This window comes from Leiobunum rupestre, chromosome 11, assembly GCF_980474605.1.
Source record: "Leiobunum rupestre chromosome 11, qqLeiRupe1.1.hap1, whole genome shotgun sequence".
In the NCBI taxonomy this organism is placed as follows: Eukaryota; Metazoa; Arthropoda; class Arachnida; order Opiliones; family Sclerosomatidae; genus Leiobunum; species Leiobunum rupestre.
This window is the reverse complement of record NC_143394.1, coordinates 32,549,873-32,838,230: the sequence shown is the minus strand read 5'-3', so window position 1 is coordinate 32,838,230 and position 288,358 is coordinate 32,549,873. Positions and strand designations below refer to the sequence as shown.

The 288,358-nt window shown below is 37.8% G+C and overlaps 5 protein-coding genes across 11 annotated transcripts; 2 read left to right on the top strand and 3 right to left on the bottom strand.

Moving 5' to 3' along the window:
• Positions 1-10,396: 10,396 nt before the first annotated feature.
• Positions 10,397-18,595, bottom strand: lig (ubiquitin-associated protein-like lingerer). Of its 7 annotated transcripts, XM_090164308.1 has the most exons (22): positions 18,466-18,549; positions 17,959-18,017; positions 17,770-17,886; positions 17,506-17,703; positions 17,174-17,444; positions 17,015-17,113; positions 16,747-16,953; positions 16,609-16,679; positions 16,458-16,549; positions 16,161-16,398; positions 15,829-16,098; positions 15,410-15,757; positions 15,245-15,353; positions 14,805-15,178; positions 14,560-14,737; positions 14,347-14,462; positions 12,732-12,788; positions 12,282-12,360; positions 12,020-12,213; positions 11,713-11,800; positions 11,525-11,589; positions 10,397-11,270 (listed from the first exon to the last, which is right to left on the bottom strand). In XM_090164308.1, exons 3-22 carry the CDS (start codon positions 17,881-17,883, stop codon positions 11,040-11,042), a joined length of 3,399 nt encoding a protein of 1,132 aa, XP_090020434.1. In that variant the 5' UTR covers positions 17,884-17,886; positions 17,959-18,017; positions 18,466-18,549; the 3' UTR covers positions 10,397-11,039. The 7 variants fall into 7 exon arrangements, with proteins under 7 accessions (XP_090020434.1, XP_090020430.1, XP_090020432.1 ...); XM_090164304.1 differs by lacking the exon at positions 17,959-18,017 and having other exon boundaries at positions 17,770-17,936; positions 18,466-18,595; XM_090164306.1 differs by lacking the exon at positions 17,959-18,017 and having other exon boundaries at positions 14,347-14,459; positions 17,770-17,936; positions 18,466-18,595.
• A 133-nt stretch (positions 18,596-18,728) lies between these two features.
• Positions 18,729-22,358, bottom strand: LOC149922297 (uncharacterized). The gene is made up of 9 exons (XM_090163287.1): positions 22,098-22,358; positions 21,434-22,023; positions 21,083-21,378; positions 20,948-21,029; positions 20,417-20,878; positions 20,276-20,353; positions 20,121-20,216; positions 19,755-20,055; positions 18,729-19,691 (listed from the first exon to the last, which is right to left on the bottom strand). Exons 1-9 carry the CDS (start codon positions 22,132-22,134, stop codon positions 18,799-18,801), a joined length of 2,835 nt encoding a protein of 944 aa, XP_090019413.1. The 5' UTR covers positions 22,135-22,358; the 3' UTR covers positions 18,729-18,798.
• Positions 22,359-22,658: 300 nt separating this feature from the next.
• Positions 22,659-23,411, top strand: LOC149922296 (centromere protein X-like). Its single transcript, XM_090163888.1, has 2 exons — positions 22,659-22,901; positions 23,148-23,411. Exons 1-2 carry the CDS (start codon positions 22,750-22,752, stop codon positions 23,236-23,238), a joined length of 243 nt encoding a protein of 80 aa, XP_090020014.1. The 5' UTR covers positions 22,659-22,749; the 3' UTR covers positions 23,239-23,411.
• Positions 23,412-45,403: 21,992 nt separating this feature from the next.
• Positions 45,404-220,490, bottom strand: LOC149922295 (uncharacterized). The gene is made up of 6 exons (XM_090162283.1): positions 220,349-220,490; positions 158,750-159,198; positions 123,073-123,150; positions 114,932-115,034; positions 61,008-61,252; positions 45,404-50,962 (listed from the first exon to the last, which is right to left on the bottom strand). Exons 1-6 carry the CDS (start codon positions 220,488-220,490, stop codon positions 47,345-47,347), a joined length of 4,635 nt encoding a protein of 1,544 aa, XP_090018409.1. The 3' UTR covers positions 45,404-47,344.
• A 33,552-nt stretch (positions 220,491-254,042) lies between these two features.
• LOC149922294 (uncharacterized) lies at positions 254,043-261,749 on the top strand. The gene is made up of 2 exons (XM_090162282.1): positions 254,043-254,919; positions 260,872-261,749. The coding sequence occupies exons 1-2, from the start codon at positions 254,043-254,045 to the stop codon at positions 261,651-261,653; spliced, it is 1,659 nt and encodes a 552-aa protein (XP_090018408.1). The 3' UTR covers positions 261,654-261,749.
• The last annotated feature ends 26,609 nt before the right edge of the window (positions 261,750-288,358 follow it).

Here is a 288,358-nt window from a genome sequence, read left to right as displayed (position 1 = left end):
CCGGCGGATAATGTGGGTATGGTGGGTAGAAGTACCCACCCGGGAAATTCCGGGTGGGTAAAATACCCACCCGGAATTGATGTCATCAAAGTCGGTACTATGTCACAGAATAGCAAGGTTTCCACAATTTTCCAGGGACTACGTATTTTTCCTATCCCCTCCTTGATTAAGTTAATTCATTCAGTATAAAAACTGCAGAAGTAAATTTGTAAAATAGGTTATTAAATATTAGTTTTTAATTCTAATGAGACAAGCGTGAATAGTAAATTGCAGTCTTCCCAAAAGGGCAAATCACAACTTAAGCATAGACCTTTGACAAGTCTTTTCATTTCCTTCGCGTCCATCCCCTTTCTATTTCTGAAAATACGGTAAAGACTGACTTCTATCGGGAAGTGATGCGGAAGTTAAATACAACACTATCTTTATCTCATGCTTTAAATATCGGTGCTGTTGAAAACTATGCACGCGGCACTGCCCCGATTGAAATAGATTAAAGTAAATCATCAAAATCAAAATTTAAAAATACATAAAATGACAAAAGCATAATTTTCATAAGTGTATTTAAACGTTAATGTTTGTCGTCATTAGTCTCTTTGTATCAAACATTTATATAAAATAGTTATTAGCTACCTCCCGTTGTGAAGTAGGAATTATAAGTGCATATGCATACACTATAAATTTTAGAAGGTAAACGATACTAAATGTATATTACATATATGATATTGAGTTGATTATTTGGTTAGAAGTGGGCTCTAATGTAAGTGTTCAAAAAATAAATAACTGATTCTCCCTAAACTGCTTTATTGACACCAAAGCCATAAAGTCTCCATTTATTTTTTAAATAATTGTAATTTAAATAATCGGTGCCTAATTTTAAGGAACGAAGTCTTCTACCACAAATTGGGGTAGTAAAAGTACCCACAGTTGTCAGTACTACGTTTTATAACGTTGTCTCTACCTTTCTATATAATTGAGTTTAAATATTAGTACTCAGATCCTTCAAACATCGTTACACGTAGCCATATGAATTTTAATAGCTACATGAAATCACGCGTCAAAATATTTGGAAAAATTGTTGAATCAGTTCATTTCCGAAAATGCAAAGCGCAGTACAGTTTTTGCGTTGCGCAATTAATACTATGTAATAATAAATTTGAATAATACTAAATTTTTGTAGTTTTTACCTCTATCAATTTCTCTTAATTAGTATTATATAGGCTTATCTTTTTATGTAGGATAACCCAATAAATCCGCCCCCCCCCCCTTCTTCTGACTACCCACCCGAGATTAACACGATCCGCCGGCCCTGCCTTTATATACATTTCTTATATCTATGGACAAACCGTTCCTAGTTCTTTAGTTCTTTAGTTTACTATTTGCTTAACCCATCACGTCAAGACAGAGGGGATTTTAGTCATGCACTTCAAAGTACGCAGCGAGTGCTTTCCGAAACTGAGCACGCTGTGGGAGGACCTTCAGGTGTCCACGGAGGGAGTCCAGTCGCGGACAGAGGGCGGCAGGAAGGAGCACTTTCGACGAAAACCCGGAAGAATGTACGTGGCATTTCGGTTGCCTCTTGGGGGGGGGGGGCACGACGATATAGTTTTGGATAGGGGAGTAAGTGCCCCACAGCAGAGATAATAAATACGCTGCGCTTTAGGGCCCACTGGTGTTGTGAATCACGCTGTTGACTAGAGTGAGAAGTCGCAGGCGCCTTCTAGTGGATAAGGATGTCCACTTGAGGTTGTCTAATACGCGGGTGATACTGAGACTCCAGGAGGCGAACCTAGCAGCCCGCCGCCGGATTGTTTCGATTTCATGAATACTGCTGGTGAAGTTTGGGGACCAGATGGCGGAGCAGTATTCGAGGGTAGGCAGAACGTACGTAGTTATACCTAAGGTTTTCGCGGTGTATGAGCAGTGTGCCAAGTGGCGCCTTACAAGTCCTAAGGAACGCGCAGCCCGAGACGTTATGTGGCCAGTGAGAGTGTTCCACTCGAGGGTAGGCGTCCTAGATATTTGTGGGACGTGATCGCTTGAGGGGCTCACCGCCCAGGAAGTAAACTGCGGCGTGGGAGGGGCAGCCACGGTTGTGGAGCAGTAGCATCCAAGTCGCGCTCCAGTCCTCAATTTTAGAAAGGTCAGATTGGAGTGTGGCACAGTCTTGGATAGTGAAAATTGCCCGAGAGAGAGAGCAACATCATCCGCAAAGACGTAGAGGGTTGAGACGACGTTGTTGCCAAGATTATTGATGTAGATGATGAACAACAAGGGTCCAAGGACGACGAGGGATACCACTCCGACTGGGTACCGGGAACAACCACTCGGAATTTTCTGCCTTCTAAGTATGCAGAAATCCAGTTAAGGGTACGCCCTTTGATACCGTAAGATAACCAAATGTGCGTTCAAACATTTTCAGCATTCATGCGCAAAGTAATAAAAAAAATTACGCAACAATATCTTATAAATGGTTTATTGTATTACCACCATACCTTATATTAATCTGTTTCCAAGTGCTAGCCCATAGAATTTAACATGTGCGATTCTAGCAAAGCAGACTTTTGCAACGGGCCTAATTAACCACTGGTGGTTGCAGCTCGCTCCTCTCAAGTCTTCGTTGAAAATGCCGTTTTTTCGGTTTTTGCAATGCCCTAGTTATTTTGTTTAATGTTGAAACGCGTCGAAAAGATTAGTATATATAATATATTAACAATATATATTAATATATATTAGTGGTATTTTGCATTGTAAACCAACTAAGCATTTGAGAAGCATAGCGCTTACAGTCTTATTTGCACTTTAAAAGATACTTTAGCGGGTGCTTCAGACTTCCTCGCCTTTTTGGTATACTATTTGGCAATGAAAGCGAGAGAAAATTGACGTATCGTAAAATAAACTTAAAGTTAAAACTTACAAAAAGGTTCACTTACCTTCCGATGTTTTCATTTTACATGTTGTATCGCTTTAAACTTTACGAAAAAGTAGTTTGTTGGTGATTACTGGGTTCGTAAGAGTTATTTATACTTTTCAAATGACTTCTTATTATCCGTAGTATCGTAGTTTTATTTTTCAACATTTACAGTCTGAATACTGGGTTCGAACTCGCAACCTCCGGCTTACGCGTTTACTGATTTACGCTCTCGGCTACGGAGGCCCCGATAGTTTGAAAGTCAGAACTTTTAGTCTCGAGCAATATTTTGTATAGCTTCAATGCGATTCGTCGGCCATTTTTGACGTCACCCAATTTACTACGAGCGCGAGCTAATATGTCACGAGCAACGTCATAGTGCGCGTACAAATAGCGCGTGAGAATAAAATATACTAAATCTGTCTCGACGATAGGCTTAGGGGCAATCATATTTTGGAAATACCATTCGACACTAAAGCATGAACTGTTCCCGATATTTCAACGCGGTAGGAGTGGTCTACATCAGCCACTTTGAACCGTCTCCAGAATCCTGTTCAACTAATTAGTCGGGTCTTAGGCGATAAAATTAGGTTAGTCTTATTTATTTATTTATTTATTTATTTATGACAAAAAAGAATTGCTCAATAAGCCTCAGGTGGGCTTTTGTTTGGAGAGGATTTGATACAATGAAATAATTTATTGTCATCCGCAAAGAGCTCAATGAGCGCGTCACGAACAACATCAGGGAGGGAGTTAATTAAGACGTTAAACAGAAGGGGACCAAGGACAGAACCCTGGGGGACACCACAATGGACACAGCCCAATCAGAGACTTCACCGTGAACCACAACACGCTGTTTACGAGAAGAAAGGTCATCCGCGAGCCAAGCAAGCCCATCACCACAAACACCGGCGTCTTGAAGGGCGGAAAGAATAGCGGCGTGGGTAGTTCAATGTGGACAAACTCGACGTCGCTGAAGTCGATTTCCGGCGTAGCTTCGTAGTGAAGCAGGAGCGTTCACGTTAAATTTTGACAAAATGGCGCCATTTTTTTAAAATTAGTTCTTTAAAAGTTTAAGTATTGGTAATTAACTATTGTGTTAAGTAAAAATAAACAGTAAGTCACTTATGGCAGAGGTTTTTTTTTTCAAATTCTATGGAATCCATTTCATTTCTAAACTTAAAATATTTAATGTTCTCATTGTGACGCGAAACGTTATAGTTGGTTACTCTTAGGAGACTTTAATGATCTCTCTATAGACTGGCTTCATAATTCTCCGCGTGTAGGTGCCTGTGCCCAAACGAAACTCATTCTTGATTGTATAACTGATTCCTCCCGCTCCCAGTTTGTTAATTTCCCAACTAGATCTGGCGGTGCACTGTGTCGCGACAATATTCTTGATTTAATTTTTTCCTCTGACCCCGGTCCGCGGTCTGGTTTCGAACATTTCTCTTTTCCTCCTTTGGGTATTAGTGACCACGATATAATTTTCTTCAATTTCGCTTTGCTCCCATTTTTAGACCTAAACCTAATTTCTACAAAGGGAACTATGATGCTTTTAATGACTTTCTTTTACGTATTGATTGGTGTCTGACGCTTTCCCGTGATTCCCTCGCTGACTCTTGGTTTGCCTTTCATTCCCTCTTAACGGCCGGGATTTCGTCCTTTATCCCATTTAGTAAGCCGTAAAAGTAACTCTAACCGCCGCTTTGCCTTGAGCAGAAAAAGCTAAATCTTTTGCCTGGTATCGCCTAAATCAATCTAAAAAACGAGACGCTTCCCAGTCAGTTACCTCTGGACATGTTGCCTCTTATCGTAAGGCTCGCAACGGCCACACTATAACCACTCGCGTAATTTGAGGAGAAAATCTGGCGCAAAGAATATAAAGCCCCAGGAATGGAAGGATTGATATTATTGGCCGAGCTAGAAACTTCCGGCAAAGCAAATCAGAGTAACCGGAAACGGTTAGCGCAACCCGGTCACTCTTTAAAAACGAGAGGCGTAAAATTTCCACTAGACGGAGCTACACCTTCCATTCCTGGGGCTTTATATTCTTTGTCTGAGGCAGCTCATTCCAGTCTTCTAAAGGTCAACAATAAAGCTTTCTATTCTCACGTCAATCGATAAAATAATTTAAATTAAAAAATCTGATGGCTCCTCTACCTCTTCCTTGGAGGCCGCCAATGTTTTTAATCTGTATTTTGCCTCTGCTATTCAACCTCTGCCCGTTGTCCCGTCTCCTTCTTGCGCTGCCGCTCTCTCTACTTTTGACAATTTTACCTGTACGCCAGCTGATATTAGTCGTCTTCTTGGGGAGCTAAAATAGTTCTTTTTATAAAATAACCTTGGCCATTTTGTTGAAATGTTGCCTCCCCGCTTCAGCTGTAGATCCGTTTTCTCTCCCACTAAAGAGTTTATGAACTCATTCTTAGGCATTGGCTGAACTATTCCAGGGCAACATTTCATCAAGTTGGGCAAGCGTAAAGACATTTTATAAAATCCACTATTGACAAGTCCCCGGGTTCCGACGGTATTCATCCACTCTTGATCAGGTCTTCGCCATCGACGTAATTCTTCTGGATTTTAGAAAGGCGTTTGACTCCCTTCCCCACGCCGCGCCGCTATTCTTTCCGCCCTTAAAACGCCGGTGTTTGTGGTGATGCGCTTGCATAGCTCGCGGATGACCTTTCTTCTCGTAAACAGCGTGTTGTGGTTCACGGTGAAGTGTCTGATTGGGCTGATGTCCATTGTGGTGTCCCCCAGGGTTCTGTCCTTGGTCCCCTTCTGTTTAACGTCTTAATTAACTCCTTCCCTGATGTTGTTCGTGACGCGCTCATTGAGCTCTTTGCGGATGACAATAAATTATTTCATTGTATCAAATCCTCTCCAGACCTTAACGCTGTTGTTCTCTGGGCTGACTCGAAGGGGTAATCTTTCAAAACCGACAAATGCTCCGTCTTACACTTAGGAAGGAATCACTCCAATCACGCATATTTTATTGGGGATGCCCCAATTAACACCACTCTCTCTGAGCGCGATTTAGGCATTATTGTGGATCCTTCTCTAAATTTCTCGATTCACGCTAACAACATTTCTAAGAAAATTCGCTCTATTATTGGTGTTGTTCGTCGCAATATTTTCTTCCGCTCTCCTAGGATAATTCGTACCCTATATAATTCCCTAATTCTTCCCCACTTGTATTTCTGTTCCCCAATCTGGCGCCATCGTCTCCAATCGGATATCCTTGCTCTCCAAACAAAAGCCCACCTGAGGCTTATTGAGCAATTCTTTTTTGTCATAAATAAATAAATAAATAAATAAGACTAACCTAATTTTATCGCCTAAGCCCCGACTAAGGGCCCGTTGCAAAAGTCTGCTTTTCTAGAATCACACATGTTAAATTCGCTCCGAATCTGTCTCTGACGTCATAGATCTCGCCCCAATCGACTAGAGTAAAAAAGCAAATAGAATATTCCATGAACATATTTGTTGTTTTTCGTCTGCTTGTAATTTGAATTTTCGCGTCTTGGTCTGCCATTTTGCCAAAAAATCTAAAAGGAACACGCGAAAATTTGCTCCGATCTCGATCTCGATCCGTTGATCTGTCGAAATCGGCAGATCGGTTTTGGGCGATCTCGAAGCACCCGAGAGCGTGAAATGGAACACGCGAAACTTGATCGGAGCATATCCGAGCACGCTAATGGAACATAAAATGTTGATCAGAGCGATCTAGAGTGCTCGAGAGCAGTCAAATGGAAAACGCTATTAAAGTTCTGACTTTCGATACATCGGAGCCCCCGTAGCCGAGAGCGTAAATCAGTTAACGCAACAAAAAAAAAATCAGTTAACGCATAAGCTGGAGGTTGCGAGTTCAAACCCAGTAATCCAAATGTAAATGATGTAAAATAAAACTAAGATACTACGGATAATAAGAAGTCATTTGAAAAGTGAAATAACTCTTACGAACCCAGTAATCATCAACAAACTATTTTTTCGTTAAGTTTAACGCGATACAACAAGTAAAATGAAAACATCGGAAGGTAAGTGAACCTTTTTGTAGGTTTTAACTTTAAGTTTATTTTACGATACGTAAATTTGAGTGGAAATGGTGTTAGAACGGTGTGAAATGAATCCCAATTTCTTAGAATGTTTATCTTATTTAAACATTTGGATAGTGTTGTCACACTATTTTTACACCTTTAAAAAGTTGCTCCGTTTTGGAAGTGTTAAAACGGTGTGAACGAGGTGTAACACTTTCTTAACACCTTTTAAACACCCCTATTTCTTAGAGTGCAGGCAATAGATTTAGCTATTCTGCTCAAGGCAAAGCGGTGGTTAGAGGTACTTTTACGATGCTTCGGCCTACTAAATGGGATAAAGGACGAAATGCCGGCCGTTAAGAGGGAACGACATGCAACCCAAGAGTCAGCGATAGTTCCCTTTGTAGAAATTAGGTTTAGGTCTAAAAATGGGAGGCATACGAAGCAAAGCGAAATTGAAGAAAATTATATCGTGGTCACTAATACCCAAAGGAGGAAAAGGGAAATGTTCGAAACCAGACCGGGGTCAGAGGAAAAAATTAAATCAAGAATATTGTCGCGACACAGTGCACCGCCAGATCTAGTTGGGAAATTAACAAACTGGGAGCGGGAGAAATCCATAGGGACTTGGCAGTGCTACGTCACAGTTTTTTTTTCAATAGTTTTTATCGTGGGGAGAAAAATATGACCACAATGGCGGCCATGGCCAAAGCTACGGAGTGCCAAGTCTCTATTGAGTTGGGAATATTAATCTAGAGGTCCAATCAAAACGCCAGATTTCAGTATTTCGCGAAACAAGTTTTTAAAAAATAAGAATACTGCCGTCTTGGAGGAGACATAGAGGAATAGCCCTGGAGTGGTATTGATAGTTCTGATTGGGCTAAGCACTGACATTCCTCTTCAGAAATCGCGTAAAGGGGGATGTAGAAACGGGGGGGGGGGTATGTCGAGGTAGAATTTTATCTATTCATACATTCCAACAAAGGCAGCGCGATCATTGCGCGATCTACCGGTTAGGGTTTGAATTCTTTAAAAAGTCTACCTCGACTTTCCCCCTTTTTTTTCCCGCCTCGAACTGGCACTACGCTATCGGATTTAGCGCCTTCTTTCCGTTCCCCTCCTCTACTATTTATCCATGGAGGAGAGAAGGGGTTCCTGGAGGGGAAAATATAATACCATGATCATAGGCGATAGGTACCCGAGCGCGGGACAGGGGGAAGGCAGGAGGTGGAAATTTTTGGTCGGACCCTAGGACGTTAGTAGCATCTAGCGGTGGATAAATTTATTAAAAAATTCGAATTAGTCGTCTGCACATTTGAAAGACGTTTTTAGATCACACAAGGTTTAGGAATGCCCAACGGTCTTTTATGCGTTAGTTTAAATATTAAAACTTTTACAATTAATTCATTATTATGGGAAAGTACTGTTGTATATAGATTGTAGAAGTGATTCCAGATTTCACAAGAATATAACTTTTTCTCCAGTACCTAAACCCGGAAAGAGAAATGCTAAGCTAGAGCTCACCCAAAAATGAATTTCTAGTATTAACTGAAACTCCATTACTGCATCAACTTTAAAAAACATATAACCTTATTAAAAAGTTAAACTGTATAAAACATTCCGATCAACATCCTAAAAGCTTGCTAGTCGCGATCTGTGTTGTAGGTCAAGGTTAGAGTTCCCTTTTTTATGAACCTTGGGTCAAGGTCAAAAAGGAAAAAAAAATAATAATATAGTTCCAAATTCTCCTCAATGGTGGCAGCATTTAACGAGAGTCCAACCAAAAAAAAACACGTCCCGAGCTATGGTTTTCATATTTTCCCCTCCAGGAACCCCTTCTTTCCTCCAAGATAGTACTATACTTCAGTGGAAAACAAGCTTTACGATAGGCCTGCGGGAATAAACTTCGCTTCTTATAAAGCAAACGATGACGCGCTTCCTTTAACAATCTAATTTTAATCTTCGTTCTGGTTACCATGACAGACAAAACATTTATTCTATGATGTTAAGGAAGTATCAGTCTTGAACGCTTTACCGGCCAATAAGAATAAAGCTTGTTTTCCACTAGCGCGCGCAACGACGCGTTTCTCAGCTTTGAAACGTTCAAACGTTTTTACGCGCGTAAAGAAAATAACATTATGACGCGCGCTAGTGGAAAACAAGCTTTACTGTGCGAAGTTTGGGTGCGCTAGGCGGAACGGTGAGGACGCCTATAGCGAGACAGCGAGACAGACAATAGGCGATATTATAAAGTCAGATATGCTTGCTCAACTTGTTAAAATGGGATAACGAAATAGTACACTTAACGCCTACGGATGAATTCATAGGCTCTTTGGTGGGAAAGCTAATGGAAGCATAGTGGAAGGTGGCCTTTCCCATCAAAACAAGAAGGCCACGTTACTTTATTATATCGCCTATTTGAGACAAATACCCACACAGACCGACATTCAGATATTCTATTAGAGTTTCAGCAAACCCATTTCTAGGCGTTTACGTGAACGTCTACTAATCTCCTGAACATAGCAGACGTTTGCGTAAACGCCTAGAAATAGGTTTGCTTCAACTCTAAAGAATAGTTAATATGTCTATGCATAGAACTTATAATAGGACGCAAACTACAAGTAAGTTGAAATATCGACTAAATTTTAATCTTGGAAATTACTTACAATATTTTAAACTAATCCATCAAGAGAGTCAAAACAAAGCGCTAAATACCTAAGCCTTGTAAAGAAATATCAAACGTCAATTTTAGTTATCAAGTTTTATTTTTCTGAAATTCAGCCACATTGTGAAGCAGTGGAAAAAGATAAATTCCAGCAAAGTTACTGCTTAATTTATAGATCATACTTTGTCATTATATGTATATATACACACGTACAGCAGATACTTCAAGCACACCAACATAAACAATTTATTTTAGATGAACTAGTATCCTAAACAAACTAATTATAGAAGACGTTCTTGGGTAGGGGAGGAATTTTTTTTTAAAAAGATTGTAGAGGCTCACACTCCCCATAAATGCATGCTAATCGTAACTGGCCATTTCCAAAAATATTTAAAAGGATCACCACAACATTCTTTCGAACCACATGTACCTAATTGTTCGTATTAATAAGTCCCACAATACAAAAACTGTCTTGATTTCTACAAATAATTTTTAAAAATGCGGGAAATGTCTCTTTCAAAAAGCGCAAGATTAAAATTAAAGAACCCGCACAAGGATAATAATGGGCCTTGTACATGTCCCGTGAAACATTTCATTGTCAATTTTTCATGAAATATATTTGAAACTACCGGGAGAAAAATTAGTTGGATATGAAAATGCACTACAAATTATATATTTTTAATTTCCTGGAATATTTTAACCACTTAGCTTTATTAGAAAGGGTTCAAAATTTTGTAGTTTTACAAATAAATAAAGGGCGCTAATGATCTACCAATCTATTCGAGAGGTAAAACAGGTAGCCAGGCATAATTCAAAAATTTAAAAATAAAAAATGAAACCAAAAAAATGATGAGGAAAATTAAAGTAAGCTTATAAAGAACTTTTGGTTCAAAGAAATCACCTATAAACAGGAGGGTCATAATCAAGCCTATGTTTTAATCTAATTATTTCCTGGTTATAATTTGAATTTTCACCAACCACAAAATATACATCTTGTACTGTTTCGTAAGAATAAACTCGCAGTGGCCTATACAACACGAGAAAACTTTCACATAAAAATTAAAAATGGTGCTGGCTTGAATAAAGAGACAATTTTTTTTCCACCTTTACAAAAAATTGGTGGGATGGACTGTACAACCTATCATAGTCATAAGGTGCGAGAAAAACACGCAATACAAAGAGGAGGGGTATAAAGGGGCATAGTAATATCAATTTCTTTTACTGGGGGGTTAAGTGAAAAATAAAAAGGCAAAAAACATTAATGGTAGACGCGATAAAGCGTCCTCCCCTCCCCTCAGTTCTTATCCCCTTCAATAGGCCCACAAATTTACATTCTCTGTTTGGCTCTTTGAAAAATTACTTTCGGGGTATATCTTAAGTTTCGTTTTTAATAGAACTTGGGAGCGTTTTGCATTTAGTATACATCTTAGTTGCTGTTCCAGAAAGGGTAACTTTGTTTGCTGCTAGTGGGGCCCTTGGGTTGCCCCATGGTCTGTTGACTCCGTTGAGGTCCACCACTGTGAGCACCTGCGCTAGACTGCGGAGAGTCTTGCAGGTGATGGTGCAAATTGATCGAATGAGGTTGACCATGGGCGAGTAAAGGGATGAAAGGAGTTGGAGCGTAAGGGGTGGACGAATTACCAATAGGACCCGCAGCCTGGATAAAATTTTGCAAGTGCGCAATCAATTACCGTTATTAACACACAATTCCATGCGCAAAACAAGTCACCTGCGAGTCTAGAGATTCTATACTATAGGATACTATCCTATCTATTCCGTACTATACTACAAAACAGCCAAAAGAATAATATATTAAATTAAAATTAACTTCCGACTTCCTGGGAGTTTTAAAAATTAAATAAACTTATAAGACTTGCTTTGCGCATTGATCCCTAAAAGTCAATATATTACCTTAGCCAATGGCTGATGTGATTTACTATAGATAGAGTTTGACAGATCTGGTGTTGTTCCAGTACCTTAAAAATGTAACAAATAAATACATACTCCTTCGAAAGACCACCGAACATCCATATTTATAGAAGCAGCTCAACATTTATTTAACAAAGACAATTACGAACTATACATAAATAATGACGTACCAGAGCCATACGAATGTGAACCATACGCTGTGGCTTTTTGGTATTGGGTATTTGATGAGGCACCATGAGCATTGGTAGCTGGAGGAACCTGAAATGGTGATTTCAATAAAGTTATTAACAATGTTACTGGAAAGGTAACATTTATGGTGATTTCAATTAAGTTATTAACAATGTTACTGGAAAGGTAACATTTATGGTGATTTCAATTAAGTTATTAACAATGTTACTGGAAAGGTAACATTTATGGCGATTTCAATTAAGTTATTAACGATGTTACTGGAAAGGTAACATTTTCATCCAAACTGACCTGAAACAAGGGGGGAGCGTAATGCGGGATGCTTCCGGGCATCATGCCACCAGGAAAGTAGTACCCGTAGCCAGGATGTAAGGCAGGGGCTGCGTTGAGAAAAGTTTGACCATGAGTTTGCGTCGCATTTTGTCCTTGTGATAATGTCGTAGCAACTGATGACGCATCCGGATCTGTACGGCTAAATTTCACATCTGAAATCATAAAATATAGAAAAGATCATTTAGGAAAACAGTTTTGACAACCATAAATTTTCCATTACCAGTGTAAGCTACACTAGCCATGCTAGGGTCTCTCCCAGTAAGACTTGTTGGAGCAGAATACTGCATGTCGTAATAGCCCTACAAAAATAAAATTTAGCAAAACCATCAGTATTTTATTAGCAAATGAAACGAGAAACTGTAAATGGGATGTAAAGGTTATATTTTACAACATAAACACATGGAATTTGCCCAAAATTTTGTGGTTAACAAAGTACAGTAAGCCAACTCAAGGCTATTTTTTTCTATGGCATAAAACTCTTCCATTATTTAGGTGGGTAGTTTTACGGTGCAAAAATAATGAAGGGGGTAAATTTAGCACCAAGTGAAGGCCGAAATGTTTTATCTTTTTTGTTTATTGACGCCGATGGCAGTGTATCAGAGGTGTGGATAAACAAATAAACGGAGAATACAAGCCTCATACGCAACACACAATTGAGTGTTCAACATACCAGTCGTGACTGCATCATCTGCATATCTTCAATATTATATATAGTCGGCTGCAAGCCCTTCAAAAACAAGAAAGAACGGGTAAATAAAAAATAAGAGAAAGACCGACACCACTGAGAGAGACCAGGTTTGGTTTTCCTTCACAGAAATAGAGTCAAAGAAATGAAGTGAGAATGTTAAAAACCATGAAGCTAAAAAAATGGGGATTTCAAACACGGGCAATAAAAAAATTTCAGATTAGAACAAAAACAAATTGTAACTGAAAGTATCACTTCTCACTTCATTAAACGTATCTAATAGGAAATATCAGCAAATATAACGAGTCACAAAGCTTTGAGAGTGAAATATGAATGTGCTAAGAATAATTTCTACTTTTTCATGCCTGCTAATAGCAAATTATCTTGTTTCAGGCAAAATGTTAAATGGAAAACATTCCCAAAAGCCAAACTTGTTGAAAATTAAATGCATGCTATTTGATATAAAAGATGGATTGCAGGGTTTAGGAGGTAAAGCTTGGCGCCAACATGGTATTGATAATTAATTGATGTAATTTTGAATTAATTCGGGATTTTGCCAAATAATTCATTATTTCGTTATCTTTGCAACAAAATTTCAAGGGCAACGGAGGGGATAATTTCAACCCAACTAGTTTGTCGAGTATGCACTTGAAATGGCTATGAAATAAAAGTTTTGCCAAAATACTGAGCAATTTTTGAAACAGGATGGCTGGCATTAAAGAATATGTGTTTGTAAAATGACACTATTTCTCCTCCTAAGATTAATTATATTTAAACACACAAAGTTTTATGTTAATGAGAAAACAGCACAGTAACATAGTTTTTAAAGTCCGGGGTGGGGAACGAAAGGCACAAATATGTTATTTTAAGAACCATCAGGGTTGCCACAATTCAAATGACCTTAACTCCCTAAAATTTATACTTTATTTTATATTAAGTTAATGAATTTCTTTCTTTAGTGTAAACTATAAAGGCGCCTCATCAGGTTATGTTTTAACAAAAAAATCATTTTGCAACATCTAAATGGCAAAAACGTTTAAGTAAATAATATTGGCCGAATTTATCAAAATAACTTTTATAAAATTTTCAAGATAAATTTAAATTTACTTTTTACAATTTCTTAAAAATCCTCAATGTTTTAGTTCTATTTTGAAATTTCACAACTTTCCCTGGCCTGTGGCAACCCTAGCCCTAATAAATAGACTATTCCCATTAATTGCCTTTTTACTTTAAATTTTTAGATTTATAAGACTGAAAAAGCTCTACAGAAATTTAATTTTACTATATAATTAACCAATCTTACCAAATAACGCAGCAAATTTTATAAGCCTAAAGAATCTTAGCCCTCAGAGAATATGCAAAAAAATGTTATAATAGCAATTTTTAACTAAAATGTCCCAAAAATAAGTTCTAACAATGTTTTTAACTGGGAAGAATAAATTATCCCATGATTAACCGAACTAGTTAAAACATAAAGCTTGTGATAAATATAAGTTTCCAACTGAATATAAATATAGCTTTGTAATTAGTAAGTCTGTCTAAATATCTGAAGCTAAGCTGCTCCTCTATTCTAGTCAACTAAAAAGGGCGGAAAACTTACATAAAAAGGCAGTCCAGCTGCCTGGCTCATTATGTAGGGATGATGGCTCATCATGGTCGGTGTCGCAGCAGCAGCAGCAGGAACTCCTGGGGGAATATTAGGCTGCGGTTTTCCTGCTGTAAAGAAACCAAATCAAACATCAGATTGAAGTATTCGTGTTAAAGTAAATCCAAAAGAAAACGAACAAAAATGGAGCCATAAAAGACTACGTACTTGCAGGGACCGAATTCTTTAGCACCGAAGTAGTAATGGTCGAAGAAGACGTGGCCACAAGGCCTCCTAATGAGGATGACCCTCCCAAATTTGTACCACCCAATCCACCAACAGAGTTATTGGCCACTGATACCATTGTTGTAGACAAATTTCCACCACTGGAACTATCGTAAGATAACTGGGGGAAATAAATATGGGAATTTCAATTAAAAAAGTACTTAGAAGATCATATCTATTTTCATTACCTGTGAAGAATTTTGCTGAGGATCTACATGATTTAACGAACTGTTCAGTTTGGATGAGCTGTTTGATAATGAATGATTTGCGTTGCTGGGGTAACCTTGCTGGGTTGGGTAGGTGTAAGACGTAGTGTAACCCGATTGAGGTTGGTAACTGCCCGTTGTTTGGGCAGACCCACTATAGGCAGTTGACGGCTGCATTCCGTACGTGACACCAGACGAATTGTGTGTGTTACTCATGTAGCTACTCTGAGACTGATTATTTACATTTGACAAATTATCCATGGGCGTTAAGGAGGAGCTCTGGTGAGAGTAATTGTTTGAATTTGAATTCATTCCAGTTGAACCAAGCAAAGAAGACTTCTGGCCCGAATAAGGTCCTTCATTAACAGAAAAATGTCAACAAAGCCATTACGTCATTATCAAAATGTAGAAATATGTCATACCATCAACCGCTGTTGACTGAGATGTCCTTTGACTACCATAGGTGGGTCCAGGAACATTTTTCCTTTCGCTTTGCGAGGACATCATCATAGTATCTGGTGCTGAAACCTGCTAAGTATTAAAGCATTAAAAATCTTTCGACTAATATTATTTTAAAAGAGTAATACTTTTTGTGTAGGGCCAGTAATACTTGAAGATGCGTTTTGGCTGAGATCTTTGGAAATATGACTGGTTTGAACGGAAGAATTCAATCCATAGCCCGAAGAAGAGTCCTTACTTAATGTCGAGGTTAGCGTGATAGGAATGGAAGAGGTGATGGGCACGTTGTTGGCGTGACCCACTGGTAACTGGCTATTCAACATATTTGTACTAACACTATCTTGGAAGCTGGCAACCGAATCTGATAGTCCCGTAAAATCAAAGGGAGAAGAATCTGTGCCAAACTCTAAAGCACCAAATTGAACATCCAATGCCGTGATACCGTCATCTGGCATCTCAACTGCGGATTCAGGAATCTGTTTATAAAGAATTCCGTGAATAATAGTACAGTTATTAAAAACAAGTTAAATGAAAAATAAATAGATACCTTAGAGGGGGGTGGTATTCGTGGTCTTTGAGGTTTAGGCCTTTGGGATAGGGCTTGATTGTTCTTGGCCATAGCAACAGCGTTGGCTTGTTGCTGCATGTGCTGCAGGGTAGTAGCCGCACTGTTCCCTTGAGACTGTAGATCCAGCGATAGCGATTGTTGCGCCACTTGCTGCTGATTATGACTCGCCGCCGAGAATACAGAAGAATAGGGCGAGTTGTTCGTATTTGATGGATGGTGAGAAACCGTCGTACTCATACCACTAGGGATCTACATTGGTGATAAATAAATTTAGTACTAAGTAAACCTAGTAGTATAGTCATTAACTGTACCCCAACGGCTGCCTTGATGCTCTCAGCCGCTTGTTGAGCGTAAGGGCTCAGGCTAAATTGGTTCTGCCCAAGCTGGGAAGCCGAAGAGCCCTGAGAAATTGCACTGTGCTGGTGGGATGGTACTTGAGACACTTGCGAAGGAGGCAATTGAGTAGCCCCATTTGCTTGGATGGAGTTTTGAGTGGCACTCAAATCGGACACTGGTCCTTGCTTATGCAACAACGATACCAGATCCAAGCTAAAATACAATGTATCAACACAACTGAAATTCTAATTCATACTAAAAATAACATCTACCTTTGGGATAATTGCGATGGTACATTATCATCATTTTTCTGAATAGATGAGTGAACACTTGTACTTGGTGTAAATACTTTGGTTTCAGTTAGCTATTAGAGACAGTACAACTTTCAATATCTGTCTTCAAATTATAGTCTTATTTACTTACACTTTCATTCCAATCTTCCTCGCTCCAGTCTTCACTGTTTGCTATTTCTGACCAATTACCTAAATTGAAACCTAATTCACATTATCTGCTAAGGAATACCCTCTGTCATATACCAGGACTACCAGGTATGAAACCTACCTGTACCTCCGACGGAATGGTTGGCTCCTTTTGTCCTTCCGGAGTTATCAGATGCCTGTTCCGCCGTGCTGTTTGTCCACGTGTCCATGGATTGAGGAAAGCCATCCGAAGATAATCCCCTATTTTGGAAAGTTCTGACACGTCCACCACCTCCTTCTCGGTTACCTCTATCTCCTCTGTCACCCCCTCTATTTCCTCTCCCCCTTCCTGAAAAATCAGGGAATATATTGAGGTTATTGCTTTAAACTAATCACAAGATTGATCATACTTCCACCACGAGGTCTTCCTTCATCTTTGCTTTCAGCGTTTCTTTCACGACGACTCTCCTCCAAGTTCCTTTCATTCTTCTCATTCTCCTTGTTGCGCCCTACAATTTCATCATCTGAGTTTAAGTAGTTAATAAATTACTTAAAAATTTAGCTATTACAATTTCCTCCCCTTCCTCTGTTTAGACGAGGTGGTCCTCTGTTTCTAAAATCATCCCTTCCAGACTTTCCTTCACCTCTATCGCCTCTGTCTCCTCTATCACCACCCCTGTTCCTTTCACCACGATCTCCCCTAGTTCGTTCGCTCTTATCAGCTCTGTTCTCTTTGTTGTTGCTGGTTGATGTTGAGCCTTTTCCCCCATCTGGTGTGGGTTCCGTTTGCTTCTGCGACTGGCGGTTTTTCTTCTTCTTTCCAGAAAGCTCCCATTCTCCCTGTTACACACAAAAGTTTTAAAAATGCCAACAAGTTTCCAGTTTTGTATTCAATTTGTACTTCATTTTGGGTTCCTTCCAAAAGCATATTGACAGCTCGATCAGCGTCATTATCACAATCGTGCAAGGCTATTATAGCAGTATCATTACTCTTGCCAGTAAGCTCAACAATCTGGTCAATTTTATTCTGCAAATCAGGATCGTCTGATTTATTTGCGTCGTTGATTATCTGCGCTATTCTGATCTGTTCAGCAGTAGCCTGAAACCAGGTAGAAGCATTATTGAATGTGAAGAATAACAAGAGAAATGAAAAGCGAAAGGGTACCTGAACTTTAGGATTAAGCCCATCCGGTGCCTTTGGCCACTCTGCTGTCATGTTTTTAGTATTGTGTGTTGTGTTTTGAGTTTTGTTTCCTCTGTCTTTAGATGCCCTCCCCATATTCTGTGAACTCATGATATACAGTATATACAAAACAGAGGTATGTACAAAAGCTGAAAAGAAATTGGTAATTACCTAATTTGAAATGAACAACCAGTGAAAGAGCGATCGGAAAACTTAAAAAGCTACCAGGCCTTTAACAAGAAAAATTATGAAAACTGTTAGAAGATAAGAAATATTCAATATAGGGATGGATATGTATGAAATATGTATGTATCTTGGAAAAATGTAACAAAGGCTTAGAATTAAAATTATATGAAAGTTTAAGCATTTAATTGATATACAGCTCATCGACATAAGAAAGAAAAAACTTCGAAGTCTTACTAATTTACAATTAATCTAAAATATTTAATAACATTTCAAAAAAAAATTATTAAAAAATCGACAAAGGCTTCGTATTAAAATAAACGAGGCCTAGCCTGACATTGTTGACAAAGGGGATGTGGAAAAGTTAAGAGTTTATAATTAGTGAAAAAATGGTGATTTTCATAAATTACGTAATTTAATCTAAAACTATAAGGTTTTATCTTTTAATTAACGCTATAACAATGTTAGAAGATAATAGAAAAACCATTTACTTACAGCAAAACGTTGCGTAAAAGAATTTCACATCAGTACATTACCAGGAAAATGGCTGTAAATGCGCTCACAATTCTCACAAAAAGAAATCACGTGACATAACGAGAAGCCCGCCAATGCGCCACCGCAAGAGGGCGCTAGATTTAAATTGTTAAAACAGAAACCAGAACCAACTACCGAATAAAACATACAACTATTTATTAATTTAATTACGGATTATTTGATGTAAAAACTTAGCAAAATAATCAAAAAGTTTTAAACCTTTATTGTATAGTAATAGTTTGGCTTATGCAAAAAATATATTTACAATTTTAAAAAGTGAAAATTTGATATTTACTAATCTAAGACAATGCAACTTTCAAATAAATCATTCTTTTCCATTAGTTTAGGTTTCTTAGAAGATACTTCTATTTTAACTGGAGCTATCCGTTTCACAAATTTCAATATTGAAGGGGTCCCATCAGCTGCAGTTTTATTGACTTTTATTTGTTCTACAAGTTTGACCGATTCTGAATCCTTCTCTTGAGAGGTACCCAAATTATTACTACTTATGTCACTAATGCCAGATTTATATAACTTGTTTAATGGATTAACTTTAATATTATCATCTAGCCCCTTTTTATCTAATTCTTTAGAGCTTGCATCTTCTAAAGAAATGGGTGTTTTCCCTTTATTCTTAGCCACAATTGTAATTGGTACAATTCTCCTAGCTTTCTTTGACTTGTTGGGTACATTCATTATTTCTACAGAAAAGGGTGCTTTTTCTTCTTTAACCTTCTCTGATATTTCTGTATTTGTAGGAAGCTTAGATACAATAACTTTAGTAAATTTCCAGATGTAAGGTGTTAGAGGCTCAGTCTCACTATTTACATTACTGGACTTAACCTTGTTTGGGGATGGTTCTGGCTCTTTCCGTGTTAAATAGTTCCATTGATTAGGAATTGGAAGATCTTTACAGTTGTGCTTTTTCCTAACCTCATCACACACCCACCAACAAAGGCGATTCATTACTGGTTCCGGACAGCGCATCCAAGAAGCAATTTTTTGCAGTGTAAGATCGAGTTGACGTTTTGATATGTTTGGTTTGGAAAAATCTGCTTCTTGTTCTTCGATTGCTGGTTTTCCATCAAGTTCCCGAGATTTCTTCAACCAAAACTGTTGAAACTCTTTAATTATAATGTTCCGATTATTTGTGTTTGCGTGAAGTAGTTGAATAAAATAAGGCAAGGCTGAGGAAAAATAAAATAATTTGTTAAACTAGTTTTAGAAGCTACAGTTTTTAACTTGTTCACCTTCATCTGGAACTTTCATTATTTTCTTAGGCTCCACAGTTTGGGTAACAGCAGCATCCCCTCCATCAGTTTCATTGGTGTTGGAAATTATCCGAGACGAATATATCGGTATTGGAACTAAAGTAACAGCAGCGTATAGTGACAGTTTTTGTTTTAAGTCAGCTTCATTAGAACTAGACTCGGCAAGCCACAAGCAGCCAGTGATTCTCGGTTTCATTTCCATACATTTCTTCTTCAACTGCTCTTGAAACTCAAGCTGTCTCATCTTTAAACGTTTCTGAAGATTTTCGGGATTTTCCCCCTGACCAAAAAAAATATATAAATGTTGAAAACTAAACATAAATTCATTTTATAGCCTTAACCTACTCTTTCATCATCTTTCTCTTCATCAGCAGAAAGATATCCGTGTGGGACAAAAAACTCATTATCGACTTCGTAATCATCTTCACTTTCTTTTTCATCCTAGCAACATAAAACCAAAGAATCAAATAAAAAAATTTTCACTGGTTTAAAATTCATACATCTGTTCCAGAAAGGCTTTCCCCTGGTCCTCCTTCATCCCAATCTTCTTCACTGTCCACTTCATAATCAAAGAATGCCTAAAAAGGCAGCAAAAAACAAGGTTAACACGAAAAACACGACTTTTCCTTCTTCAAACATACAGTGTCTTCAACAAATGGTTTACGCGAAGTGATGATGGTGCTTCGTTTCATCCACGTACCATAATAGGGTGGCCGTACATTTTCGTGAAACTGTAGTAACTTGGCTTTGACCTTATTAGTCGAATCATCCAAAATTAAAACCTCATCGTCTTCATCATCACATTTGGTTGGTACTTCCTTCTTCAAATCAGCTTTTGTTTTATAGAGAGGAGTGTGCTTTCCTAATCGGAGTTCGTTCAAATACAATTCAGATGCATCCTGTTCTTCAAAAGAGGTCTCAAAATCATCCTTCCTGAAGAGACTACTGGCAATAGCAGGTACAACCGATGCAACAGTCATATCCTTCTTTACTTCAAAAGGTTTAAATATTCCATTTCTTTCCTCTGCAGAAGTTGAGGGTGAGGTTTCGTTTTTAATGAAAAACTTAGCAAAAGAGGCCTTTTCTTTCTGTTTTTTCTTTTCCTAAAGAGGGAAAGAGAAATGATTACGTAACAGTTGTATATAACCAAAGACTCTTCACACTCAACAAACCTCTTCCTCATCAAATTTTCGTTTGTCTTCTAATTTCTTAAGCCTTTCTTCCTCTTTCCTCTTCTTCTCATCCTGTTTTTCACTATAAAATACATATATCATTGGAAGCCAAGTAAAAATAACAATAAAACTTACTTCAGCATTTTTATTTTCTTGAGTTTCTCTTCTTCTTTCGCTTTAAGCTTCTCCAATCGATCCAGTTCTATTTTATCCTTCTTTTCTTGTTGAATTTTAAGTTTTTCTTCACGTTCCTTCTGCTCTTTTAACTTCTTTTCCTCGAGCTCTCTTTGCTTTCGGTGCTTTTCCTCTAATTTCTTTTGATCACGTTGTTGCTTTTCTTCTTCCTTTTGTTTCTTCTTCTCTTCTCTAGCTTTTTGTAGTTGCTTCTCACGTTCGGCTCTGAGCCGTAGTTTCTCTTGTTTGCGTTTTTCCTAAGAAATAAATTAGATAGAAACTGTGTTTATAATTAAAATTAAATAAAATTACCTTTTCCTCAATTTTCTTAGGATTCATTGGACTTGGACGTTTTTTCTTAGATGATAGATTAGCACTTTGGCTATCTCCAAGCTGAGAGCCTTGGTTAAATATTAGACTAGCATCTAATTCGCTGGTTTCTGTTCTAGAAAACTCCATCTCACTTTCATTATTAGACCCAATTGAATCATTTTTGCTATTTGGTCCAGTTGTAGTGTTTGATTGAAGAGCGTAATCACTTGAGCTAGGACTTGCGCTTAAATTTTCGGAAACATCAGCTACATTAATTTGCTCATCAGCATTTTGTTTTGAATTTGATTGATGGTTTCCAGACTTAACATCAACAGCAATAAAATTAGAGTTCTTGGTTTGGAAAACATTTTCTAATTTCTTCGAGTCTCCACTCTTTCCAACATAATTTATGGAAGGAACATTTTCAACATTTGCTGTTGCACTTATAATAGCAATATCCACATTATCTTCTATCTTGGAAAGTTTGTTTGCAACATGCAGCGTTTCATTATCTGTCAATTTCCGTTTCTTTAATTGAGAAGAGTTCGGAAGTGTCTTTTTAACATCTAACACTTTAAAGAGAAGGCGACCTAAATAGATAATAAGAATTTAAACATAGAACTTTATAATTTTTATGCAAAAGATTTAGCGTTATAGAATTTACTTTGCTTTTTCTCTTTTATTGGTACATCCTGACTCATTGTTAAAGATCTCTATGACCTTAAGTATTTTACCTTTAAATTATAAAAAAGGCAGCTATTTAAATTAAAAATTACGATTATAACTTCAATTCACTAATAACTTGAACTTGATAAACACCTAAACTTAAGAAAATAAAGAACATCAATTAAAACTATTATAAAATTAGTTTTGACATGAGTGCAACGCGAAATCCATCTGCCCGATTTGGCGGGAAATTTTATGGTGCTATCGTAGCGGCACCATGCGACACCTTTTAAAAACACATGGTTTATATTTTTTATAGCAAAAAAAAACAAGTAGAACCAAAATAAATGGCATTACTTTGTTTTTAATACAACATACATGAGTGTTGACATTAAGAACAAAACGAATAAACAATATTAAAAGTTTGGCTTAAAATTCATAAATCAATAACGATTAATTGCTTATTACCAGCTCTTTTTATTTCAAGGGAATTTGCATCGTCGGTTTTACGTTCTGAAATTTTCGTTCCCGCCAAATTATAAGACCAAGTGCAGTAGTGCATGCACGATTTTAAAAACCTTGGACTAAGTGGACGAAACATTATTATTATTTTTTATTTTCCATGATTCCAAATTTCCAATCATTCCATCATGGCTGAAACTGCTGAAAAGTTCAAGTCTGAAACCATAGAAGAAGTCCTAAAGTTGTCCTTTAAAGATAAAACAAAGACAAAATTGGACGCTGTAGCATTGAAATTGGTGCTGGAGGTTGTCAACATCTTTGTAAAAGAATGCGCCCTTAGGTTAGTGTTTTCCATAGTGCAAATTTATCGCAACTAATGTTAAAATTCTTTGTATTTATTATCTATTTTTATTATGTTTTATTCAGTGAACAATTTAATATTGTTATTTTTTTGAGGACACTTCCAAAATATGGCATAATTTTACACCAATTTGCATAAAAATACATTGGGTTGAACTTTTTGTATTGGGCTTAGTGCCCTTAAAATAACATATGTAAATGTGTACTGTTTTCTATAAATTTTCAGGAGTATGAACCAGGCAAGTGCGGAAGGTGAAAACATTGTAACTCTCGAACACCTAGAGAAAATATTACCCCAATTTCTTCTGGATTTTTAAAAAAAGGCACCATCTATTTGGCCACCTTACAAAGATGTGAACTTTTAAAGATCTGTTATCCTATATAAGAAAAGTTTTGTAGAAAAGATAACTTTTAAAAAATATTTCCCAATTCCCATAATCAATGGCATAACATAAAAAGCTGTTCGAACTCATTTAAAATGACCCTTTAGAAAGCTATCAAAAACTTTAAATAAAATTCCATTTATGTTTTCAATATGGTTTAACATCTTTTACCATAAAGTGTACTGCAGAAATAAATCCCTGTTCATTGTTTTACTACTAGGTTATGAAGTCTATCGTTGTTAGTACTATTCCTACTACTAGGTTATGAAGTCTATCATTGTTAGTACTATTCCTACTACTAGGTTATGAAGTCTATCGTTGTTAGTACTATTACTACTACTAAGTTATGAAGTCTATAGTTGTCAGTACTATTCCTACTACTAGGTTATGAAGTCTATCGTTGTTAGTACTATTCCTACTACTAGGTTATGAAGTCTATCGTTGTTAGTACTATTCCTACTACTAGGTTATGAAGTTAATCGTTGTTAGTACTATTCCTACTACTAGGTTATGAAGTCTATCGTTGTTAGTACTATTCCTACTACTAGGTTATGAAGTTAATCGTTGTTAGTAATATTCCTACTACTAGGTTATGAAGTCTATCGTTGTTAGTACTATTCCTACTACTAGGTTATGAAGTCTATCGTTGTTAGTACTATTCCTACTACTAGGTTATGAAGTGTATGGTGGGACTAGCTCTCAGTAAATATTTTAAAGGGCGCAAAAGTAAAGTGGGCACACTTTTAGGTCTTATGTTTGGTTTCATGTACAGTCACTGTGTAACCACCGTTTATCGCACCGAATTCTACTTAACCTAAAAGTGGGTAATTTGACCATTTTAGTTATTTTTTGAGATTTTCGGCTGAGAATCTACATACTTTTCTAAAATTAAGTTCGCGGGACCCCACAACATAGTACGCACTATTGTTGTATTTGAATTTCATACCAATTCAAGATTCAGAATACAAGCGCCATCCGTTTCCAAATATTTGATCCTCGACCTTGGAGCAGGGTGATTGAAATATTCTTCCAAACGAACAGGGTGATTGAAATAGTCTTCCAAATAAACAGGGTGATTGAAATATTCTTCCAAATGAACAGAGTGATTGAAATATTCTTCCAAACGAACAGGGTGATTGAAATATTCTTCCAAATGAACAGAGTGATTGAGATATTCTTCCAAATGAACAGAGTGATTGAAATATTCTTCCAAATAAACAGGGTGATTGAAATATTCTTCCAAATGAACAGAGTGATTGAAATATTCTTCCAAACGAACAGGGTGATTGAAATATTCTTCCAAACGAACAGGGTGATTGAAATATTCTTCCAAATGAACAGAGTGATTGAAATATTCTTCAAAATAAACAGGGTGATTGAAATATTCTTCCAAATAAACAGGGTGATTGAAATATTCTTCCAAATGAACAGGGTGATTGAAATATTCTTCCAAATAAACAGGGTGATTGAAATATTCTTCCAAATGAACAGGGTGATTGAAATATTCTTCCAAATAAATAGGGTGATTGAAATATTCTTCCAAATGAACAGGGTGATTGAAATATTCTTCCAAATAAATAGGGTGATTGAAATATTCTTCCAAATGAACAGAGTGATTGAAATATTCCTACTAATGAACAGAGTGATTGAAATATTCTTCCAAATAAACAGGGTGATTGAAATATTCTTCTAAATAAACAGGGTGATTGAAATATTATTCCAAATAAACAGGGTGATTGAAATATTCTTCCAAATGAACAGGGTGATTGAAATATTCTTCCAAATGAACAGAGTGATTGAAATATTCTTCCAAATGAACAGAGTGATTGAAATATTCCTACTAATGAACAGACTGATTGATAAAGCGTTCGAGTTTTAGTGTTAACATTCTTTGAGCTAAGTTCTTCAAGGGCGTTTACGATAGGTAGAAAATTCTTCGAGAATATTCGTAGTTAGCAGACTATCATGTTTCGCAAAAAAAATAATTCTATTTGGAATAAGGTTTCGTCCGAAGTCACTTCCTCGGAAGAATTTTATGACTTCTTTCACCGTGCCTGTTGCATTTACAACTAAATTTAATTTATGGCTCGCACAGACTGTTGAAATATACAGCTTCAGGATACTTTTCTTTCTAAAGTTGGTTTACGCCACCTTCTTCCGTTCTTCACCAGACATAGTAGAAGAGCCATTGTAGCCTTGTCCAACTAGTTTGTCCACATGGTCGCAAAAAGTATGGAACTGCGGTAGATGTCGCTTCTGCATTTAACATTTCCAACGAGGAAATTCCTCTTTTACATTTGCCGAAGTTTGGTTTCTGTCGACAAAACGAACCCCAATGGCTAGTCAGTGCCGTTTTTCCCATTGGGTTTAAAATTAAAGATTAAATTAATATTAACTTACAAGATCAAGATGGTTCACTGGCATAGTCATCGGAAGGCGGGAGGGAAAACCATTGAGTTGGGAATATTAATCTAGAGATCCAATCAAATCTGCTCCCCGCGAAACAAGTTTTTGAAAAATACGAATGTGCCGTCTGCTCTAAAATGACGAGCAAACGTTATCATATGACCCGTGGCGCCATCCATTATTTTAAAGAAAAAAAATTATTTGCTTGAAAACGCGTCTTATTTGAACGAACCATTGAGAGATAGACGGCGCCACGGGTAGAATGATAACGTTTTCTCGTCATTTGGGACGCCGATGGGAGCAGACGACAGTATTCTTATTTTTAAAAATTTGTTTCGCGAAAAACTGAAATCCGACGTTTTGATTGGACCTCTAGATTAATATTCCCAACTCAATGGGGAAAACCGTCACCGACGTAAGCTTCAACCGTGTTGCGTGACGTCAGCTGCAGGGAACCATCGAGATACCGAGCTGATTTTATTTTATTTAGGGGGGAGGAGCTTACGCTAAAAATTGTCATTCTCCCTAACTATCAATGAATATATTCTTGGTAGAATCAAGAAAAAAATAAAAATAGTGTAAACTGTTCATTCTCTCATTGTATAAATAAGTAATTATTGGTAAAATGAAATGATTTTCAAAATTAAACTCTGGTGCGATCTTAAAGGGAATATAACCTGCAAAGCAATCTTTATGGAAGACCCCTTAAATATTTCGCTGTACAGTGGCGCCAAACATTTTTAAAGCGAAAGGCAAGAGCGGTCAGAGCTGCAAGCGTTGGTGTTCCACACCAAATACCTGAGGTTATATTCCCTTTAATGAGGTGCAAACATTTTTTCATTTAAGATTTGGTTTCTATCCCCCAATGAAAACTTCAACTCTGTACCGGTTGAGGCTTTTAAACATCTAATATTTTGACATATAAAGTCATTACGCTTGCCGAACTTGTTTATAAACAAGAAAGCCAATGTTACTGTATAGAAAGGCCTATGTCGTGAGATAGCGAGTTTTCGGGTTAGCTACAACAGGGCCGTAGGTGCTAACAAATGGTAATTTAGCCACTCAGAATCAGGGGTGGTTGAAGATAATCGTTTTAGACCCCTCGACCACTAGTGTAATAAATGCTTTAATTAAAACTGATTGACTGAAGGGTTGCTAACGGTTGTATATTAAAAAAGGCCACCCCTCCAGCGGGAGTTTTAATGACCGCTTTTCTTAGGATGTCATTTATTTTCGGTCGAATTTCGTAAGCCACGATGCATATTGCCAAAATTTAAATTTATGGAAGGACGGGCCGAAAAATAACTCCCAAATGGAAAAATTAATGTTCCAGAAAAACGTGATGAACTATAGTTTCGATAAATTGCCAACGTTACCAAATTTAGGATCAGAAATTTATCGTTTGAATGTTTGAAAATATTGATCTTGTCGGAAAAATTTCAAAGTTCTTGACGAATGTCTGTGAACGAGCGAGTAGATGTATGAATGCCCTAGAAAAATATGCTACCATTTTTTTTTCTGAACTACTATTTATAGATATTGCGATACCTTTACTGTCCTACGACTATCGGCAAACTGATCAAGACTGTCCATGATATTATTTAAGATAATGACTAGTGAATTCTACAAATGGTTTAGAATGAATATACCATGTGTGGATTCGTGAAGAGTGGGTCGTTTGAAATCAACCTTCTAAGTACTTTAGAATTCATGGCTCCAGAAATAGGGAACAGAGGTCAAATGGTCAATAAAATTTGTCTAAGCCCATTGACATGGTATCCCATCGTAAAACAAAACAATTGCAATGATCTTGCTGGTAAATTATGAATTTTTCTATTTTAAAATTCGAAAACTAGCTATTGATTATTTCTTAGTCCCGTTACCTTTTGACGTATATAATATTATTCCATAAGTTTGTCACTTTGGGGAATATTTTACTGAGAGCTAGTAACGGAGTGACGTCACCAGGAAGAAATCTCCCCCCTAGCGAGGCGCTGTCAAAGCGTTAGCAAGCGGACGCAAAACTGCGACGAAGCCCGTAATGCAGTCTGTCTCGTGAATAGCTCTCAGAAAAACGTTTGCATGTGAAACATAGGAAGTGTCACACTTACGTAACAATATTATACACTTATGGTACTTGCATTCAAAATGAAATCCACTGCAAATACTTGTCAGTCCCAACAGTGGCGTAGCTAAGACAACCTAGCCCCCCCCCCCCCCCCCGCGAAACTCTTTTCGTAGTTTGAGTCGGTATCTAGTATATTATTTAATAGGAATTTAGGGACCCCCTGAAGCCCTGTTGCCTTCCTGAAATTCGGGGGCTGTGGGGGCCTTATTTACGCCACTAGGTCCCAATCACCTTTGCAGCTTTCATTTGCATATAATAATAACCAGCTAGGCTAATACCCAAGGCACCACCTTAGGACCAAGTCCTCTAGCGACTTATTATGCCTTTAAACAGGTGGCCGGGTTATAATTAATAAATAAAAAAATATGTCTATCCATTTAATTGGTGAGCGAGTTATTTCAGTCAAATTATAACGTTACAGATTCACGCTCAAAAAATCAACCCACGAAAGCCGCTTTTACTAAAGCCAGGTTCACACTAGAGCCTAAAACCCAGTTTAGGTCGGTTTGTATGCCAGTTTTGACCGCCTACGATAATTCTTAGTGTGCGAAATCGCTTCACCCCGGTTCGCTTATAACCAAGGCTTAACGCCATTTCAAATTATGACTAGAATTTTGAAAATACTAAAATGTATCCCAAAACAATTAGTTAATCATGTTTACTATACATATAGTAATATTATTTGACATTATTTAGAATTTTATTCCCATTATTGTTGAAAATACGAGCAATTTGACTTCCCCGCCTTGTCGTTTTAAAAGCGATTCTAAGCGAACTGACTTGGACGAGTTGCTTCCCGAACAGCGCCCGAACCACGGCCAACTTTGATTTCTCGCGCATCTCTCGCCCTACAGCGGCCATCTCATTCGTTGACGTTCCTGTGTTAACCTATGAGCAAAAGATGTGTATGACGTCAGCGCCCCTAGCGGATTATTATTTTTAGTATAGTTTTTACATTGGGGACAATATAACCACCGAGCGTGGCGCTGAACTCCTACGCATTATAGTACAGTTTATAGGGGGAAAATCCTTGCTCGCGGAATTTCGACGAATGTGTTGGCCGTAGTAGCGCGAACAGCGCGTGATCAAAGTTGGCCGTGCCCGAACCAACACGAAGCGATTTCTCACGCTGGTTTTGATAACTAGTTATCGAAACGAAGCGATTTAAGGGGAAAGTGTGAACGCGGCTTAAGAGAGACCAAATGCAGGGTACTAAAAACCCCGTAATTATCGGCGCATGTGGGGCTGACGAGCAGAGAACCGATAGGGAAGAAATGTAAAGAACAGAGCCGCAGCGCGTCTATAATTTTCCGTACGTACACTCAATAGGACATCCAATTTCGTAAAAGCCGCCATTGAATTGCACGTCCTATGTAGAGTCTATCGGTGAAAATGAGTCAATGCGAACTAGGCGGAGAGAAGGGAAGACACGGGTCGTTTTTTACCAGGTCCCATCCCTCGAAGGTAGGCGAGCGGCGTTAAAGAAAACGGCGTCGGCGCTAAAACATCGCGGGGAAACGGCGGTTCGTGGGGCAGCGGCGAGCGTCCATTACCTCGGCGACGCTTCGCGAATTTTACGACACTAGGGTTGCGTGTGGGTGACTATAAGATTGTGGTCGCCGAGAAAAATATAGCCATTTAACAGAGAGAGTGAGGTTGCTTTTTGGCGTAAAAAAGAACGATAGACGTAGGCAGACAGCCGCGGAATAGCTGATGCTCTCGGGAGGGAGAGCGCGTCAGGCGGACCCCGCTACTTTCCGCGTTTAGAGGCATTGGTGACGCCGCCAGAGTCATCTGACGGCGGGGAATGATTCTTTCCTTTCCCGCCAGCGCTAACCCAATTAGGGACCCATTTCACTGGCTTTTTTCCCATCTCCACCATCCGCGAGCGGAGAGGTGATTGCGTCCTCCTCCATTACGCCATCGCAGCCGCCATGAATATTTCAGCGAGGTGGCATTGTGATCGAGGGAACGTTCATTTTGCCTAGTCGAATCACTATACAAGTTTCGCGTCTTCGACTGGGAATCGCGTCTCCACGCCAAATTAAAAACCGTTGTTGTTTTCAATTTCTGTATTCCGTTACGGCTCTAAGATTACACCGCGTTTATCTAAAAAATGCAATTCTTATTTATCTCGTAAACACAATATCACTTTCGGTGGGTGGCCAGGGACGTAAATACTTGATAGGAAGCGAGGACCATCAAGCTAGACCAACAGTGAAAGGGTGTCAATAAATAATAAGTTCGCGCGACGGACCCTTATAAGTACTGCTCTCCCGATGCCATTACATTCCATCCCATCGCATCAACCTCTATAATAGATTACGTTGGCTACCCTAAGAAAATAACAAGGGTTTGTCCGCGAAAATGATAGGGTTATCTATAAAATTTGGGACAGATCCCATCACACCGCCGCTACTACGCGACCGGTGATGCATCAGCCGGCAAACGTCATTACCGAAACAGATCCTCTACTTTTCGCGTTCCGCGGAGAATCTAATTGCATCGCGGCGTTACGAAAGCGCCTCGTTAAGAAGTCATAAGTAAAACCATATGTTATATAATTGCTCATAAGTATGCCACTGCTTTATTCCACTAACAGTTTGTTTTACCACGAACCAGTAAAAAGGTGGACTACTTTAGATTTTTACCTTTTTATTCGTCCTAGTAATTTTGAGAGTAATTTAAGCCAATGGTAAACCTCTAGAGTCTAAATTGAGAAGGAAATTTTGGTGTCCGAATTTTAGTCAGCCCAATGTAGTTTTATTAAAATTCAAAAAATGCTCGGTTTTTGCGGATGAAGTTAAATAATGAGTAGTTTACGGTTGGAGAAAATGACCAAGTGATCGCTTTCAGAAAATGGAACAAGTCTTCGAAGTGGGATATTCCACCAGCGTTTTAAAACCCATACCAAGCCTAGAAGAGTTAGGCCTAAGCTCAAAAGAAACCGCAACCTTGTAGATGTCCCAGAAAAGCTCAGCCTGAATTTCAACTATTTTTTCTATAATAAACTTGCTTCTTTTATTTGACAATGCAAATTTATTTTAGATCCTGAGTCTCCGAAAACTTAATTAATTTGCAAATCAATTGCATTCACAGCACTATATTGTAGTTCATTTTAGCTCCTAAGCCTTGGTTGTTCTAACCGGTTTGTTTACTAAAATAATGGCCGTCAGTTTATTAGACGTAGATCTAATTGCGCGTCGGCACAATCGGCAGTTGAGATTCGATGACGTCAAATATGACATCAAAAATGACGTCAAATATTACGTAGGGTACGAATGACGCAATATCTGTGAAAAAAAACCGTTAGTGAAAAAATAGAGCTAGTGGCATACTTATGAGTAATTATGTTACATATGATAAAACTATACAGGGTGTTACGGATAAGAGTACCGAAACTTTCTATATGCATTCTATGGGTCTATATGAGTGAAAAATGTACAATAAACATGGGTCCTAAAGAGTTTCGTTTTAGAGATATGGGCTCCCAAAAAACTACCCCAAAAACCGGGCACAGCCCTAAATCTGGCAAACAATACTCTTCCTTGAACCAAATTGTTTTCATTAAACTATCAATTGTTTTTTATCCGTGAGGCGAGAAACTTTAATAGCAAGTGGCAAAAGTTCATTAATGTCCTTTTAGAAGTAAAATGAGTTTGAAGACAAATACAAGCCATTTTAATTTATTGATACGATTTTAATTATTTAATCTAAAGATACAAATGTCATAAAAATTCTTAAGGAATGGTTTTAAAATTGTCTAATATTGTTGCTAATATGGCACATTGGTCCAGGAACGCTTATTGCACGGACGGGCTCAAGAAAAATGGGTTAGAAGCTCAAAGATTCAACCAGCAGTAGATTCCTAAAAGACTAGTGTCAGATCGACTGGCGTTTGAGTCTGTAGATAGTTTCAGGCCTCACGGATAAAAAACAATTGATAGTTTAATGAAAACAATTTGGTTCAAGGAAGAATATTGTTTGCCAGATTTAAGGCTGTGCCCGGTTTTTGGGGTAGTTTTTTCGGAGTCCATATCTCAAAAACGAAGCTCTTTAGGACCCATGTTTAGTGGACATTTTTTACTCATATAGACCCACAGAATGCATATAGAAAGTTTCGGTACTCTTATCCGTAAAACCCTGTATAATTCAAAGCTGAGGATTCTACTTTCGAATTAAAAAAAGGGGACGTGACATCGAGACCCTTTTCTTCAGTGATTTCCTCTACGTACACCGCGTTCTTACATAGGCTTAGGGACTTCCCCTTTTACTGTACAGACTTTTAGTGTCATTAAACAATCGTTAAGGAGTTAATGAGCGGCTATCAAAGGCATCGGAAGATTTCGCCCTTTTTTCTTTCTTGGCCGGTCTCTCGCTAATGGAAGTTAAAACGCTTTTAAAATAGCCCTGTAATTTCCACGTCGCTTTGGATAACCGAATCAACAAAGCATTTCAGTCAAATTCTTTTATACAACACGCGGTTCGGGAACGCTCGTAGCGGGGCACCATCTTACGGCGAAATAAAATTCCATCGACTTAATTTGTTACGGTTACGTTCGGTGCGCCCCTCTACAGTCGGTGTGACAGTTGCCGGATATTTATGACCCTCGGAGGGGTCTCTTTCGTGGACACCTTCCTGGCGCTGCTTGATAGATTGATTCGTTGCTTTTACCATTTCAGGTCAAGCGCGAAAAAAGCGGACGGGATGAATTCGCAAATATTAACTATTCCAAGCGGACATTCGAAATTATCGAGACACGGCGAAGTTGATGACACTCGGGCTGATTTCGGGGAACTCAGCGTGAACTAGACAAACCAAAGAAGAAAACCGAACCCTAGAACTTTGACAGTCTCCGGTCCGGCGTAGTGACGATCAGCTATTTATCAGCAGCCTCCCTTTGTAAAAACAATAATTTTGGACTCGAAAAGGGGATGGATTGAAGGATCTTCGCCGCTTTGAGGAGAAGAGGAGCTCGGGCAGGTTGCAGCCAGGTCTCGCGATGGCGTCCCGCTGTGCTCGGAGATTGAGGTCATCGCGAGGGGGCGTCCCAGTCGCGCCTTGTCCCCGCAGTCGGGGAGAGGAAAACTCATTTAGAACGCAGACGCTCGATATTATACACGCCGGTGTTGCGAATATTGGATCCATCTCCGTCTTATTAATGTCCCGCGTAAGCGGAAGACCGAGGACTCGATCTTAGCCTTATCTAACACCCCCATCTCAGCCCAAAGACGAGATGAGTTTGAGGAATTCTCCATTTTAACGTCGTCAGAAACGATATAGGAGAAAAAAGTTGCCGGAATAAAGTTGAAGAGCTGACAAAAACTACAGCGTTGATTTGACGCGACTCCGGATCAACGAAATAGCTTTCACGGACAATGATTACTTCTAGTCTTTGGTCGACTATAGCGCCGAGTCACACTGGCGGTAACCAATATTTTGGATGGTCCCGTAGGTTTCCAATTTTTTTTTATCAACGTAGAAAGATCAAATTATTGATTTTTGACTAAGAGGGGTGGTGCGGGAGGGGTGGTAAGGGGTAGATGCCGATCTAGTAGCTCTTAATATCACTCCATTGATTTTCGGCGCCCGTTAATTACTGGGAAGAGGAAAAAGCGTCAGTAATAGCTTTGCAATTGGCCGCCATATATCTTCGGCATCCGCCAATATCCCTGGAAAGAGTTCCCCTTCCATGGCCGGTTATTGATAGGCCCCTGATCCCTCGCTTTTTATAAGTGTTTATATAATTATATACATCTTAAAAGGCAGGGTCCCCCGCGTTACTGGCGCTAATAACCCGCGATGTACCGCTCGTGTGAATTTCGTCGATGCGCTGGAGATTAGTCTATGGCCGCGGCTCCGAATGAACCACCGACACTTTTTAATGACTCTTTTATTGATCAACCGTGGCTTCGGTTCTCTTTTTTTTCACGTCTTCCTATACGCGGGGCATGTAGCTACTCCAGAAAAAATTAGACAGTGACCGATGGGCCCAAAATTAGTCCTATTTACCATCACGCTGACCGAGGAAACTTGTCCGATCAAGTTCGTCTACGGAGTTTTTTTTTGAAGGGGTGGAAATTAATTTAATAAATTATATTTTTAGAAATATATGTATCGTACGTTAACGGATCAGTTTGGAAAGTTTTAAATTAGTGTCGGTATTTTTGGATGGCAGGTATACCTAAAGTCGGAATAATTAGATAATATCATAGGGTGCGGACACTTGCCATCATTTTGTACGGGATTTCGGGATTTCGTAGAGATTTTGGCGATTTTATCATTACTTTTTGAAGTGATTTTGGGATTTCAATGTTAATTTACCACAGAGAGAGTTAAAAGATTTTGCGATTTTAGACAAAGTGTACGGGATTTTGGTAAATGTCTGACCCCTCGGGTGTGGTAGGTCGGAATATTTAGTTTTAAAGCGAAAAATGGGGCTAAAAATCATTTTAATAGATATTGATATTAACACGAGTAACGTAATAACAATAAGTATAACACTTCTTATTTTTTTAACGCAAATTTCCTGACCCAACCTGTTTTCGACACTGACATTGTCGTCAGGCTCCGACTTGGACTCGCGCTCGAACTGACATGTTATCGTCCTTGGTATATATTTCACCTTAGGCATGTTTAAACGCTATAGGGGGTTCTATGCTGAGAACTAAACCTAGATTATTTTACTTATGATATTACGTAATATCATATCAGCAAACGCTGGCTGTAGGATATATAGTCTTATGAGAATCGACCTGGTCGACGTTACGTAGAATCTATTCTATAGTGCAAGAGGGAGAGCGAGCACACCCAAAAGCGGTTAATTAATCATTAATCATCGGGTCTCGGCTGGAAATTGACAGGAAAGACCGCGTATAGCGATGCTGGTTGAACTTCTACACCCAACCTTACCCCTTTAACGCTGATTTTTTTCCCATACTCTTAAAAAAAATACCAAAATGTACCATCTACTATACCCGGCAAATAATGGTATCGAAAGAGAGATTTGCCTTTCGATACAAAACGACTAAAATATATTTTAATTATTAACATTAAAGGGAATATAACCTCAGGTATTCGGTGTTAAACAACAAAGTTTGCAGCTCTGGCCGCTCTTGCCTGCTTTAAAAATGTTTGGAGCCACTGCACAGGATAAATTTAAAAATTGAAGGGGTCTTCCGTAAATATTGCTTTGCGGGTTATATTCCCTTTAATTGGACTTTTCCGTTTATTTAGCGCCACGTAGCGAACAACGTGAGAAGTTCATTAGCCGATAGATTTTCGTCTGCTAAGCTGACGCTTTGTGCTTTAAGAATGTCAAATAATCTGCTAAAAAACCTAATTAGTATTTCCATCATTGTCGGCTATCAGGCGCTGCAATTTGGTTTTAACGTAACTAGCGCCATTTATAGCAAGCTTCTGCCAAACCTGGAGGATGAAATGTGAAAATATTTGACACATTATTAATATTACTCCTTTAGCTGTTTCGGTCTGTTGCAATGAACTTGGCTGCTTCATAAACGCTATGCAGCCATCCGAACACTGCTTATTGCAAAATATACATTTTTCCACTTTTATATTTCCTAGAGCTCTGTACAATAAACTAATACAGGGTGTTTCAAAATGTTATGCAAAAATTTGGAGGAGTTGAAAATTATGCCTGTTTTTCCCCATTTTCCTACGATGAGTTAAAAGAGCGCCAGAGAGCTTCAAAGTGTGGCCTACTAACCCCTGGAAGTAGGCTGCAACTGGCGCAAAAAACACGCAGCAGGGACTTTAAATACTGTTTAAGTTTACTTGGTTACGCTGGTTACTTCGATTTGTTTACAAAGTCCTTTTTTTCCTATCACACGAATCCAAACCTTAATGTTCGCATTTCCTTAAAGCCTACTTCCAGGGGCTAGTAGGCCACACTTTGAAGCTCTCTGGCGCTCTTTTCACTCGTCGTAGGAAAATGGTGAAAAACAGGCATACTTCTCAACTCACCCCCTACAACTCTTTATAAATTTTTTGAATAACCTATTGAAACACCATGTATTATTATTACTATTTCCACGTGTACTCTAATCACATTATTAAAGTACTTAAAGGCCGACTACATAAATATTCGGTTTACTCTCTCTTTCACTGGAGCTAGGCTGACTGCATGGCACATGTGTATTGCAGTCAGCCGACTTCCAGTGAAAGACAGAGTAAACCGAAGATTTATGTAGTCGGCCTTTAAAACTTTCTAATGTCTATAGATGTATATTTGAAAAGCTGTTAGTTTTATAGACATCCGGGTTCGATCCGGGTGAGAGTAGACTGATCACGAAGGCCTTCACGGTTGAATGAAAACGCAACACCTTCTCCACCACCCGCGACTTCTAGATACAATTTAATTCGTCTTTACGAGAGAAGCAACATATATCAAAAACGTGTCAGTACACAAATCAGCTCTTCACACTCGGATTTCTAATCAAATTATTGCGGGGCTTCCGGACCAAATTGACGCGTTTCTGAGGCGTATATAGGCCTCGGTTTCTCAAACTCATTAGAGCGGTTTCGAAGGGGATTAATAACTTTCCGTGTGACCCGAGATACGAAGAAGGTTTGTGTGTCTCGCTGGTATATCCTTTGTCGAGGCCCGGCCGCACGATGCTTTGAATAATTGAAGGCGCCTTTCACCGCGCCCAAAAGAAAAGCGAGCGGAGAACGGCACCACGCCCCGGTCGTTGGGTGTCGCTAACCATCCCCCCTGAGCCCGTGTCGTGTCGCGAGACGGGACCTTTCTTGCCGATGACTTATCTCTCGTGATTTATCCGGGGTGTCCTCATTTATGTACACATTTTATACTGCTCCCTTTAATTACGATGACGCTTCTGACGAGCGTCTGGGGACGGAGCCAACTCTTTAATCACGCGCTCTGCTGACTTCCTTCGTCTCTCTTGGAACCCGTCCTCCAGCGCACCATCCCTCTCCAGGTGCATTAAACGGAGGTCTCGTTTACCAAATTTACTTTTGTCACGCCATTTCGTCCAAACTTGTTTAAGAGTTTGTTCTTCATGTCCTCATCGCCGGTGCATTTAATATGTATGCCGAGAGAAAATACTTAGAAAATATTTTATAACTAACTTTAAGAAAGGTTTAAATAATGCCAATAATATATTTATTTATACTTAAGGAAAATGACTGCGCTTCTATCGCAGACGTTAGCTTTAGTTAACCGATGAGATGCTCAGAGCTGATTTGATTTTTAGCTAGGAGCATCAAACCATGGACTGTAAAATTTACAGTCCGTGATCAAACACAGCACCCCACACAAGGAGAACGCAACCCGTCAAAATTCGTACAGTTTCTTGTGCATAATTTTTGATTGGTTAGACGCTTTAGCACCTGCTGTCGTCGGAAGGGGAAAATTCGGAAATTGTCTTCCCCCTTTCCGTTAAATGGTCGTCCAATGAAATTTGTACACTAAACTACGTTAGCGTGTTTAAAGACTAGCTGCGTTCTCGTTGTGTTTGTTGCTCCTAGATTTTTAGGTGCATAAGGAAATTGGAATCAACGACAAGAATCGTTTCAACATAGTGATTCTCACAAAATTAAAATAAATACATTCTTGGCGATATTTTATTATAGGTGGTTTTTATTCGCCTGTTCTTGGACTAAAAGTGTACTCTTTTTACCCTAAAAATTTTTATTCGCCCGTCCCGGGGATGAGAATGACTCCGGCCCATAATCTATTCGTTTGTTCCGGAGTATTAGGGCTACTCTTTTTACTCCTTCTGAAAAGGAGGTGTAAAGAGAGTAAATCGGATTTGGCCGTCTGCTAGCCAGAATTTATCCGCTAAAAAGGACACAGGCAGCCATTTTGGAAAAACGTTTTTACTCCTACTCGAACTATTCGCCACCACAGAATCGGAGTAAAATGACGTCATAGCCTTACTCTTCTTACTCTACTCCGAAACCCTGGAACAATAATAACAATAATAACAATGATTATAAATCTGACTAGCACGACAAGACGTGGTTAGTCCTACTTTTAATATAAAGTCATTTTCTCTTGACTGAAATTTCCAAAAAATCTTTTATTTCTTTGATCGTTTCCGTTTAATTGATAATTTTTCACACGATGCATTATTTACTCAACAAAAACATTTGGCAAAGGGAGAAGAACCTTTCACGGGGCTAAAGTCATTAGAGGTCGGTTTTTAAACACCCTAAGTCTTACTAGATGGCGACAACAGTCTTAAACGTAGAAAATTAAATTATTTTAAATTTATTTTCATGCGGAATTGTTTTCCCTAGTGAGCTTTTCTACAAAAAATCGTTTAAAATTGCATTTAAAGTTTTTATTTAATAAATAATTTAGTATTTATTCCCTTTTCGCCGAAAAGTTTAAATTGGCGCCATCTAGTATAAATAATGCTAATAAAATCGACGCTCTAATGGCTTAATTCTAAAGGTTTGTTTCGCTGTAAGGAGTTTTTGAAAATCGACGCTCTAATGGCTTAATTCTAAAGGTTTGTTTCGCTGTAAGGAGTTTTTGAATCGGGCTAGTCATTCCAAAATAGCTAATGTATTTCCAATTAACGAATACGGGACATTCCGGATATCGTAACAGCGTAGACAAATAACCTCGGAAATAACGCAAAAATCTTAAACGTAGAAAATTAAATTATTTTCATTTTATTTTCATGCGGAATTTTTTCCCTAGTGAGTTTTTCTACAAAAAATCGTTTAAAATTGTAATAAAAGTTTTTATTTAATAAATAATTTAGTATTTATTCCTTTTCGCCGAAAAGTTTAAATTGGCGCCATCTAGTATAAATAATGCTAATAAAATCGACGCTCTAATGGCTTAATTCTAAAGGTTTGTTTCGCTGTAAGGAGTTTTTGAAAATCGACGCTCTAATGGCTTAATTCTAAAGGTTTGTTTCGCTGTAAGGAGTTTTTGAATCGGGCTAGTCATTCCAAAATAGCTAATGTATTTCCAATTAACGAATACGGGACATTCCGGATATCGTAACAGCGTAGACAAATAACCTCGGAAATAACGCAACAATCTTAAACGTAGAAAATTAAATTATTTTCATTTTATTTTCATGCGGAATTTTTCCCCTAGTGAGTTTTTCTACAAAAAATCGTTTAAAATTGTAATAAAAGTTTTTATTTAATAAATAATTTAGTATTTATTCCTTTTCGCCGAAAAGTTTAAATTGGCGCCATCTAGTATAAATAATGCTAATAAAATCGACGCTCTAATGGCTTAATTCTAAAGGTTTGTTTCGCTGTAAGGAGTTTTTGAAAATCGACGCTCTAATGGCTTAATTCTAAAGGTTTGTTTCGCTGTAAGGAGTTTTTGAATCGGGCTAGTCATTCCAAAATAGCTAATGTATTTCCAATTAACAAATACGGGACATTCCGGATATCGTAACAGCGTAGACAAATAACCTCGGAAATAACGCTCATTTGGAACATTTTATCTCAAGGGGGCGCTACTTTGAAAGACGTGTTTTGGGGGCGGATAGCTGTCCTGGATGAAAACTATTATTTATCTATGGTAACAGCGAGTAGGACCATTTTGCATTTAAATTAACGCTAAGGACATAGACTAATTAATAGCTTGGCTTCAAGTCGTTCCGCTCCAGTAATATTCGTGTTCAAATGAGTCATCAATTACAGTTCCTTCGAAATTTCCGTATGCTTAAAATCCCCGTTAAAACCAGTTTCACCACCATTAAATATACTATAATTCTACTACGCAACGCCATGTCAAACGCGGTGTTGTTTGTTCAACAAAATTTCAAATTCCTTCTGCTATTACTGTTAAGATATTTTATCCGCTAGATGGCGAGGAAATTACTTTTTAACTCCGAGGTGAAATGTACAGAATCCTATTAGTTAGATTACTATGGCCATAAGTCTATAATTTTGTAGAATGTATTCCATAAGTATGACAATTATTATTCTTTACCCGCTAAATATTTAATGAGAGCTATTGCATCATAGACTCTACATCGGGGCTTATGCTATAGAAGAATATTTTTTGGTTTTTCGTGGGATAAATAAGTAATTGTTTGAATGTTAAGGACACAACTCAAACGGTAGATAATAATAATCAGCTAGGCTAATACATATCTATACTAAGTTATCTTTGTTATTTTTTGTTACACTTTTTGTCTTTCATCTCCATGGTAACGCTGGACCTGGGGAAAAAGGATATCAAGCCCGATTCTCTGTTCGTAACCATAGTGATAGTTTGGTAGGGTCCAAGTCTATAATATTGTTCCATAAGTTTGTCACTTTGGGAAATATTTTACTGAGAGCTAGTAACGAAGTGACGTCATCCAGAAGAAAATCTCCCCCTAGCGAGGCGCTGTGTGACGCGTTAACAAGCGGACGCAAAACGGCGACGAAGCCCGTAATGCAGTCTGTCTTGCGAATATCTCTCAGTAAAACTTTTGCATGTGAAGAATAGGAAGTGTCACACTTATGTAACAATATTATACACTTATGTACCAACGCATTAAGCTAGATGACGATCCTAACACAATGCTTACAGATTAATCGCTTTGTGGTACATCCTTAGTTAATTATTTCATCGTTAAAAGTTAAAACGCGTAGGACCAGCGTGCAAGAATGTAGACTTAGCTTTATTGTGCACATACTGTTTATCATAGAAGTGTTTATATCAGAATTTCCCCTACGCGTTTTTAGAGCGAGCTTAATGTCTATTTTGCAATTTAAGTAACGTTTGAACAAACTTTCTCGAAACGGTGACTTACGCCGGTTTGGGAAAATGGCTTCAATTGAAAAACAACTAATTGCTAAGTATAGAAGTGATAACTCAATCGAAGACTTAAATTACTTTTGAAAACGTTTATTTTTTGTTATTGTAAGATTAAATTTTAAGGGCAGTGACAATCCATTTTGAATAATACCATATGTAACATAATCACTCATAAGTATGCCATAAAAGCATTTTCTTTAATGAAACCTTTTTCACGGGATATGACGTAAATTACGTCACTTACAACTCCGTGACGAAATACGCGTCATCAACTTTACCGATGGGAAACGGAAGTTAGTGAGAATTCCTCGCGCGTTTCGGGCTTTGCCCATTTCAAGTTTAGCTCGTGCCTCGCGATCACATGATTTCATTTCCATGGTAACCTTTTCAATAGCGCAAGGATTATAAGCCTTTTTGCATTTTTGGGTCCGCTTAATGTATGTTCCGCGTGAAACAAAGTCTCATTGAATTTTTTTCAAGGGAAATGTTACACAGAGGCATACTTATGAGTAATTATGTTACATATGATAATACTAAGGGGTCCAAGGCCTGCCGCGAAAATAGTTTTGGCGGGTTTTGGGAGTAATCAAATATTAACTAATTTATTTTCAAAAGAAGATAATAATCAGCTAGACTAATACTCAATGCACCACCTTAGGCCTAAGTCATCAAGCGACTTTTGAAGCCTTTAATTCAGGTGGCCGGGTTACAATGCGTAGGAGGGTGATGACAAGCCCTGCATGCCACGCGTTCGAGCCAACAGCTCCCTACACTAACTATTAACTTTAACCTCAGCACGTTTTTATGCTGGAAAGAGGAAACTGAAGAGCTCGAAGGAAAACCCCTTTAACCAACCAAGGTAATTTACTGACTAGTGTTTTGTTTTACCCGTCAGAATTAAAATATAAATTTATTATCACTTGAGTTACATGACTTTGGCCGATCACAATATTTTTTAAATAAAATGGGATTGATAAATGATGAATTTATAATACACCATATTCACCATTATTTATGAATATTTAAATAAATTGACTAGTGATCCCCCAGATGCCGTGACTAGTGCCTTTATGTCCAACCCTGGATATAACTTGCAAACCCAACGCAGAAGGAGTTGTTCCGAGTTTTCACTCAGCCCTCGTTGCGAGGTGAAAGTGTCACCCCACTTAAATTGCGATTATTAAAAATCTAGCTGGCCGATGGAGGATAGCTAGTAGACTCGAATCTTGTTCGTGTATTTTGTTTTGACGTTAGAGTTCTCCAAAAATGTCGAAATTTCAGAAAATCATTATAATCTTCCCATTCGACCGAATCCCCATTAGACCGAATCCCCATTCAAAATTGAGCGACGGCAAAAAAAAAGTTTTTCTTTCTACTCCTTTTGATTTTTTAAGGAAGCGTTTTAATATATTTCTAAGTCTGTTTGGTTAGGTTAGGTAACACTGCATGCTGCTGTTCTGACAGATGCTGAAACGGATAAAACCGAATCCTAAACCCGGATAAGTTCGGGTTTTTCGGTCGAATGGGATTGGGTTCGGTCGAATGGGATTCGGCGCAATGGAACAGATTCTAAATAGGCATTAAATTACTTTTTTGTATAAAATATAATAATTCGTATGAAATAATTTAAAGCTAGTGTCGGCTCAACGTCAAGTAGCTCTTTTCTCAACAGATGTCGCTATCGTCGACATCAAAACAAGATAGTTCAGCTTTTGACCCAAAAGGCGATACTTATAGGTACCCCTCGCGTTGATGGAATCGTTTGTACATTTGTCAATAACATAAATTACAGTAATTTTCAACCATATTTTTTACATTGGATATATGATTTCTAGGTTAAAGCCCACTAAATAGAGTAAAGGTTGTCTAAATATAATATAATACAATGGCTCTCTGATGACGTTATCGCTTGGCCCATTTTGAATTTTAGCTTCCTTTGCGATTAATAGATGGCACTACGCTCTCCACTAAAGTCGCTTTCTCTCGAAGAATCGTATATATTCATGGCCATCTCTAATAACAGTGGCCTTTTCATAATACAGGTGGCAATGATAGTGCCGACAGAGCTTCGACGTCGTTTGGCTTAGATCAAACTGTAGTATATTTTCGCATCAGTCGTTAGAAATTAAATTTGAATTAATCTAAAATATTTTCATAATGAAACTTTGTTCACGGGATGTGACATAAATTACGTCACTTTCAACTATTGGACCAAGAACGTGTCCTACACTTTATTATAAGAATTTACTGTTATTGGGAGTTAACGCAAGTGTCGGCTCGACGTGTACTAGCTCTTTTTTCAACAGATGTCACTAGCGTCGACCTAAAAACAAGATGCTTAAGCTACATTTAGACCCAAAAGGCGGAACAAAAGTACCCCTCACGTTGCTTGGCTCGTTGGTAAATTTTACAATAGCTTAATTATAGTAATTTTTAACAATATATTTCACATGGGATATATAATTATTAATTTAGGGTAAAGTAAACTAACGTCGTAAGTAGAGAATAAGTTGTCAAATTATAATACTCTACAATGCTTTTCTGACGACGTTATCATTTCGCTATTTGGAATTTTAGCTTCCTGTGCCATGTATAGATGGCACCACCCTCTCCAGTAAAGTCGTTTTTTTCGAGGAATCGGCTATATTCATAGCCATTTCTAATAATAATGGTCTTATCATAATACAGGTGGCAATGATAGAGCCGACAGTTGCTTTAAACAAGGTCTCATTGAAATATTTATGTAAATGTTACGAAGGGGGAAACTTAGGAGTGATTACGGTATGATTCAACTAAATCGTAGTACAGCCATCTTTTAACTCAACATAGAATAATCATAAATTATTTATTTATATTTAAAACTAACTGAAGGTTAAACGAAAAGTCCAGGTTGGGTAAAACTTGGGTCTATTTGAAAGATCATGTTTAAATAAGACTCAAAAATATCAGTCGTAAAATTGTATCTTTTTTTAATGACGAGAAATAAATTTTTAAACGAGCAAAATTTACCCGCTAAGCGATCTGCCATTTTGTTTCGCGGTGACGTTTTAGGACTTTAATCACGCGCTGTTCGCGCTATAACAGCGTTGTTCCATGCGCGCGCTTGCTCCGCGTGCGGTCTGCGGAGGGAAGGCGAAACAAAATGGCAGCTCGCTTGGCGGGTAAATTTCGCTCGTTTAAAAATTAATTTATCGTCATTAAAAAAAGATACCATTTTACGACTGATATTTTTGAGTCTATTTAAACATGATCTTTCAAATAGACCCAAGTTTTACCCAACCTGGACTTTTCCCTTAAAACAAGCTGACCGATTTGCGAATGGCGCTGGGAACTACAACGTCGGGAAATGGGACGCGATGGTAAGTGAAACTGGCATCGGTCCATTTGCTGCTCGCCAAGCGGACGGGGACTACTTTTCCCGGCCACTGAATCTCATTGTAAGCTGACGCCCCAGTCTAAAAGAGACAAAAAAGGGCGAGAGTGCCAGGGGCAAGATGGTCGCCGGTTCCGGACATCCACCGTCCAGTGTCCAAAAAATAGAGACAAGCTTCGGTGGACACGGTCCGAGAGAGCGCGAGATGGACACGGGTCACAGTCACCCGGCGGGAACTAACTTCAGCGTACGCAGACCGAAATGGACTTGCTTTACCGTAGCAGCCTAGAGTCGCTATATTTAAAAAAAAAAATATATATATATATATAGAAGTTACAGCGAGGGAAACTAGAGGGCGATGGTGCATGAACGGGAAGGAAATTGCAGCGAAGCGAACGCCTACCCGCAAAAAGGGCTCACCCCGTTTCAACTTTAACGTTACATTCGCTGCCCATTTCTTCGGAAAAATTCTGTAAGCAAAAATAAAACTAATAAAAAATTATATAGAGCACCTACTTTATTCTTCGCCTTTATAAAACATAGAAATCGGAATTCAACTTCAAACTAAACTCTTTTTCAGCTATTTCTTGGACTTATAGTATGTAGTAATAAGCCACGGTCCCACTAGAACTTAAAACCCAGTTTAGGTCTATTTGAATGCCAGTTTTGACCGCCGACGATAATTCTTAGTTCATACGTGCGAAATCGCTTCACCCCGGTTCGCTTATAGCCAAGGCTTAACTTCATTTCAAATTATGACCAGAATTTTGAAAATACTAAAATGTATCCCAAAACAATTAGTTAATCATGTTTACTATACATACAGTAATTTTATTTGACAATATTTATTTAGAATTTTATTCCTATTATTTTTGAAAATACGAGCAATTTTACTTCCCCGCCTTGTCGTTTTGAAAGTGATTCTAAGCGAACCGACTTGGACGAGTTGCTTCCCGAACTCACGCTGGTTCTGAAAACTATTTATCTAAACCGAAGCGATTTTAGGAGTAAGTGTGAACCTAGCATAATTTATTTATTTATAGTTAGGGTGAATGACTACAGCCCAACAATTTATTTTCGCGTAACTAGCGCCAGTTACCTCTAGAATCTGTGAAACTCTATCCATCATAAATATGTAAGTTCAAAATGCCTTTCATGAGTGGAGTAACAGCTTTTGTAGATAAATATATTTACAAATATTCTACATCCAAAAATCGTCTGCTAGCACCCGCTACGACTTGGTTAAACCTGGTGGTAGAAAGTGAAGTTCGACGATCCACCGTAGAAGTTAGTGAGTATCTCTGGATAGCAAGATACCGATAAAATCCGTTCTAAATCAACAAAAAAGTCTAAAAATTGTCTCAAATTAAGTCAAACTTACAAATAGGAGGAAACTTTATTCACAAGTGATCCATTTTTTTTAGTAACACCTCGAATGAAATATAACGCCTCAAATACAGACGGGATAGAGCCAACGAAGACTCAAATCTGTCGAACCTTTAATTTACTAACGAAAATTAAACGAGAAAAAGTATGATACAACAGTTAATTGTTTTAGGATTTGTTCTCACTTCTAAAAAAAAACCCTCAGATCGAGAGAAAATATTTTGGTTTTAAATAAATTTAAAACTTTGTTTTTTTTTGTACAACTCTAATATATATATTTTATTTTTTTTTTGGTTGTCTTTATCTGAATAACCCGATCAGCTTGCTTGTTGACAAACTTTAAATCTTTCTTTTGAAAAATGATAGTAATCCCTAAAAACCCTTTCTTAAGGGTGTAATTCTGTACATAAAACAATGGTAATAATAATAATTATTATTATAATAATGCGAACAACGTTTTTCGACTAATTTTACTTAACAGAAATAGCCCCATCGTGCCATTATAAGAATTTTTTATTTTTAAAATATATAGAGACAACGTTTTTGTTTTGTTGAAAATTCCTCATTTAACGCGAAAACAAATTAATTTTCACATTTCTAAAAGAATAATAGGCAATAAAAAACAAAGGATTTTAAATAATAAAGCTTATACTATACAGTTTTCGGTAGAGCACCAACTTATGTTTAATAATACTGTGGAAAATTTCGACTCCTATACATTTATATAAACGTAAATATATAAATATCTCGCGCCCTCAAGATCAGAAACTCATTTTTTTTTAAGATTATTTAAAAAAAATAATACCAAATAGTTTTGCTGTACAAAAATGAGTTAAGTACATTTTGCTTATCTCTCGACAATTTAAAAAAAAACCTCGAAAATGTCTCGCTCCAAGGCGGATTAAGTTTAATAATAAATAAAATCAGAAGTCTATAAATAACGAACTCTTCGGAGGAAAAGTACCTAACAACCTAATATTTCCGAAATTGTAGAAAAGAACTTGGCGAAACAAAATTTCGCCGTCGAGCCGTTTCCTTACTTTGAGCTCTACGGCGACCTTTTTACTCTTACTTTCTTCCAGTAACTCTCCGCGCGGCTTACTACTTTCCAACGAGGTGTATCCCTCCGCTGTAGCTTCGCGTCTATAGCGCATCGAGACTGAAATTTACTTTGTACGTTATTTTTCGCGTGTTAGGTACTTCTCCTTCGAAACGAGGTTGTTAAGAACTTCTGACGAAACGATAGACTAAATAGAGAACGAACTGGGCTTGCTTGGGACTAGTTACTGCGGAAACCACATTCCATTAAATAGAGGGAGCTTCAATTCGATAAGTTGAAGAGATAATTACGTATAAAACTTAAGTAATTTAACGTAGGGTTATAATCTTTAGCGCGCGGTATAGGTGTAATTTACCATAGATTAAGTAGTAAATAATTTGGAAGACTTAAAAATCGTGGCACCAATAATGTTGTCGTCTATAGGTTTTTTGTCTCTCTCTCTTTAACTTTAACGTAGTAATAATTTAAATATTTAATGGGTTAATATTAATTATATAGAGAGCAACTTACGCCAGCGTGGCCGCATTTTGTCGTAAATACACAAAGTTTTCGAACGTAAGAGAAATGTAAAAAGAGATAATCGTTTTTGAAAGACTACCCAATGATTTAGTGTACGCGGACTCGAACGGGTTACTAGGTAATACGAATAGGAGTGACAGTTATTTCGAAAACAATGTTCCTGAGGCTCCCGGTTATTACTATTACGCGCTATAGAAGTAGTATTAGTATTATTATTATTATTTTATATAAACTCGATACTTTTGTTTGTTTTTTAAGAGTCGATCCCCGGCGAGAAATATTTTGTTTTTTGGTAGTGGAGACAGACTGCTAGGCCTATATCAAGTTCTCGAAGTGAAAAAAGGAAGTATCCAAAACATTGAAATATTGGCACGAGAAACGCGGCAAAGACGACGTTAAGAGGAGGATGACGTCGAAGGATTGGCGCTCCGCGATTGGCCAACCCCTCCCGGGTGGCCATCCTCGTCGTCCTCGATTTTAATTTCGGTGGGGAATTGGTCCGGCGCTTCGACGGAGTGACTGTCCGGGCTGACCTCCTGGTCACCGTCGTCCGCTCTACTTTCCTCCGCCGGCCGAGACTCGCGCGCTTTCTCCATCAATTCGCGCGCGTGATAACTTTCGTAGTGACGTCTTAGAGCGTCCGTGTCGCGAAACTTCTCCGAGCAGAATTCGCAGGGAAGGTGATTGTCCGTCGCCATTGGTCGGGGCGATTCCGCTTCCGGGTGGCGTTCGCCTTCTCCGAATTGGAAAGACTTGGGCGACGACGGCCTCGAGGCTGGCGGAGGACTCGGCGACGTCGTCAAGGAACTAGAAGGGCTGTCTTTCCCGCTACGCGGAGCCGACGGCAGAAACGCGCCCGCACTCATGGCGAGTCCGGCGCCCATGAGGCCGAGCCCGTCCGTCAGGTGGGCGGCCGAGGCGGGGCTCATGAAAGCGTGGTGGAAAGGTAAGGGCCCCAAGTGGTTGGGGAAAGCCACTAAGCCGTCCGGGTTGCAGGGCGGAATGCGTCCCGGGTAGAGGTCGGCGAAGTTCAGGGGTTGCAGACCTTGCGGGTCGTACAGTCTCGAGAAGAACTCGTCGCGCAGCTGAGCGCCCGCGCTGTGGTAAGGAAACATGGCGCTCTTGTCCAGGAAGGGCGAGTTCTTATCGCTGGAGGTGGACAACAACTTTCGATGTAGGTTTAAGTTGGCGCTGTGCCTGTCCCGACTTCTTTTCGAGGGGAAGGCCGCGTTACAGCCTTCCACCGTGCACTTGTGCATCAGTTTCAGGTGAACGTTTTGGTAGTGCGTTTTGACTCCGAAATGGTTTTGGAATATTTTGCCGCACGCCGTGCATCGACGCGGGTTTTCCTTGTCCACTGGAATTTCGAGCGAGCCCACCAAAGACGCGTCCCTGAAAGCGGGAAGCAAAGACATTTGTTCCGAGTAAGATTCGTGGTCGCTGGAATTTTGGCAAATATTCGAAACGGGATTATTAGACAAACTCACTACCTCCGAGCTTCTGGGTCGTTCTTCGCCCGAAGAGGCGCTGGAAGCGAGCCCCAGCCCGGGCGCGTGGAAAGACACCCCGCTAGACGTCGCTCCGGTCGGACCATAGTGGCCTCGCGCGCCGCCGGACACCACGATGTTCGTGAACGCCCCCATCGATAAACTTTCCAAATGTCTCAGCGGGTTTTCGGAGATTTCCATCTCGCTTGGCCCGTTCCGCATCCTACTCTTGGGCTCCTCTTTCGCGGGAGACGGACTCGGTGGCGCTTTCGATTCTTCGACTCGCTCTCGGTTCTCTTCGATTTCCGGAGTTTCCTTGGCGTCTTCCTTTTTGAGTTCCGGCGGGCCGGATGGCGACGGAATCGAGGGCTTAGGCGACTCTGGCGGCGGAACCCGCGAAGGCGGTGGTTGGTTGATTTTGTTCGTTTCGGGGCTGGTTACTCGTTTTTTAAAAAGGTGGTTTCGATAAAAGAAATCTTTGGAATCGTCTCCCAAATCGTCCGAGGACAATAGGTCATCGTCGTCATCGTCGTCGTCGTCGGATTTCGAATTCAGTAATCCGTTCTCGTCCAAGTGGTCGATGTACGTGTCGCTGGAAGAATCGTCGGTGGTGACGTATTCCAAGTCGTCGTCGCTAGTCACGGCCGTGCACCGGGTCGGGTTCATACTTTTTCTCTTGCGGACCCCTTGTTTGCTGGCCGTTGCCGTATTGTTATTATTATTGTTACTATTGGGGTGGCTAAGAGCGTCCTGGCCCTGATCTTTCAAAGATAAGTTCATGCCTTCTTCGGCGCCATTGCTGACGTCCGCCTCGCCACCATCTTCTTGAACGCGATACTGCGGAACCGATTGAAGTTGGTGGTGGTGGTGGTGGTGGGTTTGTTGCTGCTGATGATGATGGTGATGGTGGTGGTGGTGCTGAAGGTGATTTTGGCTATGTTGATGTCGTTGAAGTTGATGTTGCAAAAGCGTCTCTTCGAAGCTACTAATGAGGCGCGGTTTCTTGGTCAGCGCCAATACTCCGTCCACAGTCTGCAGCGGCGCCGGACTTCCGCGCGAAAGAGCCGTCACGTCCGGAGAAGATTTCCGCGATTCGCGCCGATGTCTTTCCAGAGACGACTCTCGCGACATCCTCATCGAGTCGTCGTCCTTTCGTTGCGTATCGTCGCAGAGTTTCGTTTCTACGCGCATCGCGTCGTCCAGCGAAATGAACGATCTATCGGGGTCCAAGCCGCCCAGAGAGCCGCCCGCCGGTAAGCCGTGGCTATTGTTATTGCGCAAGCCGAGGAGGGCGGACGGCGGGATGATGGGATACGGGTTGGCCGATCGTCCGTCGTGAGGGTTGATCTTGCGTCTGTAGTTGGGCGTGTGCAGTTTCGGGTTAGGATTGGCACTGTGTCGGTTTCGACTGCGGCGCGAACTGAACATCATGTTGCAGCCCTCGACGGTGCACTTGTGCATTTCGCGAAGGTGAACGGCGCTAAAGTGAATTTTCAAGGCGCCTTTGTCGCAAAACGTCTTCAAACAAACGTGACACTGAACACGTTTCTTGCCAGTCGCCGGATTGGTCGTCAGAGTACTCAATACCATCGGATTCCACCTTCTCCGCATCGGGTTCGCCGACTTTCTCAAATGGCGCACTTTGCGCGCGGCGTAGATGGAATCGTGTAGGTGAGAAGTCGTCACGCCCATATTCGAAGACCGACTCAAATTAATCGCGTGGACGCTGTCCTCGTCCGTGTCGCAATCCGTGGCGCTCATGTCGGAAATGCCCGTCGTGACCGACGTCAGGTTGTTGGCGTAACCGCCGCCGGACATGGAGTGCATGCTGGAAATGGTGGGCGCGGAAGACGTGGGCGACGAGAGAGGCGTGGCGTGTTGGTGGCTGGAAACGAATGAGCCCGGTTCCAGCGAGCCGCCGCCCAGTTGCAGTCGGGAGTCCGGGCTGGCGAGGATCTTCTCTCGCCGGTAATCGCACGGTTGCATGTTTTGCAGTTTGTTCAAGGGCGAGGAAGACTGGTTCGGAGCCGGGCTGCGGCAGTCCACGGGCGAGCCGGCTCCGGGCGGGGACATGGAATGTGTCGAGCTGACGCTAGAGGGAATTCGGAATGGTCTGGGCCTGTTCAAAGAGACGGTGTGCGCCGTTGACGTCGTCGGCATCGTTGTCATAGGAATCACGTTGTTGTTGTTGTTGTTGACGTTAGTCAAAGTGGTCGTGACCGTCGCGGTGGCCGTACTTACGGCCGAAGTAGCCGTCGAGGAATGGGCTAGCAGGGCCGCGTTTTTGAACAACGCGGAGCCAGTGGCGGCGCGGTTGGTCCTCTCGATAAATTTCTTAATGTCCGAATCGTGTCCCATTCTGGGAACGGACGACGGGCGGCCTTCCGACTTCTCGCCATTCTCCTGCAGCAGAAGCTGTTGCGCGATGGCTTTCGTTTCTCCGAATCTCAGGAACTGCTGAAGTATCAGGGGTTCTTCTTCTCGAGTTGCCAGAATCCATCGATCCAGGACATTGCCAGCAGTATCCTACAACAAAAAAACAATAAGACCATTTTTAACAGTGGTATGAATATAAAAAAAGTTTATAAAGAGATTTCACTTAATTTACCCGAATATTTTCAAATCGAGGCGATTTAGTTAAAAAACATTTTTGGGGGGAAAATATATAAAAATAGAATCGTATAGAATCATACACTACACGGTGGTCTTACGTAGACACAATTTGAAGGTTAAGTGCTTTCTTAATCGACAAGGTTAAGAAGGGCCGAGGGAAAAAACGTCGATTTTCTAAAAAAAGGCGAGAATAAAGAAAAGGTATGGCCAGCCCCGGAAGAAGTCAAACAAGAAGAAGAATAAGGAGGGGTGGAGCGCGGGGCTCTCGAATTGACACGTAGCAAATGGAGGCTTTATAGCGTGTGTCGCGAGTACACCTAAACAAATCTCTCCTTTTTTGGCAGATCGAAAGAGGCTGGATGAATCAGCCCAGCGAGCGACTCTATAGAAAACGCGGAGCCTAGAAGAGATAGGGAATCTGGCTTACGTCTCGGATGCCTCGAAAACGATGTCCTTGCGTAAATAAACAAGTCTTTCCCCGAGTGCAACGTTTAGAGTGGTCTCTCGCCGGAGCCCGCCCGAACAGATAGCGCGCGCTCTCTTAGAATAAGTCACGGGGCCCTACCGCGACGAGGAAGAATAGGGGTAACGCGTGTCAAAGCCAGCGAGGTCAGCGTAAACAATGTCGGCGCTAGAATAAACAATCCCTTTTGTCAACCCCCGCGACTATGGACCATCATATTTCGCGATAGAAAAATTCCCTTATTGAAGTCTATGAACGCTATATTTAATACGTTACTTTCGAACGGGGAGCTACTATTAGGAATCGCGTGAACAGCGGGGCGAGGGAGAGAATCGTGGGATGTCTAAACAGAACGACTTTTGGCAGAAAAGACTTTAACTAAACATCCTGTCACAGGTGCATCTCTCTTCTTGGTGCGTAGTCGGGGGAGCAGACGCCGGGACAAGAGGACAAACATTGGCCAGGGACGTCAAAAATCGAGTACCGAGATGTCGACGGAACTATCTTAAGAGCGACCCTCCCCGCTTTCGTACGAGGGAAAGAGAGAATTCGGGACATACGCGCCAGGACCGTCTCTAAATGGCCTCGGAATCCGGGTACGTCTTTTTCTTCCGATGGGCAAACAATTTTTAGCCTACTTCAACGAGTAACAATAGAAGCGCCAAATAGAATCGCCCATCCAGAACCGAACCGATAAACCTTCGACTTTCATAAACAATTGACAGTAGGCCTATAGTCCCCCTTTAATCCGTCGCTTAATAAATACCAGTTCCATTTATTTAATAAAGTTCTTATCCACTTCCCAAATTCGTGTCTTTGAGATTTTCTCCATAGCCGTTCGGGTCGTTCTCGTTATTCGAGTATTCTCAGAGTTTTTTTTTCGTTTTTAATAAATTATTATTATTCTATCAATGAAACTAGTCTATATAGAATATAATCGAGCAACACGACGAATTGAATATCGTATACGTTCGAGTGAACGCCCATTGCCGGCTAAATTATATTGATTAATCCCGAAAATTAGGAAATACATCACGACCATATTGTATTTTAACCCGGTTTTCCCCCTCGTGGTTCGCTCGCTCGTTAGATCCCTTTCCTCTATACAAAACGATAGCCGCGTTCACACTAGACACTTTGGAACCGTTTTAAAACGGTTTCGAAAGATCAAACTGTAAAATTTTGCTGTCGAATGTATTTATCGTATGGTCATTAATACAGTTGACACCGAAAATGTTCAATTTTATCTTTCGAAACCATTTAAAAACGGTTCCAAAGTGTCTAGTGTGAACGCGGCTGATATAATTCCGAAGTCGTTTTTCTAGCCTATAATTTCGTAATAAATCCCAGAATGATGTCGGATACGTGAACGACATAATAAAATCGAAAGATTGGCTGGCGTCTAGTCATCATTTTCTCGAAACGGAAATGAGAAATATCCCAATATCTGGTCAAGACAATTCGCTTCTCGGGATCATGACACATTTCGTAATGGCACTTTTAGCGGGAAAACTGGAGTCGGCGGATGCTTTGATTAGTTCCGAAGGAGTTGGTACCATTTAATCTCATTCAAATACGTTGATTTCTTTCAATTTTAACTCTATTAATCTAATTAAATTTTATTGTTGAAAGAAATTTATTTATACAAAAATATGGCGTTCGTTTGAATAGGTATTTAATAAAATTAAGAGGTTATGAGATAATTCATCTTGATGCCAAATTTAAACGCACCGATTACCATATTGTTAAATAACCTAGAGAAGTGGCATTATTATTTAGAAAAAGACTAATTAAGGTTAAGAACAACCATAAGTAAATAATTATTTCTTCAAGGAAGTGTGTCAGTTCCTTATCTTCCGCGTGCTAATTTCTAGAATGACCACGTATTTTTGGTGGACTTAAGACCGAGTTATTAGGTCGTAATAAGCGTGCGCGATGGGCGTAGGACCGGCGCGTGATCATTGGTATTTGACTCGCTAGCGGCGCTTATCGTTTTTGGGTATGACGTCAATTCTACATCTTTCCGCGGATGTATACAATATATTTCTTAGGAGAGAAGTATTCACCTACCTATCTTGCTAAGAAAAAATAGTGCGAGGCATACACCGTCATAAATTGATTTTCTAGAATACTAGTGTATTGTTTATCAATAGGTAAATATCTCTACTTTGATACTATCCGTAATCGGTGTACAAGTTTGTAGCTTTGACTGTATTAAAAGTGATTACGTAATCCAGGGCCCCCACTCAAATCTTCAATTTTTTTAATAGGAAAAATAGGATTATATTTCTAAAAATATAGGACTTTATAGGACTATTTTTACAATATCTATATTTAGAGAAATAAATCTTTGATTTTCACATTAAAAATAGAAACTATTTAACCATTTTATCACAAAAATATACTAGTAGCTAACCATGTTAACAATAACAAACGTATAGACTAGAATGACTTGGTATAGGGATTTATCCTATAGCTAAATCTAGCAATTTAACTGAGTGGTTGGATTTGAAATGGGAAAAATATAAAAATTATAGGATTTTATAGGACTTTTGGGAGATTTTGCTAAAAATATAGGAGTTATAGGACATTTTTTAAAATATAGGATTTTATAGGAATTATAGGACCTCTGGGGGCCCTGGTAATCGATTACAGATGTAGTACTACCAAAGGCTGTACAGAATTATTTGAGGAAGTGGTTATCCCTTCGTATCTCTACGTAGCTCATTGCTAAATTTTCCGGAAAATTACCGAGGGCTTTTTTTCCGGAAAATATTCCGTATTTTCCCGAAAAAGGTAAAAAAAAAGGTTTTTAAAAGGCCAATTTAAATTTAGCGGCATTTTCTCCTCATTTTATCGATTCCAAAAGTAAAACTAAACCTTTAGACTTAGACTTGCCTAAAATAAAAACCCTTAAGAAGTAATATATATTTAAATTTTTTATTTGTCCGATTTGTGGAAAATATTTCTGAAATTTTTCCGGAAAATTAACAACTCTAAATTTTTTCAATTTACATTTCTAAGCAAAGTAATAGATTGGGTAAATTTTGAGTCTGAATGCGTCCAACGGAGTGAACGTCGTGCCTACGCGTTTCGTTTTAATGGCCTGAATGGATACTTCTGTGGGAAGAGATATATTACGAACTTCTGGTATCAGTAATTATTCCGCCTAACTGGCTCGCTTATGGGAAATAATTACATCTTTTGTTACGCGTGGGATAATGAGACAAACGTCCAACCGTTAACGGTTTTAGAAGGTCTTTGGGGAAAAGGGTATAACACTCCTCGAAACAGCAATCTGATACAGTGAGGGGAGTCGTCGGAACGGACAAAAGTAATTTAAATTGCCTAATGAGAGCGGGAAGTGGCTGCCTCCGTATTCGCCAGTTGTTGGAGAACTAACAAATTACCCGCGGACCCATCTTGTCTTGTCGCGTAGTCGCCCCGTTTCCTGCGGCAGAGAGCGATAATTACGATGGTAGGACGGCTCACGCTGAAGAATCTACGCACCATCCCGGCGCTTAAAAAGACCCCTGCCGACGCTGCGGGCTCTAATACAACGTGTCAATAATATTGTTTCGCGAGTTGGATCATACGCCGTCTGTCTGTCTCAACGGAGACTCGAGCGCGTCTTCCTCATCAGCGACCCGCGTTGAAACGTCGCCTTCGACAACGCGCCACGGATCAAAGCGTCCTAGCAGCGCGCGCCGACTGTCCTCAGTTGGTCCAACGCTATTTGCTAAAAACGACGCGTTAAAGCTTGGCTCTTATTAGTACTTTTCCTCTCTTCTTTTTGATCATGACGCTGGTGATTACACGGTGTCTTCGCGCAAATACGCGCGGACAGGATGTCCGGATGACTTAAGCCCTTTTTGGCAACCCCCCTCTCCCATACTAGCGCCGGTAATTTGTAGGAATATAATTTTATATATTGTACGAGATTGAATAACAACACCTATCATCTCCGTTGTCGCTTTTAAACATTAGCCGTTTTTCGTGCGGCGCAACAAAAAAAAAAGAATAAATGTGGACACAATGGGAGGGCAGAGGGATAATAGAAAAGAGAACATGTGTTGTTCGTGGAAAAAAAATATCCAGCGGACCCGACTATTATGTTTGATCACCCAACGTGTCTGAGCCGCTAATTGGTGCCCCCCTCCCTTCGTCATCCCTGGCTTCACGGACGACTCGTTTTCGTGTCCCGACAATAGTTGTCGGCTGCGTTAATGGACAACCGAATTAGGTTATTACACGCTACATTACAAGGACCCGCCGTTGTTGCGTTTCTAATCATTAAATACAACGTGGAGCAAAAAATAAATTTCGAACAATGTCGCATTCATGTCCGCTAATCGAACAAAGTATCTCGGACCGTGGTGCAACACCCTAACTACAAATTGAGCCAACGACCAAGTATCTCGAAGCGTCGTGCAATTGGTTAACACCCTAACTACTAATTGGTCCAACATAAATTTTATACAGGGTGTTTTTAAAGGTATATTCCCATTCGATCAAAATCCCATTCGACCGAATTCAATATGTTTCCGAAATATAGCCCAAAAGGCGGATTCGGAATTAGGCTGCAACAAGCGCAAAACCAAGCAGCAGGGAAATGCGAACATTAAGGTTTGGGTTCGTGTGATAGGTAAAAAAGGACTTTGAAAAAAAATAGAGGTAACCAAGTAAACTTAAACAGTATTTAAAGTCCCTGCTGCGTGTTTTTGCACCAGTTCAAGGGGCTAGTAGGCTACACTTTGAAGCTCTCTGGCGCTCTTTTAACTCATCGTAGGAAAATGGGGAAAAAAAACAGGCATACTTCTCAACTCACCCCCTACAACTCCTTCAAATTTTGTGCATAACCTTTTGAAAAACCCTGTATAATAAGGGAACTAAAACAAATATCGCTTATATCATTTATCGAATTCCATCCAAAACTAATATTTTCGTTCGAAATCTGGTTGCAATAGATAGTATTCAATCAATTAACGAAAGAAACGATGCAAATATAAAAAGACATTAAAGGGAATATAACCTCAGGTATTTGGTGTGGAACACCAACGCTTGCAGCTCTGGCCGCTCTTGCCTTTCGCTTTAGAAATGTTTGGCGCCACTGTACAGGGAAATTAGAAAAATTGAAGGGGTCTTCCATAAAGATTGCTTTGAAGGTTATATTCCCTTTAATTATCGATCTAATTTATGCAAACTCTTCATTTATCTTCCCTATCGAAACAATTAGCGATGCGGTGGATGGAAATCAAATAATTAACATTTCTATCGATTCCATTCGGTTAAGTAAAAATTCCATCGATACAAATCGTTCGTTTAACAATTACTTTCGTAGAAATTAGTTAAATAACGGTCCTATCAATACGGAACATTACAATTAACGATCCTATCGATACGGAACATTTCAAATAACGATCCTATCGATACGGAACATTACAATTAACGATCCTATCGATACGGAACATTACAATTAATGATCCTATCGATACGGAACATTACAATTAACGATCCTATCGTAACGGAACATTACAATTAACGATCCTATCGATACGGAACATTACAATTAACGATCCTATCGATACGGAACCTTACAATTAACGATCGTATCGATACGGAACATTACAATTAACGATCGCATCGATACGGAACAATAAAATTAACGATCGTATCGATACGGAACATTACAATTAACGATCCTATCGATACGGAGCATTACAATTAACGATCCTATCGATACGGAACATTACAATTAACGATCCCATCGATATAGAACATGCAATTAACGATCCTATCGATACGGAACATTACAATTAACGATCCTATCGATACGGAACATTACAATTAACGATCGCATCGATACGGAACATTACAATTAACGATCCTATCGATACGGAACCTTACAATTAACGATCGTATCGATACGGAACATTACAATTAACGATCGTATCGATACGGAACAATAAAATTAACGATCGTATCGATACGGAACAATAAAATTAACGATCGTATCGATACGGAACATTACAATTAACGATCCTATCGATACGGAGCATTATAATTAACGATCCTATCGATACGGAACATTACAATTAACGATCCCATCGATATAGAACATGCAATTAACGATCCTATCGATACGGAACATTACAATTAACGATCCTATCGATACGGAACATTACAATTAACGATCCTATCGATATAGAACATGCAATTAACGATCCCATCGATATAGAACATGCAATTAACGATCCCATCGATATAGAACATGCAATTAACTATCGAATCGGAAAATGATAACGACCACGTCGATTTAAATCATTCTTTTACTCTTAAAATGAAGAAGAGGTACTAGAATCGTCCGAGGTAAGTATGTACCAGGATCTCAACCCTATCCGTCTTAGCGTGACGCTTAATTAGAGCTGCGGGAGTTATTTAATCGAACGCAATTAGCGCGTTTCGAGCGAATATTAATCGGCGGCGGCCGCTTCGTTCGTACGTTGAGCATTCTCCCGACAAGCGGAGATAGATGGTTGCGAAGTCGTTTATTTTAAAGTCATCCATCATATTTCTCTCTCCATGCTTAATTGACTCGCGGTTCGTAATTAGCTTCCCGACCAAGGTAGCCCAAGACATCCTCTCCTCTCTCTATTAGAAACACGCTAAATACACGCTCTCATCTGTTTAGTCTTTTCACTGCAGAGGGGACTATAAATCAATTACATGACCTAACTAATTCCTCACCATTGTTGGTCTCTTCGGAAAAAGTGATTTTTCAAGATGGTTTATAACTAGTCTATAATTGTTTTCGAAAAGTGTGTCAGTTAGTCGTAACAGTGTATCACGTACAATAATAATAATGTCATACTCCAGAGATATAAAAATGCACCAAGTTCCTAAATAAAAAATTATAATAAAAATAATAATAATAAGAATTATAATCAGTTAGGCTAATACCCAAGGCATCACTTTATAGGCCCAAGTCATCTAGCGACTTATAATGCCTTTAAACAGGCGGCCGAGTTAATAATAATCAGCTAGGCTAATACCCAAGGCATCACTTTATAGGCCCAAGTCATCTAGCGACTTATAATGCCTTTAAACAGGCGGCCGAGTTAATAATAATCAGCTAGGCTAATACCCATAAAACCACACAGACCTAAGTTAACTAGTGACTTGTTAAGCCAATTACAGACCTACAACTCCCAGTAACCCTTTACGGCCTAATTACCTGGTCCGTACTCCGTCATTCTAAAAATGGATCTCAATAAAAAACTTTAACACGTATTGCAACCCGGTCACCTGTTTAAAGACATTATAAGGCGCTAGATGACTTGGGCCTAGCGACTTGGGTATTAGCCTAGCTGATTATTATTATTATTAGAACTGGCACACTTATATAAAATTAAAACTTATGATAGGGGAATATCGGCATATTTATCCAACGAAAGTAAACTACTAAATTCAATATAATATATTTTTTAAATATTTAGTCACGAAATTTGCGTACGTTGCATGGAAGGTTTAACAGAGTATTACTGTAGATGAATGGAAATTATGGAAATTTGACCGAAATCTAAGAGTCGCTTGCAGAATGGGAAGCTAGCTAAATCCTTTGAGCGGTAGAAATCGTACGAAGAAATTCTATTTCGAAAATAAGCCGCTAGATGGCGATAGTAAAGCTTGGACAGCTGTTTCGTAGCGCGTGATAAATTGCAAATGCCCCCTTGTATGTGAAGTAGACCTTTCAAATAACTTCGGTTCATTTACTTCTGCGTAAAAACCTTACTCAGGTAAGGGGTATTTCTAGTAAATATATTTTTCAAAACCTCATAAATTAAATTAATAATAATTATTATTGGCGTAAGTGATAATAGACCGACAATTCAATAAAGTAATGACTAAATTTATGCCAACTTAATTCGTTACAAATCGTCAGATGGCGCTACGAAATTTAAAAATATAACACGGGACTCTAAACACCGTGGTCTGCTATATATCTGGTTCAATTTATTTTCGATAGATGGCTCTAAACGTGTTCAATTAGCAAAAAAATAATAATCTGACTTTAATACTAGTTCTTAAAATTCCCTGACTTTAGGTCCATTTTCAAATTCTATGTTAGGAATTCCAGCTTCCGCGGAAACCTTGATTTACACCCCTTTAATATAGTCTAGAACAGTGTTGGACATGAGGATTTTTTTTAAGTAGGCAGCCTAACTAGTGAGCTTCCTATCTTAATTTATTTTAGTAGTCACTGACTAGGGGGTAAAAATGGGAGTATTAAAACAAGAAGGGCAGCCAACATTTTGCTTTACCCGGCAGAATTAAAATAGGAGTTTTTTATCACCCGAGTTACATGAATTTCAGGGTTCATACAATATGTCAAAAACCATTTTCCCTGATATTTCCAGGTTTTCCAGAGTAGTGTTGAATATTTTCCAGGTGTACTTTTTAAAATAATAGGGGTCTCTAAAATGTTAAAAGCATTACTGTTACACTTTCTAATATAATATAGTCAAGATTGAACGTATGAATTCAATACTAAGTAATAATTTCAAAAATACTAAAACAAATTGCACATAATTTTGAGTTATCATAATTATTTTCCCTGATTTCCCTGATTTTTCAGGAAAATTTTCATTTTCCCTGATATTTCCCTGACTTTTTTGCTTTAAATAAATTTCACTGATATTTCCAGGTTTTCACTGATTTCCATGTTTGTATGAACCCCGAATTTGGTCGATCACAATTGTTTTAAATAAAATGTTTTTGATGAATGATGAATTTATTATACGTCATATTCGCCGTTATTTATGAATATTTAGTAAGAATACATTTATATTTCTTACCTTACGACGTTGATTTAAGAAAATATAAAACCTCACGAATTATTGCGTAAGTTAAGTTTTAATTTACACAATAATTCGTGATGTTTTATATCTTCTTAAATAAATATTTACGTACATTTTTCACTAGTGAGCCCCAGATTTCGATTAATTTTAATAGACAGAGCATTTATTTTAGTAGTCAAATGCCGTGACCAGGGCCGGATTAACCAATAAAATAGACCTGGGCCTAGGGCACCAAGCCTACAAGGGGCACCAAGAGGGTTCGGAAAAAATAAAAGTACAAAACTTTAATCATTTGCTTTTCACAAGATATTTTCCGGAGTAATTTTAGTAAATGCGTCCATCCCTATGAATCAAAAACGTTTGATTGTCACATTCTCTGACGGACTGCTGTCTAGCCCCTGACGACAAACTAAATCTGGCAGCGAAATGATTTTTCCTTCCATTTCTCAATAATAAATTGAGGGAGCGCCTAGCTCGCTATTGAAAGGGGGCACCAAAATTAACTTGGGCCTAGGGTCCCGCGAAGTCTTAATCCTGATCTAGAACCAAAAGCACGTGGTCTATTGTTCGCGAAGCCTTTCCAAACACGGTGTGTCCTTGGCGATAGATTTAGCAACGGTATTTGACGGTGTCTTACCTGGAGGATGTATCCCCGGGCGTAGTCTTCGTAGGACCATCCGAAGCCGTGCAGTACTTGCAGGACGTCCTCGTGAGCTAACACGCTGAAGAGGCGGTCCAGAAGTATCTTTAAGCGGATCGGAAGCGCTTGCGTCCCGAAGAGCATCAGAGAAGCCACGTCGAAGGCGATACTGGCTTGGACCAACTCCACCTGCAATCCGTGGACGCAGTTGTACAAATTACGAAATCCCAATTTATCCAAAGCTGGAACGAAATAAAGAACACCGTATTAAAACCTTTACCGTCAAAAACCAGATCTTCAAAATTGGTAAGTCTCTTCACCTAATTCTACAAACAAAACGTGGAAAATTCCGCGAATGTTTCGCTAATGGCGCGAACTCCGCACGAGGTTTCGCGAACAACAAAAAAGCGAGATTTCTTTCCCAGGACCCCCGCGAACGACCTCCGCTCGACTTGACGCTTTAAAACGAAATGACCGAAAGTCGCGGGGTCCCCTGCTCGCGAGAAAAAAGAGACAAGTTTTTGGCTCTTAAGAAATGGAGAGCGTGCACTTTTCAAAGAAAATAGGGTGGAGACCATCGCGAAAAATAAAACTGGACCCTACAAAAGAAAGAGAAGGCGCAGAGGCGGAGGGGGGCTAGAAAACGAAGAGATGGGGGGAACCGCTGAAATAAACGAAAATTTCGAGTACGGAGGCTACTCATCAACAAGCGGCGCTGTCCTCATCGCGAATGTCCCATGGACGGCCTCCAAACCCGAAAATTACGTCCGCGTGTGTCGAAAATGGAAATCGACGATCAAACGAGAGGAGGTCCCGCCAAAAACTATCGTAATTAAGTAATTCGGCCGAAACACGAAAGACTAGGCCGGGTTCGCGTGTGCCTCCCTCCCCTTACCCAAATGCCACCCTCCCAACCGACTATAGATAGTCTTATTAAAGAGCGGGATAATCATCAAGGTAGGCCCTCGCTTCTACCCCCCCCCCCTTGATGCTTCCCACATTCGAAGGTACGGAGAAGGGGGCTCAGCTTTGGACAGTGACAAATGACGATGGCGAGCTCCCCCTGCCGCCGACTCACGACCGAAATTGCGCGGACACTTTTAATCATAGTTCCTAAATAGGTTTTCCTAGGAAGGCCTTTTTGGTCGGGATCCGCGCCGTTGTTTCGTGGTACAGGGCCAGGCAGGATGGCCGGCCCACCGTGAGAAGTGAATTTTATCCTACATATGTTCACGTCACGCCGCTTAATTTATGAGCTTTCACGTTATCCCTCGTCTCGAAATAAAAACATGGAAATCGAATTTTTTGGACGTTTACCCGGATTAAACTCGGGCGCGCGAACAAGCGTAGATGAGACATTTGATCACCCGCCGTAGAGTGATCACGACAGCTTATGCCCGCCAAATCTCTACTTTAAAATAGAGGAACGCAATTAGGCCTTTTCAGATTTTAGAGAGCCACGTAGCGGGCGACGTTAAAAGTTCATCAACTGCCGGATTTTCCGCTGTAATTATAAAATACAAAGCGTCTGCTTAGCGGACTACAATAAAGTGTTGCCAGATTGTGGGAAATTTCCCATATTGTGGGAATTTTTGGGGTCCATTATGGCTCTGTGGGGAAAAGGTAATATTTTTTTCTTCAAAAACGTTGATTTTATGGGAGTTTTCATGGCTGTGGTTTTTTAAATTTGACTATCCATAGAAAGCTCAAAATTATCTAGAGCAGTGTATTTTCGTGAATCTTAGGATTTTATAAATAATATAAAGGAGGTGACTCCTAATACTACAATCAATCAATGTATAGGCCTAACAACCAAAAGGTTTAAAAATTGTAATTTCAATAAAATTTAATTTTAAAAAGTTCATTATCAATTTTTTTTAATTATCGCGTGGTTTCCTTTTTTTTTCATTCGCGGCGAGGCTAAATAGGGGTGTCGGAATTTGGGGAAATTTACCATCCAGTAATGGGAATCTTCAGTGTAGTCGGTGTATAAAAATTATTTTTTTTTAATTTGGTTTATATTATTTCTTACGGTAATGAAAGTGGTACTTTTTGATTCAGGATTTTTTTGGGAATTGTTACAGCAAACGTACAACTCCCATTAATACATAAATAGGAATTAATAAAACTGCCACTTTCTAGGTTTCGCGTTGGAACAGTCGATTATAACCCCGCCAAAGTAATTTTTTGCTTATCATTTCGAAATCTGCCACAGAACGTGACAAATTGAAATTAAAAAAAAAACAGTAAATCACGCGACCGCCATTTGCAAAATTGCGATAATAAATAAAACGACAATCAACCTTGGGCGATAACAAATCGACGAACATTAAATTTCGGAAAAAGTTGCTACACGATTCCATATATCCATTTTCGGCAAAGTATCGTTTTCTACTTAATGTATTAGTCGTAAGGGGGGGGGGGGGCTTTGTTCTTGCAGGGACTGCAGATTAAAAACCATTCTTCAAAGCGTAATTTGATTTTGGGGGCATGGCTGGCACTTCGAATGAGATCGAGAGAGAGCGTGAGCTGACAATGGCTCATACAGCGGCAGATGTTGGAAGATCGATCCGAGATAAATGAACAAAAGAAAATAGCGAGGGCGCCACCTACTTTAACCCTTGAATTTTTAACACACAAATCTGGAACCGTTCCGAAAATTAATGAATACGTAAACCTCCCATTTTCTCCGGAGGTGGACACCGAAAACGCTCCCACCCGTGTCTCCCCCTTTACGATTGCGATAAGCGCGAAGGTTCACAGATCCGGACACGACACTGCCGCGGTAATATCTTTCGAAAGCGAGTAATTCGCAACCGCTTAAGACGTTAAGCCTCGATCGTACGTTACCATCCATTTTATAACAGCGCTAAAGATAACCGGTAATTGACCCTTAACGACGACCATCGTATCTGACACACTTTTTTATTTTTGGTTCTTCCAAAATCACCCGCGCATTTTCTTCCCCGAAGTTTCTGATTAAAAGCGACCTCCCCGACGTCGATAAATAGCCGGACTTCAATTAACTCCGGCTATAAGGTTATTCGAGAAAAAGAGAAGATTATAATTCTGGGTCCGCGAAATTGTTCTTATTAGATTTCGGAGCTGGGAGCTATCACGATTCCAGACGAAGAAAAAGTTTAATTTTCGGGTTCTCCAACGACACGATCACACAAGCACCCCCCAGTTAGCCCTCGGCCCCCTCCCCACCCGGTGGTTCCTTATTAAAGTTGGCGGTAAATCACGCCTTGAAAGAAAAAAAAATGGTTTGCCCATAAATCGGCTGTCTTCGTCTCTTTTGGCGACTGACCATCTGCGCGGATTCCAATATGTTCCAGGCTCGGTTTCAGGAGTCGAGGCGAGCGCAACCATTAAAACAGGAAAGGAAGTTCTTGGGCGCTCCTTTGTTATATAATCATCGAGATTATCACGGTATTTTTATACCCCCGTTTCAAGATTTCCCCCTTCTGGCAGACTTGGACCGCGGACCTGGTTCATTACCGGCGGACTGCAAGCGGATGCGTCTCTCTCACACGTACGCCATGATATCCCGATTGCGGGAAAGTTTCTAAGAATTTATTGTTTCTTGAGAATGGTCGTCATTTTATTGGGTAAAGAATGTATTTATATCTTCTTATGGATTATTAATAAATTGTGACAGTCCGCGGACATCGTCAATCGCGTGGGAAGATATCAGTTTTTATTGGAGCCGATGATATGGTTAATTTGATTTATCAGAAAAAGTATTTTGCAATTTGAGTTTCTAGGAAACTATTTTATATTTTCCTTTTATCAGTTTGTGGGTTTGATATGTGGAAAAATATTTTCAAAATGTTTTTACTCTGATACCATCATCGCGGCTCTTATAGAGAAAGTTCGTCCGCTATTTACTCCCAATTAATCATAGATGGCGATACTAACTTGTAAGTTACTCACTTACTCAGAAGCGGACGAACATTCGTACAGTGCCACCGCTTTATTTCCCACGCTGGATGAGAGGATGGTTTTGAAATGTCTACGTAATTATAATTATTTACTAATTATTAATAATTAATTAGTAATTAATTATTAATAATTTAAATATAAATAACTAAAAGTAAACAGAGTGCATTTGTAAAAACATTTGGCACTTTTAAAAACAATTTTCAAAATGCATATTGTATTTTTCATTTTGAGTTATGGAGAAAGTATTTTGCATTTTACATTTGGCATTTTAAGTTATGGAGAAAGTATTTTGCATTTTGAAAAAAAAGGGCATTTTGAACAACACTGCGGATTAGTATATAATAGTAGATTGAAAAATTAGAGAAATATACGGTTTGTTGTCTGTAATGCTATTATCATATTTGTGCCACTAAATTTATTCATAACAAGGGGTAATTGGCGCTAGTTACGTTAAAAAAAGTCGTAATGCGTGTTAAAAAACACGGGAGTTATGATAAAGGGATATTATAAAGTAAAAATCGTGGTTACTACGTACAGCTTTAAGTCTAAAATTATATTTAATAATTACTTACGGTATGTATGGAGTGACGTAGAATTGACGTCACAACCATAAAATTATCAGGGCCTTTAGCGAGACTTAAAATTACATTATGGCGACAAGGCAAACAGCAAAGATTTAGTCTTCATTCTAAGTAAAATTAAACACGCGAGTCAACACACTTACGCGAAAAACACTTATAAACTTACGTTACAACGCGAATAACCAAATTAAATTATATCAAAGTAATTTTTGTTAAATATTCCGAACCAAATAAAAGTTTAAACTATAAATAAAAAACACTGTAAAAGCAAACGCCTTTAAACACCTTTCCTTGTCAACAGAAAACACATCTGCGAATCGGAAGAAAAAAGCTATCGTCTCAAAAGATATGTCGTCGGGAGGCTAGGCACATTGTTGGGACATAATTTAACTTTTATGAAAGTTGGCGAGAGAGAATTCTGATGGCAGAGAGATATCAAACTCCGTGTCCCCCCCCTCCCAAATTTCTTAGGGGTATTTCTTTAGCGAGAGTAGTTCCGTATACATAACAGGGCCCGGTATAAATATCACTATTTTTTCATCTAAACGTACACCTCCCTATTATTTCTGCATCCACCTTCCCGGACACAGTCAGCCACTTGTGGTGGGTGGATAGGAGATAAAGCGGCTTTGACTTCACCCCCCCCCCTCCGTTTCAAGATATATATCGTAATCACATAACGTAAAAAATAGCGAAAAGGGGGGAAGACAATCAGGATATTTCTTCGAAGACGGCGGCGGCATATAGCCTTTTTGATATCCTCCGAGCGTCGCGCTGCGATTCGAAAACGTGACAGACCCGAGGGCCCGTCGTGATTCCGAGCCAATGAGACTGGGGCCCTCGCACCCCCGATTTTTAACAGATTCTAACGCCCGATAATATCCGGAGATTCCAATTTTAATTCAACAATAACGTCGTCCGTACGGTGAAAACTAATATTTTTTTTCGTATTTTCTTCCTAAAGAGAAAAGCTGGATATATATGGGGAGCTCAAAGGTTCCGGGAGATTTTGAATACAATTGGGTGGGGTACCCCGCAAAAATACGGCTTTTGTTATAATCACGCTCCCGAAAAATTGATTCGGGATTTAATTGAAATTATAGCGGCCTGGTTTTAACGTACTTTTAATTATAACTCGTCAACTTTTTTGACGTATTGGGTGTCGCGGCCCTAAAATAATAAAAACACGAACAAATTATCCAGCTGCCGAGAAATTTTTTAAAGGGAGTATAAGAACTAAAACTAAGAATCGTTTGTTAAAACGGACCACGACTTGTTTTTAAAGTAACTAGCGCCAAATCACCCCTACCGTCTGTTAAATATGGTGAACAAATTGTGAAATTGGTTGGTTCACGATATGATGAGTCCGTGTTTTGTGGTAAATATGGCGGGTATAGCTTAAAGGCGGTTGGTGATTGGGAAAGATGGATAACATTAGCTTATAAATGTTAAAACTTTGAGCCATTTTTAATTATTAATTATTATTGTTTTTAATAATACTTCATGGCTTTAAAAAAAAACTTTATTTAAAAAAAAATTAAGGCCATGAAGTAGCAGCTTTTTGAAAAAATAATAATATAATATAATAATTATAATAAATATGACGTTATGTGAAATTTGCAAATAAGCACGATCTAAATCGATGCCAGACTTGGTTCATGTTAATGATTACAAAATTTTCTTGGGAATTTCTAAAGAATTGTACTCGGAATCCTATAGAAAATTTATTCAAATGTCTACGGAATCTATAGAAATTTTGATCAAGTTTTTATAGCTCATAGAAATAAATGAGAGATTTCGACGGTTTCTCTGTCGAAATATTTATAGAGTACTCTATAGGATAAAGAGAACCGTAGACTTTCTATAGACTTCTAAGTGGTTATAGAAAATCAACTTTTTGTAAGATTAACTATCTAAAAAGCCACTTATTTTTAAAATCACTAATTGAATAGGTAGATTTTACGTGACTTAGACTTCTCATCAATTTCTCGAAGTTATGTCCACCATCTTGACCCCATTTCTGGTGAAATCTCCAAATAGGAAACGATTAATTACCGCTAATAATTCGCGAGTGCTAACTGGCGGTTACGGGAAAAACAAATATTTCTAATAGGGTCGTAGATTAGAATAAGCTTCCAATAGTAATAACCGGTTTCCAATGGAATGTATTCTTCTATTATGAAATACAATCACGAACGGTTATGGCCGTAGCATTCGCATTAAATGGGCGTAAATTAAACCACCAAAAGAGAAGGGGTCATACGCGCCCTGTAAATCAAAAAAAATAATATCGGGGGTCAGTCGGGGTTAGCTGACAGCCCAAAAATAATAATTGACAGGAATTTCCCAAACGTGTCACCGCGATTTTCAGGACGCCAAATGGCCCGCGGCATATTATCCCAGAAGGAGAGCCTCACCCAAATCTGGCCAAATCACTCGGCGATAGTACGCTATTATTATTCGGTATAAATCCAGCCGCGGGACGCTTTCAATCCGTATATGAAAAGTGACCGATCGTCGGTTGGAAACCCACCCGCGGAGAGATACTGAATCGACCATAAACTATATTCTCGATTAGGACACGTCACAAATTCGCGTTAACGTAACCTTTGGCGGGATTTATTCACTTTCGCCATGGCGTCTTAATAACGGAGTAAACGCTTAATCACGCCGAGTTTGACAGGCAAATGAAACGGGAATACAATAGCTCAATTAAACTTCGAACAATACGCTTAAAAAGCGCGCAAAAATAACAGATATATGGGAGTCAATTTCGTAGACATATCCATATACACGCCCCGAAATAAATGTATCTATATCTTTCGGTTTTTAATTCGGAAATTTCGGGCCCGTTTCGCCGGCTCTATCAACAATTTGTCCACACCCTTCGGAGCGGGCGCGCGTATTTAACCCTTGGCGAACCCCGAAAAACATGGGACCGTGCTGGTAACGCGTATGGCATAACTCACGATTAAGAGTCGAAACAGGACCTATAAAAGACATTGTTATATCTCCGTAAAAACACCCACACCCATAATTTCTCGGAGACGGAGGCTGCGATCGAACCTCACTAACCTCATTACGTAAGAATAATATTTAAGGCTCGTAAAGAAAAAAAAGGTTATTTCGTTAAGTATGGGAAGAAAACGAAAAAGACAACTAAATTGGTCCGCGAGCTAGCTAGGAAGTATAATCACGACATTGACATTCCAGCTATAGCGAATAAAAAAGCGATTAAGGATAATTTGAAATAGGGGAAATTTCTTTTTTTTTGCGCCATCGCGAAGGGATTGGCCGGATTTTCTCAACAGGGACCTTGAAAAAGAAAATTCAGATCTGAGCCGTCGAATGGAGGTGTTGAAAATAATAGTACTTAATGGTGGGCTATATTTGTCAACTTTCAAAAAGAAATGTGTCTCATTAGTTAGAGCTTAATGGCTAAATATGTTAACCGGCTTGTATTCTTGTCAGCAAAGGAGAAACATAATTTCAGGTTTCATACAAAATATGGAAGACCGCTTTCCCAGTAGTTTCTTCATTGATTTTGACTGAAATTTTCAGGTGCAGAGGCCTCAGGTGTTTTTTCTGGAGCAAGAAAAGCGATCAATTGGGTATATAATTGTCCACTTCAATACTTCTTAGCACATATGTTCTCAATCCTTATAATATTCCCTAATTTTCACTAAAAACTTTGTATATTCGCTGATTTTCACTAAAAACTTTGTATATTCGCTGATTTTCACTAAAAACTTTGTATATTCCCGGATTTTCACTAAAAACTTTGTATATTCCTTGATTTTCACTAAAAACTTTGTATATTCCCGGATTTTCACTAAAACCTTTGTATATTCTCTGATTTTCACTAAAAACTTTGCATATTCCCGGATTTTCACTAAAACCTTTGTATATTCTCTGATTTTCACTAAAAACTTTGTTTGATTTTGGACAGCCTAATTATAATTACAGAATTTCCAAGTTTTGTATTACAAAAAGACGCCACTGAAAGTTGTTTCTAATATATACACATACTTGTAAATGTAACCCATATAAATAAAATCAAAACAACATTTTAATATCTAAGAATTATATAACGAAAAATAGCACTGCCCCTGGAAGTTGTTTCCGATATCTACACATACGCGTCTACCCAAAAGCGAACGCGACTGAATGTAAAGAAAACTGTTAAATATTTAAAATCGCGTAACTATACAGGTGCACCTTATTGGCAACACACGTACGCTCCGTATACAATTATTAAAACGATATTGACGAAACTGGCGCGTACGGGGAAAGAAAAACTTCATCACGACTCCGTCCAATTTTTCCCGATGTTATCGCGTTTGTAATTTTATTTTTGGTCAAGGGGGCAACTTCAAATACTCGCTTTTGCGCTGCAGCCCGGCATAAAGAAAGTAAAGCTTTACACCATCCGATATACACATACATTGGCCTCCTCTTTTTCATAAAGAGAGTGAGTGAGAGAGAGAGAGAGAGAGAGAGAGAGAGAGAGAGAGAGAGAGAGAGAGAGAGAGAGAGAGAGAGATAGGATATTATAAACACAAAAGCAGACCCGCCAAGAGATTAGAAAACTGTATAATACGCACACACGCCAGCGCGTATAAAACATTCCAGCGACCGCCTCCTCCCCTCCGTAAACTGAAGGATCCCCGTACAATTACCCCCTGACACGATATACCCCGAAAGGAGAACTTTTTCCTTTCGAGAAAGACCTTCTCAAAAGGAGACACGAAGAGCTAAAAAGTTAGCTTACGAGCGTCAAAGTTCTTAAAAAAATAACAGTTGGAGATGTGATTTTACACAATGCGGCGAAAACAGTATGGGAAAAACTCGGGGAGAGCCGGACTAGTCTGAAAGAAGGGGTTCGTGACACTGCCAATCTACGGACATATTTCATCGGTCTCTTCACTCTTCCGCGCGCGGACCACTTTAATACCCACATATCCCGGACGGCGGAGAAAAGAGACGCTAGAAAACCTATCATTAGGAGCGCCGCGTTTGGCATTTAGCGGGAAACAAGGGCCGCCATACAACCACGACTTTTACCCAGGATCGCCGCTTATCGCTATCTTCTCATCTCGCCAAAAAAAAGAACATCTTTTCGAAGTTTCGTTACGGCGTCGCGAACAAAAGGTAGGCATATATATCTTTCTGGCGTAGTACAAGAGCTAGGATTCTTCCAACGGTAGAGAGGCGGGGGGGGGGGGGGGGTGACGTAGACGCCTTTGGACGTGTCCGTCCTACGAAGGAGGTATGGTCACGGAGGTCAACTCGCCTTGTATATATTCTTTTTTCGAAAAGAAACCTCCATAGATCACGCGGTTCAATCTAAGTGATTACCGCGGAACGTTGCGGGGTGGGACTGCCGCAAAAACTAGACGAGAAAAATCGTAAGTTAAAATTAAGGGGGACAGCGCGACTGACTCTCCGAGGGACATCGCAAACATTATACGCCGCGCCAACCACGATGTTATCGGAAACAAAACGCGTCCTTCAAACGCCTAGATCGCATCCGATATCGGAGGCGATATTTAAATCTATACTTCTATATTGTCATACTGAGGATAGCTATCCGCTCTTTTTACCCTACGGCGGATCCGTTTGCGATCATGTCGCGTCCTTTAGGGATGGTCCTCGTAGAAAAACATTTTCACCTCACGCGGTCTTTCCAATAAATATAAAAAGGTAAGGAGACCTTGAGAAGAAAGAGATGAGAGAGAGAGAGAGAGAGAGAGTGGAAAAGGGTAGGGTACTTAATGATAGAGCGCGCGCGGATTCTGTCTCGTAAGTTTGTCATCATGCGTTCCAGGCGACAAGGCGAGCGAGTCCTGCCCCCCATTACCCGAAAGTCATTACTTTCGCGCCCTCTCCCCGCTCTCGACCCCGCGTCGGCCCGAAATCTATTTCTTACACTCCGCTCGTTCAAAGCCCTTCTGGAGAACCCCGCGTAGGACGTCGACTGAAAAGGAAGAGAAAAGATGAGGTATAGGGGCTTCCATCTTCTTTTAATTCCTTTATGGATGTCCATCGTGGTCCCGCCGGATGGCCCCGAGGACGATAGGTACGCGCGTGTTTTTTCGTGGACGTCGTGTTCTACGAGAGAAAAGTAGACTCGATGGGAAGGGGAAGTAATGGGGGTGCCAGGAATGAAATGTGGGAGTTGATTCCGTCCGTCGCGACAGAAGAGAGAGAGAGAGGGATGAATGGATTGATGGCGAGGAGGAAGAGGAGGTTGGATGGCTTTTTAATGGAGTTCGTTGTCACCCGATGAACAGCAATCACGGGCCGGCAGCGGGTGGTCGGGACAAGTCACGAAGGCAACGCGATGCGAGGCCGGCCTCCTTCGTTCCAGCGCGGGATGCCCGCCGTCGTCCCAAATCGCTAAAGCTGACACAAAGAAGCGAACGGATGACGAGGCGAGAAGCCGATCGAGAGGCGAGAAGCCGATCGAGAGACGGTGTACGCCGCTCGAGAAAAAGAATGGAAAAAAAACCTCTTTCTTCTTTAGCAAAACTTATTAAAGGGTCGGTTCGTGTTGCAATCAGCGGGGGTCCTACCAATTAAAACGAATCGAGAAACGGGAAGGGCCCGAAACCTCCCTCGAAGACGTACCATCCACTCGCGGGTAAACAGCGGCGACCACGGATGCAATACGCTTCCAAACCGGAATCCAGTCCAACCGCGAACCCATTCGCTCCGAGAAGTCGTGAGTCAACTGATACTTCACCGTAAGAGAACCGAGACGTTGGCATGACGTGCCCCGAATAGAATTAAAAGGACGCCATCTATCGAACGAGAATAGAAACCGGTCTTTGCTTAAGAAAAGAGATATCTTGTTAATTTCAGAAATAGAGTGAACGTTCGGCAGATGGTGGCGACATCTATCAACCACTCTCCGCGATTGCTGATGTGTTGCTTTGTAATTGGCTCATTGTTGTTTCCTGTATTGGTGTACTTCGTGTGAAGGCCCTGTTGTCAGTACCGAACAATACGTTTTTATACTGGGAAAACACAATTTATCGAACTAACCAGAGCCGTAGAGAAGGGGGCAAGAGGGGTAAAAAGCCCGGGGCTCACAGGTATGCTTTTAGGGCCCATCACCTTGCCCATAACCAGTGGCAGTACCCTTCCCTTGCCAAAATCGTCGGCTAACACGAGTGTAGCGTTTTTAACGTAACTAGTACCAGTTGCCCAATACCTTCTGAAAAAATCTGTTGGCAGATATGTGAAATTAAGCGATCCAGAGTAAATATAGAACTTCTACCATAGTAATAGTCTAGAGTGATGGCAGATATGTGAAATTAAGTGATCCAGAGTAAATATAGAACATCTACCATAGTAATAGTCTAGAGTGACGGCAGATATGTGAAATTAAGTGATCCAGAGTAAATATAGAACTTCTACCATAGTAATAGTCTAGAGTGATGGCAGATATGTGAAATTAAGTGATCCAGAGTAAATATAGAACATCTACCATAGTAATAGTCAAAAGTGATGGCAGATATGTGAAATTAAGTGATCCAGAGTAAATATAGAACTTCTACCACAGTAATAGTCTAGAGTGATGGCAGATACGTTAAATTAAGGGATCCAGAGTAAATATAGAACTTCTACCACAGTAATAGTCTAGAGTGATGGCAGATACGTTAAATTAAGGGATCCAGAGTAAATATAGAACTTCTACCCCAGTAATAGTGACTAATATTACTTCAACCGCTCTCCTGCGAAATGTTGAGAAAGTGGGTTTCGGTAGTCGTTTAAATCAATTAACATCTCAATACTAGGGATATAAATGACTAAACAATATAACCGGTCTACAGGAGCATAAACAACCATTCGGATCTTTTTGATTAGGGTTGTTTTGACTACATCACACCTAAGAAATTTAGTGTCTCGGCTATAAAATCACACCTTGGAAATTGAACGCGTCTACCGACTAAGAATGCACGATCAGAAAGAACGGCATAATAAGACAATCCATGGCCAATGAGGATGTAAATTAGTCTCCCTATATACCAGTATTTTCGAAGAACTACCCTCGCAAAGCGTCACAAATCTTATTACGGTACTCCCCCTTTAAGAAAAAACTTTCCACAGCGTCAAATATTATTCACGGGCTAGGTATAATGGTTTGGGAACCAGTAAAAGGGGCATGGATGGAATTAGGATGCGGAGAGGGAGAACGAGGGAGGGATAAAAGAAGATTCTTTTGTTTCGGCAAACCACCCCAGGTGCGTCCGCGTTTAACCACTTTTTGGGCGCATCTCGGCGAGGTCAAAGGATGACCTCCGTGTCACGCCGAAAGGGGAAATTTATAAATGATAGAGTTCGGGAGGGGGGGGGGGGGGCGATAATGAGTGAAGCGTCTTCCCCCCTTCCCCGTCACACGCTGCATGTATACCGTCCATGGAAGGTCCCAGAGGGTTCTGCCATGACCAGCCTACGTCGTGCCAGGGGTACGGCTGCCAGTTCCGGTTTTTCCAATACTCTCCCTCTCACTCTCAACAGCGTACCGTCCCGGGGATAATTAAGAGACACATTTACGCGGATAGAGGGTATAATAACAATTCGCTAATTTAATCCCGCGACAGAATCCGGCATCGGAGAACATATCACTAATTAGCTACCTGAAACAAAGCCGTATATATGTTTATGGTACTACCGTTTCGCGAAATGCAAATGTCTGGCGTCTCACGGGGTTTTAAAAACAGGGTAGGGCAGTCGCAGCGTCTGGAATACGAGGATGGATTTCCCCAAAATTAGTTTGTTTACCACCATATTTTCTACGCCTTATGCTCTGCTCTAAATGTAGAGGGAGGGTCGATAAACCCAACGCGAAACGATGCTTATTTTGACTCAATACGAAACATTTCAGTTTCTGTATTTTGAGCTATACTTTCCATTTTAATTCAACACCAAACGTTCTATAAATTCCACGCGAAACTTTCTATATGAATTCAACGCGAAACGTTCTATATAAATTCAACGTGAAATGTTCCATATTAATTTTTCTTATTCAGCACGAAACGTTAAATATTAATTTTTCTTATTCAGCACGAAACGTTCCATATTAATTTTTCTTATTAAGTACGAAACGTTCCATATTAATTTTCCTTATTGAGTACGAAACGTTCCATATTAATTTTTCTTATTAAGTACGAAACGTTCCATATTAATTTTCCTTATTGAGTACGAAACGTTCCATATTAATTTTTCTTATTCAGCACGAAACGTTCCATATTAATTTTTCTTATTAAGTACGAAACGTTCCATATTAATTTTTCTTATTAAGTACGAAACGTTCCATATTAATTTTTCTTATTAAGTACGAAACGTTCCATATTAATTTTCCTTATTGAGTACGAAACGTTCCATATTAATTTTCCTTATTGAGTACGAAACGTTCCATATTAATTTTTCTTATTAAGTACGAAACGTTCCATATTAATTTTCGTTATTCAGCACGAAACGTTCCATATTAATTTTTCTTATTCAGCACAAAACATTCCATATTAATTTTTCTTTTACATGAAACTTTCCATATCAAATCAACACAAAACGTTCCATACTTTCGATTCAACACGAAACGTTCCTTATTTTGATTCAATACGAAACGTTCCTTATTTTGAGTCAACACGTAACGTTCCGTATTTTGATTCAACACGAAGCATTGCATAGGGTGACTCAATATGAAACGTTCCGTATTTAGATTCAACCCCACACATTCCATAATTTGACCTAATACGAAACGTTCTACATTTTGACCGAATACGAAGCATTGTATAGTTTGACCTAATTCGATACGTTCCATATTTTGATTCAACAGCACACATTCCATAATTTGACCTAATACGAAACGTTCTACATTTTGACCGAATACGAAGCATTGTATAGTTTGACCTAATTCGATACGTTCCATATTTTGATTCAACAGCACACATTCCATAATTTGACCTAATACGAAACGTTCTACATTTTATTTCAACACGAAACATTTCATAGTTTCACTTAATACGACTTAGTACGACAATTGAAGCATTTGAATGACACAGCATAGCAATTATAGCGGAGATAACCGGCATGGACGGTCGGCGGAACCGAAGTAGTTGAGCGCGGTAATGCGATGGTTAATGCCCTAGTCGACACGAGAACTTGGAATCTCGAATATATGAAAAAGGGATTGGTGGGTGGGAAAAGGTTTAATATATTGAGCCAAGTACAAAAAATTCGTTTTTTCTTTCCCTTATCTTCCATAGAAAACGGTAAGATCAAAAACGATTTATCTCCAGTCTAGTTTTAACGCCCTCGCGCGAGGAGGGGGGGGGATTCAAGTGGGGTAAAAACTTTAAAAAACCATAGAGCGGCTTCAAGGGGAGGGGGTGGGGGTTCGATAGAGGGGGTCGCGAGAACGATACTACACAAAGTTATACAAGACGCGAAAAAGGCTGAAATCCGCGCGTAGACTCGATAAGCATCGTTTAGCACGCGTTTGGTCTGAGCGGCGCGGCGTACGGCAGGGTGTATATAGATAGTAGGAGTCGCCGATTTGGACGAACTTGAAGGCACACGTGAAACCAGGGGAGGGAAGGGGGCAAATCGAAGGGCCACATTTTGGGATTCTTATCACGCGCTCCGACAAGTTTTCGGCTGTCTTTCTCTCCTTGAATGAAAAAGAGGCAACATCCATTCTTTAAAATCAATCGCGTTGTCCATAGTACACACAGGCGGCCGTGGCTAATACGTTACTTTGAACGCCGCAAATCTACTTTATCCCAGTCGAAAGATATGCCAAGATAACCGATTGGATCGCGTTTCCTTGATGGATAACTGATATCGCTCGTTATATAATTGGGAAATTTAACAGATTTGGAAAATCTCGGTGGGATTTTAATCTTACTTTCGTGTTAAACAATTGCTTTGATTTAATCGACAATTTATGTTTTTTTTTGGGATTAAGATAAAATGTTTGTTATTAAAGGGATTATAAATGGTTACATATTTATGATGGATTATTTATTTAAACGAGTGAAGCTTGCGGTAAATGGCGGTAATTACATCGTGGCGTTTCCTTGAGGACAATTTTTGATGTAGAATATATTATCACTTAACTATAATAACTATTATAATTAATAAAAAATTATAATTATAGTAATAATAAGATTTATTTGTGACTGCAAATTCGAATATTTGTATTCAGTTTGCGCCGTTTTACAAAGAGGTTCCGTGTTAAAAATTAAAAAATAAATAAATTAAAAGTACAGTATTATTTGATTTTACATATGCTAATTTGTCTTTTTTAAGGTGTTTATGTTTGTAATATTTTTGCGTTTATCGTAATCGAGTCCCAGATTGTTAACCAATATATTTTACATTTCTTAACAGCTTTTGTCAATATCATTAATATATTAAAATATATAATAACCATGTAATAGATAATTAATGTATTAAAATATATAATAACCATGTAATAGATAATTAATATATTAAAATATATAATAACCATGTAATAGATAATTAATATATTAAAATATATAATAACCATGTAATAGATAATTAATATATTAAAATATATAATAACCATGTAATAGATAATTAATATATTAAAATATATAATAACCATGTAATAGTAAATTAATATATTAAAATATATAATAACCATGTAATAGATAATTAATATATTAAAATATATAATAACCATGTAATAGATAATTAATATATTAAAATATATAATAACCATGTAATAGATTATTAATATTTTAATATATATAATAACCATGGAATATATTATTAATATATTAATATATATAATAACCATGTAATAGATAATTAATATTTTAAAATATATAATAACCATGTAATAGATAATTAATATATAAAAATATCTAATAACCATGTAATAGATAATTAATATATTAAAACATAATAATAATAATATAATAGATAATTAATATATTAAAACATATAATAATAATATAATAGATAATTAATATATTAAAACATATAATAATATAATAGATAATTAATATATTAAAATATCTAATAACCATGTAATAGATAATTAATATATTAAAACATAATAATAATAATATAATAGATAATTAATATATTAATACATATAATATATAATGATTAAAATATTTATACATAATTAATATATTATATCTACATAATAATAATGTAATATATATAATTAATATATTATATCTACATAATAATAATGTAATATATATAATTAATATATTATATCTACATAATAATAATGTAATATATATAATTAATATATTATATCTACATAATAATAATGTAATATATATAATTAATATATTATATCTACATAATAATAATGTAATATATATAATTAATATATTATATCTATATAATAATGAAATGAAATGTTTTATTTAGTGTGCAATTCAACAGTACCGAGGTACCTTCAGGGAAATGCCAATTTCGTAAACAAGAAAGGTTACAATAATGGAATCAACAAATGGTTACAGTAATAAAAATTCAAAGTTATATATACACATGAGGCAAGAATCATTTTAGTTGGAGTATATCATTGTATTTACATGAGAAAATGTCTATTTGCTCACTAAAGCTATTACATGTCTTCTGAAACCTTAGTAATGGAGTTAATGGTTGACAGTTTTTAAAAGTAATGTTTTGTCTGGTATTGATGGTCGGTACATGAAAATTTAGTGATGGAGTTAATTCGAATAGGTTCTGTTTAAATAGAACCTTTTTTAATCTATATAATAATAATAATGTAATATATATAATTAATATATTATATCTATATAATAATAATAATGTAATATATATAATTAATATATTATATCTATATAATAATAATGTAATATATATAATTAATATATTATATCTATATAATAATAATGTAATATATATAATTAATATATTATATCTATATAATAATAATGTAATATATATAATTAATATATTATATCTATATAATAATAATGTAATATATATAATTAATATATTATATCTATATAATAATAATGTAATATATATAATTAATATATTATATCTATATAATAATAATGTAATATATAATTAATATATTATATCTATATAATTAATATATTATATCTATATAATAATAATGTAATATATATAATTAATATATTATATCTATATAATAATAATGTAATATATATAATTAATATATTATATCTATATAATAATAATGTAATATATATAATTAATATATTATATCTATATAATAATAATGTAATATTTAAATTTAAAAAAATTAAATAAGAGCAATATAACGTTATCTAAAGATCAAAAAATGTTGAATGTCGTTGAAAATGGGTTGAAAAAACTCATCGTACACCTGATTATGTCGAACCCAAAAGAGGCAAAAAAAAACCGTGGAAAAGTGTCATCGTTTAGAGGATAGTGGTGGAATGATGTTGCGGGGTGCGCCAACGGGAGCGTAAGCCCTGGGAACCTCGATTACGAGCGGCTCTGGCTATTTGGAAAGAGTCTCTATCTCCTTGGCGACTATAGAAGGAATGACTTATATTTAAATTCCGTTTTGTATTCGGCGGGGTAATATATTTCTCGGCTTTCTCCTCGCGTGACCCCTGAATCCATCATCGGCCAAGGCCCGCCCACTTTCCCCGACGCCGCCGCGGGTTGTTCCGGGACGAGTTCCAACCGAGCGCCCGCCGACACCGACGTACGAAGCGGAGAGCCAGAGACAAAACTGCCACACTCACCCCCCCTGCACTCCCCCTCTCACGGCATCATCCCAAACCGAGATTAAATAAAAAAATAAATAATAAATAACGATATATCAAGTACTAGGACATGGCTAAAAGAAACCTCTTCTATTACTTGATCACGATTTTCCCGATCCAAATTATTGATTTCAAATTACTAGAAAATATTAAATTAAATTACTTCGACGTTACGAATAAAAGTAGATGTAGGTTAATTGTTTGTTTTCATTCGTCGCGAGTCCCACTATACCGCCTAATATTTATTTTATTTATAAGGAGGAAACTTAATATGAAATTGAAATGATACATAGTGGAACGTACGAATGGCCTAAGCTCATTTTAATTAAATGGTAGTACAAGGTTTAACTATAAACTATGAATACTTTATACGGATTTATAGAATGATAGCATATACGCCTATTAACGAGTTCCAACTAAGTTTTAAATTGTGCAACAGTGGTTTTATACTTTAATATAACATACTTTACGCGTTAGTCTTTAGATATAGCAAAATAAATATGGTTTTGTGTACCGAGGAACTCGCGATGCCGTAAAGAAATTCAATACGATCAGACTAAACTAACTTCGGAGGCAAAACATTTATGTATACAGAGAAACTCGCGAAACAAGAAAAAAATTCAACACGATCAGACTAAACTAACTTCGGAGGCAAAATATTTTTGTATACAGAAGAACTCGCGATACAAGAAAGCAATTCAATACGAGAGGACTAAACTAACTTCGGAGGCAAAATATTTTTGTATACAGAGAAACTCGCGATACAAGAAAGAAATTCAATACGAGTGGACTAAACTAACTTCGGAGGCAAAATATTTTTGTATACAGAGAAACTCGCGATACAAGAAAGAAATTCAATACGAGTGGACGAAACTAACTTTAGAGGCGAGTAAATAACTGTATACGGCTGGCGATAAATGAGAATAGAAGAATGATAATTTTAATAAGGGAGTTTTCATAAAACCGGGGGTGGATGACGGGACGAAAAAAAGAAGGTAGGCAGACGTTTGAAGGGAATGGGGGCGTTCCTGGCGGGTTGACAAGAGCAAGACAGATGAAGGCCTGACCCTCCAGGTACGAGCCAATCACGTGCCACTCACTAGATTTCTAGTACTTCTCCCAAGATCCTACTACGACCCCCCCCCCACCTTACCTTATCTCCATCAATTTCGGAAACCCCCCTCTAAAGGACGGCATCTTACTAAGAAAGAATTAAAAAAAAGATACGAAAATGTGGAAGATGTTTTCTTCTAACTCTCCCCGCGAAGTTTCCCTTCTCTTTCGTATTCCGTGTCACTATAGGCGTTGCCTTAGACACATTAGAGTTACTTTGGCATTGTTTTAATTACCTTTCAAGGCTGGCCTAGTCTGGTTCGGCCGCGCGCGATTCGTGACAGCCGCCAGCTAAGAATCTCCCGCAGATTGTTAATTATACGCGACATTCGGTCCCAAATCCGAAGGAAAAACATCAAAGATTGAACATCAGATATTACACGCTCTATACACTCGATACTATATTAATTGAGAATTTGCTGGATGAACAGGTTGGGCACGCTCAAAATAGACGACCCGGCTTTCAGGCACTATTTATACAGGGTGCCCTTGAATCGGTTCTTCTTCACTCGAAAACTCGTTCCAGGGTGGTGTGATTGTACTGGGAAATATTCGATTAAAAATTTCGTATAATTATCAGATTCGAAAATTATGCAAAATTATTAAGCACTCGAAAATTCTAAAAAAATATCCTAATCGAAAATTAAGCACTCGAAAATTCTAAAAAAATATCCTAATCGAAAATTAAGCACTCTAAAATTCTAAAAAAATATCCTAATCGAAAATTAAGCACTCGAAAATTCTCAAAAATGATCCTTTTCGAAAATTAAGAACTCGAATATTCTTAAAAAATTAGCCTATTTGAAAATTAGGCACTCGAAAATTCTGAAAAAAATTCCAATTCGAAAATTAAGCACTCTAAAATTCTAAAAAAATATCCTATTCGAAAATTAAGCACTCTAAAATTATAAAAAAATATCCTATTCGAAAATTAAGCACTCTAAAATTCTAAAAAAATATCCTATTCGAAAATTAAGCACTCTAAAATTCTTAAAAGTATCCTATTCGAAAATTATTAAAAGGTATCCTATTTGAAAATTTTGCACTCGAAAATTCTTAAAAATTATTCTAAATATTCGAAAACTTTGTGAAATAATTAAGCACACGAATTTTTTTTTTAAATTGTCAGACTTCAAAATTCTGTATGTACTTTTCAGGCTGTAAAAATTTGTAAATATTAAACTGAAAAATTAAAAAAATCCGATTTCAAATTAAAAAGAAATTATCTTATTAATTTTGTTAATTAAAAGACTAGAAAATGTAAGAAACTGGAAAAATTTCAAAAAATGATCAGACTCGAAGATTCGTTCCCGTTCAAAAAGCCGTGTGTTTCCAATCACGCTGGGCACCCATAACACTTAAAATAGCGCAACAATCGTTCCATAAACCCGAAGACAAAGAAGCCGTAAATTTGCAAAAACCCGAAGGCGTGTCTGCGGAATGAGCATTCGTCAACAGAAATACTCCGAACGAGGGAAATTCGTGAAACGGAAGTTCGGCAAAACAGCCTCTTTACTGACAGCCCATTTTCCTTCTCAATTTTTTCGCCTTAAAAAAGCGTGATTAAAATTGGAAGCTCCCGCGTATAATACGACGGCGAGCGGAAGTGACGCGCTGTCATCAAGATGACCCCTCGAAACGGGGCAAAAAAGCGATCTTCCTGGACACAAGCGCCTATTTATTTAACAGGGACATGACAACGGAGGAACGGAACAGTAATGATGAATTGGCTCATTGCTTACGCAATAATCAACATTCATGAATTTCTGCACATAGTCCGGGGCTCGCGCTTGTTAGAGCCGCCATTTTACGTCTTGTTTGCGAAGCGTCACGCGCCGCTGAATCCATATATACCCACTCGACCAGAGTATTATATACGACGCCCGTTTTCCCAATTTCAAACGCGTTCTGGCTTCGTGATCCTGACAGACACTAGATTTTTCTAGGACGTAACACTGCGAAATTTGACGATAAATATAAATATTCCTGGGATCGTTTTAACTTTGGATTTTTCAGTTTAATGCGTATTCTCGAAGTCACTGTTACCTTCGACCACTACCAAAGATGGGGGTTTTTCGGCCTCCGCCCGAAATATATTCCGCTAAATAAAGTTATCTATGTGAAATATGATTAGATTAGAGTTCGGTTAAATTTGTGGTCCGCCACTAATACAAAAGGGCTTGTAAAAAAAATTGTATTTTCTTACAAATATTTTCCCACTTTAAAATTCAACTTAAAGTAAATATACCTCAACCACCGTCACCCGTAATAACATCCGCTTGTACATTAAAAAGATCACGGCCACCTGGTTTTAAAAGATTTTACAAACTAAGGACTAACGATTGGGCCCAAATCGGCTAATTTGTTTACGTAAATTAACACGAGGATTTTTCCGCGCGAGCTTGAGTACAAAGTAAATTGCGAGATATTATTTTATTATCCTAAGAGGACTTAGGATATCTATTGGTCAGATAATGATGTTTTTTAATGTTAAATGCTGGCCGCTTTAGTTGTCTCAGGTAACATTGATTTCGAGTATAGTATAGTTGGAATACTCCTGTCTACATATTAAATTAATAAAAGGTGTAGAATATCTACTAATGCAATGACTGCAACTTCCTTATATATGTTTATAACCCCCGTGTTGCAACAGGTCTGAGGTCCTTTTGGGGAATTTAGACCGCGTAGGGTGGTTAGCTCTGCCACAGCTAGATAACCATTAGCGTCTCTACACTAATGTTTAATGTAAACTCAAACCTTTGAGCCGCATAAGAATCACAGACACAAAGGGCATGAGAGGAAGTTTCCTCCTCTGCAAGGCATGCCCTGCACAAAGGACTCTCACTGATACCAATCAGATGCAGATGTCTATTAAGCTGGCAGTGACTTAAAAGTAGGCCCGTAACCACCCTTATACTACTCTTAAGCCACGGTCACACTTGAGCTTAAAACCCAGTTTAGGTCGGTTTGAATGCCAGTTGTGAACATGGCTTTAGAGAGCGAAAGCAACTCAGTTGCTCTATTCATAGAAGGCCCAGGAATACTCTCCTTGGCCTGCCTCTGACCCTCCGTCTCAAGCCAAAGCCTGACCTGCATCTCAGTCATAGCGCCATGCACATGGCTGCGAACCAGGCCATTGGGTATTGGAATAGCAGGTTCAACACCTAAGAACCTAGCCTCCGCACCCTCCTTGGCCAGAGTGTCGGCCATCTCATTGCCATGATGCCCCTTATGACCAGGCACCCAATATAGTTGAACCCTATGGGTGCCCAGTTCCGAAAGGAGATCCAAACAGCTAAGAACGAGCTTAGAAGTAATACTAAACTGACTAACACTAACTATTGCTTTAAAATCTCCGCAAGTTTTTACGGGAAGAGTAAACCGAAGAATTCGTAAAATAACCCTCTAACAGACAGCGAGATAACTTGCAAGTGCACCCATAAACTAACAATGTAAGCTTAAAGTGATTCAAATAGGCACGGTTCACCCGGGAGCAATTTTTTAATTTAATTGGCGAATTCCATTAAGCTCTCAGAGGTTCTATTTCCTTTTTTTCAATTCTAATATAACGGCACCGATCTGCACCGAGCACTCTGAGAGCTGCCAAAAGTATTCACAGAAGCAGAGCAAAAAATTGATAAGTTGAGAGAAATTGGAAAATTTCTAAGACTGTCCCGAGTGGTTAGTCACTTCAAATAATAGGTAATCAGAAGAATCACTTAAAAATATAACCAGAAATCATCGAAATATTGTGAGAAATCACTAAAAATCACAGAAAAATTGTGAGAACTGAATGGAAGCCTCAGGAACACCATTCGAAAATTAGTAATCAGTTGTAGAAACGTTTTATAATAATAATAATAATAATCAATAATAATCACGCTATAAACAGCAGACATATCATCTGTAACACTGAACAAGTGACAATTATACGCAGCGCAAAAAATTCCCCGAAATCATTTTACTAAATTAGGAATCCGCCAGGTTGATTTGGAATCAATAAAGCTCTTAACCGCGCTTAATGGTTAAAAACGAAAGATTGAACCGTGGCAAAGTGCCATACGCATTATATAGCGAGAGAGACCCGCTAGAATGATGTTAAAATACCAATGGCACGAGTTTTCTTTCCGTGGATATAGCATTTTTGAAAAGTTCCCAGAGAGCAGCCCCCAACAACACCCTCTTGTCGAGTTTTTGGGCTGTCTCGGCTGCAGTGCCGGAGTACTTTGAAAAATAATGAATTCTATACTTCATTAAACCTGATGACCCGGAAATATCGCCAACGCCAGCGCCACTCAGCGAGCACCCGTCGAATCTTCAGCCTCTCTATCCTCTCCCCAAACATTTGCTCCCGCTTTGAACTCCGCAAAAAGAACAGGGCGCTTCAAAGACACCCTTCCAACTCGCGCGCACACCGCAACCGGGGCGCCAACCTCCTTTTTCTAGAGCGGACCGATGCCAGAGAGAGAAGCCAACTTATAGGATTTATAGACTCTCTTTTTAAAAGCGTCGTAGCGTAGGAATACTTGGCATTTTTCAGGATCTCCAACCTTTCACACTTCAAGTGACACAGAACGCCGACATATAGACTCGATTTATAAGGAATTTCGCTCAACTATGTATCGTTAAAAATTAAAAATACCCGATTTTTGTCCTTCGATGTAACACGATGATGACCAATAATAATTATTTAATTATACTAGCGATGATATTTTTTTGTTTGTCCTGACGGGATAACTATATACTTAAGGCTGGATTTCTCCAAAAAATTTGATTTTTAGTATATGTTTTGGTGTAATTCTGTAATTCATTTTTGAAAAACTTCACGCATTTATGTGTAGATATAATAACCCATTTTTGTGTAGATATAATAACACATTTTTGTGTAGATATAATGACCCATTTTTGTGTAGATATAATAACCCATTTTTGTGTAGATATAATAAAACATTTTTGTGTAGATATAATAACCCATTTTTGTGTAGATATAATAACACATTTATGTGTAGATATAATGACCCATTTTTGTGTAGATATAATAACCCATTTTTGTGTAGATATAATAACAAATTTTTGTGTAGATATAATAAAAAATTTTTGTGTAGATATAATAACCCATTTTTGTGTAGATATAATAACACATTTATGTGTAGATATAATGACCCATTTTTGTGTAGATATAATAACCCATTTTTGTGTAGATATAATAACAAATTTTTGTGTAGATATAATAACAAATTTTTGTGTAGATATAGCAACATATTTGCGAGGTGGCAGAGTAGTTAGCAATTTCGCCTCGCAAGCAAGAGGAGCTGGGTTTGATCCCAGCTTGTGGCAATGGGCTAAAGGCGGTTTCCCCAAGTTCTTGTTAATGTTCCTCTTTCCATAAAAGCTTGTTAACGGTAATAGCGAATATAACCCAACCACCTGAATTAATGGCTTTAAAAGTCGATCGATGATTTGAGCCAAAGGTGCCATGCTGATTATTATTTAAGTGTAGAATTTTTGTATTGAAATTCCATGACATTTCCAGGTTTTCTCTGACCAAATTGCCAAATTTTCCCTGACCTTTTTTGTAGAATAAATGAATAGTTTAAGGTAAAATCTTGAAAAATATTTATTATGTATTTTTAATCATTTTCAAATTCCCTGACCTTATGGAAACATTTTCAAATTCTCTGACCTTATGGAAACATTTTCAAATTCCCCGACCTTATGGAAACATTTTCAAATTCCCTGACTTTTCCAGGTCGTGTACGAACCTCGTAAGATTAAAGTGTAGTATCTATTCGGATCCCCCAAAATATTTGGTATTATTTTATAAAATATTTCAACACGATATCAACTCCGGGTGGCTTCGTTGGAAACATGACATTCAAAATGAACGTACCGGAAAAAAAAATCCACTTATTCTCCTCATCCTCTTCCATCAGGAGCGACCTCTGGCGTGTTAAAAAGAAATAAGTAAAAAACGCGGGACGAGTAATTACCGTTCCGAGGTAAATTCGCCTTTGTACGGAACTAATAGCTTACAAAAACGATCTCTCGGGGTCGTCGAGAGAAACGTCACCAAAAAAAGGTCCCCCGCAAACCTGTTCCCCTAAAAAAACATACCGGAGAAGGATATAACGGTCGGCGTCACACCAACCTGATAATTGACGGATAACGTAGGGCGAACGCGCTTGGAAACGTTAGCGACGCTGTCAAGTTGCGTTGGGGCGAGTTTCCATCCCATTTACCATTTTGTAATTCACGCCGTTTTCCAATTACAAGCGCTGCCTTTTCCAAACGATAAGTTTTTAACGTGAGCCGTCGCTTTGTTTAACTCGGCGCGGATCATCCCGAGTCACTATCACCAGTCCGGCTCTTCTACCAGCGATAGGAGTTTAAATGCTAGCGGGGGTCATCTCGCGAAACGCGGCAATTGGATACGCCGTGGAAGTCGTGTCCCGTGTCCAATCGCGGGACAATGCCGCAATCGCTCCTTCCATCGCTACGAGGCCAAAACATTCCAAGATGGCCGCGTTATAATTCATAAAAAAACGGCTGGATTTTCTAGTTTATGGCCGCGATAAACACTGGAAGTCGTATTTTAGGGAAACATAATTTGTCTTGCAAAATAAATTTACGTCCTCGCGTTATCGTTTTTACTTCGACGCTAGTTCGCTTTACGTAAAAGACACGAAATAATACGTGTCATTTAATTCATATTAAAACACTGGAACCTTTGAATTCCAATTTTCAATGAACCAGATTGAAATTAAGATTAATATTTTCACCAACCAGCCAACTTTGATCATGCTCATACTTTAGGTTTACAATTTTAAAGATTTATATCAAAATTAATTAAAAACTAAGGTACCTTTAATAAAAACACATTTTTTTTCGAAATAAATTAAGAGAAGACAAAAAATGTGTAAGATTTGGCAAGGTGCTAGCGTGGTCACGAGGTTGAGACGATAGAAGGGGTTGTGTTTTTGTAAATTGGCGTCACTCTTCGTGGCCTCCCGGTGGGATCCATCGCGAAATATACATATATTTCATTCGTTTTGCAGGTTCGTGCGTGTGTCTTCGCGAGTCCTACGGCCCCTGATAATCCCTTTGTTTAGACTTCACGCTTATAAAGAAAAATTAGTCGCGCCATGCTCAAAATTCTCAGACGGTTCGACGTGACTTGACCCTAACTTACGAAACAACCAAGAAGCCAACGGAGAATCAACAGGAAACATACGGCGTCTGCTGACGTTATTTGTTTCGTCTGTGTTTTTGGGAATGCATAGGGTTAATTTTGGATGTTCTTTACTACTACTCCCTAGATATTATTGGGAGTAGTAGGCGACAAGACCGCAAAATTTGTCTGGACCATACTACATTGATATGTAAGCGAATATCGTAACAATGAATGTCGTTTAGAATGTTCACCATTTCACTAGGTTCCATATCACAATTTCCACCGTGATTAGCTAGAATGGATAAGGATAATTAATATATTCTATCAAAATCAGCTTAAAATTGGAATGTAGTATTGTCCAGACAAATTTGTTGTCGTCGTGTGTCTTACTACACACAATTATAGTATGGGGCAGAAGTAAAGAACTCCCTCAATTTTTTAATATAATTCACGCACTGGTAAAAGGCTAAAAATCTATATCTACGAAAGGTTTGGTTAAATTTTGACACGTGATTTACTATAGGTCCTCGTAATACACAGGGAAGCAAATGTAAATTTTTTACAAAATTTACTTTCGGAATCGTCACTATCTCTGTCGAGCTTACGTCACACTTCTAATATTTATAGTTTTTAAATAAATATACTGATTATTACAATTTTCGAGCTCAACAAATCGAGATAAAGTTTCCTTAAGTTGTCCTTTTTCAAGAACATTTTTTTTTAAAAAGCGAAAATTCTGGTTTAAGTTGATTAACTTGATTTGCCCGTAAGCCTTAGTATAATTAAGGTGAAATCGGTACAATTATACAATGAGATACATTTGCGGTAAATCAGGGTACACGACCAAAAGGTTTTGTGTTTAGACAATACTCATAGCCATATACTTAAGGCGCGCTTTAGTACTGTTCAAACACGTTTTTATTGTCGTCGTGTACCCTGGTTTAGAATTTTGTTTTTAAATATGTTAATATTATATCGGAACAGTACTCGTTTTCTAGAAAGTACGCTTATCCGATTTTAAAAAGCTTTTTTTTATACTTCTAGATCGCCTCGTTCAATCTCTCCAATTCATATTTTAAAGATCGTACAAAATAGTACGGATGGCGTTGCCCATCGTATTTGACGATTTTCAATTTACATTGATGAGCTAGCTGATTCTGAGAAGTACTCCGCTTTGAACAGCGCTATCGACTGTAAAAAATAATCCGGTAACTTTCCGTTGGTTAGAGAGGAAACCAATTTGTTTAAGTCCAACAAGAGACTGAAATAATCCGCGGCTTCCTCTATACCGGCAAAGAGAAAAAAAAACCACTGGTGTTTTTAGCAGTCATTATTGTTTATTGATGTGTGGGTGTACCCACGAAGAAAAGAGACTGTCAAAAAAATCAACGCTGCCAAAAAAAGAATATATCTGAAACGGGGAGGGTGGGGATTGTATCCGTTTCACAGAAACGTTAATACAATATTCGCTATTGTGGCGGTTGTGGCGGGGGGGGGTTAGTGGCCCTCTGGCGTCAAAGAGCGGCATTATGATCGGCTAATTTATGCTAGCTGTAAATGCGAGAGACGTCAGGATAGAAATAACCCCCCAACTGCTCTCTCTCCTCCATTTCGTAACGTATAATTACCGTTGGCACGTGTCCTTTTAGAAGAGTGCAGCGCCGCGCGGCGGAGGAGGGGGGAACGAATTTACAGGCAGAAGAGATCCTCTTTAATAGGAACCCCCCCCCCGACCCCCTGTTTTAGTGGTTTGGCCCCCGAGAGATTGAAGTGTTACCCAAATTAGTGTGAGGTTTACATGAAAGGGATGCGACGACCCGAAAGGAACAAGACGAGATGATTGTAAATGGATGTTGATATACGCGAGCTGCCCTATTCCGGATTATTACTCGCCTAATAACGTTTGAGTTTAAATTTAGTAGATATAGATAATCATATTTGGAAATATACGGGATAGAAAGTGGATATTTCACTTTGATTTTCAGATAAATATTACAATAGGATTCATCTCCAAAGTCTCTTTCTAAGCATTGATATTTTAATTAAAATCTACGGAATCGACGTAAAATCTTTACTCTGATAGTCAAAACTTTATTATAGACTAATTCACGGTACCGACTTATAAACTTGACTCTGATAATCCAAACTTAAAGTATAGTTAGCACTTAAGCCTCGAAGCGAGATGAGCCTGGTTCAATCCCGGCTTGTGGCACTGGCTGAAAACTCGGCATCACTTCTTCAGCGTAGAGTTTGCTAATGGTAATATGGAGCTGTTGGCTCACGTGGTTTGAAGGGCTTGCCACCACCCTCCTATAAGCATTGTAACCCGGTCACCTAAATTAATGGCTTTAGAAGTCTTAGGTCTAAGGGTGTGCCTAGCTGACTATTATTATTAAGATCCATATCACATATTACTTAGAATGCATCGAATATTCGTAAAAACCTTGACTGTGATAATCCAAACTTGATCATAGGCACGAAGAAAAAGTATAATAATATTCGAAAAGTCCTAAAATATATTTAGGATATCTTTTGGCTAATGCGTAGTGATAAATTCATTTGGAAATCAAGCCACGCTAGACCGAGAGGAAAATGATATTTTGAGTGGAGAGCAGTTTCCTCCGAATTTCAATCTCCGCGAAGTGTGAGCTCCGGTGCGAGCCCCGTTACGCCGTGCCATCTAGCGGCGTTCGCGGGAGAAGATATTGATTCGAGAGCGGAGACGAGCTTCCGTACGAGGGGAGGCGATTTCCCCTTCCGCTCTCGCAGATGTCGACGCACATTTTAATTTTCCCCATTTTTCTTCGCTAAGATTCGCTCCCTCCCCGCGTGAACCGTGCGAAGATGAGCCTTTAAACGATTCCAATTTTTTCGACTCGTACCCTTCCTTTCTCTCGAACAAGCACGTAGAAAACGTCTCTCATTCTATTCTATAAAAAATTATATTAGGTCGGAGCTCAGACACGAAAAATGCCAGTCAGTTTGCGACAATAAATTAACTTTGGAATTACCAATTACCATTAATAAAGGCTTTTTAAAATTGTTAATATTATTTGGCAAAATTTACTTACATTAAATACTTCCAAAATGGGTATAAATTGACATTCTAGAAGACTTTCCAGAAGTGCAAATTGACATTCTTAAAGACTTTGTAAAAGAGGTACAAATTGACATTCTAAAAGACTTTCCAAAAGTGCAAATTGACATTCTAAAAGACTTTCTAAAAGGGGTACAAATTGACATTCTAAAAGACTTTCCAAAAGCGGTACAAATTGATTTTTAAAAGACTTTAAATTGGGGTATACAAATTGCTTTTCTAAAATATTTCCAAAATGGGTATAAATTAACATTCTAGAAGACTTTCCAAAGGGAGTACACAAATTGGTTTTCTAAAAGACTTTCCAAAGGGGTAAAAATTGACATTCTAAAAGACTTCCAAAAAGCGCCAATTGGCATTCTAAAATTCTTCCAAAAGGTTCAAATTGATACTCTAGAAGCCTTCCGATAAGTGTCAATTGACACTCTAATAGACTTCCAAAAAGTGCAAATTGTCACTCTAAAAGACTTCCAAAAAGTGCAAATTGTCACTCTAAAAGACTTCCAAAAAGTGCAAATTGTCACTCTATAAGACTTCCAAAAAGTGCAAATTGTCACTCTAAAAGACTTCCAAAAAGTGCAAATTGTCACTCTAAAAGATTTCCAAAAAGTGCAAATTGTCACTCTAAAAGACTTCCAAAAAGTGCAAATTGACACTCTATAAGACTTCCAAAAAGTGCAAATTGTCACTCTAAAAGACTTCCAAAAAGTGCAAATTGTCACTCTAAAAGACTTCCAAAAAGTGCAAATTGTCACTCTAAAAGACTTCCAAAAAGTGCAAATTGTCACTCTAAAAGACTTCCAAAAAGTGCAAATTGTCACACTATAAGACTTCCAAAAAGTACAAATTGACCTTCTAAAAGTCTTCCAAATAGAGGTATAAAAATTAATTTTAAGACTACAAAAATGCTTAAAATAAACTTTAAAATACTTTCAAAGAAACAAAATAGGACTTATAAAAAGGCCTTCCTGAAAGCAACGAGGACAGAAGCAAAAAACCATCCTATTGAATAACACGCGAAACAACGGTTAGAGTCGCGAAAAGCCGATTACAACAAAAAAGATTAATACTCGGGTATAAAACAAACGTTTATCGAGTTAAAGAATGAAATCAAAATAATAATAGGATTCTTCTTTCGAACGAATTACGACGCTGAATTTGAAAAGCGTGATGGCGGATCGTACGCTTACGCATTATAATAGCTATTATATCTAAATGTAATTGTAGCCCGGGACGAGGAAGAGCATCTGCCTAGGGGCTCCCATCGCTCGAGACCTCTCGGCTAAATCCAGCTACGTAAAAGTTAACGTAAAATAGGTTTCTTATAACTCCGCCCTATAATCAACCGTTATACGAAAAACGCTGGGAGATATGATACCCAAAAAAATATATAAAAAAGGTCAGTGAAGAGAGAATACACATATTTACGCGCGTTTGGGTATTTAAACCCACGCGTCACGTTGTTAGAAGGTTGCTACGAGGCAGGAGCGTTTTCATTATATATTATACCGATAATTCATAACGCTTATGCACGGGAGAATATCAAATCAAGACACCTCGTTGAAAGGGCACAAAAAAAGGAACCAAAATTAAGGGGTTTCTCACTCTTACCGACACTTATAAGTAACCGGTTTTTAGATATTTTATACGGTAGACGAACCCATACACATTTGGAATACTGACTGATGTGGTAAAATTATGCATGCATTTCACCACTTGTTTTATAATCACTTCGTGAAATTGATATATTACTTTGCTTTATAGGCTAACGAGATATAGGGAAAAAATATTTATAAAAATGCGTACCACCACCTTTCTACGCAATTATTATTAGTTTATTACTACGATTAATGGGTAAAACATTAGTAGTTTGCGTCGTCGATAATATTTAAATTGTTTGTGGTGTAAGGAGATTGATTAAATTTCATTTTGGAGAACCTTTATTGATTTTTGGGCCGCGAGAGGGGTCGAACATTTCGTCATTTTAAAATATCAGATTTGAAAATGGGTTTTCAGGTTTCAGAACCTTTTGTTATTGAATTTTATGTGTTACATTTTATTGGTTAATTCTTTTTTGCAATGGATTTAAAGATTCTAGGGCTGAATGACTAGCGAAATTGAGATTAGACTAATATCCAACACTCTATGATACAGTAATTTGGTTATTTAGAAAAATGTCCAATTGACCAAATGTTATTAAGAAAACTTCGAAGAATATTTTCGTCAAATGACTAGGAATAATTAAGATAAAACAAGGCTTCAATCCCCAAAGCAAATACTCGCGCATACAGTTGGCGTACCTTGCCAGCGCCCCAGGTGAGCTCCCTTTGAACTAGATCCTCCTACAATTTCCCCAAACGCCATCTTTGGCATTTGCTGTCATTTAAGCCTGTAATTTGCGGTAGAAATAACGAAGAAACTTTTTGACAAATAATAATCAGCTAGGCCAATACCCAAGGCACCACCTTAGGCCTAAGTCATCGAGCGACTTTTAAAGCCATTAATTCAGGTGATCGGATTACAATGCGTAGGAGGGTGGTGGCAAGCCCCGCGAGCCAACAGCTACCGACACTTACTATTACCGTTAACCTCAACAAGTTTTTATGGAAAGGGAAGCCGAAGAGCTCGGGGGAAAACCCCTTAAACCATTGGTTAGAGAACTTGCAAACTCAACGCGGAAGAAGTGCCACAAGTTGGAATCGAACCCGGCTCCTTTTGTTGCGAGGCGAAAGTGCTAACAACTCCGCCACCCCACCTTGACGCGCTTTGTAGGAAGATGTTAAAAATAGGCGCTGAAACAATAGGCATTTAAATAACGTAATTACACGTAAAAAAATAACTTCGTAGACGAAAAGTTAAAAATTACTCTATTTTTCATTCAAATCGCTACTATGTAAACTTCAACATTAAGACGCCAGACAGTCAAAACATAAACCAACCTTCTCCGACATATATCTAATTTGCTAAAATTTAATACTCCCCCAAAAAAAAGGGCCATTAAGCAACCCGAGATATTACGAAGTTTAGGAAAACGAGCGACTCGAATAGTGCGCTATTGCGAAAAGAGCAAATCATCTTTCTCATCTTTAGCCATAAACATTTAAAGAGATATTAAGGTGAAGAAGGTGGGGTCTCGTTAAGCGCGCGACTGCGGCCAGAAAAAAGAAATGAATAAAAACCATAAACAATAGCTAGAGAATTCCCCTCTTTGCGCCTGTTGGTCCCGCTAATAGAAACCCCTTATTACCTCTCTCCCCAAACGCCCCGAAGCACGCAAACGCCATAAAACTAAAATGGTTTCGGTACCTCCGTCCTCCACCGATGCTACCAAAAAGAATGAAAAAAAATAAGAGACACTGCTAATTTGCATAAGTTCTTTAGAGACTAGTTCGTTAACTAGTGGCCATACGCGCTTTGCAGGACGTGCGGGGATATTCGGACGGGTAAAGACTGCGGACTAATCGGAGGACTCGGGTTGTGGCGATGGACATTATGGAGGTCACACTAGCCCCGTTTTCACGGAGAGCTTTTACAAACTCCAGTGGTTAAAACTGGAAATCAAACCGACATAAACTAAGGTATGTTTAAACTTAGTTTAATACTTAAACTATTAGCACTGAATAATTGTCGAAAATAAAACGAAATATTTTTTACTAATATTATGAATTTTGGATTTACCCCAAGGTTGTCTGACAATATTATTAAACTTTAATCTACAGTCTCGAAACAAGAGGTGCCGGGTTTGATCCTAGCTTGTGGAACACCTCCTTCCGCGATGAGTTTGCAAGTTCTCTCCTCATTGGTTAAAGGGTTTTTCTCCCGTTAGGAAATAGTTAGTGTTGGTTTTAAAAGACGCTCGATGATTATAAAGCCTAGCAGATGATTATAATTATATTTGACAACCTCAAGATGTATCCAGCCGCCAAAACTCGGGGGCGCTAAAAATATTTTATAGGGAGCCAATGCCTTTTTAACTCCTACTCTTGAAATTAGTAAATATACCGAAATTGGCTTTTTTTGTTATTTTTTAAATGATGTATTTCGACTTCGTTGAAAACCAAATATTTTAATAAAATACAGGTAACCGATGTTATACGATATTAGTTGGTAGTCGAGCAATAATTTTTTTCGGGTTGGGGATGCAAAAGTATTTATTTGGAGGTGCTGAGCATCCCCCCCCCCCCTCATACGGGCTTTAGTGACAGCATGACAACGCGTATTTTCTGGATGCGCTACGTTATAGCCATCACAATTACACGTGACTTCAACTCCACGTTACTCTGGGGCTTTCAATATTATTAGGCCTAATCCACCGCGTTTTTTTACATTTACTAATTTTGAACACCGATAGATGGCACTATTACGTAGAGCATCCAGAATATATTTTCCAAATACTAATTTTGGTCACTGATAGATGGCAACAGCCTCCTACACATTGTAACCTTGCCACCTGAATTAATAGCATTAAAAGTCGCTCAATGATAATAAGCAATCATATGATTATAATTATATTTGACAACTTCAAGATGGACCATTGATACGTCGTCATCGGATCCATTCATTTTCGGCGGCATTTTTTGGTAAAAAGATATTTATAATTTGGGGCAAAAAGCTAAAAATGGTGGGCATCTTCATTGTATGGTAGGAAACCATCGGGGGTTATCTTGACATCGAGGACATGGCGAATGGTAATTTGGTATTTATAAGGAGAGGCTCGGTCAGGGAGCTGGCGGAGGGAAGGGGTAAAAGACAGAGGAAGCGCTAAAGGTAGGTTTGAAAGAGACCGCGTTATTCATGGCATCCTCGGAAGAGGGGAGCGGCCAACCCCGTCATTAAGAGTCATAAACATGGCGAACATGGCGTCGGTAGGCTTCTAATGAGACTGTTGACTGCGGCTGCCAAGACAGCTTCAAGACCCCGGAGTTCAAAGTTCAAACTAACCGACTCGCGTGGAGGAGGAGGGACCCTAAACGATTCACCCTATTCAGCCGAGCGCGCCCACGGTACGAAACTACTACTATCACCAAGGACGTAGGCGGGGTGGAGGAGTGGTTAGCACTTTCGCCTCGCAGCTAGAGGAGCCGGGTGCAATCCTAGCTTGTGGCACTGGGTGAAAACTCGGAACAACTCCTTCCGCGTTGAGTTTGAAAGTTCTTTCCCCACTGGTTTAAGGGGTTTTACCCCAAGCTCTTGGGTTTCTCCTTCCTTAAAAACTTGTGGAGGTTAACGGTAATAGTGAATGTAGGGAGCTGTTGGCTCGCTTGGCATGAAGGGCTTGCCACCACCTTCCTACGCAATGTAACCCGGCCACCTGAATTAATGTATTATTGCTTTTAACTAAAATCCTGCCATCTGGTGTGTCAAATATATCTTCAGCGTTTATAAAAGTTAAACGTTAATCCATTATGGCACTTGTGCATTCAATTGAAATAAGATCCATCTGCGTGTCAAATTCCTTATCTTCGTTGGTAACACAGTACTTGATACAGGGTTGCCACAGTTTTTTCTCCGGACTTATATTGTGCCTAAATTTTGTATTTGTTACCTATATTTTAGTAAATGTTTCCATATTTGCAACCGAAAATTAAATTCCGTGATTTTTAGACTAATTTTTAAAATTTCTTGACATTTCTCTGATTTTTAGACTAATTTTTTAAATTCCCTGACATTTCTCTAATTTTTAAAAGTCCGACATTTCTATAAATTTCGACTAATTTTTGAAATTCCCTAACATTTCCCTGCTTTTTAGACTAATTTTTAAAATTCCCTGACATTTCTCTGCTTTTTAGACTAATTTTTAAAATACCCTGACATTTCTCTGCTTTTTAGACTAATTTTTAAAATTCCCTGATTTCTTAACTAATTTTTAAAATTCCCTGACATTTCTCTGCTTTTTAGACTAATTTTTAAAATTCCCTGATTTCTTAACTAATTTTTAAAATTCCCTGACATTTCCCTGATTTTTAGACCCATATTCAAATTCCCTGACTTTTCCAGGAATTCCCGGTACTGTGGCAACCCAGTGATAACGAAACTAATCCATTACAGACCTTCGCGTGGGTGGGTAAGTGAAGCGGTTACATAACGCGTAGGCCGCCTTGTTTTATCATTCCAGGGGGTTCTACTTTAAGTACGAAGACAGCAGGTGGGATAAAAATTTTCCAGAGCATAAAAAAGGGGCGAAATATCTCGGTGAGGGACGCTGCGAAGGGACGCTGCGAAGACCGGGAGTAAGGTCTAGTCATTTTTTATCGTTCCGAAATGGGTTTCAAACTGCTCGCCGTGTTAACGACGAAATATGCAAAATATTTTTTCGGTACTTTTTAAAACTTCATAACACACGGTGACAGCTTGATTCGGCTGAGTAGGTGGAGTGCCATTAGAAGTACGCCTCGGATCCATTTATTTTAATCATTCCTTCTTCGATGAAAGCTCCGCCGTTTATATTAGTGCCCTGGCAAAAGGTATTTATTCATATTGAAAGTCGCCCGGTTTTTTGTTGAGAAATGACTTTCGTTTCCGACTGTTTTAGCGGCGTTAATCGCTTCGATACGAAACGGCGCTAAATGGGAGGACATCATTCAATATTTGGAAAATTTCAAACTGCGAAAATGGAAGCTCGCCAAACAAGAACGCTTTTCGTTTTTTCCCTGGAAATTTATAAGGCGGGACTCGCGTGTATTTGCTCAAACTTGTATCAAACTTACTCGTTGATGTTTGCCACCATTTGTAACCTTTAAGGGTGCGCCCGTTTCTAATTGATGCGTAGGGTTGCCAAAATGCCCCCCTAATAAATGGCAAATGGGTTTAAAGGGTAGCTTGAAGGGTTCCATATTACGGAGATTTTTGGGGGAAAGGTTAACTATAACGTAACGAAGTTTGTGAAAATGCGTAAACGCATTATAAAGTTTTGGCTCATACCAACGCGTCGGTTTGGGGGGGGGGGGACTGTTTTTGGGGGGGGGGGGAAACGCGTGCTTGACGTCACAAGCTGTCGAGAGAACGAGGGAGAGGAAGAAGAAAATGCCAGCGTGGCTTCGAAAGACGCTACGAGAAAATTATTGGAGGTGATAATTCGACATCTTGTGACGTAGATCGCACCTTGGCGATACGAACTACTGACGTCACAAGCTGCCGAGAGAAAGACGGAGAGAAGAATACCCGTGTGGCTTCGTCAGACGCTACGAGAAAATTAAAAGCGGGTGACGATTCGACATCTTGTGACGTAGATCACACCTTGGCGATACGAACTACTGACGTCACAAGCTGCCGAGAGAAAGACGGAGAGAAGAATACCCGTGTGGCTTCGGAAGACGCTACCAGAAAATTAGACATCTTGTGACGTAGAAAACACCTGCGTCGTATGCATTTTTTTATCTTCTTGTCAAAATAAGCTTTAACATGAAGCTTACTAAAAACAACTTTGATAAAGGGATATTTGCTCAACGCATACTCACATTTGATTTCTTTCTGGAAGAAACCAGTAATTCTATAAAAAACGCTTTTCTGATTCCCGTCAAACGTGTTCGATTGGACATTTACACCCAAAAACTATTTTGGTATGTTGAGTACATTTCTCCATAGTACTGAAAATAGTTTTGTCAGAACTCAAGGCTAGTTGAATTTACCTTCTGTAGCAAAGCAGACTTGACTCTAATGCGTTATAACTAATTAAATATTTTAATACTATTTAAGTAACTATACGTAAAAATTTGTTTTAGGGTGTAAATAGAAAATTAAAAGTTTATTTTACAGTAGAACTTTAATACATCAGAGTATCTAAATTTACGTTCAGATATTATCAGATTATCTATATTTACGTTCAGTTATCAGATTATCTATGTTTACGCTCAGATATCAGATTATTTATGTTTACGTTCAGATATTATTAGATTATCTATATTTACGTTCAGTTATCAGATTATCTATGTTTACGTTCAGATATCAGATTATCTATGTTTACGTTCAGATATCAGATTATCTATGTTTACGTTTAGATATCAGATTATTTATGTTTACGTTCAGATATTATTAGATTATCTATGTTTACGTTCAGATATCAGATTATTTATGTTTACGTTCAGATATTATTAGATTATCTATGTTTACGTTCAGATATCAGATTATTTATGTTTACGTTCAGATATTATTAGATTATCTATGTTTACGTTCAGATATCAGATTATTTATGTTTACGTTCAGATATTATTAGATTATCTATATTTACGTTCAGATATTATCAGATCAGTTGATACGGGTCAAAATAGATAGTTGAATTAATTTTTTAATTAAGGTGAGCTGATTTCAGATGCCTCACAGTCATCGATTTTACATATCCCCCAATTGATTAATTTCGAAATTTTAATTACTGTTAATTTTGATATGCTTTCCACAAGTTTATATTCATACTAAATGTATAAGTCAGATAACTGAATCTGGTCGGAAGAATTATAGCAGACCAGTTCAGATCGGTTACTTTGGATAATGAATCAGATACCATTTGAGATCCGATTACTTGGTGAGGGAATATAAAAGATTAACCTGATCTGACAAACTTATTTTTTAACAATGTCTGACATATACGAGCTAAATAGGCTGATCTGGAAAATTTACAATTTTCCAATATCTGAGAAATACGACCCGAATAACCTGATCTGAGAAATACGACCCGAATAACCTGATCTGAGAAATACGACCCGAATAACCTGATCTGAGAAATACGACCCGAATAACCTGATCTGAGAAATACGACCCGAATAACCTGATCTGAGAAATACGACCCGAATAACCTGATCTGAGAAATACGACCCGAATAACCTGATCTGAGAAATACGACCCGAATAACCTGATCTGAGAAATACGACCCGAATAACCTGATCTGAGAAATAACTAATTGAAAGATTAAACACTTATCAAATTTTCTTTATTTAATTTTCACCTGAAATTCCTTTATATTAAATTTAATATGTTTACACTTAATTAAACACCGAAATACTAGAAATAAAATCACTCGGGTATAGCGAAACGTAGGCGTTCGTCCTAGGCGTTTTATAAATACGGGCTTAACCTCCTGTATCACATGGCAAGCCAAACAGAAACTCCGTGAAAATTAAGAACGGGAGGGCTAAAAACATTGCCTTTTAATTTAACAATTCGTTAATGGGATTTAACGCAGCTGCCGCGAGCGGCGGATCGAAGGGACCAAAAATAAAATGTAAGGCGGGTTCTATTATTCTTTCCCCCAATAAAACGATACCTACCTCCATCCGCGCACATTGGAGCGAAACAGAAGCTATATACGAGTGCGTTTCTAAACGCGCGCATTTATAAGGTGGCTCTTTAAGCCTTGGCCCGCGGTAAAAAGAACGGCGATGGATGATTCGCGTGCGAGGTCGGACGCGTGTTTGCCGGCCTCACAATGTATAATTACGGGGAGATATCTCTTTCTACGGCTAATAGCCAAAAGGCGGATAAATAAACGCAGTGCCACTTGCACCCACCCCGGCGCTGCTATCTCGGATAAAAGTGAAAGCTTCCGGGAAAAAGGGATCTGCAAATTACGAAATATATAAACAGCGTTTAGTGAAAAAGGGTTGCTTATGGAAAAGTTTAAATGGCCTTATAATACGATACTTAAGAAAAAGATGAATTGGACATATACGTGATGCCAGCATTGCGACATTGTAAAAAAGATATAGACCGTATTTAGTCTCCGATAATACCCTAAGTAACTTAATAACAATAAGTATGACAATAGTTGATTTTATAAATTAAAAAGTGGTCTTGCCCAAATTGTTAAAATGTTGCTTTTACGTCACGAGACGCAACTTTATTGGTATATTTTACGCACGAGCGATTTGCACGCGCGCTAAAAAAACCTATATTTCTCGTGACTGTAGCGCGCGCTCGTAGGCTTGTAAAAGTAAGAGACTGTGACGTAAGAGCAGCATTTAAACAAGAAGGCCACGTTAGTTTATAAAAAGAACTATTAGGATAAATTATAAATGATTTTCAGAGACAAGGCGCGATAAAGGGTTACCACAGAGACATCTACTGTCTAAAAATATAACAGACAGATATAATACTACCAGCCACGATTAAAAAAAAAGAAAAATATTATACATACAACCATAAGTCTATAATATTGATTAGGAATCCATACCTCTACTTGGAATGCTTATCGCGACAGATTTTCATCTCGATGTGGCTGACGGTTTTTTTGACGTCACTATGTTAACTTAACAAACAACAACGTGAGAGGGGAGCGCGCGCAGAGGGGATTTTTCTTTCATAGGTGGGGCCAAAGCCGTCAAAGTGATCTTACCATTCGCGATACGGCAGGATAACCATTCCAGGTAGAGGTATGAGCTAGTACTACGTAAAGAAGTGACGTCATCACAAGAAGCAAATCTCCCCCTTTGAAAAATTTTAAAATATTAAAAAAATTGTACACGCATTTACCCAAATTAACCGGAATTTACCCAATGTACAATTTTTTTTAATATAATATAATTTTTTAATATTTTAACATTTTTCAAAGAGGGGAGGACAATAAAAATTGCGATTTCTCCGTGTTAATTTCCAAAGGGAAAGGTAGATTTTAAGTAAACAAAAACATTTTTGGTTGCCATAGCAAAACTAAAGCCCGTCGAAACTTTTCCTTTTGGGAAATTTCAAGTTACATAAAGGCATAGAGAAATAAATTTATAAATATTTATTTCTCGAGGATAAAGGTCTACTAATCCCCCGAATTTACAGGGGAGCTACTTGATGGATTTCACCCAAAATTGTTAAAATTTAGCATTTTAGTTGAAATTTTAATTTTGGGTTTTCAAATATTTTCACCGAGAAAATCCCATGCTTTTTTAAATGTAGGTTTTTTCATTTTAAGTTGTCAAAAACATTTTCGGTTGCCATAGCAAAACGGAAGCCCAGCGTAACTTTTCCCTTGGTAAAAATTCATGTTACCCCAAGGTCTACATACCCCCCGAGTTTCATCAAAATCGGTGATTTACACCTCGGGTACACTCCTCGTTAGAGGAGAGAATGACCATTATTCCATCTTTATAAAATATGTTTTTGGCCTTGTCTAAAAGACGGAGCTTCGAAGGTTAAAGACAAAGATCGGAGAGAACTGGAATAAATCGCCACGCTCCCCTCCACGTCGTGGCAATCAGGTATGGAGAGTGTCACCTCGCGGGAGTCGACGGTTCCGGGTTCGAAGCAATCTCTAATAGGTCAAGATGTTAATGATTTCCCAGGAAGAGGAAAAACACAGCGGATAAACGAGAAATGCGTGGGTGATACTCGCATGTGGCGCCGTTGTTGGAATTGCGACGCATTCGGTCACCGTGAATTACGTATTACGGAAGATACGTGGTTGCGGTTTTACAATCAAATTTTATACCGTGGAAATATACATAGAGCGAAAGTCACGCAAGTCAAGATACGTGACTTTTGAAAGGAATTCTAATTGGTGGATCTTAAATTTCATTTGGCGCGTGAAAATACGCCGCCATGTTAGGGTATAAAAGCAGGTAAATAAGCCTGCTATACCTCACAATGTAAAGGTAATTTTGAATTCGGTCAATTCTACATATGGATTACTTATTAATTTATTTTTAATGTTACTATAATCTAGGAGCAACAAACACAAGGAGAACGCAGCTAGCCTTTAAACACGCTAACGAAGGGTTGTGTACGAATTTCATTGGACGAGCGTCACGAGCCCTTACGCTGAACGTTTTACGGGCGGCGGGGGAGGACAATTTTCGAATTTTCCCCTTCCGACGGCAGCAGGCGCTAAAGCGTCTAGCCAATGAACAATGTACACAAGAAAATCCACGACTTTCGACGGGTTACGTTCTCCTTGTGTGGGGTGTTGTGTTTGTTGCTGGCAAGAACTCTCGATTTTTCGCTAGTTGCAGCCGACTTCCAGGGGCTAGTAGGCCACACTTTGAAGCTCTCTGGCGCTCTTTTAACTCATCATATGAAAATGGGGAAAAAACAGGCATACTTCTCAACTCACCCCCCCCTATAAGCCCTTAAAATTTCTGCATAACTTTTTAGGACACCCTGTATATTTTTAAATTAAAAGCTTTAGATTAACAAACCTGTTAACTCTTATAAAAATAAAAAAAATGGATTTAAAACTAATAGTAATTAGCAAACCGTCAATCTAACGAAAAGGACTGATAAAAGAGGCGCAGTCATTGACACTCCATTTCCCACAACTCCACCCCAAGCCCGAAACAGGATAAACTGTCTTTGCAGCGAAATCTCGAAAACTTTAAAAGCTATTTGAAAAAGACATTCACTCCGTATAATATCACCCAGAGAGAGAGAGCGAGTTGATGTATTTAGTGCTTTTGCAGGGGGGCTTTTCTCGGATGGTCCGTCAAATAAAATAGCCATTGGGAAGGAAGTAAGGGAGCGCAGTCCCATTTCTATAAAGCCAATTATCTTTTCAGTCATCGTATATCTTTGACATATACGCGCGGACTACAGACTGACAAGGTTAAATGTCACAAAGCCGGGAAAAGAGAATTACGTACGCCAATGTATAGACTCTATTAAGCACGCCGTTGGATATAAAAAGTTCCGAGCAAGCTCACACCCAAAATACCGAGAGTACGCGCTGGTCAGCTTTGTCATTCGCTTTAACTAGAAACGTTTTCTCTTATTTCTGTACTACCTTCTGTCGTGTCAGCGCGGGTGACAAGGGGGCGGCGCTCCATCCACAAACTGCCATTTGAGGCTTACCGCCTCAACAAAAATACTCGCGAGTGATGCATCGCCGACCTAAAGTGTCAGGAACGGAGAGCTGGGTGACGTTGTACGGCGAATTTATAGACGCATTCCTATTTGGGGTGCCGGGCCGATAGAGAGTACCTCGCCCATGCGCACCCCCCTCCCTCCCCAACAATTTCAAAACGTTATTCTTTTTTACCCGTGGCCAAAATCGCGACTGACATTCCGAAGCTGTCCAAAAATTAATTAATGGGCCCGTAGTAACAATCAGCCGACGCGAGCGCCATCTTGAAACGAAAAATTTCTTTTCTTTAATTGTCTCGCGCGCGGGTTTTGATTGTCGGACAACCTGTTTGCCTCTATGGCCACGCTGACGTTTGGAATGTAATGAAAATAAGAAAAGAAGAATTGCCAGCTTCCCCCCCCCCCCGCTTAATTATTTATGGGGATAAAATATAAATGAATAAATGATTAATTCTTGGTCGAGTGGGTTTTGTTTGACCCCGCCGGGAGACCGTCTTCGAATGGAATATTGCTATTTATAAATCGAACCATACATATACTTTTGACTTTTGGAAATATTTTTCATAATGGCTTTTTTATTTTTAACCGATGAAAGAACCTTCCGTGAGAAAAATTATGTTCTAAATTCGTGGCGTCATTAAGGACGTCAACTTTATACACAACCAATGATACTGTTATGGAGGAAATTATTGAATGGTTCCAAATTCCAGCGTCGCATTGAGATATGGTGGGGGAGGTGCATCAGATTTGAGCGTCGCATTGAGACAAGGGAGGGAACTATCAAGATTTGAGCGTCGCACTGAGACAGGGGAGGGAACTATCAAATTTGATCGTCGCGCAAGAGAGGGAACTATCAGATTTGAGCGTTGGTTTGAGACAAGAGAGGGAACTATCAGATTTGAGCGCCACATTGAGACACGAGGCGAGGGAACTATCAGATTTGAGCGCCACATTGAGACACGAGGCGAGGGAACTATCAGATTTTATCGTCGCATTGAGACAAGGGAGGGAACTGTCAGATTGGAGCGTCGCATTGAGACACGAGGTGAGGGAGCTAATCAGAATTAGAAAACAAGGATACACTATTTGCGATTCCAGGGTCGCTTTGAGACACGGGGGGGGCTATTTCAGATTCCAGTGCATCTTTTGGTATTTAATAAGTCAATATAATTCAGCTATACTACTAATCACAAGATCGACGATTATTCTTATGAAGTACAATCATATATTTCAGATTCCTTCCGAACAAAATCGATACATTAAGATGTTGATAATCAATTATAACAATTAGCGATTAAATCGGTTAAGCAGATACCCGCAAAAGCGACTCAAAGGGAAATGATTGTAGCGAGAGGGGGGAGGTAACGGGTAATGGGTGGTTTGTTTACCCGTCCGAGAGTGCGGCGGTAGTCGCGTAATGAATTAAATTAATTGGTTCGCTCTCGTTCTCTCCCACGTAGATGACGTATCCCGGAGTCCTATAACAACCTTGACTGCGTTGGGCGGGAGTACACGTATATTTAGTGATCAATCAGTCGGGGGTTATATCTCGCGTCGATCTATAAAGGTGTATAATATTCGATGGCAGTCGGTGGGGGGAGGGCGACCTTTACATTTGAGTGGGACGGACGTGACCCGTGACCCTAGTTTGATGAACGAGCTTTACGGAGTGCTGGCGCGCGGGGATCACTACCAGGAATGGTAGGAGAGAGCGTTGGATTTCGCCCGAGCGATTGACATTTAAAAAGCTATCGACGAGCGCGTAAACACGCGCGCGAATCCTTCAAAAATGTCCGGGACTATTACGTTACCGCGACCGAGAGCGAACGCGCTGACGACCGACTATAAAATAGCGTGCCAAATCAATATTCCCAGCGACCGGGAATCGATCATCGACTGCGGTATACCGTCAATCCAAAATGGCGTTTCCATCCGCGACATACTTCGCTTACATCGCTGCCAACAATGTCGTATTATTCATATTATTATTATTATATTATAATAATATTTGACTACGATTTAGTTTAAATGTATATAACCAGAAGTAAATGAACCGAAGTTATCAGACTGCTATACTCCCCATGTTGGAGGCGTTTTCCTTATGAAGTTACATTTTGACCTCGAATTTGAAATTTTGTGCGCTCCTATAGGCCGAATAAAAAACGTTTTTGTTTTTATGAAACCATTTTTTATACATATAAATAGCTAAACCAACAATTCCCAAGTGCAATATATCACGTCAAAAGACGGGGATGGAAATTAGCTTTTATTTGACTCGATTTTCTCATCATTTTCATAATGAAAACGCCCTCCGATTCATATGAGCGCTATTTCAAAAACTTCGGTTCATTTACTTCTGATATAACATATTTGCAGCGCTGATACTCGGAGTTAGCCTAAATTTTTAGTGTAAATAGTGACAAGCCACTTTGAAAATAGTGATCAAAAAGTGACTAAAATGTGATCAAAACGTCACTAAAAATTAACAGTTTATTAAAGTAAAAATCACCGCATTAGTAACATTTAGTAACTTTCTACTTCTTAAAAGTTGTGCTTTCTTATATTTTCTTAAACCTATCCAATTAAAAAAAGTGACTTTTAGTTAAAAAAGTGACTAAGTATCAGTCCTGTATTTGTAATATGAAATATGAAACTTGAAATTAGTGTAAAATCGTGTGATAGAAATAAAACTTCAACGATTAAAAGTACACTATGTAGCTTTTAAATTTAAAACGCGCTTCCTAATTTGTAAAATTAAAAGCTATATAGAGTACTACTTTTAATCGCTGAAGTCCGTTACTAGCTTTCAGTAAAATTTTCCCAAAAGTGACAAACTTATAGAATAATATTATAGACTTATGGTATATAATAGCAGTATAGGGTTGCGAAGTGACCAAAGTTTTACCCCCCATTTTGAAAATTTTGAGAAAAAAAAATCCAAATGTTTTTGAAGTTACGTACAAAATCTCAAAAAAAATCGGCGTTGGGTCAAACTTTATCGGCGGCGCTAGTCTATAGTTTGACCATGTGGAGATTGGGTGCAACGCTAAAAACCGTCTCTACAATTAGAAATGAAAACCTTCTTGCTAATATTACTTACTATCATTTCGTTAAAGGGGAACGGTCAAGCCTAAGATGGCGGCGAAAATTCAAACCCAAACACCTGGCGTTATTTTTCGTTTCAACTTTTTGGGCAAAAAGCCATTTTTTCAAGACAAAAAAAGGTACGTGTTAGTATATTGAACGTCTTGTTAATCTTTTGATACGGAAATAAGACCATATTTGGAAAAGCTTGGCCGTTCCCCTTTAAATATTATTCGTTATGACTTAATTGAGAATATATGAATTTATAAATTTAACAAAATAAAATATCGAGACATCTAGGATCTCCCAGGAAAGAGCGGCGGAATATTGGTCGTCAGAAATTCATTTCGGGGATTATAATAAACGCCCCGCCAAAGTCGCCTTAACCTTTGAGGGGGGAACAATTTGGAAAGGGGCCAGCGAAGTTACGTTTTCGCAAATTGAGGCTTATATTTTCCCAAGGTAGAAAGGAGCAACAACTTTCCTCCATCAGAATGTGACCCGGACCCCCGCCGTTATGTGACTAAAATTTCTTTCAACTTATTATTATTGCAACAGCGAACGGGGACTCGCGACTTATAAAGGAGTGGGAATCAAATGTACTGCGCTGTTTTTTTTTTCGTGGGGGGAGAGCAGAAAGGGGGGTGAAAAATGGTGAAGGGGGGGGGGGTAAACGTGCCATCCCATCGGAACCCGCGTCTTGACCCGCGCGCGCAGTGCCATACCACGGCGTGTTTTCTATATACCAGGACTTAATTTGCTGGCATGTCAAACGGAGTGACCGATGAGTCGATGCCACTCAATGGCCCATATATTGCAAAGTCACTTCTCATGGCGACGGGATCAACCAAACTGGGTTTCATTCCACGAAAGCGGAACCTGTATCATGGGTGGTGGCACTCGCTGCTAAAGGGTCACATTATATCCCTTACGTTTCTTTTAAATTCGTGTTTATAGAATAATAAGTTATTTAGAATATACCATTTTTTTCATTTCTGTCCGTAAAGTATTAGTTCAGACCTTATTGGCTGGCTGGATGACTTTTCATAACAGTACCAATTTTTGTACTTTTTGATTTAGGCAAATTACGTAATCGTATTTTGGAAAACCCTTTGAAATATACTACAAAGGGTTAATAAAAGGGTCAGCCCTCCAAATTTAATATAAATAAGTATATTACTTATCTAAATATTGGAAGTTACCCAACTGTCAGACATTTTCCAAGATGGTAGCGTTCCCTGGATATTTAAGAGTTAAAATCGCTTTATTTTTTAAAATCAAATATAACTAACAATTTTAAACTTTATTTAAATAATTTTAAAATCTATTATTAAAAAGGCTAAAATTTAAATTTAATTAAAAACTTTTTATGGTTCTGTGGGGGAAAATATATATTTTGTTGTATTTTTCCTATATTTTCAGGGTGACCAGGGAAAAAAGGGAATTTTAGGGGCGAATTATAGGAAAATATAGGAAACTAAATAGGCAAATTATTGTATAAAGGTATACTTGAACTCGAATCACCTAGAATATTGATAATTTTTTGTACAATGCTTTCTTGCATTATTGGATCACTTAGCGGATTTACATTTCAAGATTTGGTTCGAAAGTGGCAGTGTTTACACTAGAAACATCTGATGTTTCATGACGCGTACAAAAAATGTTCTTCATTTTCAAAAGCCCGTGAAATAGGTCTTTCTATGAAGTAATATGGCCTTCTTGTTTTAATGTAGCTCTTACGTCACTATATTTACCTTTTCCAACACTACGAGCGCGCGCTCGAATCACGAGGAGCTTCCTATTTTCTAACGCTCGTGCAAATCGCGCGTGGTAAGATAATAGAACTGTAAAAGCTAAGTCTTGTGACGTAAGAGCAACATGTTATACTTCTACTTTTAACAAGTTGGATAAGCGTAAAAAAATACAGAAAGAACTATTATAAGATAATATAGGAAAATGGGTGAAAATATAGGAAAATGGGTGAAAATAGGTGAAAATATAGCAAAATAGGTAAAAATATAGGATAATAGTTAGTGTAGGGAGCTGTTGGCTCGCGTGGCTTGCAGGGCTTGCCACCACCCTCCTACGCATTGTAACCCGGCCACTTGAATTAAAGGCTTTAAAAGTCGCTCGATGACTTAGGCCTAGGGTGGTGCCTTGGGTATTAGCCTAGCTGAATATAGGCAAATAGGTGAAAATAGGTGAAAATATAGCAAAATATAGGAAAGAAGGTCTGGTCACCTTGTATTTTGAAAAACCAAGAAGTTGAAGCGAAATATTTTTTTTTAATACCGGCGTGAAATCGCGGAGGAAGAGTGTAGGGATGATAAGCAATAAGTAGTCGCGGGTGCAAAGCAGAAATGGGTAAACAAAACGTGGTTGTAGAGGGGCCATTGGCTCGGAGGAGAACACATCCGCGCGGAGAGCGATAATTCTCCGCGAGCAAGAAAGCGGCAAGCTGCGCGTTATCCGTCCAAATTATAGGTGTCTTGCAATCGTCACAGACAATTGACCGGGACAAAACGTGTCAGCTCGCGGATGGCGATTATTATATATAGACGACTCCCGCCATCTTATCTCGCTAGGAAATCAAGAGTGCGTCGTGTACGCGACCTATAGAACCCCGGCGCGGGAGCCAGGCCCATAATTTCTGACTCGCGCCTAATGTATAACTTCACGCGTGCTTGAATAAAGGGACTTCGTACTGTTCGCGAAAGACGGAGCAAAGAGTCGAGATTGTTATTGGCCCAACCAGAAAAACGTGGGATTTTATTTGAAGAGCCCGTCTTGGCCCTTTTGTTCCACGGGGTAGCCTCCCTCCCAGACCCCCGGATTAAGTTGAACTACGCGATTTAAACATTATCATAGTCAGGTATTTTAACAGGGTTGAAACGAAATTTTGAAATTCAAATTCCCTGACTATTTCCTGTTTTCCCTGACCATTTTAAGAGATTTTCCCTGACTTTTTAAGTCCAAAATTTTTATTTTATATTTTACTTTTATCAGAAGTTAATAAATTTAAATGGACTTATATTTCAGTAAAAAGGTAATCGCAAGTTGAAAAAATTTGCCATACTTTCAAGGAAATAAATGATAATCGCAGAATTTGTCAAAAATCTAGAGTAAAATTACCTTCAAAAAGTGTCAAGATAAAATTGAATTCCCTGACTTTTTACAGATTCTTAAAATTCCCTGACTTTTTAGGCCAATTTTTAAATTCCCAGACTTTTTACAAATTCTTAAGATTCCCTGACATTTCCCCGACTTTTTGGCCAATTTTTAAATTCCCAGACTTTTTACAAATTCTTAAGATTCCCTGACATTTCCCCGACTTTTTGGCCAATTTTTAAATTCCCAGACTTTTTACAAATTCTTAAGATTCCCTGACATTTCCCTGACTTTTTAGGCCAATTTTTAAATTCCCTGACTTTTTACAAATTCTTAAAATTCCCTGACTTTTTGGCCAATTTTTAAATTCCCTGACTTTTTACAAATTCTTAAGATTCCCTGACATTTCCCTGACTTTTTACAAATTCTTAAGATTCCCTGACATTTCCCTGACTTTTTGGCCAATTTTTAAATTCCCAGACTTTTTACAAATTCTTAAGATTCCCTGACATTTCCCCGACTTTTTGGCCAATTTTTAAATTCCCAGACTTTTTACAAATTCTTAAGATTCCCTGACATTTCCCCGACTTTTTGGCCAATTTTTAAATTCCCAGACTTTTTACAAATTCTTAAGATTCCCTGACATTTCCCTGACTTTTTAGGCCAATTTTTAAATTCCCTGACATGCGTAGAAGGGTGTTGGCAAGCCCATCATGCCACACGAGCCAACAACTTCCTACACTAACTATTACCTTTAACCTCAACAAGTTTTTATGAAAGGGGAAACCGAAGAGCTCGGAGAAAAACCCCTTAAAGGCCGACTACATAAATCTTCGGTTTACTCTGTCTTTCACTGGAAGTAGGCTTACTGCAATACACGTGTGCCATGCAGTCAGATTACTTCCAGTGAAAGATTAATAATCACAATTTCCCAATGTTTTAAGTGATTTTCTTAAAAATTGAATTTGGATCTTTTTGGTGTTACAGGAAAATAGTTTAATTAAGAGTGTACACTTTTAGTCCCAAAACGGTATCCACTTATTCCACACCATACTCGAACTATTCGCCAGGACAGAATTGGAGGAAAATGACGTCAAAGAGTAACTATAGCTACAGTACCTCGAAAAGCATCTACTATAATCAGTGATGTTTACTAAGGGAGTTTTGGTGTCCAGCGTAGTTTTGACTGCGCAACCAGAAACTCTTTTCTAAACACTAGTTTTGGTCTCCGATAGATGGCACTATTACGTAGCGCATCCAGAAAATATTTTCCAAATACAAATTTTGGTCACCGATAGATGGCACTATTACGTAGCGCCTCCAGAAATTATTTTCAAAATATTAGTTTTAGTCACCGATAGATGGCACTATTACGTAGCGCATCCAGAAAATATTTTCCAAATACTAATTTTGGTCACCGATAGATGGCACTATTACGTAGAGCCTCCAGAAAATATTTTCAAAATACAAATTTTGGCCTCCGATAGATGTCACTATTACGTAGAGCCTCCAGATAATGATTTTCCAAATACTAATTTTGGTCTCCGATAGATGGCACTTTTACGTAGCGCCTCCAGAAAATATTTTCAAAATACAAATTTTGGTCTCCGATAGATGTCACTATTACGTAGCGCCTCCAGATAATGATTTTCCAAATACTAATTTTGGTCTCCGATAGATGGCACTATTACGTAGCGCCTCCAGAAAATATTTTCAAAATACAAATTTTGGTCTCCGATAGATGTCACTATTACGTAGCGCCTCCAGATAATGATTTTCCAAATACTAATTTTGGTCTCCGATAGATGGCACTATTACGTAGCGCCTCCAGAAAATATTTTCAAAATACAAATTTTGGTCTCCGATAGATGTCACTATTACGTAGCGCCTCCAGATAATGATTTTCCAAATACTAATTTTGGTCTCCGATAGATGGCACTATTACGTAGCGCCTCCAGAAAATATTTTCAAAATACAAATTTTGGTCTCCGATAGATGTCACTATTACGTAGCGCCTCCAGATAATGATTTTACAAATACTAATTTTGGTCTCCGATAGATGGCACTATTACGTAGCGCCTCCAGAAAATATTTTCCAAATACTAATTTTGGTCACCGTGAACATTTACATAATTTCTGGCTACGGCAATATCTATAATATTCCAGAAATAAAATAATAGACGGGACACAGGGGCTTGTGGGAGCTCCTCGCGCGTGGCAATGTCCAAGGGACTTAACCAAAAAATAAAGGGCTGGTACGTCTAATCAATCCTAAAGAAGACGGTTGAATTTTATTGATATCAAAAACGAGAATGTCATTTCGGGGAAGCGGGGCCCCTAGTAGAAAAAATTGATTTGCACACCGTGCCAATAAATCTGCCTGAAAAAGTGAAAATAGCCTTGTCAGATTGTCCATTGGGGAGGCACTCATCTTGGACACGCAGACACATTCCGTACCCCTCTCCCCCCCCCCTCCATCGACCTAAACGCGGGAAAACCGTTTCGCGCTCAAATTCAGACCCATGAATCAACGTTGCAGCTCCCACCGCTATAAACCTTTTTTTTTCTCTAAAAAAATAATATATATCGACGAATATAGAGGGCGCCACGTTCGGGTTGTTGGAATGGAAACGAGACTGTATATGGCGTACGAGCGATCGGGTTTTTTGTCCACCGCTTTACACCCCTTCGGGGGCCCAGACGGACCCGGCGTAGTATGGCACTCCGTGATAAACATAATGTAAATGGGGCACTTTGAAAAATTCGCCACCCTCGGATGAAAAAAAAAACCGTGGCCATTTTCCTTTCGAAGCTGTCCGCGCCGTGATATACACACGCCAGCGCCACCTAGTCGCGCTTCTTTTAAACGCTCGATAGATGGCGCTGGGAGTCGGTCGAGGCTGGGGGAGGAGAAAAAGGGCATCCGATGTTTTATAAAGTCTAAGTTGGCGCGCGCGCGCGTACGAAGCTTCAACGTGACAAATGGGTGATGGTGCGTTTTGATCGGACCCGCGAGGTAGCGCTCCGTCTTGGCGCGAAAAACGCCGGCTATATTTATAAGTCGCTTCTTATTCCGCGGCGCTAGAGCCCCCGCGAGTTCGGCCCCTCCGCTAAACTCTGGAAATGTAAGAGAGGCGTAAAGCGACGTGATTTAGTTGGCGAGAGGTTTTATAAATGTCGTCCTCCGGGAAATCCAAATCGGAGGAGAGACGCCCAAGCGGAGAGCTTTAAAACGTAAATTTAACTGAAAATGTCTGGGCATATTTCAAACTACAACAACCTATTAAAGAGTGAGAAGTAACGGAAGCCACTTATTCGCCCGAGCTTTGCTCTCTATCTCATACCAGCTCTTCGTCCAGACAATTTATACGCTCGAATGAGGTTGGGTATCGTAGGACCCATGACGAATGAATGTACGGATGTTTAATAGACTCGAATGAAGTTCGCTATCGTAGGACCCATGATGACCGAATCTATAAACTATGTTTAATAAACTAGAATGAAGGTGGGTATAGTAGGGTCTATGACGACGGAATCTATAGAATTGGTTTATTTAACTAGAATGAAGTTGGGTATAGTAGGGCCTATGACGACGGAATCTATATGTTTATTAAACTAGAATGAAGTTGGGTATAGTAGGGCCTATGACGACGGAATCTTTAAACTATGTTTAATAAACTAGAATGAATTTGGGTATAGTAGGGTCTATGACGACGGAATCTATAGAAATTGTTTATTAAACTAGAATGAAGTTGGTTATAGTAGGGCCTATGACGACGGAATCTATAGAAATTGTTTATTAAACTAGAATGAAGTTGGTTATAGTAGGGCCTATGACGACGGAATCTATAGAATTTGTTTATTAAACTAGAATTAAATTGGGTATAGTAGGGCCTATGACGATGGAATCTATAGAATTTGTTTATTAAACTAGAATGAAATTGGGTATCGTAGGACCTATGACAATAGCAAATATGGATGCTTAATAAACTAAAATGAATTTCATTGGCATAGTATTTCTTTTCTGGGGTCTATGAAATTCGCGAATCAACGGCTAGGTCTAGTATTTAATAGTACTTTGGTTAATTTAAGTCTAAATTAGGTTCATATTTGAATATTGAGACTTGTTCCTTGAAAAGCTAAGTCACGCTTAACTTGAAGGTGTTAGTAATGACGAGGGCATAGTAAGAATGCCTCCGATTTCCACAAACAGATGGCGTTATTGAGTCAGCCGCCATGACACTAGGGCGTAAGGGCGGGTATCGATAACGAAACACAGCGTATATTTTACACGTATTTATGGTTGATTTTAAAAAGGGCCATTCATAGAATAGTAAACGTGATCTATTTCAAACAATTGAACAAAAGAAACCCTTTCATTTTAATTCCTCCCGAATTAATTACCTTTTGTCATTTGTTTGAAGAAATGTGTGCCGAGGACGCCCATATACACGCTTTGGGTATTTATACTCCCACGGCGAGAACCAAAAAAATATCTCCCAAATATAAACGATAAAGCGTGCAAAAGTAGAAAATCGAACATCAAATGTTAAATATATTCAATATTGTAATAATATTCAAAGAATGCTGCCGGGGTCACAAATAAACTATTAATATTGTTACAGCGAACCCTAGCGGTAATTGTTAAAAAAAATAACATGGGCGTATACTGCTAATAAAATTAGAGCACATGAGAGGTTAAAGGTATACAAAAAGGTTAGTCTTTAATTGAAGCAACTTTTAAAATACAAAATGGCGTAACACCCAAAAGGTTCAAATAAAAACCAAACAAGCTGCTTAACCCCTAAATTTTTTTACCTTTTTTTTACCAACTGAACGCCTAGAAAAGTTAGTATTGTTGTAATAATTAAAAATACACGTCAATTTGAGCCGTAGAATAAAATACAAATCTTCTAATTTAATCTTTGGTGATTAAATAGCACGGCGACCGGTTTTCATTACAATATACATGATGGGCGCCGCGTTCAATCAATTTTCAGGGCTCCATTGTCTAATAAAAGGGAGGCGTTGTTGGCTCAAAAAATAACAGAACTGTTCCCTTTTGTAAAAAGAACCATGGAAATTATGGGTGGCGCGACTAATCAGTCTTATTCAAATGCTTCTATGGACATATTTTTAAAGCGTAGATCGAAGTGGGGGAGGGAACGAGCGAGGAAATTGAGACTAATTGAAAGACAAGGCCTATCGAAACCAAAATATATGAACACGGACTCGCGAAATTGAGGAAAAAAGACTGGACTTACCGTGGGCGACCCAGCCGTGCCTACAGTTTTCGCAGAGCCTGGCTTGACTTTTTCCGGGGTGAAAACAGTCACACGAACAGTTTGAAGCCGTACATCGTATCGCCTGCGAACGATAAAGAAAACAAAGTATTTCATAAATAATTAAAAATAACACAAATATATATTGACAATTTTATAGTCTTAATAGGGAACTAACATTGCTTTGTAGATTTTTTTTTCAATAGGAAAAAACATGGGTGACGTGTTACCATAAGTAACATAAGAACAATAAGTATGACACTTCCTATTGCTTTAATGCTAATTTTTCTAACCGAACCTTTTTTCGGCACTGATACTCTCTTCAAGCTGAGACTTGGACTCGCGACTTACCGTTTTGGATGACTACTTTTTGATAAAAATTTAAGCCTAATATCGGTGAGCACGTTCTGGAGTCGCGAAGGGCTTTGGCTTTGTTTTGAAGGCCGCGTGCGAATCACGCGTGATAAAAAAAACATGAGCCTAATATTCCACCTATCTATTGGAAACCAGTTATTTCGGCTTAGCGGAAGTCTCGCATATTTTAGACACTAGAGGGCTCTGTGCTGAGAAAACATTTTGATTACGCAATAGCTATGAAAATCAGTTTGGTTGTAAATCTCGTTCATTGTCATACGTAGAACTGTTAGCTCCCTATTACGTTTATCAACTATATGCACTTTTTAATGTGGATTATTTGTCTACATAGGCTCATTTTATTAATCAAATGTGTGTGGATAAGGCATAGCGGGTGCTTCAGTTAATTAACATTTATTGTTTTAATGTGCAGGGTGACTACAGGAAATAAATAAAATTACATATCAAAAATTGAAATTTGTTGTCGAAGGGATTTTTTAAGAAAAATGTCTGTTGAAATTATAAAAACGTGATGGCAACGACAAATATATGAAAAATAGGCTAAATGCGATCAACTGAAATCCATTTACATTTGGCAAGGATTAACGAAAGTAGAGATATAATTTCGGGGGAAAACCTTGCTATGATTTCTGTTCTGAAATGTAAAACTCTACCATTTGCAGATTCTGTTGCAGACGACACAACGTTTATCTCCGGGAGTGCCTCCGTCCTCTAATTTAAACTCGTTGGCCTTGGCGGGTGTAATAAGGTCCATTATAGTTAAGTATCAAACAAAAAATACTCATAAAATTTCGTTAGATCATTTAAATTCAGCTCCCCTTTTTCGTTTTTCCATACGGGCTTAACTGCAATTTGGAAAACATTCAACAGTGTAAAAAAAACTATCGCTTAAATTGTCGGAAGTGACGGGAATTTAGTCGGGTACGCGTATTTTTGCAATTGCTGGCGACACGCATTCCGCCTCTATTCGGCGGAAGAACCTGTAGAATCGAATCGTCGGTATCCACGGAAGGAGGAAATCGATTTAAAAAGAGAGGCGAAGCTTCCCCGCAAAGCTCTTAGAAGCTGCCGGGAAAAAGTCATCTCTTATCTGGGCGTGCTCCCTCTTATTTTAAGAGCCATAAAACGGGGGTTCTCTGGGAAACCGATACCGCCGTACCCTGTTGCGGCCCGCGATACGCGAGCTATTTGTCAAAGGCGACTTTCCCCTAAATCGAAAAAAGAGGAAGAGGAAGGGGTCTGATAAGGACAGTATAGTGCCCCTCTATCTACCGACGATATATTGCGAATTGCAATAAGATTACCGCCGCCCCAAAACACCATTCTACACGACAATATTTTCACGGGGAAATCTGCTTAAGCGTTGACTCTTTTTGTTTGAGTAAAGCGGAACCCGCGACGGAAACAGGTCGCTTAAACCAACACAAATGTTTTTTTAATCTGCGAAACATTGATTGTCTTTAATTTGTTCGAGTAAAGTGCGACTCGCGACCCAGTTATTTTGCTTAAATGTTATTAATCTGTATAAAGATTGACTAGCTTTCATTTTGTTAGTAAAGTGGGATTCGCGATACAATAGTTTTGTTTAAACAAAATAATTTTACTGAAATCTGCGTAAACATTGAAGCTAGTTTTCCAAAGGCTCTTGAAATACAACAAACGGTAGCTTCTGCCGGTGCTATACAAAATTTCCATAGACAATGTTCGGCGAACTGCTCAATAGCTCTTTCTATAAAATAATATATACGCATACATGTATAAAAAGTGTTATTTTTTGGAGCGCGCTGCCTAATATTTCCGTGTAGAGGGTCTCGTGCGTTTTCGCGCGAGCTCAACAAAATCAAAAATATGCGCGCGCTCTCTAACTTTAACTGCACGATGAATCTAACGTAATCACGTGACCTCTTGTATTTTATATAAAGAGCTATACGGCCTTTTTTTGGGTTTTAGGAAACCTTGCTTGATAGTCTCCTTTTTGAAATAAAGTGGAACTCGCGACTCAATTATGTTGATTAAACTGAATTTTTTAAAGCTGCGTAAACTTAAAACAATGACTATTTTAATTTTGATTTAAGTAAAGTGGGACACGCGACACAATTATGAATTATGTTCTTTAAAGAGTTTTTTTAAATCTCTGTAAAGCATAGATTTTCTTTAATTTTTGTATAAGTAAAGTGGCACTAGTAAACTTAGTAAAGGGAGACTCGCGACAGAATAATGTTGTTTAAACATTTTTTTAATTTGAAATGAGCAACAAAAGTGGAAATAATCCAAATATCATCGAACGACGACACTCGGAAACGTTTTTAGAGACGAAAATAGCGGCGCAATAAAACAGACAAGTATATAGGGGTTTTTGGTCGCTGTATTGGCAGAGAAAAAAGAAGACCGTTGCCTTTAATTCAGTTTCGCCGTCACCATGGCAACGGTAACGAGTTAGGCCCGTCGCGCCACACCGTGATGAAGGTAGCGCCTCGCAAGCTGCTCATCGGAGGAAGCGGGGGGCTGAAACCTTTTCCCCAGTGGGCTACTGGCCCTTCCGCCGCGCCGAAAGAAAACGGAATTGGCCCCCGCGTCCTCCAAAGGGTTACGAGCCGATGCTTCGCTCGCAATTTTCCATAATGTATGAGCTCGGGACTTTTATAGATCGGAGAAACAGAACAGAAAAAAACACACGGCTGTAACGCGAAGAGGGAATGTAGGGGGCGCCACGTTACGTCCTGGGTCACGTCGCCCCCCCCCCCCTCTACAAAAGAAGACCCATCTGTTACTAAGCATAAGCTGTAGGCTGGAGGGGTGGCCGGAATAAAACAAGGAGACTTCTCTTTCGTCATAAACACAGGTATAGGCTTCGCCCTTGGGTCATTCCGAGAGGGCGCTACCGTTGTCTCGTATTCTTCTTCTTCGTAGAGCAGCGCCAACTGGGAATAACCGCGAGAACTAATTTAAGCGGGCCGAATTGAAATAAATAAAAACGTGTGAAATATGACACGTCTTCACTGGCAACAATGGTATACATAGTTTTAGACTCGTTGTTCTTTCGTTTTGCTCCCAATATTTCTTCTTCCTATTTGTTCCACCCGGGCAGGCGAGACGCCAAAAAATTCAAACGGGGGGGTCTTTCTAGACTTCTACTACAGATATATACCGCGAGAGGAGTTCGTGATAAATCCAGATGCTTATTATTTATTGCGTAATTATAATGTCTACTACGAAATACCTTTCTTACGGGCTAAGCTAAGCTTCTCATATTTATTATTCCCACTTTAGTTAAAAGTCTGCGCACTAGACTGGGCGTTGATGGGTTAAATACGCTTACGATTTCGAGACGAAATAAAATGGATTTAAAGAAACTACCATATAACTACATTAACAGTAAGGTGGATTTCAAAAAAATCACACTGGAGATAAATTTTAAATTAATTATATTAAAAATTATACAAAATTATATTAAAAAATTAAGTCTAAAGAATATTGAAAAATGTTAGATACTACATTGTATCGACAATTCTTTTCGTCGCGAGTTTACGATACCTATTTAATATTTGAATACTATATTTATTATTTACATATGGCATTATGATAGGAGATAAAACTTTAATTGTCCAATTTAATATTATTAAAGATTATACAAAATTAATTGAATCTAAAGTATATAAAAATGTAAAAAAGTATGTTGAAAAATGTTAGCTACTACACTCTAGCACTGAAAATTGTCCAGATAATTACTTTCGTCGCAAGCTTTACGAAACCTATATAATATGAAAAAATAAATAGACGAGTCAATTTAGCAAGAAAACCTGCAGGTTTTTTTAAAGATTTTCTCTGATATTAAAATGACATTTACACAAGAATATAACAATTCTTACCGACTTTACGTACTCCTGCTTATAAAAAACAAAGTATGGCTCGAGTTTTTGATTTCGCGTTTTTTAATTACTACATCGTCTCATTTTTTTAAAGTAAAGGGGGACTCGCGACTCAATTATGTTGTTCAAATAGTTTTTTAAATCTATGTACAGCTTTAACTTTCTTTAAGTTTTGTTTAGTTAAAGTGGGATTCGCGACCCAATTAAGTTGTTCAAACATTTTTTTTTAAATAAATGTAAAGTATTAACTTTATTTAATTTTTGTTTAGTTAAAGTGGAGCTCGCGACACAATTATGTTGTTTAAACCATTTTGGATAAAAATATTACCTTAAAAACCTTACGATAAATAACAAATAAATAATTCAAAAATAAAGCGCTTAGCAATCCTTTAACAAGGATGATCCAAAACAAGTGCAGGGTTGCCACAAAATCTTCAGATTTAAATTCCCTGACTATTCCCGGTTTTCCCTGACCATTTTAAGGTTTTCCGGACTTTTAAAGGCCAAATTTTTTATTTTATATTATACTTTTATCGGAAATTAATAAATTTAATTGAAAAAATAGCCAAACTTTCAAGGAATTAAATGATTATCATAAAATTTGCCATATAACTAAAGTAAAATTACCTTCAAATAGTGTCAAGATAAAATTGAATTCACTGACTTTTTACAAATTTTAAAAATTCCCTGACTTTTCCCTGTTTTCCCTGACGTGTGGCAACTCTGAAGTGTTAAAAGACGGAAGCTATGCAAATATAGAAAAAAATCTGGGTGGCGAAAATCACCGATGAAAGATATTTTTTGTATCTCGAATCTGCATAAAGATGAGAGTCAATGGCGGGGTGGCGAGATCATGGCGAAAACGGCGGGTCGAACTGGGATCATAACTCATGGCGCTGTCACCATCGTCGTAGAAGGGCGGGTCGCGAAAGGAACGGGGGGAGGGGGAGTCATGGAGATAATATCAGCAATTAAAGAGGACTTTCGACGGGGACCAGCGCGACATCCCAACCCCACTCCTCGGCAACGTTGTACATCGTTTATGGATTCCCCTGGTGACTGTCTGTGGTATAGACACGTTCGCGGAATAATAAAAAGGACGGTGTCTGGAAATTAGACGCATTAGGCTTTCAACGAAATTAAATATTTAAAATCATTAGTGGTTTCCCGCAAAATCTCAGCGGAGGAGGGTTACCACCGACAAAATAATAAGGAGCCACGGAAATAGGTTTTAATGGAGACGGCTATATTATACACTCTCAACCCTTTTCGCATCAACGACGAGGAGCTTGTATACGCTGAGTTTATAGCGTAATGAATGACATAAAGACCACTAATACGTTAGAATTGGAATGTTACGCAACTTAACAGGCTACAGATTGTTTACTTCATTAGGAAATTGCGATAGATATAAATTAAAAATATTTATTTATAGTAGGAGCAACGAATTTCACGTTTTTTCCGATAGTAGCGCTGTTGGTTGACTTTTAGGGTGAAAAGTTAGTAGGAGTCTCTATTTCTACTGATATGCAAAATACCGGGTGCGCCACGATCACCCTAGGACTTGAAACCGATTTTCTATCAAATGTACCAATTTTCATGAAAAGTGTCTATTAAATTTATTGGTTAGTAACTAGTAAGCAAACCGACTTATACTGGGCTTTTAAGATCTGGTGTGACCGTGACTTTAGTCGAAAATGATTATTTCGAAGAAGATACTGCTAAAAGTCTCACCGCGCATACAGGGGAAAACTACCATCATACTATACTATAAAGTGCAGATTTGGTAAAGTGTGAAATGGAGATTTGAAATAAAATCATTACCTCACAATTTTGAAAACGCTTTAGGCTTACTTTAAAATAGGTGATTCTGTGCCCATGTCCTTTTATGTAATTGTTTTGTTTATTATTTCCCTTTTGTACAATTATTTGGGGTTTTTATGTTTCGTTCCTTTAAGGGTGTTCATTTTGCGCGTTTTTAAACCTTTTTTAATTCTTCGATTAATTTTGTAACCGCATCGAAGGCATAAGTACCACGTTTTTTCCTTTTAAAATTAAAGGTATTTTAAACATTGTTTTACTTTAGTCATAATTCAATAACTGTTGGTGGCTTCTTCTCGTTAAGAATACAAAACTAATCCTGGGATGACTTTGTAGGTGGGCGAGGGACCAACTATATCGAATTCTAAAATTATTTTAGGTGGGCGAGGGACCAACTACATCGAATTCTAAAATTATTGTAGGTGGGCGAGGGACCAACTACATCGAATTCTAAAATTATTGTAGGTGGGCGAGGGACCAACTACATCGAATTCTAAAATTATTGTAGGTGGGCGAGGGACCAACTACATCGAATTCTAAAATTATTTTAGGTGGGCGAGGGACCAACTACATCGAATTTTAAAATTATTTTAGGTGGGCGAGGGACCAACTACATCGAATTCTAAAATTATTTTAGGTGGGCGAGGGACCAACTATATTGAATTCTAAAATTATTTTAGATACGCAAGTACTCAACTATTTCTAATTTTACGATCCTTTTGGGTGGGCAAGGAACAAATTATACCTAATTTTAGTCTCACATTGAGTGGGCGAGGTACTTAAATATTTCAACTTCTAGAATCACTTTGGAAAATATTAAAATAGAGATTTTTAAAAAGGAATTTCCGAATTTTTGATATGATTTTCGGTATTTGTTTTAAAAAAATCGCGAAAATAGTTAAAACGATTTCAAAGCGAATAAAAGATTTCCAAAATACACGTTTTAAAATCTGATTACAAAGAAAACATATTTAAATACGTTTCTTGAAATTAAACATGCGCAATCAGTCATAAGCTAAAAAAAAAGGAATAAACTACAAATCCTAAACAATCGTTTGAGCGTGACAGAGAATGAACTCTGAAGAAGTCAAACCTCTGAGAAAAAAAAAACCTAAATAAAAGCCTATTAAATACAGCAAGAAAATGCCATTCGAATTAGAATTTGACGGCAATATGAGAGCGGCTGTAATACGCGGAGGTAATCAAAATTCCCAACATACAACATGGGAGAGTGAGCATTGCACGTTTTTGCCGAGGCGGATTTAGATATTCGGCTACGATAATTTATATTGAATAATAACAGGAGCGGGGAAAAAATTACTCTCACCCGTAATCAAATAAGCCTTCGAATTTAATAGTTCAAGCAAATCGTGGTTTTGTATCTCTATTATTATCTGGATACTCACCCTTTCCTGCATACGACGTTTCCTAATTAAGGGCCAAACGTGATATCGGGAGGGGGATGATTTTGTAAGCCGTATACTTATATACCGAAAGGGGGGGGGGGATAACGTGGCACCCAAAAGTGGGAGGAGCCTGTACCCGATTAACTTCGATATTGACCCACCATAATCCATTATTAGTTACATTCCCGCCCAATCCGTGATAAGTCATAGATACGTTTTGCACTTTTTCAATAACGAATTATCAATAGCCCAGAGGGCGAACGAAAAGGCATAAATGCTAAACATTCCGACTCCGATTACGTCATCCGAATAGCAGCTGGTCAGGTTTTAAGGGTCATAATACAAAATATTTCAATTTAATCCATTTACGTTCTCAATATTATTAATTTTCAATTAATTATTAGTAGTCTATAGTAAATACCCGAAATGTAGTTTAATCTAAACACGTTAATTATTCCGTCGCGTGTTCTATTATACCACAGCGGCATCGCATAACGCGTCTTTTCTTTGAAGATACGAACTATATTTTCAATTTTATAGCCGACCACGTATTTTGACGAGTTAATTGTGATTGAAAACGTACTATTATGGGTATCGTATAAGCCTAAACTCAAAATTTCTAATAACGGAACATATAATATTGAATACTCACTTGCAGCACGGGTTTGGTGGTCGATTTCGTTGCCAGAGACCACCTGTGTAGTTTCTTTAGTTCCGATTCAAGAAGGCACTGAAATTTATCGACAGAAATCAGTGCCATACGTTCCAAATTTCGCGAAAATATGTCAATAAAACACGCAATATTATAATCCGTTGCTTTTTTTTTAAATGAACCAAAATTTAATCCCGGCACCCGTAAACAAAACGTTTGCATAGATAGTGAGAGTTAGCTAAAGCGGAACTAACGATGTGAATAAAATATACACAACAATTTTGAAAAAACTAAAATAAAGTAATTTCATCGTGGGTTTGATATTTTTTACAAAATCTTTAAATAATTTTGAAAATTTATAAGCCCAAAATTTATTAAAATTCCTTTAAATATCTGCTTAATATAACCACTAGAATATTAGCCGTATCTTTATCGAAGAAAAGTTTAAATCTATGTCGTTTATAGAATCAATTTATATAAAATTTATCTTCTTATCCAAATTCTAGGAAAAATAATGTCTAGGCTAAAAAACCACTTTTCCAGTTTGGACTGTATCATCATTTCGCGAATTCCAAGAGCCCAACTCGAAAAATAACGAAGGAATTTTTCCGGCATCAAAATTACGCGAGGAGAACGAAACGAGATCCAGCCGAGAAATAAAAGTATAAAAATGAGGGCAGATCGCAATAAAGAGAAAATAGAGTGTGCAGAATTTGGCGAATGAATCAATGAAATCTCGGTAGGAATAAATCAGCTATAGCCCCCCCTCAAATCCCCTTTAAAAGCTTTGATAGGGAAATCTTTGGCGCGGGCTTGCGCGGAGAAAAGGGGTGCCAGATCGAACCGATAGATGGCGGGGGAGGTCATCAAATCCTAAAAACAGGGCAGAGAGGGCCTTGCAAAAAGAAAAGAGAGCCCTATATAGCGCTCGCATCGATAATCCATCCATCTCCGGGTACAACCGGACCCGCGCGGACCCTCTTCCGCCGAAAATTCTTCTCTCTCTTTTCTCCGCCGCGTGGCGCTGGTGTGAGTGGCGGCATCCAAAACTCTCCCTTTTTCAATCCTTCCGCCAGGGCGACCGACGAAGCGTACAATCTGCCAAGCGTGGAATCGAGCTGCCCCTTCCCTGCCCCGGCGCTCCTCAAAGGGCGCGGGAATGGATGCCCCCTGGTGGAGCACACACCCGGGCGTTGATTATACGCGTAAAGTGGCTTACAGTCGACACCCGCTCTCATTCCGACCTCCTCCGGTGACGACCCGGGCCTACACTTTACCCCCTCCCCCGCCTCCGCAGAAGCGCCAGCTTTTCCGCTTCCTATCAAAGCTACAAATATTACCAAAGTCGATATACGGAATCTTCACGTTATAATAACCTACAGAAATGAATAGGGTTCATTTTGGAGTTTATTTATGTCACGTGTTGAAATGCCGAGTACAGCGGAGTAGCGCTTTAAGTTTCTTGCCTGACCGTAAAACAGAGTTTCAAATATGTATAACCATAAGATTATAATTACGTTCCATAAGTGTGTTTCGTATAATTCATGTCATGCTAAAAGGCCTAGTATTTCTTCTGCCTGTTTTCCTTGAAGTTTTCTTCCCGCCGCGCAAATATCCTGGTGGTAGGCCAACCGCACAACACGTTGGCCTACCGCCAGGATATTTGCCCGGCGGGAAGTAAACTTCAAGGAAAACAGGCAGAAGAAATCCTAGGCCTTTAAAAAGATAACTGCCTCTTGAGTGGAAAATATGCAATTTAAAGATTAAATTTTCACGCGACCGCTCCTATAACGGCAAAGAACGTCAGTAAAAATATACAGAATATAGTGAATTGATAGCTCACTTATAATGTACTTATAAACTTATGGAATGCCGCGTGTCCAGTTAGGCGAAAAACAGTCGACGATTGTTCCTATATTGCGAAAATTGTCATCTTAATAGTTATTTTTAAAGTCTAGTATTTTTAAATCTTGAGTAATGAGAGAGTTAGCTAAATCCGTAATTACTTCATAAGAACGCCCAAATTTGAACAATTTTGAAACGTTAAAGGGGCTAAATTTTCATTGAATATAAGGCTTTATAAGCGAAAGCTCCGCGAAAAAAAGAGATTATTAGGGAGAAAAAAAAACCCCTTATATAGATGGCGATATATACGTTATAAGGAACACGGTGAGGGCTGATACGGAAGGTCGTGTCGGGAGGCAAAGTCGAGCTTTAAGGGTGTAAAGAATAATCCGGGTTTATCATGGAAATTCCGTTCCTTGGCGCGGCGCTATCTACGCTGATGATCCCTCGCAGCCGTAGCGCGCGCTGGTGGCAAAAAATGCCATTAGGAAATGACGTCGTCGCGATAGATAAAAGTATAAAAAAGGGTCCCGCAGAAGCCGGGCGGGGATGCCGACATCCGAGGCGCGCAAATCCTCGAGAGATCCTGGGCGCATCCTCCGGGACACGGAGAAGAGAACAATGATCCAATTATAGCCATCCTCTTGCAGGGTCCCTCCCGTGTACTCCCGGCTATATTTCCACTCGTCTTCACCAGAGGGAGACCAAAACCTCTTCGGAATATATAAATGGAGGGCCACCGAATGCAGTTCGCACGGCGGGATATGTATTTTTTGAATGTTTTTTTTTGTGTTGTTAATTTTCCGGAAAAATAAAATGTGGAAAACGTTTTCGGAAAATTTTCCGCAAATCGGAAAAATACAAAATTGAAACATAAATTACTTTTTAAGGGTTTTTAATGTTTTTAACTTTTTATCGATATAAAATGTCTAATATCAGTAAACATACTACAAAAAATTAATAGTGTTACATTGTTAATCAGTTTAAACTAGTCTGGCGGTTTAGTTTTACTTTTATATTCGGAAAAATTAGGTGAAAATGCCGCTTTATTTAAATTTGCAAATAATTTATTAGACTAATCATGGAATGAAAACTTTTTTGATTTTTTTTATTAAAAGTACGGAAAATTATCCAGAATAAAGGATGATAAAATACGCGAAAAAGTAGATAAGTCCATAATTAAAAGGGATAATATAGCTAAATCCTAAACAAATTTGAAGAAATGTAAAAACTTACTAATAACTCGTACCGATAGGTCTTCGAGCAACGCGAAACTCGGATCAAATAGATCTTCGAGTAATAAACTAAATTAAAACTAAATAAAATAGCCAGAAATTCCAACGGTAGACCGGTTTCGTTCTATTTGGAACTCATCAGTACCGTGCGGGAAATCTGGCTGGCGACTATCAAATCGAAAGAGAAACTAAGCCTAAACATTAAAAATTTCAAATTTAACTTATCCAGAATAAAGGCCTCGGTCATTTTCCGACTTACAACACTAGTTTTTTTTTTAATATTTTGTTTAGATAGGGTTACCACAGTTTTTTCTCATTCAAATTCCTTGACTTTTCCAGATTTTCCCTGACTTATTTTGTGGCAAAATTTTGTTTTGTTTACCCTAAATGATAGTAAAGGTTTTCTATTTGCAACCAAAATACAATTTCCTGAGATATTTCCCTGATTTTTAGACTAATTCTTAAAATTCCCCGACTTTTCCCTGATTTTTAGACCTTTATTGAAATTTCCTGACTTTCCCCGGTATCGTGGCAACCCTGTTATAGTATATTTGATGAAAATTTAGGTAAAGGTTATACCATATGTAAGTATTACGTCACTTCCAGCTCCGTTTACGAAAAAAGCGTCAAGAACATTACAGATGGGAAGTTAGTGAAGCGGATTTTGAAAACGCTCAGAATTCTTGCCGCATTTCTGACTTTAACAATTTATAGTTTAGCTCGTGCCAAGCGAACACGTGATTTCATTTCCATGGTAACCATTTCCATAGCGCAAGGAGTATTCGTGATTGAAACGAGTCTAGGTATAGCTTCTCCGAGGTAGCGCCTATGATCTAGTGTCTGCTACAGACTTATTAAAAGGTCATGAGAATGTTTTTCATAAATTAACTTATCAAAATATAAGCAAACGATGCAAAAATTATATTAAAATACCAGTATCATTATTTATAAAGTCAAATTTACGAATAACGATGATGAAAAACTAATCGCGTCTGCTTTAGCCACTACCTATCTAGGTTTCAATGGCGAACGAAAGAGGGCGTAGCGATAGTTTTCGGTCGCTAATAAGAATTTTCCGTTTTTGTATTTTCCGTGTGAAACAATTATCAGTGGATATTACATATGTTTAAACCGAATTGCACAGATTGAATAAGTAAGTATAAAGATAGTTCTGGAATTTATGAAAGTTGTGGATGCAATTGCGATTTTTAAGATATTAGTGACTGAAAATTTCCTTTTGTCTTAATGCTAATTTACTGACCGAACCTTTTTTCGACACTCACATTATCGTAACTTGGACTCGCACTTGAATTGACAAAGGAGAGTACCCGAGGTGTTTATTGCTGATTTTGTATGATATGAAATTTCCCATGGCAACCGAAAATGTTAAAACAAAAAAATAATGGGGTTAAATTGTAACAATTTTTGGGTAAAATAAGGTAAAGGTCTTATATTTGTTTTAAGTGTTCAAAAACCTTTTCGGTTGCTATTTAAAATCGAATGGGTAGTACAACGTCTCCCTTTGGGAAATTTTATATATCATCGGCAATAGTATATTATAGTCCTTAGTAATAGTATATTTCGCCTTGGGCATATTTAGACACTAGGGGGCTCTGTGCTGAGATCTAAACTTGATTGCGCAATAACTTTGAAAATCAGTTCGATGATAATTTTTGGTATTTGGCATAATTATCTTTATTTAATAAAGGATAATAGCCAAGGCACCACACTAGGCCCAAGTCATCTAGCGACTTTAATAGACGGGTTAAATTGCGTAAGACGGTGGTATTATATTACCATAAGTCTATAATATTGCTCCATTAGTTTGTCCTTTTGGGCAATATTTTACTGAGAGCTAGTAACGAAGTGACGTCATCACAAGAAGAAAATATCCCCCTAGCGAGGCGCTGTCAAAGGCTACGTGTGACGAGTTAGCAAGCGGACGCAAAACGGCGACGAAGCCCGTAATGCAGTCTGTCTCGCGAATAGCTCTCAGTAAAATGTTTGCATGTGACGAATAGGAAGTGTCACACTTATGTAAAAATATTATACACTTATGATATTACTTATGAGCGTAATAAATGGTAAAGTCTTCCCAATATCCGATGCGAACGGGACCAGGGCCATTACAATAGGCCAGCTTGCATATAAATAGGATCCTCGGTCTCATATCTTCAGGTTTCTCGGACGGGTCCCAATGCCCAAATACGAGTGCCCTGGGAGCCCTACAGCCGAAAGAAGAAAGGTTATAGAGCACTCGGAGGGGCTCTCTCCCAACACCGTCGCGTCTCCCCGCCACCAGGGGGCAGTGGAGCGGGGGGTCGAAGCGGGAGCAGTGGACCGCGGAGAGCGACCGCTAACTCCTGTTGTTTTTCTCATTAACAGTTCGCGGCGTCGGTCCGAGCAGCCAGCCAGAGAAAGATGGCGCAGGGAGGCCGAATGATAAACAGAAGAAATAGTTTCACGACGGCGAGCGAGAAATGAAGGTTTCTAGCAGCTCGTTATCACACCCTGAGGTCCGCTGAGCTACGGTCAAGGGGTTACTAAGCGAGGGCCGGAGGACCCGACGGAGGTCAGAAATAGAAGGGTGTTGGGCTGTGGGCGTACCAAATATATGGTTGGATGGCGGAGAAGGGATGACGCGGGGGCCAAAGGGGCCGAAAGTTTTCGGACAGAGAAAGGCTTAGAGAGGCTGGCCGGATCTCTCGGGACGAGCCGGCCAATATTACATTAGCGGGGTAACGAGATCCCGCGGCTAACTATGTGGGCGAACGAAATGCCATCAGTTAAGCCGCTGCCTCTCTGTAGAATTGTTATAGGCGCGTATGTTTGCCACTGGATAAGCAATTTATACCGGACGGTGTCGTATACTGGAGGCCTCTATGCTGCGGACATCTCCCGAATTCATTCAATAATAAACAGACGTTGCATTTCGTTTCTTTTAAGAACTTCTTATTAAAGTTATCATTTTTATCGTTCTATGTTATTTAATAATACCAGGGTTGGCAAGACTGGTTTAAACCATTTTTAACCACCGAAAACAATCCATGGTTAAAACCTCTTTTTTCTATTAAAATAAATATTGAGAAATGAATTAGAAATGTTGAAAATTTAAATACTATTTATTTCAAATAAAAATGCAGAATATAATATTCTGCATTTTTTATCCCAAAACGAAACTAAAACTTAACCTTCACTTTTTGTCGTCTGCTACGTCGTCTCACGAAGTAATGAGGGCTAGATATAAGCAATTGGGGATCTTAAAATTCATTTTGCGCGTGAAAATACGCCGCCGTGTTAGGGTATAAAAGCGGGTAAATAAGCCTGCTATACCTCACAATGTAAAGGTACTGTCACGCGCAAAAACGTAATTTTGAAATCGGGCAATTTGAGCATTTTTTATTACTGTTTTTAACCGGTTTAATCCACCGGTTACAACTTTTTACTTCTTAAAAAAGCCTTTTATTTTCAACTCTGAATAATACACCTGTAAAAGTGTTACACACACGCCTATCCCATTATACAATGGATTCGCAGGAATTTACAATTTTTAAAGCGAAGTAATAAAAAAACGCCACATCGGGGTCCAAGGAGAAGATGAAATTACGGGGTTTATATTACCTGGTAATCTAAACCCTATAATTTCATATTATAATATTTTACACTGAGTGGAAACTTACGTAAATGACCCCTCTAACTTTTGTTCGGTTAATTTAAACTGATATTTTTAGGTTTTTTCATTGGTATTTCCCTGTTTTTTCCCAGGTGCAAGAGCACCCAATGTTTTAAGATAACCTCAAAAAAAAACTATCAGGTAAACACTTACCAAGTGTAACTTTCCATCGCTAACTCAACCTTAATATTTTAATAAAGAGGTATAGGGTCACTAATTTAATGATTGACATTAAATCTAAATTGGTTCCATATTATTATTTATAAGATAATTAATAAAGGCAAATCTTAATCGAAAATAATTTATTGATGTAAATTTGTACTCTTCGGGGTAGTCTTTCTGAACCCTTATAAATTTCCCTGATTTCCTTAATTTTTACCAAATAATGGGTTTTTCTCTGATATTTATCTGACTTTTCGGTCGACTATCTAATTCCGTGTTATTTCCCAATTTTCCAGGTCTGTACGAACCCTGTAAAATTCTTTAATGAAACCAAAAATTTATCCAGACGAAAATCGCTGTTGAGTTTAAATAAATATTGCTTTGTATAAAATTATATTAAAAAAATCAGGGGTTATTGGCTCGGTTATTGGGCTTTTACAACATGTTTTCCTGGGCCCCTGGGTATTGCCTTTACCCTACCATACGTCCCTGTAAGTGGCGATACGCTAAATAAATCAACAACACATGTAATGATTGTGGTTATAATTACATTAGGATATTTTTAGTAATGAAAATAAGAGAAAGCCGAGGTGAAACCCATATGTTGAAGTTCATGCTAGGATTTACGAATAAAATTTAAGTAAACACAACACCTAATAAAGAATAAATTAATGTACACTTTGTAAAACGGGAATAGCACGCGTATGGGCCAAATGGCCAATTCGGTTATCGCGGACGATCACCATAAAAAAGTAATCATAAAAGTGTAACCATAAAATTTCAGTCGAGCGTCGGCTTATTGCGGAGGGCCCAAATCATAACAATGAGCGTATATAATTGGCTAAATTTAAGGCCCATTTGCAAAACGCCCCCGGGCCTGTAACTCCGCGTTACAGTCAATTCTCGACGAAGACAAATAAAGAAATGTCCAAATTACTTCGAGCGCGCGGGTCCGGGAACCGCCCATCTCATCTGTGACTCATTTGCGTAGAAAAGACCCCGAAGAGATCGTTTACAAGCGTAAAGGGTTGCACCGGGTTCAACCCTTCGTAAGAGTATCTAAGAATTCAATAGGAAATTGTCACTATACTCCGCGGCGCCAAACGCGTAACCACCCACCGCGTGTGACCCCAATTACGTGGCGCCCCCTTCGTCGACGACCTTTTCGCGAATAAATACCACCTCGAGTTTAATTTTCGCATTCACGCGACATTCAACGGAGAAAACGTTCGAAATGGAGAAAAATGGGAAGAAGAATAGAAAAAACAAGCGGCTTTCGTTTGTAGTGGCTCGTCAACAGCCAAGAAATACTGGTTTTCCTCGTAATTACAGCCTAGAAATTTGTTTTTAGTTGCGTCATTACAAATAACCTTATTTACTTCTCAAATCATACGATGTTGTATTTTATAAGACAGCGTGAAAAAGGTATCATTAATTAAAAGGAAAATATAGTTTGGTATGACATAAATCCTGACGCAAAGGTGGATAAATGTATGTTAAATTATTCACGAAGTTTTTACCCTATGATCGTAAAGTGACCAAATTTACCATAATTATGTCAGAATGGTTAATTTATTAATACCAAATATTTTAAATGTTTACCTGACGTGTCAATCTAAGTATTCTCGTAAGTAACATTATATCCATAAATATGACATTCGTAACCTTGTTTATGTATTTTTATTACTAGCATCTTTCTTCGCTTCTGACAAATTAGTATAAGAATTAGCAAATACATAATGCTGAAATTTAGGAATCTTTTGTAGCTTTATTTTTCCTTATCAGTCAACTAAATTAAAATTAACACAATATGATAATAATTGGAAAATTTAAGATGATTTTTGATAATCTTATGGGCTTAAGGCTTTCTTATTTTGCGAAAATTGTTATCTTAATAGTTATTTTTAAAGCCGATAGATGGCTGTGCGATTATTGCGAGTCTCCTATTTATAATCTTAAGTTATGAGATAATTAGCAAAATCCGTAATTCGTTCGTACTACGAGCCCCAAATTTGAGCAATTTAATTAAATAAAAAAATTATAATATTATAATTATATCATTTCCATTATATCAGAAGTATTCTTATTTTTTGCTTGGAAAAAGTATCTTTGCAGGCTCCCTCTGATTTAACTTTACTAAACTATCATTAAATAAAAAATATTATTTATAAAAAATAAAAATTAAATTTTAACATTTAATATGGTTAGGTTTAGCAGGAAACACGAGGGGTCGGACACTTGCCATTATTTTGTACGGGATTTCGGGATTTCGTTGTGATTTTGGGATTTCAATGTTAATTTACCACAGAGAGAGTTAAAAGATTTTGCGATTTTAGACAAAGTGTACGGGATTTTGGTAAATGTCCGACCCTTGAGGAAACATGTTTAATTTTACGTCAAATATACTTCTGATTATATTTATATCCTTTACAGTAGCTTCCATGTAACCACGTATACACGTGTAATAAATACTTAATTAGTAATATCATAAAACTACTCTGTTAATTGGTCCGCCCAAATAAGCTGCCTTTAAAAAATAAAAATGGTATAAATTGTAGAAAATATTAAAATTTTTCGGTACTAATTAATAGCGGCAAGGTGCATATTGAAGTAAATCGATTTGCAAAAGGACCCATTTAATTAGGATAATTATTATAGTTTTTAATTAATTGTAAATAAAATGTTTTTAATTCCATGAAGTATCGGTCTTTTATAAAACTTTTAATTATTACAAAATAATTAGGATAATTATTATAGTTTTTGTTTTAGGAAATTGGTTTTTCGTTTACTATATATGTGTGCGAATTTTGTCTTCCGTAATAGTCGGCGAATATGAAAAAGTGAGTAAATCGTATAAGTGAAAAGCGCCATTTTTAATTGGAATTTCAGTCACAGAGCGCGCTTTAATCATGGAGTCGACTGCGGTCGGGGATACGCGGTTCAACTCGGCAAGCGCGGCGACAAGTGGGATGTGACGCCGGGACACCGCAATTAAAATTCCGGACACGCGGTAATTATTATAAGGCTATTACGTTCTTGCCGTCGTTCTGTAGATAATCACACAGCCGCGCAAAAGCTATATCATCAAGCCTCATATAACTACCATTATAATGTAGAGGGGGGGGGACTTCAGATCCAATTTCTCTACATGCCCTTTTAAAAAGGTTACCACCAGATATACGTTTTTTTAAAAAGACTCTATATCTCTATAATTCATCGACACCGAAATTAATCAACTGGCGGATCTTGGAAAGAGAGCTTGCTATATATATATATATATATATATATATATATATATATATATATATATATATATAGATATATGTATATATGTTCTAGCAGATTTGTTTTTCAATATTCGGGAAGTTAAATTAGCAGTAAGTGAATGTGCTACTCTTGTAATTCGTGAATGACATATATATATATATATAGCAAAGACGCCAATATCGGTGTGTGTACTGCAATTGATAGTAAATTTAAAAATTATAAAACATTGTGTTTAGTTTAAAATGCTAATCATTACCAAATCCGCATTTTCAGCGAAATTTATTGAGTGCTTGCGAAAATATACTCCTTTGAAGATATGTCACAATCGACGTAAGTAGACCCCCAATAAAGGTTGAATAAATCTTAAAATTAAAACGACTATCTAGCTTTGCGATTCATAATTAGAAATAAAAATTATTTCACAGATTAAAACATTTCACAAACCAATACACTATCGAAAGTTTGGCGATATTCAACCTTTTGTTTGAAAAACATATTTAGATCATTTTGATAAAGTATTCGATTTTAAAATCGGTCTAATTAGTATTTTTGGTTTTTGAGATTAAAGTTTTATAAGGATTGGCCAACCTATGGTTGCATAAGTTTCACTTGTAAAGACGCAATAGTTAGGCCTAATGATATCGTTACGAACTAAAATTTCCCGAAATTACACATTTGGCGTTAGTGGGACAACAACTTACAATTACGTCACTAATAAGTCGAATAGCCAATAGTTCCCATTAAATGTAGGAATTGTAGGATTTAAATTGGAGATTTAGCATTTGTATCCCAAAAGTAATGGAGATTTAATAAATAAACCAATATTATAGAATAAATAACTCAATATTATGGGATACATAACCCAATATTAAAGGATAAATAACCCAATATTATAGGATAAATAACCCAATATTATAGGATAAAAACTATATTATAGGATAAATAAACCAATATTATAGGATAATAAACCAATATTATAGGATAATAAACCAATATTATAGGATAATAAACCAATATTATAGGATAAATAACCAAATATTATAGAATAAATAACCCAATATTATACGATAAATAATCCAACATCATAGGATAAATAACCCAATATTATAGGATAAATAATTCAATATTATAGGATAAATAACTCAATATTATAAGATAAATAAACCAATATTATAGGATAAATAACCCAATATTATAGGATAAATAACCAAATATTATAGAATAAATAACCCAATATTATACGATAAATAATCCAACATCATAGGATAAATAACCCAATATTATAGGATAAATAACCCAATATTATAGGATAAATAACCCAATATTATAGGATAAATAACCCAATATTATAGGATAAATAACCCAATATTATAGGATAAATAACCCGATATTATAGGTCAAATAACCCAATATTATAGGTTAAATATTTGAAATGATTTTACATTTCACAGTAAGAAGGTAATTTTTTTGGATAAGTAGTCATCAGTTTCGTATAAGCGCGGTCCACTGTACCATATACCTTTAAATTCGATCTATAATCTCTAAATAAAATAATTTCCAGTTTTTATACTAAACGTGGGACTGAGCACTTATCGTTAAAATTTCTAATTTTAATTGAGAAAAACGGTGATTTCGTCACGACAACACCTTCGAAAGCAACCAAATTTCGATAGATTCGAAAGGAGGGGGGGGGGGGGGGCAAAATTCGCGACACATATTGAAAGACCACGCACGCGCGGAAGGGTGTAAAATGAAAAATAAAAAAGAAGAAAAAAGTTTCGTCACCGAAGTGAATAGTTCTTTTTGTATAGCGGACCACGTACAAGTAGGTAATAAAAAAGGAGAAAATTAAAAATGATTTCTGGGAAAATTGACACGGCGATTCGAAATGTGGAGAAAAAAACCCGAGCTTAGTCGTGGTGTTGGACGTCGCGACAACGTGCAGGTGTTACCCGGGGCTCTTTTAACGTCCTCGGCGCGAGGATCGTGCCTAAAAACAACGGAAAATGGCCCATGCCACAGTCGCGGCTATCTCAGAGGACGTGTACGAGCTTTCGATACGAACATAGCGAGATAAATCGCTGCTAGAGAGTGTACGAGTACATCGGGAGAAGGTGAAATCATTAAGAGTCCGCTACTCCTCCCCTCGATCACGAAAATCCGTGTCCCAATATCACGAGTCGCCCATGGGGTCGTTTTCTACAAACCGACGTCCCAAACTAGAAACAAGCCGTACCGACACAAGCTACGACGACTCGAAACACCCCCTTTTTTTGCTAAAATAAAATTTGCATATTTACAAAACGATGAGGCACTTGGTTAGCTGGATAGGTATATTATGTGAGAACGGGTCGTATTTTTTTAAGATTCTCATTTTTCATAATCTCTCTTTCTAAGCCAGGGTTGAAAAAAAGCCGGCTTTTTTTGAAAAAATCCAGACCAGTGGTTTTAATTGGCTATAACCGGTGTTTTTAGGTTATAACCGGCTAAAATATAAACAGTACCTTTAACTTATGTAAGTAGAAATTGTCCGCAGCTATTGCCGTAAATAAGAAACTAAACAAATAAAGCGAAATAACCACATAAAATAACTGAATTATTTTGATTTCATCGGGAAATTCCTCGTAGTTTTGGTGTATGACAGAAGCGAGGCAGCGAACTTTGGAACATTAAACCTACCGAAAAACTGGTAAAAGTAAACCGGTTTCTAAATATGAAACAAAAAATAAACTAAATTTCTAAATAAAAACTATTAATTTACTAAAATATTCATATTGTTATTTTTTTAAAAAAAAGCCACAAAAATCTGGATTTTTTCAAGTGGCTATAACCGGATTTAACCAGGTGGCTATAACCGGTATGGCTGGTTCTATGCCAACCCTGTTCTAAGCTAGAGTGGATCCTAAAAAAGATTCATCTTAATCAAGGTAATGTTAACATTCGTTGTAAAATGATAATTTGATTCCCGCTTTGTCAAAGTTAGTTCGTTTAAGTGATTGTACTAAATTTATATTTGAATACGGATGTGTTAATTAATTATATACGTCTGGATCGTAAAATACTCGCGGGTATTCAAAATTAACCAATCCTTCTGCGTAGAGTTTGGAAGTTCTCTCCCCACTGGCAGGAATCCATATATCTACTTGGAATGCTTATCCTGCCATATCGCGTATGGTAAGATCACTCTGACGGCTTCGGCCCCGCCTACGAGAGAAAAAAATCTCCTTTGCGCGCGCTCCCCTCTCACGTTGTTGTTTGTTAAGTTAACATAGTGACGTCACAAAAACCGTCAGCCACATCGAGACGAAAATCTGCCGCGATGGGCATTCCAAGTAGAGGTATGGATTCCTGTTATATTTAGACACTAGATAAAAACTTGAAGAGGTTAACGGTAATAGTTAGCGTAGGGAGCTGTTGGCTCGCGTGGCATTGAAAAGCTTGTCACCACCCTCCTACGCATTGTAACCCGGCCACCTGAATTAATGTCTTTGAAAGTCGCTAGATGACTTGGGCCTAAGGTGGTGCCTTGGGTATTAGCCTAGCTGATTATTATTATTATTATTATTATTATTAGCTGCTACACTCCGCGTAAAAAGCAACGGGTACAGATACAAACATCGAGAAAAAGTGGACACACACGGAGAACAGTTTCGACGCCTGGCCATCGGTAAAAGACGTTCCCAAAAAACCATTAGCGACCTGTATTTGTTAAAAAAAACAAGTCCATACAAAATGCTTGTCATTTTTAAAAAAATCGAAACAGCGTCCCGCGGTGCAATCTTCGCTAAGTACCACCAGAAAGACAGAGAGAGAGAAATAGAACAAGGCCGTACAAATGGACCAAAGGTTTGTGATGGACAGCTAGCCGGCCAGCAAACGTACGTTTCTCTAACACACATTTCATTTTCCCCCCGATGGCTAATAATACATTGAAAAGTTCTCCGCGGGATTCGCGGATTTTGACGAATGCAGGCTCACGATTTTCAATGTCTGAGAAACGGCGTCACATCCGAGGCGACGTCACGAGCAACAATACGATCCGCGTATTGCATCTATTCATTCTTCCTCGAAAAGCATCCAATACGTGACAATTTCTAAATTATGTTTTCCTCCTACTTTCACAACCCCTGCGACTCTCAGTCGTTTCTAACGAGATGATGCCATGAATCACAAATATCTACATATTCAGACCCAAAAGGCCGGCCCACGCGCGGCTAGTCATCTCCGTCCGCTCTCCACAATGCGAAAGTGATGGCTGCAAATTATATTAAATGTCACGAGTCTTACGTTGCGAAGATGAAATTGTAAAAACGATAAATCTCAAACATCACTTATTTTCCCGATTTGCTTCCCGGAAAAAAATCATTTGACCTACTCCTAATTTCTAAAGAACATTTAAAAAAGATGCGCTACTTCGGACATTAATTTAGACGTCATTTTCGTATTCTGATAAAATATATAAAATGAAATAAAAGAAAATAAAATATACAAAATGACATAAAATTAATAAAATATATAAAATTAAATGAAATATATAAAATGATATAAAATGAAATAAATAAAATATATAAAATGAAGTAAAATAAATTAAATTCAATATATAAAATGATATAAAATGAAATAAAATATATCAAATAAATCAATAAAATAAATAAAATATATCAATAAAATAAATAAAATATATCAATAAAATAAATAAAATATATCAATAAAATAAATAAAATATATCAATAAAATAAATAAAATATATCAATAAAATAAATAAAATATATCAAATAATTCAATAAAATAAATAAAATATACCAATTCAATAAAATAAATAAAAAAGTATATGAAATAAATAGGATATATAAAATAAATCAATAAAATAAAAAATGTAAAATAAATCAATTAAATAAATAAAATATAAAATAAATCAATTAAATAAATAAAATGTAAAATAAATCAATTAAATAAATGAAATGTAAAATAAATCAATTAAATAAATAAAATATATAAAATAAATCAATAAAATAAATAAAATATATCAATAAAATAAATAATATATATAAAATAAATCGAAAAAATAAATAAAATATATAAAATAAATCAATAAAATAAATAAAATATATAAAATAAATCAATAAAATAAATAAAATATATAAAATAAATCAATAAAATATATAAAATAAATCAATAAAATGAATAAAATGTAATATATTAAAAAAAATAAAAAAGTACGTAATTTACTCAAATGTAAGCGATTATCCGATCTTACAAGTTACAAGCACCCCAACTTAATATTTCATTACTTGAAAAGCAGTCAAATCCGTTTATGAAGCAATATATAAAAACTGAGTGTCCTTTCACTTTCAAGTTAGACCCGCAGCCATAACCAAAAACTACTTTTCACCGGGAAAAAGTGTCCACGAGTTTACCTTCACCGACTCTAAGCGAGAGAAAAACTTACATTCGTCAAAATTTCGTAAAAATTAGGCCAAGTGGTTGGGTCAACCTTTCGTCCCTTCCTCCCCCCTCCCCCAGCGACTTGACAACTAGGAGGGGGGGAAAGAATGGGGGAAGACAAGGATGTTTTAAATGATAGAATATAAGAACAGGTTAGAAATAAATTGACTATCCATTACCGCTTACGTAGCTCGCAATTTTTTTTATTTATTTCACCAGCGTATGAAAAAAAAAAATCATCCAGAGTCCCTGTCCGTCCACTTCACATATTCTGACACTTTTTGACAGGTTGAATTTTGCTCGCGTCTTTAGTTCGAAAAAAAAAAGAGCCGAAGATATATACCAGAAATTTCAAATAAACGGGGGGAGGGTGGAATTTATTCAACTCGTTGCGTGGAAAGTTAATACTTTACACAAATACGAAGTACCCCCTTTCCAGCCGAGTCTATATGGTTTCGCGTACTTAGATGATGGTGCCGTGACCGAAAGCGCAAAAAATGCAACAATGGCGAAGAGAAAATGGCAGAAAAGAGCGTGCGAGGTAGGTGAAAGCGGCGGTAAAGGCGTCCTTTGATCTCGCGGGGTCAAGGGGTCCTCTCTCCGATCTATCAGAGGTGTCACAGCCTGAACCGCGTCCAATCACCATTGGACACGCTCCGATCAGGTAAACACCCCCTCTGGCTGCGATCGCCGCCGACAAAAATAAGAAAAATGTAATCGCCAGCTTCTCAAGATTCGCGACTCGCATTGGGTTTTATCACAACGTAAACAAAACTGATCTTGGTATCAACAAGGTTATTTTTATTCTGAAAATTAAACGTATTCAATTTACAAAAAAGGCGAATTTTCAAATATAACATATATTTAAATTAATTATTTTTATTTTGGGGTAAGAAAGTAATAGTGTGAGCGTTCATAGCTGGTCGGTTGGTGTTCATTTAAATAATTTCCTAATAAAATAAAATGTAACCGAAGGCCCCATCATACATTTAAATTAATTATTTTTAATTTGGGTAAAAATGGCTATGGTCATAAATAAAAAATAATTAATTTTGGGGTAAGAAAGTAATTGTGTAAGCGTTCATAGCTGGTCGGTTGGCATAAATAATATTTTCTATAAATAATCACAAATGATTATGAAATTTTATACGAATTTTCCGGAAGCAATTAACTCATTCAATAACATTTATTTAAATTTAATTTTATCCCAGCAGCAGCGGCAATTACTTCAAAAATAACAATAATAAAGACTTTTATCGCCATAATATAAAACCAGGAGTGAAAAGACATTGAGAGGGTAAGCGCCCAGTAGGTAAACGCTAATTTGCAAACCGACAATTAAGCGTAAAAAGGAATCCGCTATTTTTTGTTCGTTTTTGTTTTCAAAGGAAAACGTTCGACGTGAAATAATAGGGTACGAAATTATAGTCGAAGCCGTTCTTTTTTTCAGCCGATAGCTCAACACAAAGCCATCCCCAAAACACACAGCAATAACAATACTAGGAATTCTTCGAAGCCCCCCTCGCTTTAGTAAGTGGACGGCGAGGCAAATCTCGGTGGCGTTCACTCCCCCAGTCAAACCCCGAAGAAAAGAAATGACTTTGCCCGCGGAACGTAAGAAAGGGATAGGCCAAGTGGGCGGTGACGCTCTCTTTGTTGAATAAAAAAGGTACTCGAGAGATGGAGGCGAAGAATTAAAGCCCGTAATATATATTCTCCGGGCCAGGACGGAGCAAAATAAGAACTCGTGTAAACACGTACTCCCCTCGCGTACAACGGGAAAGATAAATGGGATTTCTGGTGGCCGAACCGGCGAGGGTGACAGCTAGCTCTTCGGACAAAAATTAAAAGCTCGCTCAAATTACATAGTAGAGCATCACCGGAGGAAGACCAACGAGCGAAGGTACGCGACGCTATTTTCTCCGTTCATAAATCACTCTCGAGGCGGAGTCGTTGGCGGTACTTTTCCAAGTATACTCGCCATTTGAATTGTCACCGCGAGCAGGCAGGGAAAGATATCGTAGTCAGGGTTAGTCCGTCGTGCCTATTGAGAATGACCAACGGCTCCGTACCCGCCACCGCGGGTATACCTGAGAGAGAGGGTCTAGATAATCGAGTCCTTGTAGGTTGTCACCCATCAAACACAATGGCTGTAAAAAGAGAGGAGATGACTTTGAGATAGGAGGGCTGCTACTCTATTGTCCGCGCTCACCTCGCTGCGGCGGCGGCCAATTTGAAGCGTCTTTTTATATTAGGCGTCTCGGGGCAGACGCCGAGTCGCCCGTAATGTACCGCTCTCGTTTTTTAATAGACATCGGCAAAAAGAGTCCCGCTTATTGTCAACTATTATCGAGGTAATAAAGAAGGGAATCGCTTTGAAATTCGCCGCTTCAAAGGCCAAACCCGAGAAGACCCCCCTCTCCAATGTCCGACTTAAGATCAGCTCGAGCCGGCTCTGTTATTCTTCGCCTCTTGTAATCCCATAAAAGACTGCCTACTTTGCGACGGACGCGCCACCGAGCGGGATGCTGCGCCGAACCGGGAAAGGATGCCACCCCCCTTAAATACTACCTTTTTTTCTTCCCGAGATAGCACGTTATAGATCAAGATGTAGCAGCCATCCCCACGACGAATTTTTTTCATCAAAATATAGCGTTCAGCTACGGAACCCCATATTGTATTCCCATCCCAAAAAACTTAAAAATTTATTTAGTAATTATTATAATTAAAAATTCAACTACAAATTTGACCAAAAGTATTCATTCAACTATTTATTGCGGAAACACAAAACTTTCGAAATCAAACAGAATCCGGGTGATAAAACAAGATAATATTTTTGTATTCAACAGGGTTGCCACAGTTTTTTCACAATCAAATTCCCTGACTTTTCCAGGTTTTCCCTGAAAATCTCCGGAGATTTTCCCTGACTTATTTTGTGAAAAGATTTTGTATTTTTCAACCTATATTTTAGTAAAAGTTTCCTATTGGCAACCGAAATTAAACTCCCTGACATTTCCCTGATTTTTAGACTAATTTTTAAAATTCCCGGACTCTTCCCTGATTTTTAGACTAATTTTTAAAATTCCCGGACTCTTCCCTGATTTTTAGACTAATTTTTTTAAATTCCCGGACTTTTCCTAATTTTTAGACTAATTTTTTAAATTCCCGGACTCTTCCCTGATTTTTAGACTAATTTTTAAAATTCCCGGACTCTTCCCTGATTTTTAGACTAATTTTTTAAATTCCCTGACATTTCCCTGATTTTTAGACTAATTTTTAAAATTCCCGGACTTTTCCTAATTTTTAGACTAATTTTTTAAATTCCCGGACTTTTCCCTAATTTCAGACTAATTTTTAAAATTCCCAGACTTTTCCCTGATTTTTAGATTATTTTTTTAAATTCCCGGACTTTTCCCTGATTTTTATACCCATATTCAAATTCCCTGACTTTTCCAGGTACCGTGGCAACCCTGTTCAATCAATGATTGAAATTAAATTTTGAAAGCGAACAACGTCCAAATAGAAACCTTTAATTAAAAACGAGGCACGGAAAAAAACGAATAAAAGCCTCGAGTCCGGGAAGGAACGAGAGAGAAAACACCACGAGCCGAAAAGAAAATAGTTACAAAACATCGAACGTTTTCCGAGAAAAAAATTGCAGGTAATTCGTAGAAAAGGGACCTTTAGAGGTCTTCCTTTTGGTTGGTCACGTCCCCCTGTACCGACTGTCATGGCCGCCAAAGCAAAGAGGGAAGAAAAATTCTACTTGGATTTTGCGCGGAATAACCCAACATACATCCCAAGGAAGAGGCCTGTATATACAATCAGGCTCGCCGCTTTACCTTAAAGATCCTGGCTCTGGAACAGTGAGAGAGAGAGAGAGAGAGACAGGGGGGGGGGAGGGGTACGCGGATGGAGAATAGTGTGTGTGTGTACAAGCATATAGCAGTCGTGATTCGTGTTCGAGCACTCAAGGTGATTTCGACAAAATCATGCTGCGCCTCAGAGAAAGGCGATAGAGCGGAAGACATAACACGACCCAGTGCAGCGCCTTCGAAACTCTACTGTTCAGTTGGTCTTTTTATTTCCACGCCGTCTCATTCAACTACAATGAAACTATTGTATTATCCCCCTCAATGTTGTTCGAGTAACTGACGTCAGTGACGTATTTCGCGGAGCTGACGACAATAAATGGGTAACGCAATGACTCTTTTATATTGAAGACTTTAACTTTCAACTTTTTGTGCCAGTATTTCGAGTTAATAATATTTACAAAAGTATTTAGAGATTGAATAAAACGTTTTATGATGTGATTTATAAAAATATCCTTGGAAAAAAATAAATACAAATATTTTGAACTACGATGAAAATAAACTATATGGCCTGGACAGGACGAACTTGTTACTATTTTGTGATATTTGTAAGGAACCAGGGTTGTTGAATTGTTTATATTTAAAAAAATATCAATTTAATTGAAATTTATCTTTTATATTTTAATAGATTTATTGATTTATACATTTTACGGTTTTTTTGGGAAAATTGGTTGATAAAATCTGGTTCATTGGAAACGTAAACTAAAATTTAAATTAATTTTGATTTAATTACTAGTTGTAATTTTGTTTTGCTCTGAATAGACAAAAACCATGGTACGTTTTCATATCTACATCGAAGTATCAGAGGTGATTTAAATCAATGATTTTGAAAAAAATATTTGATTTAAATCGTGATTTAAATAAAATCGATTTACATCAAACAAAGCAACGGCGCGTGACGTTCTAATTTTTACGCACTGACAGCCCTTAAAGAGTAAGCTTTTACTGATACGAGCGAATCGTCATAAACGGAAAATGAACAATCCCAACGTCATCAACCAACAAGTTGCCAAAAATCAAAAATATTGGTATTGCGTAGTTGAAAATGAAAAATATAGAAATCATCGTCGAAAACAGACTAAAACCTTCAGGAATATCGTAGAAGTCGCCACACGTATAAATAATTCTGGTTACGGCAGGGCAACGAGAGAGGCTACGCTAAACAAACAGGCGATTCTCGAGAAGCCATTCCATACAAATACAATTTTCGTTGCCCATTCAATTCACGATTTATAAAAATATGAAGAATTCGGCCTTCGAAAATCTCAAGAAAAATAAAAGAAAAAAAGTTTGAACACGTCGAAAAGGTACTTCTGCTCGTGAACGAGTGTTGGGGGGGGGGGGACACGGACCAAGTTGAGGTAAAAATGTTTCAGGAACTTAGTTTTTTTTGGTAGTGTCAAGATGTCGACTTGATTGAAATTGCCATGACGCCTACGTACCGGGAAAAAAGGTAAGAAATAAACGACAAACTTGTAGATGCCCAACAGAGGGGGATGACAGGGGGGGAATAATCGTGTCGAGTGTTCCAGCTTCATCAAAGAGCGAAGGACGTGACAACGGGACTGCCGGTTTCACGAGAAATGCATTACCCAACTACGTCGGTCGATAAATTTAACGAAACATGTGTATAATTAAAAATACAAATAAAACCCGTGGCCGGGGATATCGAAACCCGCGAGAACCAGATAATATAGCTATAGGATCTCTAACGAGAACTCGTTACTGATTATGGAACGTTTCAAACAAGAATAGGTAGGAATGTTGAAACGGAAGTTAAACTTCTTAGTATTTGACCGATCAGAAGAAATAATCGAATTTGAAATGGATAAAATATCGATAGCAAAACCGAATTTTAATTATTTTATTTTATTATTTATCGAATAAATTATCGATACTATTTATCAAATCAATATCGATATTATTTATTAAATAAAATATCGATATTATTTATCGAATAAAATATCGATACTATTTATCATATCGGATATCGATATTATTTATCGAATAAAATATCGATATTGTTTATCGAATAAAATATCGATAGTATTTATCGAATAAAATTTCGATATTATTTATCGAATAAAATATCGATATTATTTTTCGAATAAAATATCGATATTATTTATCGAATAAAATATCGATACTATTTAAAAAATCAGATATCGATATTATTTATCGAATAAAAATATAGATATTATTTATCAAATATAATAGCAATATTATTTATCAAATTAAATAGCAATATTATTTATCGAATAAAACAAATTGTAAGCGAAGCAAATATCGATATTACTTACGATTCGTAATAAAATCATACGTGGATATTAATTAGGATTCGTAGTAAAATCAAAGGTCAACTTTAATCGCGATTCTTAAGCGAATATCGTATCGATATTAAAAATGGATCCTATTAATCGAATAAAATATCGATATTAAAATTTAATAATATAAATCGAATATAATTTATCGATATTAAAAATGGATCTCATTAATCGAATATAATATCGATATTAAAAATGGATCTTATTAATGGAATATAGTATCGATATTAAAATTAATCAAATTAAAAGAATCAAATATATCAATATATTAATTATTATAAGTAATTATATAGAATATCGATATTATCACGACTCTCAAACGAATCTGATATCGATATTAACCTCGATTATAAATCATATGGATATCGATATTAATCACGGTTCTTAATCAAAATTAATATCGATATTAATCTGGATTATTATTATATTAATCATATGGATTATTGATTTTAATTTCAGTTATTAATCATACCAATATCTATATTATCGACGGTACTTAATCGAATCTAATATAGTTATTAATCTCGATTATTAATCACTCATACAAATTTGAATAATTACATCTTCCGAGCTTAACAAACGAAATCCATGCTCATAAACTAACCTAAATAGCTAAACTATCAAACCACGAACCATTCTCACGACAAGCAACAGCGGCGAACGAAATAGGGTCAATGCCGAGGAGAGAGCGGACGAAACAGGGTCATCAGGGCAGAAGCCCTTAATTAAAGAAGTCGTAGGATACCGAGCTAAAAACATGTCAAATATCGCGCTCGAAGCACCCACCTTCGACGATTATCAAATACACATAGGCTACACGGGAGTTAGCGGAAGAAGAGAGCGTGCAAAATCAGTAACTGCAAACGTAATTGGTGAAAAGCGCGCCCCATTATGTTTCAAGGGTCCAGGTGGTCTCTCATCTACCATCTGCAATGCGTCCCCTGCTCCGAGTGGGATATGTTCTAATATAAACAGCCAGAGAATCGGCTTAGAAGAGGGGAGAGCTGTCTATGAAATAAATATAGACTGTTATATAGATATAGGTGGGATCATCCCCTGTTAGGGAAGCGTTGATTTCCGAATAGCCAGAGGGGGCTTCATCCTCCCTAATTTCCCTATTCACCGAATTATAGTTCAAATCCCCCCTCCTCTAAGGAATTCGCCAGGATGATAAGATGGCCGAGAGGGGAAAGAATTTCATGTTGTCGGCAATCCCCGGAAAATTATTTTTATATAATGCTTAAAAAATCATGAATAAAAAGATAAACACTAATTGAATCAATGTCATTCAGCTGCGAAGTATGGTTTCCCGTATACACCCAGCGCCATTAGGCTGCTGGCTATAAACTGATGGCCAATTGGTGAATCTTATAAACGCACGTTTTTTATCACCGATTAAATGACTTTACGCCAAACGGATTACGTCGATTTGGCCCCTAGGTATTGAAATTAATAATACTACCTGCTACTGAAATACGCTAATATTTTTCGAGTTCTATTTAAAAGAGATTAAAAAAAGATTTTAATAAAGTACTTATATTCAATTATTATAGTTCTGAGAAATTCTTTAGAATATTGAAAATATTGTAGATTTATTTTCCAATTTCGTTTGCACTTAGTGATACATTTAAAACAGTAGCGGTGCTAAATACATAGCCTACCTGTATTTTTAAAATTTATCATAGAATTGATAAAATGGAGTCCACATTTTTTTTATCCAAAACAATTTAAAAAAAAACAATAAAATGCTACAAAAACGTACCCAAAGGAAAATGAACGTTTAAGTTTAATTTGCATATCTTTAAGTAAAAATTTATCTTAATATCAAATAAAAATATTATTAGGATATTTGTAGCCTAAGTTAAAAATATTCCTGATATAACATTAAAACATTAACTGTCCTTAAGCGAAGCCGATATTGGCCGATACCGGTATTAGATAAATATAAAAAAAAAACATTTAAAAATACGAAAATTCTCGATTAATAATATTTTATTTGTTAATATCAGCCGATATATTGTCTGATTTTACCGCCGATATATCGGGAAATATTATCGGCCACGAATAGCCGATATCGGTGCATCCATAACTAAAAATAATGGTTTTTAAATTAAAATGTTTTTATTTCTATAAACGGTGGTCAGTATATGTTTAAATATTACAATAGTAATAAAACAAATCAAAACATTTTGTTACAAAAACATTTAGGCTTATTTATATTTCAAAGGACGGTTAACAAAAAACCGATACATCGCCTAGGTCAAAGTTCCCAGAAATAGTTCCCGTGTATTTTATAGGACAGACACTCGAATTACGTAAGAACAAGCCGAAAAAACCACGGTCTGGTGTGTAGAATGAGAGAAGGGTAATTTAGATTGTGCGATGTCGTTAGAAAAACACGTCTCAACGGCGTCGAGCAGGGCCGCAACAAAGCTACAAAGGGGATTACTTCACGGCTGTAAACCGACAACCACCAAACCCATAAAAAGCACCCCATAAAACGCGCGGGGAGACTTCTGACCCCTCCCGTACCCTGACTGCCTACTCCTCGTTACTTATAGACATTGAGAGAGCGCGTGCAACGTGGTATGGTATCTCCCTTCGGTCAGTTTTTATGTCACAAAAAGTCACAACTTCAGAGTGACGTTTCTTAGATTAACAAAAGGGAGACTACACTAATATCTTCGCAACAAACAACAAACTGAAACCAAGTAATTCAACAGGATTCTTGCTTAGATATTAAGATACGCTGGTTATCGAACGAGTGGTCTATACTGATCATTCAAAATTGATAATCCCTTTTAATTTACAATAATTTTCTGCCTGAAACATGACAATCCAAACTGGTCTGCTACTGTCTCCAAGATTTATTATAAACATATTACAACAGATGGCACTGTATTACGAACATGGTAGTCGCAGTGATTTCCGTAACAAAGTTTGCCAAGGAAAATTAGTAACAATTTGTAAGATATACCAAATTTTATGGAGCACTATTACCTTTATAACAACATTATTATGACTGTAAAACAATAACTTGGAAACCATCCACAACAAGATGTCCGACAAGATTTAGTTAAAACATATTACAACTGTCGACAATGCGCGAAGATTATTCTCAACATGGCAGCTATAGGAGCAACAAACACAAGGAGAACGCAGCTAGCCTTTCAAAGCGCTAAGGCAGTGTTGTGTACAAATTTCATTGGACGAGCCTTTACGCTGAATTTGCCCCTTCCGACGGCAGCAGGCGCTATAGCGTCTAGCCAATGAAAACTGTACGCAAGAAAATGCACGACTTTTGACGGGTCGCGTTCTCCTTGTGTGGGGTGCTGTGTTTGTTGCTCCTAGCTTGGAGGAATAAAACAAGTATACAGGAGTTGCGGAGAGCTGCAAAATCGGTTTCGTCAGTGACCGTGAACTCGCGCGAGACGGAGGGGTTCAAACTCGACTAGCGCCAACTGCATTCGGAATTTTGCAACTATTCTCATTTTATAGCATTGTTTTCTCGTTGTCTGGTTTGTTTTATTCCTCCAAGCAAATAAGAGTCATTTTGCAATAAGGCGCAAAGAATTTAGAAATGTTTCAAAACTAACCAGACACACTCCTGTATACTTGTTTTATTCCTCCAAGCTCCTAGATGGCAGTGACAAAATTTTGCCAATGAAATATTGTTCATTGTGACGTCTCTATGATACATCAAAATTTGAAGCAACGCAATTAGCTTTGTTTTAAGTTTCTATTAAGTTCTGTAAGACCATAAACTGTAAAAAGCAGCAAAAAACAAGGGTTTCCTTATGTCCGACAAAGTTTACCATCGAAGAAGAACGATGGGCAAGGAGGCAAGCAAAAAAGTGTCTGCGGAAGGAAAAGCGCGTAAAAAGAGCGACTTACAGCGCGGTGTGTTTTCTGTACGGTGTAAATCCTGGTCCAAAGTGCGCGAGATAGCGAGGTAAGCGTGTCCAGTTAGCGGCCGATAAGGGACAGAGTACATTACGAAAGGCAGGCCTCCTGGAGACTGTCACCCGGCCACTGTACCTTTTATATTTGGCGTTATACGCGGGAGATAGTAGCGACGCCACATGGCCCGGATGGGGCACGTCGCGGGATACCTATAGGCGTCTATGGCGTGATAGGGCGACCAAGGGGGGCGACTGCCCCACGCGCTCTCGGTCGGAGGTGTCAATGTTAATCGGCTTCTCGCCTATCAGCCGTTTCAATAACGCGAAGTGGCACGCCGCCTGGCGTCGGATAGCGACCGAAACTTTGTTCGCCGCCCGTTCCATCCGAGATAGCCATCGCCGACACCGTTCTCCTCGGCGTCCATCGATTTTGATCGTTTATCGAAAAAAATCAAAACAAAAGGATCCTACTGGTACAGATAGGATTGAGCCGCGAGACTGGTGATTCATTTTTCATAAAGAAAACGACCCGATAAGTGGCGGGGTTGAAACCGGAAAGGCATTAAAATTAGGCGTTGTTGACTCGTTTCCCTCCCGTACCTCTCATTATCTCTCTTGGTATCCTCGAGAAAGAAATTATCGACTCCGTGGCTGTTAATTTTCAGGAGATTGATCAATATGATGTTCGACGCGTCATCGTCAAAAGATACAAATATCCTGGAATCTCGAGAAAATATTGTTGTTTACATGATTAATGGGAATTAAGTTTATTTTCCGACACGGAACCAAAAAGGAAATATAATTTTCCGACACAAAACCAATTAATGAAAAAATTTAATTTTCTGACACGAAACCAATGAAAAAATTTAATTTTCCGACACAAACCCAGAAGAAATTTCAATTTTCCGACACAAAACCAAGAAGAAATTTCAATTTTCAGACACAAAACCAAGAAGAAATTTCCATTTTCCGTCACGAAACCAAGAATAAATTTCAATTTTCCATTACGAAACCAGAAAAAAGTTCAATTAATCGACCAAAAGCCAAGGATAAAATTTAATTTACACCTTCTTAAAATTAATAATACCAGAAGTTTACAATATATCTTTTACGAGATAAGTATACTAAAATAAAACACGTTCCTTTGGAGGCTTTGGGCAGTTTTCAATGAGGGCTAATTTCCGCTAAACCGCGGAAGCAAACAAAACGTTTTGATCTAAAATCCCTAACTTTTCTAGGATATCCTTGACCTTTTTATACTTTTATCATATTTTTTTCAATTCAAATAGCAACGTGTAAGGGTGTAAGTACCAAAATCTTTAATATTCCAAAAATTATTTTATATTATAACGGTACTATGAGATTATTAGAGGATATTGTCAATTTAAATTGACTATTAAAAATAACAGAGCACTAAATTATTTGGTTAATTAAATAAAATCACTGTTATCCGCATAACGATGAAAAATTTAAAAATTACATCGCGGATATTTTCTCAATTTAAAAAACATATTTTCCCTGAGTAAAATTTAAAAAAACCGCTAAATTATGCATTTAATACAGATGGGAGACCTATCACACAATATAATATAACAAATATTTTATAACTTCTGATAATAAAATTAAAATTCTATAAACTGATAATATATATTTTATATTTATCTCTATGACTGGTATTATCAGAATTTTTGGATTTAAATTGACTCATTAAAGCTTAAATTGAAATAGCCGAGGGGAAACTTGAAATATGAAAATGATATCATTAGAGAAACGTAGAAACCAGAAAAATTATTTGAATATTTATGGTTTGAAATTATAAGAATGTTTTACTCAGCCGAAGAGCTATACAAGGCTGAAACGGTTTAGAAAAATATGAAATGATTTTCGATACACAATTTATATGTACAATTAATTTTTTTCCCATTTAAAATTAATATGTGCAATTAAAGATTTTTCGATATAAAATTGATGTCTACAATAAAAGTTTTTCCCCGAATTAATATAGATACCGACAATTAAATTTTTTTCCAATTATATTTGATATCTGCAATTAAAGATTTTTTCCCCATTTAAAATTTATATCTGCAGTTAATGATTCTTCCGATTTAAGCTTGATATCTACAAATTTAGGTTTTCCCAAATTAAAATTGATATCTAAAATTAAAATGTTTTTCCGAATTAATATTAATTAATTAATTAATATTACCTACAATTAAATATTTTTTCCGATTTAAAAAGATACCTACAATTAAATATTTTTTCCAATTACATTTGATACCTGCAATTTACTTTTCTCCCGATTTAAAATAGACATCTACAATTAAACAATTTTTAAGATTTAAAATAAATACCTACAATTAAACATATTTTCCGATCTAAAAAAGATACCTACAATTAATACCTGAATTAATGGCCTTAAAAGTCGCTTGATGACTTAGGCCTAATGTGGTGCTTAGCTGATTATTATTATTATTATTATTATTATTAAACATTTTTCCCCGATTTAAAAAGATACCTACAATCAAACATTTTTCCCCGATATAAAATAAATAGCTACAATTAAACATTATTCCCGATTTAAAATAATGATTTCCCCCAACGACCACCTGGGTATATGAATCATGAGCAATAATTATCCGAGTCTGTTATTGAAAGCAGCGAAATACGGATTTCTCTTGGTCACACGCAAAAAGTAAACAAGACGATTCTGGCCGGCTGCTTCTACTCTGGGTCTAAAATGGCGAACAGCAGAGAGGATCTGAGAGCGGTCCATGCTCCGTCAGCATGGGAGGTCCGTCATTTTAGTTAAACCAATATGTGAAATGGGGCTAGGCTGGGCGCGAAGCATCCTCCAAATTGTCTTCTTAGTCGGCCGCGCGCCCAAAAGCAGATAACGCCTGCCTGCGCTGGATCTTCACGCGGGGAGGAGAAAAAAGTCGTCGATTTCGATCGTAAAAAAGGCGCTTATGAGACCCGAGATTATCCCAAACCCACCCCCTTTAGTGAGCGTTATAACTATCTACTCGCGCTAATCAAATATTCATCGCTTTTAAAAAACCCGATTACGGCCAAAAAAAGCCATTCTCTATATTGTTTATCATTTAATCGTTCATTTAAATTACCGCTTTTAAAATATATTTATTTTATAAGGTCGTTAAAGTATGTTTGTATTCGCTTTTTAGTTGAAACGTTTCCATGGATACCAAAGCAGTTATATGAGGAGCGATATTCAATATTTTTGCGGTTTGTCTTCATGGAATTTGGAGCTAAATCAGACGTGGTGACGGTTCTCAATTTCATTGGCTGTTCATTACGTCATCTTGGTTTTTTTTCAGGGTCTGTGAAATTCAGCAATCGATGACTAGGACTACAGTTTGTAGTGTTTAGGCTAATTTAGGTTACGTTACGTTAGGTTAAGATAAATTATGTTAGGTTATAATAAATTATGTTAGGTTAGGTTAAGATAAATTATGTTAGGTTAGGTTAAGATAAATTATGTTAGGTTAGGTTAAGATAAATTATGTTAGGTTAGGATAAATTATGTTAGGTTAGGTTAAGATAAATTATGTTAGGTTAGGTTAAGATAAATTATGTTAGGTTAGGATAAATTATGTTAGGTTAGGTTAAGATAAATTATGTTAGGTTAGGTTAAGATAAATTATGTTAGGTTAGGTTAAGATAAATTATGTTAGGTTAGGATAAATTATGTTAGGTTAGGTTAAGATAAATTATGTTAGGTTAGGTTAAGATAAATTATGTTAGGTTAGGTTAAGATAAATGATGTTGGGTTGGGTTAATATAAATTAGGTCAGTTTAATATTAAATTTATGTCCGGTTAGGTTAAATATGGTTCGGTTATTTTAAATATATATTTAGTTAGGTTAAATTACGTTAGGTTAGGCAAAGAAAAATTATGTTATGTTAGGTTAAGGTTAAGAAAAATTAGATTAGTTTAATATTAAATTAATGTTCAGTTAGATTAAATTAAATTAGGTGAAATATAGTTAGGTTAGTTTATTTTTAAATATATGTTCAGTTAGGTTAAATTACGTTAGGTTAGGTTAATTTTAAATATATGTTCAGTTAGGTTAAATTACGTTAGGATAGGTTAATTTTAAATATATGTTCAGTTAGGTTAAATTACGTTAGGTTAGGTTAATTATAAATATATGTTCAGTTAGGTTAAATTACCTTAGGATAGGTTAATTTTAAATATATGATCAGTTAGGTTAAATTACGTTAGGATAGGTTAATTTTAAATATATGTTCAGTTAGGTTAAATTACGTTAGGTTAGGGTAATATATCAATAGTATGTTCTTGGGTTGTGAAAGTTATTTTGAGTAATGAAAATCTCGAACCGTTGCTACATTTATTCACACGTGCAAACCGGTCAAAACCTTCACAAATAATATAAATAGCGCTATTTCAGTATAGGACGTACAACTGTGGTTTATCTTTGGTTTAAAAAATTGTTTGGTTGGTATTTTTAAAAGAAACAGGAATTAGAATATATTTTAAAATATACCAAGGTTGATAATTATAATATATTTTAAAAATACCAAGATAATAAATTTAATATTTACACAATCAATGAAATTTTTTTCCAAATGTAACTGATAAATATCGTATTTTGCCATCTTGGTATTTAACCAAAAAACTAAGTTAGCAGGATTGTGAAATATGTGAGATGGCTATATTGAAAGGGAAATTATTCTCTGATGAATTTATAGCAGTTTCTATTAACAGTTCCTTTGAATTTAAGAAAAATACATTGGGTATTTTATAAAGGGGAACACTGGTAGTTAAGTATTTTCAACCCCCACCATCCTCGGCGGAGGATGAAGATTACAACTATAGGATGGGACCTTTAATTTTCTATCAGTAGCAATAAAGGGAAGGGACTTCATTCCCTTTATAGAGTGCCAAAGTGATTGTGGCCCCTCACCGTAGAAGGAAGCAACCCTTCTTCTCCCATCAGGAGCTGCCTCCGCCAGTACTTTTTCAATCTGTCACCGGTCTGGCCAACCTCTTTAATACTCCATTAAGAGGTCGGAGTGAAGAAGAGACACTACGACCCAATTACTCGGAGAACCAAAGTCATTAGAAGCGGAGATTCCCCCTAGGGCTCAACCAGGCCATGACCCCCCGCAAACACCCTCTTCCCGGCAGATATCCACGATGGTCCTTCCAGTAGACCTAATCCCAATCTCTTCCTTTTAATACCGCAGCTGGGCTTTTCATCAACGGACATTCGAAGGATCGAGGACGATAAGCCTCCTGCCGGACCCGGCGCGGGGAGTTGATCCGCGCCGTCCAAAACAATGGGATGAAGATAACCCCGCGACTCCTTGGTTTCTCTTTCCCTCAGACACGATTGGGTGACGATTACTGGGGTAAAAACAAAGATCCTAGACTGTTTGTGTCATTTGTATCGAATAAAGGTGTATAATCTATAGGAGGTATTAATCCACATGAAAAAAACCGTCCTTTGAAAATACCATTAGTGGATACTATGAAATTCCCATAAATGTCAAATATAAAGTTTGTTGTGTTAAACCTGTCTTTTTTAAATAGTACCAAAGTTGTTCTGGCAGCTGGAATGAACAGTCAAGAAGGGTATTAAGGAAAAAAGTAGCTTAAAAATGTATTATCGAGATAAATCTTACGCTAAGTTCACACTGGGACTGTTTCGAACAATTTTTCTATCCACACAATGAAAGTCCACACTACGTACAACAATATGGGACCAAATCGCGTAATGTGAACTTGGCTTTATATTGATTCTTACGATGCAAATATATTTTTTGATATTCTGAGATATGGTAATTTTTCTAAAGAATATAAAAAAGATTCCGTATTTGCTAAAAATATTTATCTATTCCGGCTTGAGATAAATAATGAACGTAAACCATAAAAACATGGTAAAGGTTAGTGACAGGGGTCAGTGCCTATGAGGATTCAATAGGAGAAATGTCAATGACACCCGAAAAGCGACTCGGAGAGAGAAAATTGTACATAATGAAAACAGGAACAAAAGGACATAAAAGAAAAACATCAACATTCTTGCGCGGAATTTTTATAGAAAAGTCAGGTACGTCCTTCGATAAAGCACCCATTAAGCGTCGGGTGATGGCAAGCCGAGGGCGCAAAAAGGCAAATATCACAAAAGCATCTTCTGTCTGTCTTCCAGGACGCCACGAGCAATAGCCGTCCCATCCCGTTTCCTTAAAGGCTGCAATTTTCGCGCGCGCTGACAGAAGAAGAACGCGAAAAAATGTCCCAATAAGCGGTTTGGAACCCGCCGCCCGCGACACCCACTGGTTAAAGAGCCATTAGCTCCACGACCACGGTCGAGTACTCGAGGAACGAGGGTGCTCGATTCAATAACGCGCCAGAGATGACGCAAAAGGGTCCGCGGGAAAAAAAGGGGGTTTTTGCGAAATTGGCGTTTGGCGTGACCGCAGCCGCTTTTGACGAGTGTCCCTGGAGACGGCGTCTTGACTGCGATGACAGGGTACGGGACGCGCCGAGAGCCACGGAGCCGCAGTCAAGGTAAACCGCCATTGACCGAGAGCGACTGGCCAATTTGGGAAGAAGCGAGCAACTGGAAATTATAGTTCAAGACCCTCGACTTCTTTCGTTGGAATGTGTGTCATCAACGGTCTGCGCGTCATTTGGGAGATCTTTTTTGCCGGAACGCGTTGGTATCTCACAATGGAAACCTGGTAATACGCGCATCACGGTATTCACTCAAGAATTCGCCAGCGGGGTTATTTTTAGTCTCAAATTCGTTTAAAACGAGGATATTGTACCTGAATACTTTCAAAAGGGTATCTAAGTATCCAGTCAAAATATATCCATTTTTTCATTAATCATAAATCGTATTTGTTAGTTGAATTTTCAAATGCTATTACGAATATAAATAGTTTAATATGAACTAAATATATCGTTTCTTGAGTACCGGAAACGATTCAATATGTACCGATACCGAAGTGAAACGAAAAATTTAATATTAATTAGATGGATTAAATTAGATAAGGGTCAATTACTATGTAATAAATAAATTTAAACGGCTGAACTTAATTACAATGGTCAAATAAATAACAATAAATAAATTTAAACGGCAAGACTAAATTGCAAATGGACAGGTAAATTACAAGAAATAAATTTAAACGGCAAGACTAAATTACTAATGGACAGGTAAATTACAATAAATAAATTTAAACGGCAAGACTACATTGCAAATGGACAGGTAAATTACAAGAAATAAATTTAAACGGCAAGACTAAATTGCTAATGGACAGATAAATTACAAGAAATAAATTTAAACGGCAAGACTACATTGCTAATGGACAGATAAATTACAATAAATAAATTTAAACGGCAAGACTAAATTGCTAAGGGACAGGTAAATTACAATAAATAAATTTAAACGGCAAGACTAAATTGCTAATGGACAGGTAAATTACAATAAATAAATTTAAACGGCAAGACTAAATTGCTAAGGGACAGGTAAATTACAATAAATAAATTTAAACGGCAAGACTAAATTGCTAATGGACAGGTAAATTACAAGAAATAAATTTAAACGGCAAGACTAAATTGCTAATGGACAGATAAATTACAATAAATAAATTTAAACGGCAAGACTAAATTGCTAAGGGACAGGTAAATTACAAGAAATAAATTTAAACGGCAAGACTAAATTGCTAATGGACAGATAAATTACAATAAATAAATTTAAACGGCAAGACTAAATTGCTAAGGGACAGGTAAATTACAATAAATAAATTTAAACGGCAAGACTAAATTGCTAATGGACAGGTAAATTACAAGAAATAAATTTAAACGGCAAGACTAAATTGCTAATGGACAGATAAATTACAATAAATAAATTTAAACGGCAAGACTAAATTGCTAATGGACAGGTAAATTACAAGAAATAAATTTAAACGGCAAGACTAAATTGCTAATGGACAGATAAATTACAATAAATAAATTTAAACGGCAAGACTAAATTGCTAATGGACAGATAAATTACAATAAATAAATTTAAACGGCAAGACTAAATTGCTAAGGGACAGGTAAATTACAATAAATAAATTTAAACGGCAAGACTAAATTGCTAATGGACAGGTAAATTACAATAAATAAATTTAAACGGCAAGACTAAATTGCTAAGGGACAGGTAAATTACAATAAATAAATTTAAACGGCAAGACAAAATTGCTAATGGACAGGTAAATTACAATAAATAAATTTAAACGGCAAGACTAAATTGCTAAGGGACAGGTAAATTACAAGAAATAAATTTAAACGGCAAGACAAAATTGCTAATGGACAGATAAATTACAAGAAATAAATGAAAGAGACTTAAAACGGTTTTAAAATTCACAATTTATTTATTTAACCGTTTTAAGTCTCTTTTCATTTAGTTTTTCACAATGTGATTCTCTTCACTTCTACAAGAAATAAATTTAAACGGCAACTCGGCAAGACTAAATTGCTAATGGACAGGTAAATTACAAGAAATAAATTTAAACAGCAAGACTAAGATAAATAATCTTCAATTACATAGTATTAAATAAATGACAATGTCAATGAATTTCGCGAGATATTTGACCATTTTATCTATATAATAAATAGTTCGGGTAATACCTGTAATTTAAAGGTTAATTTCCATCGACCTAATTATAACGGCAAACTCTAATCGAATAGTATTTCATTAATACTAAAACGTTGATAAGCGCGACGCGCGGATTCGCTCTAGCGCGCAGAGCGTGGTCTAATGAAGCGGTTAAATGTCAATGCATCGGGGAAAGGCCCCGTGTTGAGGGTTGATTAATACGTCCAATATAACGACGTAGATTATGTTTAAATAACCATTAAACGAAAAGGCAGACCGCGTCGATATGGCCATTGGCCAGGCTTCGATCGAACCAATTACACTTAGACAAAGGGGGGACATCCGAATCAATACGACCACGATTCCAAGAATCAACTATATTAATCAAGGACTTAATTTCGTTTAAAATAAACCAGGGTAATTCTAGAGTGTAATATCAATGACCCGAGTATGGTGAACCGGATAGAAAAATATTTCGTTGTATAATTGCTAACCTAATAGGCCTATCGTATCGCAAAATTTGATCTAGAATCCCTCCGCCAAAACCTTGAAATATCGGCGGCATGATGTAGCTCGCAGGCAGACATCGCGGTTAATTACATAGGTGTGCATGCGGTGGAGAGATGGAGAGAGATGTTGGCAAAAAATTGCCCCTATTTAAAACCGGCATCTTACAATATACATCGCTATACCTTCAAATTAAAAGTCTAAAGAGAGTCATTGGTTTTTTTGATTGAAATTAATTGTATCGAATGATACAGGCGTGTCTGCCATGTTTATTACGCGAACAGCGAAGATGCTCTTACGCTATTTTTTATACATATTGATTAATTAAAAATATAGATTTTTATATACTTTCTTTGAATACGTATTAAACGAGTAATGGATTGTATATTTTCTAACTAGGGGGTACGGTTATACATTATTTATAACTTTTTTCATATTGGGTGCTGCTCTTTAAGGGTTTTTCCTTTTAAATAACGGTCATCATCATTCATTACTTTTTAAGAGATTGTCAATTACCTGGTAAGGGTTTTAATCCATAAACCCACATTATAATAATTCAAATTAAATATACTTACATTCATGTTCGTAATTGTACCTCAATTTATGCCAAAAAATACCGCGTTGTTTATTTAAAATTGAACGTAACCTAAAGGGTTTAAGAGCATATCGTTCGTTTGACTAAAGCGATGCGGAAATCGCAGTTGTGGTGGCCGATGCGCCTCCCCCGCGCGCTTCTACGCCGATAACTGTCCCCAGACGCGGGTTTACGGCACACTGCGCGACAGTGCGGAGAGAGTAAGAGAGAAGGTAACACTTACCACGTCCATGACAAGCGCGGTCCTCTGATGTCGTGGCAGAGCGATCTCTGATTGGTCTCCGAGTCTCACGAGGTGTCCATCAGCTGACGCGGAGACTCCTCCGGCGCTGTTCCCGGCGAGGGCGACGACAGCGGCGGCGTGGGCGGCGGCGGCCGAGCGCGAGCAGGACGAGGAGCCCCCGAAAGACACGGCGCCGGGAGCGGCTCCCGCGTGGTGGTGATGATGGTGATGATGGTGGTGAGACGCCGAGAGCGGCGGCCCGCTCGAAGACAGGGTCGTCGTCGTTCCGGAGGTACTGGCGGGTGTCGGGACGGTCGGAGAGGAGCTCCTGGCGCGGTCGAGCCGGCCGCCACCTCCGGCGTGGCTGGTGCTGGCCTGCTGCAGGAATCTGTGGTGGAGAAGGCTCGTCGAAGACAACGGCGCTCGAGGTTCGCCTCCGCCGACGAGTCCTGAGGGTAGAGAACAAACGAGGGGTCGTGAGACAGCGCTGGTCATAGCGGAATCGCCGGACAGATTGGCCGCGCTCCGTCCCTTTCGACCGAACGTTAAGGGCGACAGTTTGCTAGCTGACGGTAAGCCACGGTGGCCTAACACGGAAAACGAAATTACAAACTAATTAAGAATTCGCTCGTATTTCGGGCTTCGACGGACGATTCGCTTTCGCGGTGACGGAGAAAAACCGCGAGACGGTTCGCATCCGCGCGGATCAGTCATTCGGACGAGCACGTGACAACGCGACTATTTTTTTTGTCTGGTTTGTCTGAGGAGAGAGCGACGAACGCGGCGGGGACCAGCGAGTCGAACCAAGACCTGGGTGAGAGTGTGTCGAGGAACTAGCGGTATTAACTTCGAAGGAGAGTTGAGAGAGCGCGGCCCAACCGTAGGGAAAAGGAGGACTTTTTACCCCCCCCTTTTGGTCCTGAAAAAGAGTCCTCCCCAAAATATTCTCTCTCTCTCCCGGACGCGACGGAACCCGGCCGCGGGGCGAGCGACGCCAAAATCGCGGAGCACTGAGCAATTACTCGGAGCGGAGAAAAACCGAAAAGGGGGGAGGAATACGTGGACGAAAAGCCCCCCTCCCTCCCGTAGAGAAAAAAAGGCGGGGAGGGACGCGGGAGGGGATGTCAGACCGAAATGCAGGCTGGGGTGGTCGAGAGAAGGAACGGAATAGACGACGAACGAGGCGCCCTCTACGTCCGAAGAAAGAGAAATTACATTTCTCTCTTTACCTCCGGAAAAAGGGGCAAAACGTTACACGCCGAGAAAAGAAAATAACAAAATGGAGGGCGGGGGGAACGGGACGGGGGAATGGCACGAAAAATTATTTTAAATTAATGAGAATTGGCTTTTAATTCAATGACTCCCACACGAAGGAAGAGAGCGAGAGGTTTGTTTCTCCGAAGCATTGTTTTTAAGTGGATTAAAATATACTTTAGTTTTCCGCGAGCAGCGCATTTTTATTACGACAAAAAACCATAAAGAAGCGATTATTCCCGATAGGGGTTATTTTTCTAAAGGCTTTTTGGCCCCGCGAAAGAAAGTAGGCATTTCCGAAATTTCGTCCATGATAAAGCTTAAAGAAAGACAGTCCTCTCTGCCCCCCCCCCCCCCCGACTGGCTCCCTCCCTCCCCCCGCCACCCGGGCCCGGGCAGCATCCTGATGCTCGTCGAGTCTCAGAGAGTAAGTCTGAGTGTCTCCCATCGCTTCGTCCCCCCACAGTTATCTACCCCCCCTCCCCGCGTCTTTTTGGCATCCCATCTTCCCGTAATAGCGGCGCTGTCCTCCGTGGCGTCCCAGTTGGGATGCGTCGGATCGGCGAGGGGCGGAGCTACGGCGAGGGACGCGGCGCGAAACACCTGGCGGCGACCTGGCCGCTTCGACCAATCGGGGATCGAGCCCGAGTCGGCGTTCTTCCCCGCCTTGACGCGCGCGCTGTCTTTTGGCAGATCTGCTTGTCCGATCTCACGACTGCCCCGTCATGCCTTTTAAAACAAGGCATTCGTTTTATTTTGCTTTTTTCTTTCGTATTCTTTTTCCCTTCTAGGGGGAACTCGTGATTGAAGGCGGGGGGGGGGGAGTAGGGGGGGCTGGACGCGTTCAATGGCGTCACCTTCGAGAAAATATCAACCGACGGGAAATTATCGCTTATCATCGTGATTCTTCGATTTTCTTTCGTTCCGTGCCACACAATAAGCGTCCCCGATAGCGCTGCCCAAAAATACTATGACGAATCCGTTGAAAATATTATGGCTTTTTTAATTCTTAGAAAATAAATGTACTTATCCTTGAAACCTCACCTATCGGTGGATTTAAACCCTCCGTACTTTCACGCGAAAATTGCCGAATTATTTAAAATTACATCCTTAAAATTTTTTAATTAAAAAAAAATTGTATTTCAATAAAGTTTTTATAGTTGTTAAATTTAACCATAGAATAAAATAAAATAGTACCTCTAGCTTTGACAAATCTTTTCAAGTGCATCTCGAGATTCTAAATAAATCTGCCGGTGAAAACCTTACCGGAAATAAACAGTCCTAATTTACTCCGACACATAATCGACAGAAGTTTCTATTCCTCTTTTATATTTTGTATACTTTAGCAGACGAATTTGTCTAACTCGGTCCACCTGTGTCGCTTAAAGCGCTCAATATTCGAAGACGTCAATCTTAGCCATGAACTACTGATGATATTCGATAATCGATTCTAAAACGCTTTCAACTAAGCATACACGAATTTCTTTGGGCTAGCGCGGTATAAAGGATTTCATTGTGATTCCAGGGCGGTTATTTTTGTGATATAAAAGACGGTTCGCGGTAGGTCTAAACTATTATGTTATATCCACACCGTTTAGGGCTCGAGTCGGGGAGAAAACACGAGTCGAGATCGCACTGCCCCGATCGAACAAGCCAGATGTAGGAGAGGATTCAACAATGGATTCTGACAAACATAGATGCCAATAGATGGCAGGAGGGTTGCCCGAAATTTTCTCAGATAAGGATCGATAAGAGGTCCATCCCGTAAAATGATCGGCGACGTCTTAGAAAGAACGAACGAAAATTTTATCATATTTTAATATGGAGTAGTTTCCATGAAAATATTCAATATAATTTCTTTTTAGCATATTTTACTATTTATTGAATTATTTTTAATTTTCTTGATATTAATTAAAAATTATCGGATCTTAATCATCGTTAAATAAGATTTAGTAACGTTAAAGATTAATATAATAATACTAATAATATTAATATTAAAACAAAACTTTTTTCTCAAATGTGTACATAATATTAAATAAAAATAAAACACTATCGAAATATGACAAAATATTCCTAAAATTGAAAGTGGTAAATAGATTACTTTCCCATTGTGTACATAATACTAAATAATATTAAAACACTATCGAAATAAGACAAAATATTCCTAAAATTGAAACCGGTAAATAGATTACTTTCCCATTGTATACATAATATTAAATAATATTAAAACACCATCCAAATATGTCAAAATTTTCCCAAAATTGAAACCGGTAAATAGATTACTTTCATCCAGTATAGCTAAAGTATGTCGTTTATATTAAAATAAAAATAGGGAAAAAGTTATGAAAAAAAAGCCCGTAGAATAAATTAAATTTATCGTTGTCTAATTTATATCGTCGGCATATTTCTAAATTTGAAGAGGAAGACGCGGCTTGAGGAGATAGAGGTCTGAGAGGGGGAGGTCCCTAATCTTACAATGGTGAGTTGATCCAACGCTGAAAAGACGGACGCCCAAAAATGGAAAAGACACTTATCCCCGGAAAATCCACAAAGTGGATGATATATAGAGACTGGTGGGTAAAAACGATGGTTATGCCGGGAAGACAGGGGTGGGGGGGTCCTCGCGAGAAGAGAGAGATAGTTTTCGGGAGAAGAAGAGTCGCCCCTGGAAGGAAGTCTTTGCCCGCCGGAAGCGCGGAGAACGAGGACCCTATTGAGTGGCGGTGGCGGACGACATCGTGTAGCCGTAATGCATATCGACCCCACCCAGCGCGCCACCCTCTCATATCCCGACCCCCAAAAAAATGCCACTGAAATAAATGGGCAGATTATTGAAAAAACGGGACGCCAGAGGGAGCTCTTTTTTCTTCCGCTTTCAACGGCGATCGAACGCGCTGCTCGACGGAATATTGCGCGCGCGAAACGGTATTAAGATCGGACAAGCGCAAACTGGGCTTAGTTCCGCCCCTCCCCCCTACATCGTCTATAAAACATGTCATTTTCGCCAGTATAAGGGTATTAGATGCGGGTCTCCGGGTTGCGTTCGCATTTGCAGTCTCTTCTTGGGATATTTACAAACCTTTATTTTACAAATTATCCACCAAAATTTGTGGTTTTTAGTTACGTTACGATATAAACGCGACTTATTATCATAAATTAAAATTCGTTACCATAGTTAAAATCAAAAATATCACGACAAGTGTAAGTTTTGGAATTATTACAGTGTTATTTTTCGCCAATAGTTCTCTTATACATACAGGGTGTTTCAAAAGGTTATGGAAAAATTTTGAGAAGTTGTAGGGGGTGAGTTGAGAAGTATGCCTGTTTTTTCCCCATTTTCCCACGATGAGTGAAAAGAGCGCCCTAGAGCTTCAAAGTGTGGCCTACTAGCCCCTGGAAGTAGGCTGCAACAAGCGCAAACCCAAGCAGCAGGGACTTTAAATACTGTTTAAGTTTACTTTTTTACGCTGATTACCTCGATTTGTTTACAAAGTCCTTTTTTACCTATCATACGAACATAGACCTTAATGTTCGCATTTCCCTGTTGCTTGGTTTTGCGCTTGTTGAGGCCTACTTCCAGGGGCTAGTAGGCCGCACTTTGAAGCTCTCTGGCGCTCTTTAAACTCATCGGAGGAAAATGGGAAAAAGGGCATACTTCTCAACTCACCCCTACAACTCCTTCAAATTTTGTGCATAACCTTTGAAACACCCTGTATACACAATTTTTTAATTTTTAATTTTTATTTTTAACTCCAGTCTCCCCCCAATTTTTAATGCAAATTTTTCCATTATCTAAATTTAATCATCCTATATTTTTAATAGCCACTGCTTCTTTATTATTATGTCATAATATCTTTTTTATTCTGTCATCATGATACATTCCTAACTAGCTAGGCTAGGCTATGCTAATAGCCAAGTCATCGAGCGACTTTTAATGCCATTAATTTAAGTGGCCGGGTTACATTGCGTAGGATGGTGGTGGCCAGCCTTTCGTGCCACGCGAGCCAACAGATCCCTACACTAACTTGTCCTAAGTCACTCTCATTCGTCTAGAAAGTGGTGTATTGCAAGTCGAACACTTTTACAGGCGTGTGTAGACCAATGGTAGACCAAAGTGACAATTCCAAGTGGCAACCGAATCTTTGAAATTTAATACACGATAGAAAATATTCTAATTAACAAATAGTCTTAAAATTGCCACAATTTAAACTGAACACTTTTACAGGAGTGTTATTAGACTAAAATGACAATTACAAGGAAGGCAACTGAATTTTATGAATTTTAATACAAGATGGAAAATATTCTAAATAACAAATAGTCTTAAAATTTCCACCACAATGTAAACTGAACACTTTTACAGAAGTGTTGTGTTATTAGACTAAAATGACAATTACAAGGAAGGCAACTGAATTTTATGCATTTTAATACAATATGGGAAATATTTCAATTAACAAATAAACCTTAAATTGCCAGCACAATGTAAATGGAAATATATCATAGTGATGGCGGCAAATCGAAGTAAAGGCGGCATTGGGGCAAAAATGTCGACAGAGCACTCGGATAAAAAATGACCATCCCTTATTTATCCGCGTGTAGGCATCGAGACGGCGGAGGGCGAAATAAAAAGAGGTGGTCCGAAGGGGCGCTCGGTGCCAACGGGGGCAGCTGATGTCTCCTTAGGTCATTGCTTTGCCATTATTAATGAAGACCTGATGGTTCATAGGAGACTGAAAAACTTTGGGGAGAAATTCGCTGTCTGATAAATGGAACGAGAAAAGAGCCCTGACGCCCCCCCCCCTTGGAGCCTCCTACCGCGCCCCCCTCTTTTCCCTGCAGTTTGGCGACCCGTGAAAAAACTGAGAAATGACCGGCGACATGTATTACAAGGCGATATGTCTTTAGAAAATGAGGAAACGGAGGCAGAAAGACCGATACGGTATTTCCTTGGTCCATTGTGATGGAAATTTCTGACCAGATTATATTTTGAGAAATTGGCCATTAGGTGCACCCTCTTATGGGTAGTAAAAACCATTTGAAGCCCGCAATAAACGTAAAATCATGTCCTTACATTTTGTATTAATTTAAATATATTTTATAATATCACTTGTAAAAATAAACTTTTAATAAATAGTAAAATAAAAAAAAATGTCAAAAAATACCCCAAGTTCATTTTTTCCGAGGGGTAAGAAACTCTGCGAACTCGGTGTACACTGCCGTACCTTTGACAGTGCTAAATGGAACTCGCGAGCTCTTGAAATTATGTACCTTTAACAGTGCTAAATGCACGGTGTACAGATTATCTAAGACTGTCTTACCCCTCGATTTTTTCGAGCATAATCTGACAATCTTGTTTTATATTAATTTAAATATAAAGGATTAAAAGTACATTGTTTAAAAAAGAGTAATCTAATGGAATTTTACGAGCATATTCTGGTAATCTTGTTTATATTAATTTAAAAATAAACGATTAAAAATAAATGGTCAAAAAAAGAGTAATATAAGGGAATTTTTTCGAGCCTAATCTGGCAACATTGTTTTATATTAATTTAAATACACTTTACATTATCTCTCTGGAAAATAAAAGATTAAAAAATAGAACAAAGTATAGCATAAGTGAATTTTTCGAGCCTAATCGTACAACCTTGTTTTATATTAAATATTAAAATATTTTATCTTTAAATACATTTTACAGTGTCAAAACTTTTCGAAGGTAATCTGGCAAACGGAAATTCTTGATATTTTCCATAAAAGTATAATTTTAGACGATTCTTCAAACCCATCGTACGCACCCTAATTGTTTAAACAAAGAGTATCCCAAAACTATCCGCTAATATTTCGAGTTGATTAATGGGATAAAAAGGCCTTCTTTTTCAAATTAACCATTTTAATTCGAACCCAAGCCAAATTACAATTTCAAATTGATTCCCCATCTTCCGCGGGTCCTTAATTTAATTGAAGAGTCCCTCTTTTAGGGAGAGACGTCTCCGTAACAAGTCTTTAAAATTTTCATTGCCATTTCATGAGCGGAATACAATATAACAACCCCCCTTACCCAAAAATCGATCTAGTATATTAATACAGAGCCTTATTAATTTTCGATTTATTAAGCGAGTTAAGATGAACTATATATTCCTACCCACCGAATTATTTTTCTAAGCATGAACGTTAATTAATATCGAAGGCGTTTTATTAATTATCGGTAAAAAAAGCGCTTCTTCGTCGTATACTGTTAAATGAAGAATGTATTCGTATGAGTAGATAATGCTCGTGATTCCTGGAAGAAAAGGCAAGCCCCTACACCTTTCCTTGTATCATATACCCCCTTTCTCTTGATAAGGGGGGAAGATACTGTAGTACTATCGCGGGCGCTCTCTTCGTGGAGGCGGAAAATATCTTCTGGGGGATCATGAAAATACAGGCTATAGTTGAGGTTACATTCTTGGTAAAGTGTATTTAATATGGCATACGAAAGGGGGGTAAGCAATTATAAGAAAGATGGTTCAATATTTAATCAAGCTACCCTACCCCCCCCCCCACCCCTTTTTTTGCATAACGTCTGCGGTGGGCTCTCTTCGTGGGCTACCCAAAATGCTAATTCGGTGGCTTGTTTCTCATTTAATGAATTCAGTGATGCGATCTCATTTTTATATCGATATAGCAGCGGTAGCCCCTTTCAAATCCCCCCGGGCCATACGCGAGCACGTGCTGAATATTATTTTGATAGATATATAAACCTTGGTTTCTGATTAATACTGTCCAACGTTCACAGGTATTTTTTATCATTGATGATTCCGGATAAAATATGATTTTTAAGGGAAAAAGTTAAACGATATGTGTTTAAGATTGTCCATCAATAAATTCAATAATGGGTGTGATCTAAAGTGTATAATATGTTCATAGTAAATAAGTATCAATCTTTTCCTAATGAACTTCAAAATAATTAAATTAAAAATATTTAAACCTACTAAAATTATAGATTGTTTCGGTACACTTGGTAGATCAATAGTTTTTAAATTGGTGTATATATTTTTATTTTAATGATTTTGAATTTCCGCACTTGAGCATCATCTAAGGTCAATAGTTTTGAATAGGTTTAAATAGAACTGCGAACTATTTTTTAAATAGGTTTCTAATAGTTATGTTATTAATTTTAAATATATTTAAAAATAAATATTTGGAAAATTAAATTCCATATTTTAAAATTAAATTCCATAAATTAAAATTAAATTCCATATATTAAAATTAAATTCCATATATTAAAATTAAATTCCATACATTCAAATGAAATTCATTATATTAAAATTAAATTCCATATATTAAAATTAAATTCCATATATTAAAATTAAATTCCATATATTAAAATTAAATTCAATATATTAAAATTAAATTCAATATATTAAAATTAAATTCCATATATTAAAATTAAATTCAATATATTAAAATTAAATTCCATATATTAAAATTAAATTCCATACATTCAAATGAAATTCAATATATTCAAATTAAATTCAATATATTAAAATTAAATTCCATATATTAAAATTAAATTCAATATATTAAAATTAAATTCAATATATTCAAATTAAATTCAATATATTAAAATTAAATTCCATATATTAAAATTAAATTCCATATATTAAAATTAAATTCAATATATTAAAATTAAATTCCATATATTAAAATTAAATTCAATATATTAAAATTAAATTCCATATATTAAAATTAAATTCAATATATAAAAATAATTTCAATATATTAAAACTTAATTCAATATATTAAAAGTAATAACGAAGCTTAAAAATTAAGTTGCAAAGTATATTAAGCATAATGGAAAATTTCTATCATTTTCATATTTTTAAAATAATCCAAACTTTAAATCTTTCAAGGCAAAATTGTCTCGAGTTTTTGGTGCTAAAGCAAGACGGTAAATCACTCGTGAGAACGTCGAGGGACCACTAGAAAATTCTCCTATCGAAATCTCGTAAAGAAACCTAACAAGACCGTCAAGACAGTATAAAACCTTTTCAATTCGTTAAAGGAAAGGAAAAAATCCCTTCGAAGAATTCGCCGTAAGTCGGCGGCATAGCGCGTAACTTTATAACGTTTACGTAAAAGTAACGGGAAAAAGAGGGTGTTAGGTAAAAACAGGAAACGGGCAATTTCTATATTGGTTTACACACACTCCGGCGTATATGTATGTCACCCCGCTGCAATAGACCAATACACAAAACGACAGATAAAAATAAAGTTGGCGAATAACGACAGAGCGATATCTCCCGTCGGCCCTCCGCGTCGTGACAGTGTATACGGAAGCTATCTATAGAGTTTGATTAATTTTCAAATCCTCCCCTCTGGCTACCTCACTGCCAACTGCGAATGGCGGAGACAGCGCCGTATCAATAGGGTCGCGTCACTCCTAGTAGACCGTAATTGGTGTATAGACGCTTAGGCCGGGGTAGGGTGGTATAATCCTGCAAGGTGATTCTGACCCCGGACTATACTATCAGGGGGTGTTAAAACTCGATGTATTTGTCCCAGTAGAGCATTTTCGTCTCGGCCCGATATCAGCAATGACACAGGGGTTGTTTTAATAGGCACCCCGCTTTCCATCATAGAATACCCCCTACCGTATTTTATCTCGAAACGGGGGAAAACGGTGTGGGAATATTCCTATATTCGGATGATAAAATATTCAACAGCGGAAAATTCAAAATAGTCCGAAGGAATTGCAATTGTGATGTCTCAGTCGTTCTCATTTTGATCCAAGTTATTCCCAAAGCGGAAAATTGTTCAGAGCCCACGACTCGGCCAAGGGATTTGGGCCCTATAAACCTAAGCCTATTGTACCATAATTGTATTCATTTCAAACATGAATATCGAATTCTGCTATCTGGCGTTTATTTTACCTTACCACTTAAGCCAATCAGTAGATCCATAGAAACTTCTTGAGGTTAACGATAATAGTTCACTGTTGGTTCGCGTGGCATGAAGAGCTACGAAATGATTTAAAGGCGTTAAAAGTCGCCAGCTGACTTGGGGCTAAGGTTGTGTCTGGGTATTACCCTAACCTAGGAGTAGCAAAAACACCCCCCCCCCCCACTGCTCCTGGGCCTAACTGATTACTAATTATGATTATTATTGCTCGTTTTAAATGGCTAAGAAAATCCAGGGGCGTAGGAACGTTCTAGAAGTTGGAGGGGGCAAAGATAAACGAAAAGGGGTCTGGAGAATGGTTCTATAAATTGTATATGCTTTTAAAATGATAATTTGAGTCTTTTGAAGATCTCAACTGACCAAAGGTTGGAGGGGGCAATAACATTAGTTGCCCCTCCCAGCAAAATTCTAGGGAGGGGCATTGCCCCCCCTGCCCCTCCCGGTTCCTACGCCCCTGAGAAAATCACTTGATAATAATTCTTAGACACTTATCTCAACTACTACAAAATATGTTAATAATAACAAACAGTTATTAATCCTAAATAGACAGTTAATAATCATAAATAAACAGTAAATAATCATGAATAAACAGTTAATAATCATGAATAAACAGTAAATAATCATAAATAAACAGTAAATAATCATAAATAAGCAGATAATAATAATAAATAAACGCTTAATAATCCTAAATAAACAGTTAATAACTATAAATAAACAGTTTATAAACATGAATAAACAGTTAATAATAATAAATATACAGTTAATAATCATAAAGTAAAGAATCATGAATAAACAGTTAATGATCATAAATAAACACTTAATAATCGTAAAGAAAGATATTTCTATTTACCTCTTTTCATTCAAAAAAATGAGTATTGAAATTTACTAGTTAAATTTCAAAACGTTGCCCATCCAAACAATTTTTGATTTTACCAAAGTCATAGTAACTAAGCCCCTCCCATCCTAATGCAGTTCATGGTTGAAATAAATACTTTCATGATTAAAATGAATAATTTCATGATGGGGATTGAATACTTTCATGATTGAAATGAATACTTTCATGATTGAAATTAATACTTTCATGAGAGCGAAATGAATACTTTCATGAGAGTGAAATTAATACTTTCATGATTGAAATGAATACTTTCATGAGAGCGAAATGAATACTTTCATGAGAGCGAAATGAATACTTTCATGAGAGTGAAATAAATACTTTCATGATTGAAATGAATACATGATTGTACTTAATAACGATTAAATTTCATTTCTTTCATCCTTTAACAACAATCCAGCACGTAAATTGCAATCTATCATTAATTGGTATGTAAAAATTACTCGAGACAAGCCTTCGAGTCACGAATAACAATAACCAGGAAGAAGTCGGTAAAATAAAAAAATATTTTGAAAAACGAACCTACTTTCGCCTGAAAATTAAGATATATTCTTCTGGTTTTTCTTTTAAAACCAGCACGAAGTTAATACCCTGACTCGGGGTGACATTTTGACCCCATCGCTTCTATTTGGGCGACCCTAGAGTACGGCACATCCTACCCTTTGAAACTGCACCATGTATTTCGATACCTTTGATCCCCTTACAAATACAATAATAAAAATCAAGTTCTTAATTCGCCAGGTATAAATCTTTTTTTATTTTAATAAAAAAGCGACCCTTGGAAATGTGGCAGGTATGAAAAATAAAAAGTAACCATCCTTCGTCATTATATGGGCGCTAGATAACCCAGAGAGATTAGGTTCGAGGAGATGTTAAATTAGGCGCGGGCCATCAGTATATCAAACGCCGTTAATAAAAATCTCGCGAAAGATATTGTGTACGTACGAAATAAAATTTGGGTGGTAATTAATCATGTTCTTTAGTCTTATCATGATTTGATGAGAAAACGTAGTCGCCCTTCTACGATAGCTCACGTAGTACATTATCCCGCGTACGGGGCCTAGCCAACCTTAATTGTTTAATGTCTTGATTACCACCATATACAATTTTAAAATTCGAGGGAATGCGTAAAACACGTTGTTACATTTATAAACGTTTGTGTCAGTGACCCGTTCGAGTATTAGGTATATTTTAAATTTTCCCTCGAAAAAAAAACCTTTTAAAAAAAGTAGTTTTTTCATAGTTATATAAATGGCAAAATAAAAGGTTAAATCAAATCTCGATGGTAGAATATTTTGAGATTTTTTATATAAGAAGGGAGTATACAATATCTCAGCGTCTTGTCATGTTATTTTTTATTTTAATTTTATTTTATAAAACATTTTTTTTTGTTATGGTCCGAAATTCGAAATTTGGGCCCTTTTATTTAGGAGTGCTTCACGGATGGCTAACTCCGGCGTTTTCGGCCCAAAATGGAACTTTATTGTTAAGATCAGGCCGTCGTGAGAGCGTCCCCCTGGCGTAATTTTCCCTAACTAAATGATTAACACTTTTAGCGGTTGGCGCACTCGTGGGAGCGTGACGCGGTGACGATGTTGGGTTTGTTAGATTCACTTCCTATATAGCCGAGATTGGCGAAGAAACCATTGAAATAGCCGAATTCTTGACTTAACGGAGTGAAGGTTTTTCGTAATTAAGGAGATTTCGTTGATCGATTTAAGTTTTGCTGGTCTGACATGTATTTACGCGAAAATATGCTTCTTTTCATCGTCCACAACCATTACGCTATTCCAGTTTTTTGGACGGAAGCGTCACATCCATTTTTATACGTAGGGTTGTTTATTTATAAATAGCTAAGTCCGCTTTAAATTGACATTTGGGGTCACGTATTTATCTGGCAAAACCGCGAAGAAACGACGTTAATATTTGATTCCAATATTTCATATTTAAAATATAGTACATTAATGAATGAAGTGATTTACGTGTACGTTCGATTTGGGGATTTACCAAATGAATATTCAAGTTTGACCAATACTGAGTTATTGATAGGATCAATCCAAAAGCGGTTAGTTTCGTTGGTAGGCTAAATTCATAATCTGAAACAATCGAACGGGGCACCAGAGGTGTACCGGTAGGGGGGCAGATGGGGCATATTGAACCGAGCACCGCTCTTTTGGTAATAATAATAGTAATAATCAGCTAGGCTAATACCCTTGGCACCACACTAGGCCTAAGTCATCGAGCGACTTTTAATGCCTTCAGGAGGGGCGCTAAAAGCCTAAACTTTATCCAACTATAGACGTTGCTTATATTCAAATGTTCCTTAAGGTCCTTTAGATGCGTTTGACGTTTCGAATTAAGTTTTTAACGTTCTTCATGACAGAATGCTGTCGAAGGACGAATTCATCTGGATATCGATGGGAATTTAATCAGTATATTACAAGGGATAAGATCATTTTACAAGGGTAACGCCATCAGAGGTCGACTCATAAATACCCGTAGTTTTACAAGATGGCGCCAACAGTCGCAATATTGAATTTTTCAAAAAACCACGAAAATTACCTCACAAATAAAGAATTACAGACGTGTTAAATTTGTGTTCATAGTTTTTGACATTAAGACATAGCTTAAAATATTGTTGTAGTTGTTTTGAAATAAGTTAGTAAAAATTTATTCACTCCTCGCAATAAAAGTTTAAATTAGCGCCATCTAGTATGAATAAAAGCATTAAAATTGAACTTCTAATGTCTTCGCTATAGCTGTTTATTTCCCTGTACGGAATTTAGCAATGGGTCTATTGTCACCATATGAAAATTTTGAACCTGGTGCCAAAGTCCTCGGTAGGCCACTTTCTGTAACCATTAATGCTTTTTAAATACCCTCATAAAACGCTTTCCGTTCACAGCCTTTATAGAGCCACCTAGCGGTCAACTCGAGAAGTTCATAAACCGATGAATTTCCGTCTGCTAAACAGATGGTTGCAAACTGTAAAGAACAATTACAACCGAAGCAGACCAAAAAAAACGATTCTAGCGAAAGTTCTCAAAACGTGTTTTGAAACTGAAGTAAGACTCGTGAATTTCATAAGATAGTTTAGACTATATTCAAAGCCGAATGGCTAAAAAATTAAAAGATATGTAAATTTTTATCAACAAAATAGCGGGTAAACAAAAATTAAGTGGTGGATCATTACTAAATATTAAATTTATAATTGAATAAAATTATTTGGAGAATCACAATTGATTATATGCGGGTTCTAGTTTGCCAATCACTGATCTTTAAGATATTTACATTGAGTTGGGAATATTAATCAAGAGGTCCAATCAAAACGTCGGATTTCAGTATTTCGCGAAACAAGTCTTTAAAAAATAAGAATACTGCCATCTGCTCCCAAATGACGGGAAAACTTTATCATTCTACCCGTGGTGCCGTCTATCTCTCAATGGTTCGTTCAAATAAGACGCGTTTTCCGGCAAAAATATATATTTTTCAAAAATAATGGATGGCGCTACGGGTCATATGATAACGTTTTCTCGTCATTTTAGAGGAGACGGCACATTCGTTATTTTCAAAAACTTGTTTCGCGGGGAGCAGATTTGATTGGATCTCTAGCTTAATATTCCCAACTCAATGGATATTTAGCATCGTGGGTGAAGAAACCAAGGCTAAAATCCGAAAATAGTCGTTGTTGAAACTAATTATATCGTGGCACGAAAGAGCCATTAGGAGACTAAACAGTACGCGGTAGAAACGTCAGAGTCAGAGGCTCTCATTCGTTGGAGTCCAAGCATGGCGTCTCGAAGTCAAAAATGCGTGTAAACTAGCTGTCATTCTCATCTCTTTCGTGCGTCAAAAAAGGGAGCCCTTCTCAGACGGAGCAGCTATTTTCACCGCGACGGAGTAAACAAGAGTCATCTTCCACGAGAGAACAGACAAAAAGGGGTTGATCCGGGATAGCGAGCGACTGAGCCAGGTTCACTCTTATCTGGCAGAGCGGTGTCCTCCCTTTTGTGACCCGCGACTCGTGTTTGCCGACGTTGAGACTGGCATGCCGAAGGATTCTGAAAGGTCGAGGATTATTGAAGTTTCTGACTGAGACGGCGACAGAGTGAAGAACTGAGAGGAGAGATTTGTAAACGACAGTAAGTCAGGCTGAGACGCTAAGCAGACGACGGCCCCGTGACACCGCGCGACCCCTGTCCGTCGCTGTTGTCATCGCTTCACTCGCGAATCCGACACTGAGAATGTCGCCAGACATGGGGAATGGGTTGACTTTTTCAACGAAAATTGACCTATGTACAGGGAGCTTCTGACGTGTTTAGTACAGTAGTTGATTTCATAAAACAAAAAGGGGTCTTACCTAACTTGTGAAAATGTTGCTCTTACGTTACAAGATATTCTTCGCACGAGCGATTTGCACGCGCTTTAGATAAAGCTATATTCGTCACGACTGTAGCGCGCGCTCGTAGGCTTGTCAAAGTAAGCGACTGTGACGTAAGAGCAACATTGAAACAAGAAGGCCACGTTATTTTATAAAAAGAACTATTTCATACGTGTGTTCATTGGTCAAAAAAGAGTAAAAATTTAACAAATAAACAAAATAATTTTCCCACCAAAATTTCTAGGGACCCTATTTCTAAAAAAAGGCAATTTAAGTTCTAGTTTTTGAACTTTTCAAACTCATTTTGATCCAAAGATTTTTGTACAATGTTTGCAAAATATCCTATATTTAAAATAACTCGTGAAAGTTGGTTCGTATTTTGATAAATTCGAAAAGTAAATTATAAAATACGATCGAAAAAATAACCTAATGAAAATAACGGAATCCATGTTAGAAAATTGGCCAGTTTGAATCAAATAAAATTTCTTAATAGTTCAAGATAAATGTAAATTCATCGAGGATAAGCAACCGTCAATTTAAAAAAATTGAATTCAACCAAAGACACTTCATACACCATCCCCGCACCTTCCCGGACAGATTAATTCGTCTTTAAGAAAATTTGTCAGACAAAGTCTGCTATACTATAGACGGACAAACAGTTTTCAAAAGTTTCCCCCGTTTAAAAGCTTATCGTAGCGAAACCATACTTTGCCCGAATGAAAATTCTTTGCGCAGGGATTAAGTAATAGCTCTCCACACCGGTGGCTTAAAAATTCTAACCGTGGAACGAGCGGGAAGTACATATACTCCGATTAAAAGAGCGTGATCTTTCTGTTTACATTTTAATAATCTCGGCGCAGTGGGCTCCATTCATCAAGGGCCAGATAGGGCATCAGCGGCGAGGGATTCCACGCGGGGCTCCGGAAGACTAATGGCTGGATCAAACCCGGCCGAGGGAAAAAAGGTAGAGGTATAAGGAGATGGCTCTGAAATGAGACGGGGATGGGGACTTAGTAAAAGATCGGGTCCCTTAATTGCGCGCGCAAATGTCAGCGAAGATTGAAAGAGAAGATTTCCTATCGTATAGCCCTCGCCTTAAAAGACAATAGAGAGTCAGCCCGCGAAGACGATAGGCTTTTAGAGTCCACCCTCTATCCGAACCCTCCTTACGAGAGCGCTCTCTACGTCTGTACGAACGAGGTGTCCAAAAACTTTAAAACAACGAGGCTTTTTTATTTTAAAAGACCAAGGTAACGGCTCCTCTTGTTTTTGTAACTCGACGGTGCCAAGGTCGCTTTTAAGTATTCCGCGAGAAGGGTTGTTCCTGATGGCAAGATATACCGCCACTAATAGATAGAATCTTAATGTTCTTCTTATTATAATGTGGCCAATTACTGGCGCAGGCGAAAGTCGACTAATCATCATTAATCAGTATTTGCGAGCCAATTTCTCTTTCTCGGAGCCAGAACGGTTTCGTCAAGAGAATAATTTAATTCGCTTATTTCGAAAGACGCGTGCGAAACTACGATTGATACTTTGAATATAATGAAGTTAGTTATATCTAGGAGGATTCAAGTGTACCTGAAGAAGAATTCGGGGGCCACGGGAGAGGCTGCTCAAAGCCTCAAACTCTTGGACCTTTGGTTTGGGAACTGGATAAAAAATTATATTTTTATGGAACCTAGAATCGCTATACAACAGTTGTCAAAGCAACAATATTTCCCCATAATTAAATTTAAAATTTAACATTCATTGCAACTTTCTTTGAAATTATATAGTTTTCGGGCAAATTTCTTCGACGTGGCCTAAGCTAAGAACCGTTAAAGTTCGAAATACTGTCTAGCAGACGAATGTTTTGGTAACTCCTAGGTTACTTTGAAGCTTTGTAGGTGGCGCTAAAACCGTTATGTCCAAGTATTTGACACACCAGGCGACAGCTGTAGCCGAGCCGCGAGGCATTGGTCGGGGGAATACAAATTTCTTCTCCAGGTACACTTGAATCATCCTAGGTTATATTTATATTCAGTAAGCTTCTCATTCGAAAAACGAGCGATTTCCAGTAGGACTTTGGAATCTCGGAACGGTAAACCGGTATACTCGAATATGGCTGTAAATATTTTCGACGGCAACATACGTTTACTCGACCACAGTCGCGACTTTGTTTGGAGTTATTATTTCCGTCGCGTTCGACCAGAAATTCTCGGAATAATTGAAGACAATCACCTTGGTCACGGGCAATCGGAAACGTCTGCGTGGCCTACATCGCTGGCAATTGCAAAATACAATATACGCGCGAAACAGAATGTTGTCAGTGCGCCGCCGCCATCGCGTTTCTATTTCGGGTGGCGCAACGACGCTTAATAAGACGAAGGAGAGGTGCGCCGTGGTATCGAGTTTTTGGGGGCCGCGCTATCGATCAACTCCTTCCGTCTCTGACGAATGCGAGTCATATTAGTTAAAAATCCCGACTCGTTTCGCGGCACGAGACAAGAGCGTGTCTGTGTCTTTTCGGGTACCCGAAGCAAAGGCTTATCTCGAGGCGCAGAGACGAAGTCCAAAGTCTGGAACGAGGAAAGAGTCCTAAGTTATCGGCGGCGCGCGTCAGTCGCGAGTACGAAGCAGCCGGTAATTAGCCCCGTGTTTGTCCAGCTCTCCCACTCTTCGCGATGGCTTCTTGCCCCTTTGGTGACCGCGTCAGCCGCGTAATACGGTCCACGAGGGTGGTAACGGGAGCTTGGCATTCCGACGGGTGGTAGGGAACGACAGCTGTACGCAAGATGACCCCTAGACCTACAAATATAAACCCTTCTACTTCGCGACTCGCCAAGACCCTTCAATCGTCAAATATATCTTCCGTCCCTTCTCAAAGTCAAGAATGAGCCCCTACACCCCCGCTTTACTTATACCGGGTTACGTTCCCACACGCGTCCCCGACCAGGGTCGGATAGGAAAATCGGCTTGGAATTCCTGATACAAACGGGACTTCGCGAAGGGGTTCGTAGTGGGGGGCGTCACCCCATTTCCAGGGAGTCAAAGGGATCGGTGTCGTCTAGGCGCGGGGTCAGCCGAAAAGCCCCTTCTTCGCGCGGTACCCCCCGATTCGATTCGAGCTTCTTTTTCAGCCAGTAACGGGTCGTGCACGCGCCACATCGGGGAAACGAAGGCTCCTTAGCTATTTAGGAGTTAAGCGCCGATAGAGTTGACGTTTGTCTTTGAGTGTGACTATGGACTACGGCGGAGAAAGAAATCACTGTCTTTGAAGGGGTGGACGCGAAAAGAAGAACGCAGAAGAGGAATGCTTGTTTACAGTTACACGCTCGCCCGATCGTCCCTGGCCTACACATATGGTCAAGGCTTCCAGATCTAGGCCGAACACATGCCCGTTCGCGATAATCCAGATCGAATACTTCGCGGCAATTACGACATCCGATAAGATCGAGACGCTCTATTTCGATATCTTTACTGGTAAACAATTTTAAAGAACGAAATAGTAAACGTTAAAATAACTAACCCTATTGAGCAAACCGCAATTTCGCAATTTGAGCGAAGCTAAGACGGTTTGGCACCTCGAATACCGTCTCTTTTCTAATGTTTAACCCAATCTATTCATAAGACCCCGCGAAGGAAGGCATAAATTTTCCTTACAAACATTTTTTTATTCTTTTACACTCTCAACGAATAGAAAGCCCGACTACCGAAAATCCGAAATGCACCTGAAGCGTATCCGTACAGCGAGGCCTCATCTAACACCGCTATGACGGGTGTACGAAGCCGGGTCACTCTTTCGAACCAATTCTCAGGTGACACTGATTTGAAATTGGGAAAGATAAAATACGGGAATGCGCGTTAAATACTTAGAAGAAGATGGCTGAAGGAGGGAACTGGGGGGGATGGTAACGGAGAAGAGGATGGAACCCGCCCCCCCCTGAAATTCGCGTTAAAATAGTGGCACGTCCTCTCCCGGGAAAACTCATTACTAATGCAAACTCCTTTAGCGCGCTTCCCGTCTCTCAATAGATAGTCGAGTCGCAACTTCAAACGCTTGTAATTGCCTGGCTCGGCATTTACCGCAACCTGCCGACGCGTAGCCCAACTAGGCTATTTACATAACCAGCCAAAGTATCCCTTTAAACCCCTTTCCACGTAACTCGTCCGAGACTTTGCAAAAGCGAACGATGGTGGCAGAGAGTCACCCGCGGGGAGGCGCGCGCGGGGAGATGTCGGTTCCTGCCCGAACGTGGGAGGTTGGGAGGGCTCGTGGGCCGATTGTAGTAATGAATTGGGACTGATATAAGTCTTTCCCGATGCCATTAGCCCATCGTCTGGTTTTAGCCGGCTCTCAGCGTAGAGAGAGAGAGGGGGATAAGAAAGACCGGCAAATTTGGCTTCGTCGAGGGCTGCCGCGTTGGTGGTGCGGAGAGAGACAATTATGAATCGACGCTCATTTGCAGTCGGAGGATGAATCCTTCTGTTCGCGGCAACACGTGCTTGAATCCTCCGCAGTCGGGGACCAAAAGGGATATTCGTTGTCTTCGGCGGAGGAATTATACGCTGGCTAAGAGAAGGAGGACGAAACCCTTTATATGGAGGAAGAGAGCGCGTTATAAACGCATTGGCACCGCGAATTACAGCGTCGATAGTGGAGGTCCCTACTCATTTACATCAGAAGTGGACGGAATAACGCACGCGCGAACTCGCCTTCAAATCGTACGCTAATTTGTCCGAAATTACCTAATGTTCCATCGAAATATGCCTACGCCGGATTCAAATCGTTCCACCAATTATAGTCAGCCAAATCAATATTCGCTCGCTTTCGCTTTGTTCCACACCGATATCAATTAAAAATTTTAATCGCTTAAATACGAGTACGTAGAGAAAACGTCAATATTCGCTCGCTTTCGCTTTGTTCCACACCGATATCAATTAAAAATTTTAATCGCTTAAATACGAGTACGTAGAGAAAACGTCAATCTCGGGGATTATGGAAAAAGTAATCGATTAATGTTGACGTTTAACACGATGAAGAATGTCCGCCTCTATATTAAAGGTATCGAGAATTAATGTCGGAAAAATTGCGTATCGGGATTCGCGCGACTGGAGTAAAAACTGGCTCGCGTGAGGAAAAATCCATTAGTCGGTGCTAATTCCTTCAGACTATGAGGAGGGCTGGATAATGGGTTACAGTCTTCGACCGACCCGGAGTGGGGAGATGAGAGCTCGTGGAGCGCAGCTGTAGCACCCTTGTCAACCCCTTTTTTATTTCGGGGTAAAGGGGTGCCGCGAGATGATGCCTTCCCAAAAGGGGTTCTTAATACGTGGGACGAAAAGCGTTCGACGAGCCATTTTTACTCTTCCGCCATAATGTGTATTAGAGAAGCATCGAGCAGCTGCTCAAGCGTCGAGGCACGTCGCCAGAGAGAGAGAGAGAGAGAGAAAGGATGGGGTTATGAGTCAATCGCTATAGGGTCCCCAAGATGAAGCGTTGTACGCCCCCCACCCACTCGCAAAAACATCCAAAAGTCACACAAATCAGCCGAGTTCGGATTTTGAAATATATCGGCTGGGTTTTGGACAGTAGAAATATTGCGTATACGCTTGAACCAGAAACAACTACCAGGGGCAATGGATGTAAATTTTCTTAATTAACGCTACATAATTTCAATATTTACGTTATTTACTGACACGAGCCGAATAATTTATTGTATAATTATGACTTGAACAAATTATACACTCTTTTACGAAGTCGGTCATTTCATAACAGGCCTAATTTAAAATATTACACGTGCTCATCAGCTCGAGACGTCGCGTGCACTTGACCGCGTGAAGCGGCCTTGAATGCTGCACTATTTGAAATCAGACCTGTAATAAAATGGCAGCTCTCACAAATAAGGATATAAAAGAGTGTATAGCCTAGAATGAATTACGCACTGTTCTGTTTTTTTCAGGCTGTTGTTTTACGGTGTAAAGATGACTTAGAAGATAGCGTTGATGACAAGGAATCTAATGGTAAATGCTATACCTAAAATGATACTTTCTCCGTAGCAATTTCCCCTTGGATGTAGCGCAATTTCAGTCGTTTTAACAGAAGATCAATTTCAAATACCAAACAAATTTCGAACAGGCGCTGACGAATTACGACGCTTCTGAAGGACTTAAACAATAACACATTAACAATGATTAAAATATGGAGGACGTATTTATACTCGAAGAGACGACAAGACACGGCACTGTCTTCGTCAATTACTTCCGGAATGGTTTACGACCCTCTTTAGAGAAACCCTGATTTGCACAATCTTAATTAAGAGTGAAGTGGATGGTTGAAAGAAGACCGCGTTTAGTTTGTATACTTAAAGGCCATCGAGTATACGACGAAATGCGAACGGAAAATTAGGAAGAAAGCACTTAACCTCCCACGCCGGGTTGGCCGTACACGAGACACGTGTCGCGAGGGCGGACCGGCTCCGCCGTTGAAGGTTTCCCCCGAATGAAGAGTATATTAGGACGAAAACTGTCACCCTGGCCACGGATCTAACTCCGTGTTTCTCCTCCCTTCAATTAGCCTCTGACGGCTCGAAAAGACGCGAAACGTTACAGAGGCAGCACCCATAAGTGAAAGTATCACGGCCGGGGGAAAGGGTTTACTGGCTGGCGGATTAGAGCGCGAATATCCGGAGGGGAAATCCCCGAGTTTTAGCGCGCTCTTCAAACGGGGTTTCGCCCATAACACCCTATATCTGTCAGAGACAATTTGCATATTTTATAGACGGAAATGACTCTGCTTCCCCCCCCCGTCTCTCACCACTTATACATATTCCAATTTTTACTTAAAACCCTCCACGGAGAAGAAACAATCTTATCCGTGGTTCAAAATGCAAATTCTTATACTTGAGAAGGTCGCCATAACCTTTTTTTACATTTAGAAATGTTTATTTATAATGCATCTCAGGTTGAAATAAATTTGGTATTAACGGTTCTATTGGAATTTCGTTTTTGCTTTAAATTGCTTTTTTTTGGTTTGGTTTGGTTTATTTTGATTACATTTGATTACATATATGTATATATAAATTCCCCACGTAAGCGAGCTTGTTTGTGGGGAATACACTTTTAAAAGAGAAATGAGAGGGATAGGTCACCTCACATATATCAACTTTTGTAATTTATATAAACAAACAAATCGCGGTATAAATTAACAATTATCGCTTAACAATCCAGTCTCGAATAAGTTTTTTATATAATTTAAAATTAGTTTCATTTCTTATTTCCTTTGGAAGTAAATTATACAAATATACACTAGATGAGTAGACATGATTTCTCGCTATACAGCTTAAAGAATGTGGCGGGACAATTTTATTATCAGAAATAAACCGAGTGCTATAAACATGGTTACTCTTAGTATATTTATCCATATTTCTATATATATAGATAAGACTTATAAATTTAAATAATTCATCAACACTTAGAACATTAAACTCATTATACAATAAAAAGGTTGGATAATCTACTGGTTTATTTAGAAATATTCGAATAATTAGATTTTGAATTTTAGAAAGAGGTAGAAGGTGTGTTTTAAACGCACTTCCCCATGCAATAATACCATATTGTAAATTGGAATTAATTAAAGAAAAGTAGACACTTTTTAAAGTTGTATATGGTAAAATATTACGTAGAAAATACAAGTTATATATCATATACCGTAGTTTTTTAATGATAGAGTTTATATGTATGTCCCATTTTAACTTGTTATCAATATATACACCTAAATATTTTTGTGATGTAACAGAGCTTAATTTTTCACAACTACAATTACTCTGTATTAAACAATTTGCCGAGTGTATTCTAATCGTATTTTCCATAATAGTTTTATCAGCACGCGTATCAAAAGCTATATAATTTGTCTTTGTAACATTTAGACTTAAAAGGTTATTATCCCACCAAGATTTTATATCGTTTATACATTTTTCCGCTTTAGAAAATACAATTTTCCAGTCCGTATCAGATAATAATAATAGAGTATCATCAGCAAAATAATTAATCAGTCCAAGCCAGTTTTTTTCACATAAAGGGTTTATATATAATAAAAATAAAATTGGCCCTAAAATAGTAAAAGTGATTATTTCGTCATCACTTAAGCTATTATTAATTCGTACTCGACATTTCCTCATATGTTAATAACTACGAAACCATGACAACGCAATTCCCCTAAATCCTACTTTTTCCAGTTTCACTAACAATTTGTAGTGGCTTATTGAATCAAAAGCCTTGGCCAGATCCATAAAGATTGCAAGAACCTTATTTCCTTTATCAATAAGCTTTGATATATTTTTTTGTAAATTCAGAGAGTGCGTCATCAGTGCTTAAACACTGTTGAAAGCCATATTGATTTGTAGATATCACATTATTTTTTTTAAGATAAGAAACAATCCTAACCTTAGCACATTTCTCGAAGATTTTTGACAAGTGACATAATATTGAAATAGGTCTATAATTGCCCGGTATTGATTTTTTTCCACTCTTATAAATTGGTACAATAATGGCTATTTTACAGTAATCGGGAAATTTTCCCAAAGTAAAACTGAGATTTACAAGGTATTGTATTGGAGGGCTAATAAAGTCAACAATATCAACCAAAAGCGATGCACTTAATTCGTCATGTCCTACAGCAGCTTTTTTATTTAGTAACTGGTTTATAAAAAAAGGAGTTGGGATAATCTTTAGTAGTATGATCGCTAGCACTAGCAACATCAGGTGAAACCGCACTGTTATTTTTAATAATTTCTTCAACCAAATTAGAACCAACTTTAGAAAAATATCTGTTAAAAATATTAGCACATTCTTTGGGTTTCTGTGAAGCACTTATTGTTTCATTTTTTAAATTATCAAATAAAAAATTAATATTTGTTTCTTTTTGCTGTTTTGATCTTGCTTCATTTATGACTTGCCAGATTGTTTTTGTGTCATTATTACAGTTTTCAATCCGTTTTTTAAAATATTGTATTTTAGCCTTCTTGATAATTATAGTTAAATCATTTCGATATTTTTTATATTGATATTTGAGTTGGCAATTTAACGGTTCTTTCAGTATTCTTTTACGCATATTATTTCGAGTGTTAATAGACTTTAAAATAGCATTAGTCATCCGTGGTTTTTTAGTTTGTGATTACGATTAGTTCTAGGGTTAACATTATCACTGGCAAGCGTGATATAAAATTTCAAAGTATCTACAAAGGCTAAACATGAATTATCAACATCTGTTTCTTTAGTAACAGTTTGCCATTCTTCGAAACTAAGTAGCATCTTTAATTTTTCAAGATTTATTTTTTTTCTTGCTTGTTACGCACAGAATTAGACTTTAATTTACAATTGAAGCTTTGAGTTGATATATTTATCATAATTGGATAGTGATCTGTTAGGTCATAATTCAGAATACATGTGTTGAGTAACTGGTATCTATAGTTTTCACAAAGATATGGTCAATGCAACTTTTAGTTTCATTTGTAACTCGAGTATAATTATCAATACAAGATTTAAAACCATTAGTTGCCATAATATCTAAATACTCAGTAACAAACTGCATTTTATATAATGAGTCTTCGAGTATATTTATATTAATATCACCGATTACAACATAATTAGGCAAATTTCTATTATTTAAAAAAACTAAAAACCTTTCAAGGTCATATAAAAAGGTCGTTATAGCTATACTTGGTGATCGATATATCGCTAATATACTGAATTCCACTGTATGATTTTTATATATATCCAGCAACAAACAGTTAGCTTTACCCAGTGTTATTTCCTTACATTCTACATTCAGGTTTTCATTCACGAAGGCTACTACACCATCGCTGCGATTTCAATATTTTTTTGTAAAATACGTATCATAATTTTTAAGTTTTAATAAGGCAGGATCCACGTTAATTAGCCAGCATTCGGTTAATATTATAACTTCAAAGTTAAGGGCTAAATTGTCAAGTAATTGAGTCAACTCTTCCAAATGTTTTAAAATACTTTTGATATTAAGGTGAAATATTCTCAGTCCCTCATATTTATTCATTAAATTACTGCAGCAGGGTATATCAAGTTGTTGAGAAGAAAAAGCCATTTTATTAATATTAGTACAATTAATTATTTTAAATATTTTTTAGAAAATTTTCAGTTAGTATTTTAGCTTACTATGACATTTATGCATACTCGTACGGGGTGATTCGTAGCCTTCTGGACATGATCCTACTTCCCTGTAACGCGTGGCTGTATTAAGTGTTGGTCAAACACGCCAGACTCCTAAGAAATCCGCCCAACGAAGATGAATTTTAAATTATTCCGCAAATGATCATATTTTATCTCTAAAAGGTTTAATAAATAATTATTTGATTATTTCTACCCTCTTAATATTTTTCTTCCAAAACGCATATTGAAAAATTATCAGCTAAGGTGAACACTTCGAACAAATTACATAATTGCAGTATAAGGAGATGTGTATGTGCTTCTCGTATAATAGTTACCAGATGTTAGATTCTATGGTGCGCGAGGCCAAAGGAGAGGTTACGGGCATGGGTTCAGCGGTTTTTCTTTGGCCAAGAATATCCCTAGACCCACCCTCTGAGTTTGACGTTTTTAATCAGCCACCGTAACACCTTTTAACAACATCTCAATCAAACTTACTTGTTAGTTACCCTGTTTAGTAACTGACAATGCCATTATCAAAACTAGTGATAAGATTGAACAGTGTCGTCCCCCGAGATGTAATCGGAAAATTAAAATTCGGACTTGGTATAACGTGGTCTAACTTTATCCAAAAAACAAATCATGGAGAATTATATTCAAAGAACTAACAAATAAGTGAGTCTTTTCGTTTGTATAGTTTTGCTTTTGGAACTCCAATTTAACTAATGGTTTGGTAGTTCTAATTTGATTCCAAATTTATATCAAATGTTGGGTAGATCCAAATTCAGCCTTGGTTGAAAATTACAATTGAAAATGTATTATGTTTGATAAAATTCCACTTTATGTCGATTTAAACTTGATGTGTCTTGATTCCAGCGAAATCCAATTTTGGACATTGTATGTTTTGTATCCAGTGGCGGCGGACACTGATTGTATCAACAGCTAGGCCAGTGGTTCCCAAACTTTTTGAATGGTGGAACCCTTTGGGATCTGAAAAAAATTACCACGGAACCACTAATGGGGGGTGGGGGATTTGTGTTTTGGTTTATTTATATCGCGAAAAAAACCCCGAATAAAATCGTGCAGCAGGACTCGCGAAAAATGGAATAAATTTTGAGACTAAACTAAAAATGCATAAACTCCCAGTTAATTTCGACGATAATATGTGCTCGCCGTCTAACTACAACAAATAAATAGCAATAAAATACAGCCTTAATAAACAGAATACGTTTTACGTGCTACAAATTTAAGCCCTACAGTACACAGTTTGTGAAACACTGAGCTAGGCTAATATACCCAAGTCATCGAGCGACTTTTACTGTTTTTCAATTTAAGTGGCGGGCTATAATGCTTAGGAGGGTAGTGCCACGCTAGCCAATATCTCACTGCACTAACAATTACCGTTACCCTCAAAATGTTTTTTTATATAGATTAACAAAATTTAACCAATTTATTTACAAACACGATCAACGTACGAATATAGCTTATTGCGACGAACATCATCAACAATTATAGCGGTCATAACAATCAGTGTTGTTCCGAGCGATTTCAGGAACGTACTTCCTCTAATCACAGAACGTAATTTTCGATTTTCCGCATAGTGCGCCATCTATGAAAAACTTTTTCTTTTTAAATTTGAATCCGGCATTGTAACTGCGGTCAACAATTACAATGCCCTTGAAAACAGCGTGAATATCGCTTTCAATAGAGGGCCATACAAAAGGAATTCGGAAGAAGCAAGCTGCTTTGGTGGTGAAATTAGACCACATACTATTTATAAAACTTTCAACGAACTCCAAAAAGTTCAAACGTACTAAATTTATGCCAAAAATATCAAAACGTATTTTCGTGTCATAAATTTCTCTAAACGTACTAAATACGATTAAATAAATCCATAACGTATTTTCGTACTAAAATTTTAAAAGGTATAAACGTAAAGCTCGAAACATTACCAATACAAGAATGTATTGAAGTTACTAAGAATATTGACCTACAGGATTCTAATTCCCATCATCGCAGTCTTTGGAGCTTAAATTCGTCTGTTTTCCCATTAAAGTTTGCTATATGGTATAACCTTGAATGCCCCTTAAATGCAGACGAACTTTCTCCACAAAAGCTGTGAGGATGGTACCAGGGGTTAATGCTATGCTCAAATATTCTTAGTAACTTCAATACATTCTTGACATTACTGATAACAATATGTCGTACACAATTCCACACATCTTGACTGATTTCGCGGCTATAGTTTATTTATAAAATATCCAGGAAAAGACCTAAACACAACAAAAGCCTCAATTTTGCTTCAATTAGAGAAGAGATAAAAAATCCCTAAAGAGATAAAAAAATAAATGGAAAAGACAAAGATAGAAAGAAGAGATCCAGGTAGAGGCGCCACCATCGCACCAGGGATTCCAATATATATCTCCGTGGCTGGAATGAAACCCATTCGTGCTTTTGTACAATTACCTTGACGTCCTCGTCACGTCGGGAGGAAGTATTAAAGCCTTTTTTCAGCCGGAGGTTTGGATTAATCCGCCGCCGCATTTGGATACGCATCCCAAATTACCCCACATTTTCGCCCACCCCCGAGAACAGCGAAAAAAAGCGCGGGTTATCAGCTTAGGAGATGGAAGACGCGGTAAAAGGAGGGCGCCAGGGGGTGCTAGGGGGAGAAGCTTCCATCCCAGGGGTGCCATTACGGCGGTGGCCGCCCTCCCCCGTTAAAGGGCTCTTCGCGGCTGCACAAATTACAGGCGGCAATCTACGCCGCCAGGAAGAGACAGAGCCAGAGAGGGGCTTAGGAGAGCCCCGAAATGCCTAAAACAAACTTTACCACACCAGCGAAATTTTCAATTTAGAGCGATTTAAGATATATATATATATATATATATATAGGTTTGGAGGCGTATGGCTTACTGAAAATCGTCAATATCCTAAAGGGAAAAAATCCTTAACTGTGGACCTTTCACACATTTACTTTTCTACTTTTATTTTCCCTTTAAATTGCTCTTGATGAATGTTTTTTGTACCTCCCTAGAGTCCCCAGAGACGTATACAGTCAATTGTTATTTGGATTTAACTAGGAATTAACAAATGTCCCTAATACAATATAAAATTATTTTTTAAAGTGTACCTAATCGATCTCGGTGCCTAAAATATTCAATTTGGAAAATACATTTTTCATGTAATATCCATTCCTAATGTTAATTCGTACCTTTGTACGAATTTAGGTAAATTTTATAGTTATTTTCATTAATGAAATAATATCATTGAAACCGGAAAATCCAAAATTGGTTTCGAATACCGAATTGATAATACAGGCTTTGGTAAAATTTGTAAATTGTCACAAAATAATTTGGGAATATAAATATTTTTGAAAACACCACTTTGAAATTTATAAATTGTGAGTTTCTAATTTATAAAATGTGAATTTTTTATTTATAAAATATGAATTTATAATTTATTAACATTTTATTTAACTACTCATTTTAATTTCTTTAGCTTTTCAGTTTTTTCTTTAACTATTCACTTTAAATTTCTTTATCTATTCACTTTTAATTTGTTTAACTATCCACTTTTAATTTGTTTAATAATTATTTTTAAATTTCTTTAACTATTCACTTTTAATTTCTTTAGCTATTCAGTTTTTTCTTTAACTATTCACTTTTAATTTCTTTAACTATTCACTTTTAATTTCTTTAGCTATTCAGTTTTTTCTTTAACTATTCACTTTTAATTTCTTTAACTATTCACTTTTAATTTCTTTAACTATTCACTTTTAATTTCTTTAACTATTCATTTTTAATTTCTTTAACTATGCACTTTAAATTTCTTTACCTATTCACTTTTAATTGCTTTAACTATGCACTTTAAATTTCTTTACCTATTCACTTTTAATTTCTTTAACTATGCACTTTAAATTTCTTTACCTATTCACTTTTAATTTCTTTAACTATTCACTTTTAATTTGTTTAACTATTCACTTTTTTCTTTAACTATTCACTTATAATTTCTTTACCTATTCACTTTTAATTTGCTTAACTATTCTTTTTGAAATTTCTTTAACTATTCACTTTTAATTTCTTTAACTATTCACTTTTAATTTCTTTAACTATTCACTTTTAATTTGCTTAACTATTCACTTTCATTTTCTTTAACTAGTCACTTTTAATTTCTTTTCATTGAAAAGTAAACCAAAATTACGTCTTTATGTCATCAATCTCTATCCACTTTTTAATAAAACCGCAAAACATCTCAGCGCAATAATCATGGTTATCAAGTATAGGTATATATTACCTTGAAAGAATCTAAAATTCAATACAATTTCATTTGCAGCTTTACAAAAATTCCAAAAGTACGTATATACTTCCGACTTTTTACCTGGTTCAATTTTTTCGAATTAGTTTGAATTTTTTGGATCTCTCCAAAGGGTGAGTGTAGTGTGTAGAGAGGGTGGCATGAGGCGAAATATACTTTCATTCGGGACCAAAAGTAATTTAATCTTTCGCCACACGAATATAGGAGGCGCTAGTCTAGCGGCACGGCGAAGTAGGAGATCCCATCTTGAATACCAAATTAATAGGAAGTTGGATAACAAGTTTAAGGGCGGCGGGAGTGGGTGGCTTGGTTCCGAACCGGGGGGCCCGGTGCGTTTCTTTCAACTCCTTCGAGGATAGGCTCGCTTTTCCGCCAAAATATCTCGGACCTTTTTTCAGGCAATGTTTTTTACGGCAGAAAAATTCCGACTTATATATCTCATTTTCAACTGACACCGCGTTTAAAAAATGCCACGTTGATATAGCACCCCCTCGAAATGGCAATGATAAAGTGACCTTTTTTTGGCCCGAGTTGGGCGCGTTCTTTTTACCGGGGCTTTTTATTATTTCCACACCCGGCATCGGGTCTTTCCCCGCGACCTGCAGGGACTTAGGGTGAAGACGGAATTAAAGGAACTGGCTCTCTCTCAGTTGGAAAGGTGCGCCGGATCGGATCGACCTAAACTCTCTTCATTCGCGCCTGCGGTTCCGTCTCCCGGGAAATACGCATCCCCCGAAATATACGTCCAATAAACAGAGCCTTTTTATAATCGTATTCATAAAGTTTTTTATTTTTTTATTTCGAGTCTTTTTTTTCCACTTCGTTGAATTTCTTGATTGTTCCATTACCAAAATCCGCACGTGAAAATTCTCAAATTCCCAGTTGATATTGCGTTATACGTGATAATTTTTGGGGGAAAGTTTTATTAAAACTTCTCTAGTCTCTATTGTTTTAGATTAAAGTTAAGTTTGGTCTATACATGTATAGGGCGTTGCTTTCGCCCCTTGGACCGGCTCGTTCAGTAAATATACAATCTTGTGGAAAGGAAATTAAAATTAACGGTAATTAAAATTGGGATAACTGTGATCTGAGCACATTCTCTTTCTGTTAGTTTACAATGAATTCAGATAAGTTTCAGGTTAAAACTATCTGTTTTGCATTTTTACTGGTGAAAACTGATCTGAAAATATCTGAGCATCTACGCGGGTAATCTGATATTATGATATATCGCAATTATCTTTTAAGATCAGAGAACGTAGCGGTTATAATCGGTTGGAAACACAAGGATTACATATCAAATTAATTAATCAATTAATTAATTAATTTTGTATAAGGTGGTTTTGAAATAAAGTTTCTTTCAATATCACAATAGAATTTAATATTTTATATGAAGAAAGTTTACTGAGAGCTTTCGCGGCAAATACTCTTTAGCTTCGTCGAAATTTTGGGTTCGCTCGATCTCACTTCACTCGGTGAATAACGCTCAGAAAAATATTTCCCGAATGAAATATTTAATATTACAGACTTATTATATCACTTTACCTTACATAATCAAAAAGTATATTTATCTTTTACGAAAATACGTCGAAATTTCGATCAAAACTGGAATCAATACACCTCTATTTTGATTCCAAATCTATTTCAATGAAATAATTTTGATTAAATCTCAATAAAGTTGAATTTAATTTATTGTAATTGCATCAAATATAACACAATTTGAATTGTTATCTTCGATCAAAGTCTGTTCAAATTTGAATATCATTTTGTAATCGAGTTTTATCGATCATTTTCGTAGGAGATTTAAACCGATACCTTTACAAAGACTTTGTAAAGTCAATACTTAGTATTGACAAAAATCGTTTATTTATAAATAAATAAATGTGATCATTATAAATTAAATAAAGATGCAGTGTAACCATTAAAGGGACCCGATTGGACAGAAGATAAATTTTATCTTTAGTAATAACGCCCGAATAACGAAACGAAAATGTTACAAAGAAAGTGAGTCCGGAGGATGGATATTGATGACTCAGTGCGTAATTGCGATAGAGTTCGATTTGTTTTGGAAAGGGGGGGGGGGGCAATAGCACCCATCCGCCATTGTAGGTAAACGGCGGGCGTGAGTGTGTATGGCAATTTCGCAGCGTGTCGTCTGGCCAATATCAAGAACGACCGAAGAAGGGAGGCAAAAAACAAACTGAGGGGGGGGAGGGGATGAAATGAGGTATGGCGAAAGGAGGGCGGCATATCTGTCACCTCGATGGCGGTAGTCCAGGGCGCTAGTCATTATTCCCCGAGAATTACACTCTCCGGCAGCGGCGAACGTGCCGGGTGCGCGCGCCAGGTCCGACAAAAAGAGATCGCTAATGACTCACGTAATGCGAGATTGCCCCCTCGCTTCGGCTGCCCCGCAGTGAGTCTCCACGCGGCGCTGTGAAAATATATCTCGCGCTCCGTTTCCGATAAATCGATGCGACCACGTCGCGGAATCGTAAGGCGCTCTTACTCTTTACCGTTGCGAGGTCCGAGAAAAAACGCGTACAGAGCCGAAGTTGGGGTGCCATTCACGCCACTCTAGATTCGATTAGATCCCGGTTGTAGGGGCGACGGCACCCTCCAAATTTAATAAACCTTTTTTACACTTTCCAACGACATAAATAAATGTCACGCGCCGCCCGCGCCTTTGACGTCCTGCCACTAATTTCCAAGTTTGGGAATTAATTACCCACTAACTCGTATTATACCACGCGTGAGATCTACCCCGCTTTTGGGGGTCACGTGGCATCTCTCGTAAGAGATTTGTTATACGTACTTTTATGGTTATATTAATTGGTAGTTTAAACATCTCACTAGGGAAATTGTGAATTTCTTTAGTCTAAGGAAAATTTGGCTTACACTTTTTCGTTACCCGTTTGGCAATGCTTCAATTATCCAATAAAAACGAAAATATATCGTCGTTAGAATAAATATTAAAAGCCCATTTAAAGATAACGCAAAGTACTGATCCAAACAATTACGAATCTCAGCAAAACAAACCCAAATTTTTTTCCGAGCAATTAAACTATTTAGAAAAGAGAGTCCTTTTAATTTATTAGATCACGATCGCACGAACTTTCATATCAAGATCGCACAAATTTTTATATCAAGATACCAGCCATTTTAAATCAAGCAAACTTCGAACAGATAATCCCGCAATTTATTTCAGTTCAAGCAAAGATGATTTAAACCTCGTACCCTAGATTGGAATTCACTACCTCACGCGTAGTCAATAGCGTTTACCCACTTACTGCCGGAACTCCGAAAAAATTAGCTCCATAGTTACCATGGTAACCAACTATAGATAAGACCACGGCCAACTTTGATGACGCTCTAATCGCGAAACAGCACATCATCAATGTTGGTCGTAACAGGTCTTTGGCAGCTAGGAGTAACAAACACAACACACCACACAAGGAGAACGCAACCCGTCAAAAGTCGTGCATTTTCTGGCGTACATTTTCCATTGGTTAGACGCTTTAGCGCCTGCTGCCGTCGGAATGGGAAAATTCGGAAATTGCCTTACCCCTTTCTGTAAATCGTTCAGTGTAAAGGTTCGTCAAATGAAATTTGTACACAACACTACGTTAGCGTGCTTAAAGGCTAGCTGCGTTCTCCTTGTGTTTGTTGCTCCTAGATGGCAGCAACCGATGGAGGCTGATTTTTCGAAGGTCACGTGCCGAAAGTGGGTAAAGGCTTCGTTACAGAACCGTCAATCAGAAGGCTCTCAGAATTCGAATCTAGAGTACGAAGTTCTATTTCATCTTTGAATATTCAGTTACATTCCGTCAAAATGCCCTGAAATAGCCCAAACCAAACGGTAACTTCACCACGCAACATAATTGGTTGCTATATTCAACCTTTCTCCCCGATTATTTGGCAAAATGTATTCGCACATAAATATAACAAAGGGAACTAACTATTCGGAGGGGGAACGACTACTACATATCGCAATAATAGGCCGTGTTCGATCACAGCATCCGATAAAAGTGGAGAACCGTAATACAGAGAGTGCACTGCAATGCACCACGTTGATACGGACCTCCCGTGGCGAGATGGGGGTTGTCAGTGGAGGGGGTGATAAAGGGACAAGAATGGCAGTGGGTCGCAATCACCCTGTGTTTGCCGAGCTATCAATGGCACTGGCTGGTCACTGAGCCGAAGGATTGGAGCTGCAAAAAAGGGGGGTTTTGTTCACCGTCGGCTATTTCTCTATCGAATATCAATAATAAAGCTCGCCCCCCCCCCCTCCAACGCGGCTTCCCAATTACTCCGGAGCCGCTTCTGTTTGCTTTCCAGGAAAGCCACGAAGGGGGCGCCACTAGAGAGAGAGGAGAGACCGTGCTTGGCGAGCTTAAGGGCCCATTTCCTATACGCGGGGGTTCCGACTTTCCCTCTCCCCATTCCGACGGATAAAATAAAAGGGTGATTTTTATTAGGTCACGGGTCACGACGTGACCTGTCCTTGTCGGTCGGTAGCTTATACGTGTCTTTGAGCTGTTGCCATCAAAAGTTTCCTCGATTTGCCAATTCCAATTATATTGGGACTCTATAAAGCTATTTATTCTTACATTCAGTGAAGTACCCGGTGTAAAAGTGCACCTTCTTACATAATTTTCCCTGGTTCTAGAAATGTATCTGCATGTTTGAAATGTTTGTTCATTTGTAAAAAACTAGTGTCGTAAGTCGGAAAATTTTGCGGAAAATTGACCAAGACCTTTTTTCCGGAAAAATTTCCGTATTTTTCAGAAAAAAAAGTTCATATTTATAGTAAATATATTGTTTGCAAATTTAAATAAAGCAGAATTTTCGCTTCATTTTTTCGAATCTAAAAGTTAAACTAAACCGCCAGACTAGTTTAAACTGATTAACAATGTAACACTTTTAATTAATATAATATATTTATTTGTAGTATTTTAACTGATATTAGACATTTTATATCGATAAAAAGTTAAAAACATTAAAAACCCTTAAAAAGTAATTTATCTTTCAGTTTTTTATTTTTCCTGTTTGCGGAAAATATTTCCGCATTTTGTTTTTCCAGAATATTAACAACACTATAAAAGACATCATAAAAATTAATTTTATCAAATCTAAGGACAATTTCGCTTCAGAAAAGTACTGACTTAAGTTATACACTCTTTTACGAAGTCGCCATTTCATTACAGGCCTAATTTAAAATATTACAGGCAAGGGCGCCTGCACGTGCTCATCAGCTCGAGACGTCGCGTGCACTTGACCGCGTGAAGCGGCCTTGCATGCACTATTTGTAATCAGACCGGTAATAAAATGGCAGCTCTCACAAATAAGGATATAAAAGAGTGAATAATATTGCGCGTTTTACCCATCCGTTTGCCAGTGTTGAAACTCACCAGCGGTAAAAATACTTAACTCGCCAATGTATCTAAATAAAAAAAATTATGTGAAGAAAAATATTAAAAGGCCATTTAAAAATAAGCATTTCGGGAAACGTTTGGTCTTCCAAGACGATATACGAGAGCGTTTGGACTATAGGACACAACATTCGAAACGCGTCTTTAAAGAAATGGAGAAAGTGCGTTCGGCAGAATTAAGGAAAGCTTCTTGTAAAAACTATCGAAGTTTGCTTGATCATTATGAACAGTAGGCGGGGTCCGAAAACATTTGCTACGAAAGAAACCGCAGGTATACGGGCGAAAAGACGCGAGTGTACCATCAATCGGGAGCGCATTTTTCCAACCCACCTAAGTTTCAAATGCCAAAAAGAAACTACAAATAACATCGGTTGGGCTCCCAGAACGCTCAATTCAAGGGCCATTCGGGGGTCACCCGGGCTTTGCAGTTAAGTGATGGCTCAGGGACTCCACCCGCCGCCCCGCTCAGTCCCTCGGAACTTCATCCGTGGCGTGGTCGCTCTACGGCTCCCGCGTCGAAACTCCGAAAGGAACGAAACCTGCCATTATAAAGAGAAGAGGTCGTTTCGAGTGTAAGTTGATTTGACCCGTTTCTCCAGCGCGTAGACGGTATATATATACCGCGAAGGAAAAAAGCTCGTGGAAGAAAACTATATCAGAAACTACCGGGACTTCATTTCGCTTTCATCTATCAAAGCAGACTCGACGAACGACGCCAGCAAAAAATATCTCTACGCGGCTGGAAATGTTTGCACGCTACATACCGATAGAATACAATGCTCTTTTCCTTTAGAACGGGGGACCCGCTTAGAGAGGTCCCTGCGCGCGGAGCCAACGAGGTATCCGGGAGCTCTTGGTCAGCGTGGAAAAGACGGTAAGAGACGCGCGGTATAAAAATATGGTCGGAAGGTTTTGTTGAACGAGCTTTTGCCGAGGAAAAATGGCGCTAAAGTTTTCGCGTGCCGAAACTAGAGGTCGCTCTCTCTTTTGTGATAATGCGTCAGGTGGCACGAGGTACGGTGGGGGAGTGGCGAGTGTTTCCGACCAGCGGTAACCGGGGAGGGGAAAAATGTATAAATGGCCTTCGTCGATCAACAGATGCGGACGTATAAGCAATATATTAGAGGTTTTTCTGGCGAGTTGCAGACAATTTGCCATCGTTTTATTCGGTCGCTTCTATACACCGTAGCTCTCGCGTTGCGTCGGAGGGGACCTCAGCCTCTCCGGATCCCGGCGAGAGCATCACTCTCTCTCTCTCTCGTTGCCGGCAGGTGTGAAAAGTCCACCCGTTAATCAATAGGAGAGACAGAAAGGAAAACTATTCTATATTATTCTCCGATACGCGGATGTCTACAATCACCAGCGCCATCTCCCGGTTTGTCTGGGTGATCGTCTCGGTAGTTGAACTTTAACGCGTTCACAACGGGGATCTCGATGCTTTTTGGACGGGTCTGTTATAAGTTCGAACTTATCAAAGGTATATGAAAGTATATTGATTAGGCGGTTACGAGGGAACATTCTGATCGCGACAATACGCGAGGAAGGCGTATAACGTTAGCTGCTTAACCTTAACTAATGATACAAATATCATCATAATCAAGGCACCGCGTTACCACTCATGCGGCAAATAAAAAGTGCAGTGATACAGGATATACAATTCCTAATTTCGAAAAATCTTTCAAACAATTACTTTACGGAGAGTGTTAAACAACTAATAATAATAATAATAATAATAATCAGCTAGGCTAATACCCAAGGCACCACCTTAGGCCTAAGTCATCATGCGACTTTTGAAGCCCTAATTCAGGTGGCCGGGTTACAATGCGTAGGAGGGTGGTGGCAAGCCCTGCATGCCACGAGATCGAGCCAACAGCTCCCTACACTAACTAGTAAATTAGTGTTCTTTGGTTTCCCCTTTCTAAAAAAACTTGTAGAGGTTAACGGTAATAGTTAGTGTAGGGAGCTGTTGGCTCGCGTGGCATGAAGGGCTTGCCACCTGAATTAGTGGCTTGATGACTTAGGCCTAAGGTGGTGTACTTGGGTATTAGCCTAGATGATGATGATGATTATAATTATTATTATTGCAGTCATTGAAAACGATGTAAATTAAAACAGTTACAATAGAAAGCATTTCTTAATAATTTAGGTACATCATAAGTAGCTTAATATTATTAAATATGGCAATAAGCAAAAATTATCGTGGACTGATTGTAGGAGTTATTGCCCCTAGTGTCAAAACTGGCCTTAGTCGAAATAAACTACTACCAAAGACGATAATATACTACTTAATTATTTTGTAAGTCCAAGTCGGGAATGGATTAGTGTTGGTGTCACAATAGGGTCCAGTAAGAAAATTACGATTAAAACAATAAGCAAGTGTCATACTTATAGATATTATGTTACTTATGCAATAAATGCGTAACGTTTGGGATATCAATTTGGAGCTATTGACCATAAATATGGAGTTTACCACAGTTTCGTTCTAAATTATGAACAAAATATTAGACGAAGCTTAGGACCAAATAAACAACTCAGTTTATACGATAAACAATACTTTTCATATTTATAGCCTGATAACAATTCTTTACAATATTAAAGCTCTAAATCAAACTCAGAAAAGAAAGGTGGTAGGACCCGACAAACACTCGTTAGAAAGGCGCTCTATTCAATAAAAAGTTAATGGAATTCGAACCAACAAAGATACCGAAAACCGTTCCTTTTTTTAAATAAATTAGAATCCAAATCTCGCCCCTGGCAAAGAAATCATATTTATCGTGTAAATGTAAAAAGGGGGGATAAAAATTCCTTAATGGGGGAGGGAGGGTGGTATGTGATAAAACCTAATGGACGGTTCCGTGTTCATTGCCATCATTGGACATGGAGCGCGCGCGAGAGAGCCGCTGCTGCGCGCGCGGTCGTGATGGAGACGGAGCACGAGACAAAAGGTGCGGACTCTCTCTCTCTCCGGTTGCGTGAACGCATCGGCAGTCGTGTGGAACCTCCGAACAAAACGCTTTCTTAAAAGGGTATTTTTACACAGAGTACCCCTGAAAAACGGACACGAATTCATCCTCTTTTATGGCGTACAACCGCCAGTTGGACTCGCAAATTAATATTGGACCACTGAAAAAATTGTGACTGTTTCACGAACGAAGTAATTGGAACGTTCGTTTCAAAGGATTCCAATTGGATCCAAACTTAATTGTACCAGGAGTTCATATTCAACTGGCGTTTTTACCACTAGTTCATAGAGATAGAGGTCGGCAAAACAGATAAATAAACTGCCAAAATATCGATTAACCATAAAAATTTCGGTTAACTGTTTATTTATACTAAACATGTCGAAGGACAACCTTGTACATAATAAAATACATTAAACTAGTAAAATACCACTATTGTACAATAAAACTTTATTAAAAATTGCTACGGCCGTTTCGCCGCCAATGCTAGCGTCGTCCAGGGGCGTAGGAACCGGGAGGGGCAGGGGGGACAATGCCCCTCTCTAGTTGGGAGCGGCAACTAATGTTATTGCCCCCTCCAACATTTTGGTCAGTGGAAATTTTCAAAAGGCTCAAATTATCATTTTAAAAGCATATACAGTTTATAGAACCTCAACTGTGTTTAAATTTCAGTCTTTTCCCGCCAATTTACATAGTAGTAAACGGAACACATGCATTCGGAGAAGCTACACTCCATTAAAAATTCAAAACTATTCTCCAGACCACTTTTCGTTTCTCTTTGCCCCCTCCAACTTCTAGAAAGTTCCTACGCCCCTGGCGTCGTCGTCAGGCAAATTTACAATAAATGGCAACAACGAGAGTTTGTTGAGCGCACGACACACTGTAGTTGTAAATAGAGTAGCGCGACAGCTACATGTACATACCGACAACAACAAAAAACAATTAGCAAAAATTAAAACTACCCTGGTTCAAACAGATTTTTATAGTGCGCCACTATCTCATGGACAGGGCCATCTATATTATTGATTAATTGATTTTTGATTTTTAATTTTTCAATTTCAACCGATTCTCTAATGTTTAATTTTATTTATTTTACTAGTTTAATGTATGTTTATTTATAAATATTATCCACGGATAGAAAGGGATTTAACATGCAAAAATAATTTATTTTTCGGATAATCGTCGGTTGTGGATAAAACCTCTAATGATAGAGATATGAACTGGCGTTCTTTGTAACGTCATGTAAATTGTAGCGAGAGGCTGATCATTTAGAGTTTGACTGTGCATGTAGCGAGTACGTGAGATTACGCGAAGAGCACACTAAGGTAGCTTACGCGAAGAATAAAAATTACGTCGAGTAACGTAAGATAAATATTAAAAAGTGACTTATCCGTGACCTTTAAATTGTACCCACAAATCAACGATTCGACGCCCGAAATTTACATATTATTCATTTTATACGAGTATTCCGTTGAATAATCCTAATTGTACCAATATCTCTAATTATTCAATTCAGACCCCGTAAATAACCGTGACCATAAGTAACATAATAACAATAAGTACGACAATTAAAGAGATTTACAACCAAACTGATTTTCATAGTTATTGCGTAATCAAGATGTTTTCTCAGCACACAGCCCTATAGTGTCTAAAGTATGCGAGACTTCCCTAAGCCGAAATATCTGGTTTCCGATAGATAGGCGGAATATTAGGCTAAAATGATAAAAATTAAAAAAGTTTTTCTCGGCGCCACGAGCTCATGTTTTTTATCACGCCTGATTCGCACGCGGGCTTTGAAACAAAGCCAAAGCCCTTCGCGACCCCAGAACGTGCTCTCCAATATTAGGCTTAAATTTTTATCAAAAAGTAGTCATCCAAAACGGAAAGTCGCGAATCCCAAGTCACAGCTTGAAGAGAGTATCAGTGTCGAAAAAAGGTTCGGTTAGAAAATTAGCATTAAAGCAATAGGAAGTGTCATACCAAGAATGTATTTATTTATATTTAGGAAGAATGATTATGTTGCGACAATCGCCGGGCACGTTGAACGCCTTTCCCCCGTCTCACGCGAGGGGAAAGACAAAACGTCACCGGCGTTTGATTACCATCGCGTTAGGTGACGTAAATTTTAAGCAGCCAATGAAATACCGGGACTATTCGTTTTATTTTAAGCGGAGGAGCGTACTGGGGGGACCAACGGGTGGATTGAGAGAAAGGCTAAAAACCGTCTCGACATAGACATTCTCCCTAGGTATAAATAAATACATTCTTGGTCATACTTATTGTTATTATTTTACTTATGCCGTGACACAAATCAATTTAGAATTCCGAATCTTTAAAAAAAATTCGAGTCGATACGAGGATCGTGGTCCTTCATCAACCGCGTCTTAAAAATTATCCTGGTATTGAAATAAATCTTTTTCATGGTCAAGCCATTATTAAAGTCTCTAATGGGAGGGAGCCCATAAACGAGTTGCGTGCATTCTGGGTGAGGAGTTATTCTCATTTCTGCGAGCCATGAAGGTCGTGGGTTCGTCTTATACTTGAGTGATGAGAACAGTGGCATCGAGAACGGGGGGCATGCTAGTGAAAGGAAAGGTTCTCGAAAATCGGCGCGGCGCAATTAATGAGATCGTGAAGACGGGACACGAGCCCCGATGCATCCTGGGAAGAATATTGTCGAGCACCAACCGGGAGGATGATGAACAAGAAAGAGCCTCGCTTTACATGGCCACGAAATTACATTATAGGTCCCGTACCACCCCTTATCTCTCCTCCCCACCACCACCCTCAAATTTCCAAAGCAGCCAACACCCTTCGAGAAGGACGGATTTGAAATTTTACACGATCGACAATATGCTAGGAAAATATTAAAGTATTTAGGAATTTCAATAAATTTATTTTCAAAAATATTTAAATTAATACTCGGTCAATTTAATATTCTATCATTTTAATCGTAATTCCAATAATTTTATATTAAAATGAATTTATAATATTAATGTAACTCCAATAAAATTTTAATTACTAACAACTTAGTCAATTTCGCGAATTCGATCATTTTAATTTATTACAAATAAAAAATATTTGAATCAAGCGTCATTAATTATTATGGTGAATATCATTATATTAATTACCAGTACGCCATATTAATTGTTACAATACGGGGCAATTACGGTTCCTCCTCGAATTAAATTTATAATTATGTTGGAAAAGTGAAAGTATCAATATTGGTGGGGCTTAGGCGAAACCTTACATCCCGGAAGTGGGGTGGCCAATTTGATAAATGAAAGGTAAAATTTTCGTTCAAGCGGCGGTTCTCGACTACGGTACTACCGGTATTTAAAATGTATATCGACCACATTTGGTTATCGTTACCACTCCCTCAACCCGGCCGACGCAAACTGTCAAACTTATAATACGGCGATCTTTCAAAGGTATATAATGTTCCGGCCTCCCGGCCTTCTTCACCAGCTATCTATCTATCTCTCCGGGCCATATTGGGCCGCAATTACCTTCCCAAAAGTAGAAACCGGGCGCGTGAGGAGGACGCATGCCCGGTCCGGGACAATGCTATCATTATGGCAATAATTAGATAAACCACGCCGGAGAACCAACCAATATCCAACGCTATGCCGGTTTCACCCGGTCCATCTTCTAGTTGACGTGTGCGGTTCAATGTGGACATTTCGAAATGTAAGGGTTACTTACTGGATCAATTATAAATAAAATGTCAGATTATATTGAACGGATAATATTGGTCTAAAGATGATTTAATTGAAGAGAATCTTCTATCACCGACTTAAATGGCGAAATGTTGTCATGGCAACCTATTAGAATGGAATATTGAATGTAGCTATAGTTATAGATCTACCGAGGAAGCCTAAAATTTAAAATTTCCACGTGCGCTCTGAGATATTCCAGGTTAAAGTTTATAACAAAAAGATAATTAACGTCAATTATCGCAACATAATTCCATAATTCCAGATGCGCACTGAGTGAAAAACTCGGAACAACTCCCCACTGGATTAAGGGGTTTTCCCCCGAGTTCTTCGGTTTCCCCTTCCATAAAAACTTGTTGAGGTTAACGGTAATAGTTAGTGTAGGGAGCTGTTGGCTCGCATGGCATGCAGGGCTTGCCACCACCCTCCTACGCATTGTAACCCGACCACCTGTATTAAAGGCTTCAAAAGTCGCTTGACGACTTAGGCCTAAGGTGGTGCCTTGGGTATTAGCCTAGCTGATTATTATTATTATTATTATTAATTGGCATCAAGTGTAAATAAACAGTTTCTTAAACGATATCACTGATATTCGGTGAAGCGCACTTTACAATTTGTCAATTCGGGTTGTAGGGTCGCCAACTTCGTGATGGACCACGGAAGGCGAATTGCGAATGCATTCTAAAGCGTGCGTCTGTCTGATTGACTCTCTCGGTACGATAACATCGAAAATATTTACATCCGCGCCGAGATCGTGGCATTGGCGTCCGCAGTAATGGTGTATACTTTATCAGCACGTAGCCCCTCTAATGGATCCAATCCAAGCGAATTTCTCTTGTCTCTTTCTCCAGCGGCAGAGAGAGTCCATCCGAAAGGACCTCGACCTCCTCTCACTCCCACAACCACCGCCTCACCACCGAGTCGGTCATTTTTAGCCACTCTCTCTCTCTCTCTCTCTCTCTTCGAGTCCGTCGCCTTCTTTACTAACTGGCCGAGCGAGGTGCCTACTGACCGAGAGTAATAAAAAAGTTCGTTGTCCATCATAATTCAGCCCAAACGACCGTTTGGGGGTCAGCTAGAGGTCAAATCCGCGACGTGATCGCCGTGTCCAACATCTTGCCTCCCGAAAGAAGAGACCATCTCGATGATGAAGTTGTCCGGCGTCCCCTTTTATGGACTTTTTTGCGGTTCCACATTGGACCAACGAAAAAAAACTGACCACGACTCGCCGTGATGAGGTCATAAACAGACACAGGTGCGCTCTACCGTATCTGAGCTGGCAAAGGCGCCGAAACACACGAACATAAATTACGTCTAGTTAAAATTATTTATACAACACTAACGGCTTCAGATATAGTTTTGGAAAGTTTGTAGTCATAAACAGTGTAATTATTAAATAATTTTTTTAAATTTATTTGACATTATTTCGGTGTTTTAAGGTGGAAAAAACCAGGTGCCATAAATACATATCCAGGTGGAAAATAGTACGGAAAATAGTGGACATATCCGGCGTGGACAACAATAGGTTTACTTTCCAATAATGGACCATAATTGATTTTGATGGGTGTATAACCTTAATAGGGTTGACCTTCCCTGCTAGGGTTATACTCCCTTTAAAGTAAAGACATTGCTTTGGTGCAAATTGAAATATAAAGTTACCCGCTCTAAAATAAATAGTTTCTAAATTTCAATAAAAACCTTTGGCAATATTTTCTTCGCAACCAGTCTGTACTTCTATTAAAACTTGGTCACAACTGAGTCATTTTCTATGGTAGTTAAGAAATTTGTAGCAAAACTGAGTACACAAAGGTTAATCGCGTCGATTCTGGAGGGTTTAATAAACTCAAAACGTTGTTCGCGACTAAGTTAACCTTCGAAGAGCGCGTCTTAAATCCTGGAATACGAAAGCGTGTAAACAAACCGAAAAATTACATCAAACTCTTTCAACTCTCTGAATCTTCTAAATTACCCGCGTAAAAATGCCAGAAGCTCCATTATTCGCGAATCCACGCTGCGTCACAATACTTCTACAAAGATGGGGTGCTATCTCACAAAAGCGGCCAAAACATTTCTTTTTACCATCGTTTTAAATAAGCTCTCGACAATTTGGAAACGGCTCAGTGCTCTCGCTCTTTTGGGTTCCAAGAATGCCTCCTTCCATTGCCGTATCCCCGAACGTATCAACCGCGATAGACTATATGTTATGTTTTCTCTTCGTCTTCACACCTACAAGCTTAATCCCAAAAACGATTTTTCTGTAGAATGTTTTTCCGCGTTTTTAGTTTTATACAAAAGAGTTATTTTTCTCATACGAAAGAAACGCGTTAGGAGTTGATCAACACCCAACTGAGAATCGCAATATCAACGAATTAGACGAGATTGGATCAAACACTAACAGAAGGTTGGATGAACTTGCGCGTTCAGCCACGCATAAAAGGTTATTGGAGTTTGAAACTTTTCAAATCGAATTAAATAATGGTAGATATACCGTGAAATAAGGGTCTATTTAAATTATGGAAAAATAACTTTTCGTGGTAAATTATAGCCGTTTAACGATATTTATGGTTCGAGGAATCTATTGCGATAGATTTAAATGCCGGTTAATTACACATTTTTTTTTCAAATTCAGGGACCTAGGAATATTTGAGAATTTGGGGTCGGGGGTGTGCATTATGGAAACCCCCGTTTCAACAAAGGCAATTTTTTTTAATTATTACTTTTTTGCCTTTTTGAAACTTTTCATTGAATTTAAGGTGATAATTTACTTTGAATTAGTGTTATTGGACAAAAAGCCATAAATTATTACGTTTATGCCTTTTTGAAACTTTTCGTTGAATTTAAGGTGATAATTTAGTTTGTTTTAGTGTTATTGGATAAAAAAAACATTGTGTTAAAAATTGAAGACGCAACTGAGATTATCAAATTAAAGGAATGATTTACATTTCTCATATGATGTTAATATTTGCTCCAATAAGCATTTTATATCGTTAACAAGTCAACATGAAATATTGAACTAACTGAAAAGTTGTAGAAGGGAAATTACCTTAGCTGGCCGACCCAGTAAACGTCCTCCTGGGAGAAGCAATGCCTACTGCCTGTGCCACAGTAAATTTACGTGTTGTACATATTTTTATTAAATTTCAGTTTCATAATATTACTTTCTAGTTTTCGTGTGTCAGTTTTTACAAAAGAAACAAAAAAAAACCCGTGCCGATGGTCAAGACACTAGCACGTGTCATTATGATAAAATTACCATACTGTTTTTTTTTTTTTTTTTTTTTAAAGAGTGTTCGCGATATTTTGTAAAACTCGAAAAAACGTATTTCTCTGCCAATTTAGAAAAGTCCAGATTGCACCTAGTTGTAAATATTTAATGCCAAAATGCCAAAAATTCCTGCCGTGATAAATTCGCGGTATAATTTTAGAGTTCCATCGTTAAACAGAAAAGTAATATTTTTCTTGAACTTCAACGTCCATAATTACTTAGCGTCCCGTCATAAATTTAAACTCCAAATTGTAACTCCTTTCGATATTTCGATTAGTTTTCAAAAACTAGTCCCATGATCAGCCATTGGTGTCACAAACACGTGACCCAATATGCCCGGACGATCTTGGACATCAAAACCAGAGATTTGCCGAAGAAAAGTCGGAGTTGAAGATCGGAACCAGAAAAACGATCCAGAGCTAATAATTGAAAAGCTATTTTTCCTAGGAATTTAATATTTTCAGATCGCATAGCATGCGCAGGGAGTCAGTATATGAAATAAAACTCAATGACCTTGAACCATATCCTGAAGGTCATTCAAAAACTATATCGGGAACCGTTGGGCTTGGAGACTCGGTTCGAATTTGAAAGTATGTGTGCCATCGCATTTTATGCCCGCAGCCCAAGTGGCACTGAATCGATGTAAATTGACCAATAGGAAGCTAATAAAATAAGATCATAAATAAAAATGTTCCATGACATAAAAATTTATTTCGTTTAAGCTCAAATTAGGTCGGTTGAAATAAATTTGGACCTAAAAGGTTAGGGCGTACATTTTTCGAATTGGAAGCGACCTTCCAAAACTAACGGTTTCCGAGATACATTTTGAATGACATTGACGACATGGCTCAAGGTCAACCAAATTTTAAAAATTTTCCTGAAAATGTCGATGTACAAGTACTTTCTCATTTATTAACAGCTAAGCATGACCTCTTTGACATTTTTATTTATGACATTCTTGTTTTTGGTGTTTATTTTCTTGGCTTCCTATTGGCCAATTTACATCGGAACAGAGCCACGTTGACATAAATTGCGGTGGCGCACATCTTTCTAATTGAAACGGAGTCTCTAAACTCAACGGTTCTTAAGATAGTGCTTAATGACCTTGAGGACATGGTTCAAGGTCATTGAGTTTTGTATCATCTAATGGTCCAAGCGCGTGCTATGCGATCTGAAAATATCAAATTCCAAGGAAAAATTACGTTAGACCTAATATCGTCGAACGTGTTAACGAACGTGCTTTGAATTAGGGTGGAAATGTTTCGCAATTCTCACGCTAGGAGCGCTGGTGGGTGATGAAACTTGAAGAATGCAGTTTATGATTAATAATAATAATAATAATAAGTTAGGCTAATACCCAAAGCATCACCTTGGGCTGCGTAGGAGGGTGGTGGTAAGCCCATCATACTCCCTACACTCACTATTACCTTTAACCTCAACACGAGTTCAAAGCAGTGGAACCCGAAGAACTCGATGGAAAACCAGTTTAACCGTGGGAAGCTAAGTTGCAAACTCAACGCGGCAGGAGTGCCACCAACTGGGAACGAACACGACTCCTCTCGCTGCGAGGTGAAAGTGCTAAGCACTCCGCCACCCCACCTTAAAAGAGGGTCCAGTAGATTATTTGTCCAAGGATCATCTACACCAGTCCCTCCAGTAATAGCGCGAAAAAGGAAGAGGTTTCCCTATAGAGAAATAACATAACTGGTCCTAAAACAATCAACTTGAACAATGCCATTATAATAAATTTGTTCGGCGTATACGAGCAACAGTTAGAACGTAAGCCCGGTCCCCATCCAACGTTTTATTTTCTATGGCGTAACACGAAGTTCGGTGGAGTCGAATTATATGTTAAAAATATGGAAGGTTTCTAAGGCGCGAGAGGTCCACACGTCAACCGACTGAGAGTTTCGGCAGGCAGCGCGCCGGCAGGAGGATGCTCCGGCGTAGATAGAGGCTGCCTGAGAGATATGTTGTACGGGAAAGCGGAACGGCCGGGGATGAGGCCACGGATGGAGAATTTCCAAGACCATAAATCAAGGCCCGTGGAAAATGACGACTTGTTAGAAGCGCCTTTACAACGGGGCATATATAATTCCGGGGTTTAAAGGACGGGCCCGGGCGCCCGATACCCCGTCATTTGGCCCGTTTTACGGGGAAGCCGTTTCCGGATTTCCATACAGCGATTATATATTTGACCCGGCGCACTCTATCTTAGCGATATAAACGTCACCGGAACAACGCGAAAGAGAAAAGTGAGAAGCTCCGATTTAAACGACTTTATGCCGGCGTGATTTTAAACGACCGGTTCCTAACTACTTCCCGAGATCTTTATAGCTCTTGAGAGACCCCTATTTTACCCACTCGGCCCAACTGCATCATCGCTACTGTCGCTATTAAGCGCGTATTCGCGATTACGACTAGATTTACTAAGTCGAGCTGTCACGCTGATATTGCCGCCTTCGCTAAAATGCAATTACGCCAAATTACGGTATTGGTATGTTCTTCGGCACGTCATTGCTGCGCACCTTTGACGTCATGGGTAGGATATTGTTATCGTCTGGTAGCACTGTATTCTCAAGAGAATCTCATGCACGTAAAGAATATTTAAAGATAATTTAGCGACAGAGTTTTTTTCATATATAATATTTTTACATTAAATATAAAAAGAACGTAATAAGTATAGTGGTAATAACAATTTTAGTTAAAAATAATTATTTACTATTAAATTTAAGATTTCCCCGCAAGCTCAGAGTTTCATTCGCGGGTATTATCTGCCGCTGCCTTGGCCGCTATAGCGAGCCGAGAGAGAATATTTAGAGTGAAAACAGAGGGAAAATAGCGACTACCCATCCAAATACGTCGTAGAATATGGGTGAGTTTGCGGGGAAGAGAACATTTCATAAATAATTTAAAGTAAATTTTCATAATTAAATACTAATTTAAAGTGGTATAACGTATATATTTTCGTATTCACGGCATTAAACTCTATCTAATGAAGGTCATTAAGTCCAGAAATTTAGCTGTGCTCCAAGCTGTCACTATCTATTTAAATGATCCTGTACAAAAAAGTGCAGGGATAATTCGTTCTACCTGATACTATCGTGTATAGAATATTCAGTATAGAATAGACAATTGCATTCTCAAACTCGACCCGATTTGGGAAATCTGAAACTGATTTTAAGATATTTAAGCTGGAAAGCTATTCTGAAAAATCAAAAATGACAAAAATTTCTCTATCCGTCAAAAATGGCAATGCGCATGTGGAGAAGGGGCGAATATTGTAAACTTAAACTATGGTATAAGTTCAATTTTAAATAGAGGCAGTATGCTACGCTATATCCGGTATTTGAGTTAAATCCTAAACTAAATGCTTAAGCGGACAAAAAAATATATATTTATTTTTGGTGACCCAAGGCTTAAATTGGCATTTTAAAAACCTTTGCGAGATCTCTGGAAAAAGGTTTCGAGATTTTTAAAATCTATCATCGAAATATCAGAACAAACGTTTTTTGAGATTGCTATTAAAATCTTTTATCGGAATTTCTTTTTTTTTAATCCGATCGCTTGGGAGCTCAATATCGATTTCAAAGTCATAGCGTTTAATCAAATAGTCCGAAGTCATAGATGTAGCTTTGAAAATGGCTACCATTTCCGGGGAATGTTTTTATCTATGGTAAATTAACATTGGTCTTATCTTGGACCCTTTATAAGCTAAGTCTACAATAATTTTTATAACCAACTAAATATCTCTGATAAAAATCCATCCAAACAAAAAGATACAAATCTAATCAATTTAAGTCGTCAGTTCCACCCAGTTTTTAATTAATTTCCCCAAATAAACAATCAAATATATTAAAAACAAAACAATAAAATATTTATAAAAATACTAAAACATCGCGTTTATACTTTTAAAGCATTTTCCTTTATCGTTAGAGTGGTTATTTATTCCGCTTAACTTTCACTCTCCCAAGCCTGCACGCAAATTATACACAAAACGGATACCTTGATTAATGGTAGAAACCAGATACATTCCGGCTTACGAAAGGGAAAAACTCGCCCAATGGGTACGTATAGGGAACCAATTTGAATGGAACATTTGTAACACTTGAAAAGAACCACATCTAAAAACTATACCAACTTGTAGAATGCACAGTCTGTACTCCTACATGTTCCCCTTACACGTTTTCGGACGCTTGCTTAACCTCTCAAGCCGCGTTCACACCTACCCTGTGAAACCTAGGAGCAAACAACGCAGTGGCCCACACAAGGAGAACGCAACCCGTCAAAAGTCGTGGATTTTCTTGTGTACATTTTTCATTGGTTAGACGCTTTAGGGCCTGCTGCCGTCGGAAGGGGTAAATTCGGAAATTTTCTCCCCCCCCCGCCCGTAAAACGTGCAGCGTAAAGGCTCGTTCAATGAAATTTGTACGCAACTCTGCGTTAGCGTGTTAAAAGGCTAGTTACGTTCTCCTAGCTGAAACGGTATCTTCCCATTGCGCCGAATCCCATTAGACCGAATTCCGCCAATGTTTTTGATGAAATTAGCCCAAAGGCGGTTTTTGCATTTTAAAAATTTAGTGGAAATAGTTAGGCTTATATAGGAAAGGAACGGAAATTGTGGTGCTAGTGGGCAAATGAGTTGACCACTTTAAAAATTGCCTGGTTAGGTTAGGTTAGGTTAGGTAACACTGCGTGCTGTTCTGACAGATGCTGAAACGGATAAAACCGAATCCTAAACCCGGAGAAGTGCGGGTTTTTCGGTCGAATGGGACAATCCCATTAGACCGAATCCTAAATCCGCCAAAGTGAAGCTTTTTCGCTCGAATGGGATTGGGTTCGGTCGAATGGGATTCGGCGCCATGGAACAGATTCGCTGAAACGATGCGAGCGCTCCCGCAACGTTTGGATGCCGTCGTGTGAACAGTTACCGTTGCGCGTCCCAGCGTTGCAGATCGCTACGGCTGAACCGATTCGTCGACCAGTTTGGCAGCGATTCGTGACGTCATAGAGTCGGTTTTTTGTGAACCATGTTCTTTAATTTTTACGAATAAATTTTTTTTAATATTTTACATGAAAATAATCTTCCAGCTTTTTGCATATTTAAATTCGAATAATTTCTTCCGGGTGCATTCGTTTTTAATTAGATGGTTTTAAAACGTGATTCAACTCTTAATTACGTGGCTATATTACGTGTGCCCAATTTACTTCAAAACTCACTGGAAATCGAACGTGTGAACAAACAGATTTCCAACGCTACGAACCGCAGCGAGATCGAAACGAGGCAAAACGTTTCCGAAGGTACGTGTGAACGTGGCTTTTATAATCTCTTTATCAATAATCTGGTCCAACAACTAAAAAACCATCGTTTTCAAATCGTCAGAATTCCATTACGTCGTACACGAACTCTCGCCAGTGACCATCTCAATCTTTGACACCTACAAAATAAGGATTCGGCGGATCAGCTCCAGAAGAAACAAACCGCGCCCTAATAGAATTTTCCAATCACATACGCAGCGGCGCTTGCACTTTCTCACAATTCGGCCCGCAGGCGATCGCCAGTGTTGTCCCCATTCTTATAACAGGATATACCAGCGGACATTACACTTTGTACGTAGTCTCACAGCCAAGATTAATTGTCGACAAATAGGAAAAATTAAATGCCGTTCAAGTAAATGCTCCGTTCGCATGTGAAAGCGTTCTATAATTATCCTCTCATATGTAACATCATCACTTATAAGTATGCCATAAAAGCATTTTCAGTGGGATAGGTACAGTCCTGATCAAAATTTTCTGGCCGTTTTTGTTTGGCAGTCAATTTGTTTCTATTTTAGGTAGAGAGCCGAGTGAGGGCTTCACGGAAAGAATACCCTCACGAAAATATTATGCCGGTTACGATAATGCGCTACCACTAATAGGGCACAACCCATACCGGAAATAATAAAACCCCTCCGAAATGGCGTCACGAAACAATTAGTATAATTTGTCGTGTTTACGCTCGTTCGACGCGTTATCCTATTTAAAAACCAAATCTGGGTTCACTTTTAATTTAATCATTATAATCGGTTCAATCGAGATTTTATCGAACGCGGTAAATACGAAATATTAATTATAATAACATATTAAATTATTCTAATCAGCTCCTTCTAATCACGTACAATTATAATCATTAAAATCACCAATATAATCATTCTGACTCTCTTTCTAATTTCTAATCGCGATTTAATTATACTAATCACGATTTAAACGTTTCAATCAGGATTTAATCATTTTAATCACATTTAATCATTTAATCATGAATTCAAACATTATAATTATTGATTAAACGTGATTAATCAACATAATCTTGATTAAATTGAATTTAATCAAAGTAATCATGATTAAATCGGATTTAATCTTTTGAGGGGTGCGTCGTTAATCAAGGAAGTGACCTGCCCCTCGGACTCTACAAACAATGTGAAAATCGTTACAGGAAATGGTGTGTTTAATATTGTCTATATCGTATGGGAGAAAAAATTCAAAATATTAAAATCTTTCAATAATCTTATAGTGTGAACGGAGAGAGTAGAACTGGTTACCACCCACAAAGTCAGAAACCCGAGAAATAAAAGAAGCAACAAATTGACCCTCGCCCAAGGAAGAAAAAAAAGGCCTCAGTCGGCGCTCTAATACAATTTTTGGGACTGGCACGGTAAAGGACCCTAAGAGATTAGGTTCCCTTCGATTCATCCTCAACTGCCAGAGAGGACGCAACGGCCAAGGGATATCTTCTTCCCGAAACGGGCTTCCCCGCCAAGCCCCTTGATCCGTCGAGTCGAGACAGAGGGAAGCTGGACGCTAACCTCAAACGAAAAAAAAAAGCCGGACTAATCCTATTGATTCCGCAAAACTTAAGTTTCGTGGAAAGACCAGCAAAAAAAAATAAAGCTAGGGCCGACATAATCCAATCTATTCTCCTCGATGGACACCGAGGTACGCCCCTCGCGCGAGAGTTCAGGGCCAATTTGTTAAAGGCACCTCTACGACGCCGGTGGATGACAACGGTGAAGACGAATTCGTAAATAACCTACGCGTATAATAAGGCGCTTACGAAAGCGGATACAGTTACTATTTAAGTTTGATTGAAACGGAAGAAATGAAAATTTAATACGAAGTATTTATCTTTTCCTATTGGTAGATGGCGCTGTTGCGAAGACTTTATTACTTAAGTGGTCCCTTACAAAAATTTGTGGATAAAATTTGTTTCCGAAATTAGGCAGATTTGATTTGATCCAATTTCATTATATGAAATTTTTACCTTATTCCGATTTGATCAAAAATATGATTCAATCAGAATCAGATTCAAACTGAATGTGTCTTGATTCCAGTTTGATTCAAATTTGGATCGAGAATGAAGTAATTTTAATATTTAGTATTATTAGTAGTGTTGTCAATTTTCCGGAAAAATAAAACGCTGAAAAATTTCTGGAAACATTTTCCGTAAATCGGAAAAATTAAAAATTGAAAAATCGATATAAAATGTCTAATATCAGTAAACATACTACAAAACATTAAAAGTGTTACATTGTTAATCAGTTTAAACTAGTCTAGAGGTTTAGTTTTACTTTTAAATTTGAAAAAATATGGCGAAAATGCCGCTTTATTTAAATTTGCAAACAATATATTAGACTAATCATGTATTGAAAACTTTTTAATTTTTTCGGAAAAAAAATGGAAAATTTTCCGGAAAAAAGGCCACGGTCATTTTCCGGAAAATTTTCCGACTCACAACACTAATTATTAGTGTATTTTAGTACGAAATTAATAGTTTAGATAGTTATAACAACTGGTCGATACGCTTTATATATCGATTGTATCAGTTAAAAACACGCGGTTAATAAATTACTAATATTGATATGTATATAGTAAACTTGTTATTTACCATGGTGAATATTAGTAGAAATTATGTTTAATTCAGAGAAAACGGCATGGTATTATATAAATAAAGTTTTATCTTCTAATACCATGCCGTTTTCTCTGAATTAAACATAATTTCTACTAATATTGATATGGTTCAACATATGCATTAAAATACTATAAATAATTTTCTAAAAACTACTTTTGCATAGTGAATTATTCACTATGCAAAATGGCTTTTTAGAAAATTATTTATAGTAAATTACTAATAAATTACGCGAATTTTATTTTAACACGCGCCGAATTTAAAGATGTAAAACTGGAAAAATTTCGAGAAGTCGAAAATCTTGGTCAAATGTAGTCAAGTATACTTCGGTAGCAATCGGAGAGAATCACTCTGAGCGCGGGGGAGAGAGAGCTGATACTGAGAAGGAGCATCGGAGCGAATAAAAAGAGATGACACTTCAATGAAAGAGGACCTCTAGAGCGCGGGGGACTCCATTTAACACGCTGTATCATTTTCGCTTTCGCCCCATTGGCCGCTTTATGACCGAACATGTCATAAAAAAGGACCTCGTCTCAACCAACGCCGAAGAGAGTGGAATGGGGAGTCAGATCGGTATCCTTACAAAGTCGGCCACCTTCGTATCTGGGAGCTTTCGCTTTTCGACAAAAACCAGCGGAAAAAGTACAAGTTAGTCCACCGCGGCACTCAAGGATCAAACGGGTGGTCATAGCCTCGGTACGAAGGGAAGAATCAGTTGCAGTGGATAGCGGGACCAGAACGGCGGAGACAATGAGGAGTAACGGAAGGGGACTAGACGCCAGGGTCACCGTCGGCTCTGTCCGTTGATTCGGGAATCTTCGATCGAGAGGGATATCGTAATCGATGGACGACCCCGGAGGTGCTGCCCCGCGTGGCTCTCCTAGCTGTTTACCACCTCGTCTACGATACGTATATATGTAAACTGTCGGAACTCTCTCCACTCGGCCCCTTTTCTCTTTCCGCTATATCTAGAAAGAGACTCACTTTTTTTTAGCTTCCGAAGTTTCGAAGCTTTTTCGAGGCCTTGGAGTTAGTCTTCGCGAAGACTGTGTGCCCGGGTGTGTGTGTGTGTGGCGCGGAAATCGAATGGATTACCCGATCCATCAAGCTCTGTCTTTAACGCCATCCAGTCCCGGTTCGTTCTCTCTCGCGCGCGCTCTGGGAAAAAGGGTCCCACTATAAAAACCGATTCACTGTTGGGTTTTGAAAAATAACGCTACATCCAGACACGAACATACACACTCCGTTGATGTTGTTGTTTCTTCGTGGAGATTATCGATCCATTTCGGACAAGGAAATTCATATTTTAGTTCATAATCCATATCGTAGTGAGAGGGTCAAATTATAACTTTGGACGAAGTTAATGGAGCGCGCTAAATTATAGAGCGTTTACCACACTCAAGCGATAATGGCGATTTTATAAGCCGTACTTAAAGTTAGGTCTCTTTTTAGTTGTTTGGATCGACGGGAAATATTTTCAAGTATTTAAAAAAAATCTACTTCAAACTTACACTACATTCCGAACCACTTTTATTTATTTTTAATCTTTACAATTTGGAACTGGAAATTTGAACAGTATGGAAATATAATAGTAATATTTATACAAAATTCGTTGAACCATATAGTGAGTGTATTTAAGGAAATCTCTCTAAATTTTAATGTCCTTTTTGAATAACAATTCAAGCCTATTTTAAATCACCTTTAAAACTCATTGTGAAAGTATTATAAATCTCTTTTTTTTTCTCGAAACGCTATTGTACAATTTCTTTAAAAGCGCCAAAGTAAATCGTACAAACATTATCAAGAAAATTAAAGTCATTCAAACGATGTAGTCCCAAAAAAACCCCCCACCAATCTTCGAAACGCATTACGGGAACCTTAATTACTCTAATAATCAGAATGGTACGTTTGTTAAAGAAAATATCTCCGCTGTCAAAAAGCAGCTCGAAATGAGATTGGAGTGACGGGAAAGAAAGTACAATTACCCGCGTTATTAGGGGTCAGGTTCGGGTGGGGGGGGGGGGGGGGGGTAAGTTTATAGTAGAATATTCCATTCATCTTTAAATATACTAGATACGGTTGAGCCAAACTATAACCATCAACGTCCGGTTGTTAACCCTTACCAAATTCGAATACGGATGAGATGAGATTAATTTTTAATACTGTCAAAAAGTTCCCATCCCTTTCATATTCCAACACTCGCGGAAGAGGAGTGACCCGCCCTCGCGCGCCGCCACGACAACCTTAGCACCCAGCGCGGGTTCCAACGCGGCGACGATTAAAAACGCGACCGCATCCCGCACGGTCGCTCGCGAGTTAAGTTGCACTTTCTACTCTCCGCACCCAAATCCCGTGGTCAGATACATATTTCAAAGAACACTGCGTGAATTATACATATATATACTCATATACAAATTTTATATATATGAAAAAATAGGCGTATATAATAATGGCCTCGGCGTTTTTCCATCCTAATACGAGATTCGTCGTGAAGATAAGCGAGGTCCGCATTTGGAAGGGGGAAGGAAATGCCGCGTAAGAAGCTTGTATTTTTCGGATAATAGATGGCGCTTTCGTAAAGCGTGCGCCGTTTTCCTCCCCCCCCCGTTTCTACCCCCAACACATTCGCAATGTAATAAACTTGGGTTTTCGGAACGAGCATACTTGGCGTTCAGTGTGAAAGGGTTAATCAAGAAACTTTTATTTTACCTTTTTTTTCGAACTAAAGTTCTTAAACAGAAACGAAAAAAAAGTATATAGAACATTCCTTTTGGGTCCAAAAAATCGGGACGGGCTATTTTAGATTGTTGTCTGAGCGTATAAACGATTTCGGAGTTATAGCGGCAGGCGTGAAAAGTGGTGGTTCCAAGGGGGGTTTATCTGGCCGTCGATTCGGCGATGAGAGTTCGTTCTCTAATCGGGTCCTCGTGCGTTGAAGGGGCCCCGTAGCTCTCCCTTTTTTACACCCCTCTCCCGGGCCATATTCTAAATAAGACTATTACGAATGGAAATAAGGGGGCATTTCTAGCAACCAAGACACGTAAATGACCTCCTGACCCCCGGGCCGCCCCGCGCGCTATTGCCAGTTCGCCGGCTCTTCGCGAGGGGGCGCTCATAACGTGATATATCGCCAAATTTCTTAACTAAAGAACGGCGTAAACACCAGCGAGTCATTGTTTATATCGTGAGTCGACTTTCCCCCCTATTCCCCTTTTCCCTTTAAGGACCGTTGCTTTTTTTTGGGGGAGTTTAGAAACGAAGGGGTAAGGTAATATTGCCCAATCGTAAGATTTATCGAGTGATGCAAATATAACTTATTAGACTGGTGGTGTAATTTGCTCTTACGGTACTGTAAGGTGTTTCCGTTGTATCTATTTTAATTTCCATCCCTCCTACGAATCTTTTCTTCTCACTTACAGGAAAATGAATTGTTTCTTAACAATAGTAGCGCCTTCGTGATGAATTATAAATTCTACGTGAAATACTAAATTCACGTTGTTCTAGCTCTGCTTAAGGAAGAGACTACGTGAAAAAATTTCGGGGTTTCTGTTTTGGTTTATTAACCGATTTTTTCGATCAAGAACTTATTTAGGTGGGTCGAGAACGTACGATTCAATCCGTTTTAGAAGCAAAGACACGCTACCAAAGAATGTATTTATTTTTACGAATTTAATTCGCTGGTGTTATGTTTGTACGTGTAAAAAAACTAATTCAACTATTTTATATTTCTTATCAATTGCAATGTATTATCGTATCAACGGTATTTCGTTTATACACGCTGACTATAAATACATCGGGGCATTTATTGTCAAGGCTCATTTGACTGAGTATCATAGGTTGAAGAATACACTTCAACTCATTATGTAAATACACTGTATTGTCATTCTCAATAAAACATTTTACATGTCTTAATCTTGTCATGGTTATTTTGTTGGAATACAACAGCTGGAAAATTCTCAGCTGAATCGAAATTAAATAAGAATTCATTTTAGAATTCTGGATAGCGTTGAATCGGCAATAACTACATTTATTTCACCTAGATGCTCCTCCCCTTAGCAGTCAATCAAATTTACCTCGTATCTTATTGGTTACTTAAAACTGACGTATTACGACACACACACACTTGGGTGACGTTTTTCCTTGTGCCAAGGGGACATTCGGGATGGTCTCGACATTGTCATTCTGCAATAGTATAAATAAATAGGTACTATCTAGACTTGAATTAAATGCTTATTTAAAATTGAAACAGTAACAGAGACGTGTCTTAAAAGGTCACAGAATAGTTTCAAGTTCTGAAATAAAGCTTTAAAAAAGGCCAAAATTTGATTGGCCGTAATTGTTATCACCAGGTGTGAAAGGGGTTTAGCTACGTAAAATTCTCCCAAAATTTTCAAATGATTCTGTGGCTCTTTAAACCAATTCTCCTCGACACAATTCTTGACATCTATTTTGCTATTTAAGATTATTATTGCTAGAGGGCCTGGAAGCCACGTTCTCAGTAACTTAAATAGGTTCTTGATTATTAAAAACCTTATTAAAGCTTTTTTTTATAACGTGTTGGCTATTTTCTTCTAAGCATTTAAATACGAACTGTTATTAAATTTTCATTAACTATTTGGAATAACTGTTTATCTGGCTGTCTATTCTTGCACCCCGAAGATTCTGTCAGACTTTGGCATTATAAAAAAAAAAAGTTTTTCAGTAACACAAACTATCTAATGGGAAAATGAATTAAATAACAAAATCGACTACTAAAGCGTGTTCTAGCTTCTGTTTAAAACATGAAAGTGTATACCAGTGGCGTAGCACATGCCCCCCCGAAACGTATGGTCGTACGTACAAATATTTTTATTTTTTTACTTTTTTTTTTTCAATTGTGTGCCCCCCCCCTCGAAACAAAATCCTGGCTACGCCACTGGTTTATACTCCCTTTAAATATTATATTTAAAATGAGTCAGCGAAACACTACAATTATACCATTTACTGTTTTACATTTCTATTTTAATAGTAGGCGGAAATAAACTAATGTTATAGATTTGCACATTAAGTCTTAGTTGCGGAACTTAGTTTTTAAGATGACGGCATTTATAAATATGACTAACTATCGTAACATTTTTGAAAAAGTCTCACTTGTTTCTGCTAAAATCTGAAATTTGAGAGACTGTTCACTCAAGCCGGGCGATACCTGTTTCGCAAATAAACTCAAATGCCTTAAATCATTAAAAAGATGATTTTAAAAATATTCAAATCGAAATGTAAAATTAATGATTGTATTGTCGTACATTTTGTATTTTGAAGAAAAGATTTGAAAAATTTTAATAATTTAATTTGGATCATTTTTATTATCATACATAATTTCAAAAATGAATTATAGGTATAAATAAACAACAAATATGTATTGTAGTTTCAGCTTTTTTCATAATTGCAATTAAATTGAGATTTCATTTTATTTGATTTTAAAATCAAAATAGCTAGTAAAATATTTTACCCTCTTGTAAAATCGTACGCGTAGGGTTAACAGTCTGTACGTGATAAAGCTACGTTGACGCTATACTACAAGTTCACCATACACGATTCCTATTGCGAGCTTAGCCTGTCTATTAATTTAATTTTTTAGTCTAGAAACAAACAATTTAATTTTTTAGTCTAGAAACAAACAATTTAATTTTTAGTCTAGAAACAAACAAAATTTAACGGAAAAAATATATGAAAACTTAAATATTTTTTAAAGAAACCATTTATTCAAAATAGCATTATGAAATTATACATTAATTTGCTTATTTGCTTAATTTTAATATGTAGGGGTGAAACATATTTCGAATTTTATCTCAAATTCTCAATCCATCTTTTATCTTAGATATTTATCTGACGTAGATTACAAATTTGATGGCTCTAGTTTTTAAAAATAATTTTCACCCTAGAGAAAATCGTTAATATTGATTTTAAATTTTAATTACTATTTTCAAAGTACTAAAATATAAAACCCATTATTAAGAAATCCGCGACCCCTTTCAAGTAGGCTGAAGTTTACCCTTATCAACGCTACTGACGCGAACCAATAAGCAACCTCCCAATCACAAATTCAAGAGGCACCCCTCAAATATAGCCTGATCACGACCTTTCTCCGCATTTTCATAATTAAGGGGAAGATTTTGAAAGCGATCTTAATAATCTCTCGAAGACTATATCCGTTGCCCCTCCGAACATGTTTAAATATCAGTCCAGGGTTCGAACCCTCATCAAGAGCGTGTTCATTAAAAGAAGATTATGGAAAGTAAATAACGTTCAGGGGTGGTCGTGGTACCCCCTCTCAGTGTACACTCTTCCTCGTTCTTGAATAATAAGCGTGGATGAGACGAGCGAAAATTTATATTAATATCTAAAGGCATCTCGATTGCGGATCATATAACCGCACGAAGTGAGGAGGTGCTGCCTTTACCTGAGATCCCAATTTCAATTTCTTATATTAAGTACAGTATCAGATAGTTCACTCTACAGGGGGGGGGGGGGCAGGGGGGTAAGAAATAATGAAAAAAGCGTGTGTGAACCGAACATAGTCGTGGCATGGTTTCCTGGCTCGAAAACAGCGGAGCGAGAAGGGTTGGCCGTAGATTTCAGCGCCGTGAAAGATACGCTTTTTCGTGATTTGAAATTAAGACATTGTGCAATCGAGATTAATTTTTTTTTTACAATTACGTTACCATTAAAGGAAATTTTCATGGTTTGTAAAAACAACGGGAAAATGGTGAACTATCCTTGAGAGGTCTCATAAGCTGGGGTTTCGATACTTCATACTTAAAGTACAATGTACTGTCCCCATTTTGGTATTTAAAACAATTTCATTAAATAAATGATTACTAATTTAAATCTGAATATTTTAATGTATAGAGCTACAAATAAAGTTTATTTAGTACGTGGGTAAGGTTCAAGTAGTTAGCGATGATCTAACTATTTCCTAAAATCTCTTACACATTGGTTATGCTTAATCAGTTACCTAATCACGAAGCTATAGATTTGTACACCGATTATTAATAGTAGACAGGAAGATATAGATTTGTACACCGATTATTAATAGTAGACACGAAGATATAGATATGTTCACCGATTATTAATAGTAGACACGAAGATATAGATTTGTACACCGATTATTAATAGTAGACACGAAGATATAGATTTGTACACCGATTATTAATAGTAGACACGAAGATATAGATATGTACACCGATTATTAATAGTAGACACGAAGATATAGATTTGTACACCGATTATTAATAGTAGACACGAAGATATAGATTTGTTCACCGATTATTAATAGTAGACAGGAAGATATAGATTTGTACACCGATTATTAATAGTAGACACGAAGATATAGATTTGTTCACCGATTATTAATAGTAGACACGAAGATATAGATTTGTACACCGATTATTAATAGTAGACAGGAAGATATAGATTTGTACACCGATTATTAATAGTAGACACGAAGATATAGGTTTGTAAACCGATTATTAATTGTACATTAAATTATTAATTGTAGACTGATTATTAATTGTAGACTGACTATTAATTGTACACCGATTATTAATTGTACCACGATTATTAATAGTACACCGATTATTAAATGTACACCGATTAATAATTGTACACCGATTATTAATGGTACACCGATTATTAATGGTACATCGATTATTAATGATACACCGATTATTAATTGTACACCGATTATTAATTGTACACCGATAGGTATAATTAGAAGTTGATACGGGTGAAGTGTCCATTTGGGCCATAAAAAGGAAGCATGCCCCTTTGCAGGCTCGACTCAGATTCCGTTAGCCGCGAATTTCCCGCCAAACCGCGGATGCGTACACAGCAACACCACTCAAAGTTTACTACACGTATTACTTATCCTAACCATGTAAAGTGTTAAAATTACACTGCGTAGGAAAATATATTAATGAATAAACATTTTACGTTTGTAATAGTTTTAGAAAAGTAAGTGTAATAGTTGATGAATTTTGCCGCGCACTAGAGCTCGGGGAAACGGATAAATTAACCGCCAAAATTTCAATTAATCATAAAAAATTCCATAAACTGTTTATTTATGGATATTATTCGCGAATATAATACTATTTAATACGCGAAAAATTCGTTTTTATTCGTTTCATTTTCGTAGATGGATATAAAAGAAATGAACGGAATATTTCTTATCCGAATGCAGAGTTTTCGAGCTGGCTCGGGTACACGTTTCGAGCGATTAATATTAGCAGGATATATATATATATCTCGTCAGAGATATATTATATCGCGGTGTAACAGAATGAGAGGCAAGACAGCGTCGTTCTTACCATTGGGTTGTCCCGTCGGAGTCGCCGATGGGTTAAGGGCTGGCCGATGTTGTTGTTGAGTTTGCGACGAGTGAGGCGGCGGTGGGAGGAAGAAGTTGGGAGCAGTTCCGGCCAATACCTGAAGCCAGGGATGCGCCAGCATCCTAGCTCTCGGCGTGGATTATCCCTCTCTCTTTCTGTCGGGGCGCGTCGGGATGATGAGATCCTTGTCGGCTGCGGGACGAGCGAGCCCAAAAGGGGACCGAGACGCGAGAGCCTGTCTCCTATATAAACTCGAGTTCGTCCGCGGCTAAAAAAGGCAGCCCCCTCTCCTCCGCCCTTCCTGGTGGCAGGGAAAGACACGCACACGGGGGCACAGCACCGTCGACAGAGAAGAGAGAACTTGGTTCGGGACAGGCGGAGGTCGCGACGGCGCACTTGGCTCCGAGGCGGCACACGTGCGGCTGATGCGGGTCGGACCGAGAGATACGGCGCTCTCTTAGTCTTCGGTGGATGGGCAGGATTGAGCCGCCGAAAGTGAAGCCGGAGTGGGAGTAGAGCTCTCTGGCTGAGAAGGGGGAGGAAAGGGTTCTCAGAGCGAGCGAATTCCGATGCCGCCAACGAAACGAAGGACCTTATCCAACCGGGGGAATGAAGATCTGCAGAAATTTCTACCTTTCATTTTACCGTTCCGAGGGATTGACCCTTCCGAGGAAGAGTTCAAACGCCTCTTTCGCTTCGATTTTTCATCGCTTAAAAACTGTACGCGAGGAGAAAGGGGTGTTTATTTTCACGTATGGATATTTTGATCGCGATCTGTTTGATAGCCAGACGAGCCGGCCAACGCGGAACTGGTTTTAATAAATACTCAACGGATAAAGCGGAACCCATTTATCTAGCTTTGGAGAAAGTGGGATAATCCCGCGGGTTCAATTGAGACGTCACTGCTACAGTTCGTAATAAATTATTTACAAATATTATTTGTAATTAAGATATTAGCAGGTAAATATTTATATATAATTATGGAGAATCATTATGTTGAGATCATAATATAACTCTTACTTTTATTTAATCTGTTCAACTGACAATTAATGAGATGGTGCCAGTGGAACACACTAGGGGCACACCGAGGTGTGTACTAGGACTCCCAGAGTAGCTCCAAAACTTGAAAAGTGCATTTAAGAGTATTTCATAATCCCACTCTTACTTTTACTCAATCCGTTCAACTGACCATGAGATGGTGCCAGTGGAACACACTAGGGGCACACCGAGGTGTGAACTAGGACTCCTAGAGTAGCTCCAAAACTTGAAAAGTGCACTTAAGAGTATTTCATAATCCCACTCTTACTTTTACTTAATCCGTTCAACTGACCATGAGATTTGCCAGTGGAACACACTAGGGGCACACCGAGGTGTGTACTAGGACTCCAAGAGTAGCTCCAAAACTTGAAAAGTGCACTTAAGAGTATTTAATAATCTCACTCTTACTTTTACTTAATCCGTTCAACTGACAATTAATGAGATGGTACCAGTGGAACACACTAGGGGCACACCGAGGTGTGTACTAGGACTCCCAGAGTAGCTCCAAAACTTGAAAAGTGCATTTAAGAGTATTTCATAATCCCACTCTTACTTTTACTTAATCCGTTCAACTGACCATGAGATGGTGCCAGTGGAACACACTAGGGGCACACCGAGGTGTGAACTAGGACTCCTAGAGTAGCTCCAAAACTTGAAAAGTGCACTTAAGAGTACTTCATAATCCCACTCTTACTTTTACTTAATCCGTTCAACTGACCATGAGATGGTTCCAGTGGAACACACTAGGGGCACACCGAGGTGTGTACTAGGACTCCAAGAGTAGCTCCAAACTTTAAAAGTGCACTTAAGGGTATTTCAATAGACTAGATCGACTACAGCGCCACGCAGTTGTATAGTGGTGTCTATTATCCAAATTAAAAATATTTTTACCAAATACCTTTTTAAAAGACGAACTAAAAATAATTAATAAGAATTAATCTATAAAAAGTTGATAAGGTACTTATACATATCGGTCAATTGAGAAAATAATTTGTATAATAATTAATCTTTTTAGTTTTATTAAAATCTCTAAAGATATGAAAACATTATTTATTAAAAACAAACCTAAACAATAGTTCTTCTTATAAACTCAGTTACGCTTGCCGCACTAGTTTTTACGTCACGATGGCATAGCTTTATTAGAATAGTTTTGACAGGCGCGGTTTGAACGCGCACGTGAAAATCCGGGATTTCTCGCGCTCTAAGCGCGCGCTTGTAATATTACCAAAGTTAAAGTTGTGACATAACTACTTTCCAACAAGAAGGCCACGTTAATTTATAAAAAAAAACCTATTTACGTAGACCAAAAATAATTTAAACTCGTACCCTATAGATTCGAAATAACTCTCTCGCGCGTTGCCGATAGCGTTTACCCACTTCCCGCTGGAACTCAGAAAAAATTCGCTCCATGGTTTGCGCCTTACCGCAACCGATTGAGCCCGATTTTTCTGAGGTCACGTGCCGGAAAAGGGTAAACGCTTCGTAACAAAACCGTCAATGGGAAAGCTCTCAGAATTCGAATCTAGGGTACGAGTTTAAATTATCTTTGCGTAGACCGAGGGCACGTCAAAATTCTAAGAGGGCGTGATTTGGGGGTGACACCCGACCTTGAAAAATATAAAAACTTACGCAAACTAGAGACTAGTAAGTAGCACACCATGATATCCGCCCCGGGTGTCACCCATGCTAGTTACGCCACTGAATTCTACTGTTGAGAAGAGTTCTTCGTGAGAATTGTTCTCCCCGTGAAAACTCACTAAAAAGCGTCAAATGTAAAAAATTCTTCTAAAGATGGCGGCTTACGATAATGCCACGAACGTTGTAAACTAAGCCTTTGACAATGAATATTATTTTTACACGATTTCACGACAATATCTGAAGGAAGGAAACATTTTATTTATTATTTAAAAAGAAATATTTCATTATAAAATAAATTAACATTCGGTTTTCTGTGAAATTTATTTTCGTCTACAAAAATATCATAATGTTTATTTTCTTCAGCATCAAATAAACTGATTAGAATATCAGCTGCCATTTTTATTTATAATCCCCCCTCCCCCTTCGAGCATTCTCACTCTTCTCAAGAGAACTCGCGAGAAGAGATGACGTCACTTCCTGCGAGAAGGACCGCCAAAATTTTGAGAAGTGAGAATTCTCACTCTTCTCAAGAGAACTCGCGAGAAGAGATGACGTCACTTCCTGCGAGAAGGACCGCCAAAATTTTGAGAAGTGAGAATTCTCACTCTTCTCAAGAGAACTCGCGAGAAGAGATGACGTCACTTCCTGCGAGAAGGACCGCCAAAATTTTGAGAAGTGAGAATTCTCACTCTTCTCAAGAGAACTCGCGAGAAGAGATGACGTCACTTCCTGCGAGAAGGACCACCAAAATTTTGAGAAGTGGGAATTCTCACTCTTCTCAAGAGAACTCGCGAGAAGAGATGACGTCACTTCCTGCGAGAAGGACCGCCAAAATTTTGAGAAGTGGGAATTCTCACTCTTCTCAAGAGAACTCGCGAGAAGAGATGACGTCACTTCCTGCGAGAAGGACCGTCAAAATTTTGAGAAGTGAGAATTCTCACTCTTCTCAAGAGAACTCGCGAGAAGAGATGACGTCACTTCCTGCGAGAAGGACCGCCAAAATTTTGAGAAGTGAGAATTCTCACTCTTCTCAAGAGAACTCGCGAGAAGAGATGACGTCACTTCCTGCGAGAAGGACCGCCAAAATTTTGAGAAGTGAGAATTCTCACTCTTCTCAAGAGAACTCGCGAGAAGAGATGACGTCACTTCCTGCGAGAAGGACCGCCAAAATTTTGAGAAGTGAGAATTCTCACTCTTCTCAAGAGAACTCGCGAGAAGAGATGACGTCACTTCCTGCGAGAAGGACCGCCAAAATTTTGAGAAGTGGGAATTCTCACTCTTCTCAAGAGAACTCGCGAGAAGAGATGACGTCACTTCCTGCGAGAAGGACCGCCAAAATTTTGAGAAGTGAGAATTCTCACTCTTCTCAAGAGAACTCGCGAGAAGAGATGACGTCACTTCCTGCGAGAAGGACCGCCAAAATTTTGAGAAGTGAGAATTCTCACTCTTCTCAAGAGAACTCGCGAGAAGAGATGACGTCACTTCCTGCGAGAAGGACCGCCAAAATTTTGAGAAGTGGGAATTCTCACTCTTCTCAAGAGAACTCGCGAGAAGAGATGACGTCACTTCCTGCGAGAAGGACCGCCAAAATTTTGAGAAGTGGGAATTCTCACTCTTCTCAAGAGAACTCGCGAGAAGAGATGACGTCACTTCCTGCGAGAAGGACCGCCAAAATTTTGAGAAGTGAGAATTCTCACTCTTCTCAAGAGAACTCGCGAGAAGAGATGACGTCACTTCCTGCGAGAAGGACCGCCAAAATTTTGAGAAGTGAGAATTCTCACTCTTCTCAAGAGAACTCGCGAGAAGAGATGACGTCACTTCCTGCGAGAAGGACCGCCAAAATTTTGAGAAGTGGGAATTCTCACTCTTCTCAAGAGAACTCGCGAGAAGAGATGACGTCACTTCCTGCGAGAAGGACCGCCAAAATTTTGAGAAGTGGGAATTCTCACTCTTCTCAAGAGAACTCGCGAGAAGAGATGACGTCACTTCCTGCGAGAAGGACCGCCAAAATTTTGAGAATTGAGAATTCTCACTCTTCTCAAGAGAACTCGCGAGAAGAGATGACGTCACTTCCTGCGAGAAGGACCGTCAAAATTTTGAGAAGTGAGAATTCTCACTCTTCTCAAGAGAACTCGCGAGAAGAGATGACGTCACTTCCTGCGAGAAGGACCGTCAAAATTTTGAGAAGTGAGAATTCTCACTCTTCTCAAGAGAACTCGCGAGAAGAGATGACGTCACTTCCTGCGAGAAGGACCGTATAAATTTTGAGAAGTGAGAATTCTCACTATCAAGGGAAGAATTCTTAGAATTTTAACGTGTCCCAAATATTTATTCTAAACCTTTTCTACCAATCACAATCATATCCGGATAACTCTTTATTTAGGGGTATTTCAAAATTCGACATATGACTATGACCAAAATTTTGACAAAAGTCGTACCTTGAATTAATTAAACACGGGGATATCCCACAAAAGCAAAAACGCGGAAACGATTGCTATGAAACCCCTATCGGTGAAATCGGCGCCCAAACGGAAATGACTAAAGCGCATGGGCGATAAGTGGATCAAGAGAAGATCTAGGGGGAGATAGAGGTCTGCGATTTTCCACCATAACAATTGGAACTCAAAATGTTTAGCGATTATACATTTGAGTTGTTACGTATTGCACCATAAGAACCAAGCAATATAAGCAACCAGGTCAATGGTTTGAACTTAATTACTGAAATCTATAGTTTGAGAGTATATTAATTAAAGTTTTACCGAATTATATTTAGGTGAAAAGAAAGGGGTGTCACTAAGCCTTGGCTCAAAATGTGAAGATGATAACGTTTGACACACACTTGGTGCATGCGCAATGGGGACTTCCGTTTGTTCACCGATTTCCTCTGATAGAGGTTTTATAACAATATTTTCTGCCACATAATGCAGTTTTAAGCTGGAGCGGTATATCCCTGTGTTTAATTAATCCAAGGTCGTACCACGATTACGACAAATTATAACGAATACAAATCTTTGAATCCACTACATTCGTGTAGAGGCTATAGCATGGATCTGAGGGAGTGGAATATGCGTTCGGAAAAGACATACCGGCACTTCAAATCGAATTAAGCGGGCTATACAGAGCCGGTTACATGTGTTTCTTTTTAACGAAAACACTCCGAGAGAGAGAGAGAGAGAGAGAACTACGGCTCAGTTTTAAAACTGATAAAAAAAACTCCTTCGCGTCTTTTCTACTTTCAGGGTGCATCGGTGTCGTTAAAAGCCAATAATAAACGGAATTAGCTTTTATAAGCTTAATTAACAAGCTCTTTCTTTCGAGCGGCATTCCTCGTAGCATCCCCCCTTCGAAAGAAGTACAAAAGGCAGCCGGCCTCGCGGAGAGGAAGACCAAGAGGAGAGAGAGATAGAAAAAATTAGGTAAAGCGATACGGCGCGCTAAGCCAAAGCCGGGAGACGTTGCACTCGATGTTAATGACGTCCCCCTATCAGCATTTTCAGTCCCTGCCGCTAGGGGGAGAGCGGAATGGAGGGATAATTTCCGCGGAGTGAAGAGCCGCTCTCGGAGGAGGAGGAAGTGGAGGAAAGTTTCGCGTCAAAAACCGCGCGCGCGGCACCAAGCCTTTCGCAATTTTTTTCCCCGCCGAATGCGCTGGTCGCTTCCAAAAGCCCGATAACGATCGCTGAGCGCACGAGCGCGCCTTATTTCCCCTCAGAAACAGTCGCGAGCCTTAAAAACGCTCTGCGTTCTTTCAAGACTAAATTTTTCGGCTGTGGATAAAATCCAATTTGTTTGTCGGTTAGGGAACGTCGCGGGGAGGGGGAAGGTATTTTAACTAGGACGGGGGGAACACTAGGTCTGGATCAGAACGTCGTTGTCGTATATGGTGTGGAACTGTCACGGGACTTCACTAGCATTGACTTAGTTTTATACTGCTTTTCGGTATCACGATGCAAAGAAATGCTCAAAAATTAATAGGGATTGGTACAGTCGATATATCGGCTATTCGTGGTCGATAAATCACCCGTTTTTTCGGTGGTAATATGGGACGATATATCGACTGATATTAACAAAGTTATCCACCATAACAGTAGTGTATATGATAAAATCATTGTAAAAGACGGTTCAGTACATTGTCATACCATTTTATTCTAATTTTTCATGAAAAAAGTTTGCAAGAGCATATCCGAATATGTTTCTTATTAAGTGAAGCCGAAAAAATGCACCCCTAAAAATTATCCTTATATAACCGCACAAAAAGTTTCTATAGACTCTAAAAGATATCTATAAAGTCTATGATTTTCTATACAATATAGAGTGCTTTATAAATATTCCTATAAAGAATGCCTTGATATATTTCTAGGGTATTTTCATAATTATGAAAAGGACCCAAATTTCTATAGATCCTTTAGAAATTTTGGTCACTTTATCTATAGCATTTTATAGAGTTTCTATAAAATATTTTCACAAGGCTAGCATCTCTTTTCTTTATCAGACACTACACGTTTTTGGTGACATCTAAAATATAATCTATAAAAAATAATTTGTTGATTTTTCAAACTGGACTTGTCATCAAATTCTCAAGCAACTATTTGATTTGGTGATTTTTTTTAAATTTATTACATAAATAAACATAATATTTTTTCATAACTGCTTACACTGCCCCCGTAAAGGTGTTCCACGCGCAACACACTCGCGTTCAGGGAGAAGCACGGTATTCTTAAAATATATTATTTTTTTGACTATCGATAATAAACTAAAATTTAAATTAACCGTAAAATAATACCAACTATAGTATAAAGATAGAAAATTTATTAGTCAGGACAAAAAAAGTTTCCAATTACATTAAAAATATCGAAATTTGTTTGAATATAGGTTTTCTTAGGGTGACACGTGATTTCCGAAACAAATGGGAAACCGAAACTTTTGAAAAACTCGTAAATAGCCGCCGAAGAAACACTTAAAAACATCAGGGCGAAAGCTGAATAATTAAAGGACTTAAATTTAAGGTCTTAGTGCGGCCGCAAAAAGGACGGAGCATCATCTCCCGCAGGAGAAGCCCAAAGAAAACAAACTAGATTTACGCCGAGTTAAAGATTAATTCTTTTATCCGCGCTTACTCGCGGCCAGTAAGTACCCCCGAAGTCAACTTCGCCTCGAGCCTTCCGCGTATGGTAAGGAAGTTTCACTCGGAATACGGCCCGAATTCCTTAACGGTATATTTTATTCCTAGAGTTTGGATAAAAAGCGGAATCGTTGCGAGTCGGAGCATCAATCGTGGGGCGAAGGACGAGGCGCTGGCTAATGCTTTTTATGGGCCGAGGCACTCTATGTTCTAGGGGAACTCTTTAGGTACCTATTGTCTTCGAATTATTCCATAAAATGTACTTTTCTGAACAACATCGGGGTGATTAGAAGCGCCGCGTAAAAGCCCAAAAAAAGACATTTTCCAACTTGAGCCATTTTTGCCCTTTACGCCCCAGAAGTAAAACACGCCGATACTAAGGGAAAATTAGATTTAGCCAAAGACAATGAAATCTAAATCCATACTACCCAGAATCCATTAATATTTACAATTATAGGTTCTCGATCTCGAGTAGAAACTTATATATCGACATTTGCATTTATATAATAGTGGAATATACGAAATTTCCCACGTATGACGTAGTCATATACTTTATGGATCATTTCCTTTGCGAGAATAAAGTTTTTTTAAAAAAATGTACGAAAAATACTACGCGCATTTTCCACGATTACTTGGAAAAAAGGGTAGAATGTGAAAAGGGATTTTCTCGGAAAAAATGAGTTAATAGCATTTACGCTTTATCAAACCAATATTTCCGGTACGTGATTCTCGTCATCCGGTAGTTTTGCAGATAGTAATTATCTATTTTATGGAAACTACGATTAGGCGCCAATTATATCAACAGAATATTGTATTTAAAGCAAGTGTCGGCTCTAGGTGAAGTAGCTATTTTTTCAACAGATGTCGCTAGCGTCGAAATCAAAACAAGATGCTGAAGCTACATTTCGACCTAAAAGGCGGGACATAAAAGTATGCTTCGCGTTGATTGGCTCGTTTGTAAATTTGTCAATAACTTCAATTATAGTAATTGTTTACAATATATTTTATATGGGATATATAATTTAGGTTAAAGTTCACTAACGACGTAAGTAGAGTAAAAGTGGCCTAAATATAATACTCTATAATAGCTCTGACGACGTTATTGTTTCGCTATTTTGAATTTTAGCTTCCGTTCCCATTAATAGATGGCTCCACGCTCTCCACGAAAGTCATTTTTTTTAAAATTCGGATAGATTCATGGTCATCTCTAATAACAGGGGCCTTTTCATAATACAGGTAGCAATGATAGAGCCGACAGTTGCTTTAAATATTTCCCATAAATCTAAACAGTTTTATCATAAATCTGGAAATAAAATATTCGAATAGCGAAAACAAAACAAAACTAATTACAAAAAATACTCCACGGAAAAGTTTAACTAAATCTGCAAACAATATCGAAAGACTAAAAATTAAATTAAACTAATTAAAGAAAAGAAAAGGTTTCGGCGAAATAAAAAAACTTAAAGAAAATACCCCACGGAAAGGTTTTACTGTATCTGCGAATAAAATCCGAATAAGGAAAACTAAGTAGCAAATTTCGCCTCATTTTAAAATCTTGGCCGTATAAACTTCTTGAAAAAACAGTTTTACTAAATCGGCAATAACATCCGAAAATATAAACAAATTAAACTAATTAAAGAAAAACTAAATTTACGCCAAATTTTAAAATCTTGGACGTATAAATTTCACAAAAAATTATTTTACTAAATTTGCAATTAAAGTTCGAATATCGAAATCTATACTTAACTAAGTATAGAAAATACTAAATAAAGAAAAATTAAATTTCCATCGAAATTAAAAAAATTGGCCAAATAAACATCTTGAAAAACAGTTTTACTAAATCTGCAAATAAAACCGATATGCGAAAAAACTAAATTAAACTAATTAATGAAAAACTAAATTTACGCCAAATTTTAAAATCTTGGACGTATCTTGAAAAACAGTTTTACTAAATCTCCAATAACATCCAAAAACATAAACAAATTAAACTAATTAAAGAAAAACGAAATTTACTCCAAATTAAAAAAACTGTTTTACTAAATTTGCGAATAAAGTTCGAATATCGAAATCTAAACTTAACTAACATTGTAAGTATAGCACATACTAAATAAAGAAATTGAAAAATCGGGTCCAAATAAACATCTTAAAAAAACAGTTTTACTAAATCTGCAAATAAAACCGGTATAGCGAAAACCAAATTAAACTAATTAAAGAAAAACAAAATTTCCGTCGAAATTGAAAGCCGACGTCGTATCTATAAAACAACGCGGTGAACGTCCGAAAAAAATGACTCCGAAGCGAGCATCGGCTTCTAGCGAATACGGGCGCGTTAAAACCCTATTAAAGGAAATTGTGGCTAGTTATTAGTTTAAAAGGCTCGGTTGGGCATAATATAATTACCTCGCTTACCGCGCACAATGCGCTCGAAAAGAAGCTATGCCTAGCGCTTCATCTATCTCCAAAAAGAGAGCCATATGTTTTTACAGGGAACGAGGCCCGCTAGAAAACGCGCTAGTCTCGAAGCGGCGCAGTTTTTTTTAAAGAGACGTTCAGCCCCTCTTTCGGAAGGTGCGCGGAGTGTATGGAAAAGATGCGGGAGCGAAAAAAGTGTATCTGGCGGCCAAAGAAGGAGATGATTTACAGGTATCGAACCGCGTCATTCTTATCAAGGCGGCCTGTACGCTACCGTTGCCAACCAATAAATCGTACGGCGTACTTTCAAAACGCGCCGGATCCAACGCTGCAGCCCAAACCCATTTAAACGGTTATTTGTCAAAGTATAAAGCACCCTTAGATTTCGCCTAAGCTCCGTTTTCACTTTTTATTATTTCTTTTTTATTTGAGCTCGCCAAATTTTTTCTTTCTCCCTCGTGAGCGTCCTTATATAAAGAAGTAGGTTCAGAATTCTTAGGTAAAAAGCGATAGGCCATTTTTAAGAACCAGCCATATTGAGAAATCGTAGCGTTACTCGAAGGCACCTGCTAGATATAATGGCAGCCATCGTATTGCGCTTCGCCGCAAAATGTCTATTGAACAAGTATGAATCGCGCGGTTACGAGAGTTGAAAATTGTAACAACCAATAAATTAACGTTTATCTACACAATTGCGCGATTTTAACGAATATAAATTATTTTCTTTAGCTTGTGAAATTTCCAAAAAAAAACCGTACGATAGCGGTGAAATAAAAAGTTTAAAAAAAAAGGAATAATTTAATTAGAAAAACTGTAAGAAAGACCCACCCTATCGCGAAAGTCATGGTTGAAGAATTGAAGAAAAGTTGTCTTGTTCCAAAAATTATTATTTTATCTCGGAAATTTCTTTACTTTCAAGGTTTTTAAGATCTCCCTTTTCTTAATATTGATTAAAATGAAACAGGTACAAAAAATGGGATATTTTTTTTCATAAAATTACGCCTTATCAAATAGTGGGCTGGCATTGGTGAGATATCATTGCCGCAAAGAGAGGGAGTGACGGGAGGGAATCTAAGACGCGCTCGGAGGTTTGATAAGGTCGCCAAAGAAAATGGGCGTCATCGGGAAGGTCCTCCGTCTCTGGCGCAGATTCGTCGCAGGCGCACCAAAAGTGTCTCCGCTTCACGACGAAAGAGGAAAACCGCGCGATTGCGCAAAAATGTCACCCCCAAACCACGATTGCCCCCCTCTTGTCGCTGTCTTGGCGCGCGGCGACATCAGAAGGGAGGTGGGCGCAGGGGTGGTTTTGGGTGGAACGTACTTCCCTTCCTCTGGCAAAACACAAACTCGAGACGCGATACGCTGCGAGTTGAAATTGGAGGAAGGCGGACTTGTCTTTGGTGACGCTTTGACAGTGTTGCGTAAGCGACGGTGTGCGCGCGACTGGACACTGTCACGAATGGCTGCGGCGACTGTCAACCCGCGAAAATTTAGGGCGGGATCGACGCGCGGACTAGGAGAATGCGCAGGTAGCGCTGAAGAGAAGGGTTTTTTTGGTCCTTCTCTAGTTTTAATTCGGAAAAGCTAATTTGGAACTTATCACTTCACTCGGACTGAAACAAGTTAAGGGAAATTATTTTTAAAAACGCACCTTCAATAGTTCCTAAGTCCTTTTCGACTGCGCCTCTCTAATTTGTGTACTAAATTTTAAGTTTTCGAATAAATGCACATTATTATTATTATTATTATTATTATTATTATTATTATTATTATTATTGCTATTATTAGGTTAGAAATGAAATGTTACGTTTTTTAGAAGGTTTATTTTAACCTTTTATTGTTGAGAAAAAAGGATATTATACCCTTCTCCACTCCGTGGACCCTCGAAGAAAGCTCTGTTAATCCGTTGAGAAAGCCAATTTTAGATGGAATATTACTGACGAGCCCGTTTTAGGATTTTACCGAAACGCAACATTTTTTGGGATTGTCCAGAGGGCGTCGAAGGAATTAAGATACTATAGATACAAACAGTGGAAGTTATTGATTCGAATTTCACAATTATAATATTAACGTTATGCATTTCTTAAGTTTAGGGTTCTATAGGTTTAAACTTAAAATAACATTTATAATTTAATTGTTTTATACTTAATTTCATTACATTTAATTTTACATTATAATTTAATTAAGATTTATCGCGCAATCACTTATTTTACTGATAATTTGACTTTATTTAATGGAGGGGGTATTTTACTATGATGCGTATTTGAAATGGAACTCCAAAATTTTAATTCAGCTTGGACTTTATAACCATATTGTTGTTTTTAAATCGAACTAATTTTTCAATTTTCAAATTCTTTAATTTAAAAAATCTTGAGTTTTTGAAGGTTGCAATGAACCGTGTATTTTAATAAAATTAGTCTTTCCCAGGTAGTGACCAACATGAGAAGCTCAAAAACTGCTGGGTTTTGTCTGCTATAGTAAACGTGTTTTGATTTATACTCTGCTTAGCTTTATTTAATACGAAAATATTATTTGTACCCTGGATCTGGTACTAACGATATATAAAGGCAGGGCCGGATAAAGACCCTGTGGGGCTCTATAAGCCCAATCTAGTTTTGGTGCCCCCTTTCAGTGGCAAGCGAGCTGGGCACTCCCACAATTTATAATTGACAAATGGATGGAAAATACAATTTGAATGTAGACTTTGCGGATATTTTAGTGACGTTAATAAATGATTGTTTTACATGGTATCGAAAAATGTGGACGTATTTACTAAAATTACTCCGGAAAAATATTTTTGTGTAAATAAATGATAAAATTTTAGTACTTTTAATTTTTTCGAAACGTCTTGGTGCCCTAGGCCCAGGCCTAGTCGGCCTATTGGGTAATCCGGCCCTGTATAAAGGGAAATAATTTGGTGTATGAAAAATAAAGTGGGTGATAACAGATACAGTCAATTATATTGTTTGGGAGACTAGCCCATTAAAATCAATGCATCTAATAAAATATGACCGTTTAAGAAATCCTATAATTAATAGTCCCAGCGGTCAGTTTATCTAACAAAATAAATTGAAAAATGGAATTCGGGCAAAAAAGCTCAAAATTTAAGCTATTCAAAGAATAGAATGTATTAAACGTAACATCTGATATTTCTATAAAGTAAGAATCACAAGTAACATAACAAGAATAAATATGACACTTCCTTTATATTAAATGCGAAGATTTGACTTAATCCTTTTTCGACACTGACATTATCGCCTAGCTCTAATTTGGACTTACGACCGAGCTGGTTATTTTTATCACTATTGATAGTATAGCATAATTCAGCTTCGACATATTTTAGACACTATGGATAAAGCTCGGCCGATCAGATAACTAAACCGCCAAAATTTCAATTATTCATACAAATTTCGTTTAACGGTTTATTTATGGATAATATGCGCGTTTATAAAACGATTTTATGCGCAAAAAATATATTTTTATTCAGATAATTTTCGGTTATGGATAAAACCAATAAAAGGGAAATTTCTTATGGGTCACACTAGACGTTGATTGCCCAATAACTCCGAAAATCAATTCGGTGATAATTTTTACTAATAGAGCGTTCTATAAAATCGGTGCGGTGTGCTTTCCCCCTTTTGAGTTCGGAGGAGGTGAAGGTTTGGCCGGTTTTTCGAGTGAGATAAAAATATTTATTTGGCAAACCCGTAAAAAATTGAAAGCAGTTGATTTTTAGGAGTAGCGTGCTAGCCTATAGCTTCACTATAATTTCCGGCTTTCCGCGCCGTTTTTCTTATTTTAAATGATTTTTGTAATAAATGTATGATGGCAAATAAGCAAAATACTAGTCCCAAATCCACGGGTTTAAAAAGAAACTGAGATCATGAAAATATTCTTAACCCCAAACATACTTCAACACCTAGGGTCCCTCCTAAAACTCCTAAAAGTTACGTCTCTAAAATATTCATATAAAGACAGGACATAAGCCGAATTCTCTTAAACCAAAGTATAACAATGTTGTTAGTCCCGCTGAACTAGCTCTATAGTCTGTATGAAAAGTTTGGCCGGTTTTGGGTCGATTTTATAGAACGCTCTATTGTCGTACTAAAAGAATTACGTTACTTATGAATAAAAAAATAGTAAAAGTAGATAAATATCAAATATCTTACGTCACAAAACAGAACATTATTAGTACAGTTTAAAATCCGAAATGAATCTGACGAGTCTAGCACGCGCTCTTTGACTAGTAAAAGTAAGAGGTAATGACGTACGAGCTTCATTAAAAGAAGACGGAATGGCCAAGAAACCCACTTTACTTCAAGCGAGGATAATAGCGTCAAATTATACGAAATATGTTAATTATCTGGAACAAAATAGCCAGCGTATTATAAAGACGCGAATCCCTCCAGAACACATCCGCCCAATTCAATAGAAGCGAAACATGTCAAGGAGCCCTCTTAATACGAGTTATAAAGACTTCAAGATAATCGCGACCCCAGGAAAAGAAAAAAGAATTGAAGCCTCTACCTAATAAAATCTCTTTATAGTTGGTTAAACGACGTGGGCCCTGTCCATTCGGGAATCAAGAAGAGGCATACTTCCCTCCCAGAAACCAGAGAGCTAGCTCTAAGAAGAAATAAATTTCTAATCCACGTTATTTCGCGTGAAAGGGAGGCCTCGGTTGGGGGACGCGCCGCGGCTAAAGGCTCTCCCACCAAAAAAATATGTACCCGTCTTCGTGTCTGGCACCACCTCCTACGCCATGCGCGGGGCTTTTATAAAAAAAAATTAAAACGCACCGTGAAATATAATATCTCCAGACCGCAGCTGCGAGTCGCTAGATGACGCTGTGGCGCTGAAGGGGTGCTCTACACCCCTGGTTTCGTATAAGATGGGACAATCACCGCTACAGCCTTTGGTGACCCTTAACCGATCTCTCCCGAAAGACGCGTTCAAGACGAATTGAGATGAGTTCGGGAGATAAACGATATCAAAAGAGTATTTTACCATATTGCTCGGTCACGATGAATCCGGCTTAATTGGGCGGATTTTCATTTTTTTTTGGCTCGAGTGAGTTTTATCTTGTAAAAGAAACGTTTATTCAGTCTGAGGATGATATATCATTCGAGTAATTATTGATAAACCACGGATATGCTTTGTAATGTTAAAACAATAAAGAATGTAATCAAATTAATAGTTTGTTCCAATGTTCAAATTTGAATTCCATTCAGTTTGGATCCGATAGTTATTTTTATAAATTCAGCTACGCTTGCTGAACTTGTTTTTATGTTGCTCTTACGTCACAATGTCATAGCTTTATTAGAATATTTTTTACACGCGCGGTTTGCACGCGCACGTGAAAATTCTAGGTTTAGCGCGCCCTAAGCACGCGCTCGCAATATTACCAAAGTTAAAGTTGTGACGTTGTAGCTACAATAAGGCCACGTTAATTTATAAAAACAACTATTCTGTTTGGATCACGTAACTTTAATCGAATCGGAATACAGGTGAATTACATATATTATAATTATAACAATTACAACAAATTTTGAAGTTTAATTTTCGATCAATGTCTGATAATAATAATAATAATAAATTAAGTCTGATTATAATTTTGGAACTAAATTTGATCCACAAATTTTGTAAAACTTTTGCCAATAATTAAAAGGTTTCAAACATGATTTGGAGATTTTGAGTCTGATTACGCATCGGTTTTCAAAAATTTATAATTTAAAAGCTGCTTTCTAACTACAAGATTTTTCGAATTTCCTACTACCGCGTGATTTCAATAAATTATGCAAATTTGAGATCTAATATCGCAAAATAATAATAAAATCACATTTATTTTTACTTAGCCTGATAACATCATTTCAACGTTAATTTTATTTTCAGCTTTCATGATCCTGCGTAAGAGACAGATTATAAATCAAGTTTAATATTTTTTCCATATTCGACCAGAAGACGTACGTTAACAATGTGAATATCCCCCTTATTAAAAGTTGTACGCGATGTATAAAGTATAAGTCGCACGATCTCATCTCTTTCTTTTAAAGGATAGAGAAACTTTCTACTTGGAACATGCTCGTAACTTTCCCCACGATAAAATAACACCCCTCTAATACTCTACACGGCAATTAATCAGGGGCTGAATAGATATTATCTTTTTTATAGCATCTTCCCATCGATATAGTAAATTAGAAAATAAACGTTTTTGGTACCCGGTGATGATATAGATGTGCTTATTAATGGGATTATAAATATTTGGGTCCGTAATTTTAGAAAGGGTTTATTTATGGGTTGTAGCTGAAACGTAATCGCTGTTCGAATTTTTTTTTATATCTATGAGTGTCGAGACCCAAAAATTTAAGTGTCTATAGTTTCAGGCACAGAAATAGTCGTTTATATGCCTAGACAGTGGCGCCCTCACAGATAGGCTGAGATAGGCTGTAGCCTATTGTGCAGATTTTGAGGGACATAAAAATGTCCTAAAATAAACGCAAAATATGCCAAAAAATACTGAGAAATATTAAATAAATAACTTTAAAATATTAAATAAATAACTTTAAAATATTAAAAAATAACGTTCAAAAATTCAAAAATAATATTAAAATATTAAAAAATGACTTTATAAATTTAAAAAATGACTTTAAATATTCCAAAAATGACTTTAAATATTCCAAAAATGACTTTAAATATTCCAAAAATGACTTAAAAATATTCAAATAATTACTTTAAAGGGAATATAACCTGCAAAGCAATCTTTACGGAAGACCCCTTCAATTTTTCAAATTTCCCTGTACAGTGGCGCCAAATATTTTTAAAGCCAAAGGCAAGAGCGGCTAGAGCTGCAAACGTTGGTGTTCCACACCAAATACCTGATGTTATATTCCCTTTAAAATATTCAAAAAATTACTTTAAAATATTCAAAAAATTACTTTAAAATATTCAAAAAATTACTTTAAAATATTCCAAAAATTACTTCTAAATATTAAAAAAATTACTTCAAAATATTCCAAAAATTACTTCAAAATATTCCAAAAATTACTTCAAAATATTCAAAAAATTACTTTAAAATATTCCAAAAGTGACTTTAAAATATTATAAAAAGGAACTAAAATGACCCCAAGTTATATAGTAAAATGACACTAAATTATAACAAAAAATTACCCAAAATAAATTACATTAGTGGTCCGAAATCTCCAAGAAAATAAATACATATTTTTAACCATGAAGTATCAGTTCCTTTGATATTTTTATTTTATAAGTTTAAAATTTACCATGGATCGGAAATTAAACATTTATAAATACTAAAAATTACCTCAAAATACCTACAAAATGTGATCATAACATAATAAGAATACCACCAAAAATTAAACAAATTGCGTCAAAATATCCAAATTTTCAAAATCAATAATGTACTTGTAACTGTCAATTTCTTAAATTTAAAAGGGGGGGGAATGCCTCTAATTTCCTAGCCCTTAAAATATATAAAAATTGTAGCGGTGCCTGTGGGTCCAGACACAAGGGCCACGCCAGGTCCAAGCCAAGAGTTTTAAGGGTGGAACCATTCGTATCAGCTAATTTCCATGGTTGGCACAATGAAGTTGTCGACATTTTTTAAACGTTATTAAAGGGAATATAACCTCAGGTATTTGGTGTGGAACACCAACGTTTGCAGCTCTGGCCACTCATGCCTTTGGCTTTAAAAATGTTTGGCGCCACTGTACAGGATAATTTTAAAAATTGAAGGGGTCTTCCATAAAGATTGCTTTGCAGGTTATATTCCCTTTAAGTAATTAATTTAAGAAATATATATATAGCCTTACTTAACTGCTCCTATACCTGATTATTGCTATTATTTCTACACTTCTAAACCCGGTTGTATAATTTACGTAAAATAAATTTTTTATGAATATACGAACAAAAAAAAACATTTTGAATATTTTGTAAATTTTGTACCATTTATGACATTTGTCCCTCAACGCGCCTGTAAAAGTGTTCCACACGCCCAACACCGGTGTTCAGGGAAAAGCGCGTTACCAGGCGTTTGACCTACAAATGCCATCTGTCGGGCAGATAACCCCTATAGAAGAGTTCCACACGCGATTGGCTATAATTTAAAAACCTTCCTCATTATATATAACACGCCAAAGAATGTTTTTTTACACGCAACACGTTTTGATCAAGATTTTGTTTCCGGAGATATAAAAAATCCGTTATACCGTTTTCAATTTGTAAGTGTATATTCGGTTTGAGAAAATATGGAATACTACTCGTTGCCTCGCGGAATTTCCGGGGGGGGGGGGGGGGGGTAAGATTGGCAAAGGGGGAGAGCTATAGGGGGATGAAGTTTATGACTGGTTCGGCCAATAATACCTTGGCTTGGCCACCAAATAGAGTTTCACTAGCGACGGTAATGCGCTTCCAGATAAGATTATAGCGTTTGAAGGATGAAAAAATTCCATCTATCTGACGTAAGTCATCAATTGACAGTCCTTATAGATACAGCGGCAGCATCCGGGATTCCAGAAGGGTGCGCGGCCCCGAGACTGCGATATCTCGCCAATAAAAATGGCTTTCGGATAGAACACGTGTTGCTCAATCTACTTGTAACAAAAGATGACCCACGAAGCAAAATTCGAAGCCACATCAATATAGAGCCAAAACCCGCAACTCCATGTGATTGCGCTTGGCCTAAAAATAGCCCACCACTCTCACTCGGACCTAGCAATACTTATGGAAATGGGCCAGACCACCGAAAGATGATGGTACAAAACGCCAAATGTGGCCCATTTTTGGAGAGTGTGCGAGGGACGTTCAATTTCAAAAATTGATATTGCAACAAAATCAGTATTTTATAAATTGATTTCGTAATATTTTGTTATAAACAAAAGGCTTGATGTAGAACCACGGTCGAAAAATAAAGTACCGAAACGAGCCGTTCTTGAAAATGAATAATTGTAATGATGGAATTAAACTAAAAGTAGACTTACATCAAATTGATTTTAAATGGTAAACGAAATCATATCGTTTATAGAACAATGAACTATTTTTGCTATAAAAACTTATATTCTAGTATAGCTATACGCAATTCATACCGATGAACTTAAGCACTCATTAATTGGTCAGGGTTACATGAGCAAAAACTGTCAATAGTAATAATCTGCTAGGCTAATACCCAAGGCACCACTAGTGCCAAGTTCTCTATTGCCATTGAGGGTTATAATCCCATCTCCACTATAAAGTCGTGAGATTCATCGCCGAATGTATACGCGACTTGGTACACCAAATTTCAAAACGCCTTAATTTCGGAGGGCATTTTGAAATTGGTACACTTAATTTCCAAACGCCTTGCTCTTCAAAGGCATTTTGCTATTTGTATACTAAATTTCAAAACGCCTTGATTTCCAAGGGCATTTCGCAATTGGTACACTTAATTTCTAAATGCCTTGATCTTCAAGGGCATTTTGCTATTTGTAAACCAAATTTCAAAACGCCTTGATTTCAGATAACATTTTCCAATTGGTCCCCCAAATTTCAAAACGTTTTGATTTCCAAGGGCATTTTGCAAATGGTACAAGAAATTTCAAAACGACTTGATTTCAGAGGGCATGTTAAAATTGGTCCCCCAAATTTCAAAACGCCTTGATTTCCAAGGGCATTTTGCAATTGGTACACCAAATTTCAAAACGACTTGATTTCGGAATGCATTTGGAAATTGGTACACTTAATTTCCAAATGCCTTGATCTTCAAGGGCATTTTGAAATTGGTATACCAAATTTCAAAACGCCTAGATTTCAGAGGACATTTTCCAATTGGTACACCAAATTTCAAAACGCTTTAATTTCAGAGAACATTTTCCAATTGGTACACCATATTTCAAAACGACTTGATTTGAGAGGACATTTTCCAATTGGTACACCATATTTCAAAACGTTTTGATTTCCAAGGGCATTTTGCAAATGGTACAAGAAATTTCAAAACGACTTGATTTCAGAGGACATGTTAAAATTGGTCCAACAAATTTCAAAACGCCTTGATTTCGGAAGGCATTTTGAAATTGGTACAATTAATTTCCAAACGCCTTGATCTTCAAGGGCATTTGGAAATTTGGTACACCAAATTCCAAAACGACTTAATTTCAGATAACATTTTCCAATTGGTACACCATATTTCAAAACGACTTGATTTGAGAGGACATTTTCCAATTGGTACACCATATTTCAAAACGTTTTGATTTCCAAGGGCATTTTGCAAATGGTACAAGAAATTTCAAAACGACTTGATTTCAGAGGACATGTTAAAATTGGTCCAACAAATTTCAAAACGCCTTGATTTCGGAAGGCATTTTGAAATTGGTACAATTAATTTCCAAACGCCTTGATCTTCAAGGGCATTTGGAAATTTGGTACACCAAATTCCAAAACGACTTAATTTCAGATAACATTTTCCAATTGGTACACCATATTTCAAAACGACTTGATTTCAGAGAACATTTATCAATTGGTGTACCAAATTTATTGAGTTATTTATCTTTGATTCGCGGCCAGTCATGCAATCTTACTACGCCTAAACCAAAAATAATTCAGTACTACGTACAAAAACTTGAATCACGAACGCAAACGGCGCCACTCGGGAAACATAATGAAAACAAAGATACGAAAAACATCATTAAATGGAGGTTTACGTAGGATTATTTTTTTGACAAAACAATTAGCTTTTAACACGGTTTCAGCGAGTAAAACTATAAGAAATACCAAAAAAATACAACGCGAAGTGAAGACAAACGTTTTACCCACGCAACAACTGCGAAATCTCTACAGGACATTAATTTTTTTCTTCCAAATGTTCGCGGGAGACGAACCCCTTTTGTTTCCAAGAAAATGGGCCTCGTAAAGACCATAAACCCCCCAAAAAAGAGGGGTGCTACGTTGCGCTTTTCTGAGACATAAAGGGGTGTACGTTCCTTGGCCTATCGCACACCGCCAGTCCGACCAGGAGGGCTGCCATAGACTAGCACCCTTGCCAGAATTCGAAAACGAAGAACTTTCTCTAATATTAAATTGTAGCACGAAATAATAATTTCCACGTGAAGACGCGAAACTCTTAACACTGAACCGAAACCGAACGTAGCCAATGTAGTTGTGGAAACCACCCAATTGGGCTGTTTGGCAACCCCGTAGTGGATAAATGAGAGAGTGGGGGGAGTTGAATCGTGCAGGGTCGCCTCGCGGGGTCGGGGACTGAATTAAGCGACCTAATAATTTATGGTCGTCCCGGGCCATCATGAATATTCAGGAGACGGGACTAGCTCCCTCCCTCGCTGAAAAAAAGGTTATTTCTTTCCGAAAGTCGGCTGGAAGAATAACTTCAGAGAGACTGGCAAGGATGTTAATGGTCCGTGGGATGGACCCTGGCGTTATGGCGCACTCTGGCGGTGATGTTCGGGGGGCGCCAAAAAGTACGCGCGTGCTTACAAACACGCACTACCGTGAAATGCGCCCTCAAGGCTGCCCCTGTGGATGTGTGGGTGCGACTCTGCCAATTCGTGAATTCCCCACTTGACGAACAAAAAAAGACCCAAAAATGTTCCACAGATTAAACACTAAATACAGATTTGCCATTTCAAAGGGCTATGCAGAAGGTTCGTTACAATTCACCTATTTAAGAAACATAGGTCATTTTATATTTGACTACCAGCCAACTTGATAACTTGTCCGGATCGAAGGACTAGCCACTTTTATAAATTCTGTACACCGAGTACAGAGATTATAACCTTTGGTAGTACAGAGTACTCGTACTCTTTTTAGTACAGTCAAAGTTACAGGCTCGTACACCGATTACACTTGGATAAAACCGTTTTTCCCTTTATACTGCCATGACGATATTTGGCAATTAAATTAATAAAATAAATTATTCAAACTTTATTAAAGGAGATCTGTCACCACCCTAAAATTGGTTAAAAACCATTTAAATGGATCGAGGACGTCCGAAAATGGCTATACAAAAAATTTCATGTTAATATTTCCAGTATTGGATTTATTATAAGCAACCAAATTTCGTGTTTTATTCCCCCGACTCGAGAATCTCAGAACCGCTTGGTTGAACCTACCTGCAGCGCCATCTCGTGAACGAAATATTTTTTCCTCGGTTTCATCGCTTTTCGGTCGGAACTGTCGTCTGCTACGACATTCTCCTTGGCTTTTTAACCAATTGGTAGATTGTAGTTAATAGTGTTTTTAATATGACTTACACGCCGCCCTTTCTCAAATTTTTGCCGCTTCATTCTTTTGGCGCTGCACGTAGGTTCAACCGCGATTTCTGAACTTTTTGGAACCGTTTGATATAGGTTGCGGAAAAAGTAGCGTAACTTTTTAAATACTTTTCCAATAACTATAAAATTTCAGGGACATAATTATTAATATATTTTCTATATTTCTGTAAAAAAATCTCGTAAATTTTGGTTTTGGTGACAGTTCTCCTTTAAGAAAATTTTAGAGACAGACGTTTCGTTATTTCTATAAATATATTATACTTACTATAAAATGTTTAATTTAATATAAATATTGAAAATATTTTTTAAAATCGTGAAACGAAAATTTTCGATCGCTGAAAGAATGAACTATTTTGTTAAAATTATTCTAATCTTTAGTTTAACCAAGAATGTATTTATTTATATTTAGGAAGAATGATTATGTTGCGACAATCGCCGGGCACGTTGAACGCCTTTCCCCCGTCTCGCGCGGGGGGAAAGACAAAACGTCACCGGAGTTTGATTACCATCGCGTTAGCTGACGTAAATTTTAAGCAGCCAATGAAATACCTGGACTATTCGTTTTATTTTAAGCGGAGGAGCGTACTGGGGGGACCAACGGGTGGATTGAGAGAAAGGCTAAAAAACGTCTCGACATAGACATTCTCCCTAGGTATAAATAAATACATTCTTGGTTTAACACTTTTCAAAACATTTTAAACATAGAAAAGCAATAATAAAAACTTTAAAACATCTATAATACGTTTTAAAAACTTTAATTTTGAAATGTTTTTAATTAGAGTCATTGACTAACAAAAATATTATCCTAAATTTGCAACATTAAGTTATCAGAGCGTAGAGCCTGGCTATTCCGAATAGAATATGAGCATTTTAAAAGGAGCCAAATTTTCAAGGTTCTCAAAGACCTAAGCACGTTCTTGATACAACATAAGGCTATCTCGTCCGCTGCGGGGCTGGCGGTAAATGGTTCTTCTAGAAACGGGCTTTGGCTAAAGATGGCGTCTCTAGGATTGGAACGATGAGGGGGAGGATATAATGGAACTTTGACAAATGGTTTTTAAGGCAGCGCCATCTTTTTTTATTATTATTATCCCGAGAGTGGAGAAAAGGAGGGATAAAAAAGGCGCCCGTTGTCTCGCTAAAATTATACGAGCACAGCGCGCGATGTTCAAGAATGTTAGCATACGTGCTTAACAAGGAAATTGCAACGTGCCATTCGTCCCAGTCTTTCGGCACACACGCGCTCCCTCTGCCGCCGGTGTAAATCAAAACCTTAATATAAAAGGTCGCGTCGTGTAATTTAGCTCGACTCGCAAAGGGCCATTTAAATATAGGTTGGATTAAACGCGCCTCCTAACGAGACGAAAGCTCTCTCGCGGGAAATGATTCTTTCACCTCGACACCCCCAAGATCACCCTCCCCTCTACTTAAACATCGCCTGAATTTACGTATTAATTTTTATCAAAATTGCAAAATTGTAAGGGCCGAGTGCCTTATTCATTTTTATTTTGTGGTGCTGAAAACCGGATATTTTGTAACCATTTTTGTACGGTCTTGCTTATAAAAACATTTACGTATTAATTTTTATTGAAATTGCAAAAATTTTAAAGACCAAGTGTGTTTTATTTGTTTTAATTCGTGGTGCCGAAACCCGGGCATTTGGTATTTAACTTTTGTACACTTGCTTATGAAACAATTTACGTATTAATATTTATTACAATTTTAAAATTGTTAAGTATAAGTGTTGCCTGACTTGGGCCTAAGACGGTGCCTTGGGTATTAGCCTAACTTATTATTATTATTTTTATTATTAGTTTTTATTTTGTGGTGCCGTAACCCGGGCATTTTGTATTAATTTTTTTGTACAGGTCTGCTTTAAAAACATTTACCTATTCATTTTTATAAATATTTTTTGGTAAAATCGTAAGGACCGAGTGTTATCAGTGTTTTATTATTATATTTTTAATTCGTGGTGCCAAAACCCGGGCATTTTAAAATTTGGTATGAAGTACCTCGATTTTTTGAAAACTCTAGTTGAAAATGTAGTTCTAAGGACAAAACACCAATCGCACAGTAGAAAATGAAGAAAAAAAGTGGAAATTAAATTTTCCATTAATCTGTTAAAGGGGAATTGTGACCACCCTAAAATTGGTTAAAAACCATTTAAATGGATAGAGGACGTCCGAAAATGGTTATACAAAAAATTTCATGTTAATATTTCCAGTATTTAATTTATTATTAGCAAACCAAATTTCGAGTTTTATCCCCCCCGACTCGAGAATCTCAGAACCGCTTGGTTGAACCTACCTGTAGCGCCATCTCGTGAAGGAAATATTATTTTCCCCGGTTTTATCGTTTTTCGGTTGGAACTGTCGTCTGCTACGACATTCTCCTTGGCTTTTCAATCGAGTTATACTCGTAGATTGTAGTTTATCGTGTTTTTAAAATGCCTCACACGCCACACTTTCTCAAATTTTTGCCGCTTCATTCTTTTGGGGCTGCACGTAGGTTCAACCGCGATTTCTGAAATTTTTGGAGCCGTTTGATATAGATTGCGGAAAAAGTAGCGTAACTTTTTAAATACTTTTCCAATAACTATAAAATTTCAGGGACATAATTATTAATATATTTTCTATCATTCTGTTAAAAAAACCTCGTAAATTTTGGTTTTGGTGACAATTCCCCTTTAAGATAACACGCGAAATACGTAATTGACATACATCTGGAATACAATTTCGACCTTGATAGCCAACCTTAAGACAGCCACCATTTGTTTAAATTAAATTTTTGGAGCCGTTTGATATAGATTGCGGAAAAAGTAGCGTAACTTTTTAAATACTTTTCCAATAACTATAAAATTTCAGGGACATAATTATTAATATATTTTCTATCATTCTGTTAAAAAACCTCGTAAATTTTGGTTTTGGTGACAATTCCCCTTTAAGATAACACGCGAAATACGTAATTGACATACATCTGGAATACAATTTCGACCTTGATAGCCAACCTTAAGACAGCCACCATTTGTTTAAATTAAATTTTTGGAGCCGTTTGATATAGATTGCGGAAAAAGTAGCGTAACTTTTTAAATACTTTTCCAATAACTATAAAATTTCAGGGACATAATTATTAATATATTTTCTATCATTCTGTTAAAAAAACCTCGTAAATTTTGGTTTTGGTGACAATTCCCCTTTAAGATAACACGCGAAATACGTAATTGACATACATCTGGAATACAATTTCGACCTTGATAGCCAACCTTAAGACAGCCACCATTTGTTTAAATTAAATTTTTGGAGCCGTTTGATATAGATTGCGGAAAAAGTAGCGTAACTTTTTAAATACTTTTCCAATAACTATAAAATTTCAGGGACATAATTATTAATATATTTTCTATCATTCTGTTAAAAAACCTCGTAAATTTTGGTTTTGGTGACAATTCCCCTTTAAGATAACACGCGAAATACGTAATTGACATACATCTGGAATACAATTTCGACCTTGATAGCCAACCTTAAGACAGCCACCATTTGTTTAAATTCAATTTTGTATATTTATAAAAACCAAGCACTCTTCAATTTACCAAAACTTTCAACGTATCGTAGATTGCGTAACAATAGATTCGGCGCGCTAGAGCAATCGAAAACTCGAGCTTAGCACACGAGACGGAGCGAGAGAGGAGAAGGTTAGTTACCATCGAGGAGTGGCGGAGGGAAGAAAGCTTCTTGATATTCAGTTTGCGTGCTTAAATCCAGGCTGGTATCCGCCCCTACAACGTTATTTGGTCGTCACCGAGTAGAAACCGCACCTGAATTCGTATCCCTTTGGGTCTTTGGTCGGCCACCCCCACACCATCCTGGATGGCCATTGTCTGAATGGAACCTCGCAGACAGCCCCTCTTAATGCTCATCAAAGTACGAACCCCCCGCGAGCGCCAAATATCGGCTCCGAAAATAATAGTTGCAAAACGGATAAAAATATCCAGCTTGGTACGATATAGTCCTCCCTCGATAACTTTGTTTTGCGCTTTGCGGGATTTCTTTCCGGTACAACATTTGGTCCAGCGTAATTACGTATTTATAGAGAACGCGGAGAAGAAAGTAACCGAAAGAAATTTGGAGGGAGGCGGCCGAAATATTTCTCTAAGCGTATTTTTGCATCCGTGGAAACGGCGTCTAAATGCTATGGGAATTAACCGGCCCAGAAACAAATGCTGCGACTCGGAGATACTTAAAAAGAAACAAAGCTGCGTTTAAGAACTTTCCTTTATACATACCATTTAGGCAGACTTATACGCGAGGAGAGTTTACCAGATACAACGAATAGTTTGTTCTACCGGCGAGTCGAGTTGAGATAGCTGTAATTACGTGCTGTACTTTTGGGAGTCACACTAACATATGTATTTAAGTCAATGGAAAACCTCTAAATTGAGAAGGAATTTTTGGTGTTGGAATTTTAGTCAGCCCAATGTAGCTTTATTGAAATTCATAAACTCGCTCGGTTGGTGCGGACGAAGTTAAATAATGAGTAGTTTAGAAAACAGAAAAGGTTGGGGAAAATGACCAATACGGTTCAGTGATCGCTTTCCGAAAATGGAATAAGTCGTCGAAGTGGGATATTGCACCATAGTTATTAAAACCCATATCAAGCCTAGAAGAGTTAGGCCTAGGCTCAAAAGAATCTGCAAAGATTCTAACCTTGTAGATGCCCCAGAAAAGCTCAACCTGAATTCCAACTATTTTTTCCAATAAACCTGCTTCTTTTACTTGGCAATGTAAATTTATTTTAGAACCTGAGTCTCCGAAAACTTCATTAATTTGCATATTAATTGCATTAACAGCACTTGATAATATTTTGTAGTTCAATTTAGCTCCTAAGCCTTGGTTGTTCAAACAGGTTTGTTTACTAAAACAATGGCCGTCGGTTTATCAGACGTAGAGCTAATTGCGCGACGGCATAATCGGCATTTGAGATTCGATGACGTCAAATATTACGTAGGGTACGGATGACGCAATATCTGTGAAACAAACCGTTAGTGAGGACCTACCGTCTTACAATCTAAAGTTCGCTAGATTTCGTTTTTTAGTTCCACATCGATATATATACGGGATACGAACCCAGATTTCTGCTCGCGTAGTTTCCAAAATCGAAGTGAGCCACGCCGTCCTCTTCGAATTTTATGCTTGAACTTTTAGCCTTGAACACTTTTGTAGTTTGTATAGTTGGTCCTGAGATTTTCCGCCCCCTCACGCGGTGGCGAGATAACTTTGGCTCCACAGCGCCACCTCGAACCGTTTCGGTCGCGAATTATCATCCTTATCTGAATTATGTTACTTATGATAATGTACTATGTTATGACTAACAAGGAGACATCCCGAAGTGTAACCCACCGATTTTGTTCAAACCCGGGAGATATGTAGACGTTCATGTATGATGAAAAATCCTAAAAAAAAAACGTTTTGCCATGGCAACGAAAAATGTTTTTGACAATACAAAATATTGAATTTTCCCATTGAAAATAACATGGGATTTTGACCTCAAATTGATGTTATTTTCAATGGAAAAATTTCCATTTTTTGTTGTCAAAAACATTTTTCGTTGCCATGGCAAAACGGTTGCCAATTGAGTAAATTCCCTTTAGGATTTTTCATGATACATGAAGGTCTACCAATCCCCCGAGTTTGAACAAAAACGGTGGGTTACACCTCGGGATGTCTCCTTGTAAGTGTCATCTGTGGAAATATTTAGCTTTAGAAATTAAAGATAAGTTTTAAGGCCTTGTCAAAATTAGAGTTGCTATTCCTCTACTATATTTTCTATAATTATTTAGCGCCATCTAGTGAAGGAATTTTCCAAAACAAAACAATAGGTGTTTCTATAAAATACGGGAGGTCACGTGTAAATGTTTTTTCTACGTCACTAGCAGAGCACACGCTGAATTCGGATTTCTTATAAGCGACTGTTGCGATTGAAACGATTAAACTGGGCCTTTTCTTCTTTTTCAAAAGATAAAAACGTTCTCCTCTTTCAAATTTCACGAGTCGAGTCGCTCGCGTTTCAAGCGCGGACACTTTTTTTTAAAACAAAACACGTACAGTCCTGATCAAAAGTTTCTGGCCGTTTTTGTTTGGCAGTCAAATTGTTTCTATTTTAGGTAGAGAGCCGAGTGAGGGCTTCACTGAAAGAATACCCTCACGAAAATATTATGCCGGTTACGATAATGCGCTACCACTAGTAGGGCACAACCCATACCGGAAATAGTAAAACCCCTCCGAAATGGCCAACTGCATACGGAATTTTGCAACTATTATCATTTTACAGCATTGTTTTAACGTCGTCTGGTTTGTTTTGAAACGCACGAGACCCTCTACACGGAAATATTAGGAAGCGCGCGCTCCAAAATATAACAATTTTTATACATGTATGCTATTTGAAGACCACGTGCGAAAAACGCGCGTGCCAATAAAGTACTAAAAAGCTTAAGCTCGTGACGCAAAGAAAAACATTTTAATTTTAAATCGTTTTATTTTACGGAAACACTTATTGACGGCTTTTAAAATTCATTTTGCGCGTGAAAATACCTCTACATGTTATGGTCAAAAAAGCACGCAAAGAAGGCTGTGTGCCCAAGACATGTACCTGTAGTGTCGCGCGCTAAAACGTCATTTCAAAATCGGTCAATTCTGTCACTTTTCAGTCGAGGCCTTAACGTTAATTTTGTTCTAGAAAAGTTCGTATTTTTTCGAAGTAGTTTTAAAAATAGTACCATATGTAACTTAATTACTCGTAAGTGTGCCTCAGTTTAACATCTCTGTATTAAAAAATTAAATGAGACCTTGTTTCACAGCCTCCAAAGAAATTACGGACTAACCTCGCGTAATACTGGTTTTAACTTTCTTCCCTCCCCGCCCGAACTAGTTTTGGTGACGATAGAAGAGTCATCGACTGGGAAGTGACGTCAATTACGTCATATCCTTGCAACAAGGTCTCATTGAGATAAAGTTCTTTCTGGCACACTTATGAGTAATTATGTTACATATGATAGTACTTAAGTACCAATATTTTTAGAGATTCTTAGATATTATTCATTGGCTTAGGGATTAGACGTTACGAATACGAAGTTGAGGCCACGTATGTATTATTTAATCTAATCTCTTTGTATGGTAATCATGAAGCCTGGTTAATTTGATCCTTAAGTAACCCAGGATTAAGATTTGAAAAAAGAAAATGACCGCAAATGATTATTAATGAAAATAATCAATAATAAGTAATTGGTAGTTAAATACGTTTTATCGGTTCTCTGGTTACTATAAGTCACTGATAAGTGTTTAGTGTTCTAGGCGAAAAACTATTTCAGACTTTGCTATAGCCAAAATGGAGCTAATTTTTTCGGAGTTCTGTCAGAAAGTGGGTAAATGCTATTGACTACCCAAAAGGAGACCCACTAAAAAAATATTCCATTGAAAAAAGCATGGGAAACCAAATTTCAAATTTTCATTACCCATTTCGTGATTTTCATAAAAAAAATATAATTTAAAAACCATTTCCGTAGTTAGTAAGTACCCTGTGAAACCGAGAAAACCCCATGCAAAGCAGGTAACATTTCAAGCAGTATACGTTCCAAATTTAACCTATTCCTGTATATTAGGTAAGGATATGTTGCGACATACCGGCATGATTGTTGGCCAGAGTTTAGGAAATTTTAGTCGGGGAAAGTCTTGCTTAGAAAATTACTCATTTCACCAATCCCCTCTTACCTCAAACATCAGTTGTTTCAATTGTCTGGTTTCGATTCCTATTCCTACGATGACATAGAAATTTCCCCTAATTATAGTAGCTGTTCTAATCTGTTCGGTCTCGAGAACTTTATAGATGAGGACGAAATAAAGGAATCATTCTATCTTGACGAAATAAATGAGTTGGAGTAAGAAGGGAGCCAATAGTGTATTTTTCTCTACGAACCTTGAGAAGAAAGTAGTTAAAGGTTAAAGGTTATTTATTTGTTTAGTTTTAAGATGGCGGATGGATATTATCAAACTTTATTCATTTTATTTCAATTAACTAATTATAATTTGCAAAGATTCCATGGTCATCTGGCTTAGGCCTAACTTTGTCGTCTCCGAGTGCGGGTCGCTTGGAGTCAGTAGCTTGGGTTTCCACTCAATCGGGTACTTGACGGAGATCTGGCCAGATGCGTCGATTCCCGTTCGACTATGGTACTTTCGGTAATTTGCCACGCTTTCTTTAATTTCTTAATTTTCCACCTTTTTGTTTTTCAATTCTCAACTGGAGGTTGCCAAGAATTTTTATTTGAATATAAATAAAAAAAAACGTTGCGAAGTGATTGTACAGTCCTCATCAAAAGTTTCTGGCCGTTTTTGTTTGGCAGTCAATTTGTTTCTATTTTAGGTGAGGGCTTCACGGAAAGAATACCCTCACGAAAATATTATGCCGGTTACGATAATGCGCTACCACTAGTAGGGCACAACCCATACCGGAAATAGTAAAACCCCTCCGAAATGGCGTCACGAAACAATTAGTATAATTTGTCGTGTTTACGCTCGTTCGACGCGTTATCCTATTTAAAAACCAAATCTGGGTTCACTTTTCTAATCGGAATTGTGGTTGAAACGTTAATGAAGAAATAGTGACGACGTAAAACACGAAAATTAACCCTAATTTGGTTTTCAAGTGAAACAAAAGCAAACGTGAAAGTAGTAATATTTGAAATAATATCGCGCGAGACCATTTATTTAATAAATTATGGGCCCGGTGCAGAGACATTTTTAAGAATCGCCAAATTGCGATTCATCTCCAAATTAACAGAAAACGCGCGTGCTATCGAACTTTGCGCCGAATCGGTGTGCAGAGACATCTCGCTCGCAAAAATAACAGGAAGTCGCTCTGTTTATTTTGCGAGTGGTCTTGGGCAGTCGCTAGCCGCCGAAAAGCTCGCAAAAATAATGGCAGATTGTGTTACGTAAAGAACTCGGAAAAAAAATTGAGAAGTAAACGCTTTTTACCTACTTTAATAAGATAAATTTTACAACACGATAGGTCAGAATCTTTTAAATTATTAAAATTTGAGTTTCTAGGTCATTATCGCTTTCCGAAAAATGTTTTTGTCAAATTATTGTCAGAGCCAAGGCCTAACCACAATCACGATTTACCAAACACTAAAATAAGCCAGCCACTCTTACAAATTTTACAGGTAAGAATAAATTATAATAGGGAATCTTATACACTACTACTTTGGGTGTATTCAAAGCCTTGGTTTATTTATAGATCCTTATTTGCTGGTACTGTATGCAGTGGTTTTTAACTAATGAGTCGGTAATGACATGGTGAATTGGTTCAGTGTATCAAGGATCTTAAGCTATCAACCAGGGTTTATACCAATTCATCTACCGAGAAGAAACCTTTCCTCAGGTAGACTAGGGAGTTGCGATAAAAGATGTATTGGAATATTCAAGTTTATTTGGCAGGCATCAAGAGCTTACCGAGCCAATAATTTGATGTATTACCTTAAAAGTGTTTGTCAGTTAATTCTACACGCTTATATCATTTGTTACAATTTGTACCTGGATTAGGCTATGTAAATGCCAGATAATTAGGTAGAACAACAACTTTTATCAAAAACCAGGACCATTGTTTTACGTGTGATCAATATAGGATATTTCGCTAGAAATTGCTTTAGACAATTACCATTTTTTTGTAACCTCGTGAAATTGCTGTTTTTTATTTATTGATTTATGTTATAACTAGTTTTATTTTAATTGCTATCAGCTAAGTTTTGAAATAAATATTTTCCTAAAAACCAAATGATACGGCTCATTTTCTAACAGAGAATCATTTTCGGAAAATGTTGGCTTATAATAGTAATTAATCTTTTTTTCATTCGTTATTTTATTGATGTACCAACCATATTATAAAAATATATCTTTAAAATAACAAAACCATAAAACTGTGTAATAAATGCAACCAATCTAATAAATAATAAGAGTAAGAAAATGATATAATCAGAAGAAACTAATTTTCATGCACTATTTAAGGCTTTAAAAAAGATTTTGGATAACCTCTCATTCTTCAGAAACTGTTTTGTTTTCCCTTCGTGGCTATATTATATAAATTTATTTTAATAAAATAACGGATTTAACTATAAAAATTATAAAACCTAATAATATAATTAGAGTTAGGAAATTATTAATTAGAAGAGCCAGGATTTCATCGTCAAAATACAAACCAAACATAACCACGTGATAGATTTTTGCGTCAAAAATGGAGCTCTCCCATTGGTCCGTTACTTGGTTAAAAAAAATTGGAAAAATAACAGCGTCGCCGATTAACAGGAATCGCTAAAACGTCTCTGCACCGCGATTTCGATTGCGAGGATCGCCAAATAAACAGCTCGCCAAATCTGAATCGCTAAATTGCGATCGTGTTAAAATTAACAGGAATCGCAAAACGTCTCTGCACCGGGCCCAATTATTAATTTTAATAAATGGTCTCGCGCGATATTATTTCAAATATTACTACTTTCACGTTTGCTTTTGTTTCACTTGAAAACCAAATTAGGGTTAATTTTCGTGTTTTACGTCGTCACTATTTCTTCAATAACGTTTCAACCACAATTCCGATTAGAAAAGTGAACCCAGATTTGGTTTTTAAATAGGATAACGCGTCGAACGAGCGTAAACACGACAAATTATACTAATTGTTTCGTGACGCCATTTCGGAGGGGTTTTACTATTTCCGGTATGGGTTGTGCCCTACTAGTGGTAGCGCATTATCGTAACCGGCATAATATTTTCGTGAGGGTATTCTTTCCGTGAAGCCCTCACTCGGCTCTCTACCTAAAATAGAAACAAATTGACTGCCAAACAAAAACGGCCAGAAACTTTTGATCAGGACTGTACGTGTTTTGTTTTTAAAAAAAGTGTCCGCGCTTGAAACGCGAGCGACTCGACTCGTGAAATTTGAAAGGGGAGAACGTTTTTATCTTTTGAAAAAGAAGAAAAGGCCCAGTTTAATCGTTTCAATCGAAACAGTCGCTTATAAGAAATCCGAATTTTTATATTATGAACCTTGAAATAATAATATAATTTAATAAGTTCTTAGTTAGGGTGGATTTAAAGTCTAAACATACATTTTTGGTTTAATTTTTGCATTGAAAGTATCGTACGACATGGAGGACGTCACTGAAGTCCAACCACGCAAAGATAACTTGAAACGAAAACATCAAGAGGATGCGTCACTGTCCAACCTACTGGAGGCAGCCGTGTACGAAAACAATTTGGTTGCGGTGCAATTCCTTCTTAAACACGGCGTTGACACTAACACACCCAGCACTAACGACAACCTTCCACTGGTTGAGGCATCCGCTTCTGGTTGTGAGGACATAGTCAAGGCACTAATCAAACACGGCGCCTGCGTCAACGAGGCGCCCGTTGGAAATACCCCGCTGTTCATGGCGTCCAAGGAAGGACATAACAACGTAGTCAAGTTATTGCTGTCGAAAGGAGCCAATGTCAACGTGCCCAATAATAAGCGACTGACACCACTCATGGTAGCCCTGAAGAAAGGTCACGAAGCAGTGGCGAGCACCCTGTTAGTGAACGACGCTGACGTCAATGTCAAGGACAAGACCAAACGTACGCCCTTGATGTTAGCGTCCAAGAATGGCTACGATAGAGTCGTGGATACCTTGTTGAAAAAAGACGCTGATGTCAACGCCCTCACTGAAAACTGTCACGGGGCTTTGTATTTGTCCACCGGCAAAGGACATTTAAATGTGGTCAAGTTACTTTTGGCGTACGGAGCCGCTGTCGATGTTCGCAATAAGGCTGGGTACAGTTCGCTAGTCAACGCCGTTACGAACGGCTACAAGGACATTGTGGCCCTGTTGATTGAATACGGGGCGGACGTCAATCAGGTTACGCTCGAAGGTTTGACGCCACTCTCAGTTGCGATCAATCAAAGTCAATCCGTGGTCGAAGTCTTGCTGAAGAATGGAGCTAATCCGAACCTACCTGACGATGACGGGGAAACTCCCCTGGTAAATGGTGAGTTGGCTTTGGTTTCCATTAGCCCTAGAGTGTCCGGTTCCTTGGTTCTCTTAGTATCCCGAACCGATTTCCTGTTCTTAAAACCGTTACTTAATCAAATTGCATTGGAAATAAAATTAATAATTGTGACGCTTCTAATAATAACATAAATCCCGGTCTATACTTGGTGCTTTGGGCTTTGGAATTTTCAGACTTAGTTCTACGGTTCTACGAATGCAAGACTTGGTTCTACGGGTAAATGAATGCTCAGACTGTAACGCTTTTCTACTACTAATATAGGCCTATAGGTGCCTAGCGTTGACATATACTTCTACTATGCTACTAGATTAAAAAGGTTAGTAAGGACGCTAATGAATTATTAAATAAGGACAAGTTTTTGCCATACCCAGATTCTGATTTAATAATCAACTACTAAATTTACTATTAGACAAACATATCGAATCGAACTACTAAATAAAAACCAAACAATACCGCTAACAAATAAAATACTACTAGATTAATTACATGACCCCCAAAATAACTACATGTAGCATGCACTCGACCAATGCCAGACTACTAAAAATACGTGGTCTACTATATACACTAATTGCGCCATATAAAAAGTACTCATCACTATTCTTGATTATCGTTGGTCTCGAGACTTGAAAATAAATGAAAAATGTAGATGCGAGGAGAGAGTTCGTAGAGTTGAAGAGACGAGTTGAAGGCTTGAGACGTTGGAGATACGATGAGGCTACTACTATCGTCTACGAGGTGTCGTTGTGGTGATGGGCAGAGGAAAATCATGGTCCGACGATAACTGCTCAATTGGCTGGAGACATTCATAGATTGCGACCGGCGCGAAAACTATGTTCCATTTCTTAAGATCATCCTTTACTTTCGGTTCGGAGATACGGTTCCTATTCTCTCTTTTTTTACTTCTTGGGTCATTCCATGACAAAACGCCTGCCACAGAACACCCGACCCCTTTCGATTTTGCCCAAATTTTGTATACAGGGTTTTTTGGGCCTAGGAAAACGATTTTGACAGTTTCATAACGATCGGTTCAGCCGTTTACGAGATACAGCATACGCGTTTTTTCAAAAGTACGCCTTGACCCCCTAAATGTTTTCTACTATATCTTAAGACATAATTATCGCAAAATCACATGTAATACCTCATTTTAAAGACAATGCGCACCCTAATATGAATATTTAATCAGAGTTGTCATTTGACGTAAATGTCATTAAAATCTGGGCCTTTAAATAATTTGACCTTTGACCTTGCCCAGACACCTCAGTCGTAGGTCAACGATTTTAGCATTTTTAAAATTCCCACTATCGAATACATAATAATCACTCAAAATCTCAAAGTAATATTTGTAGTTTTCGAGATATTAATTTTTGAAATTTACCCCTCAAATTAATGAAAATGCTATTTTATACACGAAACTAGTTGACCTACTAAATAAATTAAAAATATTATTATTTTGGTAATTTTGAGTTTAGAATATCAAATACACTAATTCTTAAATTAAGTTGAGTTATTTACATATTATTTTTAGTTTTGCATGTTATCTGTAGACAGAAGACATCACTAAATTGCTTGTCCTTAGTATAGTCTGGCGTTCAATATTATTGTAGCGTATCTTACTGCACCCTAAAATGGAAATGTGCTAGATATCTCAAAAAAACCCAATATTGCTCTTAGTCATATCGATTACGTTTTTAATAACGTAAAAATGTTTTAATATCTTTTTAATATATAATAGTTATAATTGAGTAGTTAAATATATTAACAGCGATAATTGAGTAGCGAAATAGAATTTATTTAACTGTATATTCTCGAACAAAGCCCTGAAATGGATCGAAATTGTTCGTTTTGGAGAGACAGTAGTAAATGTCATTTGCAAACACTTTCGAAAACAGTTGGTATCAACAACCATCTGTCCGAGGATGACAAATTAGTTCTTAGCAGCCGAACAGCTATACCTATGTCCAAAATAAGAAACATATGTCGTCACCATGAAGAACTTTTTATGAAAAGGTATTCAACGAGTCAAAAGAAGTGTATGAATCCTTTTGGGACTCACGACGCTGAAAGAAAGAGTGGACTAAAAACTATTTCATTGGATTTGTTCAAAAAATTAAAGTTACGAGGAATTGAAGTTATCGCTGGAAATAAGTTGTGCATCCAGTGTTTTATGTCTGCTGGAAAAAAAGTAAAGGATGAACTCCAAATACAGTTGGACGTTTCAGAAGTTCACACTGCACAAGAATCACAAGAAAGCGATTCTTTTTCATTTAGTCAACCTTGTTCATCGGGAGATGCGACGCAAGACGACAAAGCTATAGCTTTAGTGGCAGTTAACGAAACTCTAATAAACTTGGGAGAATCTCCTGTTAAAAGAAGTAAGAAATATATTCAATTTGAAAGAATTTATATATGTATACATATATAAATACATATATTTTTTAACTTTTGTACAGAAGGTTTGTCATCTCGCCAAAAAACAATTCTAAGCAGGACTAAGTTAAACGCTGTGAACAATTCATTGAAACGCAAATTAGAAGAGTCAATGGAAATTTCTCTTGATGAAACAGACGATAATATGGTTACGGACGATGTTTTTAGAAAGCTCGAAGAACATCGATTATATGAGAATATTTTGAACGAACTGAGAGAGAAATTCAATAACTCCAAGACATCATACGGCGAAAAGCTTCAGATCCTGACCTTGTCACCATTTGGAATACAACGCACAATGGAGGAATTTGGAGCACCAGAATACATGGTCAAACGAAGCAGGAATCTTAAATCTAGTCAAGGAATTCTTTCGCTACCAGAGAAACAATCGAAGGGATTAATATTGACCGAAGACGTTAAATCAAAGGTCGTTGAATTTTACGAAAATGACGATAACAGTCGTATGACACCTGGACAAAAGGAGTTTGTGTCAGTTAGAAACCACGAGACAGGTCAAAAAGAACATCATCAAAAGAGGCTTGTACTGCTGAACCTGAGAGAGCTCTATAACAAATTCAAGGAAGAGCATGATTTGACGTTAGGATTTTCGTCATTTTGTTATCTACGACCACCTTGGTGTGTATTAGCAGGTTCGTCAGGTACACATTCAGTGTGTGTCTGCACCTATCACCAAAATGTCAAGCTAATGATATCAGCTCTACCGTCTCCTTGTCCTTTAAAATGTGATATCGATTTCATGGCGCTCACCGTGTGTGACACTCAAAACAGGAATTGTATGATGAGGGTGTGCAAGGACTGTCCTGGAAAAAATGGTCTACTTGAAAATGAATATTTAACGAACCTTTTAGAAGATTTTGAAAATATAAAGTTCATGCAATGGGTGACAACTGACAGCACAAAGCTCATGACCTTGAGCGAGAGTGTTGAAAACTTTTTCGACTCTTTGGCCATTAAACTACTTGAACTAACGCGTCATCATTACACATCTAAGTCGCAATCTAATTATCTTAAAAACCTCAAAAAAACTCTAAAACCTGGTGACGTAATTGTTCTCGGTGATTTTGCGGAGAACTATTCCTTCGTAATTCAAGACGAAGCACAAGGGTTCCATTGGGACAATTCTCAAGCGACAGTGCATCCCTTCGTAATCTACTTCAGGGTAGTCGAAAACGGAGAACTTAACCACTTAAATTTTTGTATTATCAGTGATACCAGAACACATACAACCAATACTGTTCACAGTTTTTTAACTTATCTAATTCCAAATATAAAAACACATGTTCCTAATGTTAGAAAGCTAATTTATTTTACGGATGGATGTGCTGGACAGTATAAAAACAAATACAACTTTTCTAATCTCTGTTGCCACAAACAAGATTTTGGTTTGGACGCTGAATGGCATTTTTTTGCCACATCTCATGGCAAGGGACCTTGTGACGGAATTGGCGGAACAGTGAAGCGTAAAACAGCAAGAGTCAGTCTTCAGCGACCAGTGACTGGACAGATTTTGACTCCAACAGATATGTTTAATTTCTGCCTATCAAACTTCGAAAATATCAAGTTCATCTATGTTAAAAACGAAGAAATTGAGCGACAAAAGGAACTTTTAAAAGAAAGGTTTTCTAAAGCCATAACAGTAAAAGGAACTCGAGGGTTTCATAAATTCGTTCCGAAATCGTTAAATGAAATCATGGTTTCTCCGTTATCTAATGACGATTCGCTAACCACAGTTAAGGTTTCGACTTTAGAATTGTCAGATACTCGAAATCAAGAGGCTGAAAACTTTAAAGTGGGAAATTTGGTAGCCAGCGTCTACAAAGGCCAACTTTACGTTGGATTAATTGAGGAAGTATCAGAAGAGTTTGGAGACTTCTTTGTAAACTTTTTGCGTCCCCCTGGTATTTCGGACAAATACACATGGCCCAGAAGGATCGATAGCAGTTGGGTGTCAAGTGAAAATGTTCTATCTGCAATTGAAATTCTTGTAGGTTTACCAAATTCGAAAGGCTATCAAATCAAAGAACACGATAAAAATAAAATTACCAAAGCCTTTTCCATGTATAAAGAAGTTTAAGCTGTTTTGTGTAAATAAAAAATTAATTGGTGTGTAAACTATAAAAATAAATGGTTTTGGTATTTCATTTTGTGTGTGGTGGGGTAAATTTCAAAAATTAATATCTCGAAAACTACAAATATTACTTTGAGATTTTGAGTGATTATTATGTATTCGATAGTGGGAATTTTAAAAATGCTAAAATCGTTGACCTACGACTGAGGTGTCTGGGCAAGGTCAAAGGTCAAATTATTTAAAGGCCCAGATTTTAATGACATTTACGTCAAATGACAACTCTGATTAAATATTCATATTAGGGTGCGCATTGTCTTTAAAATGAGGTATTACATGTGATTTTGCGATAATTATGTCATAAGATATACTAGAAAACATTTAGGGGGTCAAGGCGAACTTTTGAAAAAACGCGTATGCTGTATCTCGTAAACGGCTGAACCGATCGTTATGAAACTGTCAAAATCGTTTTCCTAGGCCCAAAAAACCTTGTATACAAAATTTTGGCGAAATCGAAAGGGGTCGGGTGTTAAAATTAAAAAAAACTAGGTCGTTTTGTCATGGAATGACCCTCTTGTCTCCCAGTTTTGTTGTATAGGCCACGTGACTTTTGGGGTACATCCTGGTTTTTCGTTACCCAATCGAATTACTATGACGTTCTGTCACGTGGAGGGACACTATGATTTGACCAATCACCCAATTTCAACGTAGGGTTTTATTCCATGCGCCCATGTGTTTCACATGTGTTTAAATTTCTTGAGATCACAAGACGCGCACACATTCGGTGACAATTACACCAAACAATAATATTGAGGCGCACTACTATAATTGTAAGCATTGGTCGAGAAAATCTGGTAAAGGTTCGAGTTCAATAATAAATACACGTGGCATGCACACTATACGCTATTCACCGTAGATTCTAAAGAAGATCGTAAAACTATAAATCAGTGGCTGGGTTGACAGCAGGACAATTTCGGGCATCTATAGAGATTCCTTTTAGCAGAGTAGTAACAATGGAAACACGTTGGATCCCTCTTTTGACCTTTCGCTAACTACTTCCCATTCCTACAAACTATCCAACGCGACCATATGGGGATGCCGAGGGACGTAAAATAATTGTTTCCCTAACAAAATCTAAAAGAGGGGTAACGTATTGAAAAATATTCGTTACAAGACTTGGTTCTACGGATCTATGAATGCTCAGACTAGGTTCTACTGGTTTTTGAATTGTCAGACTTGGTTCTATGAATGCTCATTGCCGGTTCTACGGTTCTAAACTATATGTAGTGCAATAATACCGGTATTTCTGGTTCTGAGAAACCGGTACGGGACTCACTAACTGACCCTTTGAACTGTTAACTACGAACTGTACTACAAACCATTTCTCGCTATTTTTCAATGTCTTCTTTACCCTTTAGCCACCTGCGTGGGTGATCAGGAATCTGTCCAGATGCTACTCGAGCACGGAGCGGAAGTAAATTTCTGCATGGCGAACCAAACCATGGACACAGCTCTGCACGTCGCCGCTCGTCTAGGCCACAAGGACATCGTGAACGTGCTTATCGGAAAAGGCGCCAACGTCAACGCGATCAACGTAAACAGCGAAACCCCGCTGTACTTAGCCAGCCAACAAGGCCACAAAGATGTAGTGGAACTCCTAATTGAAGGAAAAGCGGTGGTTAACCAGCCATTAGAGCCTCATCCTCTGCACATAGCCTCCCAGTTGGGACTAGCATCCGTCGTGTCTCTGTTGTTAGCAGCTGGAGCTGATGCGAACGCCACAGACGATCGTAGTTGCACGGCGTTGCACCTGGCCTCGCGGTATGGCCATAAGGATGTGGCGCTTCTGTTGCTGAGACACGGAGCTGATAAGACCAAGATTCGGTTGATGGAGTGTACGCCCGCGATGGCAGCCATCAATTATCGTCATCATGATATTGCCTGCTTGATTGGCCGTTACGGCGACCAATCGGAATGTAACGATGCTGATTGGGAAGAGATGACCTTGAGTGGACAAACAACCGTCTTACTACCATATGCCGGGGAAGATTCTGGTCATGGTCATGGGACCGACACCATCCACAAATGGAAAGGCAATAGCTCAACTTGCTCAAGCGTGAAGCCGTTAAATTGCGATGGTTCACATTCTGGTGGTCAAGTTACTAGTTCAAGTGGACACCCTCGTCCTACAAAGGAATGACAGATGGAAACGATATTTCACAGCGGGGCGGATTTATTTTTAAATCTACCAGGTTAATATACTTAACTTTCAACTATACTAAAAACAAATTTTAACTAAAGAGTTGTACTACCTGATAAAATAAAATAGTTTAAATAATTTCGTTATTATATTTTAAATTTTTTCCTCATTACTTTCCAGTAGTGTCGTAGGTAAACCGTTATAGTCCTGTCAGTAACTGTCTCCATACAATCTTTAACAAAGTCAAATATAGAGACTAGCCACGCAACACATTATTATTTGTACTGCCCAACCGGTTGTCAAAGTTCTGACAGCTGCGCTTCTTTAGGTGACATATCGGGAGGATTTCAAAGAAAGTATTTTGCTTAAATTTTAAGGTAACCTAGAACGGAACAAATTGCGAGATAATATTTATCTTTAATATTTGAATGTTCGCTAACATGGCGAAGTGGCCTTAGCTTTACTGCTCGTACTTTCGACCGCATCCTCGAAAATGGTGACCAATTCTACACAAAAGACTATAACGTCTGTTCTTAATCGCACTGCTGTGTGAAGTAGAAAGTAGTGGCTTGCGTCAAAGGTGCGACCATCAGTAGTAGGGTACTATTACCCTTGCTGGATTTTTCACATGTCCGGGCTAGGTGGACGCTGGCTTAGGGCACTATGATGATAGACCTCCGGTGGTATGGTCTCTGTTACTAGGTACACCGGGCTATAAATTCTGACACACTGTTCTATTGGTCGGGAAGATGCGAAAGTAGTCTAGTATGACCAAATAGTAGCAGACACATCGATGTCCTGAAAAGGTACTAATTTAACCACCTCGTAATTTACTTTGCGTATATATACATCTTTGGAATATAATAATAATAATTTTATTAATAAGGTTTTATTATTTATATCCAACTCAGTATGCCTATAGTGATTTCCAGTTGAGTCCAGTGTACATTAAGTTTTGAAATACAAATAGCAATAGAAATGATAACAATAAAAGTTAATCAAATGTTAAGATGAAGTCACGAATAAGATTTTTGAACTTTTAAAAGGGGAAGGGTGGCGGGAGATGAGTTTAGGCGGAAGAGCATTCCATAATGTTATTCCACGACATCTTGGGCTAACTTTGGCAAACGTGGGAGGTACTTTTTCCAAATAGAATGATGTAACTCTGTTCATAGTACTATATTTATGCACCGACGAAATACGCGTAAATCGTCGAGCCATCCGGAACTTGATTGTAATAGATGTTGTACGTAAAAACGAGTATGCGCGAGACATAGCGTTGCTTAATGGTGAGCCATTTAACAGTGGAACGGGCGTCAGTAAACGATGATCGAAATTTGGCTCCAATGATGGTTTTGGCGGCTCTGTTCTGCAAAATCTGTAGTGGCTTTAAACGGTAATTGGGTGCGACATTGTAGAATAAGTCCCCGTAGTCGAACAGAGGCTGCACAAGGGCTTTAAAAAGCGTGTTCAAGAGTTTAATATCAAGGGCGGGTCTAAGAGTAATCAGCTAGGCTAATACCCAAGGCACCACCTTAGGCCTAAGTCATCAAGCGACTTTTGAAGCCATTAATGCACCACAGTCATTGGTTCAGTTTCTTGGAGAGGTGGACCAAATGAAAGTCCTTCATCGATTAATAAGCCAAGATACTTCATAGAGCTAACTCGTGAGACGCCTTTCAAACGTCGGTTTGGATGTTTGGAGGGACAAGTTTTGATATAGCTTATATTTTGGGTAGCTGCTCTGTTAAAAGGAGGTTGAATGCGACTGTTTCCGAATATAAAAATTACCTATTCTCCCAATATCCGTCTGACCAAAAGACGTGTTCTACAAATAGTCATACAAACAATTGTTATAACGATCAAAACGTCGCTTTACAACTTGCCAATTTTATATTCTTGTCCATTCTTTCACAAAATACAAGATGGCGCCAACTTGAACTTTTTGGTGGTAACGGTTAAAATTCTTACTGATTTATTACAAATAAAACCACTGATTTTGACTAACAATATTTTAAGCAATGTTTCGTATAAAAACTATAAACCAAATTTAAACTACGAGAAAAATAATCATAAAAAACGCAAATACTATTTTTCGACGTTTTGGGGGAAATTCAAGACATTAAGTATTTAAAACCAGACTCTACCCCCGTAAAAGGATCTTCTTCTTGGACCAACGCGTATCGATCTATCACAAAGTGCAGTTAATTATATCATCCGCAAAAACAACACTTGAAAAAAATCGATGATTAAAAGGAAGAATCCAACCCACACACGCGTCTCAACAACAACAATAAAGAGATAATTTTGTAGGTTGAGAGGTTTTCCTTGGGTTTTATTTTTAGTGTGGACATTGCGTCCCTTACTTGGCGGAGTGTCTCGGAGAAGGTAAGAGTTTTCGCGTGAAACAGACGCCAGGAATGAAGAGAAGATTAGGATTAAAAGACAAAGGAATCCTACCCCGCCCTCACACTTCCGTTAAAATTGCTTTTCAGAGTTTCCGCACATATGTGACATATCAAGCATCCCGAAATACTTTTCCCGAAATCCAAGGGGATCTTCCCTTAAGTAACTTCAATGATTAAAAAATATTTTAGAATTTGTGGTAATCTACCTTGGATATAGCTGTTTTACTACTATCAATTTACAATGTAAAAGATTGCATAAAGTGTTTTTTTTGCTCTTTGGGCTCGTTAATAATATAGTTTGTCAGTCACGAGACAAAAGCTATGAACGTTGAGCGAGATAAATTCCAATACTAAAATGAAGAAATATTCATCAAGTAAAATTTATATATTTTCGCCCATTATAATGAAGATGAAAGGTTTCGAAAACTGTTAAAATAGTACTAATTAAGGGGGAAAAGTAGCGAGATACAATTAAAAAAAAATTCATTTTAAAAATATGAATTTAGTTATACTCACAAGGAGAGTACCCGAAGTGTTTATTGCCGATTTTGTTCAAAGTCGGGCGTAATGTAGACGTTGCACTGTTTTTGATCACATAAAACAAAAACAAAAACTCCATTTAAAAAAGCATGGGATTTTCTCGGTTTTTTTGAAAATTACGAAATGGGTAATTTGGACTAAATTTAGGTAAATTTCATCAAGTTTGGGTAAATTGAAACATTTTTGGGTAAAATAAGGAAAAAATCTTATTTTGGTTTTAACTGGTCCAAAACATTTTCGGTTTCCATGGCAAATCGAATGCGAGGGGTAAGACACTCTCGGATGACTTGTACACCGAGTTCGAGTACTTACAAGGAGACGACCCGAGGTGATAATCACCGATTTTGTTCAAACTCGGGTATAATGTACACCTCTATGTAACTTGAAATACCTGCTAGGGAAAAGTTGCGACGGGCTTTCGTTTTGCCATGGCAACCGAAAACCTTTTTGACAACATGATTTGGAATTATTTCCATTGAAAATAACATGGGAATCTGAAGGATTTTAAGGGTCCCCCAATTGACCAAATTCCATTTAAACTTGATTAAATTTAATTTTTAAAATTAATAAAAAAAATTTTTAATGTTTTTGAAATTTTTAAAATATTTCATTTTTTTAAAAGGTTTCACAGGGGGGGGGGGGGACCCTTAAAATCCTTCAGATTCCCATGTTATTTTCAATGGAAAAATCCCAAATCATGTTGTCAAAACGTTTTCGGTTGCCATGTCAAAACGAAAGCCCGTCGCAACTTTTCTCTTGCAGGTTTTTTAAGGTACATGGAGGTGTACACTATACCCGAGTTTGAACCAAATCGGAGATAATCACCTCGGGTCGTCTCCTTGTTAGTACTGTTAAAGGTACGGATTTTTAAGAGTTCACGAACTCTTATTAGCACAGTCAGAGGTACGACAGTGTACACCTAGTTCACGGAGTGACCTACCCCTCGATCGAATGGCTAGTGCAACGTCTCCTTTTGGGAAATTTCATATCTCATATAGGTCTACATTACGCCCGACTTTGAACAAAATCGGAAATATACACCTCGGGTACTTTCTTTGTCAGTTGCAGGTTAGAAAGGCAAAATATTTAGTACATTTTGCGGAAAGATACTCGCACTAACTTCCGGTAAATCGACGGCGGAAATTTCGAATTTCGCCAATTTTTTGTTGAATTCCTAAAGGTTCCTACGCGTGTTATATTAATAAATTTTAAAAATGTCTATTGCGTAAATTTCAAAGTGAGCAATCAATTTTTAATGTAGATTATTTTTTAAGCTTCATTATAGCGTAGTTTTAGTAATTTGCTCCTAAACAATCATCAAATCGTACGTTTCTGTAATCTCGGCATTACCCGTTCTATACTTACTCTGGAATCGCCAAATGGATTTTTTTACGTATGCCTCATTTTCAGCACTAAAAATAAATTTTTACAAATGTTTTTAAATCTTATCTATGTTAATTTGATTAATTATCTCTTTAAAATATAACTCAATACACTGTATTTTCAAAAATTATATAACTCGCCCAGGTATACTTAGAAATTCAACCGTTAACAGGCCTAGTTCTAAATTCCCGCTACCGATTAAACGGAAATTCGCGCTAGTATCTTTCCGCTAAATGTACTAGACATTTTACCTTTCTTAACCTGCAACTGAGTACAGGGTTGGACATAAGGCACTAGTCACGGCATTTGACTAACAAAATAAAGAAAAATTTGGGGGCTCACTAGTCAATTTGACTAGTGATAAATTTACCTAAATATTCATAAATAATGGCGAATATAGCGTATCATAAATTCATCATTCATCAATCCCATTTTATTTAAAAAAAATTGATCCGCCAAATCATGTAACTCAAGTGATAAAAAACTCCTATTTTAATTCTGCCGGGTAAAGCAAAATGTTAGCTGTCCTTCTTGTTTTTATACCCTCATTTTTACCACCACTAGTCAGTAACTACTAAAATAAATTAAGATAGGAGGCTCACTAGTTAGGCTGACTACAAAAAAAATCTTCATGTCTAACCCTGGTTGCGTCTATGATCTAGCTTCTGCTACAGTCCAATTAAAAAGGCATAAGAACGTTTTTTCTTAAAGAAACTTATCAAAATATAAGAAAATATGATGCAAAAAATATATTAAAATGCGAATATCAATATTTATAAAGTCAAATTTACGAATAAAGATGAGGAAAAACTAATAGCGTCTGCTTTAGCCTCTACCTATCTAGATTTCAATGGCAAACAAAAGGGGGCGTAGCGATAGTTTTCGGTCGTGAATAGCAAACCTATAGACAATATAACATTCAATACCATGTCTATTTAAAGTTTTTGTAAGATAATTAATGTATTTATGTTGGTTACTAAATTCATTTTGCATAGCCCCAAAAGTGTGACTTTTGTACAAATTCATAAATTGACTTTTGACTATTTTCTTACTACCAGTACTTATATTATTGTACACTGCATTATAGCATTAGGATTATTGTAAAGTGACTTCAAAAGTACATAGCAACTAGCAAAATTCTTAGTACTTTGATTTGATTATCTGGTTTTGCATAGCACTACTTTCTTACTACCACTGAGTTCTTAGCGTAACTTTTTTTGTTAAGTGATTGCAAAGATCCTTAAAAGTATAAACTCTTTTTAGAAACGTTTACTGGGCGCCGCCATTATCGTACAGACAACCAACGAGCATGCCCTCTACCGCAGAAATTTCATCCCCCTCAAAACCAGTTTTTTCATCACCCTCCCCGTAGACTGTAAAGTAATGGCGATCGATTGGGAAGGCGCGTTTAAGAGTCTATACTAGTTAATAAAGGAATAAGCAAAATTCCCAGTTCTTTGATTAGATTAAGTGGCTTTAAGTTGCACTACTTTCTTACTACCACGGAGAACTTAATCCCTAAAATCGCTTCATTTTAGATAAGTAGTTTTCAAAACCAGCGTGAGAAATCGCTTCGTGTTGGTCCGGGAAGCAACTCTTCCAAATAATATTACTATATGTATAGTAAACATGATTAACTAATTGATTTGGGATACATTTTAATATTTTTCAAATTCTGGTTATAATCTGAAATGGCGTTAAGAATTGGCTTTAGTGGCGCGACCATAGATAAAATAACTTCGTTTATAGATAGGAAACTATATGTTGTAGAGGTGACTCCAGAATGTGGTCCGACATCTGGTGGCGGCACCCGAATAATATTATTTGGTGAAGTTCGCAGTACTCTTATCTCAGCGTACATGACGAACAAAAAAGTTCTAACAACAGTAAAACGAGTCCAAATATAACAGAACTGGTTTTATTTACTAGGAGATACCACAAAAATGTCTAAATACATTATCGACCTTTGTTTCATTGTTATTTATAAATAATTTTATCTCTTGGGACAATTTTGAGACCCTTTCTAGATCAATTTGGGGCCCCTTATAGGGTGATTTTGTGCCCTTTCGAAATTTTAAGGTAGGCAGTGGCCTACCTGGCGTACCCCCTAGCGCCGCCACTGACTTTAATTCCTACATATTTTCTACGCTCTTGAGAACACAGCCAACTGGCGCAGTCACTAGATGTCAGGGGAATCTGCTGAAAGTCAGTTTGCCCCATTGAAGTTTCCTATCTTTATACGAAGTTATTTTATCTATGGGCGCGACGGTTTTTGTAAAGCGATTTGCAAAAAACTTTAAAAATAGAAAGCAACTTGCAGAATCCTTAGCGCTTGGCTTTTATTATCTGGCTTTGCGTTGCACTACTTTCTTACTGTATACCGATACGTCGTGTTTACTGTAAAGTGATTGCAAAGAACTTTAAAAGTAGAAATCAACTAGCGAAAATTCTTAGTTCTTTAGCGATATAAAATGTAAAAAGACAATAAATTATTTGGGAGGCTCGGATGTCCGGGCCATCGCGAACCCAAAACAGCCAGGAAAAAACGGGGCCTATCTTTAGTACAATTCTTCGAAAACTAATCTACACTTTTTTTTTATAAAGTTAGACGTACCGATCATCAATCGTGGCGAAAATTACCCCTTTTTGAAGACAGGGTCAGCCGGGACGCCCCCCGAGCTCAAGTACTCCGGCAAAAAAGGCAAAACACATATAAATCCACGGACTGTTGTTCCGTGGTCCGCGAGAAAGTTGTCGAACGACCAACAACGCTTCTAACAAACAATACCATCACCAGCGATTCACCTTTTCCTACCCCTCGAACGAAAGTAAGATTTCAAATTCGATAAATACCCCCAACAAAAGATTAAAGATTTCCCTGATAAAAAGTTATTAAAAGTATTTCCTCAATAAAGGCTATTTTAAATAGACAACTATTAACCGGACCACGCGTCAATTATGGTAGATATATATATATTTTTTTTTACTAAATCCTGAAAGTCAGGGCCTAACTAATTTCGGCCTCGATGCGGAGAATCGTGACACATCGTTTGATAAATAAACTGTGTGTGCCATTTCGCCGAAGATCGGTCTTCACGTTTTTGGACGGGGACTCGGTCGCCCGAGCCCACCTCTCTCCCCTTATCGTATCTCATCTCATCGCGGCCACCTTTTTCTTAAAACTATCTTTCCAAAGAAGGGAGGTGGACTTTCTTCCCACCTCCCTCTTTTCCCCGCGGATCCTTCCCCGCGCTTGATCTGCCCGCTCCTAAATTTATACGGTATAAAGGAAAACAGGGGGTGGCACCCAGCTATACGATATATAATACAACGGACGGGGCTGATGGATAATACAGTTAAAAAGCTCGAAGAGTTTGGACTTTCATTGCCCAGTGTCACGTTATGAGGCTGAGTTCTCATTACCGCCGATTTGAGGACAGTAAACAACTAATATTAAATATATTTTTTTAATTTAATCAAGCCCGCGTTATATTATATAATGGCGGTTTGTTTTAAATCTTGGTTAAAATCCAGATTTAAATCAACTTATTTTTAATTTTATATCATGATTAAAATCCAGATTTGAATCAACTTATTTTTTTATTTAAATCATTATTAAAATCCAGATTTAAATCAACTTATTTTTTTAATTAAAATCCAGACTTAAATCAACTTATTTTTTAATTTAAATCATGATTAAAATCCAGATTGAAATCAACTGATTTTTTAATTTAAATCATGATTAAAATCCCGATTTAAATCAACTTATTTTTTTTGAAAAAATAATTGATTTAAATCATACAACGTATTTTAATGTAGGAATTCAAAATGACGAAAATAGTTTCTTAAAAAATTAAAATACACAGAAAAAATTAGCAAATTAAAATATGAAATGGTAATAGGTGTTTCCATAATATAAAACAATTAAAAATTAAATTATAAAATTTTTATCTCGTCACGAGCTCAAGGTATTTAGTATTTTATTGGCACGCGCGTTTCGCGTGTAAACTTGAATTCCAATATCTTTATCTTCAATAATTATAGCTAGTGACGTACACAAAATGTTATACACGTTACCTCTTGTATTTTAAAGAAACACCTATTAAATTCAACTAAGATTTAATTTAATTCAACATTTGCTAACTCATAAAAATAAAATATTCGTTAATTATACAATAAAAAAGCCATAAATTATATAAAAATCAATAAAATCAAAAAATTCGATTTAAGTCAAACAAATCGATTGATTTGATTTTTATTAAAAAAAAATAAAAAAAATGCCAACCCTCAATTTTTATTATAGTAAAATTTTAAATTAAGAAAAAACATTTTCTAAAAAAGTAGAAGAGTTTTAGAAAACGGAAAAATTACAAAAATTGATTCCGTTTAACAATGAATTAAATTATAATTTCATGTTAGAAAGAAATAAAGATAAAATTTTCAAACTTAAACGAGAAACTTCAGAATGTTTTGACAGTACTCCCAAGTTAGGTTGACGAAACGCGAAGGAAAGCGCTGTAGAAGCCCATGCAGGCGTTCCTGTAAAAAAGTCGGTCGCTTAACCTCTTTACTGTTAAATTATACGCCAAGTTGGATAGTTCGAACAGGCAGGCTCTCCCCTTCAAAATAATCACCAACTTAAGTAAAAAGTGAAAATACGTAGGGGGACGCTTGTCGGGGACAAAGGGGGGATGTTGGCCAGGATGGGCTGACACGAGCGAAACTGACTAAAGTCTCCGTGGCCTTTTCTTTTAACCCCAGATTCTTTTCCCCTTTATATCCTTGATAATATCGCACCATAATTATAGAGCTCGCGCGCCCTCTACCGACGCATGCGCGCTCCCTTGATGGCGAATTCGCCTGTATTATGGCGTCTCTCGCATGCTGTTCTGGCAACGTCCATTTATCACCCGCTTAAAAACGATCAAGCCTTAATATTTAAAAGCAAAAAATAAGACACGCAAACCAAATTAGAATTGGGATACTAACTATAGCCGGCTTGTTTTTCAGCGCCATCTTCGATAAAAAATGGAGTCATGACGTCATAAACGAGATCATTTATCGAACTGTCACCCACTTTTAATGTTCGCGGAGAATATATTAAATATCAATCGAATGGAATTTTTAATAGTTCAACAACAGTATCGAATTTTGAACTTAGATATTTTTGAAACTATTCGAGGTCCAATATATATATATATATATTTAAACAGATCAAATGATAGTAATATATATAATTTTTTAATTTAATCTGTAGCATTTGATTTTTGAGGTCAATTGTCGCAATGTTTAGGAAAAATGGTTGATTAACTATAATTCTAATCATTTTCGTTATTATAATGAATTTACGATTATCCATTAGATTATTTGGTAAAGAAATTCAAAAATTCACAATCTTTGCAAGGACCTTCGTTTTTGTGGGTTTGGAATTATTTTGTGGTCCAGTTGGCATTTAAACATTTAACATTGCTTATGTGGTATTAGCTCTATTTAATACATAAATACATTCTTGGTATGATATTTAATTAACAACGCACCGAGGAATTCAATACCTACTTCTTATGAAAATTGGAAGGCGTAGGGTGAAAACGTCGATCCAATGTTTCATTACTGTCCGGTAAAACCCCTTAAAAGCGTTCACGACCGCGCTCTACATAATGTTTCTCTCGATAATTTACACTTGGGCCGAAGTTGGGAGGGGGAATCCTATTTGGCCAGTCACGGAAACAAAAAAAAAAACAAAATTACATGAACGGCTTTAAACGTCCAGTTTTTATCAGTCAAAACTTAAACCCCCCTCTCTATATCGCCCCCCTTCTGGATAAAGTATTATTTTTTTAAGGACGAAAGAAAAATGGATTCCGAAGAAACTCTTGGCGCGGGCCATTGTGTGAGAAGATGAAATTAAACAGCGTGACGTTACATTAAAGACGAGAACCCGGTGGTTTCTGTTGTATCGTATTCTGTGATAAGAGAGGACCTTTTTCTATGGTGCCGCCGCACTCGCGAAGGGAAAGAAAAATAGCGTAAATAGACCAATTTCAAAAGGATCGAGGTGTAAATGCGGATGTAGTTTGTTTACTATAAAAGGATCTTTTTTCCATACAGTTGTTACTCAAATATTTAGAAAAACGGACCTGGAAATTCCATTAGTGTTGTTGTGCTTTTATCAAGTGGCCGTAGAAAACGTCGACAATAGATATTACAGTATTTACCAAGGTTGTTTAACGACTAAAGCCTTTAATTTTCATATCCAAAAAAAGAGAGAGAGAAAATAAGAGAATTACTACATAATTTATAATTTATTTAATTGATTATAAGTTAAAATTAAATTACGTAAAATTTGCATCCTCCTTTTCACGTAATAGGCCATTTTCTATTAAATTAAATGACCTCAAAAAATTAAAAATCCTACAAAACAAATACGCGCAGAAACAAACAAAGCGCGGAAATAAAATGTCATTGTTTTCTTTAGAATAATATTACCACTCTTGATAAATTCAGAATTTTTTTTAATGTGCACGTGTCTATGAAGAAGGATTTAGGAAATTCTCAATTTCATTATAAACAAAACTTTTATAGGGAAAAATAAAATAAAATAAAATTCGTCATTCAACCAGCAGGTGGCGCTAAATTAAGACCCTCCATCTCAATCGGGAGCGTTCTAAGTTCCTATAGTGATATAATAAATTATTCGGTGCGGCGGTACATTTTAATCAGGAAGAGAAGGGGCCTCTAACAGACTCTATAGCGGCTTAATGAGGGGTTTTTGCCGAAAAGCGGAACTAAATTAGCAGCCATCGATAGAGCGGCAATCAGTCGACGACGCAACCCATAACCGTTAATTAACCATTTTTGAAGGCGACCTCCCAACCGCCAACCACAGGGCCCACTATCCCTATCGAGTAATAGGAATTGACCACGAGATCAGACCTACGTAATAGCATTGCCCATAGAGAAAAGAAAACCAAGACACGAAGAGAAAAAAATATGGAACAGAGAGAGATAGGGGGAAGGCCCTTCTTCGTTAAGCCGCATCGAGATCAAATGAAAAGACGACCCTCGGGGGCCCGGGCCGGCAAAGACCGCAAAAACCCGATGCGTCCACGGAACGGAGGACTTTGTTGGCCGGGGCATCCCTAATTAATTGGGTCTCCATTCTCATCTGGGTCGTAGCTCAGGGCGCTGGTAATAGAACCAGCTCGGCTCGGCTGGGGCTGACCTCTCTTTGTTCTTGCAGCCGAAGGATAACCTTATCAGCGGTCGGTCTCCAACATCTATCTCCCTTTTGAGGGCCCGCTCGCCGATAGCCGCAAATCGTATTAAGGATCCTGCAAGTCGGCTTCACCTGATGCCCCGAAATCGCCCTGGGAGCTCGGATAACTCGACAAAGAGGGACCACGCTAACTTCTACAACAAAAGTCCCACCAAATTGCCTTTTTTATCAACCATTTTGCGGAGATGAAAATGACATTGTAGACGATAGATGGCGCTTGGAATAAAAGACGCGTTACGACCTGACATGGTTTGCCGTGAATTTTAAAGTACAACAATTTCAGTATTCGATATTTGGAACTCAAGGACCAATAGCGGATTAACTACCACTCGGCACTAAGCTTAATCGTCATATATTGTTTAATCGACCAATGCCAAGAACGCGTAAGATATAATTAGTCGCAGGCTGTACCAGTAAGTGGTGCACCCACGTGACCCGTTACCCTCTATAACGTATTGATTTAATTCGAATATTATTTATTTATTTTTTGATAATCCGCCCAATTTAATTAAACCATTGGTGTGTCACTGCTACCGGCATCTTGTAGCCTGATCATACAGCTATTCCAATTCACGATTCATTTAAAACAATATAATTTGCCCTTAATTGAATAAACTTTTCGTAGTAAGTCAAAAGAATTTCAGAGATCCAAGCAAATAGTGCTAAAAATATATAGCAAAAATTTATAGAGTAAATAATTCAAAATTAAAGGATAAATGTTTCAAAATTATAGGATAAATATTTCAAAAATATAGGATAAATATTTCAAAATTATAGGATAAATATTTCAAAATTATAGGATAAATATTTCAAAATTATAGGATAAATATTTCAAAATTATAGGATAGTTATAAAAGTTAATAACCAATTAAAGGAGATTTATAATGTTAAAATATAGAACTACGCAAGTTTTATAACGTGTATTAAAAGGATTCATTTGCTCCTTCACGAGGGTCATTGCTCTAAGGGAAAATGACAAATTAAATATATTTCTTGTTGCTGTGTAAATCTTTCAAAATATTTATCAGTTAGTTTTTAGCCAAATATGCTAAAACTAAAGAAAATATAGGATTGAAACTGAATTAAGGATTTTATACGGTCATTTCAGAATTATTTCGAAATATAGGATTGAAATTGAATTAAGGGTACACGGTCATTTCAGAATTATTCGAAATATAGGATTGAAATTGAATTAAGGATTTTATACGGTCATTTCAGAATTATAGGAAATATAAGATTGAAATTGAATTAATGATCTTATACGGTCATTTCAGAATTATAGGAATTATAGGATTGAAATTGAATTAAGGATTTTATAGGACAATTTCCGAATCATAGGAAATATAGGGTAGAAATTGAATTAAAGATTTAATAGGACAATTTCAGAACTATAAAAAAATATAGGATCGCTGGTAGCACTGGAATTTCCAAAAAGAAAACAGACAGACATATACTAGACTATTTATAAGCCAAGTAATAATTTGGAATTAAACTTTTTGGTAGGCTACAGAGGCGCCATCTTCGCTTAAAAAAAACACATACTAAAAACTAACAAAATATTCGAAATTACGTCGAGCGCTGGTAATTTTATCAAACTGAGTGCGGTATCATTTCGCATTAGGCCACCATCAGATTCGTCGGTAAAGGGTCGGTTCCTCCACCTCTGTCCTCCCCCCCCCCCCTATGGTAACACTATTCACCTCTTCTACACGATCGCCGTTGCAGAATTCAGGGCTTTGTCTTATCGGAATCCCGCATCTCACGACCGCCAGTATATATATCCAGCGAGCGCGAAGGAACGATCATTTAGCGGACACGATATTAAGTATGATACGTACGCGATGGGGCCCCGTTGCGAGACACCTCGAGAGTCATTGGCATATTAAAATTCAGCGGTTGGGAAACGCCAGATAAGACGCGCGGTTACGAGCATCATGAAATTCAAATTACTTCAACGAATAAATATACGTTAATTTTTAGAAAGACAATACCTAGCTTTCTTTCGAAAAAACGTACTTCGCGTTGCTCGAATACCAAATATTATCTAATGACTTTTTCAGATTGTAACCGCGAGCGAATATTATCAATTAACCAGCCCACGCGTGCTAGCGAAAATAGTTAAAAAAAATTGGTAAATTACCAGAAATAGTAATTTAAATTACATCATGATGATTATCGATGTCTCGGTACACCTGGCTGTTAAGAATTTGGCTCTCGTGTGGTTAGTATTTATTGTTTTAATGTTCTTGTTAACTACGTGAAAGACACTCGGAAGTTAAAATCTAAAACTGCGCGTATTGAAGTTTGAAATGAAAATTATTAACGATACCCATGATAAATTTCCAACTTGAAACTACCCAAAGTTTAAATTTGAAATGGAAGTTATGTTCAACACACGAAATGAAGTTCAAATTTGAAACTACACAATATAAAATTTGAAATGTAAATTAAGTACAATACACTAAATAAAGTTCAAACTGGTAAACTATACTCGATATGTTAAAATATTTCCATTTCTTTTACTATGTGAAATCTGGTTTAAATGCCTGATGGCCGCATGTACACTTTTCAGAATTAAATTCGCAAGTAAAATTATGTCTAAGTTGGAAACTACACTAAATAAAACTCACTGTTGCCATGGTAGTCAACGTAAAAATATGTACTCTTACAAACAAAACAAAATAGTGATTCTGATTATTATTATTATTTTTATCTATCAATACTCCAAGTTTCTGGAATACAATTTAAATAGTGACCACAACCGAATAACGTAACAGGCAACGGTCAATTTCTTTCAAATACGGTGTTGGAAATGTTTGGTCACAGCCCGTCCAGAATGTGGTCCATTTTGTTCAAATTAAATCTACAGGATGAACAGAAAACATTGGTAAAATAATGAAGAGCAACAATATTTTAAAAATAAGAATTACTATAACAACCAAGCATTACAAGAAACTGAAAAAGAATCCTGACAAGAACTCTTAAAACATCGAGCACAATAAAAGAACCTGACAAGAACTCTTAAAACATCGAGCACATTAAAAGAACCTGACAAGAACTCTTAAAACATCGAGCACATTAAAATAACCTGACAAGAACTCTTAAAACATCGAGCACATTAAAAGAACCTGACAAGAACTCTTAAAACCTCGAGCACATTAAAAGAACCTGACAAGAACTCTTACATCGAGCACATTAAAAGATCCTGACAAGAACTCTTAAAACATCGAGCACAATAAAACAACCTGACAAGAACTCTTAAAACATCGAGCACATTAAAAGAACCTGACAAGAACTCTTAAAACATCGAGCACATTAAAAGAACCTGACAAGAACTCTTAAAACATCGAGCACAATAAAAGAACCTGCCATGAACTCTTAAAACATCGACCACATTAAAAGCACCTAACAAGAACTCTTAAAACATCGACCACATTAAAAGCACCTAACAAGAACTCTTAAAACATCGACCACATTAAAAGCACCTAACAAGAACTCTTAAAACATCGCCCAAAACTTTATCTAACAATTTCCCAAACTATTTTCATTCGGAAAATAGAAATAAGCATTTTCAGCCCAAAAATAGTCGCCAAGTATATTGATAAAAGTGGAATAAGCCACGGATCTAAAATGTAAGGAGGGCGTTGAAAGAATATGTTAAACTCAGAGCTGGCTGCGGTCTTCAAAAGTCTCATTTCATCCGCGCGGAGGGAAAAAAAAGTAGAAGAATATCCCGAGTATATGCGCTCGGTATATATTATTCGTGAAAGTGGCTGAAAGTGAAAACAATAGTCCGAAAGATCCTCGCCAGCAGCGCCACACCCGGCGGGCGTAACAATATTGCATTTCTACGAGAGCTCCTCCCGCGGCACGGCGGCCATAAAGGCAAATTCCAAGTTGGGACTTAACGCGAGCGGCGAGGTGATCGGAAAGAGATCAAGAAAATATTCAAAAGCGAGGGGCCCCCTCCCCCGAAGCGCCGATACGGCCCTCCCCGCCCCCAAACTTTCATCCTTTGACTTCCCACGCGTATACTAAGGCCTAATGCGCGCGTGGGAACTTTGGTCGCTATTTCACCGCGAATAGTTTCCGATGCAAATTGCTCGAGAGGTTAAAATAAAATTTGGGCCGGTATGGTACGAGTCCCCGGGGTCATACCGAATGCCGGACTTAAGGAGGACTGTTCCTATATCGCTATGAAAAGAAAGCGATGGCCAGCAGCCATGGAATAAGAACGAGTACTTTCGGGGGGAATATCTAAGTCGGATCATAAAGATAGCCCGTTTTTACCGTTATGGTAAAATAGGCAGCTAGGACTTCCAACGCTGGCCGTATTATGGCTGCGGGCTACGGAATGCGAAAATTATTACGATCAGGGAGGGCGGGAGATGGGGGTTTATTTCCTCGAGGCTTCTGAAAATTGCTCGTCGTTATTTCGGGGCAAATTTTCAGCCGTTTTGATATTATCTCACGAAGTCTACCGGAGGGACAAATAATTGTTCAATATGTGATCTATGATCTTTGGAAAGGTCGCGAATTATCTACCCTACGTAATTTGGATAGCGTTTGTTAGTTTTCTTTGGATGTCGGATCCGTTCAATCTCAGCCAAATTGCTCCTTACACGTATAAATATTAAGAATATATTTTGGCATTGGAAATATCATTTTCGTATTATTAAGAACGCGATATGGCTAGTAAGTTGAAAACAATGTCTAGATGTTTGGAATGTCTTTTGACTTATAGCGATTTGGAAAAAACAGTTTAGGCTCGAGGGCCCAGCGGACAATGTCAGCACCACCCAAAAGTGAACGCCTTCCAAGATGCCCCTGTCTCTAGTCGTGGCTGCCGGACTACAACAACAGCCAGCGCCTCCTATCTTCAAATATATTTCACCCCAAATTTTGCCAATTTACTTTTGGTAGAGAAAGTCGTGCGTGAGACACGAGACTGGAGCGTATTCGCGGCTGAAGGGCAAAAAGTTGAAAGAATTTATGGTCAACATATTTCTAAAAAAACAGGGTCCGGGGTACAAAGAAGGGGCAGATCAAAGGTGGCCCGGGAGAGTCGGTCACTCGCGTAGATGTATATGGGAGGGGTAGGACCCCCATTTATCCAGGTACACCTCTAGAGGGGCTGTTAAAACGACTTCTCGAAATTCTTCGCGAAACAGGAGTAGGCGTTTCGACTTTGATGCTTTTGGAATCGCTCGAAAGGACCTTTCGCAAAAGCGGGCTTTGGGCTCTTTGAAGAAGTCGGTTCGTACGAGCGAGAAGGGGCCTCTCCGGACCCCCTCTAATAAGGGGTTCCGATCTTACCTCGTTAAACGAAAAGCCAAAGAACAAAAAAGGGACAATTTAACCTTTCCACATCAGTCACGTCCCCGCCGTCCGCGTTTCTACGAAAACCGATTCTCTTTCCCAGCCCACTCAACCAACTCCCCGCTCCGAAAAGGAGCTATTATTACCGCGTGACCCTGTCCCGAATGACACCCCTGCGTTCCCGCGGCCCGTGGATGTTACGCTTCTAAACCGTCATGAGGAGGAGGTGGTGCGAAAGAACTTTGAATAGGTTTTCAAATTTGTTTTGGGTATACTGTATATTCATTACGGGGGGCTTACTAACACTTTGTAAACGTTATACTTTGATGGAAATAATGTTTATTCCCGAAAGGGCCACTTGCTTTGATTAGATGGTACTGATTGGTTCTTGGTAAATGGCATACAACGAAACTTTAGAATAAACGCGTTAAAAATAGTACCTGATCTTTTACTTCAAAACTCAATTTTAAGTAAATCCTTAATTGTTTATTTTGCTTTGTAATATTAAAATACCTCTACTTATACCAAACGAAAAACAACATGGGTCATGGAGTACCATTAAAATTTTGCGACTCGGAAGGCTAAATTAATTAAATAAAAAATGCTTTTACCAAAGCAGTTTAAAACCAGATATAAGGGGGATGGATTAAGTTAATTAGGACCTATCAAGAATCAGATATTTATTATATTTTAGATTAGAGATATTTTTGGGAATAATTTAAAAAATTAAGTATATTTTAGTTTATTTCAAAAATGTTTGAAAATAATTGTAGTCAATTTTCGTCACCTTTTCGTAAATTGATATTTATCAGATGGAAATGTATACAGGGTATTTCAAATGGTGATGCAAAAATTTGAAGGAGTTGTAGCGGGTGAGTTGATAAGTATGCCTGTTTTTTCCCATTTCCCTAGGATGAGTTAAAAGAACGCCAGAGAGCTTGAAAGTGTGGCCTACTAGCCCCTAAAAGTAGGCTGCAACAAGCGCAAAACCAAGCAGCAGGGACTTTACATACTGTTTAAGTTTACTTTTTTACGCTGGTTACCTCGATTGATTTACAAAGTCCTTTTTCGCAATCACACGAGCCAAACCTAATGTTCGCTTTTCCCTGATTATTTATTGCGATGGCGGATTTACCAACTTGTTAAAATGTTGGTCGTACGTCACAAGACCCAGCTTTATTAGTGCATTCTTCGCACGAGCGATTTGCACGCGCGCTAGAAAGAAACTATATTCCTCGTGTGTGTGGCGCGCGCTCGTATAGCGTTGTAAAAGTAAGTGACCATGACGTAAAACAAGAAGGCCAATTTACTTTATAAAAAGAACTATTCCAGCAGATTTTTAGAAAAAATTGTTTATTAATGTTATTGTAATTTATTTCCACGCGACCACTTGACCGATGATGAATTGTCCGGCGACGAGTTGTACTAGATCAGTCAAAACTAAAGCAAATATATCTAAAAATATTTAATTAGGCTTAAATAAAGAAATTTAAACAAAAATTACCCATAACAAAAGGTTTATTCCTTCTGTAAAGTGCGACAAACGAAGTGCACTCGTTCACGGCCAACTTGATCTGTTCTCGCTGTACTCGCACAAGAAGGCCCGCCAGCTTGAAACGACTCAATGTTAACGAGCGTATGAGAAATTCACGTTTTACGCGAAAATATTCCGCTTGGAGCGCCAAAATACGGGAGTACCTTCCTAATGCTTTCCTATGGGAAAATATTTTGTAAAGTGGATCGCTTTTTCGTAACTTTACCGATTTACGTCATTGCCGAGTTTCTTATATGATTTCAAGTAAGTTTCATTAATAATTTCAAGCCTAATATCGTAATTTTCCATCATTTGGTTCGCTCACAATCTATTTTTGAAATCGGCGATATTTTTAAGGCGAGGAAGCGTCTCCGCATCGGATTTTAAGCCTTGGAGTCGTCTCGCGCGTATCCAAGGTCCTCCCAGCAGCAACTTTGTAATTAATTCAACCAAGTAATTTAAACTTTAAAAGAAAATTTAATAACTTTTATATTACATTAAATCTCCTAGTTATGTTATATATTAAATTACCTAGTTATGTTATATATTAAATATCCTTGTTGGGTTAAATACTAAATCTCCTTGTTGGGTTAAATACTAAATCTCCTTGTTGGGTTAAATACTAAATATCCTTGTTGGGTTAAATACTAAATCTCCTAATGTAATATATTAAATTTCACCTAATATATATTATATTTAAAGTTTCAAGACTTTTCGTCTAATTGGTTTGTATTCGATTTGTTTAACCTTTTCAAATTATTTAGAGATGTTGTGCATCAAATTGTTCAAAAGAGGGGGAACTAACTGATTTACAATTGATATATATATATATATATATATATATATATATATATATATATATATATATATATATATATATATATATATATATATATATATATATATATATATATATATATATAAGTTGGCTATTCAACGACATCTCATCAATTGCGATTGATACCACTTTATCGTGATGGTTTAATTTTTCCGCTTCAAGAGTTAACCTTGCTTTAATTAGATCTGTTATTCCACTCTCTCCATCTATCTAAAGTTTTAGCAATGTTCTAACATATCTGTATCCCTTCGAAGAACAATAACTCCACAGAACGAAAGTTTTGAATTAAGTCTAATAAAAATTTTGCCTGACTAGAATCATCTTCATTGGCTGCCCTCTCAATAGTTTTTAACGAATCAATATTGATATTACTCTTAAAATGCTCTAATTAAAAATATCGCCGATTTCAAAAATAGATTGTGAGCGAACCAAATGATGGAAAATTACGATATTAGGCTTGAAATTATTAATGAAACTTACTTGAAATCATATAAGAAACTCGGCAATGACGTAAATCGGTAAAGTTACGAAAAAGATTCGGAAAAGCGATCCACTTTACAAAATATTTTCCCATAGGAAAGCATTAGGAAGGTACTCCCGTATTTTGGCGCTCCAAGCGGAATATTTTCGCGTAAAACGTGAATTTCTCATACGCTCGTTAACATTGAGTCGTTTCAAGCTGGCGGGCCTTCTTGTGCGAGTACAGCGAGAACAGATCTAAGTTGGCCGTGAACGAGTGCACTTCGTTTGTCGCACTTTACAGAAGGAATAAACCTTTTGTTATGGGTAATTTTTGTTTAAATTTCTTTATTTATGCCTAATTAAATATTTTTAGATATATTTGCTTTAGTTTTGACTGATCTAGTACAACTCGTCGCCGGACAATTCATCATCGGTCAAGTGGTCGCGTGGAAATAAATTACAATAACATTAATAAACAATTTTTTCTAAAAATCTGCTGGAATAGTTCTTTTTATCAAGTAAATTGGCCTTCTTGTTTTACGTCATGGTCACTTACTTTTACAACGCTATACGAGCGCGCCACACACACGAGGAATATAGTTTTTTTCTAGCGCGCGTGCAAATCACTCGTGCGAAGAATGCACTAATAAAGCTGGGTCTTGTGACGTACGACCAACATTTTAACAAGTTGGTAAATCCGCCATCGCAATAAATAATCAGGGAAAAGCGAACATTAGGTTTGACTCGGAAAAGCGATCCACTTTACAAAATATTTTCCTATAGGAAAGCATTATTTTGGCGCTCCAAGCGGAATATTTTCGCGTAAAACGTGAATTTCTCATACGCTCGTTAACATTGAGTCGTTTCAAGCTGGCGGGCCTTCTTGTGCGAGTACAGCGAGAACAGATCTAAGTTGGCCGTGACTCGTTAAACTTAAGCAGTGTTGGGCATTTTCGTTAAGGAGCCGCTCAGCTCACTCACCGCTTACACTCGCTAGCCTAATATCCACTCACGCTCACGCATTTTTGAGTGGTGAAATCGACGCTCCTCTCTTTTCGCCTTTTTTTGAGCGGTAAAATACGCGCTCCTCTCTTTTCGCTCTTTTTAGAGCGGTAAAATAAGCGCTACTCTCTTTTCGCTCTTCTTCGAGCGGTAAAATAAGCGCTACTCTCTTTTCGCTCTTTTTTGAGCGGTAAAATCGGCGCTCCTCTCTTTTCGCTCTTTTATGATTGCTAAAATAAGCGCTCCTATCTTTTCGCGCAGGCGCTATAGATTAAAGCCTTTCATACATGTCAGAAATGTTCGGAAATGTTACACTATGACAATATATAGTCAAAGCCTTTATCTACTGTCAATTAACCTTGGTTAAGTTATGCAATTCTAGTACGTTTTTCCGTTGAAGTCGACAGTAGTATTGTTAGGTTCCATGGTACTGAATTTGGAAAAATGCTTAGTGAAAAGTGACTATGAACTTTCCTGCCTTTGGCTGTACTATTTTGTTCATAGTAAAGCTCGCTGAGAACTTATATCACTCGGCCCGTGCCCTAACGGACAGAGTTAATTACTTTAAAGATTTGATATATATTATTAAATAGGTTTAAAATTACGCATTGTAATAATACATGCTTATGGAAAATATTTAATTCTTGATTTTCAGTCATTGAGGGATTCGATCTAGTAAACATTAGCACCAATAGCAAAGCGTCTAACCATTTATACCCCTCGGATAATTGGAGACTAGCAGCTGTTTCAAGAAACCGAACGATGACTATGATCATTAAATTACTGGAAACCGGCTCTAGCATTACATTAATTTATAGAAAATAACCGCAAACTTTATCTTTTGAACCAATAAACTACTAAAGAGCTTGATTATTTTCGAGCTGCTCCGCCTTTAGCGCCACTTGTGAGCGATATTGCAAACATTTCCACCCATATATTAAAACCGTGCGCGATATAAGCGAACGACGTTAGCCATATCCAAGGTTCATAAGAAAGAGAACAATAAGCTTGCCTCGATCGCATGTTTTTTATCCAAATATTACGTCTTTGCGTAAAATCGTGACGTCACCCAGATGAGATCGTATTGAAAATCAACGAAGGCTCATCTGGGTGACGTCATCAATTTTAACTCGTACAGATATTTTTTCAAACATCTTCTTGATCGAGATCCCTTTGAGTCATATCTAACATTTTTAGGCACGTGCTTCATGTTTGGTAGCAGCGTTGGTGGCCGATGTAACTTAAAGAATGGAGTTTTAGCTCATGGTTCGGGTCCATTAGTTCATTTACTAAGGTATCACTCTTCCAAGTATATACTCCTAGGCTCGCTTTGTTCAGCTTAAGGATAGTGAATGAAAATAAAAATATATAGTTACACAAATCACTACAACAATCGGTCGTTCATCGTCATCAAACGTCATTCGTATAAGGCGTGGCTTAGACTAATACGTCACAAGAATACACACTATAGCTTTGACTTAATCTTCAAGTCATCTAGCTTTCATTGGACCCGTAGCTGAACGTCGTTCGTCGGGGATGTTCCATCTTCTGGAACAAAACAATTTGGCAGATTCATCAGTGAAGGATTCGCTTCGTTCTCGGAACCACTAATATTGCCTAAAACCACTGTCCACTGAGCCCCTTGAACAATGTATATCTTACAGATAACTAGCTTGAAACATTTTCCCTGTGCACTCCAAGGAAGTGTAACTCCAATACTGCATTTTTATTCACGCTATTTTATTAGAGACAGGGAAGGACTACATTGAAGAAATAACTCAACTTTAACAATTAAATGTGGTCAGTTTAAAGTCTAGGGGATTTCTTTTCATTTTAATTAGCTTAATAGAGAATAATAAGTTGGCTTCTAAGTGCTTACAAGATAAGGCTATTTGAGGTTTGCCATGACAAAATTTAATAAACAAGTAATAATTGATAGAGTGAAATTAATATAAAGTTATAATACAATTACCTCTCAAGTGTCCAGAGCCCGAGTGACCCCTACCTAAAAGTTTTTCGAGAGAGGGCGTATAGGAACAAGTAGATCATAAAATAAAATAGCAAAAGTATTTCTTATTTTTTATCTTGAAATTTAAATTTTCCGAATTTAACGTCAAACCTTCCACGCTGAACATTTCTTTTTACGTAAACACAAAATTTAATCAAGTAGTTGTTGAGATACAGCGTTAAAAATTACAATTCGTGGGTGTGACCTGTTTTCTTTTCTAAGGTAACGCGTTCAGTTAGGCCATGACATTAACAAGGAGACATCCCGAAGTGTAACCCACCGATTTTGTTCAAACTCGGGTTTTTGGTAGATGTTCATGTAACTTGAAAAATCCCAAAGGGAATTTTTTCAATGGGCAACTGTTTTGCCATGGCAACGAAAAATGTTTTTGACAACACAAAATATTAAATTTTCCCATTGAAAATAACATAGGATTTTGACCTCAAATTGATCACAAGTTGATCAATTTTGATGTTTTTATTGTCAATTTTAATTTTTTTTTCTTTTTTTGGCATTTTCGAAATTTCGAAATTTGTTGAAATTTTTCACAGGGGGGGGGGGGGGTAGGAATCGGTCAGAATCCCATGTTATTTTCAATGGGAAAATTTCCATTTGATGTTGTCAAAAACATTTTTCGTTGTCATGGCAAAACGGTTGCACATTGAATAAATTCCCTTTAGGATTTTTCATTATACATGAAGGTCTACCAATCCCCCGAGTTTGAACAAAATCGGTGGGTTACACTTCGGGATGTCTCCTTGTAAGTCGCCCATGGTGATCACACGATTAATTCACAGAATCGTGTGATGTTTCGCCTTGCGACTCGTGACGTGAAATAATGTCATGGCTGCTGTTTAAAGGTGTTGCTTAGTTACGTCGTACGCTTATGACACCTAGGAGCAACAAACACAACACCCCACACTAGGATAACGCAACCCGTCAAAAGTCGTGCATTTTATAGTGTACATTTTTCATTGGTTAGACGCTTTAGCGCCTGCTGCCGTTGAAAGGGGAAAATTCGGAAATTGTCTTTCCCCTTTCCGTAAAACGTTCAGCGTAAAGGTTCGTCCAATGAAATTTGTAGAGTGTTTAAAGACTAGCTGCGTTCTCCTTGTGTTTGTTGCTCGTAGATGACACTACAAGCAGCCACCAAATGTTTAGAGCTAGTAGACCCAAAAAAACCTAATAAACGCCCATTTAGTCAGTTCCTCCTCAAAACAAAATGTCATCAAATTTTAAATCGAATTTACGAAATCGAAAGTTAAAGAATACCATATAAATCATATAAGTCTGTAATCTAGCAAAGGTTCAATTCGAAACTTGATTACACGCCAATTTTAGGGGTGTAGACGACATATTTCAAAGGCACTTGGCCTGTTGCGAAGAGGCGATTTCGCCGTAGGGAAAAAAGGGTCCCTTAATAGAAAACCATAAATTTGTGGGACTTGATTGGGACTGCGGAACCGGCAGAAACATCAAGATTCCTCCTCCCAAAAATTGAACTCGATGGAAGGACGGAGATGAGCTATTCCTACATTACCAATATTTATAGCTCGAGTCGAATCTAACCCTGGCCTCCTTATTTCGATGGAGAACGCGAGAGACAAGAGCAGACACCATTGTTCAATCGTCCTTTATCCACTCCGGACCATCGCCGCGTAGGTACACCAAGCCTGTCTATATACTATTAATTTGGGGAAATTTACGTCTCCAAGGTCGAAGATACTATGCCGTGCTTCCATGTTAATATTAATTTATGTAAATACGTAAATAATGCATTTACGTTTAATAGATTTTTTAATTTGTTATAAATTTCTAATATAGTCAGATATCACCTGTATATAAGCATTATTTCACGCCTGCGAGTCATTTCTTCAATAGAATTATTGAAAAGCAAATAAAACACTCATTCATTCATGCCAATATTGTCTTTGAAGAAATATAAGCCACATCTTCCAATTTAAAACTAACGTACTTGAAATATCCGAGATGGTTAGAAAGATAGCAATCAGAAAAATAAGAAAAATTATCATATTTACGAGTTTTTAATTAAAATAAGAGACGTTTAAATAAAACGTTTAATTCAAAATTTCAAACCAATAAAACATGATGCGTTTGATGCACAACGATTTTTAATTACATGTTTTTATTAATTTGAGGCATTCCAATATTTCAATAATACCAGAAGTTTATAAAATGTCCTTTACGAGAGAAGAATATATCCACCTAGGCCATTACAATGAAACATGTACTATTATTGTACTTTCGCAGGCTCGATCTAAACTGTGGTCAAGGTGACGTAAAACAACGGGGAATCACGTGAAAGTCCAGCTTTTCAAATTTCAATTTTCAATTTTTATTTATGCATATACAATTATATTTATTAAAAGAAGAATAAAAGTAAACAGAGTAAACAAAAATACAAAATAAATATGGTATAAAATAAAAAACAGTGCTAAATCTCATCCAACATAATCTTTTTTATACAGGATTTAAATTTAAAAAACTTTATATTTCTATAATATTTGTACCTAATTTGTTGAACCGGTTAGCGCCATAATAAAAATTGAATTCAGTTTTTTTGTTGTTTTAATTTATCGTAAAGTCGTAAATGCACATTAGTATCTTTTAATTTAAATTGCTAGTAAATCTTAGAAAAATAACCGTAGAAGCACGAAATTTGTTAATTGTCATTAACAAGGTTGTGTAATATTAAAATTTTCACTTATTTTTGTTCAATCGTAAAGATGAGTATTGAAATTTTTCTAAAAACAGATTGTCGCTAACCCTTTACAATGAAAGTTGTCTTTCGAAATCGCGTTCGGCTGTATAGCACGTTAGCATCGTTATAAAAGTGATCAGACTAGAGATCGGCGGAACAAATAAATTAACCGGCAAAATTTCGATTAATCATAAAAACTTTGGTAAACTGTTTATTTACGAACATTTTATACGAATAAACAATGATTTAACACGCAAAAATAATCGGGTTTTTTCTGATATTTTTGGATAATTGTCGGTTGTGAATAAAAATAAATATTTGGATAATTTCTTATTCAAACGCTGATCTCTACGGTCAGACTACCTAATGCAGTCAGATATCCAAGGTGGAAATTAAATAAATGAACACATTTTTAGTGATAAATACTTTTCGAAATATATACTGAAGAGTGTATTATTGTTTTCAATGATGAAACGGTACAAGAAAGTCTGACGTAGAATCAGTACTAAGTAATAATTGGGAGTGTGCCTCCAAACGTAAATCAATCGAATCGAAAAGGAGTGAAAGGCTCAATTAGCGGATTTCCTCTCATTTCTGGCTGCCTGAGAGAATTAGTAATTAAGTTTCTTACGAACAGCTTTGACGAACTTCCAAAACGTGAAACGCGCGAAAGAGAGAAATGGTTGCTGCCAATTTTTTTTCCATTTTAGGAGTCCGTCGCGAGGAGGGAAGCGCGGTACCCCAGTGAATCGTAGTCGTAAGGAATTCCAGGGGAACTGGGTGGCCCACCTTTTTTTCCTCCAGAAACGTCTGTGATTTTTCGGGGAATTCATCAAGAAAAGCGGCGTTGCCCAAATTGGCAGATTTATGAGAGTCCGCCCTGCCCTTTTAATTGATTTCCTTCGACTAGTCTCGAATAGATTTATTCGCTCGCCGAAAGGGCCGAAAATTGACGGAATTCGAAACACCCGGTTCGCGAAGAGAGCGCCCAAACTTACGCAACTTTCTGAGAAGTCGTACACCGCTACGTAAATCGCGATCTGTAAATATGGATAACTCTTATACCTAGTTGTTAAAAATTAATTTGTTATTCGTGGCTTCTAACAAGGAGACATCCCGAAGTGTAACCCACCGATTTTGTTCAAACTCGGGGGATTGGTAGACCTTCATGTATCATGAAAAATCCTAAAGGGAATTTATTCAATGGGCAACC

Coding starts and splice junctions, on each gene's coding strand:
- LOC149922296 (XM_090163888.1), top strand. CDS start 22,750: ATGGCTGAAACTGCTGAAAAGTTCAAGTCTGAAACCATAGAAGAAGTC. Junction 22,902..23,147: donor GTAAAAGAATGCGCCCTTAG/GTTAGTGTTTTC, acceptor ATAAATTTTCAG/GAGTATGAACCAGGCAAGTG.
- LOC149922297 (XM_090163287.1), bottom strand. CDS start 22,134: ATGAGTCAGGATGTACCAATAAAAGAGAAAAAGCAAA. Junction 21,379..21,433: donor CTAAGAAAATTGAGGAAAAG/GTAATTTTATTT, acceptor TTTATTTCTTAG/GAAAAACGCAAACAAGAGAA. Junction 19,692..19,754: donor AATGAAAGTTCCAGATGAAG/GTGAACAAGTTA, acceptor ATTTTTCCTCAG/CCTTGCCTTATTTTATTCAA.
- LOC149922295 (XM_090162283.1), bottom strand. CDS start 220,490: ATGCTGGCGCATCCCTGGCTTCAGGTATTGGCCGGAACTGCTCCCAAC. Junction 115,035..123,072: donor CCACCAAACCCGTGCTGCAA/GTGAGTATTCAA, acceptor TATCGTTCGCAG/GCGATACGATGTACGGCTTC. Junction 50,963..61,007: donor CCCGGGGATACATCCTCCAG/GTAAGACACCGT, acceptor TTTTTGTTGTAG/GATACTGCTGGCAATGTCCT.
- LOC149922294 (XM_090162282.1), top strand. CDS start 254,043: ATGGAGGACGTCACTGAAGTCCAACCACGCAAAGATAACTTGAAACGA. Junction 254,920..260,871: donor GGAAACTCCCCTGGTAAATG/GTGAGTTGGCTT, acceptor TTTACCCTTTAG/CCACCTGCGTGGGTGATCAG.
- lig (XM_090164304.1), bottom strand. CDS start 17,898: ATGAGTTCACAGAATATGGGGAGGGCATCTAAAGACAGAGGAAACAAA. Junction 16,954..17,014: donor AGGAAGACCTCGTGGTGGAA/GTATGATCAATC, acceptor CTGATTTTTCAG/GAAGGGGGAGAGGAAATAGA. Junction 12,361..12,731: donor AGATGATGCAGTCACGACTG/GTATGTTGAACA, acceptor TTATTTTTGTAG/GGCTATTACGACATGCAGTA.